Source organism: Accipiter gentilis, chromosome 8, assembly GCF_929443795.1.
Source record: "Accipiter gentilis chromosome 8, bAccGen1.1, whole genome shotgun sequence".
Taxonomy (NCBI): Eukaryota; Metazoa; Chordata; class Aves; order Accipitriformes; family Accipitridae; genus Astur; species Astur gentilis.
In genome coordinates, this window is record NC_064887.1 from 36,962,890 (window position 1) to 37,245,182 (window position 282,293).

Genomic DNA, 282,293 nt, shown 5'->3' on the forward strand with positions numbered 1-282,293 from the left:
GGAGGCCAGACCCCCTCAGCATGCCCCAAACTTTCCACATATAAAATTATGGGTGGCGGTGACCCATGCATAAGTTAAAACCATCACAAAGCCAAGCTTGGGAGTTGAGGAGGGACCGGCAGGAATGTGACTGGAACAAGGAGGGCTTGGGGATGCTCTCCTGAATGCAGCTAATTCGGGAGGAATTCTGGTGTTTCACCGAAAGTTGCCATTTCCAGCTTCCCTCAGGGCTGAGCTTTACTTGTTAACCCTGACCTTGAAGCGGCCGCTCCTCTGCTCTCTGTGTTTCGCTTGGCCTGAGCACAAGCTACCGATCCCCGGCGCAGGGACAGCATCCGCAGCCACCCTGGCGCAGCTCTCGGAAGCTGCCATGAGGGCAACCAGCTCCACCTGAGAAATGAGGCTCGTTGGGGGAATCCAGCCTGGATGAGGGAAGGCGTCGCTTCACTCCCGCAGGTCTGGGGAACCTGCTGATTGCTCCCATCTCTCCTCTCCGACCCGGCTCTCGTGGGTGCACGTGGGCTCAGCTGCCCGTGGGGGACAGCATCCCGCAGCAGCTCCGTCGGACAGAGAAAAGGGGTGAGAGCAGCCACCAGCAGGTTCTCTACATAGTAGAGGCTGGGAGGGCCTGGACTTGGATGGGCAGCACAGGTTTTGCAGCTGGGGAGGTGAGGGCCAAGCCACCCACGGCCACCCTGGCCAGGCGGGTTGCCCATGCCAGGAGGGAACGTGCAGGGCAGAGCGGGAAGGGGACAGGGGCAGGCGCCCCACTGTGTCCCCATGCTAAAGCTCCTCAGTTAGTTCCCCGCCATCCCCATGGGTCTGTCATTAAGCAATAAGCTGTTTGCAGAGGAGTTAAAAGTAAGTTTCAGCATTGCTTCGTCTTAAGCGTCTTGTTACAGTCCCATTAATAACAGGATATGCAAACAAGCAAAGGTTCATCACGCAGGCCACCCACTGGCAGAAGTGACCCTCCAGCCCTGCCGCACACCATCACACCCCCAGTTTTCCACCCAGAGATGACCAGTGGCCAGTGCTGGAACTGGAGGGCTCTGGCAAGATTTCCCGTAGTTTCCATCCGGTTTCCACCGTGCCCTGCGCCGCTTTGCCCAGGGAGTGTCTCAGCTGGGTGCGGGAGCCGAGCCCTGGCTGCCGGGGGTGGCAAGGGGAGGCAGGCAGGGTGGCAGGCAGGGTGCCAGCGCCTGGCAGAGGGTTGGGTGCGCTCCGGTGCTGGAAGCGATGCCAGCTGAGGGATTAGGAGAGCTGAACAGACTCCATATCCACAGTATTGCTAGTTAAACAGCCCCAGCAATTAGGGAAATCCTGGCACTTTGGCTGACAAAGGCAGGGAGATCAAGCCCTCTCTGCAACTCCATGTTAGGAGTCTCACTCCACAGTGATTTCAGTTGCCTGCTCCACAGAGCACCGGCACGCTCGTTTTGATCTCGGCGTGCGCAGACCACTCTCCAGCCCCAGCGCTCTTCAGGCTTCCTACCCCGCTGCTTCAAAGCCAGCCCCGTGTGCCAGCCCTCGAGCCATCACCGGTGGGTGGAGGTGCTGGGCTGTCACCGGCGATGCTGGGGTCCGGATCCCCAACTTCAGCAGGGCCCCCCCCAGGTGATGCTGAGCCAGCGGATCTCTGCAGACAGCGTGGCTGGCCGTGAAAGGGGGGTGAGGGTGTCCTGCCCCCCGCCTGTGCTCGCTCGGCTCAGGGAGGAAGCCCACGGGGACAGCACCTCCCCACGCCCCGTGTGCCTCATCGCTCTGCAACCAGGGGGGACGCTGCCAGGCAGAGACGTGCCCGGGGGCTCTGTTGTGCTCTCCCCAGCTTTCCTCGCAGAAGGCAAAATGTATTTAAACACTCTGAGGTGCTTTTTGGGTGTCTGTATGTGGTCGGTGAGTGGCTTAGCACTTCTCTTCCATCCCTCACGTTGGAGGAACCGCTGGTTTCACCAGCTTTGCGTCGGCTCTCAGAATAAATTGTGTTTTCTTGCAGTAACCTTTCAGTGACACTGCTGGTGGTTCAGGCATTCAGACCTCAGCTCGGCCCACATCCAAACGCCTGCCTTACATCCCAGCATTTTATACACCCAGATAAATGTTGCCTCATTTTTACCTGCCCCTGGTCTGGGCGTCCTTAGGACATGCTTGAGTCATATATCCCAGCTTTCTCTTTTGCAAAAAGGAGAGCTGGAATCCTGTTAAAATGGAAGCCGAAGGTATTTCATAGTTACAAGACGTCAGCAGCCAAGAGGTTTAAGAAAAACAGGAGGGAGAGAGGCTTCCAACAAAATCCTCGGGGCTGGCAGCCTTGTGCTTGCACCACAAATAGCTTGTCCTGTGGCTCATCTGCTAACTCTTAACATTCACATGACTTGGCTTATGCTGCGATTACCTTACCTGCCAGCTAGTCTCGTCTAAAAGAGAAGTGAAAAGGCATTCCTGCATCAAGCCCTGCAGGAATGCGCCAGACGCCCTGAGCCGCCTCTGCCTTCCCCGCTTAATCACCCGGGGAATTCGTACCCTCTGCCTTCCCCTCTGCCCTCGCTCTCAGCACTCCTGGGAGTATTTATATTGCGGACGGAGCCGCATAGCTTTTACCAAAGTTGGTCTGATGGACAGGGTGGCAGTGAAGCTCCCGAAATGCTGCTGGCTCTGGGCATGCGATGGAGCAAGAATTCAGTGATTCGTGGTCACCCTCCAGGTAGCAGCTGGTGCTGTGATGATGGCTGGCATGGTGGTACGGCCGTGACTGAAGTAAGGGGCAGCTGCTCAGCATCGCTCAGATCCGTCCTTCACTTGCCTTTTTTGGGTCTGTACCTGGGACTGGCTGCATAGATGGGAGCCTACAGCTCTCCCTCTTGATCAGCAGCCGCTGGGGAGATAACATCGGTGATTTGCAGCAGCCAAACACCCCGCTCCTCTCCCAGCATACCCCCAGCCCTTGCAAGCCACCTCTCTGGGCACCTCTCGCTGTGAGCTGGCCCCCCCGGGCATGGCCCCCAACACCTGTGGTCCCCATGTAGGTAGGGGCACAGGAAAGCAGAGCAGAGGTTTCTTCCTGCTCCTGTAGGACCCAGAGCCTGGCCTCAGTCACTGGCCGTGCTGTTACATCCCTCCCAGCACCAGGCAGGAGCCTCGTGCTGCTCCATGCAGCCTCCTCCGAGCCTTCTTGCCTCGATGGTCCCCTCCTCTCCCCAGGTGGAGGCTGGGGGCAAGATGCCATCAGAGCTGCAAGGGGCTCATGGCCATGCGTGGGGGACATGCAGCTCTGGGAAAGGTCCCTGGGAGCTGCGCACACCCCAGGCTCTGCGGGCTCTGGCACCACGGGGACCCACGCTGGTCCTGGCGTGGAGGACTCAGGTTCGCCGTGACTCCAGCAAGCACATTTAGTTCTGCTCCTCTATGCAAATCCTGTGTCTGCCGCCATTTTTGGGGGCCCCAACAGTGGCTGATGAGGAGGATGCCCTTTCCGCTCCAGGTGCTGTGCCGCGACGGAGCCAGGGAGTCCCTTTTTCAGCAAGTGTGGGCAGCGTGCCAGGGGAGCGGAGCATGCCGGGGCAGCTGGGGAGCACCCGCAGGGCCGGGGTGCTGCTGGGGGGATGCTGGGGGAAGGAAAAGAGAAAAAAAGCAATGACAGAGGAAACAGGTTTATCGTCTCTCTGCAGAGGGCTGGGGCTCAGCCACACGGGGTTTTCTGAGCCATGATTCAAAATCATGCCGGGCTCCTCCATGCAGCCGTCAGCCCAGAGAAAGCCCCGTGGCGGGGGTCTGGCAGCCCTGCTGGGGTGGGCACAGGGAGCGGGGACTCCCCAACTTCTGCTTTATCCCCTCCGGTGGCTTTGTGAGCTCAGACGTGACTGCAACCAGCCGGGAGCAGCCATGTGAGATGCTGCGAGGCTCAGCGCTGTGGGCACGGCCCCCGGCAAACCCTGGGGCATCCCTGTGCTCCCAGGGGACCCAAACAGTGCCCGAGCCACGGGAGAAGGGGGACAGGCTGGGGAGGGGAGGTGGCACGGCTGCTCTAGGGGAAGCAGAGCCTGGGACATGTGTGGGCAGATGGGTCGGAAGCTGTCCAGGAAGCGTGGGCAGAGCATCTGCGGCGGCGATGTTGTACCCCACATCTCCCCAGTGCCGGCTGCAGGGGCTCGGGAGTAGCCAGACCCCCAAAGGGCTCAGGTCTTGGGGGGAAACAGGGACGGAGCGAGGAGGCTGCCAGGGGCCAGGCGGGTGCCCTGTGTCCTTCCCTGGGGGTTGCCAAGTGCTCAGGGCTGGGCACCAGCCCAGCTGCGTCACTCGGGATGAGGTGGGGGGGACAGGACGGTTCAGGGGTGCGCTGGGACGGGATGTGGTGCTGACTCAGGCCCCTGTGGGAAGGCTGGTCCCGGCAGTCAGCCGCCCATGGCCAGCTGCCAAGCCCAGCACCCTGCCATGTGAAAAGCCTTCATTTTCGGGCAGCAGAAAATCAACATCCTTCTTTCCGAAAGGTCACCTCAGCAGCAATGCAGCAGAGCAAAGCGTGAGGAGAGGGGGGAGGAAGGCGACCGCCTGAGCCCCCTGGTCTGGCTCTGCTGGGCATCCCTCTCTGGCCCAGGTGGGATCGAGAGTCTGCCAGAGGGACAGAGCTTCTGTGGCCCCACAGCAGACCCCAAGGGAGGGAGAACAAGGACTAGGGTGCTCAAAGGCTGAACTCCAAGCCCTGTTGCCCTGGCCATTGATGCTCAGGCAGTTATCTGTTGTCAGCTGCCCCGGGCAGGCGCTCGCTGTGCCACAGGGATGCTGGCACAGCCCCCCATGCCACTGGGACGTTCACCCATGGCAAAGCAGCTGCCAGGAACCACCTGGGGTCAAACTCCCCCGAGGCTTCGGAGTAAAAGATGCTGAAAGTGGCGTTTTATGAAAAGCTGCCTGAAAGAGGGGTTTGTTTCCGAGTGTGAGGAGCTGGTTTAAAGTGGGGGAAGCAGCTGGTGCCCAAGTAAACACAGAAACCAAAACTTTGCAGCGCCTGAATGGCTGCTCCCAGGAGCGGTAATGGTGCAGAGTACGGCCGCAACCTGTGCCAAGTGAGACCTGGTTTATATTTGACACGGTGGCCGGAGCAACCTGCCAGCCTTCGCCATCCTGCCGCACTCTTCCTCTCCACAGTGCCGTGCCCCACCCATGGCAGGTTTGGCAGCGTCTGGGAACCCGCTCTGCCTGTCTCCTTTTGCCGCTTCACTTTTCAGACGCTCTGGAGAAAAAACCTCACCACCCAGCACCAGCATGCCCAGCAGCGTAAGCCACCCAGCGCAGCCCTGTAGTGGGCCAGGGTGGGCACAGCCACGCACGGTTCCTCCAGCAGGCACCATCCCCAACAGCAGCCTTGGCCCTGTGGACACAAGGATGCCCAGGGGTGCCTAGACCTGAGCTAAGCGGTGGCAGCAGCAAGCACCGCCAAAACCGACAGCTTTTCTGAACGATCACTCTTGTGATCCTCTTTTCTTTTGCATCCTGCTGCTCTCTGCCTATACCCCGTGCCAAGGGTTTCCCAGCAGCAATGGGCATGCCGTGGGGCCAGAGAGAGCCCAGCTCTGCCCCCACAAAGCCCCCAGCGCAGGGGGCTCAGGTACTGCAGAGGGGCCAAGGGCTTTGTGCTGCTCCCAGGTCCTGCTTCCCTTGCTGCTCCGCGTACGTCTGGCGTGGGACAGAAACTCTCAGCCTCTGTCAGGTTGAGGGGACCAGGCGCAGGAACCAGGGGGTGCCTGGTAGGGAAACCTGGCAGGCAAAGGCTGCTCCAGAGCCTCTGGAGGCAGACGGGCAGCTCAGAAACAGAAATGAGATGGGTGTCGGGTAGGAGGTGACTCGGGCAAACACCCTGCTGGAAAGCATCGCCATCCAGCTCGGTTGCAGCAGCACAGCCTTGCGTGGCACAGTCCAGGCTGGAGCCCTCGCAAGCAGATCCTCGGATTCATGGGGAAGCAGCCCAGGCCCAGCAAAGCTAGGGGTCTTTGCAGAGGCCAGGGCATTGCAACAAGGTGGGGGTCCCCTCAGGAGGAGCCCCCTTCATCTTCCCAGCTCTGGGCACGGCTCTACACCATGCACCAGCTCCGTGCAGGCACTGCCATCTGCAGGCAGCGGCTCCGGGGCCAGCTCTGGGCCTCTGCCAGCAGCAAGAGCACAGCACCGTGACTCCTGAGGGAAGCAGCAACCCAACCCCTACAGTCACCCATACCCAGCAGGACTGCACCCTGCACCCACCCCTCGCTGCTGCACACCAGGGCAGGGAGCCACATCCCTGCACCCACATGTGCTCACCCAGCCCAGGCTCGAGCAAGCTGAGCTGTTGGTTAACACGTGGAGAAACCAGCAGTGGCTTCTCCGCCCCAAGCAGCCGGCAATGGGACCAGAGCAACTAACCTCATGCCTGGCTGCCCAGAAGGTGCAGACAGCCCCCAGCAAAACAAAACTCAGCCTATGCCTCCCTTGTACAGAGCATTGGCGGCACATCTGCCCTGTACACGGGAGGAAAAGGGGGTCTATTTGAAACGCAATAGAGTTACCTATACAAGTGCTCCTTGGAGCCCCATGCTGGCCTGTGGGAGCAGACTTCCTTGCCTTCCTCTTCTTTAGGCAAGCAGCAGTTGCAGCTCTGTGCCCTGTTAATACTGACACACACAATAGGGGACACATACTCCACTCCTAGTTTGTTCTGCTTCACACGAACAGCATTGCCACAAAACTGCCCCATAAAAATCTGCCCATGCACCCACGAGGCTCTGCCCATGCTAAGGTGGCTGCCTGCCCACATCCAACAGGCAGAGACACGTGCCAGCAGGGAAAGAGACCACTGCTATAACTAAAGTATAGTCTCTCTGCCAGAAAATGGCCAAGAACATGTTTTTCAACTACTTCTGCCTCTAAAAAGGAGTCCTTATCCTAGGTGTCTTCAGCTATGGGGCCTTTACCCTCCTGTATCCCTGGAAGGAAAGAAAGCATCCTCTGAGATCACAGAAACAAGACACGGGAAACTCCACGCTGCAGAGTGGATTTTTCAGAAGCGTTTATTTCACTGCTGACACAGGCTGCAGTAGGCAACTGCTCACCCAGCTGCCCTTTGCTGCAGAAGCATCACTCCCCTCCAATCACGACAATCCACATATGGTTGGTGTCTGCTCACCTTTCAGAACCTACATTCCAAGACCTACATCACTGGGATATTCACCTGTTCGGGACACCACTTAAAAGGATTAAAAATAATGATAATAATAATAAAGCAATCTACAAAGTAACACTTGGAGGCATCATGCAGAAACCAGATGATTTTAAGACTACATGGCAGATCAGATTTGCTAGGTTTATTGGACGAGTGCTAACTGCTTCCCTGCCAGTCCAACACAGCGCCAAGCTGGGGTGTTCCCAGTTAGGACAATAGCTCTGTTCCCTACCAGTGGCAGGAAACATTTCTAGGTCACAGCTTATACTTCCAGAACTACACAAGATTATGTGCTTGTAAAAGGTGCCGGGGAGTCCTGAAACTTCCTTCTGTGACACTGCCTGCTTCCTACCAAGTGGCAGACACTTGAGTGCAGAAGAGTGCCTGAGCTGTGAAGTTTCTTTTTTCTCTTTTTTTTTAAAAATAAAAACAAAAGCTGACTGGTAAAATGTTATTCTTAGCACAGGTGGACAAAAAAATTTAAAAAAATTACATTACACTGGAAGTCTATAGATTGGCCCATAAGAGAGAAGTAGCTATATACTATTGCCCCACAACAAGTTTTTCTTCACCTACAGTTTCAACTTCCCAAGTGAGGTAGGGAGAGGGTGACCACATGAAAAAAAGGTGGTGTTTCCAACAGATTCCACTGTTTTTAAGTTATCCTTTTGAATCCTTCATGTAAAGTTGAAGTGTTTTTTAAGGAAACACTGCTTTTTCTTCACAACATTCAGAGTTTTGGGTTTTTTTGGTTGTTTAGGTGGGGGAAAGAGGGAGAAGGAAAACAAGCATCCCAGAGATGAAATGCTGGCAGTTTTGACACATTTTGGAAGGAAAGCACAGTTATGAAAAGGAAGGAAATAATGTAGTGAATCTGCAGATAGAAGGGGAAAAAAAATACAGAGTGCTGACATAGTTTGCACTGTGCCCGCTCCAACAGCATTGAATTACACACCCTGTTCACACGGAAACATACTGTCATACACAGCTGTCAGGAGAGGGAAAGTAGACACTTAACAAACGTGTAGTTTAATTTTATAGGAATTGGTAGTATAGAAGCCTTTCATTGCCCCTCCTAGTACTAGACAGAATGTATTTTAAGGCATAATTTAACAACCATTTCTTCCTAAAGCAATTTAAAGTGTAACAAGCCAACGTGTCAGACACAGATAACTCAACAATAGCTATTCTGACAGAGATGAAAGCTATTATATGTACAGTGCAGTATTTGCCTTCAAACAGGGGAGTCTTGTCTTTAAAAAAAAGAAAAGAAAGAAAAATAACTGCAGACCCAGATTCTAAAAAAAGCAAACATTGCCAACACAAGGAATGTTCATTAGAGTCCAGTTCCCACTAGAGCTACTCAATAGGAGGACGTACAACGTGATTATGCTAAACCGCACTGATTGACTGTTCCCAGAGCGTGCCCCCGGGAGGTGGGGGGCAGAACCATGGGAGGCCAAACTCTGCAGTACCCTAGTGCAAACTGCCTCAGAGGAAAAGCCTGTAGTCAACAAGCCTTTACACCTATTGTTAGGCTTCACTAAGAGGTGTAGTAGTCAGGTGTCACCTAACAATTTCAGGACACTCCCATAAAGGTGATGGTCCTGTGTGGATTCTAATGCACATCCCCCGTGAACAGTGTCCTGCACACATACACCTGCCAGGCTACCGACTTTCCCTCTTCTGTGGCTGCAACTGGCTCACAGCCACCAGAATCTCACATAGACGATCAACATGATAAAAAACACAGCTACTGCTGCAAGTTTGGCGTAAGTGGAACGCATGTTCAGATACTTTGCATCCTGACGGTACTTCTTGGACAAACTGGACAAGCTGTTGGCCTTGGAATCCAGAGCTGTTAAAGGGAAAGGGGAGAGAAGTTAATCAAGATTAACCCAACCAGATGTTCCCCAAATGTTACATTAACTGAACAAGTTTCTCTGGAGCAGCTGGAAGCGCAGCAGTTTCACGCGGCAGCAGGCCCTGTACCTGTCTGCACTCCTCTAGTGCTTATCCTGCTGGGATGAGAGCTACTCAAACTGGTGAGATGCTGATCTTGACCAAAATAAGCACCAGTACCTGCCAGGTGCTTTAGGATGCAACTGATCCAATCGAAACACCCACCGAGTCCATTGTTTTTTCAGGACGTTCAGGAATTAGCAAGTCTTTCCCTCCACTATGCTCTACCCAGCCAGCTGACTGAGGGGACAAGGAACCGTATGACAAGTATCAGCTATTCCCTGTACCTGAAAGTGCCTCTCCTCGCTGTAAGACTTCCTCAATGTTGGCCACCATAATCCTCTGCACATCCTGCAGCTCTGTGTTGATGGAGCCCAGGTTCCTCCTCGCCCGGCTATCAATGTAGAGCTTCTTGGTTTTCTGTATGTAGGTATCTGGAACAAGAAGGGGCTATCAAGAGGTAATCTCACCTAACGTAGAGCAGCCCGGCTGCTGAAGGAATGGGAGCACTACTGAGACAGCCAGCAGACTGCATGTAAATATTCACTGGAGCAAGGCCAAGAGACTTAAAGCAGGAAATCTGAATCAAAGGACATTTACCATTTCCCTACCACTTCTCTATTCTCTTGCTTAAAACACCCATTTCTCTAGGGCCAAGAAGAGGCTGAACTGTCAATTCCATAGCCCAAGCTAGAGAGGATCCTGTGTCTGCTGCTCCCTCCCTGCAAGAAGTTTCCTAACTAGCCACAAGTAGAGGGACCTCACCAAATTCAATGAAGGAATAGGGCCTGGAGACTGTTGGCACCTTCTTGCCATGCTGCTCATCAAACTCTGAATGCAAGTCTTCCAGATATGCAAAGGCCAGTTTCTTGGGGAATGCAGCTTCACACAGGACCAGGTAACACACTCCTTTCTCAATGATGTAGCTAAAAGAACAGCAAACAGAGCATTAATCAAACAATTTTGAATGTATGCTATCAAACACCACCCTGCATACCTTTAATCCTATAACGCAATGAGAACTGGGTACAGGGACTTCCAGCTTGCCACATCTCGATCAGGTGTAAACCTTTCTACAAAGTAATGGCTTATTTTTTCCTTTATCTAAAATAAATTTTCCTGTAGCCCCAGACCTTACACCTGTGCCAACAGCCCTGAACTTTGACTTTACCAGAACAAAAGTTGCCCTGTGAATATCATTAGCTTAACAAAATACCAGCAACAGAAGTGTTATAATTTTGGAGTAAAAAAGGGAGGACACCCTCCCTCCCATAGTCAGAGGGAGGCAAGCACAAGAAAGTTTGCCAGCAGAGTAAAGGGGAAGGTGGCCAACACAGCTCTAAGACAATGCAGCACAGCCACGTACCTGAGGCCCACAAATGGGAAGCTCTGCCCTGAGATTAGGGGACACACAAGAATTTGGTTTCAGCATGCTAAAAAAACCATCCAGTGACTGCCAGCTCCTGCTTTCCATTTTGGAGGGCTAGCTATCCCCTTCCCTGCCAACACCAGGCTGTTGGTGGGGTTTCGCTACCCACATGCATGATCCGAAATGCAGCTGGGGAAAAATATTGGTGCTAAATGGGTTCTGGTGACTTCCCCTACAGCTTTGCCATGGGTAAGGATGACTGTGCTACCAGCTCTTCGGCTGCAACGTGAGGCGCTCCAAAATGTACGTTGGAACAGGATCTGCTATTGCTGTGCAACACTGCTTGGTTTGTTCTGCAGCTGAATGCGCAGAGAGGTTCTCTTCTCCTCCCACTGCCCCATCCCCATTACATCTAATTATTAGTTGTTCACAGAGGTTTAGTGCTGACCTTGTTTCAGTGTGAGCTCCAGTGCCTCCATCAGCACTGAGAAGGGCCCTTCATTATAATTCAGCTAAAAAGCATACTGAAATAAGGGATAAGATAGAACCAATCTTGAGATTTAGGCTTCGCTACAACTGTCTGCTGCTGCACATTCCCAACTACATTTTCTTCCTCGTTTAGCCAATAGAAAAATAAAGACAACAATATTCCCACCAAAACCAAGAGAGTGGAGACAATAGATAGCCCTGCATACACTTTTGAATGCTTATCTGTATTATTCAGGGTAGAATTTAAATGCTACTTTTATGTTACCTTCCTTTGACTTTCTGCATAATACCATTATGTAGCAGTCTAGTTAGCATAAAGATTAACAGTGTATTAAAGAATTGACCCAGTCACGAGGGCACTGTAGTTAAATAAGTAGCTTAAAATTTTGTTAATAGCTGCATCAGGCTTACAAGACAACTTCTCCCTCACACTGTTTTTCCAGATAGCCCCAACAGGTCCAAGGGCTTTGAATTAACCATCCTCAACTGTTTCTGAGCTCAGGAATATCCATTTCTCCTGCCTCTATATGGCCTGTGTGCAAATTCCACCAGCCTTCAAACAACAACCGACCCATCCCAACCAGAAGCAAGAAACACCAGTTACTATAATCCATTCCACAAGTGTGCCCCCATGAGCCCATGCTTTTATTCTTTTTTATGTCCCTCAGCTTGGACTGCATCAGTGTGTAAGACTAATCCTACAGTAGTACCTCATGCCTCTGTTCTTCCCTTACCCTTGGAAACCTGCTTGACAGCTTGGAGTTGCTACAAATCATCACCCAGGGCTTGATTTATCTACTGTCATGAACAGAAAGACTTGAAAAAAAAAATCTTTTCAAATAAGGAAAACTCATGTTGACATAAGGAAAACTTCTGTACTCTGGATTTCTGCACACGGAGTACAGCCAGTAGGTTTCTTATAATTACCTTGGATTATTTTGAGAAAGAAAAGCTTTATCCTGGTAACAGTGGCAAAGGCCAAGGGTTGTTTTCAACATGACAGGTAAGAACCACTTCAGCCATTCATCAGCCAAAGGTCAACTACTGACTGACAGCACAGCAGACTCCATCAGTGTTTCTGTACCTGCACAGCCATGTACACCGAGTGCTGTAGCTGAATGGGTGACACAGCTTTTGGAGCCAAAGTCTAAATATTATATTTGACAGAAATTATCTCAGTGGTCATAGTTTAAGCTTCACATTTCAGCAAGACTAGGCTCTTCTCTGAATTGATCAAGCTAAAAATGTTCAGCACTATCCGTAGCCACACTTGTAACTGTCATTCCACAAAATGCTCTACCCTGGTTTGTGCTGCCCTCAGCAGTCAGAGCTCTGATTTGGCAGAAAAAAATGGTGTGCTGCGTTAATGAACAGCATGGCCATCAGTCAGCATTATTTTACACTAAATCGCAAACTCCCTGATTTCCTCCCCTTCCTGTACTGTTATCTCAGGAGGTTTTCTGATCTGAAAGTATTCTTTTCATATAGGTCCTGCCTTAATGTCCCATCTTAAAGGAGGCAGCAGTTGAGTGCTTTAAAGCAGCTGTCAATTGCCTGTGGAACTTGTCTAACCTAACTAACTCAACGCAGGAGAAACACTCCTTTTTCCTGCTCATCTGACAGCCAGGTAACCTGTCTGATTCAAGACAGCTGTCAAAACATGAGCTTGCTCAAGTCCTCCCGCCTTGTCAGAACCAGTGACATGACAGCCACCATTAAGAGCCTTTGATTTCCTGGGCACTGTAAGTGGCACAGCCTTCCCAGACGTCGCTCTGCTTGCATCATGGAAGCAAGACAAGAAGGGATTTACTATGATCTACACAGACTCTTTCCCACAGGATCTACACAGACTCTTTCTCAAGGCTTCACTGCCAGTGGAGTTACACCCCTGTAGTGCCATGGAAACATTTAAACCCAGAGTTTTTAAATTCTAGAAAGTTTTAACTTCTAGAAGGAAGACAATACAGTGCAGCCCTTTGCAGTTAACTCTGGCAACAACACCCAAACACAACAGTAGATAGGGATGGCCAGTCTATTTTAATCAGGGCTATCCTCTGACCACTATAACTCCCTATCAAAGGCAACCAGAAGCCAAAAGAAAAAGGATTAAAAAAAAAAATCTTGTCGCAGTTGATGTAAGACAACCACAAGAAAAGTTGTCCTCAAAACGTCATGGCTTTTGCCAAAGATTGCCCTTCCAAAAAACTCCTGTTCCTGTCTTTTCATGTCACTGAATCTCTGAAGAAAGGCACAGGGCAGGAGATTTGCTAAAGGGCCCTTGTTATAGAAACAGAGACCTAAAGCCAACCTTGCCCTGCATTCAGAGGCTGTCAGCCACTCACCCAGACATAAATGCACACCCAGTCACCAGGGCTGGGGAATTGAGAGGGATCCTGCTGCTGGCAGTGCAGCAGAACTAGTGCCAAGCATGGGAAACTTTGGTGCATGGCTGGCAAAACTGCACAACTCTGCCCTGGTGATCTCAAGTGGCACCTGATCTCAGAGACTTCTAACAATTTTTTCTGCTAATAGCATATTTCTGATTCTTGACAAGATCTTGGGCTTAACTAAATTCTCAAGGATTATTCTGCTAGATAATTACATGCCATGTAAAGAAGCATTTCCTTTCTCAAACATAATCTTGCTCTCCTGCCCTTCACTGACTGTCGCCTCTTCCTCTGTTTACTTGCCTTTCCAGTTCCCTTGCTATTGATTAGGGAGTAAGGATGTGTGACCCACATTCTCTGTAAGTTTTCATTATTTTATATTCAAGTTCCCTTGTTAGCGTACTGCCGGAGAAAGCCAAAAGTGCTTTTAAGCTGACAGTTTCCAAACAGTTTAGGAAATTAATTAAATACACCCAACACATTTGGCAAAAATAAGACTGAATCTACCAGATGAGAGAAAAAAGTTTGTCAGATATTAAGGAAATAATAATATTAAAAAAATTAGATGCTCCATGTGCTTCTAACACATGAAGCTAATGCATGAAAAGACACACCCTCATGGGATATTCAGAGAGGGAAATCTTGAGCAAGAGGAGCTCGCAGTGGTACCGCCAAACTGCTTTTACCAAGAACATCACTTTTGTAAAAAGACAAGACACAGGACACACAGAAAACACACTGAAAGTATCTTAGAGGGTGCAAACAAACAGAAAAGCCTTAAAGGGAACAGACCCTACACTGTTTTCAGCAAAGGCAGAACTATGAACCTGGCTGAAAAACAAGCGCCAGACAGCAGTGTACCAAGAAGTAAAAACTCACATGCTCTCCACTCCGAGCAGCTATTACACTTCAGCTAGCAGGGCAGATAGTTCAATAACTCACCCTCTCTCAGGCAGCCCAATTTCTAACAAATCCTCACCCTGACACAGAAGTGCCTTCACTTATTTCCATGGCAGCAGAAGCCTGTTCCCCCATCATGCCTACAGATACTTACTGGAAAGCCATGGCTCCCGCTTCAAGAGTACATCTCGTGGGGGACTGCTCGTTCAGCTTGCGGAAGAGCTGCTTCGCTTGACTCTGGTACTGCTGTAGATCGCGGCCTGACTGAGAAGGGAGGACAGGTGGTTGGGGGCGGCTACTACGGGAGAAAAACCACCCGCTCTCAGGCGGGGGGGCCCCGGGAGGGGGTGGGGGGGAGCCAGGCTCAGCCCGAGGAGAAGCAGCTGCCCCCAGCAGCACGGAGACGTCTCTCCACCTCCCACCCGAAACCGCTGGGCGGGAAATGCTTGCGCTCAACTAGTGAGAGGGGGCTGCGAGGGTCGGGCTAGGCCGGGTCCCCGCCCGCTCCTCACCGACACGCCGAGGCGGGCCCCCCGCCCGCGCCCCCCGCCCACGAACGGTCCCACCTGCTCGTCCTCCTGCATGGAGGCGGCCAGCGGGAGCCCGTCCGCCACGCGGGCGATCATCGTGAGCAGCACCATCTCCGCGGCCCCGCTGCGGCCCACCCGCCGCTCAGACCCGCACTCGCCGCCTGCCCCTGCCACGGAGCTGGCCGGAAACTGCTGCTGCAACATCCGGTCCCACCGCCGCCAGCAGCACGGGCACTTCCGGCCGCGCGCCAGGAAACCGCCCGGGCGGTAACACGACCCCGCCACTAAGGGGCCTCAGCGGGAGAGGGAGAGGGAAGCACAGCAGACCCGGGCGCAGCCACACCCCCTTCTGGCCACGCCCCCTCATCGCAGACACGCCCCCTGCACCGGAGCACCGCCCACCGACAAAGCCACGCCCCTCTGGTTTAGCCCCGCCCTAATCGCATCCCTATCCCGTGGCTCCGCCCCACCGAGCCCCCCACCGTGATTTAGCCCCGCCCCATCGGGCCCCGCCCCCTCACACGTGACGCCCCCCCCGCCGGGGAGGGGCGGCGGCGCAGGCGGCGGCGGCGGCGGCGGCCCGGTGGGCGCGCGCCAGGCCAGCAGCCATGGCGGCGGCGGCAGAACGGAGCCGCCTCAGCTTCCCGGGCGGTGCCGGGGCCCTGGGGCGGCCCGTGCCTATGAACCTTTTCGCCACCTGGGAGATCGACGGTTCCAGCCCGAGCTGCGTCCCCAGGTAACGGCGGGTGGACCCTTCCTCTCAAGCGGGCAGTCCCCGGGGCCTCGCGGCTGGGCGCGGGCCTCCGACCCGCGCCCAGCCGCGAGGCCCCGGGGGCTGCTCCCTCAGTCCCCCTTTCCCCTCAGCTTTGCGGTCCTTCCCTCCGTTTCAGGGTCTCTTCCCTCCCCTTCGGGGTGTCCCACCCCTCACCATTGCCACAGCGGTGGGCTGGGTTCCCCCTACCCCTTCAGTGGGTTTTGGGGTGGGGGTGGGGATGCAAGGATCCCCCGACCCTAAAAAGGTGGGGGGGTGCTTCCCTCTCCACCAGGTCTGTGAGGGGGTCATACTATGCCCCCCCCGCCCCCCCCCGCGTTTGATTGCCCCCCCTAAAAATCTGGTGTGGTGGGTGTGTTGGTGGGTGGGTTTTGGGTGTCCAGCTCCTTCTGAGACCGGGTTGTGCTCCCCATGCCCCATTATCCTGTGTGGGGTGTCCTGTTAATGGGAGCTTTGCCTGGTAAATGCCCCATGTCAGTTGCTTCGAGGTGGGCATCAGTTTTTCTTCTGTTAGTTTTTCACCTGCTCCCAGTCTCGAATCTTTCCCTGCCGCTGTTGTGTGTGTATAAACACGCAGATGTGATCCCTGCCTGCGCTTTTTTTAGCCCGCATGGGAGGGATCCCTTTTAGTTTTTATAAAATTTGTGCTTTTCAAGTCTGGCTTTAACAGAATGCCTTTGAGGATTTAAACGTGCCGAAGATGAATCTTTGAAGCGCTCCTCTTTCTCTCTCTCTCTTTTTTTTTTTTTTTTTTTTAATGGGGACACAGCAAGTGAGCAAAAAGGGAACAGAGTCATCAGGCTGACCTCACAGGAATGTAAAGCTTTGCAAGCTTTGCAACCCCCCCAAATCCCACTGTCTTCTGTGCTGTCCAGATAGCAGGCTGGACTTGATGGCAGTGGCCCCTGTCTTGCAGGGCTAGCAGCTTGCTCATGGGACTAGTAACTATCTTAGCTTAAACATTACCCACAGTCATAGTGCTTTGACATCGTGAGCAGGAAGATATAGCATGGGGTAGAAGAAAACCTGAGTCCTGCAATTGCAGATGATCTTGGTTTATAATAGCTTATCTGTGCTGACAGTGCCTTGGTATCTGTTGGGCAGCAACTTTCTGTGCTTGTGTCTTGTTTAGCCTTTCTTCTCTGCAGTGGGAGGTCTTGGAAGGGGAGTAGCACCAAGGGGAATGCGCCCATCTTCAAGGAGTCCCTCTGCTGCAGAAGGAGTTGCCTGTGTAGGAGGAGCTGGAGAACAGTTGGTGCACTTTTGGTTTTTTGCACTTGATTCCAGTGCAGTTTGCATCAACCCTGGTGGTGTACAGAGGACTCGAAGGCCTTCTTGTAATGTCATTTTGAAACCTGTTCTCTCCATTGCACCCTTGACCTCAGGAAGATGGTTGGGTTTCCAGCTCATCCAACCTAGTGCTCGTTAAACTGAAATAAAAAAGAAATGTCCGTCGCTGTCAAGGACTTTTAGTTCTGCATTATCATTTATGCTGATACTTGCAGATCTGAAAACAAGCTCACAACATAGCTTACTGTTTGCAAATCTGTAGATGACCGGAAAATGCAGTGTAAGGACACTGGCCTTGCCTTGATATAGTAGGGGGTGGGGATGCATCTGCACAGGACTTGGCATTTAGGGTGGATCCTGGGTGCTTGAATTGCATTGGGCAGGTGGGCACCAGATTGCAGGCAGCTGGTCGAGGGGCCAGGAGGAATCTGGGTGATGCAAAGGACGTGTGGGTATCTGGGCAGGTGGGGTAGAACTGGGGCTTGAGGGGGAAATTTTGGAGTCACTGAAGCAAGCTGTGAAGCAGGGGCTGGTGAAAGTGCTCAGATTGCATGCCCTGGGGCCTGAGGCATCAGTGAGAGAGTTGGGGCAGTTAGGACCTTCTAGGAACATAGCTTTTGCATGAGGGAGTTTGTGTGTGGCGGTGGGTCCCTCTGGTTTCAGCCCTGTCGGTGCCATCGCTTTTGCTTGCTGTTCCTGGATGCCCTTTTCTCCTAGAGCCCGGGGGGGATAAGCTGACAACCAGCTGCCGCAATCCGGCCGCTGCTGACTGACTGAGCAGGTCTTTCCACAGCCCTGCTGGACCTGGACTGCCCCACATGGGCTCGGCAAGCGTGCAAGGGCTGCGTACGGGGTGCAGCGTATGGCAGGTCTGCAGTTGTAGCTGTGGGTGCCAAGTGTTTTTTTTGTTAATCTGAAGTGAAGTCGGGAGCAGCTGAGGTTGCAGCTTCTGCAGTGATTTTAGTCTGATTGCATGGTGAGGTGTGTGCTATGCTGCATGTGCTGGGCAAACAATTCTTTAGCAGCAGTGGGGGGGGCAGAGCCTGGACACTCAATTCTGTTGTTTCTAATAATTTAACATCATGTCTTGTGATGCTACATTGGATCCATGCTTTGCATTTCATTACAGTCTTTGCAACAAACCTCTCTGTCAGAGAAGGCAGGGGTTTGAAAACTTTTAGGTTATATTACTGCCTCTGTATTTTAAGTTCCTGTTGTAATGATTTTTCCTGTGGCACAACAGCATTTAAGATTCTTTGTGTTAAAGCGAGAGAGACTGGGATGAAAACCGTTCTGCAGGGGAAACAATTTTCAAAATGAGCTTGTTGTTCAAGCAGACATCTGTTGGGACATGAAAGGAGGATGTGGAGGAGAGTGGGCCTTAGTGTGTGGTCAAGTGCTGTGGAAAAGCCTTGGTGTCTTCTGAGATTTCTACCAGTTACAAGTTCCCCTCTGGGTTTCTGTTGACAGGATAGGCCTTCCTAGTTGAGAAGAAGCTTGAACTTGGCAGAAAGTCAGAGGATTCGTGGGAGAGGGGCATGTGTCTGGGGAGGGAGCATTGCTTCCTTCCCTTTTCTTTTTGGTACAATAAATCTTACCCCATTCCTAAACCGTTTCTCCTACAGTAAGCTGGAGCAGGAGGGGCTGGGAGGAAGCAGTGCCTGGAGCAGCCTGTGCTTGCATTGCCCGAAATTGTGTGGGTGGGTGTTGAGGTGGAGGGCCTCATGTGGCTGTGGTGTATGCTTCCCAGATGATGGCTGAGAACTGGACTGTAGGAGGGAGATCTCTAAAGCACTGCTCTTCCACGCACTCTTCTTTGGCGGGTGATGTACTGAAAACCCATTCAGCTTGGGTGGGGTGTCAGTAAAATCTGGAAGACTGCCTTGGTGCATCCATGGAGTTTCCTTGTGTGAAAAGGCTGTGTCTAAATTTAAGGGAGAATAATAGTGAAGAGTCATAGTGTTGTTCTGCAATTGTGTGTTTTGAGTGAAACACAAGGTTAGGTGGTGTTTTGCACTGGTTTGCCTTTCTCCTCTGCCATTCACAGAAATGATTTTCTGATTTCTTTCTTGAGCACATGTAGCTCCTGGGGGTTTTGACTATAGTGCTTCTGAAATGCAAGTACTTTCTTTTAGTCATCCCAGAAATGTGACTCAAACTGTCTCACTATCTGGGTGTAACCGCTACATACCAGAAGGGAGAGATGCCTACCTTTTTCTGCTGTTTCTTTCTTCTGTGCATTGAAATATTTTCCTTTGAGGAAGGTTACATTATACGCAAAGTTCTCCCTACTACCTGTAAAAACTGAGTGTGATCTTCTTGCTGCATGGCTATGAGAGAATCAACACTTTCTCTCTCAGTTTCCTCACACTGAAAAATAAGAATTATTCTGTGGATTTTGTTGGTGTTTTTCTTTCCAGTCTGTTGATGAAGCTGTGGGTGTGAATGGCAGGATGCAGTACCGTCCCATCTTGAAAGAACCTCGCGAGGAGATGGCACCATGGGCAGGCTGTCTACAGGAAGAGTGGTCTTGAGGGGAAAGTTTTGTTGGAAGGGGGTCTGCTGGAGCAAGAGAAGGCAAGGGTTGGTGCTTGCATTCAGAATAGGTTTTGTTTTAGGCTACTGCCTTAATTGTCACATACTTGAGAAAGTTCCTGCTAAGCTTTGAATGGTAAAGTGAGGTTGAGTGTATTGAAACCAAACTGCACATGGAGCAGGGGTGACTTGGTATCCCTTGGAGATATGAAGGAAGCCTGTGGCACAGACCTGGGAAAAGACAGTGCTGGAGATCTGAGGTTGTTTACCAGGCACTGCCTGACCATTTCTCATGTCAGCGCACCTCTGTAGCTTGCCTGCTGGATGAGGAAACATGAAGGAAATCCATGTGCATCCCCTGGACTCAAACAAGAGGTTGCTGGTGCAGAGGTGTTATTGCTCAGCATGCTGCGGGATGGCCTCAAAGCACGTGGACTTTCACACTAGCCCTGGTGCGGACATCCCCAGGGGCAATGGAAACTGATTGGGGTGAGGCTGCAGATTCACAGCAGCTGAGTGGATCCTAACAATTTGTTCATGCCTCGGGCTGTGTGCTCCTCTCCCTGTGCCAGCTCCCATCTTTCACTGGTCTGTCTCCCTGTTGGGTTCCTGTAGAATAATGAGTCGCAGTGGTTTGCAGAGGGTTCTGCAAGCGTGTAAAGGTAACAGCAGGGATGTGTGACCAGGAGGGATACCGTGAGGACTGCTGGGGCATGGAGCCACTCCAGCAATCAGCATGTTTGCACCCCTATGTGGTGTTAATTCCCTCTCCCAGCTGAGTCCTGAGGGGGTTGTGACCTGTGTGATGTCCATGGCTGGCTGTTCTCTGTGAGGTTTAGCTGCAAACGCACTTGGAAGGGGGAGGCTTTGCCCCTTGGTACAAAGGACGCATGCCTACACTGGGAAAGGGAACTTCTCTTGGCCAGTGAGAGAATGTTCTGACCTGGCTTGAGCAATGTTGATACGCGCTGTGTCAACAGAAAAAGGTGGATGACTTGCTAGAGTAATAATTATGATCAGGTGATGCTACATAATTAAAAATGCTGATTAATTCATGTAGGGAGAGATGTTAAGTTAAATGTATCTTAACCTCCTGATCTAATGGTATGCTAACATTTAGGAGAGAACTTTTGTTTGTTAGGATAACTGCTGGCACGTGCATTGGGAGCTGACTGTAGATTTTCGGTACATTTGGAACTAGGAAAATGTCTAATTACTCAGATGACTAGGTACGTTTCAGAAGTGCTTATTTGGAGGCTTTGTTTTGACTTTGTTTGAATAGCATGGAATGCCTAACATTTTACCAATGAAGGAAATTGAATACAAATGAGCGCACAGGATAGGCTTTAAAAAAAAAATATCACTAAGCCAATGCTGAATATGAGATGCATGAAGAAAAGCATCCACAACTGAGCAATAGAGATGAAATGCTTGGGGTAAAGCACAGTGGCCAACACCAACCCCTTTATTCTTAGGGCTAGGAGATCCTATTTCTCCTCCTTAGTCTTTGTGGAAGGGATCAAGACTAAAATAACATTACTTCAGGCAAGATCAAGTGATCCCTTGTGCTCCCCATGTAAATCCTATCACAGCAGTTACTAAGTTTGTCACTTTGTATGATACTACTGAATGTAATTTGGACTCTTGTATTCAGTGGAAAAAAATTTCTGTCTAGAGGCTGAGTGGTTTGTTGGAGTCAAACTTCCAGTTAGACCTATTTTGAGTTGTCTTTTAGCTGACATAAGGTGAAGCTTGTGCATGTCAAGAACAGTCCTGAAAAAGTGTTAAAATCTCGAAGCTGTTAGTGAAAGGTCTCTGGATGGGATAGTGTGTGCTTTTCATCTGGATGCTTTGCACATGCCCAGTGCAGAAGGGCGTTGAGAGTGGAAGGAAAGGGCTGCTCTTTCAAAGGGCCTCTTTCCTTGCCTTCCACCAAGTGAAGCTGCCAAAGAGACCTTCCCCTCATGTTCTCTGGCAGGTCTGGCCCATGCTTCTTCAGCCCTGCATGGCGGGAGGTGACCCTGCAGCTGCTTTGTCCAAGAAATAAAAGCTCTGTTGAATGGAGCCGTTGATAACTCCACCTTTCATCAGCTCTGAGCATGCGGGTGATTTCGGTGGCAAGCTTGTGGCTGTATCAAATTAACGATGAAATGATTTGCATAATAGATTAATCAACCAGCAACAAAACGTCCCTCTTTTCTGCCAAGAAAAGAAAAGCAACAACTCGGCTGTTACAAGAGGCCATTATGTTCCTTGCAACCCTTAATCTTTCTTTTTCCAAGAGCACTTCGTGTTTTGGCCTCGCGCAGGAAGCTGGCCTGCTCACTGGCTTTATTTGCGTCACATCTTGGCAGCTTTTTCTGATTCTTTTGGGCCAAATTTTGCCACCATTATGGTGACCTTCTAGGGAGGGTATTTCCTATGGAATTGGTGGCTGGCTGCCAAACAACTTTGTATTGCCAGGTCCTCCATTAGTCTTCGCCTTTCCATTGACTTACTAAAGAGAGTGAAATTCCTCTGAGCCCCTCATGCTCCTTCAGAACTGCCCCATTTCCCTGGGAAGTCAGGGAGCAGGAGGGCGAGGGGGAGTGGGGAGCCTCAGAAAGTGTGTAACGGTGAGTGGGCAGGAACTGGTCACTGTATTTTATTTTTCCTGTGTTTCTACCTCCCTATAAGCCAGCAATATGAATTTCCTAACCAGTATAGTCCTCCTGTGGCTCCAGATGTGACATCTGCATGTCCTTCCTTGGTAGAAGAATGCCACCTCCCAAACAGTGCTGGGGGAGTTTTATTCCGAATGGATCCTAACGTGCAGATGATAAGAGGCTTAACTGCCTAATTGAATGTGATAGCGTGAAGCTCCTCTCATGGTGAGATTTAATTGGATTATGGTACTGTACAGTGATGTGGAGGCTTGCAGGGCATGCAGCCAGCTTCACAAGGAGAGAGTGGATCCTTGCTAATCACTCATTTGTTTGAAACAATTAATTGCCTGGAGAGCTCTGACGGGCATGCAGCAGCCAGTGGCCTTGGAGGAGGGATTCCTCAAAAATGAGGGTTGTTGATGACTACTGGATGTGTAGACCCTGCCCTTGGGTCAGTGCAACTGTAGTAGAGGGTCTGCAGATCTACCTGGTGAGCCCGAGTCTGGGGAAAGGAGGAGGAGATGAGCTCTTTGTGTTTGGAAAACTAGATGTGTGGGCCTTCTTGATGAGTACTGGAGTCTGGAACCCTTTTCCTCCTCTAGAACTACTTCAGCATTTCTTGTAGCGCTTTGCTTGGCTGTGTCACTTGTCATGAGCTGTGCCTTACTTCTGAGGTGGCCTGCTCATTCCTTCTCATCTAGCATCTGTGAGTCTGCAGGCCAGTCTGGCTTGAAGTGCAGTTTTTGGCAGGGCAATAACTACTTTTTATCAGGAGCTCAAATGCCAGTGTTGGACCTCCCCTGCTCCAGTGAGAAGGCAATCTAATTTTTAAAGTGTGCAGCAAAAATAAAAATCAGAGCACCTTGTATGCTGTGAAGTTTGCTTGGTGGAGGCTCTCATGCATCTAAACTAGAGCTGGGGTCTGCAAGCCACAAAGTGTGCTGTTGCTTGCCTGGCTTGGGACAGTGCATGGTGGCTGCTGCACCTTTGCAGCACCTGTGTTTTGGGTGCAGCTCCTGGAGGCTGCGTGCTTTGTTGAAGTAGCTGTCTGCCTGAACTGCCTGAGTGGCTGTTCTTTGGAGTTCTTGCACTGAAAGTAAGAGTGTTTGTTTTACTGATATTTCAAAAGAGTTTGAAATCTGAATGATTGCTTAGATCTTATTTCAGAAGAGTTGTCAAGGAAAATAGCATTTGTTCTCCTGTAAGCAGGCAGATTAGCATAAAACATCAACTTTGATGTTGTGCAGCAATGTGCTCCACATCCATAACCTCTGTGCTGGTTTGGAGAGTTAACCATCTCATAGATCTTTGAATGTGCTGGGAAATGCCCCCAAGGATGGTGTGTGTCATTTGGGCAGGGAGCAGCACATGGACACTGGAAGGTTTTGATCAGCTCCTCCTGTTTCCTGCAGTGACTCATCCAAAATGTATTGGGGTAAAGTAAATAAATGTGATCACTTTGCTGTTGCTGGGAAATCGTAGTTTAGCCACATTTTCCCCAGTGCTCCAAGATGTGTGGGACCTCCTCAGATGCTCTGGTTTGGTCTAAAGATAAACCAATTCCCCTTTGCTGCTCATTCATCTTTTTGGCCGTCAGGTGCTCTGAAGCTTGTAGGAGGTAAGTGGAAGGGAGTAGGGAAGAGGGAACACTGGTGTTTTACCAAAACCTGCATAGCTTGCAGGTCCTCCTGGGCCCTGGGGAGGTAGTTTCTTCTGTTCTAAAAATTGAAAAAAGGAACAAACCTGGTGATCCAGGGTTGATTTTTCTAAGTGTGTGTTGCTGGTGCTGGGGAGAGGTGGAAGTTTGAAGGTGTGAGGCTGTAAAGGAGTTGGGGAATCAAGTGTGTGGCTGTGTGCAGGGTGAAGTGAAACATGTTTTCACTGCTCAGCAATATACTTTATTTTGCTGTTTAAAAATCTGAACGAAGACACTGTCTCCTTCCATCAGATCCCTTTGCTCTGTTAAGCTTGACTGTTCCAAAATCCTTCCCTGCTCTTCTTACTTTTCTACAAAGCCAATGTAGTGTGAGGGCTTGCAGGTGCTCCTCGCTGCTGGTAAGTAAATGTCATGTGCAGGAGAGAGATTCCTAAAGGGATCTTCACCTCTGCAGGGAAACACATGGAGGGCTGCAAATGGAGAGACATGGGAAAGCCACAGTGCTTGTAATGCCGTTCTGGTTTGTGTTTCAAGCGTTTCTAGTGCAGGGCTCTCATTAGTGGCTAAAATGAGCTACAGTTTGCACATACACTTGTCTGATATGTATTTCCCAACAGGCACTAGGCCAGATCTAGATATAGAGCAGAGAATAACCCCCATCAAGAGATTCTTAGGAAGCCTTATCTATATATAGTCTATATAAGTCTGTATCCCCTTTCTGCTGAGAGGACAATCTCTGCCTGAGGAACATGGTTAATGCAGATATACCCCAGCTTCTGAGAACCAGGCAAAGGTCCACCAGTATCTCATCTGCTGTGTCCTGTGTGAATGATCCCTAACGTGTCCTGGCTTCTGCAGCGGTGGGTTGCAGTGAGGAATTCTGTCAAGGGCCCCAGCTGCACTGCTCTGTGCCGTGACCATGCTGTTGCAGCAAGCTGGTGACATGCTGCTGCGGCCAGCTAGGCTTATCCTCTGCGGGAGCATGCAGCAGCCGTCAGCTAGAGGGAACAGCTGTGAAGGCTGGGGCACATTGTCTGTGTGGAGCTGATGATGCCTGCGCCTTTGGCGCATGTTGGTCTGTTGGGCACTTTCCTTAAAGCAGAGAGATTGTAGCTTGGCAGCGACTTGTCATGTAACAGCTCTTGTAGGATTTTTATGCCAGTGCAATTCCCTTTCTTGCAGCTGCTTACCAGGGTGTACCATGAAAGGAACCTGCACAGACATACTGCTTCTTCTGGAATGAGAAACAATTTGCAGTGCTCAGCCCACCTGCTTCATCCTATTGCAGCAGGGAAAATAAAAAAAAAAAAAGGCACTAGCAAGTGCCTTAGATCAGAAGTGGGAACACACAGCGAGGTGGACAGTGCTGCTCTTTCACGCACCAGTGTGGTCTCCTATTAATTTATGTACAGGTGCAGTTTCACAGTTAGGATGTCTGAGGCCATTCCCAGTCAGCCTTCCTTTCTATATTGTAGGCAACTTTTTCCAACCGGTGCACCATGGGGTTTCATAGCTGCTGAGGGCCAGCCACAGAGGAGTACAGCCTTCTTTCTACTGCAGAGAGTCTGCTGTCCACCTAGCATTTTTGCAGTGCGTCCTGAAACCGAATAAGTGAGAGTCCAGGGAGCTTTGTACCGGCTTGAAATGTTAGTCCATGAATAGCTCGTGAGGTTCTGTTGGACCTGCTGAAGGCATGGCTTCTCCTTGGATGCATTTGAGTCTGGGATTGTGGGTCTAGAACAGCCCCATTTTCCATGCTGGAGATGTTGATTCCTTTCTCTTGTCTTTTAGGGAGCTGGTCTGGCAGCATAACACTTAACCCTGTTCAGGCTGGAACCTTGACAAGACGTGCTCTGCCTTTCCTAAGCCCATGAAAGTCATAGGGCTGTTGGAGGACATCTCCTTGCACACGTTTTTACAAATATAGCAGGATCGTTTGAGGTCACTCAGTCTTGAGTTTCTTCAGGGAAAGCACTCTTCAGCTGGAGGCTGTGCCAGAGCTAGATTTGACTGCCTCTGGAGGGGCTGTTCTGAAAATGGGTGTCTGTAACATGGGGTCTAATCTCAAGACAATTCTGCAAACTTTCTAGCTCATCAGATACGCGTGCAGTCTTTATTTCACCTTGTCACGTGTGTCCTGATTTCACTGCTGCCTCAACCATGTGAACTCAGTGGTTCGTAACGGGGACAGGGACATTACCATTCTCAGCAGAGCAAATGTAGTATCCATTTCCCGGCTGTGGGGAGCCAGCATCAGGCCTCTCTACCTTTTTACCATTCCATCTGTGCAGCGGATAGTTGTGGGTGTAAGACACAAGCATTTACCAGTCCTCTGCCTGTTACAGCAAAGCTCCAGTAGCTCTCTCACTGAAGGGCTCTTTTTCAGATGTGCATGGAGCTGTGTGTACTGTCCTGACACTCTGTAGGTAAGGTTATAGCTAGCTTTTACCAGCTCCACTGAGGCTGATGTGTCTGGTGGCTCTTTATAACCTACCTGCTTAGGCTGCTGCTTGCCAGCACCTTTTGCCTTGTGCCAGTGCAAGCATTTGAGAGTTCACATGGTAAAGTGGACCAGGGCAGGATTTAGGGAGTAGAGGTGAGGAAGTGGGTTGTTTCAGTTGGATGAATTCTCTGCTGTGCTTTGCTGCATGATGGTCCTAATGCTTGTGCAGGCAGAGTGTGGGGATGACGGAGCAGGTAACCCATTTAATCTAGTGCTGCTGCTGGAAAGTCATCAAGTGGAAGCAATAAGTGGTTCTGCATGCTCCCAATGTACGTACCACATTTCTAATTTAGCAGAGCTTCTCTTTAGGCTGGGGAAATTACTTTTAATGACTGTGGGAGGAGAAGTCCAGCCCCTTGTTTAGAGGCTTGTGTTTTAGCTGCCTGCTAGAAACCCTGGGTGGTCCAAAGTCTTGTGTGTGTTCTTCAGCTTGGGGCTGCTATTGTCAGAGCTGTGGAGCAGGTCAAGGGGAAGAGATGGTTGAGGTGGAGGTGGTCTTTCCTTCTTTTGGGCTCTCAGGGGAGCTCTCTGGTGGGAAGGTTTTGAGAGCTAGGCTCTTTGCAAGGAGATTGTCAGACAGGGGCTTTCTGACTTGAATAATTGACAGTGTAACCAAAGCTAGTGGAGATTGTTGGGGATGTAACTGAATCCTTCACACCGATTCTTATGCAAATTCAAACATGTGGTCCTGGTTTCTAATGGGACACCTACAAATACAGCTGGCTCCATTCAGAACGCTGCATTCGTGCGCTGGATCTTTAATTGCTAATGACTTTATAGTAAGAGTGTGAGTTGCAGAGCTGCATCTGTAACAGTTTCTCAGTGCCGCTTTTACCTGTACGCATGGAAGTTTCCCTGTAGATTTTACGTAAGTGACCTGTGGAGATTCTGGCACGTGGTTTGCTGTGTTTGGTGCTGAAACTGTCCATTGCTATTCTGCTCTGGTTCAGTAGCAAAATGAGCTTGAACATTTCAGTACTGTTTTCTTCGCTGATGTGTTGGGGCTCATTGAAGGTAAATTAAATGACCTTGAGTTCTGCAGAAAATAATTTGGTGTATTTAACACTGAGTGCAAATAATCTTAAGTTTCTACCCAGTAAATCTATAACTGCAAGTTGATGAGCACATTTGATATTTTGGGCTCCAGGGGGAGATTGGTGTCTGCAACCTCCTGGCATAGCTTCAAAATTAGGCTTTTTTTCATAAATGTGCCACATGGTAATGGAGTAGTTGGTCAAGACCATGTGAGCTTAATTTCTTTAAAATATAAACAGCCTAGAAATGTTTGTTTATGTACAAAATATCCAGTCAGTGACTGTAAGCTTTTCCATGTTTCTACAAGAAATGAAGGCAATTATATAATAAGCAAAGATTCATATGGCTCAACTTTTCTCCCATCTGGCATTAGTTAAATTGGTGTTTTCATCTGCATGACCTCTTGGGGTGGGGAGAAACAATGAAAACAGAAAACACAGCTGAAAAAGACCTTCCTAGGTCACCTTCTAGCCCATGTAAAGGCTGGAGCAGCTCCACTGAACAACCCCTGATAGCTGCTTGGGGAAGTGACTATTCTCCCTCTGCCATGGTCCATGTTACTGGGTAGGTATTGTAGGAGTTTTAAAATGGTTGGTTTTAATTGACCAAGGACTTGCCTGTCCTGTATACAGTCCTTCCCCAGTGTATAAATTTATATTCAGACTAAATAGATTAACTACAGCAGGAAGAGCTTCCTTCTTAAAAGAAAGCTATTGTTAGAGCATCACTTATCATAAATCTCTAGTACTTATAATCCTGCTCTCCTCCCATGGCCCTTTCCACCCTCCCATCTGCCTGCTGATTTACAGTTTGCAGGGTCTGCAAACAGGTTTCTTAGGGCTGTCCTGCAGCCTTCTTCTGTGGTCTCTTCCTCTCGGATGGGCAATTTTCAGTGTCAAAAGGATCCTTCCAAAACGTCCCCTTCCATGAAAATACACTTGCATGCTTTCTAACTGGTAGAAAGATGATATGCTACTTTCCCGATCAAGTTGCACCCACTGCCTTAAAATGAAGAATTTGCAAGGAAAGCTGAGAACTGCAAGAACTGGATCATATATATTTCATGTTGCTAGTGGCTTGCTAGGGGCTGAACTCCCTTTTATTTGCTCTTCTACCTCTTCCTTATGCTGCGCCTGAGAGTGTGCCAGAATTTAAGGTGCTCAGATTTCTCTTTCAGGCTGATGGGATCTGTATCTTCTTTCTGCCAGGATTCTGCTTTATTTTGCTTAATAAAGTTGAAGACCATTAATGTAGGCTTTGTCCTTGCTTCACAAATAGACTTTGAGCGTCTCCAGGTACTTGGGTAAGCTGTGCCTGATCATGTTCAGTCCCAGTGAGGATCTGAGACAGCTGCTTGCAGATATGAAAGCAGATCACAGGATTTTTTCCTCCCAACATGTAGCATTCAGCAGCTCAAGTGTAAAGCTGCTCACTGAGACAAACCTCTGGTGGTTCTTTACCTTTGGCCCATGGGGATGTGCTTGAGGATCAGAAGCCTGGCCAGTGCTTAGTCAGGCAAGCAGGTAGAGCTTTTTCCAGGGAGAAGGGATTTCAGAGGTAGATTTTCTCAGTTCAGCCTTCGGTCAGCATGCTCCTGTTTTTCTGACACATAAATGGCAGGTCGTGCTGGGTGTCCTTAAAAAAACCATCTATAATAAGCTTTTGCTGTTCATTCAATTATTTCCTCGTTCCAGGATCATAACCTACATGTACATGCAGCCTGGCAGTACTGAGAGCTCTGTTTATGTTCCTGCTGCACCTGCGTTCAAGGCCAGCTTTCCAGTGCTGGTCCCTTGCTGTGCACGTGTTGAGTGCAAAGGGCTCAGCTCTTCTTGATGCCCTGCACAGATGCTGATGGTACTACATTTTGAAGATGCATCTGCCACGTCTGGGTTTGGATGCTTAAGTTTGCTTTGCAGCATTGCTCACCTGCAGCAGAGCAAAACTGCAAAGTAAACCTGTTGCACCTAGGTGCTCGAATACAGGCTCTGGTCCAGAGCTGGGTTGTGAGTAGGTTTAGCCCGACCTCACCAACGTCCCAGCCGCGTCCTGCCTCCTGCTTCTTGTGGTATTTACTTCTCCCCTGGCTTCTATCGGCATTGCCACAGGCCTCTGTTGTGGTTTGGAGCTGTGAAAGCAATGTGTAGCGCTTGGCTTCTCAGTGGACTTGGAATCAGTGCACGCTTTCCTGCAGAATGGGTCCCTGTAAAACTATCTGGTGAATATTGGTAAAGTCATACAGTTCTTCACAAGGCTTCTAGGGAGGCGGGGAAAAGTTGCTTTGCATCTTGTGTACTTTTAAGTGGCATGTAAATGACTCTGGCAGTAAAGTAAGCAGCTGCGCAGGAATCCTGCTTTGCTTAGCTTTGAATGGCAGTGTGCTGGATACTGGGCATGTGTTTGTGTGACACTGCCAACACAGTGAGCTCTCAGAGGTAGCTCTTGGTTTAGGACAACCATAAGATGATTTCACTCTGCTTTGCTTTGCTTCCACTAGGTTGTCCTGTTTCTCCCTGGTGGTGCCCAGATTTGCTGATGGTTCATATTTTAGCTGGGAAAAATGTCCCTTGTTGGGATTCTGGTATGTCTGTATACAATAAAAAATGTTGAGTGGGCTGGGAATAGCTTCCAGCAAAGTTGTGTCAGTTTCTTGGAGCTCTTTTGTTTGGTAGAAATTCCTTTCCTTTCTCTCCCCCGTCCACCCCCCTGACAGCCCACCTCTTTTCTACAAGGACATGCTGAGGTATAATTCACAATCGTGTGACTGAAGTGAAATATGCACAGCTGCAACTGCATTTTCAAATGATACTTCATTGTTAAGGCATCTCTCTGAACAGGTTTGCAGTTCCAGTAGCCAAGTGGTCAGAATGTGGTAACAAAGAGGATTTTGTTGAAAACACTTGACTTCAATTTTTATCAAACTCTGAGAATGTTTTGACCACTTGCTACTTTTGAGTGCGGATAGGAAGTATCTGGAGCAGGGTAGATCCACGGTGGGGAAGTAAGTTAGGTGTGTCCCTGAGAAAAGGGTATGTGGTTGAGTTTTCCTTTGCTCTCCCTGCATTGTATTGCAGAAATCATATGACAGCTGCAATACAATAAAGAACACATTAGACAAAAGTTTTATTGATGTTTGAAGCATCAGGAATATCCAGCCTTGCAGGCTGCAGCTCTTCTCTACGTTCTCATCGAATGGAGAAATTTTGCAACTCTCTTTCCTCTTTGGATCCATCAGACTTGATGCCTTTGTGATATCTTGCTTTTCACGGTGCATAACAAGGCCCAGCGACTGGAAGCTGCAGGCATACAGTATTCTGTTGCAGTTACTATGGCCCAGTGCTGCCAGGATTTGGTATGGGGCTGACTGAATCACAGCCATACCAAGAGCCAGTGTCTGTTTATGGGTAAGTTGAAATAGATTTATTGGCATCCAGGACATCTTGAAGGCTTGTACCAGTTTAAAGGCAAAATTTGGAGTAACTTAGTGTGAACAATTCTCTAATCTCTGGAAATTCAACAGTTCATCTTGTCTCCCAGAGTTCCTGTCTCTTGAACAGTGTATTCAGGGTCCTCTAGCGTTTGTTTCTCTGTTTTCTGTCCTCTGCCAGCAGGCTGCTGCTGCTCTTGCTGACAGTCTCCTGGGCTATCTTGGTTCCAAAATTACCACCAGATTTTCCAAACTCTTGCATGAGTAACTTTGGTCTTTTCTCCTGTGAGTGAATTCACACTCCACCAGCCCTCCAACAGGACCTGCTCTGAGAGAAGGTAATCTGTGTTTGAGATGGTACCTCTGCAAACAGAGGACCCTGCTGAGTATCAGTCATAGGGGGGCTATCTGTCTCTGCAGTGTTCTTGCTGATTCAGGTGTAAAAACAGAGAAATGACTCAGTAATTTGTAGTTATATGAACATTTATGTGTGCTGAGAATTCTCATATACGTAACATGAAAATCTCTTGGAGAAACAGTTGTAGCATGCATTCTCCTTGGCTCCAGTTTCAAGGTGCTTGCTGTGAGCTGATGAACTGACCTTTGCTTCACAGTGGTGGAAATGAAGGCTCAAAATAAACACGTGGGGAGTGGTAGCAAACCTGCACTGGCTCTTTGGAGAGCTCGGGCTCACCAGGATTGTGGGAGCCCCCAAAACACTTTTCTCTCTCTCTGTAGGGAAATATGATTTCTTCAGAGACATGGATTTGACTGCCTCATTGCTGACTAACATGCCAAACCATGGCCTGGGAGACTTCTTGCAAATTGCATGCAAAATCTTAAAATGGGAGGCATTACTCCACTATTTGTAAGATGTGAAAAGGTAGGGATGGCCCCTCTCATCATGGCTTCAGTGTAAGTATCCAGGCTCCAAAAGGAAAGACCATGAGGGATGGTGGATTTGTATTGCTCTGTAACAGATGGGCACAGAGAAGGGGGTTTAATGTTTTACAGGTACACCAACAGAGAATTTCTTGCATCATCCTTTTAAATCTCAGCTCAATCTACTGCATGTGGAACATTTAACAGCTTTAGAAAATGTGGTGTTTAGTAGATCATTTGCCTGTTAGTGTATCTGAGGCTATTGGTGAAAAATCTCAGCAGTCAGAAGCATATAATGCACATAAATGCATTTCATGTATGACCAGCCATAGGTCTCAATGCAAACTTTGATGTGCTTGATATTAGCTGTTGTCATGTGGTGAAAATCAGTGGCTGAGTGTGGTCCTCTGAGTGAGGAGGGTGTAAAATTAAGGATTAATCCCATCCTGATGGTTGAAAAAATGTTGTGGCACTTGTTCCTATCTCATCCCCACTGATGATTCTCCATTGTTTCTGTGACAGAAATGCTCTTTGACAGCCTGAGTATGTGTAGCTGCTTTCAGGATGCTGCTTGCCTCATCCACAAAATGATGCTGATACCTATTCCTTGCTCTTGGCATTGCTGTCATGTTAGTGTTAGCTGATTGCATCAGGCAAAGGTGTTAGAAGAGAACGTTTTCAGGGAGCTGAGACTGGTCTGGCTGTAGAGTTTGGTCTTCATGAGTGATCTAATGGTGTGGTCCTGTTCACAAATGGAGTAACTCTGTCTTAACGCTGGATAGGCTCCTCAGTAATCCCACCCAGCAGTGAACCTTAGTATTCTGCTGAGGAAGAGCTGCCTCACATCTACCCTCCACTTGTTCATGCCTCATTTACCTCCATCTGCTTATTCTGTAGGGCACCTACAGTTTATCTTGATAAATCTGGGTTCAGTGGGAACTCATAGGCCTGATGAAAGGTTGTGGGGACTGGATGGATTATGATGGTTATAAATCACTTTTTGTTGCTTATATTTGGCATCAAGAATCTTATGGGGGTCTGGAAGAAGTTCTAAGCAGTGAAGACCAGCATCTCAGAGCACCTTGTGACTATTACAGCTTACTGTTTTTCTGGTTTACCCAGGTCACACTGATATTTTAATAAATATCCTTGACAAATTGAACTAACTATTTCAGGCATTTGGTTTGCTTTGCTGCTCCCTTATTGCTTTCAGTAATGAAATATCACCAGCAATGATGCTGAAGAAATGTAATATCTAAATAATATTGAATCCTGCTTGCCAGCTCAACTTCTGACAGCTGCTGAAGAGGTTTGGAGCATTAAGGAAATGCAAATGTTTCTCTGGAGCACATCACTGTATTCTACCTACCACTGCAAGTGTTTGGCACTGGTGGTTCTTCTGGACTCCTTTAGTAAAAACTGTGGTTCCTTTTTTCCCTGATGAACTTAAAGGTGATGTAAGCTTTCAGAAAAGAGGGTAAGCAAAGCCTGAGTTGCCAGGTTTTCTCCCTTTTCCATGAGAAATGCAGTGAAATCTCAGTCACAAGGGTTTTTTACAGAAAAGAAAACAAATAGAAAACCTTGTGCTAAGTTATTTCCAAACAAGTGTTTTCAGTAGCGGCTCTTTAAAGTGGAGCATACAGAGTATATTTAGAAGTGAGGAGAAAGATTGTGGGGGAGGGAAGACATTTTTGAAGTGCTGTTGAGAGACATTTTGAGATCACCTGGAGACTGGGAATTTCCCTGAAGGAAGCTGCTCTTACTGAGAGAGGATCAGAAGTGCTCTGAAAACCTGAGCTGTTTGCAGCCCCACTGCAAGGTCTGGAAATGCATCTCCTGGCTGGCCATAAGGACAGCCTGGTGATGTGGGTTCCTTCCCATTCAGGTATCTCCTCAGAGTGGGGGGAAGATGTTTCACGTGGTCTTTGGTAATGCAAAATCTGCTGCTGCTTCACTGTAAAGTAACCTCCACGGGTCTGCTTTAAAGACTGCAAGAGACCCTATTTTCTGTTCATTTGTGCACTTTTGGTGGGTTCTGTAATTTTCAAGGCCTTTGGTGGAGAGCTTGTGTCGTGCTTGATGGCAGGCTAGGCACTGCACTCTCTGTAAGCCTTTGTAGTCCAGTTCAGCTGGTTTTGGAAATTAAAATATTGCTTCTGGTTATTGCTGAAGTTCCATCCCTGGCAGTAGTGGTGGCAGTTTTGCTTCAGCCATCTCATTCTTGTATCAGCCTGGGTAACGTGGTTAACTATGTGGCTCTTAGAATCTCACTAGATCCCTTATTCCTGCTCTTTGGTGATTTCCTTCCCAGCTTATCTGTGCTCTTCTGAGCACTCCAGCAGACAGTGTGCAAATGAGCAAGCACTGCCCAGAATATTTGATGGAAGAAATGCAAGGGATAGGTGCTGGACCACGGTGCAGCTTCAGTCAAAGGCATCAAGAGGCATTTATTTCCCTGCAAGGAGTGCTGAACACTTCAGCACTTTCAGACCTTTTTTGACCGTTGTTGGTACTGCTAAGCTCCTCTCGGTTTGCCCCTTCACTTTCTGGGAAGACAAATCTGCAAGGGATAGTACATTTCAGGTGCTTTACCTTCAATGTTTTGTTCCAGTTTGAGGGATGTTAGCCAGTGTTTCCAATGTGTTTAACACTTAATAGAGTTCCCCAGCCTTAGTGACAGAATCTGGAGTTCTTTGTGAATTATATTTAGCACTCATGGAGGCTGCTTTGTCAGCTGTGTGTTGTTGCCTTGTAAAAACTGGCACCATTCAAATCTAAATAAATGCTTCTGGGAAAGAAGAACCTTCTTTTTATAATTATTTTAATGTATTTGATTTGGAAATATCCTTTGAGCTGTGGCCAGAGAGCAAATCAGTTGTCAGCATTGCAGTCCCCTGTTTGAAGCACCTGTGCACAGATGAGCCAGTGCTGTGGGGCTTAGAGGAGCTTGGTGCTTGTGTGCCATGATGCTGTCAGGGCAAACAGCTGAGGTGCTGTGAGCATTAAGCAAGGTGTTTGGTACAGCTGCAGAAATTGCTCTTCATGGAGCTGGTGGTTCTCCTAACCTTGCTTCTGACCTACTGTTGAATACATTGGGGTTTGGAGTTGCAACTTTCCTTTTGCTGCTCCGTCCCTGTAATTCAGGTTCCTAGTGCTGTATTTTTGGATGCTGGAAAGAAATCATACTTTGGGGTGCTAAATAGTTCTCTTGAGGCATGAGAATTGTGCAAAAAAAGTTATGTTTCTAACTTAGGTAACGAATTCTGATATTTCTTTGACTGTCATTCCATTTGTCTCTGGAGTCAGGGGAGGAGGGAGCCAGCATTAAACACGGGGCAATTAAAGGAACAGCATAGACCATTGGCTCTGTGAAGTATTGGGGTGGCTGGCTGCACATGCCAATCTGGAAGAAGGCCAGAATGGCAGGCTTTGACAGACTTGCTGCAATGAGAACGGCGTTGGGATCTCTGAAGTGTTCTTCTAGTCTGAAAGCAAGCCTGCCAGCGAGATGCTTTGCATATTTGATTGCTGTGCTGCTAATACCAAACGTACTATCAAAGTTCACAAATGTTTTTCACTGCTGCTGGCTGCTCTGCTTTTACCCTTACAGGACATTTTGAGTTCTCGGTAAAAAAAGCAAACAGCCATTTGGACTCTAATTAGGCCTGTGTGGTTCTCCCATCTTGTTTATGTCAGGCCATATTGCAGACTTCACAAACAAAACCCTGTTCATCTGGCACTCAATGCAACTGGTTTAAATCAAGGTTACAGAATGATGGTCTGTTAGGAATGGGCCACCTGCCCTGGCTTTGCTGCCTTGGGTCCAGATTGGTCAGCAAGGAAAAAGCAAGCTTAAAAACAAACACGAAAACCCACCCGCAAAATTCCTTTTAAAAAGCTCCTACAACAGTTTTCTGAAAATCTGTTTATTCAGAGTGGTGTAAGGTGGTTATCTTTCAGAGAAGCACCAAGTCTTAAGAATTACTTGCCATCAGGGTCTTGGCTTTGACTGGGAGAGCCACGTGTCTGACTTGCTCATGAGCTGGGAAGCTTTCAGAGATGGTTGAGTGAGAAGCAATTTGGTGCACCCCACGGTGTGAGCCTGTCTGGTCTCTGGAGTGACAGGCTGTTCAGCTCGCCTCTGCATTAGAAAGTGTCGTGGAAGCTGTTCAAAGTGGAGGGAAGGCAGAGAGATGGCAAATTGTTCATGCCCTCAGAGCAAGCTTGGATTTGGGTACACAAAGAAGCCATCTGTTTTTCCTTGACTGCTTTCTTAGCTGGAGGCTTCCTAGTCCTGATTTCTCATGATGAAGAGATCACAATGATGGGTAACCCGAGCAGAACTGAGCTCTTTGTTACAAGCTCTTCATCTTCAGCCTGAAGTCAGGGGTCCTGTTGGCATAGTTTTTTTCCTCTTGATGTGGGGGCCTTTGATGGCTGATTTACAGACAAAGGGGAATATCAGGATTATTCAGGCTGAGTCCTGGCCTCTAATGATTTGCAGGCCTTAGGGACAGTACGTGCTGTGGCTGGGACTGCGGTGTCTTCCTGGGGTACCAACTGGCTAACAGCAATGTGCAGAGAGCTCAGGACCAGGTAGCACAGCAGCAAGCTCTCGCTGTGGGCTGTTCAGTGGTGGGAATAAAAAGCAGAATAGCACCTAGCATTTTGAAAGTAGAGTGCAAGAGTGCTTGGAGACCTGTGCTTCCTACTGTCAAAAAGAAAAATACTAAACCAGACTGGCCGGTGCAGGACCTCCCTGTGAATCTGTCTGCACTCAGATGCACACTGGCTTCTCGTTGCCAAGCACATACAGGCTTGTGGGATGGGGCAGGGGAGCTGCTGGGGAAGTGGCTGTTTGGAGAACAGAGTTCTTGACAGAGTAGTGAAGGAGGATTTGCCATCAGAATGCTCCGGAGGGGAGTGAGGAGGAACAAGAAAGCTGGCAGAGGAGCTGGTCTCATTTGTTGTGTGGTTGTAGGGAGCTGGTTGCATGTGGGCTGTGACATCCCTAGTTGCTGTGGAGATGTTACAGCTCCCAACCTGATGCTGCTGCCACTGCCTTTGGGGATGCTGTGCTCAGGGTTGAGGCATGGAGGTGGTAGAGGAGAGGACAGGGGAGAGACTGGGGCTTATCATCCAGGCAAGACACATGCTGGAGAAAACATGTGCCTTGAGGCATTTTCTTTCATCTCACTGACTGGTGCCTGTAACATAGCGAGGTACCACTACAAGGATTTCCTTGGGTGTGTGCTGGAAGGCTGGGTGCTGTCTTTGTTCTTGCAGCTAGCTGGCTGCAGCACTGCCAGCTTGGGAGGAGGATACTGGTACAAATGAAGGCAGAGATGTGCTGCTCTGTGCTTTGCAGTACACTGTGGACAGATCAGGAAGCCTTTAGCTCTGATGGTCCCTCTCTCCTTTGCTGGCTTCTTTGTGCAGCTCCCGCTACTCCCAGAGGGTTCAGGGGCAGAGGGGAACCGCTCCTGGTAGGCAGAGACAAAGTTCCTGTAGCATGCCTGGAATAGCCGATCCCAGTGATCCAGCCTGCTGTGTGACAAGCGCTGCTGTTGGGGCAGGGGCCGAGCGAGAAGGCAGGCTGCATAAGGAAGGCAATGCAAGGGAGGGGTGAGCTGGGATGGGGAGGGTTGCTGGGTTTGTTCCAGCTGTGAAGGTCTTTCCTCTTCATCCCCTACCCCCTGATTTGTTTTTGCATTCCTCCTCCCCGAGTCTCCTTTTGGTTTGCTCATTTGTGTATATGCTTTTGTGCCAATCTGTAAAGCATGTGGTGGGAGTTGCCTTCCACCCTGGCTGGCTCACATAAGCTTAGTGGGTTGTGCCTTTGTTTTGTTGCTGGCTAGCTGAGAAATTAAGCCCTAGCTACAGAAATGGCTTGACCAGCCCACATCCTAAAGGCTCCCCTCCCTGACATGTGCTACTGACTGCTCTCATTAGGTGCTCAAATGGGAAACTGGCATTTGGGTGCTGCAAAGGCTTTTTGGGCGAGAGGCTGTACTGCACTGCATGGGTATCTTGTGCAAGCTTGTTAGCACCATAGCTGCCGCTGGCCTTTGGTCAGATGGATGTGGCTATGCCTGGTCTGTCTCCATCTTGCTGCTCGTTCCTTGGTGGTGGCTCTACTTACTCCAGCTACTATTAAATTAATACAACAAATATCAGATGTGTTTGTCTCATCTGTAATACAGAAAATGTAATCCTGATGGTCCGTCAAAGGAGTCTTAACCATGAATCAGCTTTTCATTATTTGCTGATTTTAGTCTTTAAAGCTAACAAAACACCTTCCTATTGCCTCAAAACTTTAAAAATATTGATCAAACCTAATCTACCAGTACCATAGGCTCTTTCATTGGTGCTTACTTTGCTGTCTGCAGGATGCCGTGCAGGCCTGGTGTTCTGGATGCTGGGTTTGAAAGAGGCAAGCCAGGAGAGGTGTATTTAACTAGACTTGTGCCTGTGCTTGGCTTTGCAGGCAGCATGGTATCAAAACATAGGTGAGTGTGCTGGTTTGGGCTGGGATAGAGTTAATTTTCTTCATAGTAGCTAGTATGGGGCTATATTTTGGATTTGTGCTGAAAACAGTGTTGATAACACAGGGATGTTTTCTTTACTGCTGAGCAGTGCTTACACAGAGTCAAGGTCTTTTCTGCTGCTCACCCCACTCCACCAGCAAGTAGGCTGGGAGGGTGGTGTGTGTGGAACAAGGATTTGGGAGGGGACACAGCTGGGACAGCTGACCCCAATGGACCGAAGGGATATATTCCATACCATATGATGTCATGCTCAGCATATAAAGCTGGGGGAAGGAGAAAGAAGGGGGTGTGGGGGGGGGATATTCAGAGTCATGGCATTTGTCTTCCCAAGTAACCATTATGTGTGATGGAGCCCTGCTTTCCTGGAGATGGTTGAACACCTGCCTGCTGATGGGAAGTGGTGAATGAATTCCTTGGTTTGCTTTGCTTGCGTGCGTGGCTTTTGCTTTGCCTATTAAACTGTCTTTATCTCAACCCATGAATCTTCTCACTTTCACTCTTCCGATTCTCACCCCCATCCCAACATGGGGGGAGTGAGCAAGTAGCTGCGTGGTGCTTAGTTGCTGGCTGAGGTTAAACCATGGCAGTAAGTTTGCCTAACTCCTTTGTACTCCATTGCCTGTCTGAGAAACAGACCTAATCCCTGCTTCGTGGGGCTTTTCTGGTGGTTTTTTTTTTCCCCCTAAGTCACCTTGTAAAGGGATTTGAAACCATCAAAATGAAGTGTGAGAAGCCAGCTGTATAGCAGCATGTGCAAGAACTGAGATCCTGACAGAGGTCAACAGATGTGTGAAGAGAGCTGCTTCTGCTCTTGCTGAAATGATTTCTTAAAGGGAGAGAAAGCTGGTGTTTCTTGGTAGCACAGTTCAGAGCATATACCTGGAAGCGAGCAGTTGGTGACAGGCTGATTTCCTGCCGGTGTGACTTGGAATACATCAGGTCTCGGCCTGGTAGTCAGAACATGGTGTGACACAACTGCCAGCTTGCACAAGAAGCTGTGCTTGGCTACCTGAAGAGTATGTAGAGCTGTGGACATTTGGGGTTGACCCCTGTGGGTTTCACCAGCATTACTGTGCCTCAGTAGTGCCCTTTCTTTTCCAGACTACTGAAGCACTAAGAAATGAGAAGTGCCAATGTAAACTCTTTTGTGAGACAGAGTTATTTGGCTTGCAGGGATCCTGATCCCTTTCTGCCTTGGGTAAGTCCTCTAGAGCCAGCCGGCAATGTCTTGTCCCACTGAAGGAAGACGTGTCTCAGTGTTTTCCAACTGATGCATTGGATTGGAATATCTAAGCTCAGATGCACTTTAATCCTTGGTCATATTAACTGCATGCTGCTCCTCAAATAGCAAATGTGCCCATGCAGAATTCTAGGATCTTTTAAAAATTATGCAGGCCTGAAAAATTTTGACACTCTCACCCTTTTTGCATTCTCAGTTTGGAGCAGGAGTATTTGTAATATATTTTAAGTGAGTAGGACAGTATTTCAGCTGTAAAAGGATAGTGTCTGGCTGTGCATGTGTGTCCTTGTGAGGTCCTGGGTAGAGCCTGTTGTGTAAAATAAGCTGCCATCCTCTTACCTGTCTGAACAAGACCTGCTTGCTGCAGTATTTCTATGGATCTTAGTCTCTAGAATCTTAAGAGCTTAATTCTCTGTATTAATGCTGGGAAGAGGATTCCAAGATCCTTGAGAACAAGAACAATGAAAACACTTGCTCTGCAATTGTTTCCTGGCTTCTTAAAGCTTACTTGAGTGGATCTGTAGCCAGAACAGCTGGCTAAAGGTTGCTGTTCAGCTGGGGGGTAAGTGTTGAACAAAGGAGATGTAAGCAGAGACTAATGCAGACTATTATGTTTCTTTGCAAGTTACTCAGGTTATGTTTCTGGCATGACAGAAATTGGGGTGCTTGATGTTTGTCTCCTCATTTAATTTCTTCTTGCCTTGGAGCTTATCTGAGAATGGGACCAAGATTAGATTGTTTTGGAAAGTGAAGAAGCACTCTTCCTGTGGCTTCTACTATTGCTACCCTTGCCTGGAGGCCCACTCTGACGCTTCAGTGACATTAGAGGACAGCTCTTCTCCCCTGCTTTCTCCCCGAGCTAACTCTCTTAAGCCAGTACAGAGCCCTGCCTTTAGCATATAAGTGCAGCAATAAGTACATCCACATGTTGTTCTTTTCTTCCCAGGCATGTGCAAAGCAGGTGTAAGAAACTGCTTGCACAGTTGGTTGTTCGTGTGCTGCATGCGTTCATACCTTACTTAAGCAGCTGTCTCTGAAAAATGCTGTGCAGGGGCTTCTCACTTCGGCCTCTCCTGCACAGATGCCTCTGTAGCTATGTGCAAAATGGCTCTGTTTGTCTGGGCAAGAGCATGTGTAGGTGGGTGTCTCCCTCCACTTCTCCTTTAAGTGGCTCATGATTTATTTTGGGACTGACTTCGGTGTAAAGTGTCAGCTCAGAGCAAAACGCTCAAAGTTGAGGTTGAAAGCATCAGGGTAGGAGGCTGCTTGCTGTCCCGAAATGCTGAAATAACTTGGGTGAGGTGAAACATCCAGTGGCCAAACGGAAACCAGTTCCTTCCTTATAGCCATTGGCTGATAGAGGTTTACAGACCTCGGAGGAGAGTGCTTCTGGCATGAAAGATTTTCTCTAGGAACAATGTCTTCACTGCTTTTAACCTGGACAAAGGGTATCTGTGTACTGAGCTAGAGTCTTCCTGCCCCAGCTCCCATTTTGTGCTTGGAGTCCCTTATAGCTGTGGATGCATCTGTTGTTATTCTCGACTTCTATCGGGCTTAATTAAAATACAGGTCTTTAATTTTTAATTTTTCCTTCCTGTTGATTCGACTGTCTCTGCATGAGCAAGGTCTCAGTGCAATTACTGTGCTCCCTGTGGAGAAACACACATTTAATTCAGTGAGGCAGACTCTTTCTTGGAGGGGGTTCATTTTCCTGATCTTCCTACTTGGAGGGATGCAAAAGCAAAACATCCAGTGAGTAAAGAATGCGACACTTTATGTGGTTGTTCTGGACATGTTTGCTGGATCTTGGTTACCAAAATGTTATGTTCCTTGCAGATAACTGCCTCCCTGAGCAAAGAGATGGTGATGAAGCTATTCAGCACAACTTGTGTTAGCAGGGTGAGTCGAAACCATTGGGTCAGGTCCAGGTTTCCTCTTTAAAACTGCATTCTTGCAGCAGTGATATAAAAAGATGAAGAGTATTATTCCTGTAGAATGCATTAGGCTGTCTCATGATTTGTTAACCTGAGAACAGGGTCAGGCAAGTACCTTGCACCTCCTCGCCATGGGGGGGACATGTGTGACCGGAGGGGATGCAAGCTCCTCAGCAAGCACTGCCTGCTGCTGTGTGGGACCCAGCTGTGCTCCTAGCAGGGCGATCTACTATGAACCTTCAAAAAAGGATGGATATCTTGACTCTCAGATTTCCATTGCCCTTATTTAACACTGCTTCGGCTAACTTAAGTTTTTGCTAGCTTAACTCGCCATGTGCAACCATAGGTCACTGCTGAAACAAACATGCGAAGAAAGGGTTTGTCTGCACCTCCTGTACTGCAGTCTCAGGCTTTTTATAGACCGCTCAAAATTCTTCAACATCTTTCAGCTCCAGACTTGAGACTTCCTCAGTTCCCTTGTGTGTGTGCGCTAGGTTATTTTCCCTGTGTTCACAGAGATCATGTATGTATGTATTAGAAACTTCCAAATACAGCCTTGTTCTTTTTTTCAGGTCTTTCCAGGTCTACCTGTGTCTGTCCTATTTTTCTTACCAATGGTTAATCTTGACAGTCTTGTTGATAGAAGTGTTTTGTGAGACCAGTCCCCTTCCTGATCCCTGAGACTTGACAGAAGTACAGCAAAACCTAGGCAAAAGATAAGTGTATATGGAAGGAGGTGCCGCCATTATCGGAGGCAGTTATGGCAGACAAATCCTTGCTGTACTTGCAGGCGTGAGCAGTTCAGGATCCTTGTGCTGGTAGCAGGGGCACCACGCTGATTCTAGATGCAGAGACATGCTTGGAATATGCCTTTTCATTATTATTTGAGTAAGGTATGGCCCCTTTCTGCCATATATTCTTGAAGGTTGCTTTGATTTGTAAGCTGCAAACTTAGTCTGAAGACCCAGAACAATAAGTGTGTTGAGTGCAAGAGAGATTTGGTGGGATTTAAACTGTCTGATTTTTATTCCCTGCCCCCCCCAATGGAGAATATAAACATTTCATTGTTTTTTTGTGTGAAGCGCCTTTTAGTACCAGCAGCCCAGCAATGGGGGATAAAGAAAGCAGATGTGTCCTGTGTCTTTTTTAACTGCTTTTGTTTTTCTGATCAGTGTAAAGGAGGCTTTTAAATTTTTTTAATTTTTTTCCTAAGCAGCAAGTGCTCCACAGGGCTTGATCAAAGCTCATAAATGATGAATTGAAGGAATGCCCGGCAGAGAACAGAACGCCCTCCTTGTGCTCTGCTGTGTGTGCTGAGAACACCATTGTTTCTTCCCGTACCTTTTTCATCCTTGAGCTCTGGGCTGGAGAGAAAAGGCCTTTGTTCCTTGCCTGTCAGCCGAGACAATGCCAGTGTGTTGTCCTACCTCTGCTCTCAGCACCTGACTGGCCGGAGCTCTGTGGGTTTTGGCAAGCTGAGCGCAATTGTCCTCCAGCTACAATGTTACAAAGAAAACAAATGGCATCACAGCCTCCTTCCTCCAGATCCTGGCCTGGCTGCTTCACGGCTGTGGCTGCATGAGACTCTGCTCGCTGTTTTGTTCAGGATTTGGAGGGAAAGCTGGTGGCCTCCTGCACTCTGGGTTGAAGGATGCAGCCTCACTTGACTTCCAGTGCACAGGGACACTAGGGTTTGCAGTCCAATGCATTGGTCTGTGCTCTCCTGCTTCCGCAGGTGCCTGCTTCGCTCAGGGGGAGGCTCTGCCCATGGGTGAAAGCGTGTTTGGTTTCCCCTCCGACAGCCCAGCAGCAGCTGCAGCTGTCCTGCCCGCTTCTGCCGTCCTTCCTTTGGCACCCAGCGCCTCCAGGCTCGCGCTCTCTAGCACGTTTGTCTCGATGACACTGCGCGCAGCTGCTGATGGTGTGACAGAGGGGAACGCAGGCCCAGGCAGACCCAGTTTTTCCACCTTCCTTGTAATTTCTAGAGCATCTCTGGCTGCGCTGTCTTCTGATGCAACACTCTGCAAAGGAGAGAGCTTTTAGTTCTCTCTTTCTGTTGTTTTTTGGGGGGTTGATTGCAGGAACCAGTGCTTTGCAAATGAGCACAGAGAACAGATACCATGGGCTGGGGTGGAGGCTGGCAAGGGCAGGTTTGGAGAGGTGTGCTTGAGTGAAGAGCATAAGAGCTAAGACCAGCTCTTCCCTGTTCCTAGCCCTGTGTGAGAGGGTGGAGTTCAGGCAGAGCCACAGGTGTTTCTGGATGAGGCAGGCAGTAGTTGCTTCCACATCTGCCGCTGCTCCTGTTGGGAGGAGCCTTTAGCTGCATCTCTCTTGCCGTTTTTGTACCAGGCCGATTGTGTCTACTTCAGGTATTGTAGCAAAGCAATGTTTCAGCTTCCCACCATGGTGGAGAAGGTGGTGGAGGTGTAAGTCACTCTTGCGGTGGTGACTTGCTGGGTTCCTGGCACCAGTGTGGAGTCATGTAGTTCAAGTGCAGGCTGTAGTCAATGGCACTTGTGCTACTGCTGCCTGGGCATGCACCAAAATCCAGCGTCAGCTCCCCTTCCCATCTACAGCTGGACTTGGCCACTTCATAGACAGCCCTTTTTCTGGGAGAAAGCTCTGCAGTGGATTTCAGAGGAGCCACGCTGAGGCTTGCTGACTTCCCATGGCAGAGACCAAAGATGCCTGTGCTGTGGGTTAGGGACCTGACAGAAAGGCAGTGCTGGCTCCTGGCCAGCATGATGGATGATGTCTAGTTACTAGAGCCCACCTGGCAGCTTTCTCTGGCCTCTGCTTTCCTCAAGCTGAGCTGTCTTAGCTTCGGGTTTATCTTTCCCTGAAGTTTGTTTCTAGGCGTGCCTTCTTAATTACACCAGCTGGTCTTAACTTCTGTGGAATTGTGACAGGGCCAATACTGTGGTCACATTATCTCAGAGCTTTAACTCAGCTGCACCTAGTCCATACTTCATCCTCTCCCAAGCTCCCTGTGCTGGAAGGCAGAAGTGCAAACAGCTTTAACCAGAACAATGTAGCATTGCCTGGGTGAAGAATGTGATTTACTTGCATATGTGTGGCATGTGAAAGCCAGGGCCAGAGGGCACTGCTTGAGTCCTCTCCTTTTTTTTTTTTTTTTTTTTCTCCTTTCCCATTAGAGATGTCTGAGCCGCTTGCTAGTACTTTTGTCTGGGGGTGAGGAGGAGAATGCATGGGTTGACAAGAGGAGGTGGGAGTGAGATCTTTGGGAGCCAGGAGTCTGAAACTGAAAAAGCCAACAATCTAGGAAAGCTTTGTAGACAAGTTTAAAATTAGACTGACCCAGTGCTTTTATATTGCTGGAATTTAATTACTCTGACCCTAAAGGTTTTGGTCTGACTCGAAGAAAGAGTTCCCAGGCTGTGGTCGGTGGAAGTCTGTGCTGTGAGGCGTGCTCATGTGGTCGTGGGTCTGTATCAGAGATGTACGTCCTGTCCACCTCCTTGTGTTTGTGAAAGGTTGGAGAAATGCAGTCTGAAAAGCCAGGGAAGCCGCACGTTTCTGTTGTCTGTGTCTGTATCAGTGTGTGGCTTGTATCCTGGAGCCTGTTCATCCTCAAACTGGGATACTGCTGTGTGTAAAAGCTGTTCAGACCTTTTCCTTTTTCAGGCATGATTGTAACTTTCTCTTCTGTTCCTGTTTGCAGGTTGTGCAGCTTGACATTAAAGAAACTGGTAGTCTTAAAGGAATTGGATAAGGAGCTTATTTCTGGGGTCATTGCTGTCAAAATGCAGGTAATTGCTGCTCAGTTCTAAGAATTAAATGTGTTGCTTGGGTAAAAATACTGGCAGATGCCGAAGCTGAGCTTCACCTCCGTGTGAGGGTCCATTGCAGCCATGGGCTTCTTCTCAAATACATCAGGGCATTTTGGATGTGTGGAGAGTCTCTTGTGATCCTTCCCCCATGTTCCTACTGAATTTCGCTGTTGTAAGCGAAGATTATTGTTTGCTGAGGGCTCAGCATGAGCTTATCTTATGTAAAAATGCTCTTTACAGATCATATGCTGTCACCTCTTCTTCCTGAGCTGTCACTGAATCCAAACCTGGTTCTCTATTTAACATGCTTCAGCTCACTTTAGGGCTGAACATCTTGGTAACTTGGTCCTGGTTTTGGGGGGTCTGGAGACTGGGCCTTCCTCTGCTGATGGGCAGCTCTGCTATCAAGAGTCCAAGTCATTTTGTAGCCAGATGCTTGTCAGTGGATTTGTAGGGTGCCTGTATGTTTTAATTTGTTTCCATAAAATACAGCTGTCATTCTAGGTAAATAACCCACTTGACAGCATATGTTTGAGCCATTTAATTAGGTGCCTACATGTAGGTCACACTGCTTGGAGGTAGGCCAGGAAGGAAGGGGACTCAGTTCCACAGTGCGTCATAGCATGAGTTCGGCTCAGCTCCCACCACTGCAAATGCTGAAGTACCTAATGAGTAAAAGCCTAGCAGACCTATAAGTAGAAAAATACTATTAACCATGCTGAAAAGCAGCTGCTTTTCAAATAAACAACCTGGCAAACTCCTGCAGAGAGCTGGTTGTGTCAAAGCACACAAAATCTAGCTTGGAGGGTGAAATCATGAAGGCTTTATGGTGCAAGAACATGCAACTGAGGATTTAACCGGCATCTCGCATCTCCATGAGTAGTCCAGTTGGAGTAAAAATGTGTCCCCTCTATGTTGGAGGGGGTTCACGCACCCACAGCAGGGAGCAAAAGGCAGGGAATTGTTTCACACACCTGGATTCATGGGAACCTCGGAAGAAGCACAGCTGCGGGTTCCCAGGCTCTCAGATATTGCTTATCAGGGCTGAAAGCTTTCCATATGTTTGTACTCCTAGGTGGTGGATGCATCACTGTAAGGGCCTGAGGCTTGTCAGTGAATGATCTATGCTCAGAGCTTGTCAGACTTGGGTTGGAAAATTCAGTACCTTTTATTGGAGCAAAACCTTCTTTTCTTGTCCTGGTTACTGCTCACTGCTTACACTTTTTTGGGGTGAAAGCTCGCCCCAGACCTGCAAGTACAAAGGGAGTTTTAACACATAGGACTTTCTTGTCTATTTTGGGTACGTGTTGTGATCTGCCTTGCTACAGTAATCCAGATGCTGGAACCTGAGCTGTTCTGCAGTCCTCTACACCAGGGCAGATCCTGAAGAACTGGAAGGCAGAAGGACTTGCCATGTTTGGGGTGCTCATCTGCCTAATCCCAGGCTGCAGCTTGCATCCCAAGGCCATCCTTATTTTGCCCTTGATACCTCTGTCCAGTTGACCTAGAGGAGACAGGGGCTGGAATGACTACTGTCCCAGAGGGTGACTCACCTTGGGTGTCCCTTGTGCTGAATCAGCACCCATATTTCGCTGTGATGTGCTGTTTAACAGTGGGTCAGTAGCACTGCAGCTGTCTCAGACACAGGCAGATTGAAGCCCTGTTATTAGAAGTCCCTTTACAGCTTGCAGGTTGTGATGATGATGCTGACAAGCTCTTTCAGGGACACTTAATTTGCCAGCACTCAGGTTTCTGACGTGGCTATTGTTTGAGGCTGATGATACTGGATCATCAAATATATGATCTCTGTCAAATGACTCACTGCCTTTGTATGGGGAATTGCAAAAGAGGTGTCAGACACTGGAGTCAGTCCAGAGGGGATGACTGAATTCAGACCTAAGGAGAGCATCTTACCTGCATTTCCCGTGTCTCCTTGCAGCCTCTTGAACAGTGATGTTCAAAGAGTTGTCAACTGTATTTCCCAAGCCATTGCTCTATTTATCTGCTGCGGTCTTTTAAAAGCAGCTATATTTGGTCTTTCATTAGATTTCGAGTTGCATAACAAGTAAAGCAAGATTGCTGCTATTAGGAGCTTTGCACCAATGGAACAGATGCCGCTGTTGCCAGCAGCGAGGCTAGCTGTGCTTTACTTGCACGCGTGCTGCTTTTCCTGGGGGGGAGCACTTCGCTTTCTCACCCTGCTCTGCTGTCTGTCTTCTGATCTGCTGGAGCTTAGGCACCTCAGCTTTTCCACAGAGGAGCCTGCGCTGTGTTGTGCAGGAGCTGAAGCACCACTGCAAATCACAGCATTTGCTCTGGCTGCCTGAGCAACGTTGGGGAGGAAGGCGTGTAAATGAGTCTTTGCCTCTCTCTCATCTCAGGATGCTATTTGAGGCTGATATGGGCAGAGCAGATTTTCCTTTGGATGAAGCTGGGAGGTGTTTACTCCTCCCCAGTCTGTCTCGGATTTCCCAGATGCTGCTTTTTTGAGAGCTACAGTTCTGTGCTTCTGGGAGATCAGCCTGTCTGGACAAAGCCAGATCTGCAGCCTCAGCAGAACATTGAGCCAGGGACCTCTGAAACTTGCCACTGTGTTTGAACAGTGCAGAAGGATTTGCTAGGCAGCAGTCTGTCAAGCTTTCCTACTAGTTTTCCCTGAAACATTCCCTGAAATGAAATGCTTATACAGTAAATAGCCTAGTAACTTGGTTAGCATACAGCAGCCCAAACACAGTGTTGATTTGGAGTTGCCCTGTAATACTATCAGATCTCCAGACTCCACTGTGATGCTTAGTAGATTTATTTTCTTTTGTAACCCCAACTACTTGCAGTTGTTTAAACAGGTTTAAATCTCCACTTTGCCCAGGGAGGGGTGAGTGCACAAAAAGAAAAGACCAGTCTGTTGTGGCTAACACTGGAGATTTAAGCATGATGCTGCAGCCTCCAAACGCAGGAGATGATGAACCTTGTACCTGTTGGCTGAAGTAAAAATATGAGACTTGAACTTGAGGGGTGGGGGTTGACTCAAGGCTTTTGAATGCTGGAGTTTGGCAGAACAAAAGCAGCTTTGTTGCAGTTAGGGACAGCAAATATGCCCAAACCATTATTAATCAAATATGTCCCTTTCATCTCATTAATATTTCACAGAAGTGCAAGGTCAGACCCATCCGTTCACTTTCTCTGTGGTAGTCTCTGACAATGTTTCCTGGTTTTCAGTAAATAGGACGGGGGTGGGATGTAAGGGCTGGCTTCTGGGGAATTCACCCGATGGACTTTGTTTCTGTACAGGGCTCCAAGCGCATCCTGCGGTCTCATGAGATTGTATTGCCCCCGAGTGGACATGTGGAGACGGAGCTTGCGCTGACCTTCTCCCTGCAGGTAAGGTGGGATGTGGCCTTGGGGTGTGTGTGCTTGCTGGACTTGCTGCTTTGCAGTGAGCAGAGGTGCGTTTTGAGTCTGAGGTGACGGTCCTTCTAGTGCTGCCAGAGATACTTGTTCTTAAGGCAGTCCCAGCCATTTCTTAAGAGCTATCTGAGCTCTTTTGGCTTGTCTCTGGGCAGTCAGATGTGGGGAATTTGAGCAAAAATGGCCTGGATGCTTCCATGATCTGGGGAGGGGGAAGCCCACTAGGAAAGCTGTAATATAAACCCATAGAGTTGTTCTTGGTATCAACCCTGCATCATGGAAGGCAGATCTCTAATCCTGACTTGTGTCTGGGCGGAACAGGCAAGTTAGACACTAGGTACAATTATCATGACCTCAGTGCAACAACCAAAATTTGTCTGAATTGCCTCTCAGCATTGAGGGCCTGGAGCAGGGTGCTGGTTTGCAGTGTTGGGGGACCTTCCTTGTGCATCCTGTGTTTGGAGCCCAGGAACACGAGGACTTTGCTGCAGTCTGTCCTCTTCATGTTATGACTGTGGTAGGAACTGGAGCAGAGCAGAATAGCTCTTTTTTGCCTTTTGTGTTGCCTTATGAATAGGCACTGGAGGCTGGCAGCTATGGTGGGGTAGCATGGAGTATCAGGCTGACGGAAGGCAGTGGTAGGAATGGGACAGTTGAACCTCTGATTTGGAGTTGCCGAAGGAGGCATCGTTTGGGGAAGCAGGAGCAGTATGCAGACAGTTACTCCTGGCTCTAGAATCATAGGAATAGCTGGGAATTGGAGCAACTGTGTTTTATTGGTTGCTCTTTTCCATAAAGCATGCTGCCCTGGTACTACCTCCTAAGCAGGGAAATAAGGTAAATAGAGGCTGGCTTGCTGCGAGCAAGAGGGAGGATCCTGCATGCATAGAGCAGAGCCAGGCAGGTGCTCAGAAGCATTCATATCTGGATTATCTGTGTTTTGGGACTTTTGGTTAGATCTTGAAGTCAAGAGTTTGATCTGGTAAGGAGAAAAGCTCAAGTGATGATGTGAGACAGACTGGTTGTTACTCTGAGATCTGTGCAGACTCAAAGCAGATAAGATTTCACTGCAGATGGATGATAACCCTGCGGCTGCCCAGGCAGATACGCAGAGGGCTGATGCTTCTGGTTCTCCTGATGCAGCCCACAGACTGGGTTAACTGCAGCATTGCATCCCCTCCTTTGTGAACAGGAATAACAAAGCCACGTGCCAGGAATACATATTCGTGGGTCCTGGGGCTGCAGCTTTCCCATGGTTGGGAGGAGAGCTGTAAGATGAGCCAGGTCTCGCTCTGCCAGTCCTGTGTCAGTAAGGAGCAAGTATTTCTGCAGCTCTTTTTGGAATGAACTGGGAATATATTTTTTTTCCTGGGACTTGGAGCAATGCTGCAGCAGGACACAGAGCATTGCCTTTAACTCGATTTCCCCTGAAGGGGCTGGGAATTGAGCCAGAATAGGGGAGAGCGATGTCCGTGACACTGAGCCTTCAGAAGAGGTGAGCAAGCTTAATGCAGAGATGTGCTGCTGGTCTCTGACTGCAGCAAGGATTGGTGGTCTTGGATGCTAAGACCTGGGAAGCCTTCCTGAAATGGCAAAGGAGGATTTTTGTGACAGCTTTTGTTGTTTCTTAATTGGACAATGGCTGGATGCTACTCCTAGCTAACAACTGCAGCTTAAGCCAGATACAGTCTGAATTTAGTGCCTGGGATATATTGGAGAGTGGTGATGGGCCACAAAGTAAAAGCATGTGGGTGCCACAGTACAAGAAGGTCTTAGTGTCTTGCAGCAGCCAGTATCTCCATATTGCACTGTCAGCTCTTCAAACTGTGTGCCTTGCTTTGTGCTAGCTGCGTGGCTTTGCAGCCCCTTGTATCTTCACAGTCATTGCCTTCTCAGCTGCTTCTCCTGTGTGAAATTCTTGTCCTTTGCACAGAGCATTTCCTTGTCAGAGCTAAGCTAGAAAGGTGATGGTGTAGACTGGCATAATAGCAAGCAGCCCATTGTGTCTGGCAGGCCTCTACTCAAAACAGAAGGGAGGAGTTTCCTGTTGCTCTATTACACAGCTGGGGTAAGACTGGCGTTAGTGGTGTGTCTGATCCTGTTTTGCCTTGCTAGCTAGGGCTAGACCAGTGGTAGTCTTTCTGGCAGGTGAGCTACCCATCACCCTTACTGCTGGAATGCCTGTTTCTCCTGGCCCTCTGTGGGTTTCACAGGATCAAGTTGAAATTCCCCAAATATTCCAAGCACAACATCACAGCTCTCCAGAGCACTTGATTCCTGTGCTGAATCTAATAAACCTTTCCAGATGGAAGGGGTTACATCACTGGGGCTTCAGAAAGAATGTCTCGCCCTGACTGTTGCTGTTCTGGTGTTTGTGATGGCCCCTTCTTGTCACCCCTCAAAGGTGCCTTGGGGTGCTTAGTGCTTCCTCTAAAAGTCTTGTTTTAAAATGTTTTGAGCCAAACTGTTTTTCTCTCCTATCTCTGTCATGGACTGACAATTACTGAAAAGTTTTGGTCAAAACTGTTCCGTAGAGTTGATAAGCTGTGGCTGGTGTTAAAAATAGCTTGTCTGTTCTATGAAAATGGCTCAGCTTTTCTTCTAGAGGCCCTTGCTTTTAATGGAGGAGCTGAGTGGCGTGAGTGTCTCTACCTTTCTTTTACCATCTTTGTGAGAATGCTCATCAGAGGTGGCCAGGCAACACACCTTTGAAAAACAGAAACTTGCACATGTATGGTCTTGAGCTGTCCAGTTTAATCCCTGAAAACTGTACACATGGAAATCAAGCTGGCCTGGGACCAAGCGTGACTTTGGACTTCAGTTGCAGGCTCATACTTAAGAAGCCTTGGTGTGGCCCAAGTGCTTTGAGCTGAGAGCAAGGAGTCCCTCTCCCCTGCTGCCTTTCCAACACGTGGAAGGGCCCCAGAGGCAAAGAGATGGTAGATTTGAATGCAAAAGGTGCCTCTGGCTTTTTGAACCCCTCTTGCCCCTTCCCCCTAATAACTTTCTTCCATCCTTGTTTAGGGAAGTTGCACATCTGTGAAGTCACAGGTTCCATTTGTGTCTGGATGCAGGTGTGTTTTGAGGTTAATTACGTGGACTGCCATTTTCTCTTCTGCAGGGCCACTTCCTTGTGCAATGCACAGTAGATCTTGCCCTTGCAGAGCAATCAGTTAATTAGTATTCTGCTCTTTTGTGTGGCCACTGCTCCCAGCTCTCTATGTAGCAGTCAGGCTCACTCTGGACTGCAAATGAATATCTTGGGGTTTCTGGTGGCACTCAGCATTTGTATTTATCAAGTGTTTTGATCAGCAGGAAGTTATTTTCATAATGTCCCAAGGAAAAAAAAAAGAGATGTAGGTCTTGCCTGCAAGAGAAGCATCCTTCACTTGGGAATGTCCTGTTTGAGATCCCTGCAATTAGGTTCTCCTGTCTGCAGATTACTTAGTGTTACATATTTAGTATATTTGGAGCACGTGTCCTTTTCATATCTCTTCTCAGGATGAGACTGGTCAGGTGGCTGCTCTGTCTTTTCTTAAAGATTGCTCTTCCATTGCACGGCTTCTTCCTCCCACAGCTGGTGAGCTGGGCCCTGGGGACTGTCAACACTCTGGTGACTATCCTGGCAGAAGGCAGGACCTGATGCACTAATACTCTGTGCAGATGAGCAGGGCAAGCTGAGATAGCATGGTTAGCCCTACTCTTTCCCTAATAGTCTCTGCTTGACTTTACAGCCTCTCTGTTCTTGGGGAGGTTTTGGGGACTTGTATAAACAAATGTATTTTCTTGTACGGAACATGTCTCGGAAGGATTTATGTCTTCACAACATAGCCTGGCAGTAGGACAGGGTTTTTCTTGACTTAATTACTTAAAATACAACCACTTTGAGCAACAGAAGTTTGAGTGTGTTAATGCTGGAAAACATTGACAGTTGCAAGAGCCATCTGCCTGAAGGAGACAGCATTGTCCTGGAGAGAATCATTGCTTGACCATGTAGGTCTCTGTGCTTTAGCAAAAGAGGCATCAGCAAACCCTTGGCCTCTTCATAGCTGTGCCTCTCTTCGCTTGCCATTCAGAGCACAATAGACTCTTAAACATGTGCAGTAGAGGGTCAAACACTGAGAAGTATCCTTGTGCTGGAGGGAAGGCAGTGTCCTGCCAAGAGTGCGGGTGTCCGAGGGTGTCCCTGCCACTGCATGCTGCCTGCTCTTTGTGCAGGGGCAGCCTGCACCCCGGGTGGGACCTCTGGGGCTCCAGTTCTGAGCAGCCTCTATTTAGATGTTAGGGGAAGCATCTCCTGGAGGCTGTTCATCTCTATGGAACTGGGCTTGGGTTCAGCCCTTCCCAAACTGAACACCTCCTGTGTGCCCCTGGATTGTTTTTTTCAGTGTGCTTGGCTGTGGAAACAAAAGCCCAGAGGTGAGCTGTTTAGGCAGAGATGAAGGCTTCCTTGGGATAATGAAGGATTGTCCACTGAGTGCGAGTTAGCTGTAGGCACTTCTAAAAGCCCCGGGGTTAATCTCTAGGAATAGAGTTTACTTGTGAAGCGGGCAGATTGGGAGATAATGTCAAGAGATGTAATAAACTTTTCCATTGTGTTTCCAACCACAGTACCCTCACTTCTTGAAGAGAGAAGGCAACAAGCTTCAGATCATGCTGCAACGGCGGAAGCGGTACAAGAACCGAACTATTTTAGGCTACAAGACTCTGGCTGTGGGGTCTATCAACATGGCTGAGGTGAGCATTGTTTGACATGATCTCTTTTTACAAAGGTGGACGTTTTTCCTTCTCTTTAAACCCAGTGTTGTCACTTTCCTCATTGAGAAGTACGTGGCAGGATTTCATATCGCTGTCTTAATAACTGTAGTCAGTATTCACAGGGTAATATTTTTAACAGGTTTTACTACTAAGTAATAATATTGGACATTTTCTGGATAGTAGCTTGAGATCTAAAGCTTTCACAAGGCTAGCTTATTACCTTGTGAGGGTTTTGTTGTTGTTGTTTGGTTTTTTTTAGAGTTAGAGGGTGCATATCATAAGTGCAGAACAAGACAGATACGGTCACTCAGGCAAGACTTCCAACCATAAGAAATGCTAAAGTTAAAGCAAGGTTTGCTGTGCTTCTCTGTGCCACTGTATGAGAGTTCAGGATCATGTAGTTTCTCTCATTTTGCTTGAAGCACTCTTTGCAATTCTTATTTCATGGCTGTTGGTAATTTAGGTGGACTTCTATTCGTGAGAGGTAAATGATAAAATTTTTAGACTTACATCTGAAAATTAATGCTGGAATCGAGTACGGATAAATTATTCACTAAGGCTTTCTGAATGGCTTAGATCCATGCTTCATTATTTCATGCCCTGTTAATCTCTGCTGTTTCTGAGTATTTAGAGATGGGCTTAGCAGTAGCAAGTTCAGCTTAACACCAGTATTTTTCATCAGCCTGCATTCTGTCAACAAATCATTTCCATCCAAAACAAGCTAGTGTTATACTGTGGTGAGTTATTACTATATTAAAAAATTCATTATAAAGACCACTCCTTGTGTGTGAGTTCAGCTTCCCTTAGACTTGCAGTAAATGGTGAACTCTCCATTTGAATTGGCCAAATTCTCATTTGTGGTGTTGTAGCTAATGTTTTTCCTGTACTGTGTTTGATTTGTTTAAGAACTAGAAATTAAATACTGCTGTAAGGCAGAAAACATGTGGGAACATTAATTAGACCCATTGGTGAACTTCTAAGTGTTGGGCATTTGCTGCTGCTGTGTGTGGTTTTTCTTATGTCTTTCTGTAATGTCAGCTGACTGAGGTTAGAAGGTCAAAAATTTTCAAAGGTTCATTGTGGTAGGAAATAGTTGCTCTTCAGATCATCTGGAATATTTCTGAAATTGAAGACCAGGAACACAAATTTTACAAGCCCCCCCCCTTTGCAGTTTATAGTATAATGACCCCTAAATAGCACTGACACATTTCTTAAATTTTTTTTTTTTTTTTTTAAAAAAAAAAAGAAATTCTCTTAGCTGTTGAAACAAAGCAATGAATTGGAGCTATGACTCTGAGCAGAGTTTAAGTGCAGGGGGGGCATATGTTCCTCATCAGCTCAGGTCTTTTTAAAGCCACGTGAGGAGCTGACAAAGCAGCCTGGTGTGTGTTAGAAAGCTGAGGTGTGTGCAGGTGTGGGGAAGTGCTTTCTGACTTCTGTGGGGCAAGAGAAGAACCTAAGTCTCAGGTTCTGGGGAGAGCCCTGTGAGCTGTGAGTGGCAAAGGAGGGAGAAACCCACATGGAGATGGCCCTCTTCCTCCACCATTATCTTGTTTTTTGTGACCCACTGCTTCATTATGCTGGGGTGGCCATCTCCTCTGAGATTCAGGTGCCAGCTTTCTGGAGCAGGGATTTTTGCTGTAGGAAGCACTTTGCATGTGTATCTCACCAAGAATTTTTGCCTTTACTGACTCTTCTGCTGGGCTTTAACACAAAATTAAGTTCCTTAATTAGACGTTCAGAAGGTTGGTAACTTGATAATTCAAATCAGTACTGTGCCGTGGGAGCAAATACATAGTAATGAGGTAGTCAAGTATTGTGCTTCAAGGTTGAGCTAATCAACTGTCAAGATCAGAACGCTTTTTCTTTCTTTCCATCACTTCCATTAGTGGTCGAACACAATCTCAACTAGTGTTGTGTATTGCCTGCAAGCAGCTCCTGCAGTTGGAGAGTGTTGGCTTGCTTCTGCACTTGGAAATGTGGAGTAATTCTATTAAGATAAATAACTCTTGTAGTGTGCAAATGACACAAGTTTAAATGCATTTAAATGTAGACTTGTACTGCTTAATTTCTGTCCCAGGTCATGCAGCACCCAACAGAAGGTGGCCAGGTTCTGAGCCTTTTCAGCAACATCAAAGAGGCTGCAGTGAAGGTAGCAGAAATCTGGATCTTCTCCTTGTCAAGTCAGCCAATTGACCATGAAGACAGTACTATGCAGGCCAGCCAGAAAATCAAGTCTACAGGTAAGAGTACAACCACATGCTCTGAGGACTGATGTCTTCCTGAAATAGCTGGAGTTAAACCCCACCGGGGCTTAGATGCTTCCTGGGACAAATGAGGGCTGGTTTGCATAAGTTGCTGTGTCTATAACTGATTAATGCAAAGAAAACCCACTTTGCAAATCTGTTGCTGTGTAAGCAGGGAGTATGACAGGACTAGGGGATTGAATTGTCAAAGCTTCTCCCGCATTATCACACCAGGCCTGAGCCATCCAGCAAGGGTTAACTGTGTTCTCACCAGTGCTCTTCTAGTGTTACTGGTGGGTGTATTGAGAACCTGTAGCTTCTTACCGGGCTAACGGTGTTGTATTCAGGAGAGTCACATTTAAGCTACTCTTCCAATTTCTTTTTCCTTTGAGTATTCTACAATAAATCTCATTCACTTAGATGAGACCCGCAAACCTGCACCATTGTTTTGCTGTGGACTATGGCCTGGTTTAATGAGTGTAAGTCCATGGTGGTGTGCACTGTATAGGGAGGTCATTGGGTTTCTACTCGTGCTACTCATGACAATCTCTTTGTGTGGTACCAGCCTTCTGCTCACTGCTAGAAGAGTGACCTGTTGAAGGTAGTGGACACAGGTGCTTGTGTGTTGTTGCCTGAGGCCAGGCAGCTCACCTGAAGTGCCATTTCAATAAAGGGTTTAGACTCTCCTGGCATGTCTTACTTGCTCCTTTAAGCCAGTTAAGCCCATGTTAGGGGAAAAAGTAATTTCCTTTGTGGAGAAACCTCTTTACTTGCTGCTGTCTACCAGGTGGTTCCTTCCAGGGTAAAACAGTGTGGTGTTTCAAGGAGCCTTATCTGTGTGGTGGTTCTTCCTTCCTATTAGATGTGTTTCTCCTTGTTACTTATCTCCAGGTGGTTCCCATCTCACTGGTTCTAGCACAGATAGAAGATAAACTAGCAGGCATCTCCTTGTGTGACTCCTTTCTTAATTTGTGACTGTTAGTTGGCACTCTCTGCTACTGAGATGAGACTGTCCCCTCACCTTAAAGGAGTTTCACAGGATCTCTCCCCTCTTTCCTTCCCTTTCAGACAACTATTCCGAGGAAGAGTACGAGAGCTTCTCTTCTGAGCAGGAGGCCAGTGATGATGCCGTACAGGGCCAGGTACTGTTTAGGGCATGGCTTCTCCCTGTGAGAGCTTCAGTAGAGCGTGTACACTCTCAGCTCATGCTTGAAACTAAAAGCCTATTTCTTTAGCTAAACCATGACAGTGAGAGACTGTCACCAAGTGTTTAGCTGCAGTGGCAGAAGGCCTGCACAGTAACTCATTTCTTCCACCAAGCTGTGATTTCTCTGTTCACGTGTTTGGACTTGAGCTCCCTTTAAACTGAAACATTAGCATCCTTGTGTGTTTCTCTGCTTAATGGTGAATGCATCAACTGATTGCTTCTGTAATGCTGATTGGATTCAAAGAGCCCAACTAGATCCCCAGCTGTAATTAAAGGGCCAGTGGGGTCTGAGTCAGTCTTTAGTCTTCAATACCTTCTGCAAAATAGGTCATTATGGAGAACCCCCTGCTAGATGTGAGATGCTTTTGAGTTTGGGTCTTATTTGCCTTCAGACTCTGGCATCACCTGCCTTCCACCTCTTGGAGGATACTGAGAAAGGAACCCATTGAAATGTGGGGCTATGACTATCCTTATTCCTCAAATGTAGACCTAGGGCTGTTTTGCTTCTCCAAGTTGTTATTCGTGGCTCTCTGCAGACCTGGTTCACTTCCTTTTCCCTCTGCCATCATAACTGCAATTAAGGCAAATGCTGAAAGCCGGAACACAGAGCAGCAGGTTCATCTTCATAGAGGGAACATTTTTAGCACTTAAATGCTCATGTGTCCCCAATTCGCAAAGGTAACACATGAATCCTCTTTCTGTTCAGGATTTGGATGATGATGAGTTCGAGCTGGGGAAGCCCAAGAAGCAGCGGAGATCGATAGTAAGAACGACGTCCATAACCAGGGTCGGTGGAAATTAGTTTTACTAACACTGACGGGGTTTGGCCAGGATGCGAAGTGCATGTGGCTTATGGGAGCAGCAGTACTAGACATGCTGGCCCAGCGGAGAGCTTGGGGACATGGTCACAGCATGTGAAGAGCTAGCAAAAACAACCAGTTCAGAGAGTGGGGCTGTCCAAGGTGTGTGTATGTGCTGTTTTGAGTGTCCTTTGGCTGCAAGGTTAAGGAGATCCAAAAATCATGTAAGTGTATGAAATTCCACCCTCATGAAGAAGCCAGTGCAGGATCCATGCACATAAAAGTCCTGAAAGTAGCTTTAAGTGAAGGGAAGCTCTTCTGTTTGTGCTGTGTATGGGAGAGGCCAGTGGAAGGTTTCAGAATGAAGTAGCTCAGTCAGGGACTGAAGCTTGACAGGTAAACCTGAGGCGGTCCATGTGGTGCTGAGGCAAAAGAAGTAGCTGGATATTGAAAGCTTTGGGAGGCTGCATGCAGCTATCCACCGTCTCACAGCAAGCATGTGTATGCCTTCAAAGCTGCACTCCTGTGTGGAACCGTCACTTGTGCTTGACCATGCCATAATGCAGCTTTCTGCTTACAGAAGTGTTTATGCATGTCTGATGACAATAACTCAAAATCACTAGGATGGGCTAGGTCTCTTTTTGGACTTGGGAGTAAGTTTGGAGATCACTGTACCTCCTGTGAGGCTATTTATGAAATCCATGTTTTGATAAGGTCTGAAATAAACCCTATTTTGACCTGAGTCTGACACTAAAAAGAACCTGTCTATGAGACCAGGAGCATGCTAGACCATATCCTTGGTGTCCTTAGTATTGTTTTCAAGAGCCAGTGACCAGCCAGGACAAAATACACCACTTGGTTATTAAGCAAGCAACTTCCTCATAATCAGAATAATGTCTTTCTAGCCCTGACCTCTGAACTGATACTGAATCTCCAATGTGTGGGGCTGGTGCAAAACTGGGTTTGGTGCTACCAATTAAGTTAACATCAGCCCAGCTCCAAACCAGGCCTCCTGTCTGCCAACTGTCAACCACTCAGGCCAGCAAACAGCTCTTGCCATGTCACCTTAGCTACTGCGTGCTGTGTGCCCTCCCTCCACAGACTGCCATGCTGGTCCAAGGTGGTCTGCGTGATGGACAGGTTGGCTTAGCATCCTGAGCCAGAGGACAACTCTCGCTGTCGTGAGAGCATCTTGGCCTCACAAGTGCATTGGGGACAGAAATAGGGCAGTCTTTGGAGAGACTTGTTTGAAGCCTGGTGAATTTATTTCACCTAAACTTCAGCTGTCTAGAAGGTGGTTGCAGGTCGCAGAATTTGAGTTCAGAGGTAAAGGGCTGCGTTTGGAGACACAGGGCAGTATGAAGTATCTCAGGCCAGAGTGGGAGCAGGCAGTTGGACTTGCAAGAAGAGCTCACATGAGATATAGGGGTGCCAGCAAATGAGCAACTTTCTTTGCCCAAGAGTGGCCTGGTCCTAGCTATTTTCTCCTTCCTTTCCTCCTGAAACAGGGATGCCACCTCGAATACTCTGTACCAGCACTCATGCCTGGGCCCTTCTCATCTTCCTTTTCTTCAGAGTATGCGTAGTAGGTTGATCAGTGAAAGACAGAGAAAGGCTGGGCAGCTTGTGGCAAATCTTAGCTGTTTAGTCCTGCAAGAGAGAGGGAGCTCTTGGGGGGAAGTAAACACAAGGGAAGTGCAGCAGTTTGGCTTGTGATGTTTTAGACTTGGTGCATGCTGTGTCCAGGATCTGGGGTATCAGACTCAGAAAGCATTTTTCTCATAGGCAAATGCTAAGGATAAGCCCCACAACTTTTCTACGGTGCTCCTATTCAAATAAATGAGCCTGCTAGGATGAACTGCAAGCTCTTGGAAAAAACCAGTGCTTTGCTGGTAGAGAACACGTTTGTACTTTGGGTCAGTGGGTAGATGCCTGTGTTGGCTCACCTTTGTTAAGAATCAGAAAAGTTGACTGTTAAGTACTTGCCAGAAATATATCAAACAGGCACAGGAGGTGATCTGGCAGATAAAATAATTAGTTATCCACTGTCTGTCCCACCAAGAGTGGTGTGCCATCTGTCAGGGCTAGAAGATTTATAGTGCTTGCTGGAGTGGGACCTAGTTTGTTGTAATGCAGGAAAGAAAGTATTATAGGTGTGGAAAAGCTGATTTCAACATAAGAACAGCAGAGGCTTGGTTTGTGGTGCCAGGAGTTGTTTGATATGAAGCAGTAGCTACAGCACCTGTGTTAGATGTGTCTGGGCTTCTTGCAGTCTGGGAGAAAACAGTTCACTTAATGCTTTACTTATATAAAAGTGCCTTTGACTTGCAGCAACAAAACTTCAAACAGAAGGTTGTGGCATTGCTGAAGAGGTTTAAAGTGTCTGACGAGGTAAGTAATTCATTCTGTAAGCCTTCCTGTCTTCTGTGTTGCCCTCTGCTTGGTGCATCTTGCTTTAGTCTTCAGGAACACACGCCTGTTTCTCCCTAGTTCCCTTCATCTTGTTTTCAAGTCTGCAGTGGATGTGACCTTTCATTGCACCCTGGCCTTGCATGGAGGCTTGAGGACCAACTTCAAAAATGTCATCAAACATTTTCTAGATCAAGTTCTATCAAAAGCAGATTTTGGCAACCACGTGCGTACCCGTTAGTTTTGCAGACTGCTTTGAAATTATCTTTGACCCTTTCAAAGGCAAGTAGCCTATGGTGTGTATTGCTTGTGAGGTTAAATCCCAGCCTGTTTGATCATCTTACTGGAACAGCCAGGCAAGACATGAAAAACTTGGATAGGGAACACAGATCCACAGGAGAGTCAGCTGTCTGGTCAGAGCTGAAAATGAAAAAGATCCAGAACCCAAGAAACCTGTGTAATGTTAAGTATCTAATATAAAAACAAAACAGTTAACATCTCAATTGGCTGTATGGTTGTGTGCTGATTTTGTGGCTTGTGGGAAAGAGTGAGTAACTCCTCATGCTTCCTTACGCTTCCAAAAAGTCCTATTAGCTTTGCTGTTCTTCCCAAGTTAGCTCAGCAGAGTCAGCACCCATAGCTGAGGCTTCAGCCAGCTGAGCTGGTGCTCTTCTGGAGCTGCCATTCAAAAAGCAAGCTCTGAACTCCGTACAGCTGCCTGCTTGCTGTGGTGTATATGTGAAGCAACCCGTGGAAGTTGTGCGAGATATCTGTTCTCTTCAGCTTTGCATGTGGGTGGCAGTTGATCTTTGTCCAGGTTTCAGGCGCCTCCTGTGGACATTTTTGTCATTTCTACCTTCTTGGGTATCAAATCAGGAGGTGTCATGGCAACTTTTTCAGTAAAACCCAAGACAGGTTACGCTGTTGGGAGTACTGCCTTCCTGTACTTGTTCTGAGAAAACTGGGACTCCACCAGGGGCCTTTTTGAAGCTTTGTTTATAGAATGGGTTTGAATAATGGACATAATCTATGGTTAACAGCATGTTTGTTGATGCTTAGTCCAATAGGTAACTCCTGCTTAACCAAACATTGACAAGCTTGACCCAAAACAAGCACTTCTCATACTTAATGTTTCTGTTGGATATAGTATCCTTGCATTAAGAACAGAATCTTACTCCCACGACTCATGTGCTGCAGTCCTCGAGGGAGCTCAGGTGGCATGGAATCGGTCTGGCTCCTAGCAGAGTCAGCGATGCCTGCTTTTGTCCTGCGTGTAGGTTCTGGATTCAGAGCAGGACCCAGCAGAGCATGTTCCAGAGGTGGAAGAGGACTTGGACCTTCTGTATGATACACTGGATATAGAGAACCCCAGTGACAGCGGGCCAGAAATGGAGGATGATGACAGTGTCTTGAGCACTCCAAAGCCAAAGTTAAAGTAAGTGTGGGGCGGCTGATGCTGGGCCAGAGAGAGACCATGCGCAGTGTCAGCAGGGATTAGATATTTTTTTCTATTCCCACCCCTCCATCCTGTCCGTCCCCGCCCCCCCCTCACCCAGTGTGGGAGACCCAGTGTGTGTTGTTACAATGTGAATGACTGCTTCTGAGCTGGGGGTAGTGGTGGTGGGGAGTCTAACTTCCCTTCAATCTCATTTCTTCCTTGTTCCCTTTTCAGGTGTTCTGCCTGCCCTGCTACCACAGGGGTAGGAATTGCTGACAGGCAAGCAGTAGAATTAAACCATACACAGGTGTTTTGAAGAGGTGGTAGAAACAGCTAGGAAATCTGTGCTACGGCAGAAGGAGATGTGATTGGAAGCTGCAGAAGTAGAGGCAGGGATGGAGAAGGCAGATTGCGTCTTTCTGGAAAAGCTGATAAGACGTTGTGTGGAAAGAGAGTCTTTGTGGGGATTAAGGAAGCAGAACTGTGCAAAACAAGGGAGTTTTTCAGGGCCCAAGGAGACTGACTACAGCACACGTAGATACAGGCAAACCTGTTCTGAGCCAGCTTTTGTGGGTACTGATGTATGGGCAATCACAGCACTGTGGAGCTGAGCCAGGGATCGCTGGCTCAGTGTCTTGAGCAGATGCAGAACCCTGAGCTAACAGAGCTGTGTCACATCCCTGCCGAATAAAGACTGAAAACATGAGACTGTTTGAGCTTCACTCATGCTTCTGACTGACATGTGATTGCATGCTCAGGCCTTCAGTGTTGTGATGGCTCTGAAACAAGCAAAGCTTACCACTGCAGTTGGTCAGTACAGTATCTGCTAAATGCCAACTAATTACCAGGTGCCATAATATCCTAATTAATGCAGAATAACCTAGTTCGGCTAAGAACAGATTCTGAGTCTGGAGTGACTTGTTCCCTATCAGTGAGCCAGAAGATGTCAGGGATGGACTGGGGCAGCAGTGGTAAGTGATAGGGCTGGTGGCTTATAAATGTGTTTGGACCTTGACCCAATATATTGGCAGTTGGTAGGGCCTACCTTGAAGGATTTGAAAGTAGATGCGTTGTGGTTTGAAACAAGCCAAAATGTTGTACTGTGCACACTGATTGCTCCTGTCCTGTTCCCTGGAGCCAAGAAGCTAACTGTTCTGGGACATGTGATTGCTGGAATGTTGCTGGAATAAGAACTTACTGTGTCTGGTACTGGGGAGACACTCTGTGGTTTGCTGTGTCCGGTTCTTGTGTTTGTATCTTGAAAGGGATGTGATAAATACTGATGCTTGTAGGCAGGTTTTTCCTGCAACAAAAGAAATTAGTTCCTTAAATTGTAATTGAGTCTTGTATCCTGGTGTGATGAGCTGCCTTTTTACATGGAAGCACAATCTGATTGTATGCGCTACCTTATCTTATTGAGCAAATGTGTAATTGGATCCTAGGGCTGACAGCCAAATCCAGATGCAAACTGGAAATAAAATGCATATTAGCACCAAGAGTCACTTACCCACAGGAGCAGAGTATCAGTGGGGGGCAGAAATTCTACTTGCTGTATTTCAGTCAAGAGCTAGACCCTGTCCGGAATGGCATGTACTTCAATCAGCATTTGTAAGCTGAAACAAGAATTGTAGTGTGAAACTTTGCACCTGGTGCCTGGGGTAGTGAGAACACAACTGCTTGTGTGGGGTGAATGTGTGTTCTGTTCTGCTGTGGGAAAATGCTGGACCCATATGCCCACCCTGGATTTTATGGAAACAAGAGCTGCTGTTTGGTGTGATGTGTGAAAGCATGCAAGTGTTCCTAGTAAGAGCTGTATAAATATGGTCTGCTGCGTGACAGGTAACATGTTGGATCCCTTAGATGGAGGTCGGTTGGTCAGTCAGTGTCAGGGCTAGTGAGGGGTCCCTGGACTTTCTGGCTTCTCTTGCTGTCCTGGAGACCTCCCCCTCCTTTCAAAAATAGCCTATAAATTTTACTGGAATCATTGGGGAGCCGTAAGACACTCTGGGAACGGTCATATTACTTTGCTGTGAATGTGGTGGACTTTCTCTGTTAGTGTTTTTGATAACAAGAAAGAGTTTTTGCTTTTCTTATTCAGACCTTATTTTGAAGGACTGTCACACTCCAGCTCTCAGACGGAAATTGGTAGCATCCACAGCATCAGGAGCCAGAGAGAGCCATCAAGTCCTGTAAGTTATGTTTCAAGAAGGTTATCTATCTGCAGGTAATATAGCAGACCTGCACTGTCTCTATTTGCATGTGTAAATTAAAGCACCCTCTTTGACCTTCTCCAAAGGCTTGGATGCAGGGGTATGAATTTTCTGCTAAGAAAACTTATTTGTTGTTTTGGTGGGGAGTGGTTTTTTTGGGGGGAAGGGTGGTTTTGAGGTTGGTTTGGGGGGTGGTGTTTGGTTTTGGGGATTTTTGTTGGTGTGTTTTTTTTTTTTTAAAGCAAATATTGTATTAACTCAAGGGGACATCTTCAGGTTATGTATTTAATACTTGCTAATGGTATGACTAGCTCCAGATTCCCTGTACCTGAAATGACTGCCAGGATGGGAGATGTTGCCTGGGAGGTTTAGGGACTCCTTGGCTCTATTTGGAGGAAGCTTTACCTTACTGTTGTTGGGATACTTTTCACGGTGGTTGGGAGCAAATGCTGAGGGGCAACTCACCCCCTTTTCCATCCCCTCATGGATGGGCATGTTAGGCACCTAGAATTTCAATCCTATTCCAGGGCACTTCCTTGCCTCTACTGTGTATTGTGCATCAGCTACTGCTTTGCCATATCCCACACTAATGCGTTCGGTCCTGGTGTGACCAGGAAGCACTCCTGGTCATCATGCAGAGCTGTACGATGTTTAAATGGAGAAGTGTGTCTTTTGAACAGCCTGATCCAGAGAGTGTGACTGAAAACTGTGCTGGTGCCATACCTCCTGATGATTTTTCTCCTCTCAAGCAGGTAGAAGTGCCTGAAAAGACAAAGAGTCTTGGAACCAAACATGCAGGCGACAGTATTTCTGACACTGTCTCTTATGTAAGTTGAAAACACACTTGTTAACATTCCTCTTGGCAGTTTGGGTGTCAACTGTGAACTCCATTCTGCGGCATGTGTCTGACCATCCATATAGTTGCACATGCGACACAACTTAAATAGGTAACATTAGCTGCAGTGAAGATAACGCTGAGCTCTCCTCCTGACCTTAGTTGTTGGAGGTTCTTGTCTTTCGGACTTTTGAAACTGAAATGCTTTATGTGGCCTTCTGTTTAAACAGCCTTTCTCTTTGTTTGAGGAAGGCTGGCCCAAAGTATGCTACTGAGCATGTGGATCGTCCTGAAAAGTATTCTCAGGGCTGTTCCATTTTATCAGACAGGAGTATTACTTCAAGCTGAATTGGCACAAATCAAGCTAGTCCTGGGGTAAAAATCCCAAAGCTCAAGTTGCTCTGCTGGGGACATGCAGTTTGTAACATTTCTCCTATGTCTCTTTCTCTCTCTGCTAATTCATTTGGGTAAGCTGAATTAATCTGCATTGCATGAGGAGGCATGTCCCTGGCTTTGAGCTGGGAGAGTGCCTATTGCAAATAGCATATCCGAGCATACCTTTCCTACCTCCAGCTCCCTTGTGAGGCAGAGTTGGGAACTGGTAGCCCCAGACAGCCAGTACTGGTTTCTCCCTTTTGGCAGTGAGTAGTATGTCTGGAAGAGGCAGGCTGAATGTGCCTCAGCCAGAGCTAAGCTGGGGTGCCTCCTTGCCAGCCTGTGTGGTAGTGAGGTAGAGGGGAGGGTTTGTTCCTGATGACTCAGTTCCCTGTGTTTTTGCAGGAGTCTAACCAGCAAGCCGAGGTCCAAGAAGCTGAACTTCCCACACCCGATGTGTTTGTTGAGAAGCTCCCACCCAGCGGGAAGATCACCAAGACTGAGTCCCTCATTATCCCGTCCACCAGGTAGAGTGGTGACACAGGATTGCACCTGTTGCAGGGCTGCTCGGGAAGTCATGGACAGCTTGCTAGCATTTGTTCAGGATGGCATTAAGCCACTGACTGCAAGGAGACCCTCCTTGTGTTTAGGCACTTAGTGATGGGCCTAGAGCACTTGATAAAGGAATGCTCAGAACCCTGAAGGGCAACATTGCTCTGAGGTTGCTCCTGTCTCCTGTGTTGTACCTTCTCCATGTCCAAGGAAGTTTTTGTAAAACTCTGGAGCTTCTTACTCAAAGGTACTGTTGCTCAGTCAACATCTGATGCAGATTTTGGCCTTAAAAGTGGTTGCCAAGTCTAACTTATGTCCTGTTAAACCTTCCCAAATAGGATGGTGAATGTGGGCTTCAGCAACCCCAACATATAGTTTTTCTGGTCATTTGCAAGCAAATAGATGCTCTTTTGAAGAGGTGTTTCTGTGCTGTTTTTGGGTGTGTGACTGCAGTTTGCATGGCTGGATCCTATTATGCTGGTGGTGTTGTAGGTCTTAGCACGGGCTGTGGAAGTCTGCCTGGGACTCCTGGGAACGTGCTCTGTAGCTGAATCATGTGCTCTGCACTACCAGAAGGAGAATTAGCAGGCCTCAAGCTAGCTCAGATCTATGTGCACGATTCCTCATTGCTTCCACTCACATTGTTGAGGTTGCCAGACTGGGTGATCTGGGATTTGGGGGATGTATCTCACTCAGGTATGAGCTAGCTCTGGAATGCAAGCACATGTCTCTAGCAGGTCTGAAGGGAAGCAGACGGGACGTCGGGGAAGGAGCACATCTCTGAAGGAGAGGCAGCCAGTGAGGCCGCAGAATGAGAGAGCGAACAGTCTGGACAATGAACGCTCTCCAGACACCCGGCACCACTTACAGGTGTGAAAATATTGCTGTCTCTCCAGCCACTCATAGTTTTTCCTCTTCTCCAACTGTCTCCTGTGGTCCCTTTCCTTCTGGTCCAAGTGCCATCCCTGCTGGAAAGGAACTGGGCCCTGCGGCTTTAGGAAGGAGGGAATTTATGTCTTGGCTGATACTCTTATCTTCCATCCAGTCTGTTGGCTTTTGCCAGATTGTTGCTTTGTCAGCCCGCCATAAACTGAAAACACTGGAACAGATTGTTATAATGAGAAATTAATAGGGATGTGTTGAGGAATTACTCCTTTGAAATAAGGCAAATTACTAGGGATTGCAAAAGGGGACTGACTTGTGCAGAGCATATGCACCATGCCTTTGTTAGCTGTGGGACTCCCTCCCTGTGGGATTCCTTCCTTGAAGGAGGTTGTTCCTGGCTTCTATGAATCCAAAATTCCTTGGGCTACTGTTAGTTGGTATAAAGTGATTTAAGTAAAAGTGCATGGCAGAAGGAGTAATGGCCAACAAAACCAAGGTGGCTAATAGAGGAGACTGCAGAATACTACAATATTGAAGAAGCTGATAAGTGTCAGTCTCAGCAGCCAGTGAGGCTGCTAGCATGCCTTTGCTGATGGGGTGACCAAGCACTGGCCAACCATGCACAGCCACCTCTCGTGCACTGCAAGAGCTGGAGGCTTGATAATTAGAGCTGACATCTCCTACTGTTCTCTTCTCTGTGTCTTTATTTCCAGATCCCCAGGAAAACTGTGTATGACCAACTAAATCACATCCTAGTTTCCGATGACCAGCTGCCGGAAAACATTATTCTTGTCAATACTTCTGACTGGCAAGGCCAGGTAAAGGCAGGAGGTGTTACCTGAAGCACAGTTGTTCTTCACTGTTCCTCCTCAGGAATGGAGAGGCCTTGAGCTGTACCACTAACCAAGTAGGTTCTGCTGCTTGGTTGGAAAAGCAGTGGTAGTGCGTGGGGGCTGGCAGCATACTGAGTGTTCAGTGCCTACAGTTTGGATCTCATTTGACCAGCAGATGCTGTGGATCTTGTAAAGCTTTGCCACCTGAGTCTTTCTACAGAGATTTTTTTTTCTCTTCTACACAATGCCATTCTTTCTGGTTCATAGCACACTGGGAATGGCTAGACCCTTGTACTCAAGAGCCTGCTACTCAACTGTGGTAGACTGGGACAAAGGAAGCAGGGAGGAATGACGTGTGGTTTAGGCTGAGATTTCTAGGCACAGGTGGTGAACACAGGAGAAAATATTCCAGGTCAGTTCTGTTGTCTTGCACATACGCTTGTGATTCCTGACTGCAGGTACGTCACCCCATATGTTCTGAGTGAGTGATAGCTGTGTTAAAGAGAATCCTGAGCAGTGCTTTCTTATGCTGGCAACGTGGAGTGCTTTGTTATGGGTTTGGAACAAATTTTGCTCCTTTTGGAACCTTAGTCTGAAAAAACAATAAAATATATATGGAAAAGGACCAATAAACATGTGCTTGGGTGACTGTTGGCCTGTAGAACCTGTGCCAGGCTCGTGGAGTTACATTGTCTGGTTTGGCTTTCTGCTTCTGGAAGAACTAGGGTCTCAATATCCAAGAGAGCAAAAGCACCAGCTGAGCTACTGGTTCCAGTTTCTCTATACTTGGAAGATAGAGAAGTGCCTTCTAGAGATGGACAGAAGGCATTGTAGATCATCTTCCAGTAGTTTTAGCAGCTTGTGCCTGCAGTATCAGAGGACATGAAGATAGCATTGGCTGAGATGTATAGACTAGTGGTGCAGAATTTGAAAGTGTGAAATAATTGCTGAGTGTCATCAATATGATGTCCAAGGTGTGTGTTAATTTGTTCCCCATTAGCTGCATGGAGGGGAAACAGTCCCTTATGAGGAACATGTGTATTGGTAACACCCTTCGCTTTTTTTAGTGCTTGAGGGTGGGCAGAACATTGCATTTGTTTAAGTCCTTTTGAAATCGAAGAGAGATGCAACTGCAGGTCCAGAAGCAGGCGAGCAGACAGCATCTGCTCTTACCCAGTGCTGTCTGCTAGGCTAATGGCCTTCTGCTGCTGCCCTGCTCTCTGCAGCCATAAAAACCCTGCTGTTCCAGAGTTGTCGTTGCCATGTTTTGGATATAGTGTTGGTGTTTGTCAAGAAGGTGCAATGTTTCTATTTTTCTAGAGGAAGAGGTTTCCTTTGGTTGATGCACAAGGGTGAGGTATTTGGGAAATAGCTGTGTCACTTAAAAATTGGACATGGGGAGGGTGCCCACGCTTGGGTGTGAGAATACCTAGGAGGCTGGGGCAGGCAGACTTTCTTTTTGTGACAAACTGTACCAAAAAAGGGACTATAAAATGTTCTGTTCTCTCCTCAGTACCTATCAGATGTCTTGCAAAAGCATACCTTGCCAGTGGTCTGCACATGCTCCTCAGCTGATATTCAGGCAGCTTTCAGCACTATTGTCTCCAGGATACAGAGATAGTAAGTTCTCACCTTGCTTGTGTTGTTTGTTGAGTCTCAGGTCTAAAAGCTCCTCAGCTCCTGCGCCCCAGTGCCCATGGAGTTTTCCATCCAATAGCTGAGAAATACTTCTCTCTTCCAATACTTCTCCCCTATCTACTCTCCTGAAGTCAAAGTTGTGTGGCTCCTCAGCTCTCGCCAGCCCTGCAAAGTTGTTGCTTTTCTGCCATCTCTGTGGAGATACAAGTCTCCTTTCATTGACACCAGTGATTTTAAAAGATTGTGCTTTGGAGGCTGCCTCATAGGTCGGATCTAATAACCAGTAAAGTATGCAAAGCTGATAGGTAGGTTTTTAAATAGCTCTTGCTTCCCCCTTCAAGTAATTCCCAGATTAATTCCTCAATTCCTCAAGGCATTCCCTAGGTACCTACAGAGGGCTGTGCATACCCAAGTATGTTCTCTGACACAGCAGTTAGTTGCAACAGATACATCCTAACCTACATAGTTGAGTCAAGGCCTTTAGATTATCAAAATGTGTGAAAGAAGTAGCAAGGAGACCAATTAAAATGCAACATTGTTCAGTACTTTCTTATTAATAATGTTTTAAGCTGCTGATAATCATTGTGATATTGCCTTGTGTATTGAACGAGCTCTCTTCTGCCGTGGTTGTTGTTAACAATTATTTTTTTTAACTTGTTCTGAAATAGCTGGTTGGAAGCACGATTATGAATATGTTTCCTCTTTTTCTGTCTAGCTGTAACTGCAATTCGCAGCCTCCAAACCCAATTAAAATTGCAGTGGCCGGAGCCCAGAATTACCTCAGTGCTGTATTGAGACTCTTTGTAGAGCAGCTGTCTCACAAAACCCCAGACTGGCTCGGCTACATGAGATTTTTGATCATCCCTCTAGGTAAATAAGGAACAATTTTTCTTCATAGAAAGATGAACGTGTTAAATGCGATGTGTTCCCTCAGGAGAAGGCCTCCTGAAAGCTTTGGCTAGGTATATGGCTGTTAAATGAGGCAAACATCATCCTGTCATAGTATTGTGTAATGCTTGTGTTGCTACTTATGCATGAGTGAACTTCATCTTTATAGTCTTGATGCCAAAGTCTGCTTGTAAACCTTTTGTTTGAAGCAAGGGATTGAGTACTTCTTCCCCATACAGGAAGGCTCTTATATGTCTTTTTATGATGGTACAATAAATGCATAGAATAATGTTCTGGAAGCCCTTTCCCTGACTGAAATCTTAAATTCATTGGGCACCATGTTTCCCAAAGCAATAACTGTTCTGGCCTCCCTGAGGCTGACACAGAAAATGTTTATGGAGGAGGGGGGGTTCAAAATTTTTTAAAGGCTCTGAAACTGCTGAGAGTTTAAATTATTCAAATTACATGTATGCTTTGACCTTTCCTTTATGTGCTGTTCTGCTCGGGTTTTTACCTCAGTTTTCCAGCACCTTACCTCTGCCCTTCCAGCAGCTCAATAAGCCTGCCTGGCTGGAAAGTTACCCAGCTTGGTTTGCTTATGTGGCGGGAAGTTGAGTGGACTGATAATAACATTAGGGGTCTTGTCAGAAATGTGAGGAATGTTGTAGCAGCAAGGCCTGGGAAGTCAGGCAGTCACAGATGCATGTGGGCAGGGGCATCTGGGCAATGTTTGTGTTGTAAGGGTGTGATGCCAGAAGCTGGTCTAGTCCGAGGCTTGACTTGTGTGAACGGGGCACTTAAGTGATGTAGGCAATGGAAAACTTGAAAAGCACTTTTTCTTGGTATTTTCTGATCTAGGTTTGGGACCATCTAATGGCAGTTGCTGTAGGAGTCAGAAGCTGCTGCCCAGCACCATGAACAGTGGGGTTAGGCTGTCGATTCAGTGGTGGGATTTGCAGAAGTCAAATGAAAAAGGCAGAGGAAGAGAGCTGGATCCTTCTGTAAGGAAGGCGTTTAGTTTCCGAAGTGGTTGGCAGGAAGAGGACACAGAGCCCTTTAGGGGGTAAAAACAAAAAAATTGTTTCTGGAAGGTTAAATGTGCTTTGAATGTAAGTTTGTGTGACTGAAGACTTTGGTCCTTACACGCTGACTTGTCTCCTGGCCTCAGAAGAAGAGTTTTCTGTCTTGCAGTCTTTAATGATCTGAAAATATTCTCTCTTTGAAAGTGAAAAAAAGATTTAGCTAGTGTGTTTTAGGGTTGGTTTTTAATCTTAAAACTTTCTTTGGTAATTAAAAAAAAAACAAGGAACTTTGATAATGGAACTGTTTCAGAACTATGAATGCTTTTTAAATGTATTTTAAATATAGAAACTTCTTTAACAGGGCCTTTCCCATAGAAGTCTGCAGTATTTGCTGATCAGATCAAGTGCTTATTTCTGGCCAGCTTTCTGGCAGTTCATTAAAGTGATTGAGGAGCAACCTCTTTTTTCTGACCATCAGAAAAGCACCAAAGACAAAATGGTGACCATGCCATAAATGTCTTAAAGAAAAAGACTTTCTGCTGTTAGCTGCACCTTTGAAGTAGGAATAGTGGAGGTTTTTTCTAAGATGGTTTTACCTTCTTAGTCCACAACTACACGCTGCAATGACGGAAGAGTCAACCTACAGTGGTTTGTTAACAATGAGAAAAGTTTAGTGTCTGTAAGCATCCGTTCTCAGAGATTCAGTCCTACTTCATGCTTCTGTTTCTATGGCTGAAAGACTCCTTTGTCCAAACAAGTGTATAAACAACTGAAAGGGGGCAAATAAAATGGAAGAAAATGTTGGGGGTTATTTTGGCTGTTTGAGGGCTTTTAGCGTTTTATTTAGCTCCATGGATAGAACTTCTTGGAATACCTTGTGTTTAGTACTTGTTTCCAACTGCATCTGTCATGTGCGATTTGTTTTCCCAGCATGTGGGAAAGCTTCTCCAGTGCATGGTGCAGAGCTGTTCCACGTGCACTCTTTAAAACTCCACTGCAAAAGAAATGATGGGTCTGAAAGTAGCCATGATCAGGAGGGTCCAGGAAAGAACTTAGGCCCCTATTTCTAATGACACTGGGGGGAGCTCGGAGAGACCATCTGCTTGAACCTTTTCTGGAAGTCTGGAAATTAGCGCTGGTTTGGAGGACTGAGAAAAGAGGGGGGGGGGGGGGGGGTTCCACCATGAGCTTTATTGGAGGATGCTGAGTATAGTTAAGCAACTGGGGCCTTCTTGGAAGGAGTTGTCAGGTTACCAATTACCAGCTGATGACTCAACTGTTGCAGTCTCTGGAAGTGTGGCTTGATGTAAGAAGTTGGTATGCAGGAAGGATAAAAATAAGCTGATTAGGAGGAACTCTGAGGCCACTTCATGACTGATTGTAAATGTACAGGACTCATGCTGAGCATGACTGAAATGTGGTGACTGGAAAGTGCAATCCTGGCACACCTTTTCTCCTGTGTTGAAAGACTGGAGAGGTAGTTGCAAGAGTGAGTTGTCTGGTATGGGGACACATGTGGCCTAAAATGAAGGTGGCAGATTTTTACTGCCTCCCAGGGCAGAGTTAGTCACTTAAATGCCTTCCCTCTCCTGCTCAGTATAAGTATGAAGTCAGATCTCCATCCAGGGCTGCAAGCGTGGAGGCTGGACACACAAAATTTCTGCAAGAAGGTCTTTCCATGCTCACAGGGGAGCCATAAGGCTTAGCTAGAGCACATGGGTACCTGATGCATATGCCAACATTCACTGGGGACTGTAATCCTTGGACCCTAAATTCTGTCTTTAATTACAGCCTATTTATTGAACTTGTAGCCCTTCTCCACTGATTAAACAAGCCTCCCTGGGTTATTTTTCCTGGTTGGGGACAATTGTCTCTTCTCAGTATTGCAAAACGGCCGTGGTGTGCAAATGATATTTGGAGGAGGGGGTCCGACTCTTCTTGGCAGAGGTGACCTGGCCACAACGTGCGCAGTGCTGCCTGTGGGCAGGAAGGGCTGCTGGGAAAGCTGGTTGCAAAACTGAGAGACTGAGATGGAGAGCTGTAGGGCCTCTGTGTCTTCCAAATCATTTATTTCCTCAGCAGTTTCCCAGTCCTGTTTTCTTTGGCCTCTTTAATTTGGCACGGGGGAAAGGGGGAGGTGTCACTGAAAGATATCAGTGGTGTTGAAGCAGTCTCTCTGCTGGGAAGTCTATTTGCATGCTCTTGTAGAGATGAGCTGGACTAAATTACTTGGTTATAATTGAAGAAATTTATTTCTGGGGTGTCTAGTGTAGTTCTGATTTTGGCATTTAATTCCTTACAGGTGAAAAACACACTTGTGTTCAGTGCTGGGAAGAACAACTGTCATGTTTTCCTTTCTTTCTTAGGCTCTCATCCAGTGGCCAAGTATCTGGGGTCTGTAGATTATAGATACAACAACTTCTTCCAAGATCTAGCCTGGAGGGATCTGTTCAACAAACTTGAAGCACAGACCACTGGTAAGACCATGTGTCTGTGTCTGGCCTGTGTGGGATGAAAGGCTTGAATGAATAATTTTAGCAAAAGTAAAGTAAATAAAAGAGGAAGCAGACAAATGTTTTTGTTCCTCTTTTCTCCTCACTCCACCACATTCCCTTTTCAGATGCTGACCTTTGTGTGTCCTCCACGTGGTGGTTTGCAAACAGTTGTTGGCTCCCAGAGGCACTAGCTGCCTCTGAGTCATGCTGGTTTTACCTAGCTCTCAGCTTTGTTCTTTGATGTGGAGGTCTCACTACCAAGTTTAGTACATTGCTTTCTTTGGCCCTTCAGAAGCTGTCCAGCCTAAAAAATTTGGAAAACTGGAAACTGTGGGAAGATCAACTTCTATTAGTTTTGCATGAAAACGACCTTGACGTTTCTGAAGTCTGCTGGCAGGATCTTTCTCATTAAAAAGGAATTTTGTTCTTCACCAGTGTTGTAACGTGGGAGCTGCCCTAGGTTAGGTCTAGAAGTTCCTGATCTGAGTCTGTTCTAGGCCAGGATAAAGCCTTACTGTGTGTTAAAGTACTAATTTGCTTAAAATATTAATGCTTACGGTCTTTCCATCCGTTCCTTCAAGAACGGAGAGAAACAGGAGAAAGGAGGACTTGCATCTGACATTCAGGGCTATGCGAAGGTTTGAGGCTTGACTAAGGCGTGATGCTCTCATGGCAGCATATTCTGTACAGAAATTTCACTAGAAGGAAAAAGCCTTGGAGTTTTTGGAGCACCATGAGGGTGGAGAGGTTACAGTGTGGTTCTCCTGTTGGAATTGCAGAGTGCCTGAGGCTCCCAAGATGCTCCTGGAAGTCCTTTAGCCATGAGAGGAGGAGAGACCGACCTCTTCACAGGTGATTGTTCAGAGCCTTTTCCAGCAGATGGGAACCTGGCTGGACAAGGCCCTGGGCAGCCTGTTCTGAAGGTGAAGTTAGCCCTGCCTGGAGCAAGAGGCTGGACTAGAGATCTCCTAGTGTGCCACCCAACCTACGCTTTTCCTTGATTCTAAGCTTGTGGAAGAACAGATGACTGGAACTGGTTTCTTTTAATTCCTTGCTGCACTTGAAATGCAGACAAATGTCAATACAGACTTGATTTTTGTGTCTGGGTTAGGAATACTTCATTAGCTGTAGAAATCCAGCTCAAGAGCTGTATCTGTTCTTTAGTTGGTTGTATGCTGCAGCCCTTAGTTATTTGACTGCATGCTATGAAGAAAATGCAACCTCATTTTTGTGCAGTCCAGACCTTGCAGATTCTCCATTTTCATCTGTGCAGTGAGAAGAATGGCCTAAGATCATCTGGCAAAGACTCATAGCTCTTCACAGTTCACTGTTCAGATACAAAGAGTCTGGGTTAAAATGCCCATCAAGGTATGGAAGTGCCTGGTGAAGGTCACTTATGTTCCCTTAATCTCACAGTTGAGGCTCTTTGCTTGAAAGCAAAGAAATATGGAAGACATTTAGGAAATGTCTTCCTGTCAACTTGGATCAAACACAATCTCACAGATCTGAAGCATACTTGCTGCTACACATGTGATCTTTGTGCTCTTCCTACCATTGCGTGGCTCTCGGTCTTTTCAGTTAACTCAGCAAGGCCATGAGTTCATTATGAAATCAGGTAACTCAAATGTTGGTGTGAGCAGAGCAGCTTGCCAAGGCCCTGGGAGAGATTGCTAGGCACTTTCTTCAGCAGATACCATCAGTCAAGGTGTAAAAAAGTCTAAAGCTGACTGTGGGCAGGTACACATTTTCAAAGACAAGCATTTTAACAAATGTAAAATAACCATAATACTTAAGTCAATAATGCTGTGTACAGATGTCTGTGTATCTAGTGTGCCTTCCTAATGTTTTTACCTTGGTGCTCTCATAGGATGTTTGCTTTTGGTCAGGCAGCTTTACAATGCTCTGGGATAGGCTGCAGAGCTTCCTTTGGAAGATGCAGTTCAAATGCAGCTGGCTGGGTAGGGTTACCATCAGCTGCTTGGCTGAGCAAATGGAGGACAGTGCTGGTGATGGTCTGAGAAGTCACTTAAATTATTTTCTCTCTTTGTTCTGTTGCAGTTCCAGAAACACCTGATGTTGTCTCCAGGATAACGCAGTATATAGCAGGGGCAAACTGTGCACACCAGTTGCCCATTGCTGAAGCAATGCTGACATACAAGCAGAAAAGGTATGTCACTAATGTAATACTGACTTTTCCAGAGCGCGCATCAGGTTGAAAGCGAAGTGCTTTTCTCATCTCCTGTCCCAGCAGTTTTAAAATCACTCCAAGTTGTAAACACCTTCGGAGCCTTACAGTAGCCTGCAGCTAGTGATGTGTCCCACTTAGATAACCGTGAATCTCAACAATGTGGTTACTTTAAGTGCAGGGATTTCTTTGAAGATCTGAGAGGTTTGGGGAAGTGGGGACTAGGCAGGGTGGGGAATGGACAGATTATATCTGTTTAGGTTCTGGAGACCTCTTACCACAGAGACCTCTCTTTTACCACGGAGACCTTAGGTGTGTAAGACTGGACTGAGGCAGTCCCCCTCAAACTATCTTCTAGAAGACCTGGCCTTTTTACATTGGTGTTGAGGGAACTGAAACCCTTTCTTTTTGGAGTGTAAATAGCAGAGCTTCTCGCAGGAGAGACAAAATCCTTGTTGATTGGCAGATGCAGGCTACCAGGACTCCTACTGGGGAGGGCTGACATTCACCAGGTTTTATTTCAACTTCTCTTAAGGGATAAGCAGCCTGTAGGAGGGAGGATTGGGGTCTGAAAACAAGATTCAGAAGTATGTAAAGCCTCATGTGGCTGTGGTCCAGGAAGAAGAGTAACTGTCACTGAAAGGTAGTGATGCACTGTTTCTGAGGCACAGAGGAGAATAATAGACTCCAACTCACACCCCAATAATTCCTGAGAGCAGGACAAACACTCAGGTCATGTAATTAATTTTTCTCTATTAGGGACTAGCACTCTCCTATGAGGCATGGATGATGTTAATTACTACCCTTCCCATGTTATATCTGATGTTTCATTTTTGGTCCATTAACATCCCACATTGGTGCCTCCTTTGCTTAAGAACTGGGAGGGATTAAAGGTGTGGGTGGAGTCGCTTTTTTTCCCTCTTTCTGGAAATGCTTATTGTATATTGCTCTTCCATTCCTGTGTCTGCTCTATGTTACTTTTGCAGAAATGATTCAGTAAAATTTAGCCGATTCCTCATGCATTCCTAGGGAAAATATTTGCAGACTGACTAGTCCATTAAAAAGAGTACACTCATTTTGTGTATTTGTGAAGTTCTGTAATGTTAACCTGGTAAAGGTGAAGTTTGGAGAGCCACACAATACTTGAAACTCTTTGCTTCAATCTGGTTTTGGTGTGAAGACTTGCATTAGTTACCACTACGGAGTTCAGACACCCTTAGTGCAGTGTGAACTCCTTCTGATGGCTGCCTTGTTATTTCTCTGCACCCTGTGGTTGCTGGGTTCTGCACTGGTCTCCACTACCTTCTTCATTCTGTTACAGGTTAATTTTTGTTATTAACACACATTTAATCATTTTGAGTTTCTCATGTGCCCAAAAAGGTCAGTTTGGTACTTTGCTGAAAAATATCTGAAATGTACTTCAGCAACACATGCACTTAGCCCTCCCAGCAGTGTGCATGGCCACTTTACCAAGCCGGTCTGATCCATTTGGATTTTAGACCCTTTGGACTTGGTGGTGCCATGCCAGAAGCTGTTGATAGGTTTAAATCAGGTTCAAGCCCTGAAGAAGGTTACTTGGAAGAGAGATAGCTGAGACTTTTAGTCAGACTCGTGGCATAGCCTCTTCGTATCTCTGTTGTGTCTGCTTTAAAACAACTTCTACTTTCAGCTAAGTACCCCATGAACGAACAGGAGAGCGAGTGAGAGGAACAAGCTCTCCCATGGAGGGATGGGCAGTTATCTCCCTGTGTGGCTTTCTTTAGAAATGCAATTCTCTGTCATTTTCAGCAGCTTAGGAAGGATATTGTGAAAAACAACACAGAAATTGTTTCCATTAGCACTATGTAAATGAATGCATCACTTTGTTGTAAGTATAATAACATATTTATCTTTTTCTTTGGTTGCTTTCTGAAAAGGAAAAAGAGCTTTCATTTTGATTTTACCATAAGGTATCGGTTCCTTTTAGGTTCCCTATCCCATCTCCTATATCTTTTCCCCCATGAATTGGTCTTTTGTGCCTTGTTTAACAGTTCCTGCAGGTCTGGGATGCACAGTTTGTGCTTTAGGTTAAATTCTGCTTGCTGCTTTGAAACTATGGCATCTGCTGGCAGAACGTATTGTTGAAAATGACTGCTCTGCCTTTGGACCACACATACGGGTTCCCAGGATGTAGATTGAATGGGAATGAAGTTATTGAGAGTAGCTTTGAGCAGTAAAACATGGAGAAGGTAGGGTTTTTTCTTCCCTTCGTCCTAGCCACCAGAGGATACAGTGTAGCTCCAAAAGGATCACCAATGAGCAAAGACTTTTCAGTTCCCATCTGTTGGAACTGGAGTGCTGTAGGTGGCACTCAGTGGCTCAGGTTAGCATTCAGCTGTGCAGTATCCAAGTGCAGACCACCAAATCTTCTCCCTGTAATCAAAAAACTGAGGACTAGCCTCTTACTGGCAGGCTATCGCAAATGCATGGGACTTCACTGAGCTTAAGAAAGAGGAGACAGATGTATGCTAGCAGTGGATTTGTGCTCTCTGAGCTGCCTCTAAGACCCCCTTGCTCTGCAGGGTCCCCTGCTTCGAATCACATGGTTACTGGACATTGTTTATTTTGTCCTCAGTTCACAAAGTTACTGCAACGCCATGACCCTCGAGGCCAGAGGTGAATGGCTTCTCTAAGGCCAGATTTCAAGGCAGTGGTCCGTGTAGAAACAGCAGCACTACCTACAAACTCATTGCAAGACAAATCTCCCAGTATCCTAGCATTTGCTCTGTTAAACAAGCTCTAGTGGTCCAAGGAAAGCCAAACCAGCGTTTAGGACATAGCTGTATGTGAGCTGCTTTATAATTTTATTGCCAGCTGTGCCTATTTTGACTTACCTCCGCTCTCCTTCCTGTCCCCTTGTTCTGTTTGTCATGGCGAAAGGTTGGCGCATGTACTGCCTGTGATGGACTGTAATGGTGCAAAAGCTTTGTCCCATTCTTTTGGAGCATCTGCTGACCTTACCTGAAATCAAGGGGGCTGGCAATGAGGAAGGGGTTCAGGAAGGAAATGAATTGCAATTTCAGCTCCTCTGCGTTACACTGGGTGACTGACTTTGTTTGTGAGCACTGGGAGAGTTACTGGTTACTGAATTGTCAAGAAACACTGCAGTCCAGGCAGCAACTGGGGAGCTAAGACCATGGTGGCTGAGGTGGGCCTCTCACTAGGAGGGGTGTATCATCAACACTGATACCTCTCTGCATTGCTTTCTTGAATGAAACCTTGTAGTATTTGGGATCTGAGACTCAACAGACAATCATTCCCAGTGTAGCTGGATTGCTGATCAGTTCTGTGAACCTGTGCTGGTGTCACCCACTGTAATTCAGCGTCCAGCACAGCTCCTGCTATGTGGTGTCTGGATAGCCCTTGCACAAATCTGGGGAGCACCTTGACTGTTGGAAATAAAAGCATTGCTTGCTTGTCAGGGTGAGGGCTGGGTAATTTCCTACCTAGTTACACATTTACCAAAAGCTCTTCACTCTTGTGAGTTGTAGAGCACTTCCCCAACTCTTGTTCCATGGACCACAAGTGCCTTGGGTTGGAGGGTTCCTGGGCAATAGGAAGCAGGGATAACGCTGGTTTCTGCCTGCTGCGTGTCTCTGAGGCTCTGCAGGGCAGTGGCTAGGCAGAGTCCAGATCATTTCTCCAAGTGCTGCTTCTAAAACACACCCTGCAGCAGTTGCTGAACATGAACACACTGGTGAAGATGGACCCGGTCCCTCCTCTGGCTCAGCAGTGCCCATGTTATCTGGCTGGTTGTTGCATGAACCTCCTTGGGCAGCTGGTAGAAATGTAACAGGAGTTTACTTGTGCCCCTTTCCTGGCAGAGCAGTGCAGCAGAGGAGAGTAAAGGCTCAAGAAATGCTCGATGTCCTATTGAGTACGTCTAGCCTGCTGTAGGAACATGAAGGCTGCTGGACAGGAGTTTCATGGGGAAGCAGAGAGACGACTCATCTGATGTGTCATGGAGACCTGGAGTTACTTTGTCCCTTTGTTTGGTTTGACCACTGGAGACTTGGTGGAACAGGGACAGTGAGCCAGCACACAGCTACAGTTTCCCAGTGGGAAGGACAGATGCTTCGTACCAAAGATGAACCTTGGAGATCTGTTGGTAGTGCCTGGCCTGAAATGGCTTAGAGGCCTGCTAGTCCTTCGGTGATAAAAGTCCTCTCTTTCCTGTTGCCCCCCTGCAGGACTTGTCTGGAATAAAGGTAGTACCTGAGACCTTCCTGCTAGGAAATCACAGGTGTTTGGCTTCATTTGAATCTGGTTTGGGATGCTTAAATTTTAAATGAAATCTTAGTTAAAGGCTAATAACCGGCATAACTGCTCTAAGTGATTATTCAGTCCCCCTTACTGTAATATCTGAGTGCTTTGCAGCTTAGTTTGTACTTTGCCCCAGAAGGGAGATTATTCCTTCCCTTTGTCAGGTGGGTGACTCCTGGTGATGTGGTAGCTTCTCCTTTCTAAGAGTCCTAAAACATAAATCTGGCTAGATGTCTTTGTTCAATCTGAATTAATTTCTTGAGCTAGGGAGGGAGCCTGCAAGTCCATTTCTGGACAGTTCACCTTTGAAGGACTTAACTGCAGGTGGATGGATTTTGCCCAAGCAAAAATAGTAATTAGACAACTCTCTATTCCAGATAAAGATTTTCTTTCTAGCCTCTCTCCATAGGTCTGGTTTTTGTTTTCCCCCAGAATTTGGTTTTTTTTTGTTTTCCCCAGAATTACAGAGGTGAAGTATCAATAACACTGTTAAAAATCACAAAGCAGGGTCAGGTCTGGCTTTAAATTATAGCTGAGATACCAGGGCCTTCAGAAGCCCTATGGATAAAACCAATACCTTGGACATCACTATGGGGGTTAAAACCTCTGCAGCCTGGGAATCTGTGCAGCTTAGGTAATAAGGGGGAGCTGCTTTTCCAGGCACAGAGGATATTGTAGTTGCAGGGCTGTGGTAGGAGGAATAGAAGAGACAGTTACCAAGGTGAAAGGATTCTGGATTAATATTTGGCATCCTGAAGGATAAGAATCAAGAAAGAGCATGAAAGAGGAAGTCGAGAACAAGCATGGTCATCTCATCTTTCCTTTCATCCACATGAAGAGCAACTGTTTTGATAAGCTGCATTTTCAGAGGCACATGTGCAATATCAGAGTTCCCAAGAGGACTTGTGACAGGACTAGACTAGCCGAGCTGAAATTCAGCTGGATTGCTTCAGGAACAGTCTGTACGTCATTGTGAGCTGTGATAAATGGTGACTGAAGCAAATGATTTATTTCAGAATTGCCCCTGAGCTCTCCTCAGTGGGAGTCTGAGCTCCCAGGGGAAACAAGAATGAGTTTTCTGCTGGAAGCAGGCATGGTTTCATTTTTTTGAAAGCTTGGAGCAAAGCCGTCCAGTAGCTGAGAGGTGACTAGGCAACCGTTGTGCTTCCGTTGGTCAGCAGGACTCACTTCTGCCTGCTTCTCAGCCCATGGAACTGAAGAAATGAGAGGAAAGCTGAGCCTCTGTTATGTGCTTCTCCTAACAGCTCTGTGGGTTTCTCATTTCCCTTTGCAAAGCTGGAGCTGGAAATGTCATGTTCATAGGAGACTTATTTGTTGGGGGCCCTCCAGCTGCGTTTGGAAAGCTGTGACCTTTCTGGCTTCCAACACAGAATCAGGCCTTGGTCATTTTGTCATATGCTTTGGGGGAAGAATGAAGGTGCAGTGCCTGAGGTTGTGAGGTAGGAAGGGAGCAAAGCCCCTGGCTTTGCCTTAGAGATGAGTTAGCAGAGCTGAGCCAAAGCACGAGGCTATTTGCAAAAGCACGCTGCTTTGGACCAAGAGGGAGCTCAGGCTGAGTTGTGTTTGCTTGTAGTTCTATGCCATTATTTCCATAGGGCTTAGAGGAAACCGTCTGGCCCACACTAATCACACCGTGGTTGGCAACCTTTGTGCGTTTGGCGCATTTCTGATCTGTGCTGGAAACAGCACAGAAATACCTGCTTTCCTGAAGTATTTGTGCTGCATCCAGCAATATTCTAGATGAAGGCAATGCTGGATGTTTTTTCTGTGAACATTGCAGTGCTCCAAGCAGTGAGGGATGCACAAAAAGAGAAACATGGGAAATCTCGGTGTTTGTCTGCTTCCTACCTGTTTCCTGTGCTTGGCTATTGAGAAACGTTGTGTGTCTTGCCTGTGCAGTCACTTCCAGTGCTGAACTGTAATTCCTCCAAACATGTGGATGTGCTCCTGCAGTTCTCTCCTCACCCTGTGGGTCTTATCTTCTTCTCTGTCACCCTTCAAGGGAGCAGTGGCTCTGCAGGCCCTCCCAGCCTGCCTTCCTCCTCACTCAGGTCTTCCCCCTCTTGTCTTTGTTGAGTCTCTCCCTAATTCCTGCTAGGTTTGACTGTGGCCTTCATTGCTGGCCCTTCTCCACCCGTTGGGTTCTGAATCCTGGGCAGGGCCACAGCAGGAGGGGGTGATGCCTTCCTGCTTTCAAAACGTGTGTAGTGTTGTCTTCAGCTGTTTCTGGGACATGGTGTGCATTTTGTTGAGTTTGGTTTAGGTGTTTGCTGTTCTCGACTTGGTGTCCTGATCTACCTGGTGTGCTCTGGTGCCTGACCTCTCTAGTGTGCCTGTCTAAGGGACTGCAAGCTCCCAGTGGCAGGGAACATGTATCTGTGTGCGTGAGCGTGTGTGCGTGTGTACATATTTGCTAGTGCTATACAAATAACCACGTGTCACGGCTTGTAACCCCGCGGCAGGCTAACTGCTTTAGCGATGCTGGGATATGCAAGGTATGGCACATGACTCCAAAGGTGGGACGCGTGAAGGCCATGCGTGCAGAGTGCTTCAGGTACTAGTAAGTAATGCACAGTTCTCCGTGTTGTTGTGGCACAGATCCATTTCCTTGCAGCAGGAGGTCGTGTGTCTGTAATGACTGCCATGCCATTAAAGCATGTTTCTCTGTCAAGCGTGAGGGAGGGAGGAAGAGACCTTTCCCCTGAGAGATGTGCCGAAAGCTGCGTGCTGTTCCCCACCCATGCAGATTCTTAGCGTGCTGGCAGGGGGCCTTGAGAGGAGACATTGGACTGGCGCTTGCATACTGTCCGTCCCTGCTGCATGCTTGAATGCAACATATAAAGTGAGTATTGTGCCTGGTGTGGAAGCAAGCTGTTAACAACTCTTTTCTCTTTGCCTCTAGCCCTGACGAAGAATCTTCACAGAAGTTCATTCCCTTTGTCGGGGTGAGTGTTACCTTAGTTATGCTGCCTCAAGCCAGCTAGAATATGTCCACAAGTGTTAATCCAAACTTACCTGGTTTTTGGGGTAGAGCAGGAGTGCTGTGTGCTCTAAGGTAGAATGTCAGCATGAACATCTGATGGTTGGATGCAACTGCCTGGTACGTAAGCAAACCTCTAAGATCCCTCAACAAACTATAGGGTGTATTTTACTGTCCTGGCAGCTGGCTCTGGGCAGCTCTGTGCTGCATGCATGCCTGCCAGCACTGAAGCAGGCACTGTGGCCTTCCTATTGCCTTGTTCATTCAGTACAGAGAGGGAAGCATGACACTGAAGTGCTCTGATCCACAGCCTGCCTTTGCTGTAAACCAAAGCACATAGGTGGTGGAGAATTGCTGCTGGGCCACGTGCAGAGGAAGGTGGTGTGTTCCTGGAAACCTGATCTCAATGTTGCTGTGCCTAGCATTGTGCTGGGTGATTGATTTGGCCAAATATGCTATTCCAGTGTCAGTCCTCTGTGTGCTTGTCATGAATGGTGTCTAGTCCTCTTAATATCTCATCCACTCCTGGGAAGTGGAGAGTACATCCCACCAGGGAGATAATTTATACCATTATTAAGTTTGAGTTCGGGGCGGTAGCTGTTTAATGCATTTTATTATGTGAATATGTATTTGGGATAGTAGTCCCTGACTTTTCCTTCTGTCTTATCTTAATGTTCCCAGCTCAGGTGGTCAAGTGCAGAGAGTATCTAGGCAAGGATGTGTTTGTGCTTCTGTCAGTGTATTTTGCACACTGTGTACTTTGCCTTTTCTAGCTTCCCTCCCCTTATTTAATCATGTTCTTCTTTAAGTTTTAGTATAAAGTCATTGACCTACAGCCAAAAGGATATCCCCTGACTGCTCTTGAGCTACTGGATGTCTTCTCCACAGTTTTTGCTGCTCTCTTGTAGCTTCTCTTTCTTGCATGCTGGTTGTGTTGTTCCGTCTTCCCTGTGTTAAGCTGACTTGTGTGTGTTCCCGTTTGTATTCCTGTCAGTGCGTCAGAGCTAATCTAAAATCCCAAGGCATTTAAAGAGCTTAGTCTCTCTTGCCCGCGGGCTGACCCTGCTTTCACTGTGGTGTCTCTTTGGAGTGACAGTCTCTCTCTGCAGTGTTCCTGAGATGACAATCTACTTTTGTTTGTTGAAGGAAAGATGTCTTCTGCAAAAGAGAAGACATATCTTCCCCATTTGTTCCCTGCTGATGAACTGCGATTGCTGGTGAAGAATTGTTGTTATGAAACACCTGTTTCACCTTTCCCAATAACATGAAAAGTCCAGAAGAGCTTGGAAGCTCCTGGACTTGTCTCACTATAGCTGCTAGGCTCTGCAAAGCTTTTTTCAGGGCTGATTTAGTTCAGTGCTATGTGCATGCAAATGGGACTCAGTGTTTGTCCAGTTGCTCTAAAGTGATCATTGTCCTGACATTAGCAATGCGTTTCCAGTCTGGATTTGATTATCTGAAAGTGGGAAGAGTGAACAGCTCTGTTGTGTGCATAACACTGCTACCCCCCGTCAAAAAAACTTGCCTTGAAAGCACAGACTGACTTCCTATGCTGCCTGGTGCTGAGGGTCAAATCAATGCTGCTTATTCTTGCTTTTGAAGTGTTCCTGACACAGTAATTCCACATGATCACATCTGAAAAGATTCTGAAAGGCCAATTGCAGGTGTCTTACAAAGTCTGAGGCTGAACATGAACACCGAAGCTCTTTCCCTCAGCTGCAGCCTGCTTGGAGCTGTTGGCCAAGGAAGAGAGGGAGCCAGCGACGTTTGACTTTGTGACTCCTGATGTTAGCTGGACTCTGTTGGCTTTTAGGGTGCAAGAACTGATGTCCTGCAGCTGGATTGTGCAATTTTTGAGCCAGAAGCAAGCAGGGCAGTGCTGTGCTGCTCAGTTGGGTTCTGAAGTGTTGGGAGCAGAGCCTGACAAGGGGCCAGTCGCACATGAAAGGGTTGGGTGGTGAGGCTGCATAGTTGTGCACCTGTGTTGCACCGACAGCCAGTTGCCAGGAGAGTTAACAGCATGTGCCTCCTTCCTGAAGGGAAAGGAGGCTGGCTGCTGCAGAGTTCCTGCATGGAGGCATTGTTGTGACTGCAGCAGTCTCAAGAACCTCCCTCAGTGGAGGGAAGGGAAAGTGTTTAACCTTGTCTTCCTCCCATGTGTCTGAACTCAAGCATCTTCAGTCAGCCAGCAAGGGGGAAAAGGCCAGAAGAGATTTCCTGTCTGGCTTGCAGATCAAGGTGGCTGTAGGCAGTTTTCTGTGTTGCTTGTTCTTCCCCTAACTCTTCCACCTCACCTCCTCTTGCTTACAGCTAGTTACAGTCTGTGAAATATATTCTTGGCGTTTAACACATACAGCACAAATGGCTGCTGGACTCCAGAGCCTGATTTGTTGCCCTTTGCGTGCAGACTGGCCAAACTGAGCTGCAGCCGCCTTCTCCCAAGCCAGTCCCCCCTCAGGGAGCCTCTGCACACACTGTTGAGTTCACAATGTTAGCTCCAGTCTTGGAAAAGCCAGAGCATCCACAAGAAAGCCTGACAGCTCTCCAAGATCTAGTGTTGAGCATACACGCCCCCCACTCCGAAGTAGGTCCTTTTTCTTGATCCTATAGCACAGAAATGTGCTCCCTAGAGATGTGGTCTAGATATGGTCATGTCTGAACTTAACGATCTTCTGTTTTCAAACTAAATAGACTGCATGACATCATTTCTCATTCTAAAACAGGTTTTATTGACTTGAGATCCCTTTGCAGCTCTTTCTCATTTGTCAGTGTTTGTATAGGGTAGACATTAGTCCTGGATACAAATTCTTTAAGGACCTTAAGAAGGGTCTTTCCTCTGCAGTGTTGAGAGTAATGACCCCTGTGCACTGTAGCAGATTATCTCTGCAGAAGGTCCCTGCTCTTACATCACCAAGGGTCATTTTATCTTTCTAAGCATAGTGTGTTCCTGGGAGCTTGTGTTTGTAGCATGCTCTGTTCCACAAATTATTGCCAGTGGCATTTATTGTTAACCTAAATGTACTAGCTGGTGGTTGGCCATATCAGAACACATTTGTATCCTTATTACAGTGTGATTGGGATTGTTCTGACCTGTCCATGTGGTGGTTTATCCATGGCTGTGTCCAGAGGCTTTGCTAGGAGCTTTATCTTCTTTGCTGGACACTTCCCTTGTTTGGAGACCAGAAAACTCCCATCAGAAAGTGTACTTTGTTGCTTTTGTGGTTTCCTAACAAACCCCAACTATGCTGCACCCTTGAAGTGGCTGTACCTGTGCAGTGAAAGCAGTATGTCTGTAATTAGCAGGTGTATCGAAGCAATGCTAAAGGGATATTTATGTTCCTTTCTCCTCCCTGCCCTGTTCCCACAGGTGTCACAGACCAGGCACTGTAGCTGCCATAGCTTGAGTCTGATGGTGGGCTATTCAGAGCTGTGCAGATCTGTAACAGCTCTGTAGGGTCTGTGCTGTCTTTTGTATAGGTCAGGGAAGGGTTGTGAGCTGGTACTACTTGCCTGGACGCTGCTGGGACCTTCCTGGCTCTTAGAAGACCACTTTTTAACAAACTTTAACACTACTGTGACTCCAGTGACAGTGCCAAGGGGGGTGTAGGGATGAGCTTAGTTTGGGGGTTGGGGGTTCACAAAGTTCAGGGAACTCCTGTTGCATAGTCCTCCTCTGCAAAACTTCTCTTCTGTTTTGCCCCCTCTAGGTGGTGAAGGTTGGAATAGTGGAACAATCTTCTGCAACGTCAGGTAACAAGCATCTTGCATGTGCTTTCTGTGTTGTACAGGTGGTGGGAACGTGACTTCACATGCTGAACAAACTTGTCCTTTGCTGATGTCTTGGAGTTTTGTAAGGTGGAATTGGATTTTATTTGCTCCCAGTTCTGCTGCCTTGACTCCCAGCAGCTGTCCGCAGAGAGGCCTTTCTCTTGAAAAGAGGCCCTTTTTCTTGTTACTTTACAAAGAGCTTCAGGCCAGCTGAAATTCCCACACTCTCATCCAGGGAAGCTTCACTCGTATGTGTAAACACCCGTTTTTCTTACGTGTGTTCACAGTGGGGTGGATTCACCACTGTGGTTATTTGATGTTCCTGCTCCAAACCCGGGCAGGCAATTCATCGGAAGTTCATGCCTGTCTCCCTGCACTGGGCTCAATTGCTTAATAAAATCAATCTCAAATATGTGCCTAACACTGGGAACTCCAGGATAGGCAACCAGTTTGCTGATCTGACAACATATTTAGACCCTTTTTGTTTAATAGGTGAGTACAGAACTGATTTACATGATACTGCCTGCTTACACACATAGACTTGGGGCAGTGTTATTTTATCAATGTGAACTTGTCTTCTCCTCCTTCACATGCACTATTAGTCAGGAATATTTTTTTTCCTCATCTGTTGAGATTGTTTCTTATATTGCTTCAGTATTAAACCCAGATTCCTGTGGCCCGGGTTACACATAGGTTTGTGTGTGGATGCACCCCTTCTGTGGGTCACTCCTTGCTGCCACAGTGCTCCCACCATCCTAAAGGGCCAATGTGAAGGGAATGATGCCTTGGTTATGGAGGGTGGAAGCAGACGGAATGGGGAGATCCCTGTGATCAGCTCAGAAGTACTGGATTTTCCAAGAGTCTTAGAGTGGTGCTGCCTTGCAGTGGTTGTAGGGGGAGATTCCCCAGCAGGGATCAATGGGCTGGGCTCTGACTGTGCAGAAGCCTTAAAATCAGCTGGGAGCGAACCCTAGGAGAGCCAGGTGGAGAGCCCAGAGGAGTGTGAATGTCTGGGCCTGCCTCTTACTGAAACATAGAAAGTCCTGTGGTTTAAGTGTGAAAGCAGTCAGAACTGATGGGCTAGCTGATCTCTGGATTGAGTCTGAACAAAACCCGTGCAGCAGGAGTGTGGGCAAGGAGACTGAGCTATTCCAGCGTGCACGTGCTGGGCTGTGGGACAAACCCAGACAAACAGTTTGACTTCTTTTCTGCAAGGTGACTCTGATGACGCAGCTCCCTCGAGCTCCAGTGTCCTTTCTTCTACCCCACCTTCTGTGTCTCCTGCTGTGAAAGAAGCCTCCCCCACACCACCTTCCTCACCGTCTGTCACAGGCAGCTTCTCATCCTCAAGGTAAAGCATGTTTTGTCTCCTTACAGCTCCTTGGCTGTTTTATCTGACATATACATGAGAGAGGAAAACTCTTCTAAAGGAAAATCTATAGCTCTTCTTTCTTCCTCCCTAGCAAACACTTGAAGTTGTTACCTTTCCCCTTCACCTCTTTTGCCTCTGGAGCGACTGTGTCCTTGTTAGCTGACAAGGAGCTAGGGAGGCCAGAGGGGATCTTGCACCCAATGGGAAGGCTGCACTTCTCAAGGGCAGACACATTTGAACTAGTAGAAGGGGCAGCCTTGTTTTTGATAGTCTGGCAGAAACTCTAATTCTCATGAACCATTGTAGCAGTCTGTTTGGGAAGGTTTGTGTTCTATATCTGCTGGTATTTTCCCTTTGAGACTGGATTCTCATGGGGAGATGTGTAGGCAAAAAAAATACTCACCGTAATACATGTGGGTGCTAGCCTAATCCCTCACAGACCTTATGATTTTAAGGACCAAGAGAGTGTAAGGTCAGAGTGACTCTGTGGAATGAGCAGGCTTTTTCTCTGTGAGGGGAGAGCTGACAGTTGTAAGGTGGCATAGTGGAACCGCAATTCCCATTCATGCGTGTGAAAGCATATCAGAACAGCAAGGAGGCAGCACGTGTAGGCAATGTGAAGCTCTAGCTTAGCTGAAATTTTTAGGGGTGAAGGGAGGAAACCCCTAGAAAACTGCCAATAAAGAATTGCCCTGGCCAGAACTCTCATTTTGTTGCTGCACAAAACATTGACGTAGCTGTCTTAATGCTTTGTGTGCAGTTCTGGTACCCAGAAGCACCTGGTGAAGTTAAAGGTTCAGGGGAGTTAACAAGATCAAGGGGACAGAGCAGCAGCCTTGTGAGCAGAGACTGGAAGCACTTGGACTCTGCTGTTTGGGGGAGGAGGGGAAAGTAGTAAGCCACTCAGTTTTGCAAAATCACAGTGGTGGTAAGTTTGTTGAATATTGAACTGTTGTTCACCAAACCTGTGGTACAAGACCTGGGGGCATGCAGTGACACCGGCAAGAGGTCAATTAGAAGGGAGGAAGGAAGGGACTTCTGCACACAGCAGGAAAGGCATTTTGGGACCATGTCTGCTTCTGCTACTTCTGTGGCAGCAGGATCAGGAGATCAAGGAGGGGTTAGGCAAATTCATGGAGAGCAGATCTATTAATGATAGTTCAGGGATGTCCCCTCTAATATCCCTAATCCTGTGATAGTCAGGCTGGGGAAGTCCACGGGAATGCTCTGCAGTTAGAGACTGGGCTCACATGCTCTCCCAAAGCAGCAATCTCCTGCTGTCCCTCTTGGAGACAGAATGGGGACCTTTCCTGCCCACCCCAGAGAGCCCTGTAGGGACCTTTAGCCTTTGACTTCTTAAACTGGCATAAGAGTTCCCTTTTAAGAAGAGGAAATGGAAATGTGGAAGTCCCAGTGTAGCAGGTACCCAGCAACAGGAAGGTGTTAGTGGCTGTTAGCCTGTGCCAGGAGGCCCAGTACCCCAAGTCCCACCTGTTGGCTCCCTGTGGTTTGGTGGCAGGAGAGTCCTTGTCTGTCCCAGGCTGGTCCCAGCAGCAGCTGGCTGGCAGCACAGAGAGCTGGGGGCTGAGCAGGATGTGGAAAGCAGAGCTGACTCTTACATGTGAGCTCTGTGTGGGCTTTCCAAAGGTGGAAGTGGTTTGGGAACCTGTACCCACAAGAGTGTAGGCTATTAAAGTTGTGAGCTGTGAATGTGATATATCTGAAGTTGACACCCAGCTCTAGGAATCTGGTACTTTTTGGTTTCATGCCGTGTGGTAAAATCATCAAGAAATGAGGAAGTTTAGGTTCAACACTGTTCCAGCTTCACTGATTTATATGTGACAGCACAGGGGGTAGAGGGTGACCCAGACTGAAAGATTAAGCCACATGTTTAACTGGCAATGGAACAGAAAATCCTGCCTGGGCATAGTGAACATTAGGATGCTTTGTCTGTACAACTGAGGTGAGAAATGTGATGGAAAGGAGCCTTAAAATCCAAAGCTGCATCTCCAAAACATCATCCTTGAAGAATCTCACTTCTGAAATGACCCTGAGAACCCAAAACCTCATTTTGGTGATTAAAGATGAACTCTGCTTTGTGGTCTGCTTTCAGCTGAATAAATTGCAAAGAAAAGGAGATGATTTGCTGAGAGGCCCTTAATGATGGGATGTCCTTGTTTTACCTTGAGAGTTTCTTATTAGACAGGCAGTGTAGAGGGATGCATATTTCATTCAAAATCACAGATTCATCTTCCTTAACAATTACCATTTCTCAAACAGGGGACACAGACTGGTAGATAAATTAAGTTAGTTTTTTGTCTAGTACTTGCGTTTTATTCAACATTCTGTCATTGTGTAGGAAGAAGTATAGGTTGTCAGTTGTAGGTCGGCTGAATGATAAACCCCTGCTCTGCTTGGGGTTAGCTAGTGAGAGGCAGGGACAGGCAAGGGGTGGAATTTCCCAGGCTGCTCATCTTCTCTTTTCTGGCTCAAGAAAGGCTGGCAGCATGTTTTGGTGACGCACATCTGTTACCACACGATGCGCGGGAGTTTTCAAGAGCAGATCATGTCCTGAAATCTGCTGTTGTTTAGCAAACATCACAGGACTAGCAAAGGATTTTCCCAGTACTGGAATTCCCCAGCACGCAGCAGGGCTGCAGGGCAGATTGCCCCATGCCAACTCCATCATAGACACCTGGGGAGAGCAGAGATCCTGTGTGACCTGGTGGAGCATCTGGACAGGAAGGGAAGCAGCTGATGACAGGAAGAGCTCATGAACATAGGAGATGGAAGCAAGTCAGCGAGACTGGGAACTGCGTGCCTGATGTTCAGGGACCCACTAGCTCTTCGATCACCCCAGTTCAGAGCTGATTTTGGCAGCGTGGCCTTTCTTCCCCACTCAAAGACTGGATGCAATTTGGGCCACCTCAGGGGCTGCCTTTGCTGGTTGGGTCACTGAACTCGGCATCGTGTTAGGAAAGTGCTTGTCTGCTCCTCTTCCGACTGCTCATCCCTGTGGTTGCACAGCAGGTCAGCTTTTCTCAGCTTATTGCAATTCTGTGCTGCCAAACCGATGCCACCATGTAATGTGACCCAGGCTGCATCACTCAGTGATGACTTCTTGTGCTTTTGTGATTATCAGGTTTCACTATGAAACATTGCTGCCTGATTTCCCAGAGAGCCAGGGACCATCTGGTCAGGAACGGCAGCCACTCTGAGAAAAACACAGATGGGGGGAACTCTGCTGGGTGCTGCATGGAAATGACCTTCTTCTCTTGTTTTCCAGCCAGAGCCTCGGTGCTGAGTTGATGGGCCTGCAGGTGGATTACTGGATTGCAGCTCCACCCGTGGACAGAAAGAGAGACCCGGAGAAGAAGGACCCCTCCACTACCAAAAACACACTGAAATGCACTTTCCGGTCCCTCCAGGTCAGCAGGTTACCTGTCAGTGGTGAGATTGCCACCACTCCGACGATGTCCATGACTGTTGTGACAAAAGAGAAGAACAAGAAAGGTAAGGTGGACACATTTACTGTTGCCAAAGGCCAAGGGTGCAATGCTGTTCTCCCTGTTCTGCCACTTCAGGGCTGCCTGACTTGTCAGTCTGGCATTACAGCACCTTAGTCATATTTTTATCCCCCAAATCCAAGTCGGTCTGTAGATAAGTGACTGCATAAGGTGATAGAGTTTGAAAGGGTGGGTCCTCTTTGTGCTGTAAAAAGGGGATCTGTTCACCCTTACAGCTGAACAGCTGAGATGGTATGGCCCAGAAGAACAAAGGTAGGGACAGAGCAAGAACATTTGCGGGTGTCTGTGCGGAAAGACAGGAGGCACGCTGCTCTGGACAGCTTTCCTGTGTTCCTTGTGAGCCTGCTGGTGGTGTTTTGGGATGTTGTATGAGGTAAGAGGCAGCTTTTGTGGCCCAACCACCAGAGTCAGGGCAGACCCTTCAGCCTGTGCAACAGCTCTGTGCTCTGGTGTCTCCTCTGCCACATGACAGAGGTGCAGACAGAGGCAGGACATGCGTGCATCCCATCATGTTGCAGCATGTGGCAGCAGCCCCAGCAGAGACATTTTGCTGGAGCTGACGTGGCATCCTCTTGTTAAAATATTACTGTCACAGCTGGACAAACACACCAGCCAAACCTGCGAAGCCATTGGTAGGTGTGCTTGTACTTACAAGAGGTGTTGTCACTCAGAGCAGGTTTGCAGCAATGTAGGCTCTGCTACAGGAGCTCTTATGTTCTTGTTCATAGTGCTTTGTGGGACAAAAGGAGGTAGAAAAGAAATGCTCTCAGTGCAAAGCCTGATGTTAACTTTTTTCTTTTTTAACCTTATGCTCTTAAACTCATGGCTTTGAGTTTATTTTCTCAAAAGAAACAAAAAAAGGCACTTTAAATGTTGTCAGTAATTCTGTATTTGCTCCTAGCCTTGGTAACATGAAACATAGTAGAAATTGAGAACAGCTCTGCGGCAAAGTATCTTCAAGGAAGCAGCAAGGCAGTTCTGCACTTACATTCACCTGCCAGGAGCTGTCCTTCATGACATCTTACTGCCTATGGGCCTGGGAGTCATTTTTGGTGGAAGCAGGGATTTTGGGGGCTCTGAGAGAAGGTCGACAGAGCCTCCTGGATCAGTGGCTGCAGGACATGGGTGGATAACGCTGCAGCCAGGTCACTACTGGGCCAACATAGCTGTGGCACTGCTGGTACCAGAACTCCCACCCCTGACCCACACCCTTTTTAAGTGGCATGCCTATGGGAGCAGCAATCCTGAGACTCAAAATGTTCACTGCCCAGCCTGGAGCAGTGGTGTTCAACACCACAAGCTTTTGCAGAGCCAGTTTGTACATCTTTGCTCATGCATTTGGACAGTTCTTGGGGAAGTGGACCCCTTTAGGCTCTCCTAATGCCTTCGCTCTCCACCAACTGCCCGTAGTTTGTATTCCCTCCTGCTCTCCAGGCGTCTGTGCAGCCCAGCTCATGTTGGGCCGCTGTTGGTGCAGTAAACCTGCTTGCAGATACATGGGGGGCTGGAGCGCAGTGCTGCCCGGCAGCCGTGTGCAGTGTGTGGGACTCCCCCTAGGTGGTGCGGCCGCCTGGCAGATCCCATCAGCCCAGCACAAGACACAGGCTGGGGACTGCTACAGATGCAGCTGTTTTCCGTGGTGTCCCAGCAGAGCAGCAGGAGTTACCGTGAAGGTGCCCTTTGGGGCCTGGGTTATGAGCTGGGAATGCTTCACGTAGAAACACTTAGGCCTAAGATGTCCATATGCATAGATGATGGTGTTGAGCACTGACACACTCAAACTCCTGCCAAACAGGGGTGATTTTAGGAGTTAAAATTAGAGTTAGAATTTCAGACATGAATGTTTCAATGTAAAAACCCAAACAAGTCTTGGTGCAGCTCCTGTGAGTGGCAGAGACTCACTGTATGCCGCTTTGATTTTCTTCCAGTGATGTTTTTGCCCAAGAAGACAAAAGACAAGGAGGTTGAGTCAAAGAGCCAGTGTATTGAAGGAATCAGCAGGTTGATTTGCACAGCAAAACATCAGCAGAACATGCTGCGTGGTAAGTGCAGCACTTGCATCCCGTTGGGCTCTGGGGCGAGACTCAGCTGCTAGTGTAGTCCTCCAGGGAAAGGGCTGACCTGGTGTCCTGCCCCATGCCCTGGAGCCAATGCAATAGGGGTGTTCTTGGGGAATGGGATGTGTCCAGCATGAGGGAATGCATTAATAGGTCTGGGGTGTGGGAAAATCTTCCCTTACCTAGGAACTCCTCTGAATCAGTGTCCTGGATGAGGAGGACAAGGGCTGGGCCTGGCTCTGTTTCCCTCCTTGTCATTCTCTGTTTCACTTGCACATCTACTGCAAGTGATGGTGGAGAGAGGTGAGAATGTGGCTGCTCCTCTAGGCAGGACTCTAGCACAAAGGCATGCCACAGCAGGAGCCGTATATGCCTCTGCAGACAGACCTAAAGTGGCTGTCAGTGGAGCTGTGCATTCAGTATCAAAAATATCCCTATAGCCTATTCAGTTGATAATCCCCACCACCGTTAACAGCAGAGGGATCTGCTTAGGTCACCTCCTTAATCCTGGCCCAGTCTCTGTGAGACTGGTGAGCGTGAGGGGTGGTCACAGAATGTGCGTCACCTCTTTAGGAGACGCAGATCTCCTGGTTAAGAGTGCCAGTGAGGAAAGACTGATGTCCATCTCTGTAAGAGTGCATTTGCCCAAAAAAGAAAATGGAGTGTATTTAGGAAATTTGAGAAACCAGATCAGGTGACACTGAAATCAGCAGTCTGGGGAGCTCCAGTGTCAGTGAGCAATGCTGGAACAACAATCTGAGCTGTTGTCCCTAAAAGTGGTCTGCTCTTGAGCCTTTCTCCCCCATGTGTGCAGCTATTTACAGCAGTGGGGTGGCCAGGCAGAGCAGTGCATGCCCTGAGCACAGAACGTGGCCCGGTCTCCCTCAGCTGATTGCAGGGAAGTTTCTAGCAAAGCTATTTCAGGTTGGCCACTTCCACTCGGTATTTTCTAACTCTCCTCTCTTTTTACCCTCCCCTGCAGTCCTGATCGATGGGGTGGAGTGGAACGACGTCAAGTTCTTTCAGCTGGCAGCACAGTGGTCCTCCCATGTCAAGCACTTTCCCATCTGCATATTTGGACACTCCAAATCTAACTTCTAACCGTGCTCAGTGGAGGGACCTTCTGTCCATCCCAGGGACTGCACACCAGGAGCCAGGAATTGCGTGCCAACTCCGACTCGCGTCGCTCTGCCCTCTCCTGCAGAATTAATTACAGATGTGCTTGGATTACCTTTGAATTACTTTTTTCTATTAACTCTTAAGTTTACTACAAGGGAAGGAAACCCCTTTAAACAAAGGCAAAAAACCCCAGTCTTAAATATAGATGTGCTGACAACATGAAGTCATGGGGGAGTTGGCAGGAGCAGGCAACCTGCCCAAGAACACCTACCACTTACGAGCAGATAGCTGAATAACTGCACTGCTTATTAACCTGAGACCTCATTGGTGTGAATGGGCTGGGGGAGCCGTGGATCAGCTCAAACAGATTTTTGCGGAAGATCATGCGTGTTACGGTGCATTTGGCCCCCTCCCTCTGTATTTCTAGGAAAAAAACATGGCCAGTCTTTCTTCCTGCTGCCAAAGGATGAGAGATCAGCAAGTCTGGAGGGAGTTCAACTGTCCAGTTTCAAAAACAAACCACTTGCATAGCTAGGGAGGTCTGGAGAGGAGATCCCCTTTGGAGTGTGGAGTCTGCCATGGGGATGGGCAGGTGTTTGTGCTGAAGCAATGCCTGAGGAGGGTTAGGCAGCAACAGGAGTTAGGGAAACACTAGGTGTAAGGAAACTCCAGTGTCCCAGGTCTGTGACAACAACCAAACCGAGCCAGTCACAATGTCCCCGCAGCTGGCTGTGCTGCTGAGGGACGCCGCGTCAGTGGGGTCGCTGCTATTTACATACTCACACCAATTATTTACCTGTCAATAAAACCTCGTCCAGCCTCTAAAGGGAAAGGATTTTTTTTAACAGCTGCAGATTTTTTTTAATGCTTTCTAAAAAAAAAAAAAAAAAAAAAAAAAAAAGGGAAAAAAAATAAGTTGCCAAAAAAAACAAACCCAGGAAGATGAGCCGTTGTCTGTGAAGTGATACATCACTGTAGTGGCTGGACCAGGAGCCAGCCAGGCGCTCTGCATGTCCAGCTGCCTTCCCGTCCATCTGTCAGACTGCACACGTGAGGTAGCGTGGGCTGCTTTATCTGCTGCCTTTGTCCTGCCCTGACCTCACTGTGCTCCCCAGAGCCTGCTGCTGTCTCCCTCATGCACCTCTCCAGGATGGGTGCAGACTGCCTGGCTTCAGGGCCACTGCAGAATTGCATTTTCGCCATGCCATTGAACCACCCAGAACCTCTCCTCATAGGGACTGAGAGACTGTAACAAAAATGAAGCGTGCTGGGAGTAGGCAGTCTCCCACAGGCTGCTTTGTAGATGGACGTTGTCCTTACCTTCTGCTTTCTAAGTGTTCCTCCCCACAGGCATTTCTCTGTGGATTGCATCCCTTCCCCAGCAGGATATGCTTTTGCCCTGGCACAGCATTGCTTATGGGTTGAAGCTGTACTGAGGGTTTCAGTCCCAAGGTGCAGTGGAAGCTGTAGCTAGGACGTGAGAGAGGACGAAGCTAGCCAGGTTCTCTGTCCATCTCGGGTAGCAAGACATCCTGTGAGATGGAGGAGTGAGATTTTTGGGTGTCTTGCACTGTTGGCTTGGCTCTGGCTGCGCTTGTGTTCACTTCGTACACCTTGCTGCTGTCAGGGACACTTGGGGTGCCAGGACAAGGGGATGCTCTTACAAGGAGACAGCATGACAAGTTGCAGGTCTGGGTGGCTCTGGGTGCTGCAGATGTGGCCTTTTGCTCTCTAGGCTTCCCAAGGCATGCCTGGGAGGGACTGGGAGCAGGTGGCCGCTGGCATTTGGGGAGCAGAGTTTGCTTGCTCTGTGGAAGAACAGACATCTCTGAATTTCAGGGTAAGGGACTGAAGTTTTTGATGGGATGGGTCCTTTTGTGTCCCACCCTTGTGGACAGGCCAGGCTCTGTGAGCATTTCCAGAAGGCACTTTGAGGGCAGTGATGCTTTTGAACTTTTTGGTGGCTGGTTTTGGGGTTGTTTTTTGTTTGGTTTGGGTTGGTTTTTTTTTTCTGATCCCTTACCCTTGGGTTTTTAAAGGCTTTGGGAACCCGCTTTGCCCTGCTTAGCAGGTCCCGCTCTGTACAGGGACTTCCCAGGTTCTTTTGGGCAGGGCAGTGGTGGTGCCCTCAGTTAGGCCTTCTCCTGCTGATGGGGAGTGAGGGATTATTAGGTGAGAGTGTGGTCCCTGCTAGATCTAGTGCCTGTTGCAGCTCACAGCACGGGCTGCTTCACCAACTCCGATTTCATGAAACCCTTTCCCAGCAGAAGTACAACCTACTTGGCCAGGGACTGGGTATTCCCTTCAAACCACATGGGAGGAGGACATGGTCCCATGTCCAGTGGCACGCTGCTAGGCAGGACGTATTGTCTAGTTGCAATACTCTGTTTCTTCCTGCAGTCTGCTAGCTCTTGGCTGTGGCAGAAACTCGGCTGTAGTTTGAATGTTGTTGTGTCCATCCGTTCCTGCTTTTTCGGTTGACCTGAGCTGATGCTCTGGGACTGTATAGCGTTGCCTAGCAACAGTAGCGTGGGAGATAGTGTATAAGCACATCACTTCTTTTTCTTTATTGAGGCTGTTGCATCAAAAAAAAAAAAGCGCTTTTTAAAGGAAATTAGTCAGTGTGTGATTTCTTCCTCGAGTCTCACGCTGGTGTGACAAGAGTGATTGGGCTGGGTTCCAGCACCAGGAGCCGCGCGCAGCCTGGGCAGCTCTCAGTGCTGGAGCGTGTTATTGCTGCAGAGGTGGGGTGGACTGACCAACTGCAATAACTTTGTTTACTGGGGGGGTGAGGGGGGAACCATCACTGTGCTCCTCTTTGTATTTCAACCTACTGTAAAGAAACAAATGGTAGCTAGGACAGGATTTCCAGGGTCCTGCCTGTCAAATGTGTGTTGCCTTGCTCTACTCTGTGTGTGTGTGTGTGTGAGAGAGAGAGAAACTCTTCTGCTCATTGCATTTCATGTTGGTTTGTGTTTTGTTCTAACTTTATACATGCGAATTCACCAGGAAACTCTGTATGCCTGAGACCTGAGGGCTTGCATCTCTGCAGGGTTTCTCCCCTGTGGAAAGATGTCGTTGCTCTGAAATGCCCCTTCCATGCAAGGAAACATCCCAGCTTCTCAGCCTTGTCCTCCTGGAGCCCAGCAGTGACAGGCTGGGTCTGCTTGTGGGCAGCTGTGTGCCCAGGGGGTGGCTGTGGTGTTCCCAGCCTTGGAGACAAGGGCTGGCATGTGAGTTTGGTGGTGCTGCTCTGGTCAGGGTGTTGTGCCTCTGTTGTTTCTCTTGTATCATGTGGAGCCACGTTGTGCAGCTGTTTCTGTCCCTGACTGTAGGAGAAACAGGTTTCTGTCTCTAAGGAAAATGTGTGTCAAAGCATGCATGTGGCTCAGACCATTTTGGGAAGGGTCTTTGCACCTGGTGACATGAATGACATGATCTCGGATCTCCCAGCTCCCCAACAGTTTCCTGGGAGACCCTGCTGCGAGCAAGCCCTGCTGGTCGGAGGGATCCCTGCTGCAACGCCATGGAGAGCTGCCGGGGCAGCAATGGTCCTGTGCCAGCGGAGCTGTGCCAGCCTGGTGGAATTAGGTGGTTGCATGCAAGTCAGTGAGTGCCGAAGGATGGCTTAGAGCAGAGACAGCACTGCTCTCTGTTCGGCTCTTGAGAGTTTTGGTGAGGAAGGTGCAACTCGAATGAAGAAACACGGTGGCATTATCTTGCCCACCTGCATTAGACAGGGCTTGCTTTGGAGCTGTGTGGTCTGACAGCAAAGGCAGGGGCTAGAGCAGGCAGCATCTGAGCTGATCTCTGGCTGGGAGGTGCTTTGAAGGTGGTGTCCCCTGGTGTCCCTGTCCCTTTGTGTCCCAGAGCTCACCCTTGCTCCCCACAGAGCTTGTGATCTCCTGCTCCCCTGGCTGTGACTTCTCAAAGCAGCTGGTTTCTTTTCCAGCTGCTCTTAGGTGAAGGGCCCCTGCCTTGCTCAGAGGTGAGGTCTCAGGGACAGGCTTACTGCTGCTTTGGGCTGTGTGATGCTGACCTAGTTTAACAGTGCTGGCGAGCAGATGAAAGATGGAAGGTTTTTGTGGCGTCATGTTGCACCTTGAGTGCTTCCTGGTCCTCTGGGTTGAGTTTCCTGGAGACAAAGGCTGGACCTCAGCCCTGAGAGCATTCAATCAGGGCTGGTTTTCCTGCTGTGCTGGTGAATTTGTAGACATCTTGATGTTTTAGCTCAGCGTTGCAGTTTCCATCCAGTTCAACTGTTACTGGTTTCATCTCAGCAGTAACTGCAGAGTCCTCCTTAATTACATATGAGTTTGGGGAGAGTCACTGTCTCTTTGGCTGTGTTTTGCTGCTTTAATTAGTATGTGCTTATGGCTTCATCCTGCAGAGAGGGCAGGGGTAGGTGGCTGGGAGGAGGGTTTTGGGCCTGGAGGAGATGTGCCTGTTTGCTTTCCATCATCAAACTCAGCAGACTGCCCCGTGCTTAACCTGTGATTGCAGCAAAGGTCCCATCGTGTTTCTCACCAGAAGCGTGTGCTGGAGGGAGCACTGGAGAGCTGGGGTGGAGGGCACTGCACCTGGCACCTCCAAGTTTAAAAAGAAAATCCTGGTGAGAGGCAGCCGAGCTGGTGGCCGCCTGCTGCTGCTTGGTGTGCAGAGGGATTGGGAGGGCTGGGATTAGGGCAGTCCTACCATGCAGCGGTAAAGGGCTGGGGGCCCTGGAGCTTTCTTGAAGCTAGGTTGGATGCAGTGCCTCTGTTCTCTTTGTTTAGGGGGTCTCAATCTCAGCAGATAGCTGTGTGGTGGCATTTTAGTGTGATCCTCCCTCTGTGCTCCTCTGGCAGGGAGAAGGCCAGAAATGAGCCCTAGCATCTCCCAGAGGTTTCCTGGAGCCTCTTCAGTGGGGTTCTCGTGGGAGATGCTACTGGCAGGGCCAGCTGCTGCATGGTCACTCAGCTGCTTTGGGACAGACTGGGGGAGAAAGGGACATGCCAGCTTGGAAAGCAGCAGGTCACTGGTTTCCTTAAAGAAGAGCCACCGGTATGGGGCCACATCCAGTCAGCTGCTGCTTTGCACCTTGGCCGGAGGGTTGCCAGAGCATTGCCTGCCTGGTTGGGCACATGCCATGGCCACAGGGAAGTGCATTGCGAGCATGGGTACCAGCGCTGCATGCCACCAGCCTTGTCTGGACTGCAGCGTATGAGGGGACGTTACCACTCTGTAGATTCCTGAGTTGTCCATCTGTTTCATTGTTGTATTGTTTGGGTTCTAGTTTTGTTTTTTTAAGAAGACAGATTAAATGTAAATAGCCTTTTTTTGGAACAAACTGCAACGTGCTCGACCTCGTCAACTATTTTATGGTACTAATGCAACACTAATAAAACTGGACATGAAAGCACACACCCGTCCCTTGAGTCGTCTCTCAGCAGGGGCTGCTCTAGCATGACTGGGGCAGTTGTCTCCAGTAGGAGACAGCAGCGTGGCTTTCTGGCGCGGGGGGATCTCTTGCGTTATTTATCCAGCTGCCCGGCAGCAGTTCCAGGGCAGAGCTGGTGGATCGGCACGTCCTCCCCGGCACCAAGCCCTCCTGCAGTTTTTGCAGACCTGCTGCCCTCTGCCCTGCCCCTGATGGCTTCTCTCCCAGAGGGACCCGCTTGCCTCCTGCAGCTCTCCTGGATCTGACAGCCCCCTCTCTAGCACACAGTCCTCATCCCCTCGCAGCAAGAAGGGACCAGGCTGGTGCCCATTTCTGGTCTGGGGGCTGCGCTGGATGGACACAGTGATGTTAGGGTACCAAGGGGGGGGGGGGGTGTCTCAGTGGGGGAAGACTGAGGCTGTGGTAGCCTAAAGCTGTGTGTGCTCCTGGGAGAGCAGTGGGAGAGCGACCGGGATGTGTGGGGTGGCAAGCACGTGGGCTTCGTGCTGGGGAGTGGGAAGGTGGAGAGAAGGAAAGAGAAGAGCTAAGCAGCTGTTTTGAGGCAGAAAGGTGAAGAAGTTTTGGGAAATGGGCCCATGGCCCTGGTCCCCAGGATACAGCACGTTGGAGGCAGCAATGGGAATGCTGAGCCAGAGCAGCCTGCATCCCTGTGCTCCCCCTGGCTGAGGGTGGGGGCTGGAGGGGTGGCTGCTGATGGAGCAAGGAGCTGGGGTGAAGGGAGCTCCCTGCAGCAGGCCAGGCTGCTCTCGAAGCACGCAGGTCTCGATGGATGTCCCAGCTCTTCTTCATGGCCTGGCCAGGCTTGCAGGTGCATTATGGCCTCAGCTGTTTGCTGGAGGAGGGAGCGCAAGTCCCACCCAGGTAGCACTGAGTGGGCCTTGGATCCCTCAGGGCAGGTGGAAAGTATGTAGATCAGGAGGGGGCAAATTTGGGACTCCTGAGTGCAGAGACAGCACCAAAAGCCATGGAGAGGTCCTGGCTGCTGACAAGATAGGGACAGCACCATGGGGCTGCTAGGGGAGACAACTGGGTGAAGGCTGTGTTTTGGCTATGTATTTTTTGCACAGGTTCAGCTGTAAACCTGCCCAGATGGCCCAGCTGTGTGGAGAAGGCTCAGCCTGAGCTTTGCCTTCTAGAGCCCACGGAGGAGCTCGTCTCAGCATGGGAAGGAGGGTGCAAGCAGAGGGAACGAGGGTGGTAGGAAAGCTCAGGTACAGGCAGGGGGAGCAGAGGACCAGCCCCACATCAACCAGGGAGCATGCGTGAGTTTTCCATGACTAGCCAAAAGCCCTGGTGGGGCCATGGACACGCTTCCCTGTCTTTTGGAAGGGAGGAGAAGAAATTGGAGCTGGGTGGAGCAAGGATGGTTCGGGGCTGGGGTGTGCCAGGTCACATGCAATGGGCCTAGAGAGCGTCCCTCACCCACGTGTGCTGGGACAAACCGATTTCTGCCAGGCAACCTCAGACTGGGCTCTCAAAGCGTTGGCGTCTTCCTTTTGCAGGTCTTGGCCTTTCTCAGCAGAGGTGCACCCTCACTGCCACGTGAGAGGTGTCAAATGCAAGCAATGCCCTGTTGGGATGCACCAGAAGCTTTCTGGAAGGACTGGGTTTGCCACGGTGGGAGTCAGTGGTATCTGTGGGAGTGAGGTTTGGTGGTGGGAGATGGAGGGCTGCAAGGGCCTGCTCCTTCCCAGGCTATGGCCGCCGGCGCCAGCTCCCCTCCCTCCCATTGCACAACACCCCAGTGGTGACCACAGCTATTGCTTAACCTGGAAAAGGAACAGCAGGGAAGTTCCGACATGTTTTTGTTGCTTTCATTTAAAACACAGTTTAGCATCTGGAAAGAGCACTCCATGCCACGTGACCGTCTGCTGCTTCGTGTGCAACTACCGAGTGCCCCATGATGTGATTTGTAAATATTTATTCTGGATAATTTTTCTGTATCCTACTGAATCATTTTCCGCTCTGCAGATCGGTTGCAGGAGCAGCCTGGGGAGAGCCAGCCCTCGTGTCCCGCAGTGTCCCCGATGGCTGTGCCGGCACGTGCTCCCCCGGCCAGCTCGGAAAGGAGGAAATACCACAGTTGTGCTCCCCAGCGCACTGAACATTTTTGGCTGACTGATTTTTACCCCCAGAAGTGCCTTCCTCGCTCAGCTGTGCTCCTTGCACACATCAGAAACATGAAAGTGGAGTCCTGTGCCCTACTGGGATCGGAGGACTGTCAGAGATTTGGGTTTTTGTTTTTTTCTTCTGACATGCAAAGTGAATTTTAACAAAAGCCCTGTTCTTTTTCAAATAGATGCATTTTGGCAGATGTCAAGGTTTTGGGCGGTCTTGTGTAGCTGTTTCAGGTCTTTATGAGAATCAGGGTTGAGAGCTCAGGCAGTGGCTGTGCCCAGCCCTGGTTAAAGGGGTTTTGTGCCGTTAACCCCTTGCTCCAGCAGAGACTTTCATGACATATATTTTGGCCATCATGACCTGTCTGAATGTGAGGAGGAGCCCTGGGCTGACACCTGGCTCAGGCTACACCGGGTGATTCTCCAGCTCTGTGCTGGAGCTGAGGAGTGAGCGTAGTCGTCCTGCTGTGCCGAAGGGGCCAGCAGTGCCCTGGGTCCCCCTGTACTGACCCTCCGAGATGTAGGTCTTTGTTGGGGTTCACCATCCAGCCTTGGCCACACGCATGGAGAAGTCCTCGAGGGGGTGGCCCGTCACCCGATCTGCTCTACTTTGTCAGCGCTTGCTGGGGCCCTGCTGTGAAAGTGTTATGTACCAAAGAACGATGATTTCTTGGGGTGTTTTTTTGGCGTCAGCCTGCCACTTCCTGGAGGAGAGGAAATGGCAGTAGCAATGTGCAAGTTTTGCAGCACGATCTGGAGCCGGCAACTGTTCAACAACCGCGTAACCACTGCAGGGCTGCTCAGAAGATGCCCGGAGAGGAGCCGCGCGTGGGTGAAGAAGGCATATACCTGCTCGGTGTAGCCCCTGGTACGCTCAGGACCGGTGATGCCCCCAGGTCAGCTAGCAAGGGAAAACTAAAGCTGTTGTCTATGTTTCATCTCTCAGGCTGACACCAGCGGAGCGGGGAGAAAGCCCCAGCATGGCAGCGGGTGACACAAGCGCGGAGGGGACAGGCCAGCCAGCCCCTCACCACCATGGGGATCCGAGAGAGACTGTGTACGAGGGGTGGGAGGGTGTGAGCAGGAGGTGCGCGTAGGGCACGGGACTCCCGTGTGCGTGTGTAGGGCTGGAGGGGTGTACGCAGGGAGCAGGCAGCATACAGCTGTAGGTACAGGCGTGAGGGGGCGTCTCGCGTGGCATGAGCTGGCCACGGGTGTGTGCGAGGAGGGTTGTGTCCCTGCGGCGGCCTGTTGTTCCTGCCCAGGGTGGGGACGGCCCGTGAGGAAGACGGGGTGTGCGAGGGCAGGCAGCGGGAGGGCTGTCCGCAAGTACAGGCGGTGTCTGTGTGTGGATGCAGGCGCCGTGTGCGTGCGAAGGGCTGTGAGAACAGGGAGATGGGCGTGAGAAGGGCTGTGTGCGAGTACAGGGGCGTGCGTGGAGCGCCGCGAGTACACCCGGGGTGTGTATGTGCGAGGAGGGCTGTGAGTACAGGCAGATGCGTGCGAGTACAGGCGGAGTGTGCGCGTAGGGCTGTGCGTACAGGTGGGGTGCGAGGAGGAAGGCTGCGTGCAAGTGCAGGCAGATGTACGTGTGAGGAGAGCTGTGCGTACAGGCAGATGTGCCTGAGCGCAGGTGGTGGTTGAGCGTGTGTGTGCGTCGGGCTGTACATAAGGACAGGCCCTGTGTGTGTGTGTGTGTAAGGAGGGCTGAGCCTGCGTGGCGACGGGCGAGCTGTGCGAGGAAGGCTGTGTGAGGACAGGCGGGGCGGTGTGTGCGTGTGTCTGTCTGTGTCTGTGTGTGTGTGTGTGTGTGTGTGTGTGTGTGAGGAGAGGCGCTGCCCGCCGGCAGGCCCGCTCCCCTTCCTCCCTCCCTCCCCTCCCGCCGGGCGCAGGCCGCGGAGCGCCGCCCTCACACGCTGCGGGCTGGGCGGCGGGGCCGGCTCCTTCCCCCTCCCTCCCGCCGCCGCCGCCGCCGCCGGGCCCCTCTCCGCCCGGGCCCGCCGCCCCCGGCCCGCCGCCGCCCCGCCCTCCGCCTGCCTTTCTCCCTCCCTCCCTGTCGGCCGGGCGGCAGCCGGCGCGGCCCCTTTAATTCCCCCGCTCCCCTCCCCCGCCCGGCCGCTCCAGCCTCCATTTTCCAGCGGATCCGGCACCTGGAGGCGGCGGCGGGAGCGGCCCGCGCCCCGCACCCGGCCCCGTCCCGGGCATGGCCGCCAACATGTACCGGGTCGGAGGTAAGCGCCCCCTCGAGGGGAGGGGGGGGGCCCGGCCCCGCCGCGGCCCTGGCCCGGCCCGGCCCGGCCCGGCCCGGCCCCGCCGCGCCTCCCTCCCTTCGCTCCCTCCCGCGTGCGAGCGGCGCCTCGGGGGCCCGGCGGGCCGCGGCGGCGGGGCAGGCCCGGGGCGGGGCGGCGGCCCAGCGGGGCGGCGGGAGGCCGCCGGGGGGGGCCGGGGTTCGGACAGCGCCGGGGGCGCGATGGGGGCCGGGGCGGCGGTGGGGGGTGGTGGGGCCGGGGCGGGGGGGCCGGGCGGGCGGCGGGTGAGGCGTGCGGGGCAGGGGCCCGGTGAGCCGGGGGCGGTGAGGGGAGGCCTGGTGTCGGGTTAAACGGGGTGAAGGGCTGCCGCGGGGGAGCCTTTATGCGGGCTAGTGGGGCGAGACGGGGGTGGTCTGCGTGGGGGTTACCTGAACCGGGGATGTGGGGTGGAGGTGGGGGGTCAAGGGGGGGGGGGGGGGAGAACAGTCTCACGGGGCCGTGTGGGGGTCGAGGGTGCAGGGAGATGGGGCTGGGGGGTGCTCGGGGGGGGGGGGGGCAGGGGTAGGGTGAGGTGGGTTAGTAGGGCTGGGGCAGCGCCAGGAAGGCGAGAATGGAGAGGCCGTGGGGACGAAGCAGCATCGGGACGGGCCCCGGGATGGGGCCTGGGGTGGAGTGGCTGCTTAGGTGGGGGTCATGCGAGGTTGTAGGGGTGGGGACCGAGAAGGAGTCGCTGAGATAAGGAGCACAAAGATGGGCAGAGGCTGCTGGTGGAGCGGGGGACTGGCGCGAGGCACGTCCTGCAGATCTTGGCCTCCCTTTCCACTCTTGCTGTTTCCTTGTATGCTTTGCCATTAGTCTTCTATTCAGGGTTGCGCTCCTGTCTGATTGTCCTTTGTTTTGACTCGCATGAAGAGAAAGGAGAGGCAACAGGGTTTGGGACTGCGTTTTATGGAATATAAAGTGAGGGTGGTCTGGCATGAATTCGTGCTCGGCCATTTTCCTTTATAAAAGCTGTTCTGTGGAGCTTCCTTCTCCCCAGGACTATAGGATGTGTGGGAAGATGTTTTTGGGGGGTTCCCTCCTTTTCACAATGCCCCTTTTCTTGCAGAGTTCTGTAAAACCGGAGTAAAGTAAACAAGGGAAAAAATATAGCAAAGGTGGCCAAGCCATCCTGTCTGGCTGCTCTCCATCAACAACTACTTTCTGTTCTTTCCGCTTTTCTGGCCTACCCTTACTTTGTGCGCTGAAAAATGTCACTTCTTTTGTCACGTTTGTACTTTTTTAAAATTCTGGTTGCACTTGGTTTCATGGAGGGATAAAGGTGTGCCTCTTGGCTGCCCCAGCTTTGTTTCTTGCGTTGCTACGAGCTGATGGTGTGCGTGTAGCGTTATGTTGGCTTGGAGATGTTGAAAGTAGAAAGATGAAGGGCAAGATGAGTTGTGGAAATTTACAGCTCGGTTCCTGGTGTGTCTTGTAAAGGGAATTGTTTCCTGGAAATTATTGTTTGGCATTTAATGTCACAGGCACCAGTCTTGTGTGGAATGTCATCTCTAGTGTTTTGTACGGCAAAATCTCTACTGTGTACCCCATGGGTGGTGGGAAGGGACCTCTGGAGATCTCTAGGCTGACCTCCTGCTAGAAGCTATCCTGTTAGAGCAGGGTGCTCTGGGCTGTGTCCAGCCCAGTTCTGAGTATCTCTGAGGATGGCTATGCCACCCTTACTTTGGGCCCTGTCCAGTGTTTGACCATACTCATGACAAGTATTTGTTTCTGTGTGCCTGGTTGGATTTTCTCATGTTCCAGGTGGTGTCCCTTGTCCCTCATCCTATCCCTGTGCATCTCTGAGAAGAGCCTGGCCCTGTCTGCTCTACACCTCACACTCAGTACTTGTAGGCAGCAGTAAGGTTTTCCCTGGGCCTTCTCCTTCCCGGGCTGATCTAACTCCTCTCTCTTTGCCTTCCTTTGTACATCCCATGCTCCAGCACTGACTGCTTCAGTGGCCTCTGGTGGACTCCTTCCTGTATGTCACCACCCTTGTGCTGCGGAGCCTAAATTGGACCCAGCTCTCCAGATGGTCTTATGAATGCAGGATCCATCTCCTTGCCCTGCTGGCTGCACTCCTAATAACATGGCAATGCAAGGGTACGCTGCTGGCTCCTGGGCAATTTGTTATTTTACCAGGTGCCTTCCTACAGAGGTGCTTTGCTGACAGCCTGTACTACTGCAGGGAGTTATCCCACCCCAGATGGGGGGCTTTGCTCTAGCCGTAGTTGAACTTCCAGAGGTTTTTGTCAACCCATTTTCCAGTGTGTTGAAGTCTCTCTGAAGAGCAGGCCTGCCTTCCAGCATGTAGTATGCTTTTCCCAAGTCCCCAAACTTTTAGAGAGTGTTCACTAGTCCCTGTCCAGGTCATTAAAAGACTTAGAAGTAGGGCTGTCTCCAATGTTGATCCTCAAGGGATGCCATTAGTAGCCAGCAGCCAGGTGAAGTTTGTAACTGCTGGTCACAATCCTTTGAGCCTGGCGTGCCAGACGGTTTTCCTCCCACTTTCACTGTCCAGTTATCCAGACCACACATCAGCACTTTGGTTTGCAGGATGCTGTGGGAGACTTAGCGTGGCCTTTGACATGAAGTCAAGGTGTCCAACATCCTCTGCTCTCCCCTCAGCCATGGAGCCAGTCTTTTTGTCCAGAAGGAGAGTCAGGTTAGTCAGACATGATTTGCCTTTGGTATATCCATTTTGGCTGGTCTCTGTCACCTTCTTGTCCTTCCCGTACTTGGAAATGGTGTCCAGCATTTGCTCCTTAACCTTTCTGGGCAGAGGGCAAGGCAGCTGGCTGATAGCCAGGGTTACAGTGCTCCATGATTGTACATATGGATGAGGTCTTGATTTGACATATTACCAAGATCAACATATGGATGGATGCAGCTGTTTCTGTATGAGTGCTCTGTTCAGCCTGAGCTGGAGGAGTTTGTGTTATTGAATTGTTTCTGACCTCTGGTGCTGGTATCTCCCACTAATGGTTTTGTGCACTGAAGTTGTGTGTGAACTCCAGGGCAGGATTAAATCCTGAATGGGATTTGTGCATAGTCATTTCATACACTTCCCACTAGAAGACAAACATTCAGCAGATAATCTGTTATTATTCTTGTGGCTACTGAAATGTGTCGTATGAACTCCAGATCTAACAGCTGCCAAAAGCAGCTTGTTCGCTATAGATCAATAATGCTCCTAGAAGCATACGTTGACTCAGAAAGGATGGTCGTCGAGTTTGGCCTAATCACGAAACACTGTGAAATTTTGTTTTCAGAAACCAGTAAGCAGATTGCACCTCTCTGATAAAGACTGTTTTTAAATGCGGAGTTGAGAGTTGAGAGCTGTTCCAGAGGACATGAGGTGTCTTGCTGTCTTCTAATGTTGATGTGTAGTAGTTCCTGGAGAGAGAAGCTGAGGAGCCTGCACTATGGCGGCCAAAGGTGGCACGCAAGTCATCTTCTCAGTGTTTTGTAACAGAGTGAGCATGCTGGGGGGGTTAGGAGCTGCCACTTGAATGGTTGGTTGTAAGACACTGTGGGTAAGTTGACTGGTGGCATTGAGTTGTTCAGAGAAAGTAACTGTTTCTCTTGGTTCCTGCCAAGTTTCTACTGGTACATTTCTGATGGGGATGGGGTTGGTTTCCAATATAAATGGGACTCCCATAAGCTAGCACAGTTCACAGGGAACATGAAACTTTTTAAAAGTGTAGAGAAGATGCCAGGGTATCAAATTCCAAAATGAAATATGGGATCTTACTTATTGTCCAGAAGGAAATTCTGGAATCGCCTGTCTCCAGTGTAGCAAAAGTGAAGATTTTCTTAACAGCTGCCGTACAGCCATGAAATAAATGGCAGCATGATGAGAGTGGGCTGTTTTTGCTTGGAAGGAGTCATGGTGGGCTGGCCTGCCGCTTCATGGAGCGGACTGGCAGTCTGCACGATCACAGACTGTATGGGAATGTTGGATAAACACCAGATCTGAGAAGCTTGGGATCTCTGAGCTGGAATTTGGGGCCTCTGATGAAAAAAATGCATGTGGGAGAGAGATGTTCATTGTTCTAGCTAGTGCCAGGCTCCGCTTTCAGGAGAGTGCTGTGTCAGCTGCCTGGAAGAGAACAGGTCATCTTGGTATCAAGAGACTTTCCAAAAGCTATTCTGTCTCCATCTTCTCTGGGAGAGTTTAACTGTAGTATGACAAGTATTTCTTCAATGGTGGTAACTGACTTGAGCCCCACTGCAGGTTTATGCCCCTATGGCATTCCCCTGATGCAGTGAAACAATGATTTTTGCATTTCCATCTTGCATCGATTTGAGGAACTTAAATTTTTCCACCTTCCCTCCCCCTCACCCTTTGTTTTTTCCTAGATTATTTTTAATCTGCATCAGCTACCCGATCTGGTTCTGTGGGACTGTGTGAACAGCTGAATGGGCTCAGTGGGAGGGCTGGGAACAAGGGGATGGGGAAAGAAAGGAGAGGAAGGATGAAGAACTACTGAAGCCAACACTTTTGCTGAGACAAATGTCAGTTTATGCTTTTAGGTAAAAAGCATTTTTATATGTTCTTGACTTATAAGAGTTACACTCTTGTTTGGAGAGTACTATGCTGCAAAATTATTACCGCTTTTGAGTCTGTGGTACGTTTAAGGTGTGTTTAAATGGCATTGGAAGGTATGATCGCAGGTCAGTGAAGCACATATGTGCTAGCCGTATCTGACACGATTAAAGTAAGTGCAGTTATGACCCTGCAGCGGCTGGCATGGGTGCCTAAGATTTCCAGCAGCTTTATACCAGAGTGCTGGAGACTGAAGCTCCACAACTTACTTGGCGGTGTTATTCTCGCTCACTAGATTAGACTTGGTATTGGTGTGCCTGTCTGTGCTGCAGTCATACTTCTCATTTCAGCGTAGCCGTCCCCAAAGTTTTTAAGAATGGCAGTATGACATCATCTCTCTGTTATTACAGGGTGTTATTAATGTGTGGCTGGGGACCATGGTTTGACCTGCCCCCCATCCCGTTACATACCCTGGTTTGGCATCCAGACTCTTCTGGCAGCATATGACTCTTGACATCCATACTGCTGCCAGAGACCTGTGAGCAGATGGGTGCCTTGGTCCTCTTGACATCACAGTGATGTCAATAATAATTTTCTGTGCTTTTCCTGGTAAAGAACCGAGGTACAGAGTTATTAAGAAAGCTTGTATAGGAGCATGTTGTTGAGTCCAGATCTGGAGCAAGTAATTCAGATAATTTAAGTACAGGGGCGTGTGTAAACTCTCTCCTGTCCGCTTGCTTTGTTATCAGTGTGCATGTATTTTGGATTGCAGGAGGGGTTACTGTCGGTTATTTTTGGTTTGGTTGTGTTTGTTGGGTTTTTGGTTTGGGTTTTGTTTTTTTTCTTTATTAACTTTCAGCTGAAGTGGAGTATTTGAAGGTAACCTGAGCCGAGAGTGGGTTTAGTGGAGAGAGGCATTAAATAACCAGTAAAGATAATAAAAATGAGAGTTTATTCTTGCAACTTACTAATAGGTTTCTGTGGTCATTGGCCCTAATAAATATAGGACGTCTTCTAGCTTATCACCTTTCAGCAACAGCCAGGCAGTGGGTTTCTTCATCCTGTCATTGTTTCTACTTACAGTTTATCTTCTTGTGTTTTACAGTCTTCCTTTCCTTCCCTTCTCCGTCTTCCCCATATCGGACTGCTTCAGCATTCATTAGTCTTTAATTGGGAAACGTTGCATGGTGGGGAGCATGTTGTCAGCCAGCTTAGGTGTGTTTGGGGGCTGTCAGTACATGCTCGATGGATTTGTGATAGCTGTACAGCTGTTTGCAGCTGGCAAAACGGAGCGAAAGCACTAAGCTCGCTTCTTGCCAAAGAGGGGGAAATCTGGCTCCCCCCCCCGCCCTCGTCCCCAGCGGGCTGGTGCACACCTACTGCTTCTCGTTTTTCTTGGCCACCTCTTTGGCCAGATTGGTGTTGCCGGCCCATTAGAAAGTCAGCACAGCGACGGAGACAGTTTTCTGCTGGGTTAGTGACTTTAAGGAGTTCCTGGGCTGGTGCGTGGGAGGCTGTGCCAGGGCAGCTGGGTGGGCTGGGGTGGGGGGATGCCGCCTGCCTGCAGTGGGGGCTGGCGGTGGTTTGGTGGGCAGCCGAGCCACACGCACCTCGGCAGTGCCTGCGCGCTCTTTTACTCCCTGGTGGCCCTCGGAGCCCGTCGGTCTTGTTGGTGTGTTTTGCCTTTCAGTGGTGGTGAATAAAAGACACTCGATAAGAAATTGTGGAAAAGGGATTTTTAAACTCTTTAAGCATCCCCTTTTATTTAACTAGTTGGATTTGGGGTGAATGTTAAGAGATTTTCCTTTCACTTGCATCTAGTTGTTTTTCAAGCGACTTTTGATGTTTCAACATCTTAACCTTAAATAAATAAAGAGTACTTGATCTGTCCCCAGTAGGATGAGAAGAGAGTAAGATGGTTGCTGCTATTGTTTTTACTTCGATTTATAGACTACTCCTGAGCAGTTTGGGGTCACTTGAAAGCATGGGTATGAGCTGTTGGAGGTTACCTCCTCCTAGTTCTGCACATCTTCTGGCAACAAGTAAACTGTTAAGGCAGCATTTCTGCACCAAAAACAAGCTTTTACACTGTATCTCACTGCTTTGTAAGATCATAGTTTTTTAAATCCCCAGATAGGTAACTGACCAAGCCCTTCAGCTGCTTTGCCTGACTTTCCCATGAGGTTTAGATAACTGGAACTGTCAGGAAAGATGCTCTTGTAAGATATTACGGTTCTAGGTCTTCAGTGTCTCGGATCTCACTGCCATAGATGTAATATACAAAGAGGCCCTGCTTCAAAGTGTTGTTTAAAGTCTGTTATGATTCCTCCTCTCCTTTTTACTTGTAAAACCAAATTTGGTCTGTTGGACTGTCTGTTGTTAACAAGAACTAATGAGTTTCTCCTGTAATTATTTAATGCATAAGAAAGCATTTCAGTAGGGAAAGACATTGAGGATTTTTTCATGTTAAAAAAGACACAACCTTCTTTTAAAAGGAACTTTGTGATGCCCCAAGGGCCAATTCAAAGAGGGTTGAACCCTGGTGCTTAGATGAATAATTTAATTTATTCTCCATTGTAGATGACAAGTTTCTTATATCCCTTGACATGGGATACAGCTGGAAGTTAATACATTGCGAGGTCCTCAGAGTTGGTGCTGGATATTAAAACATAACAAAATTTAAGCTTCAAGTGTATCAGCAACCTTTTTATGTTCATGTACTTCATAAATTTCCTTTAAATATACAGTAAAGCCGAAGATGAATTTAAGGAAGAAGGTGTTCTTTTTGGAAGCTTCAGGAAATGCCTAGTCTTCTCCCCCGTGCTGCTCCTGCACTTCTTGCACACCAGTCTTTTTTTGAAGATTCTTAGTGTACTAAACACTATTTGATGCCTCAAAAGGCAGGGAAACAATTCTTATCTCAGCCTGTAAGGACAATAGCCTGCGTACTTTGGATTTACTTGTTTGCTTCACAAAAAAAGCTTGAAATTTCGGCCTGACCTTGGTGAAAAACATTTGTATTTACTTATAAGCTCTGAAGGTTGGATGAGACCTAGGCCTGACTGAACAGAGGAGTCCCCTCAAGCAAACCTCCTGATCTCTATCTTGGGTGATCAGTTTACTGCCAGTGTGGGGACTTGTCCTCTATGTACATCTCCATTGCCCGTGGGATGTGAGCGTGAGTAGTGCATCTTGTGAGAAACATGAAGACTTCCTCTAATTTTTTTTTTTTTTTATCCCCTTAAGCTGTAAGGGAAGGCTTAAGTCTTGAAGAATGAGGATTTCTTCATGGTCTCCTGCAGAATTAAACATCTGTTTGTATTTGGTATGTCACTCCTAACTAAACCTCAGTTTCTGCTTGCTGAAGTAAGTGAGGAGACAGATGAATCACCTTCAGGAGAAGGACCTGTGAAGTATTGGTGAAGCTTTCAGGCTGTGTAGCCTAGCCCAGAAGGAACCATGCACACCCATCTCTTTTTCCAGCTCTTTGGCTGGATCATCTTTAGGAAGGAAGAGTGTTGCTGAGATAATTTTTACTTGACATGGATCAATGAAGTAAAGTGAAGAAGTTAGTTGGCAGCTTTGAAGTGAGTTTGCAAGCGAAAGAAAAAATTTAGGCTTCTTCAGTCTTTTACACGTGTGTTACTCGCAAGCTGTTTAGTCTTTGTGCCGCCTGGGATTTCACAGCTCTGGTTCTGTGCATTGCCAGATCACCAATCGTGAACTGTGTCAGATGTGGCCCACGGTAATGTTTCTGTTAAATTGCACATGATGTGCTCTGGTTAATTTGGGGACTTTATGCTTTTATGCAAGATGTAGGAGGACAGACGATACTTGATCAAGCATAAAGTTAGTGCAGTGTGAGCAGATGATTCCTGATTTAGCACAGAGCTTGTCTTTACAGAGTTAAGTTGTCAACATCTGAGCAAATTTGAACCAGCCATGTGAGACAGTTTCAGTGGATGTTTCTTTTGGTAGCGGTGTCAATTTAAGCAATGCATGCTCTCAGACACTTGTTACTGTCCTCACTTTGCTTCCTTAGCTGGGCTTACACAGCTCCTGTGCAGCGAAGCAGATCAGGGAATTGGTTTGGTTGGAAGACAGTTTTTTGACCTGGGTGAGTTCCTAATCAGGTTTACCATGTGCGTGCTTGCCTCCTGCCATCCAAGGAGAAGTTGTCACAACTTGAGGGGGTGGTATGAGAGGGCAGGGGATGAATCAGCTTCGCTGGCAATCTTGTTTGAAGAAACATCTGCAAAACTATGGCAGGAGTTTGTTTCATCCATGCTTTACGTTGTGAAGCCATGATGTTTTTTTATCTGGCACTGAAATCTCTACTCCTGGAGTTAATATACTGTCATACTGTGGCCTAAGTAGTTAATTCACATTGACTAACTGAAGTTGAACATTGGTCTTAAATGAACAGACAAACAAACCCAAACAAAAAACCCACAACTTTTGTTGTTGTTTTGTTTGTTTCTTGAGGGTGATACCAAACTTGTTGTCTGAGTGCTTCAGAGGTTCTTGTTTTTGCAACTCTTGAGATACTTCCAGGTAACGCGAAGCTGATTTCTTGTCAGCTTCCATGCTGCCTAAATATCTTTTGGAAAATGATGTTTTTCTTATCTGTCCTTAGCAATGAGAACTGCAATGGAACAGGCTGTTCTCTTGGCTGCTAGAGAAGAAAATTGTTAGGGTGCAGTTTGAGGATACTCTTCTCCCATGCTCCCCCCTCTCCAAAATACTCCCCCATGATTTAAGGAGTTCTCTTCTTACTAGTTTCTCCATCTGCTCAAGTGTTTCTCTGGCTTTTCTGTAAATTAGATCATCCTGGTCTTCCCTTGTAAACCCACCTTTGGGGAATGGCTTTTCTTTTTTTAAGCCTGGACTATTTCCATGAGCTGGTTCATGGTATTGCCCCACAAAGAGTTGTACTGGTGCAGCTGAAATTGTGTAGGCTCGTCACTTTGCTACTGCAGAAAATGTTTGTATAGCTACATCCTTGGGAACTGAAGCGGCAGAAGAGGTGATACAGAACAGGCTTTGTGTCCAGAAGACTTCTAATCATGCTTAGATATCTCATATAAAGCAGAGAATAAAAAAGTGGTTCTCCAGGAATATTTAGTGTATGCTTGTCCTGCAGGAAGCTGGAGGGAGTTGACTTAGTGAACCTAAAGGGTCAGTGCCGCATGCAAAGGTGTCTCCATTGTAGCTGGGATATTGGGAGTGGATTAATTGAAATGGGTTTCCTTCTACTGCCATATAATTGATTTCTAGCAGCAGAATTGCTTCTTTATCCTCAGGGTAGTACTTTGGAAGCTTAATTTTATTTCCAGGATTCTCACAAATTCTCTTTTCAAGTCTTGTTTGTACACAGTCTCCCTATTTTACCTTTAAGCTGGCATCCCTATTAGCAGTTACTTCAGCATGGCATAGTTCTTATCAGAAGCGTGTCCTATGAAGTACAGCTGATACCTGTAACCTCTTTTTTACAAGTACCCACAGATTGCTGTCCTTTTTTTTTTCCACAGATCTTCTGCAGTTGAAAACAGCCAAGAGTGCTGTGAGGAACAGAAATAAGGATGTTGACTTTATCTAAAATTCGTGTGCTTTCTGCCATGAGGTGGTTCTTCCCCTTCTTCTGCTCCCACACCTTTGTAATTTTGTGCTTTTACTGGGAAAGGTACCATACGTATGAACTCTTGTGCCTTGTCCAGAGCTGAGATCTTGAGTCTCCAGATTGTTGCTGCTAGGCAGAATACCTGCCTTCTTCACTGGCAGAGAGGATAAACGTTTGGGAACACACTTGGTCATAGTGAATCAGATCAAAAGTTAATTGAGCCCGGGACCTGCCTTGAACAGCACTGACAATAGAGGTGTTGGAAGGTGTGTAAGAAAGTGTGCAAGCACTTTTGATAATTCCCCCAAACACTGCAGAATCTCCAGTGAGTTGCTTTAAAACCTAGTCTGTTAATTGTTTCTGAAATGGGAACCGTTTCATATCTCTAATTGTCTCTCTTACCTTTCTCACTTTCTCTTGTAGCTTTAGTATCTATGTTTTTAAGAAAGGGAACAGTGATCAGAACTTAATTATCTTTGAGACTTCTGTCCCTCTGTGAAATGTTTTAAATCAAACAAAGGGTTCAGGAGTTAACAGGGAAGAACTAATGCATGGATAATGGAGTTGCATAAACCTTGTTTCACTACGAATGAGGCAAAAAAATTATGCGAGGTAGCTGGACAGGAATTCCCCCCCCCCCCCCCCCCCCCCCCCCCCCCTTTGACATGGTAGAAAACAAAGAACAGAAGACCTTTGGGAAGTTCCAAATCCCTTAATGTTTCAGAGTTTAAACTGGATCAAGCAACCGTCAGTTTGCCCAAGCAAGTTGCATGTCATGAACTTAGATGGGTTTTTTTGCTGCAAAAAGGTAGAGAATATTTCTTAGCTTGAATAGAGTTCTGTGGTAGATATTTGAGGGTTTGTTTGTAATCCTTACAGGTCCTTCAGAGGTTTGGTTTGGGGTTTATTTGTTTGGGGTTTTTTTTCTACTATATCTTACTACATGAGAAGAGCTTGTATCGATAAAAGTTTGAATCAGCTTTTTTATAGGTCTGTGTGTAATCTGTAGTCCTGTTATATGGACCTTGCCATGAATTGCTTCTACTTTAGGGTTACAGTTTGGAGAATATTGAACCTGGATTTTTGGAGGCAAGTCAGAAAAACTAATATGTAGGTTTCATCTCAAAACAGCCAAGTTATTTTGGCTGTCCCTTTCTAGATACAAGTTCTGTGCATTTGGAATAAAATGTAACGTGAACATTTTGTTTACCATATGAATCCTTGTTTCTTGAGAGTTTTACAGTTTGGGAATTTTTAAGGTGAGGAGATAAAAGCCTATTCCTGCTTCTTCATGTTCATGGCTTTGATCACATTCTCCAGGGCAGCCCACCTTTAGAAATAACAGTTTAGCCATTAGAAAAAGAGATGAATTAACAAACTCAAGAAAATCAACTACCTGTTTCTTACAAGCATGCTGACTCGATGAGTTAAAGTATGATATTAAAGTATGATAAAACAAGGTATTGATATTTGCACTGATTATCAGTTTCTACCAATTTTTGTACAGGTGTGTGTTTTATGGGGACTTGGCAAAAAGTACATGGGTTTCTCACTTGTGTATTTGTGAATTTTCCATGTTTTTTTCCTTCTCACTGCTGGGGGCTGGAGTGGCATCTTGTTCTATGTTTTATTATTGAAAATAAGAGTAGAAGCTGGTATGAAACTGAGTACATGGACTTCTGCCATGCTTTTTGAATACGTGAGGCTGAACTTCTTTTAGTACAAAGCAATCTCGAGCGGTTCTTCTGCATGTGTATGTGTGTAGATGCATGCTTGGAATTTGATTGTGGTTACAGAGGCTTTAGTTTATTAAATGAAACTGAGTTCTCCTTTCCTTGCATGTATCTGGACTCTTCACTTCACAGCTCCAGGGTTTTTTCAAGTCATGTTGTTTTTCTTGGAGAAGGGGTGGAAAGGGGAACTGAACATACTGCATATCCTTGTATACGTACATCTATAGATGCTTTTTTTTTTTATTAGAGGTTTTACAGTATATTATATGAGCTGATAGAATCTGCAGAGGCTGTACGCTTGCTCACCACTGAAGTGCTTGGCACATGGGTGTTATGATGATGTATTTGGTTTTTAATATATAGGATGTTGTCTTCCCAAGACAACCCTATAGGCTCAGAATTGTACAGGAACGTCTGTTACACTGTCTGCACGCCCTGCAGGAGGGTAGAAGCAGCTTTCCATTGTAAGGGCTGGTCTCGCAAGAGAAACAAACATTTTACATAATTACAAAACAGCATTGTAAATTAAGATTTTCTATACATATAATTTCAGTGTGTAATTAACTAGACATAACTGCTATTTTGGAGGGAGTGTGCTCATATAACTCCCTGTGTAGGCCAACTCTCAACATCTACTCAACATGGAAAGCTATGGGAGTTAGCAGAGGAGTCATGCTGTAGAAACTCCGAAGTGAAGACTATTAACTGCCAGGTTGAAGTAGGAAATCGTAAAGGGAAGGGTAGGGCTGCAACAGTTCCTTTAGGAGTGTTTTCTGGCTCCAGTCTGAGAAGCTGCAAGTACCTCAGGAGAATTTGGCTGTGGATCACTTTGCTTGTGTATGGAGCCATCCCACCCTCGTTGAATGGAGTTTGCGACGTCTGTAGACCTGATGGTGACCTAAAACATTTGACCGACTGCCAGAGCCTGCTGGGTCTTGTGACTGGTAGCTCTTTAGGATGGCAGCCTTCCTTGCTGAAGGAAGCCTTGTCTGTTTTTACCTGACTTGGGACTGTTTTCACTGTGTGGTTAGAGACAGCGTAGTCACTGTTCTGGATGGACGTGCACGCACTGAGTTGGGCTGTCGTTGCAAAATTATATCTAGGAAGTTTACTGCAGGCTTTGGGCTTAAGGAAGTGGTGCAGTAGCGTGTTAATCTTGATCCGTTGGTGAAAACCAAGCTTTCTGCTTTAGCAGTGAGAACTTGTTGCTTAGGTCATTTTTCCCTGTTTTGTTGTGGCTGAGCCTTTTTATTGAGACTGGGCGGCTAATCTCAGGAACATGGTGTGTGAGCAGTGGATTCTTCTCATGAGCATGGTCCCTTTTGAGATGTGTGTCTTGGTTAAAGATTTCAGTCAAGGGTTAGTTGTTTTGATCTCTATCCTCATGAGCCTTTTGACTTGGTCACTTTGCTCAGAAGAGCAAAGTTAGCTTGATAACTGGGGTACCTCAACGTATCCGTACTAAATTTAGTGATGATTTGCTGTTAACTGTATGAGAGTGGAGATTTCTGCAGGAGATGGTGCTTGCTTTTGCCATGTCCCTCACTAAATGACTACAGATTTAGTCATTATTTAGTCAAAATTATTTCAGATGCTTTTGTGCTTGGGTTGTTGTTCCAATTCCACTCCTTTTTTTAAGTTGAGCGGCGGTAGTGGTGTTGCTCATGGCACATCAAGCTGAGGATGAGGCAACACGTATCCTGTGCATGCAGTAGCCACAAATACTGCTGTCCAGTAAATGTGAATTGAACTTGTGCTGACAGTATATGTTTAATACCTTCATTGATCCATGAAAGAGATTAATTATAAATACCTAGTTCATGTATACTGCTAGGTAATTGGACCTCATAATTCTTTTAGCAACAGAAACAACTGTTTCAGTTTTGCATTTCTGGTAATGAAAATATTGTGCTGGTAAGGCTTTCTCTGTTGAAACCCTTACCTGTTCTGTAACTAAACATTTCATCAGGTAACAGCTGCTGTGAGTGTTGCTGTTTTTTGAGCAGCCAGAAGGCAATGGGACCTGGGCTCTGCCAGGTGAGATTGCTTGACTTGTATGTAGGCTGACCTCTAGCCTCTCCAGCCTCTCTTTCATGACAGTGTAGACCAGGAGGGATTGTGTTATCCAAAATGTAAAGTGATTGACAGTTTCAGGACCAAGCTGCTGAATAATTTGAAAACTAAAGCCTACTGAAAGAAACTGGCCCAAAGTTGAATTTGAAACCCAGAATATGAGAAGGCATATATTTCCCGTAAGAGAAGTCATAAAGTAAGCAGGTCATCATAAGTTTATGCACTCTCTCGATGCTCATCTTTAATTCAGGGCAGCAGCTTTGTGGATTGGGCAGGGGAAATATTTGCAACTGTGAAGTTACTTCTTTATCACATGTCTAGAAATGCATATTGCACCAAACAGCGGTAGTGAGTGTGGGAAGAGGAAGGTTTCAGCCTCCCTTGTGTCCTGGGTACATCTGTAGGCTAATGCAGTATGCAGTGTGTTAAGACTTTCTGGAGGTGTGGTAGGGAGTAGCATTCAGCGAGGTCAGTCCTCAGAAAGCACTTGTAGCTTGAAAGGCAAATGTAAGTTGGGAAGGATAAAAATACTTTGGGGCATTTTTGCAACTTGATCACCTAAAAGCCCATAAGGTTATTAGGTAGCTCAGACATGTCTAATCTTATAAATATACGAACTCTAGACAGTGTGTGTTCTTTCTTCTGTGGTACCCCCTCCTGATTTTCTTTTCCATGGACCAGTGTAGACTTAATCAACAGCTGACATGAAGAGGGCAAAGGGGGAAGCTATTTTGCAGTAATGTCTTTAAAGCATATGAGAGCAAAAAGAAAGTCTGTTACATTTATTGCTAATTGAGAACAATTATTTTATGGCCTTTGTGGAAAATTTCCATCTTCTGTGGTCTGTAGGCTGTCATTCTAGTTTTAGCTGCTGTGCTGTTGCAAGTATGCTTGTGTCTGTGTGTTCTAGCAGTTCAGTACCTGTGTAATACAGCATTGCTTTCTAGTAAGTTGTGCGTATTCTCAGCTTCAGAAAAAAATGTTACGGGATATAAAAGCTTTTTGGGTAGATTTATGTATGCAGGTACTTACATAGCAGTATGGGCAAGAGGAAGAAATACATCTTGAGTTTGAGTCAGAAGGTGGTTAGATGTGTGATGGTCCTTACTGTCTTGTGGTATTGCCACACTCCCTAGTAATTCGTTGTTTTAGCCTGATCATGGATAATTCCATAATGTGCATGAGTGAAGCTGTTAATTACGATCGTGATGTGCCTGCATGGTTGATTAATTCAGGGATTGTGAATTTAAGCTGCAAACTGTTGTGAAGGTATGGGATTGAGTCTCCAACCTTTGTTCAAGTGGTTGGGTGGTAAGGGGTGAGCTTCGTGTGTTTTATGGTGGTTGCTGTTTGTGAGGAGACACGCTGTGCTTGTGGGATGCAGAGCGGATAGGCCAGTCCTCTTCAACCGTGTAAGCAGAAAAGCCAATAAATGAGCAAGGATAGACTGTGGTGTTTGAAGGGTCTGACTTGTTGTTTTGCTTGCTGTCAGGCTCTACTTTTCTGTCCCTAGACCTTGTTTTTTGTTTTAGTGGACTCTTTCCTTCCTGTTCTGCGGTAGGAGCTGAGATGCATATCTTCCTGTCGATTAGAGGTTTGCTAATTTTGTCTCATTCCCCATCTTCTCTTTCAGCCCAGGGCACAGAGACTCTGCTAGTTGTGCACATCCAGGATGTCTCCCATCAGCAACTGGATTGTTGGGAGCCTATAGAGGGTTTCTGTTATCCGATGTGTGTGTGTGTGCAGTTGTAGCTACTCTCCTGAAAGCAAACTGGGAACAGTATTAGTTGGGTAGGCAGTATGAGAAGGATGCACTTCCACAGCATGGGAGGAAGCTGGAGATGAAGGGGAAGTGCTCCTCAAGGGGAAGGGAGGTGTTTTGGAGTGTAGGGGTCAATGGAACATGGTGCTTTACCTCCTTTAAACCTGGTGTGCAGGAAACCAGCCTTCATGGGTTTTGTTGCTTGTGGAACACATTTAGAGTGGTCTCACGTGCTAAAGCATCAGTTTGGAGAGTGGTTTGTTGAACTTAAGATTTCCTTATTGTACATGTGCAACAGTAACTCGAGCATTTTTCTGTGCAGGATAGCATTTTAATTTTAGTTAAAGTATTTAAAATCTCTATGAAAAATGCAAATTACTCCCTTCAGATCTTCTCACATTCTGTTTTATGTGATTTGCAGCGTGCTCTGCATTGCTTGCAGAGAGGAAGAAACCCTTTTCCAGGTAATTTGAGTAATGGGAAATAGGTCTCCATTAGTTGCATAGCTACTGGTGAAATGCTTAACATAGTTGTGGGATTAGTCTAAAACATGGATGAGATGTACTGGGCTGTGCATTTGTGATGTGATGAAGTCATCAAGCTCTGGTCTAAGTATGCATCTCTACGCCCTGTCATGTATAAGCTCTTGAAGCATCCCATCGGACAGCTTTGGTTCTGCCATTCTGCCAGCTGTGTGCAGTTGGCTGTTTTGTGTGAGGTTCATTTGCAGAGTGTGGGGCTTGGGGATGTTTCTGCTGCTTAATAAAACAACGTTTTGGGGGTTTTATTATTCAAGACTGTTGGTTACCATTGTGAGCTGTTCTTTGGTAAACCATTCATCTGTGATATACTTTCTTTAAATCCATGCCAGATTTTACAGTCGATAAACTGTAGTTAAATGAAAAATTGAGTTAATGTTCACTTGAGGTAGAAAATGTGTCTGTGAGAATATTTGCCCATATGTGCACACAAAAAAGCTGTTAGAACAAAGATGTGAACGATGAACATTTGTAACAGTCACCTGAAACCCATGGAATTAAAGACAAGGTTATAATTTCAAGACAGAGATTGACATTTCCTTTAGTTTTCATTTTTAATCTTCAGTCACAGTATTCATAAATGTAGATTTTTTTGCATAAGCCTCAGCCAGAGTACCTGGAGTGAGGGGTAGCTGGTTGTCTTGGGAGTAATGAGAGGGGTAGAGGGAAAGAACTCGTCCTTTCTTTGGGTGGTGGAGCCTTGATGTGAGAGGTGGCTGGTGAGCTTGGAGCCACCTGGAAGCTTCCACATCCTCCACTACGTCAGCCTTGTGGAGCATGGGTGGTTCTACTGAGGGAGAAAAGATTTCTCGTTATTCTGCTGATCTGTAAATTGCTTAATGCCTGTCATTGTTATTTCAGTCAGCAGTTGTTATTGCTGAAGCTGCCAAATATCTGTTTGGTTTTGTGACTTCTGGTAGAGTTGGTCATAGTAATGTTGAGCCTGTTTTCAGTTTGGTGTGCTGCACAGAGCAGGTGCTTGGGAGTGGAAATTTAGGATCTGGTTACTTGGGTGTTTTAACCATTTCTGGGAACTTTGTTGTTCTACAAACGAGATGTCCAATCTGAATTCCTTAGATGAGATCATTCTCCAGTCTAAAGCCTGCAGGGAAGTGACATTTAAGAGGAACTGACTCTTGCAGTTGGGAAGAAAGTTTTGGAGTCGCTCAGATGCATGTTTAGTGTGTGTGAAGATAGCTGATGATCAGTCTGAGAGGTCTGGAGCACAGAATGCACAAAAATATGAAAAACTGAGTGTAGTATTTCTATGCTTTGTTAGCCCTGGTTACACTATGTATGATTAGGTGACCCAGGATGCGCACTGTTTGAGTACTGACAGTGCAACCTTGTCGCTCATCACTTCAGGACCGTGTTGGGACTTTGTTGTCAAGGTGTCTTTGCAACTCGCTGCATATGACACATTTTTTGGAAAGACAAGAGCCTGGAAACCTTTTTTTTTTTTTTTTTTTTTTTTTTAAATTGTCACTCTTGGGATTGTAACCCCTGAGATTCCTGACTTGTGACTGCTCTCCTAAGGCGGCCCAGCCCTGTTGAAGGGACATGAGGGCACCTGAGTTGCTTGCAGGCAGTGCAAGAGTGGCTTGGCCTGTTAACGGCCGGGAGACCTACGGATACCATGAGCTGTAAGCAGTAGTGGGAAAATAATCGGTGTCTGGAGCTTGAGTAGAGTGTTACACGGGGAATTTGGAAGGGCTGCTGTAGGACGTGGTGGGTAAAAGCTCTGGTGTCTCCCTGGCCACCCTGAAGAGAAGAGGGGAATCGATAACTTAAGGTGCAGCTTTTCAGGAGCAGAGGCCCTGGGGGGTGTCTGTCTGTCTTTCCTCTGGGCTGGGGAGGAGGTAACAGTACCTCCGATACCGACCGCCCTTTAAGCAAGCACCTCGGGGAGATTGAGGCCAACAGCTTCAGTCCTTGTCTCTCTTTACAAAAGGCTAGCACCGCTAAGCACCCATTCAGCCTTGGAGCATCATGCTGATGTGTTCACGGCAGACGATTACCCCGAGTCGTGCCCAGGGGCGACGGGTGTTTTGCTCCAAACACAAATAAGCTGGGAAATCTGGAGGGAAATCGTCTTAAATTTAGTAGATAGCCTTGGAGGGAATCGTTGTTAGATCTTCATGCAAGGTCAGCACCCGAGGGCGGGTGGCTGCGGCGGGGAGGTCAATTTAGCCCTCTTTTTGCCTCACTTAAGCCTTGGAGTTTGGCTTCTGGGCTGTTGGGAGATGAAGGTCAAGTCCATTCAGGACTCTTGAGCTTCTGTTTCCTTACCTGTAAAAGGGAGTGTTTAAGCTTGGGAGCTCAGTAATACCAAATAATTTATATGGCACTCCTTGATGCCTCTCTTGAGTTTTTGTGAAGGCACTGCCTTGGGTAAAGAACTAATTTTCTGCCTGTAACTTAAGATGTTTGTCGTGTTTGAAAATATGAGTATTACTGACCTGTTTGGCTTACTATATGGAGTTTTGTTGAGGGTATTCTAGGATAATATAGGCATAAAAGACCAGGAAGTAGAGAAAAAGATAAGAGAGAAAGAGAGAATGAAACTATTTGTATTTTAAGTAAATGGGCAGTACGTGTAAGCTGGGCTGAATGGGAAGAGGAAAGATTGCATATTGCTGGTGAGAAGTGGCTGGATTTTGATAAGAGGAAGCAACTAAAGACAACAGTGTGATCAAAGTGGAAATAATCTGATCAGAGAGAGAAGGAAGCTCATATGCTTTGCTTTCCAGGCTGACAGTAGAGCTTTTTTTTTTTTTTCCTTCCCCTGAAAGTGAGTTGATTGCCTTCAGATTGCACTAATATATGTTCCTTATACTGGCATGAATTTTGTATTCCCTTGCTTAAAATCCTGGATTTAGTAGGAACATTTGAAATACTGCTTGTGCCAAGAAAAGAATTTGGTATGGTGTCTCTGACAGGTATACATGTGAGGTTTTGATTCGATTTTTAGCAGTTCATATTTTAAAGAGTCTTTTTTCTTTTTGTCAGATTATGTCTACTTCGAAAATTCTTCAAGTAACCCATATTTGATACGAAGAATAGAAGAACTCAATAAGGTAAACAATTTTTTCCATCAAGTCTTTGAAGTTAATTGAATTTATGATCTGTTTGATTTGATTAAAATCAAAACAATTCTTTAGCAGTTCTCTGGTAATTAGAAGCTTAAAAATACTTTTGTTCAGATGATTTTCTGGAATGCTTTGAGACCTGCTAGGTTGTTCTCCTTTGGTATGAAAGGACTGAGTGTCAAGGTAGGTCATTCTCAAGGTGATTATGCTCACCTGTAGGGCAGGAGATTTCTGCAGTTCTTCAATTCTGTTCCAGGATCATGCAATATGAAGATAATATGACAGTTTGCCTGGAGGATGGAGAGCTTTGTAATTTGATCTTTCTGGGGGAGTCTCTTGCTCAACAGGAAGGTTTGGAGCTGTTATCTGCTTCCTCAGACTCTGTCTTTGCCCGTTGTCCTTTGGGCCAGTGTATTACTTCATCTGCCAAATTTCCCTTTCATTGGATCTAAAAGGGAAGCATGGTAGCTTGTATGTGGGAAGCCAGCTGATGTCCTCAATGCTGAAATTTTGCCTAGTTGAGGAGGGAAGACTGTTCTGAAGCCATTAGCTGTGTCCTAAACATGTCACTTTCTCAGGTTTAATACCAGTGTGTCCATTGCAGCCCATACAGAAGGAATGTAACATTGCTGGTTTGGTTTTGAATTTAAATTAACTGACTAACATTAGGTCTTTTTCTTCAGCCACCAGTGATGGAAAAACATGTCTTTCTAAACCCATTACTTGGAAAAGAAATTTATCAATATAATGACAAATAAAGAATCTGAAGGCTTGGACATCCTTGTAACCCCCTTCTTTTTAGTGGAGGTCTTTTGCAGAAATACTTTGTCTCTCTTCCATTAATGAAGCAAGAGTGAGTTTTTTAAATGTTCACAGTGGATCCATAGCTGTGAGGTATCAATAGCTTTAGTCCATCAGTTACAGGGTGCAGGTTTGTTGATCACTTTCTAGGAAAGTGTTGGTTTTTTCCCCTCTTCCTTCCTTCTTCATTCTTCCCCCTCTTTGAAAAAAAACCACTTTCAACCTGGATCTCTCATCTTGGTGCAACTTTTGCTTGAGCTGTAATTTCTCTGACCTGCTCTTTGAAATGGGTCTTTCAGGTTGAAATGAATCATGTATCATGTTGCCTTTTTTCACTGAGTGTAAATGAAGCCTGGGCAACTAAATTAAATAGACAATTCTACATTGAAGTTGTCTGTGTTTTAACAAGATGGCTCCTGCCTTTGTATTTTAGTTCCTCAAAATTTAAAAGTTCTGAATTATTTAAGAGAAAAGGATGGAAATTCTGCAGGCTCTGTACCAAAAACTGTTAGGCTGCAAGGGGAAATATTTGTGCATGTATGTATTGTCAGATTTTTTTTTTCTTTGTGTTAGGAAAACTGATATTATAAAAGATGAAACTTTTCCTCCATTCACATCTTAGCAACAAGCATGTATATCAGTTTTTATTTTGTTTCCTTGTGGACAGATTGCTGGTCCACTACCTTTTTTTGAAGACTTCCCAGAAGGGAATTTATATCTTAGTCTTCTAGTTTCTTAAACTGTGTGCCATCATTATGGTTTTCAAGGACTCTTCAGTAGTAGGATACAACTCTTTTATGTTACATTTTCATTATTTGTTGATTTATTTTAGAGGAAGTGGATTGGTGGGGGATGTTACAAACCAGTAGGTAAATTTCCCCTAGAGTTTGTATAAAGCGACTTTCACAATTTGGCAGGTGCCATCTTACAAGTGCTTGATTGTCTATCTCATTTTAGGAATTTTAAGAAAAAAAATCCCAAAGCTTTCAAAAATTCAGACTTTTTTGTATGTTGTCACTGGCGTAGAGTTTATTGCCTGATGCAGCTTCCTTGGTTCTCCTTTTGGAATGATTTTTTTTTTTTTTTTTTTTTTTTTTTTTTTTGCATTGGTCATTGTTTAGCTCAACAGTGCTGTCAGAGAAAGAAAACATTACAGGAAAGTAATAATGGCTGGGTTCTTTCTTGCTTTCCTACTGTGCTACAGAGTTTGGAGAACAGCCTAAACCCGAATTCTGTTGTTATATTTCACAGTTATTTTTATTAGGATTTTAAAGATGTCTTTGAATTCTACCTAATGTAGGCATCACCTAAAAAGTAGCAGAGTGGCTTGCTAATATGTTGTAACTGCAGGTAAGTGTTCTTTCTCACCCCTTGAAACATCTGTAACTGCTAAAAATGGTGATCCTGCAGAAATAACTAGGAAGGAAGGGCCAAACTCTGTTTCCCTACCCTGGAATGGATCACCCTGGAATTTGTGTGTTAGATAAGTGTGTGCAGCTGGAGGGTGCTAAAAGGTGATGCTGTGTAATTGTTGTGCAAAATTCCAAATTATTTATCAAGTTTCTAGTTTGGTGCCTACAGTTCAGTTCTTCATTTGTGCTCAATTTTTTTTCTTTTTTCCTGTTTCAGACTGCCAATGGAAATGTGGAAGCAAAGGTGGTATGTTTCTACAGAAGAAGAGACATATCAAGTACACTTATTGTATTGGCAGACAAGCATGCAAGTAAGCTTGTTTATGTTCAGATTGCTTCTACACAAAATTGCCAAACTTGGATAGAACTTCGATATTAGAATTATGAATATCAGTATTATTAGTCTTAAATGTCCTTTTTCTGTACTCATCTTCAGCAATTTGCGTTACTTGTTTGGCTGACTTTTCTCTCTCTTTCTCCCCTCCAGGCCCCCTTTTCCACCCCCCTTTCCTTAAGCCTTTTAAAACCTCATTTGGTGTATGGTTTGATTGTGGTGGAGACAGGACAGAAGTTTTCAGTTAGGGCTGAGTAAAGACATCTTATTTGTTCCACAGAAGTGAATTTCTTAATTTTGGGGATGAGAGGAAGTATTGTCCCTGTCTCTTATATTACTTCTCATGAATTATTTGGTTTGGTTAGTGGACTTATTAAAAAAAACCCTTCAAACTTTCTTTATAAGTAAATCAAATAGCCTGATCATAGGAAACTGACTTGAAATGTGGCCAGCTTGAAACTTCGCTAACAGTAATTCTCTTTAAGTTTCCATATTAATATTTTTTTGTAGCTTTCAGCTGAACATGCTCAGTAAATACACTTTAAAAGCACTGAATTCTAGGGTATCCTATCACTATTTTGAATATTTTGAATCCTTTTGTTAGGGAAAAAAACCAATGTTTATGCTGAGAGGAGACTTGAAAAGTATAACTTTTTTTGAGCACTGTAGTTACTTTCTGATTTTAAAAAAGCATGAAACTAAACTATCATAAAATTCATGGGGTTGTCCATGCTACATTACATCGGCCTCCCTTGCATGTATGCATTGCGTAACTAATTTCTTGATTTTCATTATTTTACAGAATGTTGTGTTAACTTATGTTGGCATTTACTCCTCTCCCAAGGAGATCAGAGACATGTGAGATACCTCGCTGAGTAGAGATGGAAGCTTATTTCTAAACAAAAATTTAGCGTTTCAATTCTCTTTCAATTATAGAAGCAGTTTTAAAATGCTAAAAAGTGCATACAAAAAATAGTTATGTGTCAGTATAGATTAGGTGTTTTCCTGTATAAATCTGTAAGGCAAGATACCACAAAAAAATTCAGATGGTTTAAAAAAACACACAACAAAACCCCACCCATAATAGATGAGAAGCTGCTGTAGAACTGTGCATTCTAAATTCAAATTGCGAGTGACCATGGTGCACTAGCTGGCTCTCAAGGGGAGTATCCATCTCTGGGGGAGAAATAGTGCAACATATTGGATGACTTTGGGCACTTTGTCTGGGGTGCTTCCAGCCTGTTTGACTCCACTCTAGTTGCCAGTGAGGATTAGATTCAGGTTCATTACACCTTCCTTTGCCAGTTCAGCATCCCTCTTGTCCCATCCTTGCAAGGTGATGGACACAGTACTAACAAAACAGACTGTTGCCAAAACAAGACAGGTTGAAAGGGAGAAAAAGACTAAGCAGGTGGAGTTACTAAATTGTTTTTACATGTAAATAATAGAGTATGTGAGATGTAGCTGTTCAGATTGCTTAAAATTTAGCAAAAAGCATGGACAGCCATATCAGTCCTTGTAATTCAAGGCACATACATAAATGGAAAAGAAGCAATCAGATCTGGGCATGTCAGAATTATGATTTAGCTGCCAAGGATCATTGTCTTTTAATGTGCTTCTTGGTGTATATATGAATAGACTGTGATGTATATGTAATAAATTTCTACATAGTTGTACTGCATGGGGATTGATTCAATCGAGATACTCAGTTTTAACAATGAATATAATGTCTTGCTCTGTTCTCTGTGCTGTAGTGTCATTGGGGAAAACATGCAGCAGAACTAGCTCCTTACTGATAAATTTGAATATTTCCTGTTGTAGATTCAAGTCCAAATAAGTCCCTCTATTGCAACCATACTTTGGAAAAAATGTCATGTGGCATTGAGATGAGATTTGCCTGTGTTGCAGAATTGCAGTAGCAGGCAAAGCTTTTTTTGATATCTCTTCAGTGCAGCACTACTTATTTTAGCTGAGAATACTGAAGCTTAATAGGAGCTTTACCATAAACAACATGACTATTGATTCCTTCATGTGTGTCTCACTTCACTAGATTTAGTAGAGGAAGCAGGTAGGAATGATTCAAAGAAACACATGTTTGAGGCTGAAAATGAAAAATATTTGAACCCATATAAATGGTCTTTGAACCTGCAAAGGCTGATTTCTTTTTATGATAAGAAATTTAAGATGATTTTTTAAAATGCAAACAAATAATTCATTGTTCATATGTGTTTGAAAGACAGGAAAATTCTTCTATAGCACAATCCTATTAATAGAGCCACTGGAGACAACTGAGGCCGTCTCTTAGTTTAAATTTCATTAGTAACTAACATTTTTTCCAGTATGTTTCTTTCTGGTGCAGAATAAAATTGCTACTAAATGACTTCCATTTATTTAGATAGACGTGCTGTTGTGTGGCTTCCGTTCTTCTTAAGGAGGGAGAAGAGTAAAATTAAGCTTTTGGACAGCCGTTAGTTCTTTACTCTGAAAAAAATTAATAATCTACATCCTGCATGATATAATGAAATTAAATTTTGTGGATGTTAAGATTCTAGTACAGATACTCAACACTGTCACTGACTTTGAGTTCATTTCCATAAAGTCTCCTGTTGCCTCATTTTGATGCATTTGCAGTAGATGTACGTATCTGCATCGCTGATCTTTTAACTGCCTTTGTTCAGCTGATTAATGGAGCTTTCTGACTGCAGACATTTCTGGATTCACAGAGTCTTCTGTTTAAGATGCCTTTATTTTAGACCTACTGTTGAGATCAGTGCAGTGAGAGAGTCAAGCAATGGGAAGATATGGCCAGAACATGAATGGAAAAAGTATATGTGTATTTTGTAGTATTTTTTCTCTTCCAATAAAGGAAGGAAAAGGATGTGATTGTGAAATGAATGTTGCAAAGTTTAAAAAAAAATAATAATTAAAAAATGCTTAAGCTTTAGCTTGTATAATCCATCAAATATCTGAAACGGACAAGTCTGAGATATGTTGTCTTTTCTCACAACTCTTTATAAAGAGAAATGAGTTGGAAACACCTTATTCTGTGGTTGGTAACTTTAATTAGTACCTGATGTGTGCAACCTGATTCTTGGATTTGATCTGTGATCTTACTATTTTTATCATATGATATAAAGCTTGTCTGGGCTGTCCTATAAATCTTTCAGCCTTATAATGGCTTCCATGCATTGTTAGCACTTTTTATTCATAAGCCTTTATAATCGCCTGACAAATTATTCCAGGGAATTTCTCCACCTGTTTCTGAATGAACCTGCATTGCCAGTAGGAGACTTATTTAATGTTCTTGCCCAGAGACTTTGTAGTGGTTTAAGATGGGTATTGTATGCAAACAAGATTGCAGGCAGAACTTGATGGAAAAGAAGTGAGAAAGATAGCTTATTCCTCAAGCTACTGTTGGATGCTGTGACTATATATTTTCTCTATATATAGTTTCTATATAATGTCTTATCTCGTTTTTTATATAATTAAGTAAATATTTCCAACAGCAGGAACACAACCTCCTGTCCTCCCTTCTAAAGATCCACCCCAGCCACCTCCAGATATTTGTGATCTTTCTTATGACCACAGTTTTTGTTTCATTAAAAGTGTTTATCCTGATTTGTAGAACAATGAGTGACTAGCTGGTAGTGGTTGGAGAACTAAGTAGTTAGCGCTGGCTGGTTTGGCAGGTTTATGGTTAGTTTTCAGCAGCTAATGTTTGGATGCCAGGCACACATGGCAGCATGGTTTTATAAGTGCCAAAGCTTCTAAAAATAAATGTCTTGCAGCGGTGAGGTGTTGTTAGTCAATCAGTCTACGAGTTGCATGAGACCTGTGTGCCTAAACAGGTAGAGTGTGTGCTGAGTTGTTTTTTTTTAAAAAAAAATTTAGATAATACCAGTCTAAGTGTAGCGTGACAATAGCTTCACAAATGAGTCCGGGTTTTTGTTGTTTTTGTTTTTTGTTTTTGGGGTTTTTTTATTTCTTCCATTTTATTCCCCTTCTTCTCCATTTTCTCCCAACACCACACATGCAGGTTTCAGAGGAGTCAAATTCATTAATCCACTAATGACGCTTTGGGTCTGTTTTTACTGAGAGGAGGAAACTGGGTTTTTTTTCTCTTCTGGGGGTGGTGCAGTGAGGAAAGATATGCTAAGTGTCCAAAATAGCGTCTGTTTGCTCTGTATGCTACCTGTAATAGTGGCCATGGCTGCAAAAGATGATCACAAGAAGTTTTTGGAAGGGATCGTATTGGGATGTCGTGATAATGTAGCAAACGCCTTCTGAAGTGTCAAAGCATAAGGGTTTCTATTTGTTAAAACTTTCACCGCATTTTCTGTAGCTATGAATCAGTATCTGGTTTTTGGTAGAAAATTAATAAGGCTGAGGCTTAATATAGACCATTTGAAACAGGACCTGGGAGAAGGAATGTGATGTTGTATTGTTCATCTGTTTCTTCAAATGCAACATTTCTATGATGTCCTTCCAAGCTGCTTAGTTGAGCTGTTAAAGCACCAAGAGTTTAAGCTTCCTTCGCTACCAAAGGAACTGTTGTGCAGGTCACTAGCACTGGGTTAACCATGTTTCCCAGTGTTTTGACCCCATTTTTTTTTTCCTTTTTCTTTACATTTTCTTATTGGTGATAACCATGCTGATTAATTCTTCTGTTACTACAGACCATCTCCCAAGCTGAACAACCTAGTGTGCTTTCTAAACCTAATTTCTGTATCTTGTTTGCCTTTGTGCGTTTCTGAATTCTGCCATGTAGCTACTTGTACGACACCCAGAATGCAGAGAAAGGGCTCGTGCTTTCTACCTCTGATGTTGTAGAGAGCCTAATCTGATCTATAGCAAATTGCTATTCTTTCTAGTGTCTAGCAAATATTGATGTTTAATTTCGCATCTCACACACCCAGTCATTTTAAATTACAATTACTGCCTCTTGGGTTTCTCCTGCCAACGCAAAGTTTACTCTTTCTAATTATTTTCCCCTGTATATGTTAGCTTTCACATGAGTCTTGCTGTTTGTGTCCAATCTGCCTCTCGCTTGTTCCCAATGTAAGTTGTCTTCAAGCTTTGTTAATGTGCTATTAATGATACTGTCATCAAATATCAAATAATACTTAATCTAATACACTCCTTGCAGCATTCCACTGGCTGCTTCTGCATAGCTGATATATTACTGTTTGTATTAAGACTAAATGTTTAGTTTTAAATCTGCACGAGCACATCTATCAAGCAGAGATTAATTTTTAAGTAAGGCTTTATGAGAGCATTGAAGTCCCAATATGCTGCACCTACTGTATTCCCATACCACTTATTCTGCAGTCCTGTAAAAAATGCAGACAAGTCTTTCTGAAAAGATTTCTTACATATTTTATATAGATATTTATATATTTTTAAGACTATGGTCCTTATTTCTCAGGGGCCACCATTCTCAAGGATGCTTCACTTTAGAGCTTGAGTGCTTGAGCTGTGGGAGGGTGAAATGTGTCAGACAGGCCTGTCCTGGAACCTGAGGCTGGGCCAGCTCCTTTTGTGGTTTATAGTCTGATTTAAGCCTTTGCTGTCTGTGCAGAGGCAGTGAGGTGGTATTAGTTACAGTTTTTGTCAAAGCCACTTCTGCATGACTTCAGTGAGCCAGAGAGGTTCCTGTGCTGGATCTAGCCTGTAGTCTTTCCTTCTTCCCTTGGTTCTGAATGTTTTTGCCAGGTTCATTCTCTTCAGAACTAAATCATGGCTGTGAAAAAGGAGGGAAGATGCTTGTGTAGATTTGTTTGTTATTTCTTGGAATATTCCTACCTCTGTCTTTGGGAACTATGCAGTTTTACGTCTGTGTGTGGGGCGTTGTTTGTTACCTGTGGAAATGTCTTTTTTTAAGAAAAAAAGTATTGTGCTTTTTTATTTTCAAAGGCGGCTGTGCATAGCAGAGCTGGCATAAGCAGAAAATGTGTGCTTCCCACCTTCCTTATTTTATTACAAAAGCTAGACACATAAATAAAACACCAGTTGGAAGATGAGCCTACCTGAAGGGATGCAGTTCCCGAGATTAGCTTGGTTGTGCTGGGTGGTTTCATTTTGTTTGTGATTTGATTGGCACGTAGTGGTTGATACATATTAAAAAAAATATATATACTGAAGATATTAAGTATTTTAGGTTGCTCCTTATAGTAATTTTTCCTGCATTACACGGCGCACTACTCTCATTCTCCAAAAACTGTTGTAAGTGCAGGCATGAATGCCTTTTCATTTGTGCATCCTTTGGTTTTTAGGCAAGCTAGCTTGGAACCTGCTGACTTGTTTGTGTATTGCTGCTGGTATATTTGTAGTGTAGGTCAGCAGCCACAATATTAATTTTCAACTAAAACAGAATCCACTTCAGTAAATAAATTGCAGAACCATGAAACTGTGGCACAAATGTAAATTTGGTGTTCTAGTTCCTAGGAAAATACTAAAATGTAAGTGCATGCTGCTGTATGCTTAACAGCTCATGCGGTATAAGAGCTATTGTATGTTGCAGTCGGGTTTAATTATGCTACTATTTTTTTCCTTACTTGCTGGAGCAGCTTACCTGAGGGGCATATAAACCACAGGTCTTTTTCCAGGATGGTAAAACAGTGATAAATTGAGGGGAACATGAAGGGTACATAATTTTTTGTCACCCCCTTGGCATAATGGTGGCCTATTTAAAACTAAACGCAATTTTAGCATTTTATAAAATGGAGATATCTCCTTTCTGTTTGCTTTATTTTGGGATAACTGTGAGGATTATAGTTAACTAATCTTAAGGGTATATAAATCATAACTGTGCCTGTATGTGTTTCTGACTAGAAATGTTTCTTGGCAACAACCATCAAATTAAGCTGCAGGCATAAGTCTGTTCTTTGAGAGTTTTACGATTCATGTATGAGACTTTATAGCTCATTCTACTACAGTCTGGGAAACTTTTCCCATGGTTTTGGAAAACTCAGTAACCGCCTTGATTTCTTAGGGAAGGAAAAAAGTCTGATGTTTTCTTTAGCAGTCCTTCATCGTGGAGACACTTTGCAGCTTTTTTTGGAGTCTTTTGCCTTTTACAGCTTTATCTTGCATAATTGACAGGATACTTGCTAATGAACACAAAACATAATAATAATTTCTTTTTTTTTTTTTTTTTTTTACAATAAAGCTGCCTAGAGATGTATTGGATCAGTTGTGTATCAGTGTGGATGTGATTTTGTATATTTACTTTGGCATTCATTTAAAAAACTGGTTGGATGGAGATTGGGTAGCTCAAAGCCAGAGGTGGTGGATCCTGACTGGAGAAAAAAGCAAGCTTTAGGAATGCAAGAGTATTGCAGTTGAATGCGAGTTGTGTGGGTAGGGGTAGGGCAGGGCGGGTTGCAAGACTGGCCTTAGGCACTTGGTTACATTCCAGTTAATCTTGTGACTGTGATCTATTGGCTGTGGTTGGAATGAAGAGAATAAAATACATGAAATAAATAAACTAACCTTTCCAGCGGGCATTTCCTGCAAAAGCTGTTGAAGTTGGGATGGGACAGTCTGTGATATCCTGAAAGAGGAGTAGGGTCTAAGATAGCTGATGCCGGGCAAAGAGGAAAGACTTCACTTTACTGCCTTTCGCATCATGTATCAGCTTCTTCCTGATGAATCTAACAGTACAGTAATGGTCTCCAAGAGCAGCTCTCTTCAGAACTTGTCTTTTGGTAGCAAATTTGTGTGACTTTCAGCTTGGTGAGCCAGTGTGACCCGTGTGTACCTGGAATGCTTTGATCCCAGTGATGAATAAATACGGTTCTTCACAGGCATCATTTCAAGCATCTACTAATTATCTAATTGTTCAGTTGGCTGAAATGTGAGGATTCAGATGAAGTTAGATTTAATCTAAATAATGTGTATTATTTAGCAAAGGTTTTGGAGTAGCTCATCCTGATTAGCTCAGAATCAATACTTGCACTGTTCTTGATGATCAATTTTGTCTCTTTATAACTAGGAGAAATGGAAGAAGAGATGGAAAATCCAGAAATGGTTGATTTACCAGAGAAACAGAAGCATCAGCTACGACATCGTGAGTTGTTTCTCTCACGACAGCTGGAATCTCTGCCAGCCACACACATTAGGTAATGACTATTTTCTTCCAGTGCTTTTTATTCAAAAACCAAATGGCATTATTATTATTCCAGTATTCTTCAATGTGAGACTAAATTCTGTGTACAACTTCAGTAATACCATCTTGTGAATCACATGAGCATTTAAGTGTTTTTTCATAAAATGTATTTCTCTTTTTTTTAGAGGCAAATGCAGCGTTACTCTGTTAAATGAGACAGAATCCCTTAAATCATATCTGGAACGGGAGGTATGAACCATTTTGTAATTGTCAAGCTTGAACGGTTTATGCTGGCACGATTTAGGATTGGTGGCTTTTTGCATGTTTTCTAAAAAGAATGTGGTTCTTTCATTTCTACACGTACTGGGCATTGACATTGGGAAGCTTTAGGCTCCATACGATTTTCATTCTGATATAAGACTGTGGATCTAGATGCCAGACCTGTTGTTTACATCCTTGTGAGAGTAAGCTGCCTCTCCTTAGGTAACGAGAGCCCTACTTGCTCATCAGCCAGGCAGTCCAAAAGTTCAAACCTGGAGGCTCATGCCCCAGACAAGACAGGCTGGGAGATCCAGTAGCTGCAGAAGAGGGAGCAAGATGTATTTCTGTATATTTGCTTTATCCTGAAATCTTACAGATTTATGTTAATATGGTTTAAGCTTGATCTTGCCTCAGATTTCTGAGGAGCTTAGTGCCCTATTTTTTGAGTTCACTGTTCAAAATATTTACCTGTAGTCCTTCATATGCCACCACAGACACTTAGATTCTTGAAAAACGGCTTGTCAGTTAACTTCTGAGTCCTGCAGAAATTTACCCAGTATGGCTCTTTAAAGGTACCTCAAACCAAACAATTGAAACTGAATTGTCTTGCACTGTTAATCACTATTCAGAATATAAATCTGGGGTTTTACTTTTTCAGGTATTTTGGGATTTAAAAAATTACTATTGTAATTCTTTCCAATATATTTATATACCTTTAATTGTGGCTAGACCTCTGGCTGCCAGCTGTGTTAGACAGTCTTGGAATTTGACAATCTGGGAGCTTTACTTTGGGAGATTAGCAAAGAATTTCAGTATACTATTATTTGAATACATCTGCAAGCGTTACATTTGCATTTGAAAACATTAAAATGTTATACAAGAGAGGAAATCTTGTAATTAAAAACAGTAGGCTAATGGTCATTACCAGCCTTTAAGAAACAAGAAGAAAACAGGTCATTTTTTGCAAGGAGCATACTGTAGTCTGTCTCATAGTTGGACTTTATTTTTAAATGCTTTTTTAGCTTTCTTTTTTATTTATTTAAGCATAAGATTAATTTTAATTTGCTACTCTAGTTTAAGAGAAATTTAAGTGAAGTTCGGGAATTAAATAGTTAGGTTTCTCTTTGGAATGTGAAACCAAAAACATGTCGAGTCTGCTCAGGAGTGCCAAATGGCAGTGCATCAAACAATGGCCCTTGTATTCAGAAATGCTTGGAACCAGCTAGCAACCTAGGATATGCCAATTTGAAAGCAAAAGTTAATCAAACTGAGATTATTTTAGATTTACTAGTACCCTACTTCCAAGTAGTGTTTATTCTCAATTGCTCCCAACACATTTTTATTATCGCTAATGTTACAGGTAGGTATGTTGAGACAGAGAAGAGAGCTGGCTTCCTTTAATCATGCAACTGCTCAGTTGCAGATGTAGGAATAGAGAGAGATTTCTTTCTTTCATCCTTTTGAACTCTCAAAATGCAAGATGAGTGATGCAGGTTATTTTTAAAACTGAGCAGGCACTTAGAGATTTCACAGAATGAGAGAGTTCCCTGAATGTGTCCTGTCACTTAGCATGGTATTTTGCTGTGGTGCAAAATAACTTGGACAGATGGTAAAGAAATTAAGCTCAGGAACACAAATGTGCTTGGGTGGAGGGTAAAGAGATTAAGAAAAGGAGATAGTTGTTGCCTTGTGAATTCCTAGCACTGGTTGGTATTGTTTTGAACTGTTTCTTCTTCCCTCCACCCCAGTCTTAATCTGTTCTTTGCTTTCAAAATGTTTCGGGCGTTTTCTTAATATGGCTTCTGTCAATAAAGCCTAAGCAGTTCTAGGGAATCTGTCATTTGATTTCTTATATGTTATGACCACTAAAAGTAGTTTTTCAGCCCGAGGCTGTCTGCCTCAAAGGAAGTTAAACATGCAGACAGAAAATTTTAGGGAGATGGTAAGCATAGCAAAATTACATTTGTGTTATCTCTGTTTTCCTCCTTCCACCCTTTCTCTGTCATCTTCCTCAGGAAGATTACTCTGTTACATTCGGAGAGCAAGCTGAAGGGGGACCAGCAATGACTTTTTTTACTGTGCCTGGCAAAATTCGGTTTGTAGCAGGAGTGAGGAATAGGAAGAAAAAGAAAAAAAGCAACTGGAAAACCTGAATTTCTTGTAGGTACTGAATTCCTATGGAGATCAAGAGAAGGGCATAGCCAGTTATGGCAAAAGCATTAGAATTCCCTGTTCTGCAGGAAACTTTTTTATATATACCATCCATTTTACTGCTCTGCTAGGATATATCCAGAGGCTTGTGTGAATTTTGCCTGTTGGGCAGATGTCTGGCATTTGTGTTCCTTTTGGTACCCCTCCTAAAAATAAAATGCTCTCTACTTAAAATAAATTTCCCCCCCCTCATCCAAGCTAACTTCATGAAAGTAAGTTTGCAAGCCGTAATGAACTAGCCACTATTTCTATACTATACTTTCACTTTGAGCCTGTTTTCTTTTTCCAGTTCTTCTGCAGTTTCTCAGTGGCTTTGGTTCTTGGCTATAGCTACAGGTAGCTTAGGGGCTTGGGCAGGGAAGCTCTGAGCATATGTGTCTGTCTAACACTTTGGAGACGGAGAAAGTCATAGTTTAATTTTAACTCTTGGCAGGTCATTTTAATTTTTCCAAACATGTTGGGTGTTCTCTGGGATCTGAAATTAAAAGAGAAAAGCCTTCTTTTTCTTTGCTGCTGCAAACTCAACGTACACAGTTTTGACAGCTAAAATGAGCATGGAGGATTTTGAAGAGCCATGTTATTTTGTTGTGAACATCACTCTTCTTATGAAACCCTTCTGAAAAATTGTCTTTATCATGTAGCAGTGATCAAGAGTTCACACGCACTTTAGAGTATACAAGGATCTGCTTTGTTCCTTAGACTATAGTTTGCATTGGCACTAAGCTGACATTTATTAATGTTTTCAGAAATCCCACTCAGTTTGCATGAGCTGAATTTCACGCTTCTATGGGGGAAGAGTGTACTGGTATTGCATTACCTTTGAGGATTAGTCTGTCTTGTATTCACACTTGAGCCTCTAAACTTCCGTGTTTTCTCTGTTGATGAGGCTCTGGCTGGGGAGAAGAGACCAGAGGCTTTTAATTCTTTTGTTGAACCTGCTTGATTTGAGACAAATCTGGACAAGATATAAAAAGATGACTTGAGACTGGTAGGAAAGATGGGTTTTATTTTGTGGAGAAAATTCATAGTGGTAATCAATAAAAGAGAAGCAGTAGGGCATCTAACAGTCAAATACCATGGGTGAAAACCCCTCCACAATGAATGACTTTCCCTGGCCCAGAAAGTCTGTGTTAAGAAATTGCCTATAGAATTGACCTTCCTTGGGGCCCGCTGTGTTATTATACTACAGTGTTTGGTTTGTGTATTTGCTGGGCAGCGTGCCTGAAAAGCATTAAAGTTGCACTGCATATACTTTGTCCTATAGTTAGGTATTTTGGAGCTGGCACAAATAAACACTGTATTTATAACATGGAAGCTTGGAGACAAAAGCTTTCCCTATGTTTTATTTATGCAACAATACATTCTCAAAATATTACAGTATCTTGATCTTTGTTTATGTCATGGAGCAAGAGACCCAGATTTTTTTTACACAGCTATAATACAAATGAGTTTTCATATACTCTGAAGCTCCCTTCTGTCACTAGGTTGACGTAATTTGACTCTGGTGCCTGTGGGAATAGGAATCAATTCTGTCAAACATGTCATTCATTTAGGATGCAACTGAATCACCCCACCCCAAACCCAATCACAGACAGCCCTTCAGTTGACTCGGCTGGGTGTTGGAACAGCATTTTGCCAACTGTTAGCTATGACTTTTATGCTGTTACCGTGACACAACATGAGATTGTTCTTCCCTTGGAGTTCATGCTTTCATGCTGGGGAAATGGCATGTTTTCTGCTGGAGGAGATTGGTGTCAGTTCCTGTCTTGGCCTTTGTGCTGTCCTGCATAGGTGATACCTTCTTGTGCAGTAGCTTTCTTAGGTAGCAAAGCAGGTTTGGCTGGCTTGCTTGGGTCTTTTCTGGCTTTTTTCCTCCCTTCCATAGATGTTGATCTCTTCCCAGAAAAATGCTGATTTTTATTAAAATTGGAGCAGAAATATAGAGTTACCACGTTTAGCACTCCTAAATTCTGTAATTGGATGCTGGATGCACTATACATGTAAAGAAAACACGGGAGACCTTACCTCTGTGGCATCAGGCTTAGATTAATATGTGTAATGTGCAGGGCTGAGGAACAGAACTAGTATGTATGTTTGAAGCCCTAGCCCACAGAATTTTTGTCATGTTACTGGGGAAACTCACAGTGATTCTTCCTTTTTTGGGCTTTGTACGACAGATTGGGAGACTCTCTTTTCCCTTGCCACCTCTTCATGAAGATGAACAGGTCTTGAAACTGATGCTGGTTTTGTCCTAATTTTTGTTGCATGCTGTTGACACATACAAATATAGGGAAAGGGAAAATGAGGTGAGCATGAAATTAGATGTATTTAAACAGGGTGCCTGCTATTGACACAGAAATATGGGGAAAGGGAAGATGAGCCAGAAACCAGAGATGTGAAAAATGGGACATCGCACATCCTGTGTTTCTGTTCGGAAATACTTCTCTTTTCTGGTGATGGTGTTGCTGTGGATGGAAGTTACGAAAGGTCTATTATTTCATGTCCTAGAGCTCTCTTCCTGCCCCATATCCTACAGTATACTTTGATGGAGCATACCTGGTCTCCAGTATTATAAATTCCAGTACTAGCTACTGCTAAGTACTTATCCATGCAGAAAAGTTTAATTACTTATACTGTGCAGTTTTAAGTAGTTAAAATTTTGGCTGTTTTCTTTCTCTACCCTGGCAGGACATTCTCATTCTGGTATGACTTCTTGCTTTAATTTTACACACCCAGGTAACAGAAGCCAAGTAGCTTTTTTAGCCTTTTTCTCATCTACTTGAACAAAAGCAACAAATTAATGTATTGCCACCTGCAGCTAATCACTCCTGCTGCCAAATCTGCTACCTCTCCCAATAAAGAGCAGAAGGAAACATGGTGATTTAAGCTTAGATAGTGGTGGACAAGAAGTTGGTCAGTGTGGAGGTGGAGATCTGCTCCACCGTGGACCTCCCTGGACTGCAGGGGGACAGCCTGCCTCACCAGGGTCTTCACCACGGGCTGCAGGGGAATCTTCGCTCCGGCGCCTGGAGCATCTCCTCCCCCTCCTTCTTCACTGACCTTGGTGTCCGCAGGCTTGTTTCTCTTACATGTTCTCACTCCTCACTCCAGCGGCAGTTTCTCCCCGTCCCAACTTTTTTTTCCTTCTTAAAAATGTTAGCACAGAGGCGTTACCACTATCACTGATTGGCTCGGCCTTGGCCAGCGGCGGGTCCGTCTTAGAGCCGGCTGGTATGGGCTCGCTCTCTCTCGAACACAGGGGAAGCTTCCAGCAGCTTCTTACAGAAGCCACCCCTGTAACCACCCACCCGCCCCCCCCCGCTACCAAAACCTTGCCAAACAAAACCAATACAGTCAGCAGTGCATCCCTGTGACAAGGAAAGCCAAGCATATCCTGGTCTATTTTAGCAGGAATGTAGTGAGTAGGTGGAGAGAAGGGATTAATTCCTTCAGTTCATCGCTTCTGAGACCACTTCTGGAGTGCTGTGTCCAGCTCTGGGCCTCCCAGCACGAGGGAGACATTGACATACTGGAGCAAGTCCAGCAGAGGCCATAGAGGTTGTTGTCTGGGGCTTCATGTCTCTATAGGGTGTTTCATTGGTATGGCTGTAACACTCAAGTTATGCTTTAGTTTGTACCAATATTTCTGTGCAGATAAGTCACTAGCATCTAGCACTGCTATTGTGGTGTATGGGAAAATGCACGTTTGTGTTCTGAAACAGCGGGCATTGCTAGAAGTTATCTCCTGGCCCTTCTTTGTGCAAGAGGAGCTTTGTTCACTTCAGCTTCAAAGACTGTGTATTAGGGGAATGGCTGCTTTTGAGGAGAGTGGTTACACTTACAATATGGATGAAAGTGGCAGCATTTAACGTGGGGTTTTAAAACTGGTGGTTCATTTATTATTTGTTCACCACTTTAAGATCTATATTTAGGTAATAAAGCCAAACTTAAAATGTAAAAGCTAGCTAGTATATATGGAAAGCTGAAAGTAAAAGCTAATAATACTGTTTACTTTTTTGCTCATTTTATTTTTAGGATTTCTTCTTTTATTCACTAGTATATGATCCTCAACAAAAGACCCTACTCGCTGATAAAGGAGAGATTCGAGTCGGAAACAGATACCAGGCAGATATAACAGACTTGCTAAAAGAGGGTAATTTCCATAATTTATTTAAATTGTCAAGAGACCATGTAGAACGTGGCCACTTTTATGCGTGCGGTCTGCATAGGTGTGGGAGGTGGAGGTTTCCACTGCCAGGTCATGCGTACAATGATGGCCTGGTTTGTTGGTGACTGAAGCTGTTGCCCACTGAATGCAATTAGTTATGTCTCAAACCAGTCTCTAAGTGGGCGTTTGTCCAAATCATAAAAGTTGTTGAAACAAATTGAATTAATTGGCTCTCTCAGAACTTGCAGTCTTTTTATTGAGAGATTTCAGAATTTCCATGGGAAACACAAATTTCCATCACGTCTGTAAAGCCTTTTGTGTTTTTAATCAAGCCTTTCTTCCCTATAAGAACCCCTCCCAAATTACTGCCAATTAAATGCTGTCTCCCCTCATCAATTTGCCCATTATTGCTGGGTGCCTTTTCCTCAGAGCCCTCTCCCCATCCCAAGTGTTGGCTGCCAGCTTAGACTTCTCACCTGCTGAACAGGCAGGAGGAAGAATTTGCTGGCCTGAACATGTTGTGAGACCTCAGCCTGCCTCCACTGTGTCATGGAGCAGGAGGACCACAAGGACTCTGGCCCAAGTAAAAGGGACTAGTAGAGGTAACCAATACTAGTTACTAAATAGTAACTAACTTTAGATTTGTCTTTGCACTACCCTACAGATCCAAAAGTGGGTAGAAAAACTGAGAGGGATGGGCAATACTGGCATCTCATTGCTCCTTTCTGAGACCCATGTAATGCATGGGGAAAGGTCTGTCCATATGCTTCTCTTAAAGAGAGCAGGGGTTGTGACCCATATCGGAAGGACCTTCTCCTGACTGTATGGGCAGAGATGTGAAAGCAATGAGACACTTCTGTCTTTGCTTAAGAGCTTTGCTGGTACCGTTAGCCTCATGTTAGAACAGGCAAACAAATTGGTCAAGAGTCTTGTTTAATTTGTCTATGAAACTGGTATTTATTCAGCAGCTGGGCAAGCCTCCTAAGAGAGGGTGAACTAATTTGAAAGGCATTCTCTTCACTCAACAGGCCAACACGGGGCTTCAGAGAAGAATAATCTCCAGATGTTTTAAAGGGACCAAAAAAAAAGGAAAAAAGTCTCAGTAGCTCCTGTATTTTTCCAGGGTATTTTAGTTTGTGTACAGTCAGGAAAATAAAAGCAAGAGGGTCTGATGCCATGATTTACTCCTTTAGAAAGCAGCTGACTCAAGTTGAACCAGCTACTCTTTGCCTGCTCAGGGCAGCTGGGAGTATGTCTGTTTTCCCTGGAACTGCTGCAAGATAAAGGAGATGAGAGAGGGGCGGAAGCAAGACTGTCTAGTTGGGAGAAGGATGTACACTGTTTCCCATTACATGTGTCCTTTGAAACCAGTTCTCGAACATCTGATTGCCTGATTCGGATGAGCTGTGTTGCTGTGTCTGTCAAGCTGAAATTGTCACAGGCAAATCGGTCAATGAAACTTTCACAGTGGCCTGTTAAGCAGTGTAACTGAGATGGGTTAGCAGTTAAATTATTGTGAGATAAAAAAAAATCTAGAAAATACTTCTATTCTGAAGTAGCCATACCAAGCATTTCTAATTTGTTTTTCAACCAGGTGAGGATGATGGAAGAGATCAGTCAAAACTTGAAACAAAAGTTTGGGAAGCCTTTAACCCGCTAGTAGACAAGCAGATAGACCAGTTCCTGGTGGTAGCACGGTAAGAGCATTTTACCTCTCCTTTGAATAAGTGAATGTTACTAACTTTTCCAAGCACTTTTAATGTTCTTTTTGTTATACTAGTATGAATGCTGGTTTTGGTTGCTTGATTCTCCTGCTTCATTTTGAAATGATGGACATTTTGCATGCCTTCATGGGAATTGCATGACTTTAGGAACAGCTACACGGATTTACAACTTAGTTAATCACCTTTATAAAAGAAAAACAAATGGCATGTAAAAACTACCCTGTAATTGGTGAGGTTTTTCAAATCCGTTGGCCAGCATGCAGAAGGCTTAGTGAACTAAATTCTTGACAGTTCATTACTTTGTCCATTTTCTCCCTTTTTCAAATCCAGTGACATTTTAACATCCATTAATAGTTTGCTAAGAAGTCTGGTAAAATGTTTTTGATGGAGCGTGGATGCTTTCTAATGCCTAGATTCCAATAGGTAGGCACAATAACAAAATCCTGCAAATCTGTACAGATGGTGAAATGTGTGCTTTTATTTAAGCCCAAAGCAATCTTTGTTGATCAACTTTTCCTTTTTAAAATGTTCTCGAACTTTTTTATTGGTATACATTTATATGAACAGAAGCCTATACTAAATTTTAGGCTCTCATAGCAACTGGTGGCTGAATAATTTGGGGGGGGGGGGGGGTTGGAGAAAAAAGAAGAGAAGTAATACTCTCCAAATTCTGTGTCTTTTAGGTAAGTTTGTAGGACTGGGTGGGAGCAAAGTGGTGTAAGTAGATGGATGGTTGGACCTTTTGATGGTTTTAGTCAGTGGAGCAAGTTATCATTGGATATGGTTAGGAAAGGGGTGTGTAAAGTTACAAGCTGCTAGTAGTATCTGGTTTGCTAGTCTTAAGAGTTCTGCTCCTTGGCCATGGTATCTGATAGACATGGACCCTGACTCGCAGAGCTGCCTGCTTCAGCCAAGGGCAGAATTAAGCACATATTTCAGAAACTCTGTTAAATTGGACCCTTGTTCTGTCAGCCTTTTGGTTCTTGTTTTTCCCTCTCTTGAGTTATCATGCTTTGAATTTCCTCCTGAACTTCCTGAGCGTGGCATTGCTGTGCCCATTGTGGAGCAAGTTCATGGGATGCTCGCCAGAGAGACAATACTAGAGTTTGTGTGAAAGAATCTACCTGGATAGGGCCCTCCAGTTCTGATTGAAGCTGCTGGGTGATGCAAGGAAGGGTGCGTTTTTATCAAACAGCAGTAAATGTGTTCAACGTGCTGAATGATACAAGCTCAGGGAAATACTGGAGGGGGGGGGGCAGGGGCAGGGAGAATTGAGGTAAGTGAAGGAGATGGTGAAATGCAATGTTTTAAGTACTCAAGATGAGAAGTGTGTATGCTCCCAAGTCAGTTTTTCTATATGCTTTGAAGATAAAACTTACCATTATTACGAACTTTGGGCAAAATTTTTAAAAATGGCTAATCTGAATTGCTGCACTTAAAAACCTTTGCATGGCTGCTTGGACCTTGTGTGCAAGTCCAGTAACAGGGAGCCAAGAGTAAAAAACTAGGTTGGTTAAAATGAAAAAAAATGTTAACTGCAGTCCAGATTGAAGAAAATCCCATAGTTCAGAATCCATTAATACATTTTTTTTGTCTTTGGTTAAACATGTGCTTTTGTTGTATAGACTTTTTTAAGGTTCATAAAGTTCATAGTGTTCTGCCTACACTGAAGAATCACCATAAAATTTAGGCTTTTGGAAGTTTCACTGTGCTGCTTATATGATATATTGCCGTTTCCCTTGACCTGTGCCAACAGTAAAGTCAAACTAGCTGAACTAAGTGATTTATGTGCAACAGATTAATTCTACTTGATCAGATGGACATAGGGAAATGGATGAAAGTGGGGAGAGGATAATCTCCACCAGCGATGCGGAACAAACAGAGGAAGGAGTGATGGCGAGAGCTGGGATATCTCCAGCAAAGGGTATTCCTGCTTCTTAAGGGACCCTTCTTGACAAGGCTGCAGCTTCACAGTTGCTTCTAATCAAGTGAAGTACAGGACACCATTGAAAAGCTAAGAACTTTGTTTTCTGGGTTAATTTTCAGCAGGATTGATTCAAATTGCCACTCAGCCACACAGTGCTCTGGTGTTTGTGTCAGGAAGACCCAGCAGGAAGCAAGAGGGTAGAAGTGCCCTGACAGATGGGGGGGTTTCTTGTGGGTTAGATTAGAGTGACCGTAGAGCTGCTTTGAGACGGGGGTTTCCACCTTGTGTAGGCTTTTGGTGGTGAAGCTGGTTTTAGTAGCTTTCTGGCTGTTTGCTACTGCCCACTGGGTTTGCTGATACAGCCACTTGAAGGTGCATGCTGTAATGAGAATCACTGAAAAGAGCAGTATAAAAATTGCTTCGGTCCTGAATCAGCAAAGTGATCCAGTTCATCATTAGATGCCACACACACAAAAAAAGTATTAGTTCAGCTAAAGCTGGGGACAGGGGAGTTGTGAAGCAGGGATGGGGATAGTGACTGGGAGGCTGGGGAGAGGATGAAGCATGAATTGCTGCAGAAACTTGGGGGTTGGGTGAGTCTGTTCTGGATTTGGGCCAAAATTAGGTATTTGATGACAACTACTGCTTAAGCATTTACCTTCTGTCCTACTGCACTGCTTGGCACTAGTTAGTTCCTCTGTGCTCTCGACAAGTTTGGGGAAGTGAACTGAGTGGAGAACAAAAAATAAAACCACCACCTTTTTTTGTTGTTGTAGTTGCTCAGAGAAGTTCAGCTCTAGTTCACTGTGCAGGAGCACAAGTGTTTCACCCATATGGTGTAGCAAGCAGTGAGGGGAGTAGGAATTGCTGGAACCAATGTTCCTGTTAAAGTTTTCTCCAACTAATTTCTTTTGGAATAGAACAAGGAGCATGGGGATTGTGGCCTCAGATGCAAGAATGGCTGGCATTGGGAAGTATTTGAGAATTGCTGTATTTTTATGCAGGCTATATAATATATATGTATTATACAATATTAAGCTGTAAAATAAAAATTGGTTTTAATTTTACTGAAACTTTTAGAAAAATTCTTGTGTTACTGCATTTTCTTCTGTCCAGTGTTGGCATCTGTCCCTGTACTTTGGACAATGCAGCACTACTCTTGCCATTGTGGAAGAGACTTTTGCCATTCATAAAGCTTGCTTGTGCTCAGTTTCTGTTTAAGTCTGTTGAGAGATAAGGGATAAGAGAGTAGTTCAAAACTCCCCATTTGTGATCCTTGAGTCTTCCACTGTTTCCCCTCCTATGCCTAAGCCTCTTCGGTCATATGAACTAAGCAGAGTAAAGCATTCGTAACAAACCACATCTGAAGAGAATGGTCTCTGGCTCAGAACTAGTGCCAAACCATGTAATCTTGTTACTGAGAAATGGAGTCTGCTGATCTCAAAAAGTGTTGGTTGCGTGTTTATATTTATGCTTGTTTTGCATGCAAAGTTAATGCTCTGTTTAATTTATTTCAGGTCTGTTGGTACGTTTGCCCGAGCACTAGATTGCAGTAGTTCTGTCAGACAGCCAAGTTTGCACATGAGTGCTGCAGCAGCCTCTAGGGACATCACGCTGGTAAGATTTTTAAGAGGACCTTAAGTTTTTGAGAGATGCAAAATATTCACCTCAGCAATAACAGTTGGCAAAGAGAGAGGGGCAGATGGGTTGTAATTGTGGCCTGCTGTGAAGCAGATCCTGCCTTTGTAAAGGAACCCTTTATTTACATATGAAGTAACTTTTTCTGGCCTTGTGCCTCCTATGATCCGTCACGGATAATTCTATGAGATAATGTTTTTTGTTTTGTTTTATTAAAATGTTTTGATGACATGCTTCACAGCCCATCTCTTGCATGGGCTTAGTAGCTGTCTTGAGAAGAATGCAAATGATTATCTGCCTGTTTGCAATGTTATAATGCCAGAATGCCACTCCTCATCACTTCCCCAACACCAGACTGTCACTGGCATCCTTGGGCAATATCGTCTGGGGCAAAAGTTTGTGGTCAGATAAGAAATTTCAGTCAATTCAGTTCTTCTTTTTGATGAGCTCCATTTTAGAGTACCTGAGGAGTGGTGACATTATTAATATTTTATAATCATAAATGATTCTGAGTAGATCGAGGAAAGGGAAAACTTGAACTTCTTTGCTAGAGAAAGTTTAATGAATATTTGAATAAAACTTATGAAGTCTCCAGAGAACTGTTATCAAAGCCTCACCTCATAACTGGAATACTGTGAAATCATATATAGAACAAATTCTGGGATAGAACACTGCAGATTAATTATGCACGTGCACAAAACGTATGATGAAAGGCAAATAACGTCCTGATTAAAACTACAGAAATCAGGAAACAAAGCCAAGCTTTCATTTACTAATACCACTTCCTACCTTGCAACATGTTCTCAGCCCTTGTAAATCACAAGTTGTAGACAGTCATAACTCAGCTTTCTGAGGAGTAATTGCTGCTGGGAGTAGTTCTTTTTTTCCTGCTCGACTATGATGTGTGGCTTGACTTGAATTGTTTTGGGGTTTTCTCGCCTTTGAGGGGACAGCATGCGTGTGTTGCTGCTCTTAAATATTTTTCTTATATGCAATTTTTGTGGATTATTTGACAAAGAAAGTGCCTGGCTAAGCTTATTAGAAAATATACCCTTGGACCTCTGTCTTCATGCCCCATCTGTGGAGGGTACCTAACAGGGCTGCTCAGTCATGGGGTGAGTGGGTCTCCATCCTATGCATTCTCTTAACAGTAGTACTACAGTGATGGTGCTGGTGAGTAGCTAAGTAGGAATTATTCATACGGAAGAGCTCACATTCCACAAACCCCACTATTGTTAGTGAATGTTACACTTGTACGCTGACAATTACAGTGAGTCTGAGGTTGGAACAAGTTTTTACTGACTTTGTTAGGTATAGAATACTGCAGCCACAAATCTTGGTGCAGAATTTTTGTTATTGGTGTTTTCCCCCTAGATGCTTGTCCTTACATTTATCTTTCTCTTTTACAACCATGTAGTTCCATGCTATGGACACTTTGCACAAAAATGTCTATGACATTTCCAAGGCAATCTCTGCGCTTGTGCCACAAGGTGGGCCAGTCCTGTGCAGAGATGAGATGGAGGAGTGGTCTGCTTCAGAGGCAAACCTCTTTGAGGAAGCACTAGAAAAATATGGAAAAGATTTCACTGACATTCAGCAAGATTTTGTAAGTATATAAAATGAGGGCCCACATGGTGACCAGTTCTGATAAGTGATAGAGCTGGTTTACAGCTTGTCTAAACTGTGGTGTTTTTCTTCGTGTTGAAGAGGAGGGCTTTGAACTGGAGTATGTGTCTTGCTATAAATTGGGGAAAGGCAGACCTCATACTGATGACAGCCTGTTGTACAGTCAGAATTTCAAATCACAGATGATAGCTTTTCCTTTAGAGACATTAATTTAAAATCACCTGCTCCACTACAGCTGAGGGAGTATTTAGGAGAATGTTGTGACAGCCTAGCTGCTGTAGATTAATTTGTGTTTGAAGGAGAATAAGTACTGGGCCTTCTGAAACATGAAAATTTAGCCACTTTTACAATGTGATTTCGGAATGGGTCTTTTGAAAGTTTGAAAAAGGAATCTTGGGCATCCAAGGGAAGTGTCCTGTAGTTTGGCCAAAGCTCCACCCTAGGTGCTCAGCCTGCAGATTGAATGGAGCACTGTAAAGAGAGCCAAGTTTCACTGTACCGCTGTTCGAGTCCTCGGGAACAAAACAAGTGGTTTGTGTTGCTTGTGCCATGCTCTAATCTTTTAGACAGAGGGTCTTGGAAACAGCACAACGCTCTCTGTGGTCCTGCGGAAATCCTCGTGCTTCTCATGCAGAGAAAAAAAGCTGGCAGGGCACAATTCTGTTAGTAGTTATTACTTTTTTTTTTTAAATGGGCCAGCTCCATAGAAGCCTAGCAAATCAGAACTGTGCTACTGTAGTTGTGGCTCTTGCTCGAGTCTTTGCTGCACAAGCAGAGAGTCTGAGCCAATGGGCTCCCTTCTGCATTGTGCCTCCCTTGAATGGTTTACTGTGGAGCCAATGCAGCATGAAGATTTACCTGTAACCTGCTCTACTTCTACACTGAAAGCACCATTTTTTGAAAGGGCATTTAATTTAACATGGGTCCCATGTATATCTAATGCCCTTAGGAGATTTAGACACTGATTGCCTTTTTTTGTTAGGAGGGTTAGTAGTTGCAAGACTCTGCTATAAACTGTCTGTCAAAGGAATCCTGTGAATTTCATAGAGGCTGTGTGCCAGCTCCCTGCAATGACTGCTGCTTTTCCTTTATGTCCTTAGCTCCCATGGAAGTCCTTAACAAGCATAATAGAATATTACTATATGTGGAAAACTACAGACAGATACGTTCAGCAGGTAAGAGAGTCGGAATCACCTCTTTCCTTCTAGCAGAAGATGTTTTTCTTGCCTTTGAAACCAAGCATTGTTGCTTTATTCTACCTCTTGGGGTTGAGCCTTTCCAATAGGTGGGTTCTGTTATGATCTGAAGCACTGAACAATCTCTTGTCACTAAACTCATCAGCCATTCCGTAGATACAAACATGTAGCATTGGCATTTTGCTTTCTTCTATGTTTGCTGCTACTTTATTTGTCTGGAGCTTTCAAATGTCTGTTTTGGAATTTAGCAGTTTAAGGAAAGGAATATGGTTAATTTCTGCCTTTAGAGTTCAAGGTCATCATTAACTTCAGTGTTGACTTTTTATTGGAGGGGGTGGGCAGTTGCTCTACAACAGGCACCCATGTTAATTCTCCACCTCTGCCTGCCCATGACTTTGATTGCAGGTGCATGGAGGATCCCCCATCCTCCCCATGCAAGTAAAATGTTTGTCTGGGAAGCGTTGATGGCTCAAATTCCCAGACTTGTTATACTTGAGAATCAACTTTGACTAGTGTTTACAATCATTTTTATCTCTACTTGTTTAAATGCTAAGGATGCTTGGTCCATTAAATAAAGAAAGCACAATGCAAGCAGCATACAAAATGTTGCAGAGTATCAGTTGCTGAAAACTACTTATAATATTTAATGGGAAAATTAATTAAAAAGGGAGAAATATGTAATGGATTTTTCATTATAATTATCAGCATTATGTTTAGGCACCTATTTGAAGTATTAGAAAAAGTGGAGTTATGAAAATGTCCTGCCTTAACTTGCTTCATTGGAAATTCAGCCTGGGATAAAGATGCCTGAGGCACTGACCAATACTTGGCTTGTGCTATATTTGGGCACTTTGGTCTGTAATGTGATTTTTACCATATTCTTTCTGATCAGAACACTGTTTAGATTACAGAGGGATCCTCAGGACAAATGAGAACTTTTTTGCATCAATTCCGTATTACTTTTTAAAAAAAATATTAACTGCATCCTCATTGCAATATTTCCCCAAGTTCATTCTTTGGTTGAAACTTTTCCTTCTGGTAAGGAAATGGGTGGTAGGAAGGTGGGATGGTGGTGGAAGCCGGCATGGGGGGGGGAAAGGGTGCTGGAGAAATGAGGTCATGGTCTTTCCTTCCCCATTGTGAACTGTGTGTATCATTGATACAGTGAGTGCTGCTATACTGTCTGACTACAGGTGTTCAGGAGATGATAGCTGAGTGGCCTGTACTACACTCAATATTTGCACTGAGAGGAATCCATTTATCTTCTTCCCTGCATCTTCTATCTCACCTCACTTCTTTTAGTGATAAAAATCCATCTAGCAATATGGTAGGTATCAGAAGAAGTGAGGAAACTTCTTTAATCAGTCAGTGAAAACTAGAATCTTAGGCTGTTGCATGAAAATGTCACCCCGTGCAGTCAGACCAGCAAACAATAGTAGGAATTCTTGGGAAAGATTAAATGAAAAAGCATCTCCATACTGCTCAGAAAGTCCACAATACATTTGCAATGATGAAGTTCTTTTTCTACCCATCTTGAGGTATGTAACAATGGTGGTGGTGGGAATAAGAAGTAGGGAGCAGGATCGTTGGTGTTCACTCTTGGGTACTGTAGGAGGCAGATTGGAATAGTGTTCCAGGTGTTTGCTTCCAGGCCTATGTGCTGGGAAGGCAAAACATCTGGAGAAAACTGTACCTTGTTTAGTAAATGGTTAAATTCTTTTGCTTTTTCCACTTTCTTGAACTTTCTTATTACATAGACAAAATTGCAGAGGGGATAGTTGCATGAAGATTTTGATTATTTGTTCTTACAGCAATTAAAAAACCCAGCAAACCTACAGTTTCTCATACTGTTTTGCTGTATTCCTATGCAGTGGGTGTTCTATCATGGTTATACTGTACCTTACATGTGCTGCCCAGCAGTGTACCAAGGAGTGGGATTTGGGGAAAACTTCCAATTAGAGGCTCTGCACTTAAGAGATAGTATAAGCCGGACAGGTGGAAATTGCAGTACAGAGATATTGCATCAATTAAGTCTGAACTGAGCTGAAGACCTCATCTCAAGTTCCCAGCTTGTACAAGGAAATAGTACTATTAAACATTTATAAAAAAACCTGGGAGAGCGATCTGTATATCACCACAAAGAAAGCATAGGAAGTTGTAGTTGAAATAATGGTGTATTAAATTTATATTTTACTTGATGTGTGCAAAGTCTTTGGCGAAGTACATCCCTCACCACTTTTTCCATCCGTTTCTTCATAGTGTTTTGTCTGTGTAGATTCTTACCTTAGTCTAATAGCGCATAATGGTTCTGGGTCTAACAGTATTTTTGTACATAAGATACTGAAAATGTTTTAAGTAAGGATATGAAAAGTGTGCATCCTGAGTTATTTAATTTTCACTTGCCCTCCTTCTAAGAGGATGATTAAATTTTATTACAAGGCTGTATGTTATTGTCTTTAAAAAAATACTAATAACTTGCTCATTCTTGTAGAATCTTTGGCTGAATGAACATAAAAACATCCATTTAAACTGTCTACTTCTGTGAGTTACAAAACATAGTAATGAAGTTTTTTGTCATCAGCCAATTGCCTGCTTTGATGAAAAACAGTTAGTTGGGAACTGTTTACATCCTTCTGTGTTTCCTTTGAGACTTTCTTGGAGCAAGAAAGCACTGTCATAATTCTAAAGCAGAAATCCATCTGTTTCTTGCCATTGAGGAAGCTAAATTGTGAGTTGGCTTTAACAGAAGTCCCTTTCTCAGAACTGAACAATAAGGTATACTTACGCTTGGTATACCGAGGATCGAAAGGCTTAATACAGCACTTCTTTGCCTTGTGAGTAGGACACTGTGATTGAGATACATGCAAATTGACTTTCTTTGGAGTATGCACTTGGATCTCTTATCCAGTAATTTTTGTTTGGCTTCAGCTATACCATGCTTTTGAAGGTTACCAGCTTAATTAGGAGTTCAATCATTTCAAGAGGAGGACTGACCCTCCAAGAACAGAACTGCTAGAAGGAGTAATTCTACTGCAATGTCAATGCAGAATTTGTGGTCTGATGTAGGCTCCTGAACATCTCTCCGAAGTGATCCCAAGAGTTGTCCTGTCAAAGACATCCTTTCATAGCTGTCCTGAAGGAGGGAGATGCATTCCAAATTCAGTATCCTGTGTCTTCTTTGAATGCATCCTTTTCTTGAGACAGATTTCCTGTGTCAATTCACAAGAGCATATATTTCTGATTCAGAAAGGTTTGAAATGGCATCCACTGAGTAACAGCTGTTTGGTGGCTTCCTCCAGTGATTTGAAAACTCTTCAAGAGTGATGTTTGGGTGATGTGATGTTTGGGTATGCCTACGTTTTCATTCAAAATAAAGGTTGTGTTCTTATGTAGTTGCGAATTCCAGGGTGATTTTTATTTTTTTTTTTTTAAGATCTTTGAATGCTTCTACTGGTTTGCATATCATGAGAGGAAGTCCTGAAAACTTTAAAATACAACACTTTCCAACTGTTGAGATGCAGCTGAGAAGAACTCAGGACATGGCACTGGCAGATGACTGTTAGAGTTAGTCATATGCTTTCTGAGAGTTGAAGGCTTTAATTTACTTTTTGCATTTTTATTTGTGCTTGAGGAGCATGTAACTCCAAGCAAAAGATCAAATATTATCAGTTTCTACTGTTCTGTTTCTTTTGTGGAAGTGCCATTAGAAAAGTGTAGAAGGAATAGAGAAAATCAGTTTTCATGTATGTATAGTGCTGAAGATACTGGAGAAAGTGGAAGTGCCCTTATAGTTGACTACATGAGGTAGGGAGCTTGAGGGAGGGAGCTCTGGGTAAATCATGATGTGGATAGAAAACGTCTTTATTAAGCCTTCTTTGTACCTAGCCAAGAGCTGTGAGTGACATCTTAATGTACTAGCCTTCATAAAGTACTGTGTTGCTAGCAAAGTAGAAATAGCATCACAGAAATGTTTTTCCACATACGTAGGACGTTTTATCCCTAAACACCTCCTGTTAAGCCTACAGCAACATGGAACTACGGCAGTTTTGGCAAGCAAGTGACAGAGACTGTAGGTACCACACATCAGTGCTGAGATGTGTTGCTGGAGCACAGGCAGCTGGAAACACTTCTCCCAAATGCATCATGGACTAATTACTTTTTCTGTCCCATCTCCCCTGCTTCCCAGCAGCACTTGTATGTTCGGAGTTCTGAAAAAGAATAAACGGTATGAAAGTTCTCTAAATGCAGAAAATGCAATTTATCTTCCCTATCATCAACTAATAAAGGCTTAATATTTGAGGATGTTTGAGGCGTCCCCATGCTGTCTACTAACCCAGTTCTTGCATTGCAGACCTTGAAATACCCCCTGTGTTCCTGGATTTCTTCTGTTACTTCCTTTTTATAAATGTTCACTCTTTAGAAAATGACAATAAACATTTGCTCTGATACATCACGTATTGTAAAACTCTTTCAGGCTCAGTCAGTGGGTAGAATGAAAGATATCAAATCTGGGGAGAAGATATCTAAAGGACAGATGTTTGTACCTACTCGAATGTACAGTGTTTAGTATTTTAATCCCTTGGTCCTTGTTGGATAGACAAGTTGGTAATATCTCCCTTTCATAGATGGGGAAAATATGATGAGGTAAATAAGTATATCCTCTTAAGTTGTGCATATATAAATAACTCAAAGACAAAAGATTTCATTTAGGCCAAACTACTAGAAAAAGTTAGAAATGTTCAGGGTTTTTTTTTGTGGATGAGGACATTCATAACTACATCAGACAACATTAAAAATTTATAATGTAAATATGCTTCAGGCACAAATCAATAACTTGACAAAGGACCTAGCAAAGCATTTTCTCTGTGAAGGGATTATTCTGAAATTGTGCATGACTACATTTCAGGCACCTTTCTTTTGTACCTTCTGGTATCAGTCAGTCACTGTTGGAAAATAGGAAACTCATCATACCTGGTCTATTGATTGCCCACAGCCGCAGGTACTTAGTGCAAACCTCTTCTTACCCAGTACATTGTGGTACCTTCTGAAAACCTTCAATTTTCCTGGTATGCTAGTTTGTAATAAAGGCGTATGCTGTATGTCATGCTCTGCGCTGATCCCCAGGCAGCTGTAGGAGAGGAGGATATCGCTAGGTCCAGGTGACTTATGGCAGTTGTTAGCTCGCACCATGGTCATCAATCACACAGAAAATCTGTGGTGTGAGGTTAACATTCAGCACCAGTTTACTAAAATGTTGCTTAATACCCTAAATTAACCATGTCTCCAAGGCAAATGACTTTATATTGTGGATAGTAGAATATTTCAGCTGCTGGTAATGCTTTGTACTTGCATGAAGCTTTTTCATTCATAGATTTCCAAAACTGTCATAACATAATGACTCTAGAGAGTCCCCTTGGGAGCTTTTGTCAAGAAAACTGCAGCTTTTTTCCCCCACAATCTAGAAATCTAGTGGAAATTAAAAAAAAACCCAAACCGCCAAAAAACTAAACAGTTCTCTACCACTGGAAGTTCCCTGAATTTCCTGCTTAGGTCTCAAGGAAATACAATTCTGGTACAAGGTTCATCAAGCAGTACTTTAAGCTGTTTATCAGTATCTGATGTTGGACTTTTTGTAATTCCTGGGGAGAGTATGAGCTCCATGGCTGTTGATCTGCTAATGTAACTGCCCATGGTAGTCTGCCTGGGGAGGGAAGACCTGGTTTTCAGTCCAGGCTATGGGTGAAACAGCCTCCAGTTCATGAGCAGAAAGGCACATGAGCGTGCATTTTGTGGAAGGATGATTTTTTGGGTAGTGTCTCTCTGGAAGGTAGAGGAGGATTTCTGATGCTGTTTGGAGAACCATTGTCACAGTGCTTTTTGAGGCCCATCATTGGATGCCTTGGTTTCTTATATAAAAAGACTTGGGTAGGGTGGTTTGAAAAATGTTCAACTTTGAATTTGTAGTTTGTATTCAGAGGGAGGGCCTCTTTAGTTCCATCCCTAGTTGCCAGCAAAATGTGTGTTAGTGATTCTTCCAAATCGGTAGGATTGATAAGGATTGTCTCCACGAAAGCTTCTCCTATGTCACTCAGTCTTCAAAAGTGAGGACTATCAACAAAAAAAATCTTCCTTCAAACTCTTTGAATTGGTTCAGCTGTTGAGGAAGTATGATAGAGAAGGTGCATTACTGTATCTTTTATTGTCCAGTTGGTGAATATTATCATGGAGAAGAAACACAAGCTGGTATGTCAGATCTTCCTCTGCAGGGGCAGCAGGGTGGGGGAAAGAAGAGTTGTGGAAGGAACAATGCATGAATGTGCATTGAAGTGAATGGGAATGAAAAATTTGTCCTTATAAATAGTAGATTGTCTTCTCTTTGACTTTTTTGAAAAGCTGTGTACATAGTCATTTGATGCCCACAATTGTTTTCAGGGGATATTTTCCTGTTGGAAAAGGATTTTGTGGTAGCTGCTCAGTGATAGGAAAACTTCCTTCTTGTTTACTAAGTGCTAAAGTTTTTACAGCTATACTTGACTCCTAAGTAAAATAGTCCTTATTTTCTTCTTATTCTAACTTTTTTCTTTTCTTTTTAAAGAAACGATTGAAAGCAGCAGAAGCAGAAAGCAAGCTAAAACAAGTGTATATACCCAACTAGTAAGTATCTTTTGGTATTGTTTTGTTTTCTATTTCGTTGTAGGGCATCTGGTGTAGCAGTTCCCATGGCCTGCCAGTATTATGTATTTGCTTTAATTACGTAATGAGAGACATAGTTGAAAAACACATCAGAGAACTATTAAATTAGGTTACCAATATAACGAACCTTCTGCTGATGCTTGAATAGGCTTGAATTCCTTTGTATTTTAGCTGAGTTAATGCTAACCACCCTGATGCTAACAAAAACAACTAGGAGCCCTGTGGAGAAAACACACGATAGCTTTAGTAGTTCAAAGCTGGCTAGAACAAAGCAGCAGTCCTCCCAGTATGCTTATGCTGCTGCTTAGGAGTGTGTAAAAGACAAAGCTGCTCCCACACACTGACCTTCCACTTCTGGAACACAGGGTGTTTCCTCCATGGGCAGCCGAGGGCTTTTCTGGTTAGGATGCTGTGCTGTCATGTTGCTTGTTTCTTTACTCCTGTATAATGTTCTCATCCTGAAGCAACCGTTACTTATCTTCTAATTTTTATTTTTATATGGACTGGGAGTTGGGGACTTGATAGCAGGTCAGTCAGCATGGTTGTGAACAAAAGGGTAGCTATTTAACTGCTCAGTAACATATCTGTTTCTCTTAATTTTTGTTGTCAGTGGATCACCAATGAATGGTTGTTTCCTAATGTCATTTATATTAAAAATATTTATATATATATAAAAATATGTTAAAACTAACATATATGGTATATAAAAATAATGTAGAGATAAATATATAAAAATTCTTAGTAAAACGTGTTTCTTCTATTGCATTTCCTCTGCATAACCCAAACAACAGTTGTTATAATGTGGAACTTGAATCACCCTTGTCCTTCCTCCTTTCAACTTTTGCTCCCAGATGAATTCCCACGTGTATTATCCCCCTTTACTCTTTTATGCTATCTCCTTTCACGTATTTATGAATTTCTACCATGTGTTCTGTTACTTAAGGTAAGACTAAGTTTTATGTATTTAGCTTGCAAGACTTACCTTACTTCTTGTGAAAATAGAGGATCCTTGATTTCTTTTTTTCTTTGAAATATGTTGATATCTCTCAGGTGAATTTACTAAGAATTAGGTGTAATATTCAGAGTGAAGGCAAATATATTTCTTGTCATGCAATTTCTCAACAATATTGCTTTTTGTGGATGGTGTTACTCTGCAGGGGGACACTGGACATCAAATTAAGCATGAATTCACAATGTGATAAGCTTGTAAAGCAATAGCCAATGTAGTTTGGACTGCAGATGCAAAAGAATATTGCAGACAAGAGAGTCTGGTAATCTTGCTGTTGCTCTTGAATTATAATGTATGTAGGTAGGGCTTTGTATTTGAAAGGCTCTGGTGCTCGTTTGATGATGACGGCTGTCTGGAGTGGTTTCTTATCCCTCAACACTGTATCTCAGCAAGATAATACTTGTTGCTATCTAGAGAATATAATCAAATCAGCAACTTACCTCTCTACTTCAGGAAAAGACTTCTGTCTCTCTGCCCGTGTAGTTGCTATTCTTGTCTCTTGCTTTGATTTCCAGTCACGGTTGATTTTTGTGAGTGTTATACCTTAACTTACATATTGGTTAATTGATAAAATGGGTGTCCAATTTTTCTCCTCCTTAAATATCCATGTCAGGAAAAGTAGCAATTGCATACATGACTTATTTAATCCCACATGAATGCTTCTACTGCTTTTTTGCTATTAATACCTCCAAATGTGGCAACAATTAAGTATTTCTAAGATTTTTGGATTATTCCTACTCAAGTTTCAGTACAAGGTCTGGCACGTAGGGAATGTATTGCATCTACATTATCTTTTAACCCAGAAGAAGATTATATTCTTGGCTTGTAATAGCAATACATGGTGTAGGAATCTAAATATCAATGTTATTGATTTGTCCTTATCGTGTTACTGAGCCCATTCCTGTTTCGAGGCTTGAACCATAATGATTCACTTGTCACCTTGAAGATAAATTACTTGATGTAGGCTGTCACAAGACCTACGCAGAAGTGTATCAGCTGATTGAGTGAAACCTATTCTAACAATAATTGGTGTAAAATTGTTTGCAAAGAGAGACCCTGGAGGATATCAGACTCAAACAATTTTATACCCCCCCCCCCCCCCCCCCCCGCTGTCTTCCACTGATAGGACTCTTGTTTGTTCCTGTGATGTTAATAGGAAAATCTAGGGAGTGGGGAGGAAAATATTAAGAAAAACAATAGAAGCGGTCATTTCTCATACTACACAGTGAAAAACAACAGCTCTACATGAAGCTTTAGAGTTGGTATTTTTTAACTTGAGACTGTGCCCCAAATTTATAATGTGGGTAACTGAAGCATGGAGAGTCATACAGGTGATTGATGTGAGGTTATGAAGTCCTAAACCAATGTCCTAGATACTGGAAAAACATTTTTGTTCTAGATATTGGACAGACATTTCTGCGCTCCTTCCAAGAACAACCCTGGTTTTGGGACAGACCTCTGTAGGTGACGTGACTGAACCCAATGTTTGTACGCATGGCTTTGTTATGCATCCCTTAAGTTGAAAAGCACTAATATGCTTTCCTGGTGAAAGGAAAAAGTATAAAATCAGTTGAGTTCTGTGTTCAGGAAATACTGAAAAAAAAATCTTTTCGTTGTTTTCTGTAGCAATTTCTCTGTCAGTGGGAGTAGTGTTAAATAAAGCAGCAGCAGAAGCCTGAGTGCACAGAGATTCCATGTTCGCACACACTTCATCCTGTCATCCGCCAGCCTGAATGCAGGGCTCGGAGACCTTTCTTGTTGCAGATGTAGTCTCACAGTCTCTTTCTTCTTCTGGTGTGTACCCAAACATATTCTTCAAGCTGTTGTGGAAGTCATATTCTGGTTTTACTGATCTTACGGGCATCATATGTGCTAGTTACTTGCTTCTTTGTGATGACGATCTGGTTGTGTAGCTGGTGCTTTTTGGCATTAGGACATCTGCAAATCATGAAGGCTGGGACATACAATTTTGTGTGGCTTTTCTCTCTTTTGTTTTGATCTAAGTGATACCAGAAGGGCTAAGAACAGAAAGGGAAGAATGAAGTGCTCTATACAATCCTCAGTCTCCAAAATGTATTGATGTAAAATGTAAATTTTAAATGTACATCTGTAAATGTAAATTAATACATTCTACTTACAGTATTTTATCTGAGAATTTCAAAGTGCTTTTACAAGCTGCAAACGCTGCCTCGCAAACATTTGTAAAGTAGGGCAATAATATTCTCCCTACCCTGCCTCTTTTTTTAAGTGAATAGGGAAACTGGAGGAATAGGTCAAAGCTTTGAATGACTACAAGGGGTGGCTGCTTAACAAGCTGAAGATAATTCCTTTGTCTGTTTCTTGGTTGTCCTCTGCCTGAGGAACAAGACTTTTTTTCCTTCCCTGATCAATTGTGCTGAGGTACATTGCAGCATGGAAAACTTAAAGGTGTAACACTGTTCCTTCTTTTGTAGCTGTGCTAGTTAAAATGGCAATCTTCAACATTTTGTTGGAGAAAGCTTCTCATTTTCAAAAAGCATTGTTCAGCAGTCATTAAACCTGTTCTTAGAAGTGGGTATTTACAGTAGCCTGGAGAGTTATGATGAGAGCTCACTTCTCTGTTGTCTGGATAAGGAATCCAGACACTTGCATTAGATTCCTAGAGGTAGATGGCACAAATGTTCCTTACAGAGGGTTTTAAATTGTTTTTATTTCTGAGGCTTTATTTCTTAATTGTTCTGTTGCATCTGGCACAATTATGTTTTTTCAATAACAGGAAACATTCACTGATGGTTTTAAGTTTATAGTTATTTTTAACAACTAAAATTTTATCACTGTGCTGTGGGTCAAGTGCTAGCCTGTCATATAGTGAACGGATTTCAGTGTTCTGCGTGGCTCAGGACTATATTCAGGTTGGGGTTTTTTTGGGCAGGTGCCTTGGTCCATGATGGCTGGCTTCCAGTACCTTTCTGCATGTGCTTTATCACCTTAATCTCTTCAGCTGAGACTGATCTCCTGCAGAATACAGCCCAGAAATCTGCACTTTGAGATCCCTCTTCTAGCATAACTGACTGCTCCACTGCAGTTGAAACCCATTTAAAAGGTTTCCATTCTTGATGTAAGAACTGGAAATGGTAGTTTACTGCACCATCAATATTCTCGCTACCTTATTTGCATCTTTCACTTCAGCTTCATTAATTGCTTAATGATTCATCCAGTTATTCATCTAATTCTCTTGTTAATAGTTGTAGCAGGCTTTGGTAATATCAAACAAGTTTAATTAACATATCAACAATTAAGAGCTTTTTGCTTCTCATATGATGAAAACATTAGCTGCCTAAATTTTATTGTTACTGCCTCTGTGAAACTTGACCTTACCTTTGGAGTAGGACGCTTTCTGGTACTTGTTGCAGCTACATTAATTGCAGCATTCCAAAATCCTGAAGTGAAGTTATTGCCCCAACTACAGCATGTTACTCCTGGTGATCAGTGTGATTTGGTGATCAGCTTTCACCCATGCATCCCTTTCACTTGTGTTTGAAATACAAGTTTGATAAGGGTTATAGAGAGGACAACCGGAGTCAGGCCATCACCCTCTTTTCTGCACAGGGTCTTAGTGCTTTGGCTGTGCATGCCAATGCATGCAGTCTTGTTCTCAACTTACTGTTTACAACCAGACACATCAGGGTTTCCCGGTATGCTGCTCAAAAAACCCCAAAACCTTTTTATGTGCTTTACTGATGGATTTCAGACTCCTTTACCACCTTTTTCAGAGGATAAATCAATGTATAGAAGGGAACAAATGTGCCCGATGTTGAACCGTAAGACCTTAGTTTTCTTTACTTCAGTCTTTTTGCTCTGTCTGTTGAGCAACGCTGCTTCTAACAGTGTGCATCTGTGACAACTGTTTGTTTTGCAGCATCTTGGTAGTGTTTGCACTTGGAGTTTGCTAGTGACTCATTGGCAAAAGTTCTTTTGCAGCAGGTTACTATAGTGACATCCCAGAGCAAAATGCTGGGTAGCGTGAATGTACCCTCTTTCAACTTTCCCTTTGTTAAATGTGTCTGCAGATCTCCTGCCATCTGTGGTGTCAGAACTTTGTGCCACTCTAATAAGCACCCTGAAACACTTTAATCTTTGTAAGAGCCGGGCAAATTAATAAGCAAAAGGAGATGAAAACCTAATCAAGCTTGTTAATCTAAATGCCTTTATGGTTTTTTTTCTCTTCTCTGCTTCTTTGGGGCTTTGTATGGGCTGCTCAGTGTACTGAAGGAACAAACTATTTACAGTGTTTCTGTGCCAGTTAGGCTCCTAAGCTTTCTCTTCTGCAGAAAGGCCCTAAACTTTACAGCGAGGAGCACCATTAGAATGCTGTCAGAAGTTTTTCCTGGACTGGGCAAATACTCTCTTACCTCCTTATGCAACATGTGTGTGGTTCTTGTGGGTCATTCACAGCATAATCTATTTTATCTGTATAGAAATGGAGCTTCACTGAGCTCTGTATCTCAGTGCCTGATCAGACATTTTCAGATGAGGAAAAGGATGACCTTCTGGCTTCTAGGGCAGTGTAAGCTTTCCAGTGGTGTTTGGGTTTGTTCTGGAGCTGGGAGGGACAGTTGTCTTCAGAGTCCAGTCACTTGGATCTCCTTTGCATTCAGGGGTCATTGCTGAGAACATGAAACTTAATATTGATGTCCCATTAGAAAGAAATTAACTTGGCCATATTCCCACAGTGCTGTTTTTGCAGCACTAGCTGGGGTGAAAAGTACTAAGTATTCTGGGTCACTGAAAACACTGTGACTCCCGTGTCAGTGTGCAACTGATGTGTAAGCCATTTAAAGATACTTCTTGAATGAGTGGATTCCAAATCATGGGTTTATTAATTGGAAGTAAAAGCAATGTGCCCACTCCCTTTGATCTTCAGGTAAGAGAATATGAGGGAAATGTAATCAGCACTACAATTTGGGCTTACGTTCCAAAGTTGGCACCAAAGGCTGCCTACTTTTTGTTGCTCCTATAAGCTGAGCTTCTAACGGCACCTGGGAGTCCTTGCGTGTTTTATAAGCTCCTTGTGTATTCTTGTCTGAAACTTCTCGTGTGACTTCTCCCATCTTCCTCCATTCCCCAGGAGTCTTGTCCCTGCAATATTGATTCCCTGTCCTTCTTGTTCCCTCCCATGCCAAGAATTTTTTGAATGCCTCATTTTCCCCTTCAGACACCTCTTCCTCTGCGGAGATTTTGTACTATTCCATGTTGCTCTCTATGCCAAGGTTTTGTTTGCCCTTCCGTTCTCAGCTCCTGCCAGTAGCTTTTTTTTTTTCTTTTTTCCCCTGAGTCAACATTTTTAAGAGAGTATAGGGATGAGCTGAGGTGATTCAAAAGTTGTTATATTAGAATGTATTAGTGACAGCCATCAATGCGTTTCTTGCTGTATGGATATTAGGCTTTCAGACTTCTTCCATTTAGTAGAAACCTAAATGCCTTCTGTTAGAAGCACAGACCATAGTTTAAGACTCGCCAGAAGGCTCATATTAATGAAAATCTCTGTGTATATGCGATGTCCGAAGATTTTGTTCAACGTGTGTGTTGGGTATGCTTGTTCAAATTGTGGCTACGTGATGCAAACCTTTCCAGTAAGACAACATGGAAATATTTGTGACTGTAGTCTAGAGTTATATTTTCCTGAATAAGGCAGGGCTTGCCCTTTCTCTACCTACCCGTCCTGCGCTGTCCCCCAGCCTTCTTTTTGGAGATTTAAGTGAAATATCTCTCATGTTGAGGACTGAGAGAGATCTATAGGTGAGATCTTTTTGTCACCTGGATTAGAATGTCTGGGATAGTAAGATACCTACCTGGCCTCCCTGGTTTATTGTTCTTAAATGGTTTTGGACTCTTGAAAATGGCATCTAACTATTATTATAGTTATTTTTATTATTGATGTTACTTAAGTATTACTGGAGACAGGGTGTTCATGGAAGTCAGATTGCTGGTAAGTACAGCTTGTTCTGGAAGCCACACGATGAATGAAATTTAAATCTTCAAATGTTTTGGGCCATACTTTTGAAAGTCAAGTAGGAAATTGCATGCCTCAATTAATGTTTGTCCTCCTCTTTGCTTTGTGTTTTAAGTAACAAGCCAAACCCCAACCAGATCAATGTAAATAATGTCAAACCAGGAGTGGTAAATGGTACTGGAGTGCAGGCACAGAACACGGGAGCAGGACGGGCCTGTGAAAGCTGTTATAGTAAGTGACATGCCAGTATGGCAGTTGTGCATAGAGAGTGTGAGTGCTGTGTTGCAAACAGGAAAGTCAAAGCTGTGTTGTGGTGGGGGGTGTGAGACAAGGCTTTGGAAGGGTGGGAGAACAGAATTTGACATAGCAGCGTTTAAGCAAAACTTTTGGTTTTTCTTTGGGTTTGGTTTTTTTTTTTTTAGTTACTGGTGTTACATTTGTAAATAGAATTATGAAGTATTAAAGGGGGAGTTAGTAAATGTCTTACATAATTGGAGGTAGCTATTGAGTAAAGACTTAAATCACCAAGGTGTGAATTTGACAAATTTTTCATATTTTTTTTAGTAGATTTCAAAATCTGTGATATCATTGTATTGGTTTTCTGCCTGATATTAATATACTGAGTTCTAATGATTATGCTTCTTTATGGGGAGTCTTTAGAGATACTGGAACGTAGGACTGTATGAGAAGTCAAGTCACAGATTTTGTACATTCTTTAGTCATAAAATTAATGTATGGGGAGTTCTTGAAGACAATCTTCCCTCTCTCCCATGCTCTGCAGAAATTGTTGTCTACCACTCTTGCAAAATGAGAGCTTCAGTTTCATTGGCAGGAAATTTTCCCATCCTACTAGTTGTTTTTTTCTGTTCATGTTTTAAAAGGAGTTTATATGTGTAATTTTATCTGCTGAAATCACAAGTATGGTTAACAGTGATGATGACAGTGAAGCATCATCAGTTTTTTAAGGTCTGTTTGAGCTTTGCACTGTCTTTGTGGGTTTTCTTTTGTGATGGTTTTAAAGCAAATAAGCTCTGAAAAGTGATCCTGTTAAAGGATATATATAATTTCCACCTTTGTTATCTCTAGCCACACAGTCTTACCAGTGGTATTCTTGGGGTCCCCCTAACATGCAGTGTCGCCTCTGTGCATCCTGTTGGACGTACTGGAAGAAATACGGTGGCTTGAAAATGCCAACACGGTTAGATGGGGAGAGACCAGGACCAAACCGCAATAATTTGGTAGGTATCTGCAAAGCAGACTGCTCAGTGCTCTTGTCTGGAAAGCTAGGTGCCATGATATCTTACTAGTTCTTCACTATTCTTAAATATTTAACAACAAAAAGAATGCCTTCAGCCTCCATTGTTGTCGTTGGGTTTGGTATTTCATGTCTTGCAAAAGTTGGCGTGTTAACTTTGGCTATAAGTAATATGTTGCCAAGTACTGCCCTGAGAGAAAAAAACATCATTTGTTTAGCAAACTAGCCATCAAATGCATGGGTTAACTTAATGAAGATGGAAAAAACTGAAATGCTAGCCAGTGTTTCTGGTATTCAGTTTCCATGATTTTTGCTGTAGGGGGAAGAGGACTTTTTATTCCGTAAAGGAATTCATTATTTCCTGAAACCTGTTCCCTTTCCCAAGGCACATTCAGAATTAGATACCCCAAACAGCTAGTGGCTTTTTAGAGATCCCTTATTGTGTTTTTCTGTTATCCTTTTTTTTTTTTTTTAATTAATCTTTCTTCCTTTTGGATAGGTTTGAGTAAGCATTGTATAAGCTACTTCTGTTTAATTTTTCCCCCTTTATTTAAAAACCAAAATTCTCAGAATTTTTCTGAATTTGGTGGAAGTTTGATCTGGAAGCATCATACATTGAGCTGATTGGAAAAAGTAGCTGCATCACATGGACAGAAGGATAGTGCACGTTGAACTTTGGTCTTAGATTACTATTTCTTTCCTCTCTCCTAGTCCTTGCTATCATACCCTTTCTATTCTGTTTCTTTCATTTAACCTCTGTCCTTTCCAGGTGTCTGTTTGCCCTCTGAAGCTACCTAATTGCTGAGATAACTGCCAGGTTTTATTAGCCTTATACCTCTTTTTTTGTTAATTAAAAAGTATGTAAATAGTTAGAGAGGGAAAGCCTTACTCTCCCCAAACTTGCATTATTTTACTGGTTGACTTAGTTGTTTTTAATGAAGAAGATACTGCTTTGGCTCTGTAGTCAATAAATGTCTTTCAGTAGTATTCTTTATTACAAGCAGTGAATATTTGACAACTCTGTAAATGCATTCATTGAGTTCCAAGTAAGAATTAAAACAAATTCTTGCAACTTTGAGACAAAAACATTCTTTTGCATACTGTAAGATTACTTAGGGAAATGAGTTTGTGATGTATATTTTAGCCATACAGCTACTTTCTGATTTTCCTCTCCCTCTTACAAATGATTTGTTATCAGGAGTTTGCCTTGTATATCCAGAGGAACTATAAGCACCCAAAGGTGGGGAGTCTTTATTGACTCTATAAGCACTAAATCATGTGATAGCATCAGGTAACTTCTACAGGTCTGCCTTTTGGATGCCTCCTTTAAAACTTGGAACAGCACAGAAATAAATACTTTTCTGTGAAAACAAAATGTTTACCTTTGTTTTATCCTTTGACATTTTGGATGAAAATTCCAAATATTGATGGGTAAGATTTGGGAAATGGGGAATAGCTCGGCTGAAAATATTTCATCTGTAATACTGTTTCTGTTCTTAGGCCTGTGAATCAGTAGTTGAAAGTGATTTTTCTATGGTATTATTTCTCTTCTTTAAAACCATACTTTCTAATAATAATTTTTTAGAAACCATATTTATTTTTCTTTTTAGAGTCCTCATGGTGTGCCAGTACGAAACAGCGGGAGTCCCAAGTTTGCTATGAAGACACGACAAGCTTTCTATCTCCATACAACAAAACTGACAAGAATTGCCAGACGTTTATGTCGAGATATCTTGCGCCCTTGGCATGCTGCAAGACATCCCTATCTGCCTATTAACAGTGCAGCAATCAAAGCGGAATGTGAGTGGTGATGCAGCTGGGACCTGCTCTGGGACCTTCTTGCAAAGAAACCCTTTGAGTTTCCTTTCCTATAAAGTTTGAGTTGCAACTTCTTGAGATGGTCTTTTGCATGTAGCTCCTGGTTTCCTAAATCTAGCTATACTTGCAGAGCATTCTAACTGATTGTAGGCTAGACAAATAACTTTGAAAATTCATGAGTTGTTTGTTCTAAAATATTCATGTTTGCTATTACATTTAGCATTCTCCTGCATTTGTGTCCTGTTGCCAGGACATGCTTGCAACCTGTAAAATTTCTTTTAATTGGAAAGCTCTTTCAGGACACTTTAGTTATTCACTTAGTTTTGCTATATCTAAATGCCTTTACCCTCTAATTATTTTTCTTTGTTTTACAGGCACAGCACGTTTACCTGAGGCATCAGAAAACCCATTGCTATTAAAGCAAGTGGTTCGAAAGCCTTTAGAAGCAGTACTCCGGTATTTAGGTATTAAAACCAAACAACACCAAACACAAAAAAACCCAACCAAACAAAAAACCCTACTAACTAATTCTGCTAACCATTTCTTTTCCCATTTGGTTCTGGATTTAGATGCTGTTTCTGGATTAAAAAAGAAAACATGAAAACCTCCCCATGAACTTGTCCTTTTTACTACTTAATTTGACAGACCTAGTGGCTCAGCAGTCCACTCTGGGCTCGTGGAGCTGTATCAGAAATTCCAAGTGAAGGGCAGAATGTGTTTGCTGTGGCTTCTGATGTATATGGGGATAAGTTACCATCTGCTAATGGAGGCATAAACATAATGTTTTGGGAACAATTGGTCAGTCCACTGTTCCAATTTTTGGGCTGTCTGGAGACAGTTCCTTCAGTCGGGTCCTCCAAGAATCCTCTTGGGTTTAGGATAGCACTGTGTCCCACAGCTTGTGAATCAGCTGCTGGCAGTTCTGTGCTGGAGCTAGACAAGGGGACAATACTTCCATTCTTTACTTTCTTCTTGGTTTGGGGGGGGGTGGTGGTTTTTGTTAGTTTGTTTGTTTTGGGGTTTGTTTTGTTTTGTTTTCTTGAGGACTTGGGCTTCATCAGCTAATCTGTGGGGGCATGCTGGGTAGCTCCGTCCGGGACCTTGGTGTAAGTTTTAGGTGCTGGAAGCATCTAAAGTGATGGTACGTGACATGCCAGCTCTGACTACAAATGGATGCAAAATAGTTTTCCCTGTTGTTGCTGCAGATACCCTGAAGACATGTCTTAGGTTGTTACAGCAGTCTAATGTGAGTCTAACCACAGAAAGGTAGCTTGGACAGTGGTACTTTGAAGGCTTCCAGATTAACAAGGAAATTGATTGCCCTCTTACTCTGATAAGAAACTCTGGAGTTGATTTTATGTCTCTGAACATTTTTGTTGGTGAAATATTGTAAGGCTCAAGGCTTATTAAATATTTACTGCTTTTCTGTTGAGTGTTGTATTTCTGCTGTATACTGATGAGCTACACAGACTGAGAAACCTTTGGATACCTATAGTGCAATGAAGGAAAGCGAATAAAGGGAGAAGTTTTGCTGTTGGATAAAATCTTGCTTAAAATAGTTGTACAGAATGTAGCAATAGATTTTAAGACTTCATTGGTGCTGTGTCAGGGTCTCCATTTGACTGTTGAGCTGGGAGAAGGGAGTGAAAGAGGGAGGCTGAAGGACTGGCGAGAACATATTCTTGGAGGTGTTGTGCTCAGTGTGCTTTAAGTTATATGTTATTCAACTGTTGCGGCTGCGAGAGAAGAACTCGTTTGAAGCTCCCGTTTGCTGTTGCTTGTAACTTTCTCAAAATCTTTTCCATCGAACATCGTGTGCTTGATCTCTGCCTTGGCCACAAGTTTGAATTCAGACTGTGTGTTCTTTATAGTGGTGGTTTGAATCCTCATTTGTTTGGTCAGTTTAGAAATTGTATTTTTTTACAAACCTTGTGAAACTTGCAAGGTTGTAATTTCCCCAGAGTTTAGAGGTGTTGCCTGACTGCCCAAAGACGGCTTTTAATATAGACTACCCCCAAAATGATCCCAAATTGTTGGAGAACAGTGTTTTGGAAATAGATTCAAAATGCTTTTCTTATCAGCTCTTATTTTAGGATAATATTATGACATTGGTGTTAACGTCTTCAGTAGAGGTGAATTCCTAAATATACTTAAAATGCTTTATATAAATAGCAATCTCCAGTCAAAATTATTGACTGAGATATAGTTTGTATATAACAGGTATATGCTTGGTCACCTTGGAAGTTTGCAGGTTGTTTTCAGATTTATAATTCCAGTATCTTCACTAATTAAAACCACCCCACCTTTCTGTTTTACAACAGAGTCTCATCCGTGTCCTCCGAAACCAGATCCTGCAAAGAGCTTGTCCAGTTCTCTCAACAATCTGACTCCTGCTAAGTTTACACCTGTCATTAATAATGGGTCCCCAACTATCCTGGGAAAAAGAAGTTACGAACAACACAATGGAATGGATGGTAAATATTTTTCTGCAGAATGTATATTGTCTATATATGCTTTTTCTTCTGTCCTTTTGGTATACAAGGAGATTATTTAGAACTATAGTCCTTCATATAAATTCCAAGTTTCTTATTCTTGAGGCAGGTTATTTTTTTCCTTTTTTAAAAGTCACTCGTCCCATTCCTCCTTCTGGGTGAGACACGTGATGTGTACAGCCTGGGTTGTGCACACATGTAAACCTACTGTGCTACTGGAGCTCTGCCTAGCTTGTCCAACCTTGCAATTGGGATAATGAAGGAGAAAATTCCCTTCAATTTTTAAATGAGTATTATGAAGAAAACCTTAATAGCTTTTTTCAGTGATGTTTCCTTTTTCTTTTGAGGTTTACAGCTTTTTAACCTGTAGGTAGTAGCAGTGCAGTTCCCAGGTGGCTTTGTAATGTGTGGATCACCTGGCTTTCCGTAAAGCTGCCAGAGGCTGCATGCCATCAAGAAAGGCAGGCTGCTGCTTAGCTGAGGGAAGCAGACATGCCAGGTCTGGTGTGGCATAAACCTGCTCCTGCCTTGCACAGAACCAGAGCATTTGCTTTTGCTGGCCTTGTCACTGAGCACCTCTGTGCGATGGAGTTTGGACTTCATCTCCTCAAGAATAAAAGGCACGGGGAAGGTGTTTGAAGTGGGAGTTAGATGCAGGATGTTCCTGGCATAGACTCCAGGGCTCTGTTCTGAAGAGTTGCTCTTGCCTGAGAGTGTCGGGGAAGAAAAAGTGCAGTCTTTTTTTCAGATGAGAATAAAAGGGTCTGTTCAAATGGTCTTAACGGGAGTGAGAACATGGAGGGTAGCTCTCCTTAACAGGGGAAAGGAACAGTTGTTTTAATGGTGACTCTGAGCAGGGAGGGAGATATGGAGAATCTTTCTCATTTTTTACCTTTGATTTCAACTTTCTATGTGGCTTATCTGAAATATAATTACAAAAATTTGATACCTTATTGTTTGTGTTTTAACATTAAGAACATTTTAAACTGCTGCTGTTCAGGTTGCTGATGTGATGTTTTTCTCTTTTCTGTTCACTTGTGCTCTATCAGGCAACATGAAGAAGCGCCTGTTGATGCCTAGCAGGGGTAAGACCTTGAAGCTGCGCTCAGCTTATGCTAGGAGAGTGATTTTTAGTTTCATCTGCTGGCTTGTCTGTGCTTTGTGGCTAATGAGTCTGTGTGCACCTTTTGTGTTGATGTCTAAGTGTTCCTTGGGTAACCATTTCCACCCATGGTTATGCTGCTCACCTTCCAGGCTTTTCACATGCAGATGACAAGTCATACAACCGTGCTGAAGACATGAAGTGCTATGTTCAGAATTCATTACTAATTCCTCGAGTTGACAGAACAGTTTTCTAGCAGTTTTGTGAAACTGCTGAAAGCTGTGATGGTTGGTTTGAAACTAGGTGTTGTTTCACTGTTCGACTTTTAAGAAATCAGTTTCATGCGTCCAGAACTACTTAAAATTCACTTTGACCGAAAGAAATACAAGACTGTTCACATCGAGTCCCAAGTTCAAGTCTCTATATTTTCCATTGTGAGTGGACAGTCCAACTGGTGAGAGACTGTCTGTGCGTTCTCTACTTGCAGTAGAAATGGTTTTCAAAATTTCCACAGGTTAAAAATTAATCTGTTCTGACTGCTGAATAGACCTCAGAAGCTTTAGTTTGTGATAATGCAAGAAACGTACATATGATGTCACTTAACCAAATTCAATAGAACAGACCAATTTTGAATAGTTAAGATATCTAAATGTCATCATGAGACAGGCAAACACAAAAACTTCAGCTTATGTGTTACCATGAAGTGGCCGCCACTGCATGCCCTGATGTTAAGCTTTGTGTTTAATGGCTGAGAGAGTGGATGACTGTTATCGATATTTACATGCATGCATATATAAGTGCATGTGGAGAATACAGTAAGAATGAGGACAATGATCATTCTACTGTCTTGCTCTCTTTGGGAATTTATACCTTGATATTGTGTTGCTGAGTTTTTAATGTGCTTTTTAACTTTTGTGTTTTGGGAAGAATAACAAAACCCTGCTGCCTTGGTCAGTTTGGCTTCCTTGGAAGCTTTGTCCAGTAATGAGGGATGTAGATGCAGAGTAGCTCACAGCTCCTAGTGACTACCTGCTTAAGGGCATGCCTGCTGCTCCCTGTTAAATGTCCTCATCAGCAAGGGGACTGCTGAGTCACTCAGCAGGTGACACACTTCTGAAGCTTTGAGATGTTGTGGCCCAAAGGAGGGAAGTAGAAGAACTGATCCTTCCCTCGGAAGGCACTCTCTGTGTAGAGCACTGGATTTGATAACCTGAAACCATTTACTTAACTGGAAATGGAGGATTCTTGCTTCAGTGTTTTAAAATGTCTGTCTGCTGGTACACATATTTGGTTAGATACATTTCAGTCCTAACTGTTGCTGGAGCAGTTGGCAAAAAGATTTGGGTGAAGTACCTGTTCAGGCTCCTCAGAACACATGTTTCTCTGATGCATATGTGCATAGTTGTGCAGGGGCTGGCTCTCACTGAGTGCCTGCTGCTTTATCTGCTCAGTCTGTTCTCAGCCAGCCACTGAAATACTTGGAGTAGTATTTGTTCCTGTAACTGCTAGGTAACAGAGTACAATTCAGTCCCAGAATCTATTAACCTGCTGGGGTAGTGAGTGTTAACTGCATATTTTTGTGAGCTGTTCAGCTTAAAATTGTTGGTTGAGATTTATTTGTGAATGGAAAACGTTTGCCACACTGCAGTTTTGACATCTGGAATATTTTCTGACCCTGGGTCGCTGGAAGCTTTGCCGAGACAGAGAGGGAAGGGAACCACCTGCAAGGAAACAAGGTTTAAAGAACTGGGATCAAGATCTGCTGGGCACAGGGAAACAGATGGTGGAAGTTTGGTGGATCTATTTCTGGCCTGGAGACAGTTTGTGTGCCAGTGCCAATTAGCATTGGTTCCCAGTTGCCTTGCATGTGAGCTGGTAAGCTTTGCTGGCCCTGGGCATGGCTAATGCCGGTTTCCTGTGCCGTGCCAGAACTGGGAATGTGGTGCTGAGACTACTCCTTGAGTTTGGATGGAGTCATACAGGCTTACTGGTTTGGGGGGGCTGCTGGTGGGAAGGGAGAGGAGGTTGTCAGCGGAGAGAAAGAGCACAAGTTGGAACTGTTGTGAAGAAGAGGTGAATGGCAGCAAGAGTGATGAAGCCTTGTGACCAGAATTCAGGAGCCAATGATTTAGTATAAAAGGACTGAAATAAACCCATCTATCCAGAATGACTGATTTTTTGATTATAGGTGGCCTAAAATAGAAGAAAAATTAATGAGAGTAAAACTGAATTGTTATAATCGGTCAGATTCTTCATTTACATAGCTCCTATAGATACTATGGGAAATTGTGGGGGTTCTTTGTTGGGTTTATGTTTTTCCTCTCCCCTTAGTGGTACATAATGGCATACTGGCTGCTTTAGGTCATAGTAGGAGTGTACTGCAAAGAAAAGCTGGTGTTAAGACAACTGCTGAAAATACTCTTTCTGCACAAATTTAGGTGCAGGAAGACACTTTGTCCACCTAATGTCTCCTTGAAATAGTTTTGAAGGAGATGTTCACCTACCGCAAAGTTGTATTAATTAGCCAGGGTTTTTTCTGCTTCCTGCTGATGTGCTGTGTTGGTGGCACCTGGAAGATGCCTTACGGTTTGGACAAGTCACCATGTCAAAGTCTCTGACATATGACAGTGGACAGCTATTATGGTGGGCTTTAGCTGAGGTCTCTTTGCTGGTGATAAAAGCCTTTTGGTGCTGGGCTATTACTTTCGAACTCATGGGAGAAGTATGTATACTGTAAATTATGGCTGATTGCTGAACTGATTGCATGTGATGAGTTTGTAAGGCTTTCCTCATGGCCAGATCATAAAGCAATATAAAATCAAGAGATTGCTTTGCAGGGAATAAGCCAAGTAGCAGCTGTATTTTTGCTTAATGTAAAGCATTAACATCCATGTTTACATGTATATAGTGGTGTGGTCAGGTTTGTAAGGCATTTAAATTCCCATGGCACCTGCTGCCTTCATTTAGAATTCAGCTGTTTAACATTGCTGAAAATTGAACTGTTCATGTAGGATTTTGGGTGTTCCTTTAGGCAATGCTGCTGGAAGATATTCATCTGAGTCTCTACCACCCCTTGGTATTTAGGACGATGGGTGGCTGGTAGTTAGAATTCAGCCCTCAGAAAAGTTAATCAGTGAAATGCCTAGATGAATGTTCCTGCATAAATGGAAACACTGTTCCTAAATATGCCCAAACAATGAGTGAGTGGAGGGGTTGGCAATGGAAGACCACCTAGTCTATGGGCAGATGCAGGTTGGTCAGACTGAACTATGTGTGAAGAGCAGTAGTAATGGGAAGTACAGAAAGGCTGGGAAAAGGGGAACCTTGGCAGTGAGAGATCAAGGCGGAAAACAAAAGGAAACTTGTTAGTGGGCTGCAGCCAGAACTAGTTAAAACTAATTATGGAAAAATTGGAAATTGCTGAGCTTAAGAGAGTACTTCAGATTTTTTCCTTTGCAATATTGTTGTTTGTTTGTTTGTTTTTTCTCTTACTATGTAACTCCAGCTAAGTGTCTTTAACTGTCTTTTTTCTCACTCATCCCTGCTTAATCCTTGAGAGAGTTGAACTTTTTCAAGCTTTGAATATTATTTGTCTGGCCAGGCATCTAGCATTTTGACTGGTGCTTGAATTCCAAGAATGGGAAAATGTTCTTAATCTCATCTTGCCTTACTACCTCCACTCTATTTTATTAGAAGGGTGTAGTCCTTTCATCTATTTTGTTTCCCTCTTTAAATCGCATTGGCATCATCAGGCATACAATGCCCTTCCCAGCTCTCCTTCAACATTAGATTAGCATGGACAAATTGCTGCAGAATCCTATTTTTGGAGCATGAAAAGTACATGGAGTCTCATAAGCTGTCAAATACAGTGAGTTGCTAAAAAATTATAGTTTATTGCTTTTTCATTAGTGTTCTGGAGCTTGACTGACAATATTTGCCATGAAACTTCCTCTAGAGAGATAGAGAGGATGTCTTATGTTCTGGACCCTGTTTACTTTTTTCCTTACAGCTATCCAGTTATGGGGTCTGCGTGATACTTGTTTATGCAAATTTTTACTGGGGGAAGGGAGGGAGCATTGTTAGATTTTTATTTTTTTCTCCTCTCTTTTACACCATGTTAGCTTTCATCTAATCAAATCTGTTTTTCAGGGTCATCACATGCACTCTAAAATTGGCAGAAAGAGAGAGAACATGAATGAGTAGCTGAAATAAAGGGAAGGCTTTTCCCAGCAACAAACTTGCATTGATAAAATGGTAGCGGATCGAATGCTGAAAATTGGAGAGAGTTTATAGAAGAGTCCTGAAAACGGTGAAGGGACTGGAAAACACACTGTATAGTGGAAAATGCTTTTATCAAAGTGGAAGTTGTAGATGTTTGTCTCTGCTGACAGGAGCAGCAGAAGTGTAATAATAGAGGGCTTTTTAGTCTAGCTGGGAATGGAATAATGAGCTGCAGTAGCCAGAAGGTACAGTAGAAAAACTTTGGCTAGAAACAAGCTGCAGATTTTTGAGTGAGGTTAATTAACTGTTGGAATACCTTGCTTCTGCTACTGAGGATTTCTAAACCAAAATGGAATGTCAGTCTCATTTAACGTTCTGGTTCATTGTTTCTCACCTCCTTTTGGGGAAATATGAATGAACTCCTAGAACTGGAAGCATTCATCAGCCTAGCATGGCATTAGTTTAATTATCAAGAGATAAGCATGGAAGTGGAAATACTGTTCTTGATCAAAAACAGCTATCAAGGTGGGAATATAAGGAAATTTTCTAGCATTAGCTCCGTAGGTGACCAGACTTATCTCAAAGTTTTTTTGTGGCTGACTTAGACCTTGCAGAAAGCATGGACTTACCTGTATGCATAAGTTGCATTAAAATTCTGCCTTTATCAGCAGTGGTCCTGGCTGCCCTTCCTTTGGCCCAGACAAAGGAAATCAGCCTATGCAGGAATGACTGTAAACAGCAGGGAGCATTGGTCCTTTAATGAGTAATGTGATACATGGGGTACTGGAGAAAAGTCCTGGCTTTAGCTGTTGATATCTGGACCAGAGTAATGCTGACTAGTGTCAAGAGAGAAAATGTTCAGTGCTTCTTAAAAGAATGACTCTTTCTTGCCAGCAGCAGCACAGCTGGGAAGAATGACAAATTGCTTGAAATGCTTTTTGGAGACCCCAAGAACTGTGCCTGTGCAACTTCCCTGCTTTACATTATATACCAAAAGTACAGATTATTTTTGAGAATTGTACATAGGATTTTGTATTCAGATGTTAAGTGAAACTTTTTTGACTCGCCTTCAGCTTAGCTGTGATGCTGTGATCAGTTTCTTTTGGTGTTATGGAGGAAGATATGGAAATGAAATCAGGTGATGGGCATCATGCTCTATGGATCAACTGGTGAAAACCATTTAATTTATGAGGGACGGCATGGAGTAAGATGCAAATGTTGGTTGAGAGAGAGGAGAGTGCGTATCCCAAGGCAATGGTAGGGAGCAGGTGTAATTAGGATGAGAGGAGATGAATGTATAACAACGCAATGGCAGAATTGCAAATGTCCCAGATAGTACAAAGCCTGAATTTGTAATTAAGTGGAATCTACATGTGTGATACATATTACATATATATATATTACACACACACAGACACATAGATATACGTATATGATGTGTAATATTCCCAATTCTAAGAACGGTGAATAATTCAGTGGTTTCTGCAAATCCTAAAGCAGTGAGGTGCATGGTTTGTTGCCTCTTTTTTTAACCACTTAGTGTGTTACAGCCAGACAGAATATACTGTGATGATCTTTTAGGAATGAAGGTGGATAGTATTGATTGACTTGAGACCAAGTTAGATAGCAGCTCTTCATTCTCAACATACTTGTCCAAGGGTGGCTACTGACTTACTGTAGTTGGATGTCACTGACCAGAAAGTATTAGTAGGGTCCTTGAAGTACTCTTAGCAGAAGGTACAGCTTTGCATAACAAACACATCATCTGAGAGGTACTGTGAAGCAAATTAATGTGAACTGTTAGACCAAGCATTTTAGGAATTACTGTCAAAGTCCAACAATGTTAACGTGCAAGGGTTAGTGGAAGGAGGTGGCTAGTGAACCACTACTTACCCAAAATTAAAGCTCTTTGTGGAATCTCTCATTTGGATTTACTGTTTGTTTAATGTTGTCTTCAGTTTATCTGTCCAACAGAGAACTACAATCACTTCTATGTTTCTTTACAACCAAAACAGTCTGTATTTCTGTATTTGTTGCATGGGGCTGGGCTACTGTATTCTGAACTATGTGAATCTTTCCTTTTTTTAACCTTAAATCTTTTTTTTTCCTTTTCCTTTGCCAATCTTGGTAGGAACTTACTTAGGTAAGTAAATTGCAATTTTAACATTGTTTTTATGTACAACAGAATTTTTTAAAAAACATTAGTCTAGGTGGTGTTTAGTACAATTTATGCTCTATTCTGCTTGTTGCACTTGAATTCCTGAAAGTTTATAGCCTTTGATTGTTAGAACATGGACACTCGATCTGCTCATAGCAGTAACACACTCTTGGCAGTTTAAGAAAGAGAGGGGTACTAAAGCATTCTTATAAGCTTGCAAAAACTGATGTGTGTATATGTCAACACACAGAGACCTACTTCAAGTGAACCAGTAACTTGGAAGTGAAATCCTTGTTCATCAAGCCTCATTCATGCATGAATTTTTATTTTTTTTTCCTAGCTTGCTCACAAATGTGGTACTGTTGATGTTTTTGTTACTGCTGGGAAGGATGGAATCCCAGGAGGAGGATTGCTTTTGGAAAAGGAAAATGCATATGAAGAGTGTATGGATTTTTGAAAGCAGTGTATTTTAGTATAGTAAACTTGTTGGTTGTGAAAGTGTGTGTTAAATTCCCTACAATCATTGTGACTGAAGATGTGCTTATGAATGTTACTGCATATTGCATGTTCTGCATGATACTTCTCTTCAGTAAACAGACGTTAAAAACAAAATGCCATCTGTGACTAATTGCTTGATGTCCTGATTGGTTTTAAAAAAAAAAAAAAGATTAATTTTGTTAACATGAGATGAAGGACCCATATTTTTGTGTGTGGTGGATATGCTTAAGATTGGAGATAGTACATTTCAGTAAATATAAATTTAACAACTCCAAGTTATGTCCAGTGGCTAGAAGCTGGGCTACTCTTCCTCCTTGGTACTAGCAGCTCTGTACAGACTTCTTGTGCCAAACTATGAAATGGTCAGTAAATATACAGGCAGCGGTATGTATGTTCAGGCATAGAAAAGCACTGGAAGGTTTCTACCGAAGTAGAAAAGTGGCCATGGTTGATGCTTATTCTGCAGCTTCTTGATGTTTGCTGTAGTAACTTCATGGAAATATCCCTGCACTCCAGTCTGCGTTGGGCACGCTGCTGAGGGTTTAGGCTCTCCTTCTTCTCGAAATGGCAGTTGTGTATTGTGGAGCTGGCAAAAAAGCAAGCTGAATTTGAGCAGTGGGGGTAATTTTTGAATGCTGTCATTCAGATGCTGAGGTCCTCTCGCTGGACTCGCAGGGGATGGGACTGGATCAGCAAAGAGCATGCATGTCTACTCTCAGGCGTCCAGTGGGACCAGATGTACTGGTATGCTTCCCATAGGGAAATTACATCCCCCCAGTCCACTCTGTGTTGTCAGGTTCCAACTATTACCTACTCCTGCAGCATGCTCTTGGGGTGGTGCTCTAGTTGCTGCTGGAAGTTTAGGTATTCTCTCATTTTAATTTTTTTTTAACAAATCTGAAAACATTAGATTCAAATGATATGAGATTGTAGGAAAAGAAACAGGTTGGTTGACTGAGAGGTGGTTCCCCCCCATCCCCAAAATATAAAACAAAGCTGCAAAGCAACAGTAGTAAGAGACTTGTTTTGCTGTTTGTGATAGTCTTTCCCCACTTGTGTTTCTTTGGGTGAAAGTATATTCATCTGCAGCTTTGATACTTCAAGAATGAAAGGATTATTAGGGCATAGTAACCTGCTGTGACTGGTTTTGAGCCAAAATCTCTGTAATTGTGCTTATGCTGGAGGAGCAGTTCTAAGGTCTTTGTCACTAAGCTGTGGGGAGTAGAGGCATGCTCTGAGGATGTCAGTTAATCTCTGTACTGTGATTAGGTGTTTTTATTGCCATTTCAGTAACAATGTAGAATCATCTGTGGCAAAGGACATTTATGCTTATCTGCAGATATACCTTCAATTTACCTTCATTTTATCCTCTGGGACTTCCTCTTTATTTCAGTGTATAGAGGAGACTGGCAGGAGGAATTGAATGGAAGGAGATTTTCTAGGGCTTGGGTTCTTTTCAGGGCTATGGGGAAAAAAAAATTATTATCTTGAGTTTTCAAAGTATATTTCAATTTCTGTGGCTGCAAAAGAGTGGAAGACCTGCTTAGATTCATCATTGTAGACCTTTACACTTTGTGGTTTTACAGGTTTGGTCAATCCTGAAAAAACCCTCCTTTTTTTGTATGGGCTTTTTTTTTTAAAAAAAAAAAATCTCATTTGGAGGCTATTAGTGTTGTTTCTGATGTGGAGCTATGTAAATTCAAGCAGTTGGACCTTAGATATCATCGGAAGGAATGTTCATGCATTCTACCCTGTGGCTTCTCTAGGCATCCCTCCATAGAATAGTTAAAGACAGGGTTTTTTTCCTGGAGAGGAGCTGCCAGAACCCTGATGTATTTTGCTTTCATACAAATTCATTCATATGCTGTCTTGTATTTTTAACCTGCTTGTTGGATGCATGTGTGTGAGAATTCTCTCTCAAACCTTGATCTGTGAAAATGGAGCAATCACCTTGGGGAGAACTGTTTCATATGGTGAGTTACCTGTCTGTACCACTCCTTAATCCAGAGGTGGAGGATTGGTTTAGTTCTTAGAGGTGCCTGTCTCACAGACCTCATCTCTCACACAGAAGCCACCAAAAAATTTTGGCTGAGAATCCATTGTTTCCAGTACAGATGCATCCTGTTGACTTGACAGCTGTTCTGCAATGGGTTACAGATGTTATGCTGTCTCTCTGCATCTCTTTGGTGACCACTGTGGGTAAAAGTTGCTCATTTAATAGCAGTGCTTCATCTGCATATGCTTTTAGTGTGATTTTGTTTTTTAATTGGAAACTGAAGCTAGTCTTTTTAGTGTCTGTTTTCAGTCTTTCAAACTCCAGTTATCGAAGTGTGACTAAAGGGAAAATTCACAGATAGCTAAGATTAATGTGGTAATTGATACCTTATAACTGTGATAATGAGTATAAGCTGTATTGAAACTGTAACTTTGTTTTGTGTCCTGTTTTACTGGATCAAAAACTTGTCATGGGCAGCTTTATCCTGGAAATTACAGTTTAGGGGGTGAGGTGTGTCCCTGTTATTCGCAGTGCTTCTTTGCTGTTTGAGGGCTCTGAAGCTTTGGGGCTCAGAGTAAGTAGCAGTTCTGCTCAGCGTTCGCTCAGTTTGTATCAGTCTCAACATCTCTTCTCACCATGGAATATTCTGGGTTAATTCTTCTACTCGGGAATAGCACTGTTCACTGTCTGTTGTACAACCAGCAATAGTCATCACAGCAGCCACGTATCAGCTGCTCCTGTAGGCTAGTCTTTTCTGGCATCAAGAATGTTCTTAGTACAAGAAAGTTGCTGATCTGGAGTATGGTTCAAATGAAATGTGTGGCTTCAATCCAGGGACCAGTTGATTTACATCTCTCAGAGCTCCTGTGAATGGAGAAAATGTTATCTTTCTGTTATGGAAGGGGGAAGAAAAAACAAGTGCTAGAGCTTAGCTCTGAAGCCAACAGATTCAGGGTGCATCCTGCTGGCTGTGCTGTTTCCCAGCATCCACGGAGCTCTTTGTCCATCCATCTCAAACGGCTGCTCACAGCTGTGTTTTGGATGCGATCACTGCTCCCATGTAAAAAGGAATGATTATCTGGCGCCTACATTGCCTTTGTCAACATCTGAAGGTTGTTACTGGTGGTCTTATTTGGCAGCTATTTCTTCATCTCTGTGGATACTTAGGCACAAAAATGCCACAAAAATTGAAACTGTGTGTCTTGATGTTTGAAGTAGCTAACAGCATACATCTACACAGAATGGAAAATACACTTGATATAAACTGTTGGTTTTAATGTGATGTTGTGATACTCAATGCTCAGAAAATGTCCCCTGTTCCGCCTTTCTCCCTCCTGATACATTGCTGTGCCATGTGTTTCCTAGCGTACTTGCTGTGAGTAGATGGTGTTGGAGAACCTCAAGGAATCTGTTGGGAGTACAGACCATGAACTGTAAAAGTTCATTTTTGCTGGATTCTTTAAAAAGCTTTGCTCTTTCATCACAGCTTAACTCACTAGCAATGGGAAGTTTCAGAAGTCAAGCTGGGAAGTTTGCTATAAATGTGAAAGCATAATTCATACTGATAACTGTTGCGGCCAGCGACAGCATTTGCTGGTGCCTGTCCTGTAGTACCTGTTGGATTTGATGTACGGGCATTTTGGTTCTCGGTGAGAAGTGGCTGAGAAAGATGGTTTGGTGCACTGATGTTAATGAAATGGTGTTTTCTGCGAGCATGCATCTTAGAAAACTAAAGAGTGCTAACAAAAAGGTTTATTAGGTCTCCCAGTCCATTTCGTGCCATACCCTGCTGCCTTGTAGGAACACGTCATTCTCTTACATCCCAAGACATTTGTGTGTCCTACAAGGTCTATATGTAAAGTACAGTTCAGGACATATGCTATGGCAGCATGATAGATAGGGTATCTGATAGTACAGCAAATAAGCTAGTAAAATCAAGCCATTGTGCTTGGTCCTTTATGGTGCTGTTCGTGTTACTGGGCAAGGGCTTTGTGTGATAGCTGGAGGTGCTGTGCTCTGTGACTGATGGAGCTATGCCTATGAACGTATTTACTTGTGGTAGGTTCAGCAGATACAGTCTGTTTGCTAACAGCTTGTAGCTAACATCTGAGCTGAAGAGTTCCCTGGGGATCTAAGGATGATAGGAAGGATTTTATTTGTTGCTGTCTTGACAGTGTATAATACCTTCCACTTTCTCCTCCTTGATGTCAGTAAATTCCTCCAAAACTAAAACAGAACACCTGGGGTTTTTTCCCAAGACTTCAGGATAACCTCAGGTCTGAAAGAGGAGGAGTACTTTTAGTGGTAGTTTGAAGAAAGGTGTGAGTAAATGGAGAAAAGACTGCGCGAATGGAACGTGTTTTTAACTTGGGACCTCTGCTTTTCAAACCATGTTGTGAAGGAAGCTCTTTTCTCAGTTACCTCTGTAGGAGGGGAGAAGGTAGTTTGGTAGACAATTCTTGCTTTAGCAAAACAACACAGTTGCAATCATAGTTGCGTGTGTTTTGATTTTGTACTTTTTTCTGTCTTGGAAAAGCAATGGTCTTACCAGCTCTATTCTCTTTCCTGTTTGTTAGGTCTGCCTAACCACGGACAAACCAGACAAATGGTAAGAGAATGTTCATTTAACCAAAACAGGGAAAAGAAGAATTACTAACCCATGCTAGATAGAACACCCCATTAAACTGTAGCGTTTCACTTCCGTCTTTGCTGTTTGCAGCTGGTCATACTTCCCAATTAATTGAAAAGTCTGTTTAAAAAAATTATATTTTGGGGTATGTGAAACATCCAAGTGGTTAAATACAATCTAAACCTCAAATCTATCTATCTATGTATATATAAATGAGATTCTATTTTGAATGGAACATTTTGTTTCTGCTTATACAGAAACTGAGTGGCTGTTTATAGCAAAGCTCTGGGATGTGTTTCTAGGTGGAATGTCTTTCCCTGAAGGAGGAAGGTTTAAATGATGGAAGGGTTTGTTTGGAAAACAGTTTTGTTTTTTGTTTTTGTTTTTTTTTTTTTTTTAGGAAGTTGGTGTGCAAGTTGTCTGCTGAGAATGCTTGTTTTTTATGTTCTTTTTTTTTTTTTTTGAGTAAAAATTATTGCTAGCCTTTCATCCATTATGCTGAGTTTTATCAAAAGACAGAAGCAAATAGCCAGTCTGATTGATGCGTCTCTGGCAAAATGCTTTCTCGTGAAATTCACCTCAGTGTGAAGGGGCCAGTGCAAAGCCTGTGCATCACTTTCCCAGCTTATGCATGGCTTATGGGAGACTCATGGGAGAGAACTTCAAGCATAAATTTTTTTTTTTTCCCCAAAAATGATCTTCTGGTGTTGATAAAGTGGAGCTTGCCTCATTAGGTGAACTGCCACAATGTGTTAGCGTCAGTAGAGTCGCTCTGACATTGGTCACTCAGCAACAGGTATGACTGATGGTCACTGAATGGTGATCACAAGCATTAATAAATCTAATAATGTTCTCGGATAGTGTGCAGTATTATGAGGGTAGGCTATAACTTGAGCATGCTAGTCTGCTTGTAATAACAAAGCATTTGTTTGGTTTGTTACTTGAGCATCTGATCTGAAGTGGTAAATTGTATTCTTCCATTAATTCAGCTTCATTTCTTGTCACTGAGGAGACTGGCTACTTGTTTGTGTCTGCTGAATAAACCAACTCAGTGCAGTGGGAGAAATCTGTGATGACCTAACACTTTTTAGGTGTTTTAGGGTGAAACCCCTGAACTGCCTTGATTTCTGGTTGCTTGATGAATTGTGCTACTGAACAGAACATTAAAGGTCCACATTTGAGGATATACCATTTGAAACAGATTGCTCTGTGCAGGTAGAGAAAAGGCAACCTGGAAGCACAGGGGTGCCCCTTCTAGGTATTTCCAAGAACTTTCTCCAGAGTTGTTCTCCTGTGTATGTAGCATGTGCGGAGAAAATATCATTTGCAACACTAATGCAAGGATTTTCTTGGAGAAATCTGGAGGGGGTAAAAAGAAAAAACCAACAACAGAAAAGCTTTTTATTTGAAACCTTTTCCTTAATATATCTCTAATATAAAAGCAATTCTTGAAGTATTTCAGTGGTGTGCTGTGGTGCCGAAGTTGTCTTGTATAACATGGAGCTGGGCAACTAAGAAATTAAACTGTTACTGCAACTTTAAAGAGCTTAGGATTTTTAAAGCTGGGGTTTTCTTTGTTTAGCTCTAAAGCCCTAATTTTCTACAGGAAGTAGATCTTGCTAGCACAGTTGATTAAGGCTGGTCAAAAAAAAATAATATTATCTTTTTTTTTGTTTTCTCAGGTAAAAATGAGCTAGACATAGGGTTTTGTTAGTTTTTTTTCCTTGGTTGACAGACTGAAGCCTTCCCTTTCTAAGGCAAAGTGTTAAAATTTGGTTGAGCTTTTGCCATAACCTGACACTGAAGGACTTGAATACCTCATGTCCCCACCTTTCATTTTGAGGTGGATCTCCCAGGCCAGACATCCCTCATGTACAAGCTCAGTTTCCCATTTTGTGGGCAGAAGGGAAAGCCTTGGTGCATGTGGGGAGATGGTCTGACCTCGGATGATGGCCTGTGAAATACCAGAATTAAATTTCTACTGGGGTGTTTTCTGACCAGCTTTTATTTATGCATATCAAATTTTCTGGGGCCTTATTTTGCATCTTTCCCGACTGTCCAGTGTTACTGATTTCAGTGGGATTTCTCAATGTGCTAATCAGCAGGAAGAGGGGCGGCAGAATTGGACTTCAAATGATCAAGGACAGCTGCATTTGAGAAGCTTAATACTTTGCTCCCTTTCATCTGCACCTCTTTTAATAACAGCTCGTGTTTTTCCAGTTGAGTGGAAGGGGGCTACTGTGGGTCTGGAAAATGATACCTGTGTTGATTCGCAAAGCAAATGTGTTATATATGGGAAATCTGTGGTGTTAAATGCTAAAAGGATTTTATGATGAGAGCTGCTAAGCTTTGTAGTAGTAGATTTGTTTTCAACAACATATTTAATTATATACTATCCTCATTAAATATTAACCTCCCTAGAACAAAATGGATATGGGTAAGTTTGGTACACCAGAATAACTGTAAATTCTGATTTTTATATTTGATTTGCTGCATAGCTAGATTTCCTTCCCTGAAATCAATAGAGTTGCTCTAGATTTATGGTAGTATCTAATCTAAGTCTTACGCTCAATCTTTCGAACTTCATGTCATCTTTCAGACACAAGCAACAGATTATTGGTAATGCCTTCCATTTATTATTTGTCCTGTCGCTGGAATATTGCTGTCCTATTGTGTATTGAAGGTGCCTAACTTCTACTGCTTGTGGACAATTGCTTTTATGTGAATTCTGTATTCAGTCATGGGCAAGAGGGGAAATATTTACCGTAAGCTCTCAACAATGGATATGAAAACTTTAATTTGCTTTTCCTTTGAGTGCTTATCACATGCTACTGCAGGTTTGTTGCAGTCCATAATTGTATTTTTTTATGTATCACGTTAGGGACCAAGCCGAAACTTGCTGCTCAATGGGAAATCATACCCAACAAAAGTCCGATTAATTCGTGGTGGATCCATGCCTCCAGTGAAAAGGAGGAGGATGAACTGGATTGATGCACCAGATGATGTTTTTTACATGGCCACTGAAGAAACCAGGTAGGAAGCTTGGTCTTTCAAAGGATTTAAGGGGAGGTCTTTTGGTTTGTGTTCCTTGTGGGTGCTGCAGCTGATTTTGTGGTTAGACAGGGGGTCTCTTCAGCAGATCTGTTGTTCAGACTGAATGCAGAGACCACTGCCTGTGTGTGTTGAGGTGGTAAAGGCTGTGATATACCTGATCATGTCTGGTGTGCCTAATCATGCGCTTGCATTCCAGAGAAAGTAGATTCTTCTTCTTTCGGAGCAGTTCCTGTAAGAGATGGGCAATAAGGGGAGGAAGAGTGAGGTGGGAAGTTCACCTGGTTCAGACCTATAAATGCCTTTGGAGGTCCTACCACAGTGTCTCAATAACAGGTTTAGGGCCTTCTGGCACATGGGTGCTGAGGAACAGAGCCTGCTATACGTAGAGCTCTGTATGCCCTCTTGCGTATTACCTCTCGGAACTGAAACCTACAAATGATGCAGGGTTTTTGGGGGCTGAGTTGCCTCATTTCTTTGGTGGTTGATATGTGCCACCAGTAGTGGTGAGATTTAGCCCTGCAGTGTCCATCTTCCTCCTCTGGTGGTACTGCTTCTGCTAGTCCTTCTTGTTACTCTGCCCACAGGATAAAATTAGAAGAAGAAACCTTCCTTGCATGACTTTCACTTTAAGCTCTGTTTACAGGCTGCTGACAGAGCAGTAGAAGCTGTGTGGCCTGATCCCTAAAGCAAAGCTTTTGTGGGTGTGTTCCCAGTACTGTGTTATTCCTAGGAAGGGAGGACTGCTCCTGGGTGTGGTGAGAAAGGTGGAGGCGTAGGCGCGTGTGTTTTCCTCCCAAGAACTTGATGCCTCTCTCCTGGGTGACCTTGAAGAAGGTCAGAGCAAAGCCGCAGCCCTGCCTTTCAGCCTTCTCTGCAAGCAGAGGTGCTCTTCGGCTTTTGTCTATGTCCGAAGCCTGGAGTTATCAACGCTTTCGGTATCAGTGCCCCAACAGGCAGAGAAGCGCTTACCTTTCCCTCCAGTACCTAGCAGAGGTAGACATGGGAATTACTGGATGTCTGAGCCCTCAAAGGTGACCAAGGAGGTCAGGATTTTTGAGTACTTCGTCTCTTCTGGTACTACTAAATTTGGCACTACTCTGAGTATTCATTTGTTCAGCATGAAGTGCATAGAGTCCTGACATCCCCAACCTCCTCCTTAGCCTGCAAAGCATTTCAAGTGACTATTCTGTGGGCCTAGTGTTAAAGACTGGCTTCACAGACAAGCTGAGACTGGTAACATTCAAGTTACTAACCACTGATCTATTGGATCATCAGATTTCAGTGCAGGAAACCCCCTCATTAGAACTCAGAAGAAACATGAAATTAATTTCCTTGTCAGACTTGTTCCTATGGACACCTGTAATGCAACTGTGCATTTCACACCAGCTCATATCTTTACCTTGTCTTTCCCTTCTTTTCTGTTTCTGTGAGATGCTGTGAAAGTGAGCAGTGGAATCCCATATATAATTGAAACTAAAGTGAGAGAAGTATTTAATTCTCAGGGGAAGCAGTTTCCTTATTCCTGTTGTCATCTTGCTCTGGTAAAGAGGTTCCAGGAGCCCGTTACAGACCTGCAGCTCTGGCAAATTCACACGCCATTGTGGATGCAGGGTACACAGTCTCTAATTCAGTCCTTATATACTCAAGGCTGATTTCATAATCGTGCATCTACAAAACACTTCTTGACATCTTTACCATCCAACCCATAAGAAATACTGCAGGTCTGGGGTAGTAATATCTCAGTACTACTACAAGGTCCTGCCCTTTGATGTGTACAAGAACAGTGAGAATATTCATCAAGTGTGATGTTGGTCGTGAGAACAATTTACTGTAAAAGCACAGAATCGTCTGCTCACACAGAACCACTGACAGAGGCAGGAAAGATCAGTCCCACAGCAACGAGCACATCTCTAACACAGAAATCATAGCGCAGTGATAGACATCAGCTCAGTAAGACCTTATCTCTTCCATTTAAAAGCAAAAAAAAGAAAGAACGGGCTTCTTTGTCTGACAGCCTTGCTGCTTAGCTGACTGATGAGCGCTGAAAGGAGATGTTTGGCAGCCTGTTGAAAAGCAGGGAAGCCTGAGCGATGTAGCATTGTAAGCGGCACGGGTTTTCTGTCAGGCATTTCACCTCTAACTTTTTCCTGAACCATCTGCTGCATTCCAGTGTCAAGAATGTAAGACTTGTTTGTGAGCTCTGAAACAATTTGAGCTTTGTGTTGGCTCCATAGCAATCAATCTAGCAGCCATATCTGCATATCATCCTCCAGCTGAGGGTCAGGCTGTGTTTTCAGTCACAGAAAGTAGGTTTTCCTAAAGTTTTACACCCCTCCTCCTCCTCTTTTTGTGTAGCACTGTTGAGAATGGTGCTAGAAAACTGGATAGCTTTGAGAGAGGAGTTTGAAAAGTTGGTCGATTGAAAGGAATAAGTTTTTGAATTCAAGCCTCACAGTAAGGAATTTGGCATTTATAATTTATGCAAGCGGAGGCAGTGGGTGACCTGATCAGAATCTAGAACTGCTACGAGACGTGCTTCTGATGGCGGCGTGTCTAATTGAGCACACGCGGATACTGTAAGAAGCCGTGCTGGCTAAAAGATCAACTTCAGCCAAATGAGTCTTGGAAAAATCATCACATCAAGATTTTATTTTTTTCTCCCCACCACCACTTTTCCACCTTGTTCTCACATGCATCCACCCTGTGGCCTTTCAACTTTAGAAGGCACTGGAAAAATGGGGACGCGAAGCAAACAAAAGACTTGTCTCTGTGTAAGTGCTGTGTAGCAGACTTGTTCTGCTCGGTGGGCAGAAAAAGCAAGGAAGAGATGACCAAATCTGACCAGAGCTGATTCAAAATCTTCAGCTGAAGTTGTTGATTTGTCAGTGCTGGGTGGTGGTAAGGGTAAATATTTTGGGGAAGTGTATTTTGACCAGTTTCTTCAGCAACCAGCACATCTCAAATACAGAAATAGCACAGTGATAGACATCAGCTCAGATAGACTGTATCTCTTCCATTTAAAAAAACAAACCAAAACAGTAAAACCCCAACACATCCAAAAAAAGGGTTTCTTGACCCCAGCAATGTTGACTAACCAGAAATGTAAAAGTACCTTTGGGGTTATAGATGGTTGAGTTGTGGACTATTAAGCTATGTGGCTGCCCTTCCTCTAGTGCAGTGTTACGTCTGTCACAGTAAGTAAAAAAATTGTTAAGGTAGGAGCCTATAAGGCTAGGCAGTGCTTCCTTATCAGACCCTCCTTGTTGACCCAGTTCAGCCTGAACTGAAGGCTGTGTATAGTGGGTACTGCGGGACTACTCTTGTGAATATTTATCGCTTTCCTTTCTAATCTCTAAATGCCTTTGACCACCACAAAGTCCTCTGGAAATGAATGCCTCGCTTGAATTACGTAGTACATTTTGGATTGTTGCTGGTTTGGGGCGGGGGGGGCTTGTTGTTGGTTTGGTTTGGTTTTTTTGTTCTGGCTTTTTTTTTTTTTTTTTTTTTTTTTTTGGATACTTCCTTTAGCTCTAAGCCTGGTATTGGCAAAAAGAAACAAGTAATCATTCTCTATTGTCTTTTTCAACCTTACTTTGCTAATTTTAAAATATCAGTTTGTTCCCTCTCTTCTCTCTCTTTTACTTTCTCTTCATATGGAAAACTGCTTCATGTGTCTGATAAGACTTGTTGCTAGTCTTGTAACATATAGGGAAACTCTTAACAAATATAAGATGTGAATATTACGCATTTCTGGGTTGGGCACTCACAGTGTAGGAGAAATAAGAGGGGGAGACACCCTGTTAGTGTTCCCTGTGGGGGGAAAAGGCTCCAGTATTGGTTCACTGGTTGGTGGCCATCATGGAGCTCCCCTGCAGCAGCTTAGCCTTTAGGTGTAGCTCCATGGGAGACCAAATGTTGCTGGCTCGTGCTGTGACGGGTTTCTTTTGAAGAGGCAGCTGTGTGCACCTGCTTGTGGCTGGGGAATGTCAGAGAGCTCCGTGAGAGATGGATTAGCAGAGGAGGTGACCAGCATTGCCAGAAGAGGCTTGGATGTAACTTGGCTTTGTAAATTCCCACAAAGCTGCCTGCAGCATGTCTAACTGATGTGTCTGTGTGCATCAAAATAAATTGGTGATATGGAAACTGGCTGTCATAACTATTTCATGTGTTATATGTACAGCAGTAGACCCTGGTTCTACAAGGCTGGACCAGGATGCCTTCTGCTCTGCAGGGGAAGGATTCTGGAGCAGAGAATGCAATTTCCTCTTCATTGGTGGGTTTATAAATCAGAAAACAAAAGTTCCCTGGGGAAGACATTGCTGAAATAAATAGCATCAGCCCATCCCGTTAGCTAGCAGCCTCTGCATGTGCAGGCCTGGTTTCACTTAGAGAAATCAAGAAACCTACCTTAGTGTCCAGCCTCTGTAATTGGTTCCTTTCTTCCTTACTGTCTGCAGGAAAATCCGCAAGCTGCTTTCCTCCTCTGAAGCCAAGCGAGCCGCCAGACGCCCTTACAAGCCTATTATCCTCCGGCCCATCCAGGCAGTGCAGCTACGCCAGCCCATGAACGATGAACCCATAATCATTGAGGATTAACACACGCTGAGCAGCTCTCCAGATGATGGTGGATCTGCCTGAAAGAATCTCTCCTCCAATATATACTTGAGTTTCTATGGCTACAGCATTGAACTAACTGTTGAAGAGAGGGAACTTCTGAGGAACTGTTTTGCATCTTTTAAACCCTTAAAAGGAACTCAGCCCTGCTCTGAGCCTCTGACCACAGACTGCTCTCTCTCTCGCGCGCGCTCTCTCCTTCTCTCTCCTTTCTTTCTTTTTTTTTCTTTTCTCTTTTTTTCTTTTTTCTTTTTTTTTTTTTTTTTTTTTTTTAATTTTGGTAGCCTCTTTTCCCCTTTGCTTCTACCCCTTTTGTAGACAGGGGGAGGGAAAGTAAGTTTAACTTATTAAGAGAATGTGGACTAGTACTTTTTAGCTTTGTTTCCTCTTCTGATGTACGAAGAGCTAGAACCCTTCATTTTGTGACTGAGCTCTCGTTGCAAAGCCATTTTTATGAGGCTGTGTTGTAAGATTTTTCTTTTTTTTTCTTTTTTTTTTTTTATTTTGTGGACGGTGCCATTTTTTATTTCATTTATATGATTTCTTTTGTAGATAAATTCTCAACCTTTAACTGATATTTGGAAATAGGAGCTGAAAGTCAGCCCCAGGTTCAGCCAGTTTTCTTTGGTCCTGTCCCTTATGTTTTTTGGATCATTTTGCACGGCCAGTTGTGCTCATGCACAAGACAGAAACAACTCAGGCTGAGAAAGGAGTGAGCTAAGAACTGAAGAACCTTGCAGAACATTACACTAACGTTGTGTGCAGTGGAGGCCAGGCTACCAAAATTAGGTGTCCTTACTCTAGTCAATCCCTGGGAGATGTGGCCTGTGGCATTTCTCCCAGTAACCAGCAGTTTGTGTGCTGCCTTCTCTCTGACATCTGGAATCCTACGTGCTGTTATACCACCAAGACCCAGCAGTAGGCCCAGCAGTCCAGCAAGTGTAATGAATTGCTTTGCTCTGGCTCCAAGAGTCAAGTACACCAATGCCCAGGGACATTTTGCTTAGAACTCTGAACCTGTTTGTGCATCAGTGTTTTCGGACACATCTCTCCCAGGATGAGACCTGGTTTCTCTTTAATTGCGTTACTGTATGTTTCCCATTTTGAAGGGAATTTAAATTACAGCTGGGTTTTCATTTGAACACATTGTGTCTGAAATTAAGTGTTTTTTTCCCCCCTTGACATTTCTTGTGTTTGAGGTTTCTTGCATCTCTTGAACTTCTTATGTATTTGCAAGTCTGTATAATTTCTTTTTCATATGTCTTCTCATTGCAGTGCATTTGCTGAATGCCCTGCTCTGTTTTGAAAGGATGTAAACTATCATTTGCAACTTGTGCTGATCTGTACATGTACCTGCCTCAAGCAGACACAGCATGTAATAACCCCCAAGTCATTCCATATGTGTCAGCGGTGAGATGAGCCAAAGTTGTATTTGGGTTATCACAGTCCAACCGTGATTCTGTGCAACTCTGCTAACCCACCAGGTTAGACGGAAAGGAATCCCCACAAAATGAAAACAATTCAGTTAACTTTACTTAATAAACCTGGAAAGTGAGCTTTTGTGAAACATCTGCTTTTTGTCTCTTCTGAAATAGCTGCCAAGACCCTTGCTCAGGGTGCCATCTGGCTGGTGCGTACGCCTCTGCGCTCCTTCCTTCACATCCCAGAGTTGCGTTCTGCTCTCAAGTGTTTGCATAATTGCGGCGCGTCCTTGTGCTGCCAGTGCCGGTACGTTGTGCAGGGCAAGTGTCATTCATAGTTTGATTTCCCCTCGTACACAGTTTAAACATTTCTAGCACTTCAGACTGCGACTCCCCTCCCTCCTCCTTTTAAATGTGGCAGCAGATGCAACGCTGGAGCTTTGAATGAGCCTTTTGTCTGGGGCGGCTCATGCGTCTTGCTGATCAGGGGCATGACTCTGGCATGTGGCAGAGTGAAATCCCTGGGGGTTAGCAACTGAACCCACTGACATTTAAGTACTGCTTCCTTTCTACATTTGCTCCTTACTGGGATAAGCAAAGCAGGCTCGATGTTTGGTCTCATTTGCTGCTTGGGAGTGGTAAGATTTACTCTGTGGCTGTGAGTAGCTGTGCAACTTAGCAGATGTTGTAAGTGTATCCTATACTGCTGGTCATGTTTTCCTATCCATAACTTAAAAGCGGGAGGGGACAGCCGTTCCTGAAGGACATGCTACGGAAGAACGGCACCAAGCTTACTAGAAAGGCAGCCTCCAGGCTGTGTGCAGCGGTGCAGGGCTGCACCAAAGACCATTGGCAGTTTCACTTTGCTTCCATGAACCTGTAGGATGAACCTGTGTACATAGGAAATATTGCCGACTGCAGGAAGGTTTGTAACACTCAGTTTTTCTGTGTGAGGGAAAGGTCTTGTAGGGATTCCTTCCTGTTGTAAAATGATATCTGAAGGGATCACTTTGAAAAATCTGTCCCCGAATTGTCTTCAGCCCCTCTGCGGTGGGATTCAGAGCCGATGCCTCAGTCGTAGCAGAGGGCCGTACGCTGCCTTGGTGTTGGGGCAGCTCAGAAATCCCTGCGTGCTGGGGTCAATGCACGTTGGTTATCAGCGGATGAACTATTGTTGAGACTTGAGAGAAGTTGTTGAGGCTGCACCAAGAGCTCAGAGTAACCACTTGGGGGTGCCAGCTCTGCAGTTTCCAGCAACTTAAAAGCTTTCTTGGAGCAGCTCCAGAGATAACTCTGGGAACGAGTCCAGGCAAGTAGAGAGAATATCCTGTGCTGCCCTGACTTTGAAGGATCCCTCGCGTGTCCTTTAATATGGATGCTGGTTTTTGGCATGCGGTAGCAGACGTCACTCCCTTGTGTTTCACTGGCTTATGTTTGTACCGGCTTGGGAGGAGGGGCTAGAAGATACCTTTAGCAACCAAAAGAATAAATGCTGGCTCTTGGGAAGTGTGGAGTGAACGCTAGGTCCCGCCACTGACCTACCCGAGGCCGAGCTGTCACTCTCTTAAGCCGGCTGCTGTCACTAAGCCTCTCCTGTACCAACCTCTCTTCTGAATTCACATTCATACGCTGATGTGCTGTTGCTGCAGGAATTGCCTTTGATTATTCACCCTCCTGCTCTAGAGCCTTGTAAAAATAAAAAAAAGGTTCATACAGCTGAGGCAGTGTCCCTTCCACTCCCTGCTTCCACCTCCTGAAGAGCCCTTGAGATTGTAGGGGACAAATTCTGACAGGAGTTGCAGTGAGAGACGCTGGGCCAGCATTTCGGCATGTTAGTTCTGTGGTGCAGAGCCTGGCGTTTGGAAGTGCTCGCGCTTCCAGAGCAGGTTATTTCTACCATGCCTGTCTCTAGTGCGTAGTAAGTTTTGCCACCCGCGTTTGGATACTTTGCCTTAGCTGTGTGTCCCTGTTATCTCTGTCCTTCACTTGTTCCTCTGCCTTGCAGATTTGGGAGCAGACTCGTCACAGGCTCAGCTCCGATCCCTTGGAGAAGGCTGTGCTTCATGCTCACATGGATGGAGCGCGCTGGCCTCCAGACTTGCTATGATCCTTACGATTTTACAGGCTTAAAAGTAGCAGGGAGCTGGTCAGAAAAGTCTTTTTAAAACAAAACAAAAATCCAAACATTCCTACAATACTTTTATGACAAAATGGCTTTTTTTACAGGTTTGGGGTTCTTTTAGTGAACTTTGGAATTTGGGGGTTTTTTATTTTGCATTTTACCAGCTTGTCAGTAGCAGCTCCCAGTGATCTCTCCTTTTGATGCTGTAACATGAAAGCAGCGCACTGTCTGTAACAGCACTGTTGAAATAGTGTGAAAAAAAGCAAAGCGTGACCAAAACTAACAATTCCGAACCTGGCATTCCTGCTGTGGGAGGTGGGCTGTAACCGGGACACTACTGGAGAGTTGTAAAGCAAAATACATGCTGAAATTTCCTTTGAAATGGAAATTCAGAGCCTGTGCCAGCTCTGCTGCGGGCTCTGGCTCTCGGTGCAAGTGTTACACAAGCCAGACCTTGGGAAGCCTGCGAGTCTCTTTCGGATAGTCAGTTTGTGCAGCTGCTTTCCACCGCTGAGGTAGGACTGTGGAGGAGGAGGGGGCAGTTAACCTGCTCAAATGATGGCGTGGGCACATGATGGCGGGCAGAGTAGTGGTATGGGAGGTGTGAAAGCCTGGGGGATTTCTGGGAAGACCAAGAATAAAACCTTCTAGCAGATTTTGGCTGGGAGGAGGAGGAGGAAGGGTTTTGATACAGTTCTAGAAACTGGACCCTTCATCTTTTCTGTTTTTCTTAATCCTTGAAGAGGGCACAGGCTTACAAAGACCTTTAACTTAAAATAAGCATTGGCAGCAGTGTTAGAGGGAGAAAGGAGAGATCACTGTAGAAAGGCAAGCCCTGGCCTGACAGTCCTCTCTAGCTGGCGAGCGTTTGGTTGGCTGGTTTTTTTTTCTTGTAAAAGTGCTTTTTAGTCAATACTTTTCTAGGAGAGCCTGCAAGAGCCAACAGTGACGGGATCTGCCGGGATCCCCATCTTCAAGATGTGAACATGTCTTGAGCGTCTGTGGTCTTTACTGCCCTCCCTGAGGGAGGAGGCTGGGGTGCTCCATGTCTCTGTGTCCCTGCTGCCCTCCCTTCCCTTCCTGGGGACTGAACAGAAGGGTTTTGCCCTCCTCAGCCAGCTTTGAAACCCGGTGAAAACCTCGGCCTCTGATAATCACGTTTCATCCTTGCAGGCTCTCGGGAGGGGGAAAGCTGTTGCAAGAAAAGGCACGCGGTAAATTCAGACGGACTGTGGGGCTGGGGGCTCATCCCCATCTCCTCTTCAGCCTGGAAGAAAGTCAGGCAAGGTCAGGGCTGAAGCACACTTGACTCCTGCCCTGGGTTTTGAGAGTTCATTCACCGCATTCCTGGAACGAGCGTGAATAACATAAATTCAGCATCTTTCGGCAGACAGCTTCCTCCCCTCCCACCTGCAAGGGGACTCTCCACCTGGATCCAGTGCTCCACAGGATGCTGGCAGCATCACAGCGAGCAGATTTACAGATCCTCGCCGGAGGGTTTCAGCCAAGTCGAGCTCGTTCAGAGATTTTCCATCTGAGCGGGAGCGAGTTTGTTCCCTGCTGCCTACATCTTGGCTGCCCCCGTGCAGGACATATGAGAGGGGAGTGTGCAGACGTGGAGCCGAGCTGGGTATGTTTGCACGCTCATTTCCCTGCATCGTGGTAAGATGCCTGTAATATCTGGTGGGGACCGGGGACAAATACATCCTTATGGGTGGGTCTTCCCCCTTGTGCTGCCGAAGAAGATGGTGCCGTGGGGAGGTCGCAGCACCCACGAGGCGCTGTGTCCAGCCCTGTCCCTGCCCCAGGAGCTCACTCACGGAGAGCTGTGTCCTGGAGGTGGTGTGCACGTGGGGCACAGGCAATGGGAACTGGGCAGCCGCTGTGCACAATTGTCCTGCCACCGTGCCTGCCCCTGAAACTCTCTTGCACCATGGCCGGCTGGACCTCTGGCCACAGGGTGTTGGAGAGGGGCTACGGGATGGGGAGAGCTTAATGGCAAACCACCCCGTGCTGCCTCGCACGGCCAGGAGCTGAACTTTGCCACCAAAGCCCAGCTCTGAGCACAGCCTGTCCCCTGGCACACCCTTTCCTTTCCTGGAAAAGCCGGGACAGAGCTGCCGGTGCCAGCTGCCCCTGTGCCTGGCTACCCTCCGCACAGCCTCCCCGCTGCAACTGGGGCTGGATCCGGCTCTGCTGGGGGTTTGAGAGCCATGCTGGGGCCTCTCCAGCTGGTTTGCTGCCTTTTTTTTGGTTAAAGCACTGCTCTTCGGGTGCTTGCATCCCACCTCACGGAGGCGTGCCACGCCTGCTAGATGGAGGTTCATGTTGCTCTACACCGAGTATCCACGTGCGGCCTGCTGGGACGCTCACCGGCCCTGGGTGGGCTGGCAGCTACCCCTTGGGAAGGGGACGCAGGGACAATGGGGACATCCTTTCCCGCTTGCAAGGACAAGTGAGATGTCTGTAAACCTGTTTATTGCAGGCATGACACTGCTATCTACCCTGCCTGATAACGGCAGGGACTCGGATGCCTTTTAAAGGAGAGAAGCGACAAGTGGGATGGTTGGAGCTCCAGATAGCGGGTGCCGGGGCCAGGCGGTGACGTGCCAAGCCCTGGTCAGTGGCATGTGCTGCCTGACGAGACCCAGCTCCTGCCAGCCCCTCGGCATGCTCTTGCTCCCGTCCTACATCTTCCCATCTCTTGCTAATCCTTTCTAAGCCCCTGGGCTCTGCTTTCTGAGCCGTGTACTTACCCCACCGCCACCCTTTGGCGGTAAGGCTGGGCACCCAGCATGTACGGGCTGTGTCCCCCGTGCACGTGGCTGCCTCCCCCTCCCAGCTCGCCCTGGGCTCCTTGGGTTGGGGAGCAGGTTTGCCCCGCTGCAGGCAGGGTGCTGCCCTGCTCGCCCTCCCATGCAGCCAAGCCTCAGGACACAGGATGGCCAGATCCAGGCTGGCAGGTGCTGCACATCCAGGAGGACCGTGCAGAAAAAATAAAAAGAAAAATAAAGGTTTTGCCTGGTTTTGTGAAAGGCTCCGCTGTCGCATCCCTGAGCACCCACCGGGAACCACTCCCAGGCCATGGATGGGAGCCTGACCAGTTTTGCCATGAAGCTCCTGCCAAATGGCGAGGACGGAGGCAAAACGCTGGCAGAGCTGGGACAGCTGGTGGTCAGTGGCCATCGCTCACCACAGCCTGTGGCAGCAGCTGGCTGCTCTGCCATTTGTCACCGAGAGCACCTGGCCGTGGGCTGCATCTGGGGGTGCGGGAGCTTTAGGGGTGACAGAAAGCTGCAGCGTGTCACCCTGGGGGGACCCTCACACGGGGGACAGAGGGGACTGGGCATGTGGGTGCACACAGTCCACCAGCCGAGGGTCTGCAGGCCACACACGGATGACTGTTGTCTGGGCAAGCCCAGCCAGCGGTGGGGTTTTTTTTCCTTAACCTTTTTTATTGGATATTTTCGCCCCTAGTTTCTTCTTGCCCTTTAACAAATCCAGCTGATCCTAGGTGCCAGAAAACGTGAGACACACAAGCAGAGGCGAGCAGAGGAAGGCTTTCCAGCCTCAGCTCCCCGTATGAGCAGCCCTGTCTGGGTGTGTGAGTTTTTGTGGTATTTGCATCTAGAAGGAAGAAGAAAGAGCTGAGGGAAGTCAGCATGGGGAGGGGGAGAGAGGTGAGCCAAAGGAGAGGCAGCCTGGAGGGAGTTACTCCTTATTTATTCCTTACTTTCCCTTAATCTCCCTGCAAAGCTCTCTGGTTGACCTGCCCTAGGCAGAGGTCCCAAACAGCCTCCTGCCTTTTGAAGGCTCCCGATGGAGGCGATCCCTGCTTCACAGCCAGGGCCAGACCAGCACGGTCAGCAAAACACCCCCAACCACATCTCGCAGCCCCCCTTGCTGCTGCCCAGGGGATGGATGGCCATGTGTGCTGGCACCAGCTTTAGGATCTCAGTCCCACCCGGGAAGGGGGATGCTACAGGGACCCGGCTCCTGCTCCGCTCCATGCAGCATCCCTGCGGGAAGGGGCTGGGTTAGAAGACCATGTCTGTGTGGTACCCGCTTTATCGGGGAGGGGGATGCTGGGCTGCCAGGTGCTCCGTGGAGGAAAGCCGTGCCATGCCAGCACGTCCCCTAAGTGGGTAATTACGGGCACGGCCAGGTCAGCGAAGATCGAACATCAGTGCCCCGCGATGCGATGTGTGCTGGGTCGGGTGAGCCAGCTGGCCGCAGCGGCTCAAGAAACCCTGAGGCTGTGCGGGGCTGGGTGCCATTGGAGGAAAATGGGTCACCCACCATCGGGGGAGGGTGAGTGCTGGGGGGGGGGGGAACGGTCCCCTCGGCGGGCACGTCCCCAGGCATTGCTGCGGGGTGCGTTGCTGCCCTCTCCCCTGGCTGCTGAAAGGCGGCTTTGGCACCCGCTGCCAGGAAAACCCCAGTTCAGCCCTCAGGGAGAGATGGAACCTCCCTAAATTTCTGACGTAAAATGCATCATTTTCCAAAGGTGACACCAGTGACAGCACCCTAGGCCGGTCCCCAGCCTGCTCCTCCTGGCCTCGGTGTGGTGGCAGATGTGTCCCCAGCCTGGGTATTAATACGGCTGTCTGGCGGGGGTGTGCCCCCCAGAGAAGCGGTGCCAGGCGTGCTGTCTCTGGAAAAGCTGAGCCATCCCTCTCACTCAGCCAGTGCCGCCTAAGTCACCCATCCCGCTGTCCCCATCGTCCTGGGACAGCCCTGTCCTCGGCGCGGGAGCATGCCAAGCCTAAACCGGGGCAGATTAAGACACGACTGGTTAAAGCCACTGAGCTCCTGAACGAGCATATCCGCTTGGGATTTAGCGCATTTGCAGGCAGGGATTCACACCTTTAGGTGATTTGTCTTAATTACCTCCAGCCTCTACGTGTGAAAAGCCCTTGGCAGGCGAGAGCCCGGCTGGGTGCTGGTTCTGCACCAAGGCAGAGCCTGGGGTTTCACCTGTGGCTGCCCCACATGTGCTGTCAGGTGGGTGCAGCCTTCCTCCTCCTCCTCCTCCTGCCTCCCGCCTCCCCAGTTCCCAGGGCTGGGATGCAAGCTGAGATTTCCTATGAACCCAGAGGATTTAGACAGCAGACCCTTTTTGGGATATCCCTCCCAGCGTGGGAGAGGGACGATGATGCTGGTGCCGTGCCGGCACCTGCCTGCTGCCGAGGGGTGCTTTAGGGCAGCAGACACACCGGGTACTGCGGAGGGACCCACACGAGCGCCCGTGGGGCTGTGCTGGCGGAGGCAGCTGGCCTCCCAGAAATCAACAGCTTCCCAAATCCCCAGCTCCTGCCTTATGCTGGTGGTTCCATGGTGGGGCCCGTGGGGCTCAGCCACCCCTCCCTGGGGCCGTGCAGGGCCGGGGCGTCCCGGCCACCGCCACCACCTGCCCCTGTGCGGGGACACCGCGGGCCACAAAGACCCACATTGTTGTGACAGCAGCTGGGCGCGGAGTGACAGGGACGCCTGGGTCCTTCTGACCCAGCAGGGTGCGTGGCTGATGGAGAAACCCACTGTCATCATCCCCATCCCGTCTGCCCCCCGTGCACCCACAAGGCCGGGGTCACCCCATCCCATGCCGGAGCCCTGGGTTCCCTCCCCAGGGTTGTCTCTGCACCGGGGGCCGAGCGGGCGCTTGGCAGCCGCACCAGCTGCCGGCGGAGAAAGGAGGAATTAGATGACAATGGCGGCGGAGGAGAGCCAGGCTGTCGGCTGATGAATAATGCAACGGCTTCGCTTTCGGGAGCTGCAGATTTCCTGTTTACCGACACCCAGCCTGAGCCTGTGGGGTGACGGGGCAGGGGTGAGACCCCCGGAGCACCCCAGCCGAGGGCCCTGCCGCCCCACTCTCGTCCCCTGAATGCCCCCCTTCTGTGCACCCGCTGCCCGCAGCAAGCCCCGTGGTGCAGGATGCGGCCATCCAAGCACAGAGGAGCTTCCCCTGGTGCAAGGGGGTCTGCACCCCACCGCGGGGCACGTTTTAGGGTGGGCGAAGCCGGCACTCCCGCCTCGGCATTGCTTCATGGCTCCCTGAGCATCCCTTTGCAGCGGTGGTAGCCGGAGGGATTTTTGACATGGGCGTTTCCATGGCAACGGAGCAAAATGGCGCCGGGAACCAGGGAGCTGCTTGGGCGCTGTGGCAAGGCAGCCCGCGCTACCGGAGCAGGGTTATGGCAGGGAAGGGCCGAGGGCCCTTTCGTGCTGGGGCAGCGAGCGCGTCTGCTCACCCTGCAGATGGGATGGGATGGGAGATGCCCGAGCCCCTCTGCTGGGGCTGCCCCAGAGCCGGCACCCTCAACTCACGCCCCGGGCCCATGGCGTGCCTGTGATGGGCAGCGCTGCCCCGTGATGCCGTGCTGCGCCATGCCGCGCGTGCCATGCCGTGCCAGCAAGGCTGCCAGGAGCCGTGCCTTCCTCCCTCTGCTTGCCCGCCTGCCATCACCGCTATCTCTGCTCCCCCAGGGCCTCTCGCCCTCATCCCCCCGCCAAGGTCTCCCGTATCAGGCCTGTCGTCCCAGCTACTTAATCTGGGTTTCTCGGTTACCCCATCCGGAAAAAATGTGTCTAAGAATACCCAGCACAGGCACAGCGCTTCCCGGGGTGGGGGGCTGCTGCTTGTCCCCCCCAACACGTGCTGCCAGCCCCTGTGCCCTCCGCCTCACCCGGGCACCGTCCCACCAAACCAGCTCCTGCACAGCCGTTCTGTGAGCGCTCCGGCGCTGGGGCTGGCCGCTCTGAGGGCGGCTGCCTTCAGGATGCAGCCGGTGGTCTCTTGGCCAGTGCGGGTGGTGCTGGGCTTCTTCAGACACCGGTGTGCCACCCTGAAGGACCCCAGCACCCGGCTGTACACCCCTCTGCAGCCGCACAGTCCACGCTAGCCTTTGACCAGCCTAACTGTGCGCACCCAGAGTTTGAAAGCATCCCCCCAGGTGCTGCCCTGTCCCTAAAAGAGGGGCCTAACTGTCCCTTAGCTGTACCTAAAAGAGAGGGCAAGCCGGTTCCTGTGCTCGCTCCGTTTCTCGCACGGGCCCTGGGCCGGGGGTCGTGGCAATGGGATCTGCTGGTCCCGTGGGTCCGTGCCAGCCGGCCGGGATGCAGGACTCACCCGGGGACAGGCGAGGTGGCACCGCTGCTCGGCCGCGCACCGGAGGAGGGGACGGGGCACAGAGCTGGTAAAACCCCACAAGTCACATTGCTTAATTGCAACCTTTGTATTTAAATTTTTTTTCTCCCCCCCTCCCCCCCCCCCCCCCCCCCCCGGCAAGGGGAATCGTGAGCACTTGCATCCTTTGGGCTTTCAGAGATGGCGAACAGGGCAGGGGGAGCTTTGACCCGGGTGGGGGCTCTGCCGGCCGGGCCCGTGCACCTGCCGTGCTCGGGGCCGTGCTGAGCGGTGCCCGGCCGTGCCGAAGCCGAGCCGAGCCGAGCCGGGCAGACGCTCCACGGGCAGCCCCGCCCCGGCCCCCCCCCGCCCGGGGCGGCGGCGGCGGCGGTGGCGGGGCCAGGGGGCGGGGGCCGGGCGGAGCGGGACGCACGGCACGGCACGGCGCGGCTCGGCACGGCTCGGTTCGGCTCCACTCTCCCGCCATGGCATCCAAGTGCCCCAAGTGCGACAAGACCGTGTACTTCGGTGAGCGCATCCCCGGGGCCCGGCCCCGCATCCCCCTCCCCGAGCCGGGCGCGCATCCCCGGGACCCCCCCCGTTCTGTCCCCGGTTCTCCGTCCCGGAGCCGGCGCTCATCCCTGCTTCCCCCCTTCCCCAAACCCCGCTGCATCTCCGGGTCCTTTCCTCCTTCCCGGAGCCGGGGTGTGTCCCCGGTTCCTCCGTCCCCAAGCCCGGCTCATCCCCGGCTTCTCCCCACGCTCGACCGCGGTTCCCCAGTGGGGCGCACCCAGCGCCCTGCCCGGCAGCAGCTGCTTCTCCCCCGGGGACCCCCCTCGCAGCGGCCGCGGCCCCTCTGCTCTGCCCCCGCCGCCCCCCCCCGGGCCCCCATCCCTGGGCTGTGCTGGGGGATGCTGCTGGCTGGGTGGCGGGGAGGGGGGGGGGGGGGGTCGGAGCACCCTCCCCTGCTGCCTGGGGTGAGGAGGTGAAGCAGGGGGAGAGGAGCCTCCGTTGGGGTGTGTGCCCGCAGCCTGTTTTGGTGCTGGGGGGGGGGGGGGGGGGGTCACGTTCCCGTGTAGCCGCTGGCTTGGGTCATAGGGGAACCCAGGCCGTCTGACATGGATGGGGTGGTGGGCAGGGGGGGGGTCTCTTGGTGCTGAGGAGCAGGCGGTGGCAGGTGCAACCAAAACCTTCTCCCGGCTAATTTGTTCCCATTCCCTGCAAACCTCGCTCCAGGTGTGCCGTTCACCCCTCCCCATCTCGCCTCTCACCCAGCCCTTTGCGGGCTCTTCCTTAGGTGGGAGAGCTAATGAACGGTTTGGGGTTTGTACGGGACTTTTTCAAAGGCAGCTTCTGGGCTCAAGCGTGTCCGGGCTGGGTTTCGGCAGCAGCGCGTCCCTGCAGGTCTCCGAGGGCTCTGCTTGGGGTTGTGGCTGGTCAGGATCTCTGGGAACCGGGGCTGGGGTGTCTCCCGTCAGGTATCCCGGGCTGAGCGCCACCGCCCAGGTTGCAGAAAATGCCGAGGGCGGAGGTGGGAGCGAGGGCAGATCTCCTGCTTTGGTGCCTCACCGCCGCTCCCCGAGGAGCCTGTTCCAGCCCGCTTCCCCCCTGCGTGGCGATGCCCAGCCGGGAGCCTCCCCGGGGTGGGCATCCCCGGGGTGGGCATCCCCAGGGCTGCACTGAAGGCTCATGGTGGCTCTGGGGACGGATCCAGCACTCCAGCCCGAGCTGCCTCCTGGGACCTGCTGGCCACAGGGTCCAGCTGGCCTGGCCCGGTGCTGCCCACCTGCACCCCTCCCTGCCCGTCTCCCTCCGGTGCTCCAGAGTCCAGCCCCTGCTGCTTCAGCATGTTTGTTTGGTGGAGAAATACCAAAGGGTCATGATGGTGCCTGAGTGTTTGAGGCAATGGTGCTTTCATTCCTTTCCGGCCATCTCCAAGTAAACACAGAGAAATAGGAATTTGCTGTCTTCCTCCCTTAAATAAACCTATTTGTGTGGGGGTGGGAAGGGCTCAGCCCCTTGGATGTCTTTGCTTGTGTGAATCTTTTCCTTTTTAAGCAGAAAATAGCGTGTCTGTCCAGCCAGCTGGGCACTGGCCCGGGGTCAGCGTCGCTCCTCTCGCTCTGGGGACGAGCCTGGCCTGCGTGGGGGGGGGCTGGAGCTGGGCTCAGGGACCCCCACCTCGCTGCTGGAGGAGGCCAGGCTGTGCCAGGAGGTGAAGCACCGGCCCCCAGCAGCACCCGTGCTCTTTGTCTCTCCCCATGTGCTGGGGGACTTGTGGGTCTCTTGGGGATGTGGTCTGGGGGGGGGGGGGGGGGAACAGTGCTGTACCCCATGCCCCCAGCTGCGTGCCATCTTTCTCTCTCCCCGGGTGGGTTTCTGTAGGTGTAGTGGTCCATGTCCAGGTTTCTGCTGCTCTTTGGCTTCCCCATTCCTGCCTCCCCGGGGGATGCCTTGTCCTGCAGGCAGGGAGTAGGCAGGTGCCCGGCAGCCCCCATCACACACCTCCCCGCAGGGGCTGCGCGGCCCCCGCTGCCCCTAAGAGAGACCGGGGGGGTAATTCAAAACGGGAGCGAGCCAAAAACTTCCCTGTGCTTGGAGCTGCGATAGGCTGGAGCGTGTCCTTGCGGACGCCTTGAGCTTTTCCTTGAGGAACCACCCAGGCTCCAGCAGAATAAACCCGGGTCTGTTTATTTAATGCATAGAAACTGGATGCAACCCCCGAGCCGTCTTTCCGGGACACGGCTCCTGGGGTTTCCTCCCGATGGACCGCGTGGTTCGGTGGGAAGGCGATGGGAGCGCTGCGCCTGGGGTTTGGTAACGCTTGTGAATTCCTTGGCTGGCCCGAAGCTTAACAGGGAGGTGATTCATAAAGCCCCGCTTGTTGGGAGCGCTCCTTGCATGTACTGAATGAACGCTGGCAACTATAACTTCTCGAATGCCTGGGATTGCAGCCGGGGGTCATGTGTGAGAAATGCCACCGCGTCCCGTTCCCGGCCCCGCGCAGTGTCTGAGCGGCTGACCAACACCAACAATCATGGGTACCGATGGAAAACTCATTTCCAGCCTGCCTGTTGCTTCATGCTCCCTGGAAAAATCCAGTGGGCTCCTCCCTGCGCAGTCAGGAGGATGTGGGCGTTTCCTGAGCTACAGAATGAGCTTTTTTCCTTTAAAAAGCACAGGGAAATATAAAAATAGTTTTCTGGCTTTTTTTTCTATTTTTTTTTTAAAGGCAGGCTGAGGTCTGTGACATTGTTTCCAGGAGCAGCTGGGGCTAACTTTCCTGCTTTGGGGAGGTTGGAGGGATGAGGTGAATGTTTAACCAGAGGAGCAGCACTGCCGGTGGCTGTCGGGGCCGGTTCCCATCCCACGCTGGCAGGTGGCGTCGGGTTGGGGTTGGGGTTGGGTTATCTCTTCTGGCAGGAAGCGCCGGAGGGACCCGAAATCGCCCGAAGCCAAACAGCCGCACATTTCCCCAGCGCCCTTTTGCATGGCTAGCCTTAAATGAGTTTTGCAGGGTCGCCGGGAGCCCTGGCCAAGCCTTTCTGCCTCCCGTCCTCTCTTCCCAGGGAACTGCGGGGGATCGCGGTGGCGGGAGGTTTCCTGTTTTCCCATTCCAAGCGCGAGGCAGGCGAAAGCCACAGGGATGCGGCAAGCACACGTGCAGCGGGGTCTGCCGGCGGGCGGCTTTCGGGGAGCTCTCTGCATGTGCTGGGGTGTCTGAGGGCTGGCGGGAGGCTGCTGCGCTGTTTGTTTGGGAAGGGGCATCCTAAAAGCACGTGGGAATTACCCGGTAGCCCGGGGGCTTGTTCTGGCCGTGTCTGCAGCCGGAGCAGCAAAGCTGCTCTCTGGGGACGGTTTGCCGGTGGGGTGCTGGGGGCCACTAAGGCCAGGGAACACATCCAGCTGGGAAGCAAGGAGGCTCCAAGCCTGGCGTGCTCAGAGGGGCCTGCAGGAGACGCCTGACCCTGCTGTCACGCTGATGTCCCAAGCGTACCAGAGAAGAGGGGCGCAGTGAGGTGTGGGGTGCTCTCCCTGCAAAGCACCACACCGGTGGGTCAGCTCTGCAGAAATTCAAGCTGCAGAAGCCGCTTTGCAATTAATAAATAACCGCTGTTCTTGGCTCCGGGCACTGGCTGTTGGGAGACGGTGGCCCACCGGCGCCTGGGCAGGAGAGGCAGGAGGGCTTTATTTCAGTTACAGCCGTCCCTAACAAAGGAAGCGGCTCTTCAAGCGTAGCAGTCGGCACGTCGGCGTCAGCACGGCCCCTGCCTTGCCAGCGCGAAGGCTGGCTGGGCTCCTTGGGTAACCGCCTGCTCCGATGTCTCAGGGCGGCTGAGACCTTGCAGAATGGTAACTAAGGATGCACCAGTTCCCCACTCCCTGAGCAGGGCCCTGCCGAGGGGAGATGCCTCTGTGGAAAGCTGAAGGACGGGCTGATTAGCATTAGCTTTTCCCTCGGGAAAATAGCGCGAGCTATAGAAAATTATCTGTGGGAGGGCGGGACGGGACGGTGTGAGGTCTCGGCCCCCTTGCTCTCGCTCACTGTGAAGTGCGTGCTTTGCTGGAGCTGCCGGGGCTCCCGCACGGTGCGGTGCTGGCATCTCGTGTGCGTGTTCGTGGACGGTTGCCTGCCTTGCAGGGAGCTGGGGCTCAGCTGCTGTGGGACACGGGGATCCACGTGGATGTGCCCGCAGGGGTTGTGCCAGGGGTTTGTGCTGGCCGGGCCGGGTGCCCTGCTCTCCCTGCGCTGCCAGCCTGCGGGGAGCGGTGCCGCTCCCGGGGCTGTGGGTACCGGAGGCCTGGGGCTGGCAGGCAGCTCTCTGCAAGCCTGGCTGGTCCTGAGTGCCTCCGTTTGGTGTCTGGTTTGCAGAGCTCTGCGCTCATGTCTCAGGTCTTGGGCAGAGCTCCTTGTGTTCCCGTCCTCCTTCCCTGTCCCTGGCAGAGATACAGGGATGGGGAGAGGTGATGTGACGGGACTGGAAAGGAAAGGCAAGGAAAGGTGGAGCAGGAACGCCCAAGCAAGTAGTGGAAAATGCGTTGCTGCAACGTTGAGGTCAAATACGGAGCCTGGAGCGTGTGCCGTGGTGCCGCTTTTGGCTGTGGTGGGGTGGTGGTGCCCATCGCTCCTGCCAGTGAGGCCCTGAAGCAACCACAGAGGGTGATGGTGGGGTCCTGGCACGTGGGTGGGGAGAGCTCTCCCACCGGCCCGCCGTGCACTTGCCGTCGGGGAGTGCCGGTGCTGCGGCCCCCAGGAGGTCCCGAGCATCCTCTCCCATTGCCGTCTCTGTTCATATCGCGTTGCCCACAGCCCTGGGCCAAACCCTGCTTGGAGCTGGTTGTGCCTGTGGCTGCGGGGAGCCGGCAGGGTGGGGAGGTGAGGAGCCGTGGGGCTGGAGGGGCACTTAGACAGGCTTGGCTGCTCCAGCGTGTCTCTGAGTCCTGCTCTCACCAACACGGGCCAGGAAACTGTCTCATCCTCCCGGCGCTGCCCGCCAAAGATGGTATCTCAGTGTGCAGGAGGAACACAGTGCTCCAGACCGGCAACTACCCAGGGAGGGGTTTTGCTTCTGTGCCCGCCCGTGCCCCAGCTCTCTGCTGGCCGCTCTGCCCCTCGCCGTGCGGCGGGGCGAGGGGAGGGCTGCAGGCTGGCTGGATTCCTGCCGCTGCCCGGGGGTCCTGCCTGCAACGCCTCGCGTGCGGGTCTGCGCCGCAGCAAGAAAGCAGCTGGTTGCTTGGGGTCAGCCCTGGCTGAAGCCGGTGCCTGGCAAGAAACGCTGCTGATCCTCTCCCAGCACAGATACGGTCAAGCTGGCCGGCCTCAGAGCCGGAGGGATGCATCCTGTGCCGACACGGCTTGATGAAGTACAGCAGCCCCATGGAAAACAGAGAGGGGCTTGCTGGAGGCTGTCCTGGCCCCGTGAACCAGAGCGGGAGGTTGAAGGCTCACGGCCAGGAAAATGCTTGCACTAGGTGAGGTTTTGTCAGCAGAGAGCGGTGGGGTGGACGGGACCCTTGCCGCGCCTTAGGGCTGCAGATGGAAATCAAATAACCCTTGCTCGTGCCCAAGCGGCTGGGCTACGCGGGAGCTCGGGTCCTGGGGAGGACCTCGCCTCTGCTCGCCTGGAAGCGAGGCCCTGGCAAGCAGGATCCCCCGCGTGGGGTATTCCTCGTTCCCCGCTCCCGGCTGCGCTCCCCGGCGAGCCCATCCTGAGCTGGCTTTGTTGTACGCTTGGAAGGAGCCCAGCAAGCGAGCGGCTCCGGGGCCAGAGGGGTTGCCTCGCCTTGCTGCGGGGGAGCTAAATATATACGTCTTGGCCACAAAATCACAGTGCGGTGTAACCGTCAGCACCAGCTGTCTGACGGGGGAGAGGAGCTGCCTGGCCGTGGCTGAGGAGGGAGGGCAGGAGGGGATGGGGTGGGGGATGTGGGAAGGCAGCACAGACCCTTCCCTGGGGACCGGTGGGGTACCACGGCTGGCGGCACGGCACGGCATGGCAGGAAATCCTGAAGCCCGTCCCTACACCTTTTCCATCTCCTGGCCACGCTACAAGGGGCTGGGGAGAGGACGAGGCAGCCAGCCGCCTGGGCTTTCGGCTTTGTTTCCAGCCATTTACCAGGCTCCTTTCCCTGGGCTGATCTCTCTTATTCGTTCCTTTGTGCCTGCAACTGCTTTGAAGCGCATCTGCGGTCGATCTGACAGCATCCCTCTCCTCCAAGGATGCCTGTCACTGGGAGACTGTGGAGATTTGGCATCTTTATCGCCTGACTGGGCTTTGTCAGCCCTTCCCCGCGTCCTCCCAGGGCTGCGGTGGGATGAATGGGGCACGGCCCAGCCCTTTGCAGAGACGCGGCTGCAGCTACGGTTGTTTTGCTGAATAAGCCTCCGGCTGGAAGCAGCGCTGACGTCAGGCCGTGGAAATACCTGTGCGAGGGCACGGAGCCGGCTTGGTGAGGCTGGGAGGAGGGATGCTCCCTTCCCACCCTGAAAAGATGCATCCACATCTGGCCCGCGCCAGCTGCCTTGCCTGGGCATGGCGGATAATTAAGGGATGAGCAGCGTTGTCTCTGGGGTGGGGCTGCCGCAGAGCCGTGGGGAGCTGACTGCCTTGGCAGAGCTGTGAGGAACAGACTGCCTTGGCAGCCCCTTGGGCTCTTTCCCACTCCTGGCCTCCGATTTCCCCCCAGCCGCAGTTCTGGTTCTGGTGGTGCTCCTCATCAGCGTGGGCTGCACTCCTTGCACGGTGCAGATCCACCCCGCAGTTGGCCACGTACCCAGCCGTGCCTCCACCTCTCCTCCACGGGGGCATTTCCCCTAGGGCAGAGGTTTATTGTCAATGGGCACCCCGTGCCCACCCACGGCGAGGTGGGTAACCTAGGGCAGGCAAACCCCGAGTCACGCACGTTTGCCAGAGGCCAAATTCCTGCAGGCGAATGCCCTTAATCCGCCCTTCCCGGGGAGTGCTGCACGGCTGGTTTAAATTTGGTGGGCTTGAGGGGAGCATCTTGCCACAGGCTGAGCGTGTAGGTGTGGGATCCAGCAAGCGGGGCAGGACCCGCGTGCGCTCGGTGTGATGCTGAGACGTGGGCGCTGGCCCGTCCCTTCCCAGCGTGGCGGGGCATGGCGTTCGGTGGTGGAGGCTGGGTGCGGTGTGACATCTGGCCGAGCGAAGCCCTCGCCGGAGCCCCGTGCCATCCCGTACTCCCTGCACGGAGCGGGATGGATCCCGGGTCCTGCTTTGCCCCCAGGCTGCTCTTGCAGCGCTGATGGTGGGGTGCCCCCCTGGAGTCGGGGGTGTGGAGCGGGGGTCCCCCCAGCAGCTGCCCGGGGATCTCTGCCACAGCGGGAGGACGTGGCCAGAGGCTTCTCCTCCGGAGCTGATGCAACAGTGGAGCTGGTGAGGCGGGGGGGCAGGAAATCTGGGCGCTGGTGCTTTCCCTCCACAGTGATTTATGGGGCAGCATGGCCACAGGCGGGACGCCGCTGCCCTGGAAATGGGCTGGGGTGGCTCCAAGCTGCTTCCTCCGCTCGGTGCGAACAATGCTGCCTGGAAAGCCATCCCGGCTGTGCCGGCCCCGGCCTTGGCCCCTGGGAGCCCTTGTTTGCAGCCAGAGGATGTCTGACCAACATCTGCGTGACATTTCCACCCGCGGGCAAGGGGCAGCCCCTGCAGTTCCCGGGCTGTCCCAGTGCCCCGGGAGCAGGACGGTGCGCTGGGCCACCTCCTCCCTCCTGCCCTGTCCCCTGCCAGGGGCTGCGGGTGCCAGCGAGGTCCCTCTTGCTCTGCATGGCTCGGGGATGCCTTGGCGGGGGGGGAGTGCATTTGTCAGGAAGCAGCAGGGATTTACAGCTGTCTGAAATATCATGGGGGGAGGACACATTGGGGCGGCATCTCATCTCGGGGGGACAGGAAGGAGATGGTGTGGGCTGTGGCCAGCTGTAATTGCAATGGCCTCAGGGAAAACATCCGCTGGGATTTTCCTCCTTGCTTTGTACCTGGGGCCGCGACAGTGCTGGGCCGGGGCGGCGGGAAGAGCTGGGGGTGACGCAGCCAAAGAGCAGCCTGGCCTGGCTGTGCATCCTCTGTGACAAAGCTGAGCGGTTCTTTGGCCCCGAGCCCCTGGCTCAGCTTTCAGCCCATCGCGCTCCATTTTCCTCTCTGGTCGCCCCAGGGAGGCACCCGCTCCTGCTGGGGAGGGCTGGGGGGATGCAGGGTTCCTGCAACAGCCCCAAGGCAGCAGCGTGCTGGGACCTCCATGTCTCTCTCCTTCGCTTTTGGGGAGCGCTTGCGGGGCTGGGGGCTGTGTGCCCTGGGGCTGGTCCTCTGCCCCCAGGGGCAGCTGAGGTCTGCAGAGGAATGGGGGGGCAGGGTCCGGCCCTGGCCCATTCCCCGTGTGCTGCCTGCTGCGAGGGGCTGGGGAAGCACGAGCCCTCCTGAGCCCCCCGGGCTTGGGGACCAGCAGGGATTTGCCCTGGCAGCTTTGAGCAGGCAGGCACAGATCCCCGGCTGCAGCGGGGCATCCCTTCACCCTGCCGTCTGCTCCCACCTGGGGTTTGTTTGGTCCAACAGCCTGGACTCATGCGTGGCATCACCGGAGGTCAGTCCAGAGCTGCTTCCAGCTGATGCCGGTCCCCCAAGCCAGTCCTCTACGTCTTTGCTTGAGGATGCTCTCGGGGCTCTCCCCTGCACCCCAGTGCGATGGATCTGGCTCTGCCCCCATGTGCTGCCCTCCTCTGCCACTGGCCACCCTGCTTTGCACCAGAGCTGATTTTTTGGGGGGTGATGGCAGTTATTTTGACTTATCTTGGCCCTGCGGTGTGCCCCAGATGCAGCTGTTTGCCTTGGGAGGAGGGTGGCTCTGGAAGCCAGGACCTGCCCCCAGGGAGCTGTTGACCCCCATCTTGACCTGATGCAGACAGGTGACATTTGCTGAGGTCCTCAGTGGAAAAAGGGCTGGGAAACCCGCTGCTGCGGAGGAGGTCTTCTTGTAGAGCTGGGCTGGGCTCCGGTTGCGCTTTTATTTGCTTGTTAAATATTTTATTTGGCTCTTTTGATTTAGTTTTACGGTGGCTTTAACAGGATCATGCTGTGTTCCAGCTGTCTCTGCACATGTGCGGGGGAGAGGGAGGGCGAACAGGAATCGGCGGGGGGCACGGGGCAGCGCCTGGCCCCCCAGGAGCTGGGAGGGTGGAGGGACGGTGCGAGGCCGGGGATGCGGGATGAGGACTGACAGCCCGTGCTACCTCCCAGGGTGCTTCTGAGACGTACAGCTCGGGGCCAGCTTGGAGGAGGTGCATTCACGCAACCGGTCTCAAAGCATTTTCCTTCCCTGAATTTGCCCACTGAGGCTTTGAAACTGTTTTTGGTGCCAGCAGCGAGTTGCTCCGCAGGTTCGTGGCACTCTGGGGCAATACAGGGATGGTGCCTGCGTACCTGTCTGCACGTCGCGCCTGCTCCCGGGCTGAGGGCGAGGGGGGAACACCCGCATGCCCAAGAAACAAGTGATTTCCAGGGCCAAATGTCCATCCTCGGCGACACTGGAGGCTGTCTGCCGTCCCATCCTCCCGGCTGGAGGCGGGTGGGTGTCCTGGGAGCAGCTCCGGAGCTGCGGCCGAGGCTCCCTGGGGAGCCCGAGCAGCTGGGTGTGCGTGGGGGAGGCATGACTGAACGGGTGGGGTGGGCATGGTAACACCAAATATTTGAATGGGAGCAGGGTCATTCTGGGTAACGTGCCGGGTAAAAATAGATGCAGGGAGTAGAAAGGAAAATACTACCCTTGCTGGACTGGTGCGTGGGAAAGGGTGTCTGTGCGATGGCAAAAGCCAGTGTTGGCGGGGTCAGAGGCTGGGGGGGGCCATGCCCATGGCCTGAATGGTCTCAAGGACCCTGTGGGCTGCAGCAGAGCGGTCCCTGCAGCGTGGTTGATTTGCACAGTATGCCAATGAGCAGCCCCCCTCGAGTGCAGCCCCCCACAGTGCCCAGAGCCTGACTTCCCCAGGGGCTTTAGCAGGTGCTGGGCAGTCGCTCACCCCTCTCTCGTGTTCCCTGCAGCCGAGAAGGTGTCCTCCCTGGGCAAAGACTGGCACAAGTTCTGCCTGAAGTGTGAGCGCTGCAACAAGACCCTGACCCCGGGCGGGCATGCCGAGGTAAGAGCCGCTGCGGCGGATAGGGGGGGAGCACTCTTCCAGGGGTGGCCTGGTGGTCTCTCCAGGGCTCTCCAGCACCCCAGGGACAGGGAGTCCCAGGAATCATGGTTGGGGCAAGTACCTGATGCCACACGGGTGGGCACGCAAGCCCAGGAGCACGCCCTGTGGCTTCAAATGCTGCTGCTGCAACTTGTGGTGCTCAAGAGCTCTCGTACACATGTGGTGCCTCAGCTGTGCCACCCCAATGTGGGCTCCCAGGCTGCCTGTGGCAGGGCTTGGCATGCCCCAGCAAGCACTTGAAGCAGCTCTGTGCACCGGGCAGGCTTGTCTGGGCATCGCAGCGGCTTTGAAGGTGTGCGGGTGCCTAAAGCCTGCAGCAGAGTGTGGTTAAAAATGCCAAAAATTGGGGATGCACAGGTTGCCATGGCGATGCTAGCTCGGCACTGGGGCTTTTGGTGCCCTAGGGCTTGCGCTGGAGCTCGATGCCACCGCGGCTGCCGAGCGCTTGGGAACACGAGGGTGCCGTGCCGGTGGTGGCAGAAGCTTGGGCCTGGGAGCAACTGTGTTTTTCTGGGAGCAACTGTGCAATGCCCTGGCGTGACACCCGGTGCCCTGGGTTTTGCACAGTGCCTGTCATGCCAGAGTGTCACCAGCTCTTTAGCACGGTTTTAGCACGCGGCACAGCTGGGGAGCGGGCGGCGGCGGGGACAGCCCTGCTGGTTGCCACCAGCCCAAAGGGGAGTGGGGCTGGTCCTGCTGGGGAGGACAGGGCTGTGCGGGTGGATTTGTGCTTCGGGCCGGGTTAAGTCCGGGGGATTTGCTGCTTCTCCATATAAGGCCAGATTCTCCTCCCATGGGGGATGGCAGCCAAGCCCCCACCGACTGCGCCGACAGCAGGATTTGGCCCTTCCCTGCTTTTTCTCCCTCCTTTCAAGCCAGTGTGTCCGGCTGGCTTGGAAAGATGTCGCGGGGAGACCAGCTAAATGTTTACCCTCTCCTCCGGCATGGTAGTGCCGCGAGCACGCCGATATTTATGCCTTGCGATATTTTGCAGCTGCTTGCTGCCAGCCAGCTGCCTGCTCGCTCCCCCAGCCTTGCCCCTGGCTGCTCCCAGCCCTCGCCTTCAGCATAGCACCGCTCGGGGAAGTGAGGGAAGGGACATCGCTTCTGCTCGGCTACCGCCCGGCCCGCTTTGGGCAAGGCATCCTTGCCTTGCAGCAGAGGGGATGGAGGGCAGGAGCACGGGGCACGAAGCAGGGCTGGGATGCTGAATGGAGCCAAGCAGGCGATGGGGTGGGCTCATGCCCGAGGACGGGGTCCCGGTGGGTTTTCTACATGGGGCGGCGTACATGGCAGCCCCGCTGGCCCCCTGCCCCAGCCACAAACGCTCTTTCTTTTCTTTTGGACTCGGTTTCCACTGGCCCATGAGAAATGACTGCGGGGAGTTCCGGGGCTTATCGCCCGCTTCGTGCCTTCCTGCGATAATCACCCCCAGCCGATAGCAGCTGGGCTGGGACCAGCAACCACGCGGGGCCTCTGATCTCAGGCCAAGGCGAGGGGGGAAGGCAAAGCTCGGTGGAAGCCACAGTGGTCTGTGTGCCTAAGAATGGCCTGATGGCACGCAGGATGCTTACGGGGCAGAGGGATGCCTTACTGGGTCCCAGTGGCACACCGCTGGGTTGGGACTCAGAGGTGCCTCTCAGCTGAACTGCCGCAGGGTGCCAGTGCTCCAGCAGAGCAGCTGGAGCGTTTCATGCAGGCACAATCCTTACGTGCTTGGGTCGGGTTAGGCTGTCGCTGGCAGACCCGCAGGCTGAGGGTGTCCAGGGGGTGCGTTTTGGGGTGTAGGTACGGCCGTGGTGGTCTCTGAACATCTGTGGGGATGGAAGTGATTCCAAGGGAAGCACGTCGCCGCTCGGCATCCTAACACTCCCCTCTCTCCCCAGCATGATGGGAAACCCTTCTGCCACAAGCCCTGCTACGCCACGCTGTTCGGCCCCAAAGGTACGTCCGTGCTCCTCCCGTGCCTGTGCGGCTGTGCCCAGGGCTGCAGGAGGGGTCAGGTCCCCCCCATCCCTGCTGGTGGGGAGCCGTGGCCCAAAGAGCACCCCAGGAGCCAGGCTAGCATGGGCTGAGCCTCAAGCCAGCACTTTGCAGTCCCAGCACTGCCGTCCCCTTGTGCAGAAGGAAAGGAGAGCTGCTGGAGGGAGGGAGGGATCTGTCCTGACAGCTGTCCTTTTTTTTTTTTTTTTTTTTTTTCATATTTAAAAGACAAATTCCCATTCAAACAGAAGGTGGAGTTGTTCTCCTATCCCAGACGTGGTTGGAGAAAGCCTGGGTCAGGAGAAAGCAAGCCGGAGCCAAGGTGCAGCAGTGTCTGCAGTGGCCCTGTGGCTCAGCAGGGCTGGGGGAGGTGGGACAGGGGCTGGGGGGAGGATGGAGACCCCGAGTGCTCCCAGGCCACCACAGCCTCTCTCTGCCCCACTGCAGGGGTGAACATTGGCGGTGCCGGGTCCTACATCTATGACAAGCCGCAGATTGAGGGGCAGACTGCTCCGGGACCGATCGAGCACCCGGTGAAGGTGGAGGAGAGGAAGGCGAACGCTGCGCCTCCCAAGGGACCCAGCAAAGGTGAGGGGCAGGGCAGGATGGGCAGCCTGGCCCTCTGTCGTGGCCTTCAGCCGGTCCAGAGCCACCACGTTTGGTGATGGCGTGGGGTGCAGATGTGGGGGGGGTCCTGTGCACCCATGTGTGCTGGCTGAGATGTTCCTCTGCTTCCCACGCTCATGCCCTCTCTTCTTCCAGCCTCCAGCGTCACCACCTTCACCGGGGAGCCCAACATGTGCCCACGCTGCGGCAAGAGAGTCTACTTTGGTAAGGTGGCAAGCGGGCAGTGGGCGCGTGCCCCGGGGTGGCACAGCACCACAGTGCTGGGGCTGCATGCAGGACCCCCGGGGCACGCAGAGGGGCTAGGAGGGGGTTTTGGCTCAGAGATGGGGTTGGGGGCACAGAGGGATGTGCCCAAGGAGCCTGCAGGGATGGGTCCTCTTGGAGGAGCTCCTGGGTGCAGGGCTTCATGTGCATCTTGTCCGCTGCTGTCACCTCCCAGGTGGGTGGCGTGGGCTTAATAGATGTCCTCGGCCAACCTCTGTCACCTGTGAGGCAGCAGAGGGGTGGGAGAGATGCGGGAGGCTGGGGTGCACAGGGCTAGATGCGGGAGGCTGGGGTGCACAGGGCTGTCTTGGGATTTTGTACGCAGAGGTGACGTCCCCATGGGGTGTGCTCCCCCTCGGCATGCGTGCGGGGCGGCTGGCGTGACCCTCCCTCCTTGTCCCCGCTCTAGCTGAGAAGGTGACTTCGCTGGGGAAGGACTGGCACCGTCCCTGCCTACGCTGCGAGCGCTGCAGCAAGACGCTGACCCCGGGGGGCCACGCTGAGGTAAGGGTGTCCCGGCCCTGAGACCCCCAGGCAGCGCGCGTGGGGGATGCCAGCGTGCCATGGGTGAGCTGCGCTGTGCTGTGCCGTGCCGTGCCGGTTGGGCAGCCCCTGCTTTTGCAAGAGGGCAGGGCAGGGCTGGCAGGAGCAGCCCTGGGGGCGCGCTGGGGTGCAGGTGTCTTCAGGGGATGAGCAGAGTGGGAGAGGTACCCAGTAAGGGGGATGTGTCCTGGGGACTGGCCTTTCCCCGGCCCCTCGCCCCCAGTGACACGCTTCTCTCTCTGCCCTGCGCAGCACGACGGACAGCCGTACTGCCACAAGCCCTGCTACGGGATCCTCTTCGGGCCAAAGGGTGAGTGCCTGCAGGCGCATGGGGTGGGGAGCCGCTCTGGGGGGACGCACCCCACCCGGGCTGCTGCTCTTGATGCTCATGCCATCGCCCAGAGGGGACATCTCCCTGGAGCGTGCCACCTTCCCGCCCGGGTCCTCACCCTCCTGCATCTCCCCCCCCCCCCCATGCAGGAGTCAACACCGGAGCTGTGGGAAGCTACATCTACGACAAAGACCCCGAGGCGAAGAACCAGCCCTAGATGGCGGCGTCCCCCTGCCCGCTCGCCCGCTCTGTGCCCCCGTACTAACCTCCTGCTCGCAGCCGGAGCAGACCCTCACCAGGCTGGCCACGGAGCTGTGCTCTCTCTGCTGTCTCTACTCCGGGCAGGATGGCCCTGCCCTCCAGATTATATATCATAGTCTCTAATATAAGCTTCAGTGTTTAAAGGCAAAGGTAGAAGGTGTCTCTGGTGGTTCCCAATGCGCTCTGCCCTCCCACCAGCCCCCCCCCGAGCGCCGGAGGCAGTGGGGCAGGTGTGGGGATGTCACCGTGTGCAGGGGACAGCAGGTGGGACCCGAGGGGCTGAGAGCAGGGTTTTGGGGGGGGTGGGGGGGGAAGGTGGTGGTAGGAGTCCCACCGTGGAAGGGTGCTCCCTGCTGTCACCCACACAGAGGGTGAGGGAGCTGGGCAGGCGTCCCGCGGCGCTTAGGAATGGGGGCTGGTGGTCAGGGCACCCAGCCCTGTTCCTTGCCAGCCGCTGGGGACGTGCGGGTCCCCTGAGGACTCTGGCCCACCTGGCAGCGCTGCCTTTCTCCCAGCCCTTCCCGGGCTCCATGCCCTGGCTCTCACTCTCCCCAGGACCTGCAGCCAACCCCAGCCGCCGTTGGGGTTGCAGGGTCTGGCACCTCCCTGCATCCCCATCCTTGCACCCCCAGGGCATCCCAGTACGTGCACCCAGGCAGGTGCCCGACCTGCTCTGCTGCCTGGTTTGGGTTGGTGGCCACCCCTGCAGCCTTGTCCCCCGCCGGTGGCAGAGCCCGTGCCGGGGGGTCACCCGGTGGCTGCAACCCTGGGGGAGTGGGCTGGTCCCTGCCTTCGGAGGGCAGAGCGCATTGGGCTGGCGGCTCGGCGGCGGGATGCTTGCCTGCTTCCCAGAGCCTGAGGTTTCTTATTGTTGTTGTTTATTTATAAGCAGTTGTAAATGTGCCCCTCGCTTTGGAGAATGACACGTACCCCCCAAGTCTCACCCGTCCCCCCCATGCACGCCCAGCCCTGCTGCTGCCCAGGGGGCCGGGGAGTGGGCTGGTGCAGGGGACCCGCCGGGGCGGCGAGCCCTGGGGTGCCAGCACCCCGCTCTCTCCTGGCTCCCTTGGCCGCTGCGGGGCTGACTTTTGTTATTTGCTGACAATAAAGGTTTTGAGAGATGCGTTGTGCGCTTCAGCTCTGGGGGGAGGTGAGGGAAGCTGTGTGTGCCATGCAGCATCCCTCCAGTCCTGGGACAGCGTGGTGACCCTGCCGCTACTTGTCCTGCCCCACCTGGCTGCTCCTGGAGCAAGACAGAGCAGCTTTAGCCCCAGCCGAGCCTGAGCTGCCCAGGCCAGAGCTGCTTTTGGTGCAGCACAAACTGTGGCTGCTCCCCGGGCTGTGAGCAGGACAGGCTTATAGGAGGCTGGGGTGGGGTGGGGTGGGATGAGACAGGATGGGATCCGATCCTCCCTGGCTTTGCAGGGTGGAAAACTAATGGAGGGGTGTTACGTAGCAGGTGACACTGTCCCCCCCCCACCCTAGCCTGGGCTTGCTGAGCAGGCACAGCGCCTGAGCCAGGCTGCTGGTGGGAAAGCCCAGCCTGGCGGCAGCGGGGCAGGAATGCGGTGCGGGGGCATGGGCCAACCCCAACCCCTGGGAGCTGCCATGTCCCCAGCCAGATACCAGCCCCACTGCCAGACCTGGTTTTAGACATCCAGCTATTCCCCCTAGGAGCTTGGCGTCTGGAAAGCAAGACATGGAGGTTGGGGCTGCCAAGGCAAACACCGGCTCTGGGAACTGCTGCTCTGGCTCGTCCCCTCCGGCAGGTTCTTGCAAGAGCCCTGTTGGGCTGGCTGTGCCCCCCCAGGGCTGCAGGGCCCCCCCCGGCCTCATTTTCTGGGGAAAACAGGGACCTGGAGCCCCCTGCAATGTCTTGCATCCTTGTAGCAGCCTCAGCCCTAGAGCTGCTCCATCCCTGTGGAGGAGAGGGGAGGGTGGGCACCAGTCACAGCCCCCGGCCTTGCTCCTCGCCCAGGCACGACTAGGAAATGCAGTGGGCACTGCAGAAGAGGAACGCTGGCTCTGCCCGTGCATCGCACCTGCGGGCAGCATTTGGCCGTGGTGGCATCCCCTGGGCTCAGGCAGCCGGCAGAGCAGCGGGTGCAGGAGCCGCTGGTTTTCCCTCTCCCAGCAGCAATCCCAGTGCCACGCAGCTTTTTCCCAGGCACAGAGGGCTCAGTAGTGCAGTTCCTGGGCTGGGGAATGGGCTGTGTTTGTGTTTTGGTGGGGTTTCTATAGAGACTTGACCCCTCTGATGCTTTAGGGGACAAGGCTGCTGCGTAAATCAGAGCAGTGTCGCTCTCCCAGCTTCTTCCCTGACCCGCAGCAGAGAGCTGGGCCCTCGCAGCCAAACTTTGCCAAGTTTGCCCCATGTAGCAGCAGCAGTGCTGGGACGAGGGGTCCCCATCGCCTGTCCAGGACCTGGTGCAGCTGCTGGTAAAGCCCTTGGCACGAATCCAGCTCTTGTTGCAACCCTTATTTACCATCATTAATTAAAGAGCTTCATATGCTAGCCTTTTTGCTAGCCTCTAGCAATGCCCCCCAACAGGGAGTTTCCCCAATGGACTACAACAGGCTGATTTTCCTCCTTACTGCCCTGCCTGCAGCTTACTGGGGGTATCGCTCGCCCCAGTACCTACCTGGCCCCAGGCCATGCACCCAGCCTGGCCCGGCAGCCCTAACAGCATCCTTGCCGTAAGCACTGGCCCTGGCCCCTTAATGGGGGGGCCAAGCAGCAGGTTCCCTCCCCAGCATCTTTGGGCAGAATGCTTGCTGCAGGGGGGGAGCCTGGCACACCTGGGGCATCACCTGAGACCGAGAGCACGGCCAGGGTGGGATGGGAAGGAGCTGATGCAGGGCTGCTGGGAATGGTGGTTATGAGATAGAGAGGGAGGCAGTTTGGGGTGGCAGGGATGAGAGGGGATGCCCCTATGGCTGGTCCCTGGTTTAGTTCTGGGAGTGAAGGGATATGGGGCAGGTACAGCATCTTGGCTGCTGCCCGCTCCCAGGCAACAGCCATCAAATGCAGGATTTTGTTTTGGCTTGGGGCCAGCTTCCCCCCCCCCCCCCCTTTCATTTTTTGCTTACATTTTCTTTTCCCCTTGGGAATTTTACTGGGAGAATGCAATGAAATTAAAAATAGAAAAAATTCAGCTCTGCTGCGCAAGGGGGTGCCAGGAAGCCTGCATCCATCACAGCCTCCTACTACCCCAAGGGGGACAACCCAGCTGCTCAGGCTCTAAGTGGGTGACATCTCTTCACTGTCCCCCCCACCCTGCTGTGGCGGGGAGGGCTGGGCACCCCTCGTGGCAGAAGGTGGCCCCCAGGTACAGCGGGTATTCACAGGGTGGGTGTTAAGACCAGGAAGCTGAAGGATGTAGCGGGACTTTGGGATCCCACGTGGGATTATATGTGTGCGTGCCGAGGTGTCGGGGCTGTCCCTGCGCTGCCAGGTCGGTGTGGGGACCAGGGCACTGACACAGCAGAGTGGCACTTTGCTCTAGCAGAGATGGCAGCTCTGGCCTCTAATCCTTGGTGCATTTTTGTATTTATTTTTAGGAGGCCTATGTGAGCTGAAAACGCTCCTTTACTTGAGAACTGGAAAACATCCTTTCCCTTGGGGATGTCAAATATTTTATTTTTTTTCAGCTCGGGCTTGCTAGTGGGATAAAAAAGTCGGAGGGCTCTGGTGATTACAGACATGCTCTCCAGGGTACGGAGGAAAACAGAGAGCAAAGTGGATGCAGCTTTGCTTGGAAATCCCCCAAGCCTTGTGAACTTGTCCTGGGCAATTACCCTTGCTGGCTCCCAGCTTTCCTGGGAGCCAGCGGAGCTCAGCAGGGAGCCGTGCCTTGCAACTTCTCGTTGGGCGCAGGGCAGGGATCCCACCAGCTCCATGATGCACTAGTGGCCAACCTGTTTTGACTGGTGAAAAGGGACTGGTGAGCGTACAAAGGCTGGTCCCAGAAGGGCACGTCAGGCTGCACAAATTAAAAACCAGGAGGGCACTTGGTGGTGGTAGGAATGATGAGGGCAGCCCTGCGCTACAACACCTGAGCTAGTCGGTGCAGGGAAGGGAGATGCAACCATCGCGGTGTGGAGGGGCTCCTGAAATGCAGGGAGATGGCAGGGCAGCGTGGCTGCGGCTGGCAGCAGGGCTCTGACGTGCCAGGGGCTGGAGCAGCGCAGCTGGGCAACGAAGCAAGACAGATTTAAAGCATTTGCTGGGAAGTCAATAAATAGGAGCCAAAAGGGATGAAGTGCTGGAAGTTGTGATTTAAGATGGGATATTAAAAGCGACCCAGTAAGCACAGCTTGCTTCCACGAGGGCCAAGAACCAGCTCCGATACTCCCTGAAGTCAGTGGTGTGGCTCTCCCTGGCGTGGCTGGGCTTTGGCTCGGCCCCAGGGGAGGTTAAAGTACTGGGTGTAAATACTGGAGAGGGTATAGGAGAGCAGGCAGGGATGAAGGAGGAGGAACGGCATGAAACCAAGCAGAGGAGGATTTGGGCTGTAAATCCCCCTGCCGGTGCGGTGCATTGGGCTGTCACACAGGGAGCTGCTGGTGCAGGCTCCGGCCATGGCACTGGTGAGGAAGGTGCTGGCTCCATCCCACAGCGATTCCCCAGCTTGTTGCTGCCTGGGAGCATCCGCGAGGGAATTTTCCCCCAGAATGTAGGCTGGGGTCTGTAGCGGCCTTCATATCACCAGTCGGTTTCCAGGTGGGGCCAGCAGCCGGGGGACCACCCTGGGGGCTTGGGGGGCTGCTTGCTGGGGGAAGAATACCTGTGCTGGTGGGACGGAGGTGTGCACACTGCGAATCTTCCTCTTGCTCTCCTCTTGCTCTGTCCTGACCCTCCGTCTTGCTCGGGTAAGGCAGAGCAGAGCAGTTATATCCCTCTCCCCTCCCTGCGCGGCCACCACGACCTGACCACGCTGAGCAGCGTGCTGATGGAGAGCAAACACCTCTGCACCCCTTCCCCTTCACCTTGCCTCCGGTGAATTTTTAACCAGGAATAAAAGATGTGGCGTCAACAGCCAGGACCCAGCCCAGGGCAAAGAGTGCCCCTGGGCGAGTGCCCCGTGCCAGGGCAGGGCTGGAGAGGTAGTCCCTGGAACTGGTCCCCAGCACTGGTGCCCTGAGAGCAGCCCCTGAGCAGTGCCCACACTCCCCACCAGCCCCCAGTACGGATGCGCATCTCCCCGGCAGGCAGAGGCGATGCCTCATGGATGCTGGGCAGCTTCCCAAAGCAGCGGGCGTTGCTTCCTCGACGATCCTGGCTGGATTCGATAGCCACAACAGAAACAGCCAGGGCCGTGCCAGGAAAATGCACCAAACCCTCCCCCGGCAGGATTTAGCCAGGAGGTTTCCTTGGGCTGCCGCTAATGGAAAGCTTGCAGAAAAGAGCAGATGGTACCACAGACTTTGGCCAGACCGTATGCAGGGAGACAGGGGGAGCGGTGCCTGGATGAAATTGGAGATTTTCCATGTAGCTGGGACTCGGAGGGGTTGGAGAGGCGGGTGAAGGCTACTGTGCTCTTCTGTCCCATGGATGGAAATCCCAGATGCATCCCTGGCGTGGCCCTGCATGGGCAGCCCCACGCTTTCCCGGCAGCGGGGCTCACCGCGTCCCCACCGCGTCCCTGTGCCGCGGAGCAGTGCCTCGCTGGGCCGGGAGCTGGCTCCGGGGCTCCCGTGTTTGTTTTTGCTCACACAGTGTAACATTAACCGCGTGATAATAATTCACGCCCTGGCTCTAGAGGTTGAGAACTGACCTGACAAGTGACTGCTGTGGGCAGCCAGCTGCCTTAACCGGGCTGGAAATGTTTTTACAGTTTCTGCTAGAAACAGCCGTGTGATCGCCCATGCCCACAGCAGGACAGACTCCGCACCGCATCCAGGAGGGCAGCGAGCACAGGTTTTGGCATGGCAGGGAGTATGTTACACAGGCTCAAACCATTCGGGGTTTTACAGCACCGGTGGCAGCGTGTTGGCGGGTGTGCTGGGCTCCCCTGCCAGCATCCCCCAGGGAGGCCCTTGCCGAGCCCCTTCTCCAAGCCCCCCGCTCCCGCATTGCCTTTCCCGCTGCCGTCCTGTTCCCAATTACCCCCAGCCGTCGGCCGCCTGTCAGCTTTATGAAGACGTACCCCAGAGTTTTTCCTGAGGGTGTAATTTGCCCTGACAGCCGCCTTCGTGCTGTTGTTTTCCCAGCCGGCCGGTAATGGGATTAGCCGCGTGTAAATCCGGAGATGATGGAAGGCGAGTGGGTGGGGGGGGCACGCCGGCCCCCCCTGCCGTGGGGTACCCCGTGCCGCTTTGTGGCGCCGGCATCTCGCGGGCCTTTTGATGGGATCACACGTCTGGCAGCTCCCTCCCCAGCCTCTGCTGGGCTTTTTTTGAGCCACCCTATAATTTTCTTGTCAAATTAGAGTCCCTTGCTGAGCTGGGTAGGGCATATTTTACAACAAATCATCTTGGCTGAGCGGGCCTTTGACTTGCATGAGTGTGGGCTGAAATATGGCCGGGGAGGCAGATTTTGCAGGACTGGCGGTTGTGTGAGTGCTGGGAAAACGCTGGGTGCCACCAGCCCGCGGGTCGTGCCTTCACCGGTGCATCGTCTCCCTGCTGTGCAAGCGTGCGGGGGGGCTGTGATGTGAGAAGCGTGGGACCCCCTGCCCCACTCCAGTGATGGGAGGGCAGGAGGAGAGCCGGGAGCTGCTGCCCTGGCAGATGGGCTGGTTTGCTACGCGGAAATAGCTGTTTTTTTCTTGCTGTGTTAGCAAAACAAACCCAAATTGGCTTATATTACCCGCCCTGCCTGCTAAAATGCCGGTGACTTTTCCAGTCATTAATTGCCAGGGGCCAAGTTGCTCGAGGGGAATATTTGGGCAGGCAGCATCTGTCCACAGCTCTGGCATGCCCAGGAGCTCTTGCCTTGCAACCCTACCCCAAGAGCTTGGGAAACTTTTGGGGGGCCCTTGGGGGCTCCGAGGACCTTGCACAAAATATTCCACAGACAGACCTAGGGAGCTGGTGCTGGCTCTTGCCGGCACTCGCTAAGGGACCAGGGAGGGGACCCTGGCCATAACAACGCCACCCAAACAAACAAACGGGACAGCCCAGGCTTTTCCAAGGACGGTTGCTATGCCATCAGGGAGCGTGGGCGCCTGATGCTCTGGGATGGAGCCTCACCCACAGATTCCTAACAGAGGGCACAGCTGAGGCATGCTCTGCTCTAATGGTTAAATTAGCTGGAACAAGGCCTCCAGATAAGATAATGCTGTGGTTTGCTGAGGAGGCTGTTCTCTGTTGGTGTTGGCAGTGTTGTTTCCCTGGCGGGCTATGAACCTTGCTTTGAAGCGGTGCTTGGGCTGGGACCTGGCTTTGCTGAAAACACCACCCCTGCCCCTCTCCTGCTGCTCCCTGGAGCCGTCTCTGCCCAGCACCAGAGCTTGCCCACTGCCTGCCCTTGCCCGTGTCTGTGGGCACGGTGCCGTGGGCAGCGTCCCGCTGCAGAGGGACGAGCTGGCTGCTGCTCGCTGCTGCTCGCTGCTGCTCCAAAACAGCTTGCAGACAGTCATGGCATGGTTTTGGCTCCCGGGGAGGACCCTGGACAGGAGGAAGAGCGGTGACCCCAAATGTCGGGCTGCCGCAGCATTTCCAGCCAGCTCCCTCCAGCACGGGCCGGCAAGGGCTTGGTTTATTGCCCCGCTACGACACGCTGATGGGTTTCACACAGCAGCATTAGGAGTGTTTATGGACTTGCTCCCTGTAAAATGAGCAAGAGGCCATATCCCGCGGGCTCCCAAGGTGCTGCCGTGCTCCGGGAGCGCCTGTAGCCCTTCCTCCCTCTCTGCCAGATGGCTTTGCTGTGCTGCCCTGCTGCCGTGCGTGCCCACTGATGGATGAGATGAGAGCAGGGCAGTGGCCATGAGCAGGATGCGTGCACAGCCACAGTGGAGCATAGAAACTGGGGCTACTGACCCACGGCAACCTTCACCCCGAGACTGGCTCGCTGTAATTCCCATAGGTTTGCATGGCACACCATGCGCTGACTCTGTGCTTCGGCTCACCCCTTTGGAAAGCAGGCTGGGGGTAGCCCAAGGCGTACACCCCCCCGCAGCAGGGCTGGCCAGGCTAAATCAGGAGGCTGGGGAGATGTCTGCCGGGTGTAAAGCCCCACGCGGACAGGGCTGACAGAAAGCAGCGTGCGGCTTGGTGGTGCCTGCTTTGTGAGAGCTGCCACCGGTTTTGTGCCCGCTTTGTTGTGTGAACAGTCTCCAGCATGGGGACACCGTGGGGAGGGGGCGGCTGGGCTCTGCTTCAGCCGGGTCAGTCGGCGTGCGGTGCCGTGCGGGGGCACGGGCTGCCCTGGAGGAGACAGTTGTGTTCCCGCTGCAGGCTGGGCGGTCCGTGGGGACTGGCCCCAGGGCTGGGACAGCTGGAGGAGACCTGCAAGAGGCCAGTTTTCAACTGCCCGCTGGCATAAAACCTGCCTTAAAAGGGAGCACAGCTGAAGACAGCTGTCCTAGGCGGGCAGTGGCCTCAAAGCAGCCTGGCACCGTGTGGGAGGGGAAGCAGGGCCACCAGAGAGGGTAGAGGACATGCCCTGTCCCCCATATTTCATCAGGGTGCTGGCTGCACCCCGCATGATGCAGGGAGGGGGTCCTGGCCCAGGCAATGCAGCCGGGCGCTCATGGGGTGCTGCGGCTCGGTGCAGGGGGACGTGGCGTGGCTGAAATATAGTGTTTGCATGTGTGTGGTGTCTCGGGGTGGGAAGGACGGGGAGCAGGCAGGGTGGAGGCAGCAGCCCTTGCAGGACTCAGCTCTCCTCCCATGCTGTAAGACACTGTCTCAGCGTGACTCATTCCTTAGCCGGGAGCGGGCTTCCCAGCGACGTCCCTGCCAGCGCCGGCTGCTGACCACGCTGCTGAGTCCAGCAATGGCCTTGCAGCAGCGTGCCAGAGGGGCTCCCCAGCCTGCGGTGGGGCTGCCGGCCGGCGGGGTGAGCCCAGGCCCACGGGCAGCAGCGGGGAGCAGGAGCGGGACAAGGGCTCTGGCTGAGAAGGGAGGCTGGAGCCAGGCTGGGTCGTAAAGCAATCCCAGCTGAACCATGAACTGTGCCTCCAGGCACAGCTTGCGGCCTCTCCTTCTGCACCCACGGGTGGGCTCCGGTGTCAACAGGGCCCTCTTTGTGCTGGCAGGGGGGCGAGGGGTGCCCTGCATTTCGGAAGGCAGACACTAGGCGTCCTGGCGCTGGGTTTCACAAGCCTTCATGACCTTTGCAGCACAGCAACATGCCCTGGGGAGGATTGTTTCATGCAAAACAGACCTTTGGATAGGCTTTTCATTTCCTTCGCAGCCAAGCTCAAAGGAACAGCGAGTCCTCGCTCCTAATAAAATGACAACAGTCAGTAATGCAGATGGGCTGGCTCTCTGTGGTGAGCAGAGCCCTGTCCCACACCCACACCATTCCTGAGGTCCTGCAAGAGGGGGTTACAGCTCCATCCCGCTTCATCTCATACCCCAAACTTCCTCGCAGGCGGGAGATGCTGCCCGAGGGTTGACTTTTACACTGCCTCTGTGCTCGGAGGGGGTTAGCCCTGGTGGTCAGCACCCCATGAATCTTTATCTGGGAGCGTGGTGAATTGACAGATGCCGATCGCACCTCCGGCCTCGCTCGGAGCGGGGCTCTCGGCCACCCGCACAGCAGAAGCGCGGGCAGGGAGCCAGGGTGCAGCGATTAGGGGTGCAGAGGGGGCCGGGCTGCAGAGCGGGGGGCGTGCAGGGGGCGCGGGGGGCACAGTGGATGTAGGGGGTGCAAGGGTGCAACCGGTGTAGGGGCTGCAGGAGGCAAAGGGTGAAAGGGCTGTGGGTTGCAGGGGGTGTAGGGCTGCGAGGCCTGCGGGATGCGAGGGGTGCAAGGCCCCGTCCTGGGAGCCCCGGCAGGGCTGTGCCCCGGGCGGCTGCCTCCAGCTGCGGGCGGGGCCGCACATCTGGGCGGGGCGGGGCGGGGCGGGGCGGGGCGGGGCGGCGGGGCAGTGACTCCGGCGGGGCCGGCGCGGAGCATCCCACAGCCGGTGCGAGCGGCGAGCCGAGCCGAGCCGAGCCGGACCAAACCGAGCCGAGCCGACACCATGCCCAAGTGCCCCCGCTGCCAGAAGGAGGTCTACTTCGGTAAGGGCTTCCCGCTCCCTCCCCGGCCCCCCCCAGCCCGCGGGGACCGCAGAGCTGTCGGGCTCCTTAAGCCGGGGTGCCCCGGTGCTGCACCCTGCCGAATTTCAGGTCGCCGGGGCACCCCGGTGCTTACAGGTCCCTGTGCACCCCGGCGCCGCTGGTCCTGGGTGGCCCCACGTTGCGTGCCCCAGCGATGCAAATTCTTGGGGCGCCCCAAAGTTGCGTAGCCCTGCGCTGTGGGTCCCCGGGGTTCCCTGGGTGGGTGGCCCTATAAATCCACCCAAGGAGGCGTCTCGCTGCAGGGTGCGGGCTTGCGGTGGGTACCGCCGGCCTGCAGACGAGGCCACGGCACGGCATGGGAGCTCAGCCCTATTTCCTTCCCAGCATCGCCCCTGCCACTTTGGAGCCCAAAGGCCTGGCTGGTGCAACCCGCTGCTCTGAAAGCCTGGGTGGGCAAGCAAGCACCTTCCCAAGGGCAAATCCTGCCCTGGAGCACGTTTGTGGGTCAGCGGGTTGACCGCATGTTGTCCTGTGTGGTTCAGCACAGCAAGATGACAGTCCTGGGTTGTTATTTTTAAGCCGCCGTTGCAGGCTAGCCACAAAGTTTGTTGGGCTGCTGTCTGCTGCTCGGCTTCAGGCAGATGTCCTCTCTCTGAGCCGGGGTGCTGAAGCTTCAGGTTCCTGCCTCTTCTGGTGCCGTGGTCCTGCTGTCCTGCCCGAGGATATTTGAGGGGGTTTGAGCCTCTCACCCAGCGGGCAGCAGCTGCTGGAGCAGGCAGGTTCCAGCTGCCAGACCTCCCCACTTCCCTGGTTTAGCTGACGTTGAGGGGGTTTGCTGTGAGCAGCTTATATGCACTCCCCACTTTTTCATTTACTATGGGTGAGGGATCTGAGGCCCGAGTGCCGTCACTGACTTCTGCGCTCGCTGCCTTATTTCTGCTCTGCTTGTGTGTGTGCCCCAACTTCTACTTCTGCTCTGCCCAAGAAATCGGAGGCTCAAACACAGGGGCTGCTCTCCCTGCCAAACAGCCGTGTCCGTTTTAGTGATGCCCACCCTGGGGAGGTGTGCTGGGGCTGGCACGGCTGCTGTCAGGAGGGCTGCTGGCTGGGGATGTGGCTCTGGCGATTGGGGAACATCTCTGCCTAAACTTCAACTCACTGCTTGCAGCTGGGGTTTGAGCTGGGATTTTGGCACAATACAGTCTGTGGCTCCCCACTGCAGCCAAGGGTGCTGGGGTACCTCATTTACCCATGTGGCTTGATACTAGGAGCTACCAAGGGGCTGGTCTCATTGTCTGCCTTTTATGTGTCCCTGCGGATCTGCTTTGATCCCAGTTGGTGTAAGCTGGGTTTGCCGTGCTCGCAGGTGCAGCCGTTGGAGGCGCCGGGACGGGGCCATTTGACCAAGGAGGGGTTTGGCCCTGTGCTTATCAGGCTGTTCTTATGAAACCATCTCTGTTGATGCAGAGGCTGAGGAAGGTTGAAAAGCTGCTGGAGGACAGAGCTCGCTGCTTAATTTCTGTCTCTGGAGATAAGAAGCGCTGAGGCAGAGCAAGCCCTGCTCCAGGGCACCCTGGGCTCTCGGAGCCTGGCGGTCCTGCTCAGGTGTGCCTCGGGCTGCTTTTGGCCAAATCCTGTTTGTAGAGCGTGGGGGTGAGGAGGAGATGATGCCAAGAGGGATCATGGGGATGATGGGGTTTGTAGGGCCACCACCAGCTTTCTGGGGAAATCTCACCTGTGTGGCTGAGAGCCAGCGGGGCCCTGCTGCAGCAAGGCTTGGCAGAGCTCCTGCCCGAGTGCTGGTGCAAATGTTTGTGTAAGAGGTGGCGAGGCTGAGCTCTTTCCAGAAACCCTTTGATGGGAGGGCCCTGCCGCAGGCCAGGATCTCCTGGATCTGCCCCGGGGAAGGACGCTGTGGCCCCTGCGAGGCTGCGGGCATAGGAGGCTCTTTGTGCCACTGGGTGATGGCAGCGGGGCTGCCTCGTGACATTTGGGTGCTGCCCCCGCTGCCACCTCTGCAGCTGCCGGCTCGCTCCTTGCATAAGCTGTTGTGGGCATATTTGGACTCCAAAGAAGAGGCACTGCAAGCTGCCGAGGCCCCCCCGGGGCACGCGCTGCCAGCAGTGGCTCAGTCCCATTGCTCGACCTCCTTTTGCAGGCATGGGGAGAGTACTCAGACCTGGCTCTGGCGGGGTTCCTGTGGAAAGCTCTGCTTTATCACTTAAATCCCCAGGAGTGCAGCTGCCAATACGAAGAGCACATGTGTCTGCAGAAAATACCCTCCTCCCCCGCTGTGCCGCAACTAAAAGCCACCCTGTGTTTCCCCCTCTCTCTGTAAACATGTCCTGACTACAGCAAACAGCATGTTGTTCCCCCCGCAGCCGCCTGAAACTCAGCCAAGCTCCAGCCCCTCTCTGGTTTGCCGTGGTGCATGCAGAATTGGAGCTGTGGCCAGAGTGCTGGTGGCTGGAGGGGACTGATTTGTGTTGGCAGGGCGTGACGATGGCTTTTTCTCCCCGGTCCTCACTAGCATCCCCCCTTTGCCCCTGCCTGATTGCTTGGGCTCCAGCTGGCTGGGGAGAAATTCATCCCCTTGCAGGCTGATGTTGGAAGGGGGGAGATCCCCAAATCTTTGGAAGTTGGATAGAAGTCAGTCGATCCGCATGGATGCAGTGAAGTTCACTCTGGGCATGGCACTACTGTTTCGGATCCAGGTACCTGGAGGTGCATGGCAACGTGTGCACACAGCAAGCACCTGGGTTTGAGACACGGTGCCCTCTGTCCTGGACAAATAGACTTGAGAAAATGCCCCAGAATGTCCTTCCTAGGGCTGGTGACAGGGAGGCCAACCTGCCAAAAATGACTTGTTGTGCCTGTTCGGTGCCTTAACTAATCCATCTCCTCTCCGTGGCAGCTGAGAAGGTGACTTCTCTGGGGAAGGACTGGCACCGGCCCTGCTTGAGATGCGAGAAGTGTAACAAGACCCTGACATCTGGAGGCCATGCAGAGGTGAGGTTTGCTGCCCAAGAGGTCCCTGTGGGATGGGGAGAGATGGAGCTGAAGGGTGGTCAGGGCTGATGCTCTTTCTCTCTCCCTGCAGCACGATGGCAAGCCGTACTGCAACCACCCCTGCTATGCTGCCTTGTTTGGGCCCAAAGGTAGGGGCTGCTGTGGCTGGGGTAATGGGAGGGAGAAGAAGGGGGCTCGGGGCTCCCATTTCTCAGTGAGGTGCGTCCCTCAGTGCACTCACTGTCCCTGACAATGCTCACCCTGCTCTGTCTCTCTTCCAGGGTTCGGCCGGGGAGGAGCTGAGAGCCACACGTTCAAGTAAACCTCAGGTTGGTGCCTCCCCTCGGAGCTCCCCTCCTGCCTCCAGCTCCATGGGCTGGCTGGGGCTGTCCCCCCCCCCCGGGAAGCGGGGAAGGCAGGCGCACCGCGGCATCCCTCCGGGTGGCTGTGACTCCCAACCCTCGCGCCGGTGCTCGGGAGCAACCTGCTGGGTGCCAGCTCCTCCTCTCCACCAGCCCCAAGCGACCGTCAGCACCCGCTTAGCTCCGGCAGCAGACGCCAAAGGCTTTTGTTTTGTGGCCTGTCGGCAAAGACGGGCTCTGTCCCGGAGCACCGTTGTCCCTGGGATGTCTCTGCTCCCAGGCCAGCCTGACTTCATCCACTCCTCTCTTCCATCCCTCTCCAGGTCTGACGGCCAGGGTTCCCAGCACGGCCCGAAGACAGCACAAACGCACTGCGACAGACATGCATTTTTGTTTTTAATTCACTCTGTACTAGACTAGCACGTTAAAAGCAATAGGTAACCAAGGCTGGGGCTGGTGTGGAGAGGGACTCTGCTCCAGATGGAGCGCTGCCAGGGTGGGGGCGTTGGGACGCCCTGCCGGATAGGAAATTTGGCCGGTATTGCTGAAGGCCGCCTGGAGAGGAGACCGCACCCTTCCAGCTAAAACCCAGCTCTGCTTCTGGCACCCAGCTCTCGTGGCTGGGCCCACAGTTGTATTTTCAGTCTTTAATAAACCCAGACCGAAAGATGCTTCCCCCATGTAGCAGCTGTACTCTCTGTAACAGGGGTCCCGCGGGACTTGCTTGCAAAGTGCTTTTCGCTCATTTCAGCACCTCGTGTGGCCTCTGGATCGAGCCCCACGCCGTGTGACGGCTCCGTGTGCTTTTGCTCCCGGCGTGTGTGGGGTCCTGCCTTTGGCTGCCCACCCCAGGGGCTGCCTGAGTCCTCGGGGGTGAGAGCAGCCCCTGGGTGCTGTGGGCACTGGGGACGAGCGTGCCCCAAGGGAAGGGGTGGTGGGTGTCGTGCCGGTGCTTGTCCAGGGTTGGGGTTTCCCTGGGCTCAGGGGGAAGGTCTTACTTCACCCACAGCCTCACTGGGTCCGTGTCGTGACATTTGCAGAAGCCTAGAGTGTGGTGGCTCCCACCATGAGCCACCTCTTGTTGCTTGCGGCTGTCACAGGATTAAAGCAGAGGCACGCAGTGCTGCTGGACCAGGGTCTGAGACTGCTGACCTGAAGTCTCTGCGGCACTCAACATCTTCCTGGCCATGTCCCAGCCCCTGGCAGTGCCTGCTGGAAAGCCATGCCTGTGGGCAGCCCCCGGCTCTTTGCTGCTGGATCTGAGATGGCACTTGGCAGCCCTCGACTGGGGCAGAGAGGTGTCTTGCTGGGAAGCGTCTGACTGTCACATCAGGAAAACCTCGTGTTTGCTGCTTTTGCTCTGAGCAGCCATACGAAAAGGCCAAATAAGGCAGAGGTTATGGGCAAGGCAGAGCCAGCCTCCCTTGGTAGGGAAAGCAAAGGTGCAGTATTACAAAGCAAGAGTTGGCTCGCAAGCACTTTGCTCTTTTGTATTTCAGCCTCTTTGCCCTGCTGGAAGAACAGCACTGACAGATGCAAAAGATGTCGACTCGAGGGATGTTTCTAGAATGGTTTCTTAACCATGTCTTTCCCTAACCTGAACCACCCCATTTACATATTCAGAGATACTTCAAAACACACTGGGATATTTTTGTCTACATTTTATGCATGCATTTCCTTAGAGACTGCTCTGCATCTTACTGACACACCAGCCTTCCTGGGACTTGGCCAAAACCCTCAGGGGTCAGAGGTACATGTCCAATGTCAAAATCTTTGGTGTCAAAAGCAGCCTGATCTGATAAGCATCTTAAAACTTCCCGTGTGCTTGATGCCAAAAGGCTCTGCACCCACTAGGTGTGCTTTGGTGGGACAAACTTGACCAGCGGGCACTGCCTCGCCTCCCACCCAGTTAGCGTAACAAACACGGGCATCTGTGTCAAAGGCAAACCCTGGCTATTGCTGTTCAGCCACTACCATGTCTCCCAGCCAGCCAGAGTTTGTAAGGCCCCCCCTTGCCCTCCCATTCCCACCGCTGGCCTTGTCAGCAGCCTTCCAGGGGTGCCAGCACCCACAGCTCCTGGTCAGTGAGACATGGTCCTGCTCTGCACCACCGCTGGCACCCAGCCCACCCCTGGGGCACTGGGATGTGGCTTTCCTCTGTGAATGGGGCTTCAAAGCAACCTAGTGATATAATCTCGGCAGCCTTGAGTGTGCCAGTGAGATAGTGTTTACCCTCAACATTAAAAATAACGGCAAACACAAGCCTCCTCATCCTCTGGGCTTGTGTGAGTCCAGCTGGGAAAGGGACCCATGAATTGGGCTCCTGCTCTTTCCCAACAGGGACCTGCACCAAAACATTTCAGGAGCAGCCAATTCCAGGAGCAAGGGGCCAGGCTAGAATGGATGAGCAGGGAACCAGTGAGCGGTATGGAAAAATAAGTGCTGCCTGGGGAAAGACTGGGGTGATCCAGCCCTCCAGCCGAAAGCCCTTTCCGAGAGCAGCGGCCGCAGCTGGGGCAGCAGGCAGCATGTTGCTCTTTGCAGTGTGCTGCCCCAGGCTGCTGTTTGCTTCGGTCCCTGCCAACTGATTTGCGATTTGCGGTGTAGGTGTGGTGGCTGGGGACAGCTCTCCCCGCCCTGGGTGCATGGAGGGATGCAGGAACTGTGCAAGGTCTGCGCAGCCTCGGGAAACCTGCAAAGAAGCTAAGCCTGATCCCGCAGCTGCCTCACTCTGTGCTGTGCGTGGTGGGGTTTAAAAACTGGGGGTCCCTCAAGCAAGCTCTGGGGACAAGTCCTTGGGTATTGATTCCCAAATAGCTCCGAGCATCCTATTGCTCTGCCTGCCCTGCAATAGGCACTCCCATTGAGATGGCGTTTAGCCCCAGGTAGCTGTCAGGATACTCCTCTCCGAGTGCTGTGCTTATTTGTACGAGTCAAGCTCTCCGCCTGCTCCAGCCTTGATGCCGTGAGGCTGGGCAGTTCAGGAGCAGGTCACATCCTCAAGGAGCCTTGGTCAAAGAAAATACATGATAAATTGATTTTTTAAAAACTCGCTTCGGTCTTTGGAGAGGAAGCAGAAACAGCTGTATTGCATTTGGATAGGAAATCCGTGCCCGAGCCAGGCTCTCCCCTGTGATGCGCAGTGAGGTTCAGCAGCGGCCGGCGCACCAGGGAGGTGGGCTGTCAGCAGACACAATCTTTTCTCCATTTAATGGTAAATCTGCGTGGCCTGGAGCATGATCTGCGCAGAGAGGCAGCAGTGTGGCTTCCAGCGCAACTTGTCTGTGGTGCTCTCGGCTCTGAGCCCCAGCAGGACCTGGGAACGGGCAGAGACGGTCCCTTCCCTCCCAGTGCGGCGATGCCCTGGCTGTGCTACTCCTGCAACAGAGGAGATGGTGAGAGCAGGATGCTCAGGGCAAATCCCAGCTTTTGGGGGGGGAGCAGCCAAGGGATGCTGGCTCAGCGTGCCCCACCAGCTGCTCCCACCACTCTTGAGGCAGAGAGGAGACCCTTGGGAGGTGGCTGGCAGCTCCCATGTCCCACCTGGTCACCAGCCAGCAGCCATAGGGATATTGCTGCCATTGCAGGTGGGGTCAGGGCACAGAGCCCCAAGGTGCCCATCTGGGACAGCAAAAGGTGTTGGGTGATCTCCAGCCTGGTGATGCCCAGCACAAAGGTCCCATGCTTTGGTGACCTGAAACACCACCGTTGCTGACTCCAGAAGGAGCTGTGCTTCCTCTGCCATTATTTCGGAAGCTTGGGCTGAGATCAGTGAACTTTGTGGATTACATGGTGATGGTTGCTAGAAACACTATATCACTGTGACAAAAAAACCAAACAACATCACCCATTCCTCTGGCAGCTGGGTGTGGGCGAGACCCAACACCCTGGGTAGGGAAGCAGAAGAGGTTTTGGCAAGGGACAGGAAACAGGACGGGTTCAGAAACTAAACTGCTGTTGTTCCCCACCCCAGCTCTGCGGCTTTCTGTACAGAAGAAAAAAGGAGAGGGAGGCAGAAGGGGGGCTGGGGGGTCCTTTAGCTGATCTGTAAGAGGTGGGGGTGTTGCTTCAGCTGTTGCTTCAGTGAAGACAGCATGCAGGCAAGAGGGGCTGGTGTGGGGCGCCTGGCCCTGTGTCTTCCTCCCAGCACAGATGGGACAGACCTTAATCTGAAGCAGGGGACAGATGTGTCCCCGAGCCCGCAGGTGACAAGGGGGATGGCTTAGGTTGGAAGCCTTACAGCAGGGTACTGCCCTCGGCATCGCTCCCTAGGGCTGTCCTTAGCGAAAGAAGCAGCCTGGGGACAGGGCTGTGTCCTGCCAGCATGGCTGCAGGAGCCAGCTGCAGCTCACATCTGGGCTAACATATGCTGGGGAGCTGGGGGGTCTGGTTCAGTGCTGCCTCACTCAGACGCTGGTGGGGCCACTGACCCTCCCTGGCCAGCTCAGATGGTGACACTGATGCGACATCTCTGGAGCAGTGATTTTACGTCTCATCTGTCCAGGCTCCAGCCCCTTGGGGGCAGAGCAGCCCTTGCTGCGCCGGTGAGGTCAGGCACCTGCCGTGGGGTGGCCAGCGGTTTATTTCGCTGCCGGTGTGTTTCTGCAAATAAAGCTGTGTCCTCTTCAGGGACAGGCAGGGTGCAGGCAGGGCAGGGAAGCGTGGCACAGGGGCTGCGGCTGCAGGGATTCCTGCTCTTTACTTCGTGGGGCTCAAGGGGATGAAGCTGGTTGGTAACTGGGTGGTAGCCAGCTGACTACCACTTCAGATATTTTTAAGGCTGATTTGTGTTAAGCTCAAAGAGCTCTTGTATCGTTTAGGTCAAGAAAGTGTCTGCCCATCTTCTAACACCTCAGAAATCTGCCTTCTTATCCAGGCAATGGTAAGAGGGACTGTGCAGCTGATCTCAGGCAGCAAGAGCTCTGCAAGCTTGTGTGGTGAGCTGAGACTTCCTGGCCCAGCTCTGCAAAGCAGCAGGTTGGGGAAGCCCCATCCCACCAGCGGAAACAGCTTTGCAGAGGTGGCAAAGAGGGGGTCAAACCTCATTCCTGATGGGGAACAACATCCCCAGCAAATACTGAAGCAGCAGAAGATACTGAAGCCAGAAGGGGTCTGGGTAAGGGAGATGGCCAGGGACAAAATGAGAAGCAGAGGAGACCATGAATGATGGTACTGGAGACTGAGTTCTAATCAGGGAGCAAAGAGAGGAGAGGACGGGCTGTTCCGCCACCACCCCGTCCCCAGCGCTGTCAATCCAGTGTTGGAGAGGAGCTGGGTGCAAAGAGCCCTGGCAACACTTGCCAGGTCCAGGGTGGCTTTCCCCAGCAAGGAGCCTGAGAAGAAAAGTTGGCATCAGGCACTAGAGCTGCATTTTACTGTCACGCCTCTTGTGTTATTTTCAAGGTGTAAGAGCTTCACACCAAAGCCTGTCTTTCTTTGGTGAGTCTTGGGTTAAAGACCCAGAGAGGGAGAGGGCAGAGGGAGTTTCCCTCAGTGCAGAGGAACATCAACAACTTGGCTATTTAAGTAAAAAGGAAAGGACGAAACTCCTGAGAACAGAGAATTGCAAGATGTCAGATCTTCTTTTTCTAATCCATCCCAATTCACTTATCATACTGAAAGTGCAGACCCTGCATCAGAGGGCCGAAACGCCAACGCCTATCGTAAGCATCCAACTGCTGGGAGCTGACCTTGAATAATTCACTGTGTCCAGGAAAACCTGCACTAGATTATTTGTGCAGCCATTACGGTCCCTCTTGGGGACCCAGTGATCTGTAACTGTTACGTGATGCAACTCAGTGTGTTAAATGTGTGCTAGCCATGCCAGTAATATCAGCACCCCTTGCAGCCACCAGTGAGGAGGGTGCCAGGCGGCAGCTCATTGCTGACAAGGAGATGCCTACTTGCAACCTGACGTGGCTGCTCTGAGTGTGCTGATGGCTGGACTACGACAGCAGAGATCCCAGGGTGGCTGGTCTGGAAGGCACCATCCTCTCCCTATCCAGGGCTGCTCGGCTGATGGAGATACGAGCACAGAAGTGATTCATCATCATCAGATGCTGGGGCTGCTCCACGCCCAGCAGGAGCTGTGATCCCTGAGCCTTCCCCAGGCGGTGTGGGGCCGAGCATCGCCGCAGGCCTGCCCTGCTACACAGGCGCTCTATGCTCACAGCCCCTCTGCTACTCTGCTCCTTCCTGCTGGCATGATGTTCACCCTGCTGCCAGGCTGTGCCTTTTCCTGCTTGGGTTAACCCGGCGTCCCAGCGAGGGAGAGAGTGCCTGTATAAAAGAGCCATGAGGCCTTTGGGAAGGAACTGGAAACATTTGCAGTAGGAAATAGTGCAGCCTGCCTGATCTGCTCAGGGTGTGAAATGCTACGACCACCCAGAGCCTCCCTTGCACAGGCAGAGAGAGCAGCTGCTCTCTGCTCTGATGTCTGCTCAGCAGCCACCGCTGCTGCGGGGAGGAGAGGCGTGCGGAGAGGAGCTCTGGCTGCCCCGAGCTGGCCCAGGAGTGTGGGAAGCACCGATGCACGACTCTGGGGCCTGGCTGGGAGACAGGCTGGCTCCTGCCTGCGCCTTTACGGGGATAAAAGCATTAAAAAAAAAAGAAAAAAGGCACAAAGGGGTTGTTTTCCCAGGAGGGGGGCTCACACCTTCCTCTTGGCACGGCTGGGCCGAGGTGGCATCAGGAAGCCGTGCTGCTGCTGGAGCGAGCAGAGATTGCCGTTATCACATACAATCTGCATGAGGCAATGGGATGCGGTCATCATCTCTGGCAACGGCCACAAACAGTGGGGCCGTCTGTGGTGACGGGTTGCCATGGCACAGGCACAAACAGGCACCCTCGGCCCCGCCTGAGTCACCCGGGACGGAAATGACCCCAGCTGACACATCGCGCCCAAAACGGGCGGCTGCGCGATATCACGTGAGCCCTAGGAACTGAGAGAGGGTGAAGTCCAGTGACCTCTCCCCAGGAGGAGCATCCCTGGCCTCTCAGCACCCGCCCGGACCTTCTCTTCCCGTTGTGGTCCCCACTGCCACGCTCGCTGCTGGGGCAACCCGCAGCTTGGCACTTCCCGAAAACTGCCTCGGTGCTCGGGCAGAGCTGGGGGGCCTGGAGGAGCAGCCAGGCGGGTCGAGCCAAGCTCTTGGAGGCTTCCGCTGGGCTCCTGCGACCTCACAGATGCAGGGGCAGTGCTCCTGTGGGCTGGCATCGCCATCCCTGCTGGGACAGCGTGCCAGGTCCATCACACCATCACCTCCTTTGTCTGTCCACAGCACAAGGTCCATCTCTGCGGCAGGAAACCATCGCCTTCCCATCGGCTTCTCTGGGAAAACCGCCCAGGCAGCCGGCAGAGCAGATAAGTGGGGCCTCACATGCCGGGACTGAGCCCCCGCCACGCCGTGCCGCGCCGGAGAGGCTGGGATTTGCTGCCTGGCGTCCGACTTGCCCGTGGCCGGGAGCCAACCCTCTGCAGCGCCAGGCGTCTTGTGTCAGCTGCGCCCACGGGGTTGCATGCCGGCGGAGCCGTGGGGCCGGGGACCAGGGGACGCTGGCCGGGAGGGCGGCCAGCCCAGCTCTGGGGCGCCATAGGGCTGGTCCGGCCAGCGGAATGGAGAGGTGGCACGGGGGGTTCCATGCCAGGTGATGATGCTCCCTGGCTGAGGACTGGCACCTTGGCCGGGGGACAGAAGCCTAGAGTGGGGGTGATGGGCAGGACCACCTACTGGTGCGTGCACGGTGCTGCTGGAGAGCCCTTGTCTCGGCAGCGGTAAAGCAGGCAGCTGCCCTGGGGAGGAAAGGCCTAGACAGAGGAATGTGTGTGGGGACAGGGATGGCTTTGAGCGGGGTTTATGGAGTGGTCAAGAAAACACAGGAAATTGGCTCCAGCTGAAGGTCCTCCTGCCTGGAGACTGCAGCAGGGACGGGAAAACAGACAAGCGATGTGTCATGGAGGGACCAGACAGCACCCGATAGCAGCAAGGTATGAAAAGCCAAGAAGGATGCCAAAGACAGCAGAGGATTATCCAGGTCTGATAAAGCTCTGGGCAATAAAAAAGGACTTTATGGGCTGTTGGGAACCAAAGGCAAGGAACCGTACGGAGATGCCAAACCTGTTAGGAAGGAGAGCAATGAAGCGGATAGAGATTGCTGAGCTAGAGCTGGACGAGGGATAAGGAAAAATGCTTTCCAGGCCATTAGGAAAGAAGGAGGATGTGAGACAACAGCTGCTACAGAAGATAGTTTAAAAATCCTTAAGCCTGGATAACTCACACCCAGGGGTCCTTTCAGGGCTGGCTGGAGCAGCAGCCAGGATCCGTGGGGCTGGGAGATCACTAGTGCTCGGCGTCGGAAAGGGCCGTGCTCCCCAGCACAGGGGTGGGAGGCAGGAGAGACAGCAACCAGAGGGGAAGAGTGCAAATGCAGTTCACGTTAGCACATGGGGCTTTGCCGAAGGTCTTGTTGGACCCGTGCGATTTCTCTCCTCGTTGTGAGCAGCCGTTTGGCTGCGAGAGGCCGTTCTGTAGCTGGAAGGAATTTCACGTGTTGTTTCATGGTGTTCAGATGTTGGAAAGAAAAAGGGAAAAGCATCATGCTAGATCCATAGATAGCACATTAAATGGGTTACGGACCGGGTAATTGGCCGAGAAACCATCGGTGGAAGTTTCGGGCAGGTCATACGTACAGGGGGATCCCTGCTGTGCTGGGGGAGCAGACCAGCCTCCCTGGCACGCACCGGCTGTGGTCCCACTGTACTGCCCGCAGTGGGAATCCGTCTCAGGGCCAGGTTTTGGCCATGTCAACCCCAGCCGAGAGGTGGACTTTTTCTCTCCGTGACTCAGGCTATCTCCCAAATGGCAGAACCGTTTCTACTCCCCCCCCCCCCCCACCCCTCCCCAAGGATTAATCTCCGGGATTGCTTCAGTTAAGAGTTTATAGGCCTGGGGACCCCGCTGAGCTGAGAGGAAGGCGGGAAGCCAGGGATGGAGCCGATCGATCCCCTGCTGCCAAACCCACGCGTTCTCCCGTCGGCCGAGAAGCGATTCCTTGCTCTGGCAGCAGCAGAGTCGTCAGTTTAGAAAGGCCTAAGCGGGGTTTTGCCCGGGGAGAAAGGCTCTGCGGGGCGGCCCGGCCGGGCGGCGCCCCACACGCGGCTCTGAGGCAGCGCCCCACGCGTGTCGCCCCCACGCGGCGCAGGGGCCGGCGCTGCAGTGCTCCCTCCCGGCGGCCAGGGGGCGCCGCCGCGGGCGGGCACAGCGGAAGGGTGCGGAGGGGGAGAGAGGAGAAGGGGGGGCTCCCCGCCGCACTGCGCATGCGCCCGCTGCCCGCCGGCAGAGGGCGGGAAGCGGCGGCGGCGGCGGAGAAGCGCGATGAGGCGGCAGGAGCGGCAGCCGGGCCGGGCGCTGCCGGGCGCTGTGGGAGCGCTGTGCCGGGCACTGCCGCCCCCCGCCCGGCCCGCCCCCGACACCCTGCGCCGCGCCAGGTTCGACCGGCCGCAGGCGGTGAGCGCGGGCCGCCGCGGGACACCCTTCGCCGGCGGCCTCCGCTGTTGACTGACGACCCCCGCCCCTTCATCCGCGCCTCCCCGGGGAGAGGAAGGGGGGCACAGGGACAGGGGCAGCCGCTCGGGGCCGGCCCGGGTGGGGGGACGTCTCTGTGGGCGGGCAGGGATCCCCGTGCGGGGCCGTGTCCCGGGTGGGGAGGGACGGGGACACCTGTGTGGGGCCAGGGCCTGGGGGGGGACGACGATGACAGGGCTTCTGTGTGGGCCCCAGCTGGCTTGTCTTAGGTGGCTCTGGACAAGCTCACTGCTCTTGAAAGGGTTTTATTTTGTGGTGGTTTTCACTCAAAGCGTGATATGTCACTGTGGTTTGCAGCTCCTTTCTAGTGTCGCCTGAGGTTTGCTTCCCTTTACACCGGCTTGGGTCTTTCTGCTTCAGGGCTTTACAGGGTGATGCTTGTGAGGCCTCCAGCTCACATGCAGGGTGCTCCGCTTGTTCAGTTAGCTATTTTAAGCGTTTTATGAGTGTTGACTGAAATTCCAGCTGTAAGGATCGCTGTCTCAGTTTGTCAGCGTGCTGTCCTTGTGTGGCCAAGCAATGCTTTTCGGTTCCAACTCATTGTGCGCTGCCTCTTCTTTGTGAGTGTTTGGTACTATCATGGTCAGATCTTTTCAGTGTCTTCAAGTGCTCGTTTGACTACGGGTGAGTTGTGCCATACGTGGTTATATCAGAGCAGATATTTTGGAAGCCGTGCGCCTGTATGCGTGTGCCTCAAAGTAGAAGTGCTGGGTCTTGCTCTACAACCAGCTTTAGTGGCCCTTCTCTTTCTGAGTGCACCTTGCTGTAGGTAGCGTTCATAAGGCAGCTAACATGTGAACCTGCCTGATTCAACAGTGTTGGCAGGATGCAGGTGTGCTCTTCCATGTGTAACAACTGATGCTCAGATATGGGTTTAATTACCTAATTTTAAGAGTAAAAATATGGCAGATATTTTGCCTGCTGATTCCCCCCCCCCTCTTTCTTTTGCAGAGCCTGGATTTCTGGAGGCTGCTCTACGCTCTTCTGAAACAAATCCATGGAGGCAAATGGACAGAGTCTGATGCCATAGGTAACCTAGTCAGTCTGGCTGACTGTATGATTTCCGTCTGTCCCAGGAAAGTAGTGGGACTGGTTTTGTAGCACCTTTTCTTTGGTTTGTTCTCTGTCAGGAATGCCCTATTTTGAAAACCTGTGCCACTAACTTACTATTGCATCACAGCTGTGTGGGCAGGTTTACTCCTCTTTGGCTTGCTGGGATGTTCTTGTGTCTGCTAGGGGCTCTTGCTTCCCTTTGACATTTTACTGCAGGTACATCTCTGCAATGATCTTATGCGTTCTAAGCATCTGCAGAGATAATTGCAGAAGTAGATTTGTTTTTCCTTTGATTACTACTTTCCCCATTCCACATATGACACATGATTCTGTGATTAATTTTCTATCAAGTCCTACGTCAGGGCCGTGAATTGTAGCATATGAACCGTAAAGGTAGTGTTTTGTATTGAAGTTCTAGACAAAACAAAAAGTGAAGTGTGTGTGATTATTTTAGAGGGACCATGAATACCTCTGTGGACAGCGCCACTACTCCAGAGAGAAGCTGAATGGAGGTTGGCTTCTTAGAATAACAGAGCACTATTTACTTTGTAAATGTGTGTTATTGCAAGTACGACACTCCTCCCCAGATTTCTCTCTTGAAAGATGTCTATCTAGAGCCCTTTCATTGTCAGAGGAAGTTTTAGGAATGAGATTGTCTGCGATGGATAAAGGTCTCAGACCAAAACAACTTAAAATCCACTTTTGCCCTTGAAAGCAAAAGAAGCTAAACACACTGATTAAGCCCCTGAAGAGCCGGGAATCTGATGGCTCTGTAAACGGAGTTAAAAAAAGGCTAAGCATTGTGGAGTATGGAGCAAAACTAGCATAGCTTTGCTGGTAGTTCAGCAGGCAATCAGCATGGTTCTGTGTTACTCACAGGACTGCTATTTTTCATTTGGCTGTTTTTGCTTTTCCGCTCATCCACAATCTGCTATGTATGGTAAGTCAATTTATTGGCTGTCTTCTACAGCTTTGTGGAGGTAGTCCTGCACAAGTGCAACCTCACTGAAGCCTGGCTGCTCCCATACTGATTGCTTATAGCGTTTGGAGACAGGACTTCCATGTGCATGTGGTAGGTTATTGGCTCTAGAGAAAGCAAACCCAGCCTCTGCTGGTAGACTGCGAGGTAGGAATGTGTGGTTCTGCTCAGAACTGCTGAGCTGATTTTTAAGAAACTTGTTAGTCACAACTTGGTGATTAAAACTGAAATTCAGGTTGGAGAGCTGTACTGTTTCTCAAATTACACTACTTACCTTTGCTTGGCCAAGTGAATGAGTTGTCTGCTGCGAACATGATCAATATTTTACTGTCTTTCTTCTTTGTCCCCACTCTTGGAGTGCTTGTGGTCTTTCATGTATTTATTTCATGCAAATGAAGTGAAAGCCTTGGGCACAGGGACTAAATAACTTTCTCAGGTTTATACAGGATCCTGTTGCACAACAAAGAATTGAAACGGATTCCTCTGATCAAAGTCTAGTGCTTTAGTCTGTGGATCAGGCTTTCCTTTCTTGCTGTTTTTGTACAACCTCTTAATTATCTTAGCTAAAACAAGGAGAGCAGCAGCAGCCAGATCCCAGAGGAAGGCTGTGAAGACTCCTTTGGTATAAGGGTTACTGTGTGCATAGGAACAGCTTTCTGGCAAAGAGAAGCCATACTCACATGGTCTTGTACCCTTTCTTTTTCCAAAGGACACATTGAACTTTGGCGTGTGGTCTGTGTGCATTGTTGGGGTCACAGTGGTTCTTCTCACTACTCCGTGGAGTGACACCTACATTTCAAGGACTGCATGCCAGATGTTGGGCCATTTGCAGTTGTGAGGTGTGAGAAGAAAGCAGTGTGTTGCAAGGACAATGCTCTTACAGATGAGCATTTTGTCCATGAAAAGGACAGATTTTTCCAGAAAATTTTTCCTGGATGTGTATAGTCCTTTTTATCAAGTGACTTGGGAAGTTGCACCCCAGTGTGTATTCCTGGTTCAAGTTAGTAGTTTTCATTAGTCAGTTTTTTGATCTAACCTTGTCATATAGGTGAATTTTAGAGGAGATTAAAATTTGCTTTGAATAGAACAGCTACTGGTCATTCCTTGTTATGGTTGTGATGTGATATTGTTTAGAAAAACTTTCTGCATCATGTTTTTAAATGGTTGATGTGTTTTATTGCCTAGCTAGCGGAAAATAAAATATTCGAAAAATCACATTAAAAAAATCCATACAGTTTGGTGTTTTAAAATGTAGGAACTATTGCATTCTTTGCAAAAAGAAACCAGAAACCCCACTGAAGCCTACCAGTCAGTGGTTATAAAATTCTGCAAATGACTCTTTTGGTTTCTCATTTTGGAAGAATTTTTTCTTCACACAGTAAAAAACACTTACTGTAAACTTTGGTGGGAAGCTATTAATACACTCCAGCCCCTTAAACATGTCAGAACGATGGATCTCTTGTCAGTGGAGTATGAGTCAAAGTAAGCTGTGGCATAGAACTTGGGGCATAACCTCACTGATTAAGTCACGATTAGTAGTTTCATGCTGCTCTTTCTTCACAGAGGCTGAGAGCTGGTAGACTTGGTTAACAACCTAACAACCACACCAGGTAGCAGTGCAATATGCATTTAGGTAGTTGGAAGAACTGTTTCTTTCCTGGAGTTGCAATTCACTTTTTATAGTATGGGAGAGAGGTCTGGAGCTGCAATATATTTTTGTTTGTTTGACAAATGAAGTGGAAAATGTTCTTCTACAGCAGTAGTTTCCCATAATACCACTACCTATGCAGGTGTTTCTTGCCTGAGTGCATGAAGTAATGTATCTGTGTCTGTTCTTATACTTGATTTAGTTCCTTTCCATCTTAGCCTGCCAGGCTAATGCATAACCCTTATTTGAATATCATGTTGTAATTCACTGAAAATATTTTTCAGGATTCATAAAGCGGAAGAGCACAGCTTGAGTATAGTTTTAAGAGAGCTGAACCCTGAGGTTCATTCACAGCTTGGTCTTTCTTGCTAAACGTACTTTTATAAACAGTGTGCATGCAGAAGGGGATTAGTTGGAAGGACTGTGTGGGTCTTTATAAATTGCCAAATCCTAATGGAGTGCTGTCAGAAGATGTTGTCAAAGAGGAGGTGTTTGAGTGACTGGTGTTACCTGCTATCTGAGTGATGTTTTTTCCTCTCTCAGCTGGACGTTATGGAGGAATCCATCTTGGTCTTGGGTACTTGTATAGCCTCTACTGCCATTTATCTGACCATTGTTTCATTGTAAGCAGAGCACTGTAGAGATGAGGAAAACTAAGTGCCTTCTCTAAGGTCATGGAAAGGCTCTTTGAGCCCCAGTTCCAGCTCCATGCTTTGACTGCTCACCCACAATTCCTGCCTGATACACTAATTGTACCTTCTCATTTGAGGACAATGTGTTGCAGAGGAAGAGATGAAACAGGGGAAGATAAAGGACCAGAGCAGCACAGATTCAGGTGGTGACTTACCTTGGTGGATCTGGTCCTGAGTGGTATACCAGCACAGGAAGATGGCGATAAAGGAAAAAAACACCTAGCTTGCTCTCTATTCCTTCTCTTTGATATGTGAGTTCTTGGGGAGCTCCATGAACTGCAGATGGCAGCATGTGATGCTTGTTTGCTTCGAAAAAGAAGGAAAGTAGGTACTGGTCTTCCTTCCTTTTTGAGTATTTCTACTTGTACCTGTTATGGCAGTTCCTTTCTTGACAAATGCACAAAGAAAAGGAAAGGACGACATGAAAACCTAGCTCATGTGAGAATATTCGAGTGATCAAAATGAAATCTCTAATATCTGCATGCTCCCCCTGTGCGTGAGGGATTGGAGTGCATATCTACAGCAAGATTTTTAGCAAACCATAGGCATTTCTGCCACCCTAGCATCGTGAAGGGAAGCTGCTTGTTTTTACATTCACAGGTTATGCAAAAAGCAAATGGAGTGATTTAGGTGTTTGGGTTTCCTTTTTGTCTTTAATGCAGAAACAAGCTAGGTTTAAAACCATTTGTCCAACTGTCGCGTGTCTCTGCAGAAGCTCTGCTGTGCAAAACGCTCGTCCTGTGAAAAGTCAGTAGCTCTGCACCATCGTGTCACCTGCTTAATCATGCTCCTGATCTTGTTTTTTATTCTTCAGTCATGGTTAATGTCTTTGTCAGGAATTCATCTGTAGCTTTTACATGGCCAATCATGTATTCCTGCTCCTACTGCTGAATGAAGATGTGTAGTAATCTGTGTAGCAGTTTCAGCTGTGTATTTGGACTGAGGAGCACTCTTGGATATAGGCATCTTCTTAGGGATCTGCACTCTTGTTTGACCAACTTTAGGACTTAGAGAAACAGTGCAAACAATATACCTTCCTCTGGTTTGTCAAGGCGCAAAGGGCTTGGTGGCTCTTTATGACTACCAGTTCCTTCCAGCCTCAGCCGAGCTGTAGCAATGTACTGCTGCTATAGGGTTACAAGCATAGGTCAGCTTATAGCTCCTCCCTGTGACTTGGCTTTGTATTACTTTTGGTGGATAAGAATCCTTTAGCAATTTGCAAATCAAGTTAAATCAGCCACTCTTCATTGTGAGAATCTCTTGTAATTAACACATTCTTTTTCAGAGCAACAGGATTTTTTTTCCTGTTTTGTGTTTTGAAGTTGGTCATTATGTGGTTTTTGAGCTTCAGCAGTTGATGCCAGACAAAGAAAGATTACGATATGTGTCAAAGCTAAGGGATGTTTTTACCACAAGTGGCAAGAAGCAGGCAAATGAGTATGTAATATGAGTAATTGGTATGTTAATTAAGGACAGCAGTGACAATCTCTGATTGTGCGAGGTTTGTACTTCAGGTTATTTTTGTGTGTGTGAGTGTGTACCTTTTTTATGAAACCCTTCAGAGATACTGAAAGGTTATACTGGGGAAGGGGAGCAGCTTTCTTCCTTACTTTGTAAGAATGCCTAAACTGGATCAAACTGAAGGTTCTTTTAGCTCCATCCAGTTGTGGCAACTGTCAAAAGTGGATGCCCAGGGGAAAGGAAAGAGCAAATATAGAATGATGCTTTCAGGGGAGTATTCTTTCAGCCTCCAGTAATTTACATCTCGGACTTCCCAAACCAGAGAGGATATCTTTGTATTTCATAGGCTTCCATGAACTCCTGTTCTGTAAATCCAGTTCCTCCTTGAGCCTGTGTAACTCTCAGTGTCCATAGTGTCCCATGGCCAGAAATTTCAGAGCTTTGCTGTATTTTTGAAGAACATCTCTTTAACTTGTTTTGACTTGCATGCTTGCTAACTTTGTTTGGTGGCTCACAGTTCTTGTATTGAATGTCACGCAAATGGATTATTCCCTATTCACCCATTCCACAGCACTTGTGGTTTTAAAGCGTTTTGTCATATCCATTCTCAGTTGTCTTCTCGGCCTACGTTGTCAAATCTTACAATGAAGCTGTTCTGTGCTTGTGATCGTACTTGTCCTTTCTCTTTGTTTTTTTTTCCAAGTCGTCTGTAGTCTTTTTGGGACTGAAGAAATAAAATAATGCTAGCATGTATTTAAATCCCTTAGTGCTCTTGGTCACGTTGCTTTTGAACCTGGCCAGACCAAACTCCTGGATGGCCTGTGAGACACCAAACAGGCTGGATGAGACCCAGTGAATTTGAGATGTGGGGTCACGGTGGATACACACAACAATATGGTGTTGTTCCCTGTATTCTGTTTAGTTTCCTTTCTAGGTTTCTCACATTCAGTTTGCTCTTGGATGCATATGAGAAGCAAGTGTGATGATATAATGAAAAATCTTACCATCTAAGATGGTGTTCCTGAGTCCAGTGGTCAGCTCCAAGCCCATTGCTATGTCAGTAAAGTTAGGATTGTTTTTTCCCTTTTGCGCATAATTTTTCATTTTTCCTAAAAAGAATTTAATCTGTCATTTTAAAGCTTGGGCTCATTAAGTTCTGCAATACTTCACAATCTGCCTGCATTCCTTACTACTGAGTGATATCACATCAGCACCAAATTTTCTGTCACTGTCACATTGTCTGTGTGTCATTTTGAGTTGGTTTAACAGCAGCTGTTTAGCACAGAGCCCTCACGTGAAACCACCATTTGTTCCTACCCTCTGGTTCTCGTCTGCTAGGCACTTGTCATTGATTCAAGTGCCTTTCTTTTCCTTCCACACAGTGGCTTAGTTTCTTTGTGCTAGTTGAATCCCACTGGGAAGTCTGAATGTCCTGAATTGGTTGAATCTTCCTTCACCACTTGCTTGTTGTTGTCTTTGGAGAACTCCAGTAGCTCTTTGAGCAGGACTTCCTTTTACAACAACTGTTGGTTCTTCCCCAGTATGTATTGTTTATCATTGTGCCCCCTAATTATGTTCTTTATTATAGTTTTGACTTAGTACAGAGCTGAGGCTTACTGGTCAGAACCTTTTTTAATAATAGTTTTCTCTGTGTTTCCTCAGTATTTTACAGTTCTGTAGTGCTTGTCTTGTAGCTGTCAGGTACCATTTGCTGGTGTGAAGGAATATGGATCAGAGCATTCCTGAGAATTAAATAGTCCATGTGGTCTGGTATGCAGTGCGGTGTGCTGCATTATCTCTGCCTGTTCACTGGTGCTCAGAGATTTGCAGCAGGCCGTGAAAATCCTATCTCTAAATTCCAGTTTCATTCAGGAGTAAAGTGACTCAGAGTGTTTACTAATTCATAGCATGCTTGGTGGCTCATAAAAAATGAATAGGTGAATTGGAGTCTTGTTATAGTGGAGATGGCTATTTACCTTTTTTGCCTTTGTTAATCTCCAAGAGGCCATTACTGGCCTTGATCTCAACTTTGAATTTCTCTTTTTCCCTTAGCGGTAGTTCCTTTAGGTCAGAGTGGGGCAGCATAAGGAAGGCTTTTACCCTTTACCTCCTGTTGTTTATCCGTTTTTGATAAAGACTGTAGTTTCCACTGTCCTCCACTAATCTTAGGCTTGAATAAAAATCTTGCTCTCAGAGGAGGCAGCAGTTTCTGGAACTGAATGGGTAAATGCATTGAGTAGTGCAGTGTGTTATTCTTAATTGTTTTCTTCTTTTCAGATAACCAAATTAGGTTTGTAAAATCAGCGTTGTGGTACCACGGCTATGGCAGGCCAGAACTCTATCGGCTCCCCTCTGATGGCTCAGCGGGTAGTCGGGAGCTGCTGCTGGCATTTTCCTGGCTGCTGCACAGACTCAGCCTCTTGGAGCAGCTTTTGGCTCGGAACAGAGTAAAGACAGGGGATGAAACCTCTGTGTGCACGGTGAGCATGTTTGTGTCCTTCCACCTTATCTGTCCATAAATAACGTTCTGTGACAACAGCTGTGTTATCACTAGTGTGTAATGTGTAGTATCTTGGTACTTTTACAAATAAATCCTGTATCCCAGGGTTAGAAATACGTAAAGGGGCCAGCACCTGGAACCTGTTTTCTTTCCCTTCTCTAAACTTTCTGTGTGCAGGTGGTCTGGGTTCCTTCTCTTTCTCAAACTCCCACCCCTGCCTGAATTCCCTGATTTTTATTTCCAGTATAGGTGAGACCACTGTGGAAGAGTGTAAGTAAGTGAATGTCTTTGATCTTTGTGCTTCTGAGTTTTGTGCTTCCAGACTGTAGCATGGGTTGTTGAACAGTGTAGGCAAACAGGTTTGCTGTGAGTGCTGGGTATGTTGGCATAGGGTAGAGCAAGTAATCCTAAGGAAAATAGTACTTTTCAAAAAATTCCAAGATCTCACATGGCAGCTACTGCTCTTGGGGTAACTAATGTCCTTATAGCCTCCTTGAGAGAACAGTGGGGGATGTTGTTGTGTTTCCATTAATAAAAAGATGTTAGCACATAGAAAGCCTGCTCTGAAGTAAGCTAAGGATAGCTGTTTGTCTGCTTTAGCTGCAATACATATATGTGATTTTTTTAAAAAAAAAAAAAAAAAAAGGCAAAAATCCCCACAAAAACACAGTCTAGTAATGTTTGGTAATACTGCTTTTAAAATCTGTTCCTTGCATTTAAGACCGCGTGCACGTGTTACTGTATAGATAGTTGCTCTGGAGCATAGACTGAGAAGCTCAGGAGAGAAGGCGATGTTTTTCCATGTTTATATTTTGTTTGTTGCAAAGAAACTGTCGCTGCTCTTAATACAACAGGTAAGGTAGGGTGAATTTAAACTGATCAGTGCAATGTGTTAATGTGACCAAGGCCTTTCTAGATGGTTGTGAGTTTGTTCTAAGTCATCTTCATCTGGTCAGATATTAATTACTGGTCAGCCTGGTGCAAAATGACAGGCTCACAGGATTGTCTCGTTTTTTCGCAAAGGACGTTGTAGGTCAGAAACCCTACCTACCTGCTGATATCTCATAATGTCTAAGACTTTGTGGTCTTCATGGTCATGTATACGTGCTCACCTAGACTGTAGGCTGCCTGGTTTTCTGGAATCTTTCTAGGGGACGGGAAAGTGAGAGTTTGGAAAGCTACGATATGGTTACAGTGTCTTCAAAAGGATAACACTTGTACAAATGGAAAACAGTTCAAAGGGAAGAGTCACCTTTGTAACACTATTAACAGTATTTTGAGAAAAGGGACCCCTCTTGCTACACTACAGTTGTTTGCTGCACAGAATAGAGAGCACAAGAGGCCATGCCTGGTGCGCTGCGTATGAGTGGTGGTGCCCTCCAGTGATGTGAAGGGTGCCTTGAGACTTTAGGAAATACACACTTCTGGGGAATTTTTACTTTAAACTTCTCTTACCTTTTTCTTGTTTTTCTTGTCTGGTAGCAGATTATTTTTTGTGTCCTTAATTTCTATTACAAGAGAGCGATAAGTGAAGTGTAGCAGTGACATGAATTCAGGAAATGGGGCAGTGCCTGTGTTACTTTCTCTGAAGGTCTTACGTTTTGCATTTTCCCAAAAGAGATGAAAGAACTATGGTAATACAATGTTATCTCTTATGGCCACACAGAAGCACACTGAGAAATTTATTTCTGTGCCTTTCACTGCAATTCTAACCTGCTCTACCTGTGTTTCTTAAAAGGCCTGGAATATGTATTTCATGTTTTTATCCAATAACCGTCTGAAACAGTGTTTGGAAAGGTTTACAGGTCTGGAAACTTTTTTTCAGTACGCCAGACAAAAATTTGTAGACTGGGAGTTGGAGTTAGCATGTGTATATAAAGCTCATTGTATTAATGGCAACATTTCTTGTATGGTGTTCACCTAGCAAGTTTTCATGCTACAGTAAAAAAAGATGTTCATGGGGAAAAAATGATAGAATGTAGTTACAGCATAACTAGTGTGTTTTGTGATTCTACATCTCAAGAAAGTTAAAACAAACAGAATTTTGAGGGAGAGGTCTTATCTTTTACTTGATCAGCTAGGCATTACAAAACCAATATAGTCATCCAGTAAGACCCAACCAAATTAAGATCTAGGCATGCATGGTTAAAGATGTAAGGAGGTAATGGTGGGTGAGAAGGAGAAGATAGGTGGGTCACACACCTCATTTTGGTTAGTAAGTCAGTTCCTTGTAAACCACTTATGAAAGCCTGTTGTTTGTTGCATAAAAGTGTGGTAGTTTTGTTATTGTTATGTATTGTTATTTGATAATTGTTGTTATTTTATGGGATACCTTCATGTGGCAAAGTCTACTCATCAGTCAGACAGTATTCAACAATATAGTTCTTAAAATCATAGTAAGAAAGGAGGAAAGTGAGGTTGTCAGTTTGATACCTGACGTCTTGTGAGTTAAAGTACAGCTTGAACAATTGGAAGTACTGGAATTTTCACTCTGGGAATGTTAAATACCAGGCACTTGTGATACTTAAGCTGGAGTGTTCGAAGATGTGTAACAAAGTGTAAAGGCATTGCTAAACATGCCAGAGATGTAGTCTCTGCAGTTATAACTCTCTTCTATTTAAGTAAATTAAAGGAAAAAGGCAAAAGGAGGAAGTAAAAAGCTTCACTAGAGAAAGATCTCTCTCTCAAAAAAAAAAAAAAGAATGGTCTTTAAAACAACTGAAATTCTCAGCTGAGAAAGAGCTTGAAAAATATTCCACCACATGGAGTCTTTTTTTTTTTTTGTTTAAATGATTACAAACAATTGAATTTTTTTTCCTGAAATGAAAATGTTGCAAAACAAAAATCCATGAAATAGTATTTGGTTCTGTGCAATGCTGAGATCTCTGCCAAAATCAGCAAAGTGTGAAAGCCAGTACTTGCTGGCAAAGCACATCTGTTGGTCTACTAGTGAGAACAAATGTGAAGAAAATCCTTACCCTTTGTCTTCATCTAAAAAAATGGGACTCTCAAGAACTGTAGGCATGGCTGTGGTTCAAACTGATATTCATGTGCTTTGCTTTTAAAATTTTGTCTGAAATCCACAAAAGTGGACAGGGTCTGTTGTAGGAAGAAGAGAGAATGCAGCTAATCCCTAAATTAAGGGTGCAATCATGTTCTGACTATTCTTTCAGCCTAAGTTTGAAACAAAGCCTACAGCCTGCTAAATTGCTGATAATATGCCAAATACCCAACATATCAAGGGCCAATTAAATTAATTCCTTTCATTTCATTTCAGATTACCATTCTCTGGCCTTTTTTTCTTTGCAGTTCCTTAGCAACAGTTTTCTTCCCCTGCAAATTGAACACTTCCATCAGCTCTAAAGGATTTCAGGCCGGTTATTTATAGAGGGACAAGGGCATTCATGACAGATGATGGACATGGAGCTCAGCTGCCGCATGGAATTCATAATCTCAAGATCCTGAGCTGGGGAAGGCATCCGCAAGCTTGCTTTTACATGCACTTACATCTTCAGAATCCTAAAATTATAAACTAAACAGTGGTGAAAGCATGATGGAAGGATTAAGGTGGTAGGAGGTAGTGTTTAATGTGGCTAATGTGATTAAAAACATAATCTTGAGGTAGTTGTTGGTAAGGCCAGGTAAGGCTAGTAGCCTAGGATGGTTATATGGGTTGACTGCTTTTGTGCGTTGGGTAAGAAAATCCTGCAGGGCACCTTGTCTCATGTGGCCTCCAGCTCATTTTTTTTTTGGAAGGGCAGTGCTGCAGTCTCTCCTGAGCCAGGGTACTGTGTGTCTGCTGCAGGATGCCCCAATGAGCAGGACTGAAGGATCCACTGCCCTCTCTAGCCTTCCACTCATGGATATCTCCCAGTATGTGAAATTTATAAACTGAGGGGGAAGACAGTTAAAAGAGCAGACTGGAACCTGTATTGCTGTACGGGAGGAACAGGAGAGGGAAGAGGGGATTGATGGTGCATGTCAAACTCTAGTACCTGGCTGTTGTAGTGCAAGTCCCTTCTCTGAATTTACTGTGCTGATCTGTCAGAAGGTTGGTGACTCCAGAGGCAGTAAGTGAAAGTTCAAACCTTGCATTGGTCAACTGTTTAAAAAAAAGTAATCATGAATTCTATTAGATCTATAAAGACTGAAGTACCATCTGAATTGGAGGTTCCTGTGGATTTACTGAAGTGTCCACTTGGGAATTCTCACCTGTTATTGCCTTAAAGCACTTGGTGATTAATTGATGGACGTTGTCTTCAAAGGTTTTTTACACCCCTTGTGGATCTCTGTCTCAAATATGCACTGCCATGATGTCAGTCTTAACATCTTTTGTCGCTTTGGTGATCATGTACAGGCAGATTATTCTCAAGTGCCATTCATTGATTCCTATTTACACATGAAAATCCTCATCGGAAGACCTGTAGGTGAAGCACTGTCCTTCACTGAACTTGTAAGGCAGACCTGGGGAGTTCTCGTATTCTCTCTCTCTCTCTCTTTGAGAAGCAGATAACTGCTTGATATGAACCTGCCTTTTTAGCACACTAACTATTTGACTAAATTTTTTTTGCCTTGCTTTTTAAATTTTAGTGATATCACCACAGCTTTCTCCAGATCTATGATGGTTTGTGCAGATAATAGCAGTACTCTGTGAGCATCTATTCTTTTTGTTTCCAGGGAGGAATACTGCCTGTACTGGTATTATTTCTACAGCTGAAATTAATCTATGTGTGCCCTGTAATTTAATTATGTGTGGAGGCTGTTGAGTTTTTTAGATGGGGCTAGTGATGTTGCATCCCTCATTAACATGAGACTGTTGTATGTTGGTTCCACTAATTCTCTCTGCCTGCTTCTTGCCCTCTGAGTGAAATTGGATGCCCCTCCCCTGTTGAGAATTTATCGTAATCAGCAAATAGAGCTATTATGGCTATTGTAGTTGGAATTCATGCGTGTCTCTAGCATGCCAAAGCGAACTCAGTTTAATTACTTCTGGTGGGGAAAAATGAAACTAAACATGCCTTCTGACTCTTAGGCTTGCAATTTGATTAATCTTTTGTTTGTCACGGTCTAGTTTGGCTCACTGGCTATTTCCAATATAGTGTAAGGCTTACGCTTGGTCTAATCTTGTTGATGAAATGCCTTTCTCTTACAGAAATCTTGACTGTCACTACTGTTCCATAAACCATGTTATTAGAGGAAAGTGTTAATGTAGCAGCCAAGCTTGATGTTCTCCCCAGCAGAAAACCAGGAAACCTTGGGCACTAGTGTCAGTAAATATAAATTTTCTGGGTTTTTTTTTCCCTCTTCACCTATTCCAGTGGAGGCGGAGGAGGGAATTTTATTAACCTATTGATTCTGACTCAGAAGCATAATTACTTTCCAGATCTTTATGGGCTATATTAGTCTGTCAGCCTTCATTTTTTGATTTTGCTCCTTTATTCCCTGTGCTTACACTTCTATACTCTTTGTCCTCCTGTCTTCCTAATAACACTCAGCATTTATCTTTTTGCCCTTTCTTTGCTACTATTGTTGCTGTATTCAGTAGCTGCTAAGGAACACTTTTTAGAAAGCCATCCCTGAAACCTGAACGAAGGGCACAGGATCCCTAAATTTTCTCCTGCAGAATTTCTCTCGCCTCACTTTTGCCAACAAGCAACGCTGCTTTGTTCGCGGCAGCCTGATGTGTTTGGTGTGTGCTTCACCCCTCTCCACGACGCCTCTGCAGGGGTAGCACCAGGGCTGGACCTTTGCAGCTCGCTGGGCTCCTGTGTGGCTGTAAGTCTATTGTTGCAGTCTCGTTGCACTGCTGCCCAACCTTCTAAAGGCTTCTACCAGAAACTAAGGGAGAAAAATGCTTGAATTTTGCTTTTCTGCCTTTTGTACTTTTTAAAGTCACCTCCTGAATAGGTAACTATTGAACCCTGAAGTGTTAATTTTTGTCTTCAGTTACTGATGTTGCCTGTAGGCTTAAAGATATTTTGTGGTCAGGGGTGATTAAATTAGGAATATGTTTTGCCATACAAGAACTGGAGTACGTTTCAGTTTGAATTCTTGAAATGCATTTTGTGTGTGCGTGTGTGTTTAAAGCATGTTACAGGTGATAGCTGCAATTGTCTCCCTGTCATTCTGCATGTGCATATGTACATGCTATTACCTCTGATCTTTTGTGGTTTTTTAAATTCCATTGGACTTCTCATGGAAAACAATTTCCTGTGGTGCACTGGAAAATGTGTGGTAACAATATTTATTTCTGCCTGACACAGTGAATACACTTTTATGAGTCGTTTTTTTTTTTTTTTGTTTTTTTTTAGACAGCATGTCAAGGTAAAATGCTCTAAAAGAGCAGTCTGAAATGATCAGAAAGGCTTATAATTTATTGAATCTGCTGTTTCTCTGGTAATGTCTGAATTCCAAGTAAACACAAAATTTCTTGAACCTGACATTACAGCTGATGTGTTCTGGATGGGGTTCTACCAACAGGCACTGGAGTCACTTGAGCTTTCATGTGAGGAGAAGATGATGAGGACTGGCGTGCTGATAGGAAGGCTCAGCATGGTCATACTGGTACTTTGCTGAAATCCTGTGTAGGGGGCTCCTTCCTTGTCTGTTTGGGAAACAGAGTGATTTTAAGATGTTTTAGTGCCTCTCCTGCCCTCAAGTGGTGGGGAGCAGCCAGTACCTTTGTTACCTTCTGATTATCTTTGCTCTACGGCCTTTTGATTTAAATGAGAACATCCTCTGCTTTTGGTGTCCCACTTTAAGTGATCAGGGTCTAACTCTCATTGGAGGATCTTTTGAAATTAAGCACTTTGTCCTCAGGAGGGCAAACAAAAGGAGTGTGCAAAGAAGGGCATGGCAGGCCTTCTACATCCTCTCCTGGAGGGCAGTTACTGTTTCTTCTCCTGCTGGCCTCTTGCTTCACATTTGCTGCTGATGTAGCATGCTGGATCTTTTGCTCTTCACTGGTTACCCCCCTGTTCAGCAGCTTGCCTCAGTGGAGCAAAATATACGTGGGCAAGCAGGGCTGTAGCTGCAGGCAGAGGAGATGCAGTGCAAGACATTATCTATCCTGCATTTCTTGAGCCCTGCAAAATGTGGTGCTCTGAGTTAAGGTCTATCCTGCCATGTGTGTGTTTTAGTATATTTGGTTTCCATGTTTGTCTGAATACATGATGCAGTGAGCTTTGGGATTTAAATGTTATTTTAAAACCTTGCAGCTCCAAAGATTAGGCAGTGCTGCTGTGCTCTTTTAAAGGCATAGTGCTTTTGCTCTATTGCAGAGCTCTTAAGTAACCTCCTGAATGAGTGAGGAGGGATGGGATAAAGGACTGACTTGCTCTGGTGCCTCAGGCCTGTGGCTACTGCCAGACAGGTTTGTTTGAACAAGGCAGGAACGGGTAGAAGCTGTGTTCGCATTTTCTGTCTTCCCTCAGCACCTTCTCTTTTTCACTCTTTGCCAAGAGTGAGCTGTTGGGAGTGCTGTTGTGAGTAGTAATTTTTACAAAAGGCATTGAAATTTAAAAGCTAAAAGGCCTTGCGGAAACACAGTTTTTTACTTTTTTTTTTTTTAATTGCTGAATACGCTTCGAGCATAACTTCTATGTTGTGAACACTTATGTTTGTGGAAAACATTCTTCTGTGCAAATATCTGAATATTTAATTGGTATGTGCATCATGTGGGAGTGGGTTCTTACACCATCTATCTTTCCATGCATACGTCTAATCTGGATCCTGCCTTGTCTAGGAGGAAATCCAATTAGTATTGTTGATAGTGCTGCTAATGAAAATAGTGTTGTCCCTTTTGCATTCATCTGTTCAAATTGTTCTCTTTCACATTTTCCCCTCCTGCATATAGATATATGGCTGTATTAATTAAGAAAGCATGTCTGATACTGTTATTTCTGGCTATGGTGTTTAATTTAAAAAAAAATTATGCTCCGTTTAAAGATCTGTAATTACACAGCTTAACATATGTTATGTCACATCAAAACCATTGTCTGAATTATGAGCGGTTCAGAATGAGCGCTCAGTAAAAGCTGCAGAAGCACTTTATTGGCTTGATTTATGTGATTGCTTTGCTGTTCCCGAGTCCTGCAGTGAGGGATCTAGATATGCTCCTTCCCACCTTTGTGATACCAGACTGCATGCTTAGTGTAGTTAAGATTTGAGTAGTACCCGAGAATAAATAGTTTCTGTCTATACCCAGATTAACTCAGGTGCAAGTGAGTAGTGGGCTGGGGGCATGCATTGGAGATTTCAACTGGCAGTTGCTTTATTTTGCTCTGCTCACGGATTGATGTCAGGGAGTTGACTTAACGCACCTATCCATGGGTTAAACGTGTTATCCATGTTCCAGTAGGGTTGCTTCTCCATGGGAAGAGCAGCAAGCTGTTTGCTGGCTGTCCAGATATGGAAGCAGAGAGCCGATCCTTGGCGGGATTTGGAAGATGTCCGGGGAAGAGCCGCAGCATGCTGGGGATGAGCCGGCGGTGGCTGGGGTCTGTCCTTTGCCGACAGGTGGCAGCTCATAGTCAGAAAAGAGCATCTCCTGGGGAAGTAGCCCTGCCATAGCCTTGTTTTTACAGCAACGCAGGCAGGCAGCATAGGCCTTTTTATTTCCATTGTGTGTACAGGGCATGGTCAATTTATTAAGGTAAGAATTTATAAGCATTAAGATAGCTATATGAATTGGAAAAGTACAGAAAGTGTAGAAGTGTGATGAAGTTGCACAACAAAGGGTTTTCTTTGCAGTACTGCTTGTGGCAGATTGGAAGATCTCCACTGAATTTGCAAGGAATTTTGCTTTAAAACAATTTTTGGAGTTTGTTGAATTCAAAGTGTATGAACAGAGCAAGGTCTACAGCATACCAGGTCACTAAAATCCTCAAATGGAGGCAGTAGTGCAAAAAATGCTCCCTTCTCATATGTCTACAAACACATTGATGCTTATGTTGTTCTTTGATAAACTATTTACATGGTTAAGTACTTGTTTAATTATCTTCATCCACTGTTGGTAGAACTGCTCTCCGATTTCCAGCAACAAGGGATTGCTTTGTATTTCAAACCAAAAAGAAAAGCTTTATTTCTGCTATAAAAGTTGAAACTTCTTAATCTTTAATTTATTCTGTTTAAACATGTTGCATGCAAGTTGTTTGCTCAGATGTATGGAATGTGAATGAAAATTGATATATCACCATGTCTTTTTCACACCCTCCTTTCGCCCACCCCTTATTCTTCTCTTCTAATTACTTTTATATCTGATGCCTTTTTTCAGTTCACTGTGTTTCATGAATCTGACTTGTCTGCTGAGAGCACTTCTGCCACAAGGACTGTGTTGGCTTTTTTTGCACTTGCTTCATTGTCTAACCACAAGTCCATTCACACGTTTTAAGAATGATCTGGCATCTTTTTTCATAACAATTGGACTTGAAATAGCCTGGGGAGGAATGTTTAAGGAAAAACTGGTGCGGTGTTGGAGACTGAATTCTAGGCTGCCTTGCAAAAATTTTAAATCTATGCTCTTAGAACATAAGCCATGTTTAGCTCTGACTAAGCTAGAGATGTATTTATGAGCCTGGGGTAGCTTTTGTAGTTTGTGAGCTACCTTAATTGGGATGGCGATGCATGGTGTCCTGGAATGTGTATTTATTATGGGGCTTAGCTGGTTATTTGCCTGAATCTTTTCCTACAGGAGAGCTGGGTTTAAGTTCTGCCTAAGTGTGGGCAGGGTGATAGTTCAGGAACTGGCTTGAAGAAAGTCCATGTAAATATATGCATGTCACCTTCATCAGGCTTGTGCTTGCTTTTCTGAGTCTTGCTAAAAAATGGATATAGAGATCTTCTAACAGCAGTACTTTGAGCTTTTAGGACAGAAAAGCTTGTTTGGAATGAGTTACAGTGGAAGTGGAATTGAGGGGTTTCACTCTAGCTTCTGCTTAAGTTAAGCTAATCACAGGTGCTCTGGCCAGTCCACATCATCCAGTTTGACAAGACTAGCTCTCATACCACCAGTGTAATGGGAAAAGACTCTGAAACTGCAATGAGACTATCACTACATGTTGATGCGGCTTTTGTACTGCGAACCTGTGACACCATTCTTTAGCTGGAGTCCATGTGCCTCCCTTCTCTGAAACAGAATCAAAAAGAAACATTAATTGCAGCAAACAGTTTACAAGGAAAAAGCTTTTCTGGTAAGTGGCTATGAAATGATCTCTTCCAGAGCTGGTGTGGAGCATTCCAAGTGCAGGGAGGCCATTGAGAGCCCTGGGTAGTTGCCTTGGCTGCTCTTTCTATGACTTTGACTAAATAATATGCACTTCTGTATCTCAGAAGTGAATGTAGCTGTGTACCCATATTGCTGCATAGATTAGATAAATTCACAGTGATATTTGGAGCAAAGGCTCTAGCTTGGGCTGGTATTTTAGTGATTTTTCTCCCACTGGGAGAGCAGTAAATAGTCTTAGATTGTAAAGATGGGACTAGAAATTGAGGTCACAGTATAATATGCAAGACCTTTTTTTTTTTTACCTTGTTTACTTTATGCCAGGCTAAGTATTTCATAGCAAAAGTAAATTTTTTGTGCAGTTTGTGAAATAAATAAGAGAGATCCTGTTAAAAAATGCATTGCCTGGCTTCCTTATTTTAATATTAATAAGGCAGGTTGCTACAATAAAATTAGCTCTGCATGGTGTTTGTCACTGTACTGCCAAAGCAATCGAGTCTAATGCCATTCCTTCCTGAAATGAATCCCCAGGACAGCAGTATTTGTGCTGTTCTGAAATCTCTAACCAGGGAAGTTGGAGTTGAACTGTAAATTATGGAAAATGCAGATTTTAATCTGGGAATCCCAAGTCTGTCTTTGGCCTTGCGGCTTTCTGGCTGCTCATCTGAAGTGTTTTAATGTTGTTTACACATGCGTTTTCTCTGCTGTAGTGACTAATACCCAATTGCTTGGCTCATCACGCTTATTGACAACTCAGTAATCATATCTGTATGGTTTCGTAGTCCAGAAACCTCTCCTGGTGGGGGTAAGATAATCTGAACCACGAAGGTACTTCGCTAGGACTGCAGCACCCTAGGACACAGTGCCTTTTGATTTAGGGGCACGGGGCTAAAGGCATCTGAGGAAAAAGACTGACACTGCAGTTGTTGCAGAGGAGATACTGGTGGGTTTTTTTGTTTTGTTTTTTTTTAAGAAAAGATGAATTTGTGCCTTTAAAAGGAAAAGCCCTTTACCAACCCTGTGCCCCTGTGATTTACAGCATGCATTTATCTGAGTCACAGAGCAAAGGGAAAAAACCCTGTAATTTTGATACATTTTGTTATATTACCAGAACAGCATTTTTGTGCTTATAGATAATATGAACACTCATTGTATTAGGGGCCCTGTCAACTGAGGTGATATTTAGGTTAAAACAAGCATTAGGGAGTTATTTGATCATGGTTATAGATATTCTTCTGCTGAAATCTGCATTTAAGGCAAGATTAAACACTCTTCATTTTACAGTTTGCATTTTGAGTTTAGGATCCAAGTTGGAATTACATTCAAGCTTTGCCTGCCAACTGAATCTTTATAAGATTTTATTGAACATGAAAGTATGTGAAGCAGGGAAGCACATATGTTTAAATACCATCAAGGTCTATGGGTCCAAATATCTGCTTAAGTGTTTTCTTGAAAACAGTCATGTTTCAAGTAGGCTTTTTAAATTTCCACTATAAAGAAATGTCTTGAGAGTCCAACAACTGGGAGAAACTTTCTTAGCCGGTGAACACCCATTCTGAATAATCAGGTCTTCGTAGTTCTGTGTTATTTCTACTTCTTAAGATAGTAGTAGCTGTAGTAAAAATTTTGGAATTATAGATTCTGTTTATTGTATGTACTTTCTATAGACTGGATGAAGTTGACAGCTCAGCCTTACTTACTGGCATCAGAAGTAAAACAACCCATGTCTTCCTCTCCTTTTAATCTGCAATCTGCAGGAGTCTTAGCTGAAAACGGAGAGAGAGATCTGTTTGTAAACGTGAATGATCTCTTTGTGCAAGAGGCTGGGGGAGGTGGAATTCCCCCATGTTCCTTGGGAAAGAGATACGACAGAAATGTCTTGCTTTATGCCATTGGCCAAGCAGAAATTTCTTCCAGAAGATGGAGATGGTTGTTGGTTGGTTTTTTTTCTTCTGCAGCAGAAGGAAAGTGGGACAAGATGAACAAAAGGGAAACTCTTTGCTTCTTCCTTCTTTCTTCCAAGTTATTCTAGAGAAAGGCAAAACAAGGCAAGACAGGTGGTGCAGCTGTAGTTGGGAGTGTCTCTGGACTCCTGGCCAATGTCCTGGCCAATGTTAGCTGCATGACTGTTTCTTTTCCTCTGTCCTGCAAGAAGGGAAATGCTGGATGGAGAAAAGAAAATAGCTGGGTAAGCACAGGCCCACAATTTTGTCCCTATATAAGGCATTGATTTACAAAATAGGGTCACCCAATACAGCCTGCAGCACTTTTGGGAAGATACTGGAGGAGGTAAATCTGTTTTTTATGTTCTTTGACTTATTAGAATCTAGTCAAAATATGATTTTTTCCCATCTGGGTAAAGAACATGCTTGTTGGCTCAGGAACACTGTCTTCCTGGGTATGGAAAATGAAAGACGGGAGAGGAGACAGTTCACCACGTCATAGCTGAGAAGCTGGTATTTATTCCAGAATTCAGTACTTGTTTAGACTGTTCCTAGTCCTGTATTCGAAAAGATTACAATTTCTCTCTACTGCTGGGACTTCTTTTTTTGGGATTTTTTTTTTCCTCTTTGGCCTGTTTGCCTTGTACGTTCTTCACTACTGAATGAATTGAAAGTGTTGAAGTTAACTTAAAACATTTTGGTATTCTCTTTTGCTTTTAGTGTGAAGATGATCTGCCTAACAGCCAGACAGGTACAACTGAAATAGCACCTGAATATGGGCTTGAAGACAGAGTAGATGTTCGATACCTTCAGTGGTTAAATGGGAGGCTGAGGTTCCAGTGGCGGAGTTTGCATGCTCAGCACCAAGAGCAATGCAAACTTTTGCACAAGGTAAATGATTCTTCTAACTCATTGTGGCATTGTTGATTATTTAAAAGCCTTGTCAGCTACTGCTAAATGTACAAATTATTCTTGTTTGCTAGTTCTGCATTTTCTGTAGATAAGAGTGAATTACTCTGAATATAAATACCCCCACCTTTCAGGGGCAGAACCATGAGAAAATGAAGTATGTACAATGTTCATAAGGTTATAATTGTTGTATAAAAGTTTCTCTTGCAGGTTGGCACATCAGTCACTTCTGCAACCAGAGGCTGTCTCCATTTTTCTCAGAAAATGCCTGGTAGAAGCAAGACAGAACATTCTGGTCCCACAGACAAGAAGTAGTGATTCAGAACTATAAGTTCACCTGAAATGTGGATTCAAAATATTGAGCACAAATGTTGAAAGTAATAGCAGCAAAATAAAATGCAGTTTCCGTTTCTAAAGTATTGGGAACATATGAGCAGAACCTTCAAAGCAGAACCCAATCTGCTTTTAAATAAGTTATCAACAGTGGTCTCTACATTGCTAAGATTCCAGTTCTGTTCCCATTTACGAATGATGTTTATATGCCTGTCTGAAAATCACAGACATCTGGGAACATCATGTCTGCTTAGGACAGAAACAGCCTGCAGTCCCAAAGTTGAGAGTGATGGTGACTGCAGAGACAAATTTAAAGAAATGGTTCTAAAGATAGTCCTAGAAGTTACTCAGTAATGTTTTCCCTAGGCCCCCTTTCTCCATATCTCTTCAGGTAACTTATATGGAGCCACTTGATACCGTACCCAGAACCTTCAAAGAAAACCTTTTTGAGAATAAGAACAGTTTTGAGAAATTTCTCCTCAAAGAATAACATCAGAAAGTTGTCAGAATCAGAACAAGAGGGTTTTGAATGAAGATGCCTTCTTGGTTTTAATCCTGTGTCTGACAGAGCAATGCTGAAAACTATAATGAGGTTACATTTTGTTCTTTATATGGATTGATTGCTAGGGAAGATGTCTGATTGACAGCCCGAGGGAAAGATCAGATGCTGTGTGTGCAGCATCTAAAATAACCTTTTGCTTCTCATTGCCCACTGTGAATGTGCTTTCCTGATCTGGGAACGAAGATAGCAATTCACCGTAAGTGCAGGCGCAGTCCTTGGCTTTGGCATTGAGATTACAGACAGTGATGCTATTGGAAGAGGTAGCTTAGTGATATGAAACTCAAATGAAATGATTGGCATCTTCTTCCCTTGATAAGCTACCTCTATTTAAGATATGCTGATTTTTATAGTAGGCGAGGCAAATACCTCCATAACTCATCATCAGTGCTCTGATTTATGTAGTACTTGGCAGTGACAAATCATTAGGCAGCTTCAATACCTCAACTTGCAGTTAATGAGGCCAAGGAAGAATTAAGAGCAGGTTGAACCTGGGACCTCGAGTACAGACAGAGATATTCTCAGTGGTCCAGATCAGGCACTGAAATGATGTGCTGATTGGGCAACATGGTAAACTTGTTGATGGGGGAGATGATTACCTCCTATGGGCATTGTACTTTGAAATACACTTGGACTTTTTTATCCCCTGTGGCTGAGGAAAAAATGTTTGCTAAAGTTAGGACTGTCACAATCAGGCAAATTCTGCAGTTCCCTGGACCACAATTTCTAGAATCTGGAAGAATAAGGAGGGAGAATATTTCTGTCTGTCCAGTTTCCCAAAAGATGCCATTACTGCCTTCTCCAAGAGTCATCACTGGACTAAACTGAAAGCAGTAAGCAGTGCTGGTGATGATTCTTGCTATCAGACTATGTTCTGCAGTGTATGTAGAGGGCTGCCATCATGGATGCATACATAGGAGGATAGATTGGAGCCCAGCTCCTCCATATGTGATCACACACTGATATTATGCATGTTCAAATACGTATGTGCAACTGTGGGAGTTCTGTTCAGAGCTGTAATAAAGTGCAGTGCTCTGATTTATATTTTAGTCTGAATTAAAAACAGGAAAATTGAGACTTTGGAAGGGACTTCATTACAGTGCCACATTAATGTTAACATTTATGGTAGCACAAAATATAACATACTTACACAGTTTAACAGCTGCATAAACAATAATTGATATTTCCCGACTCTCTATAGAGAAATTGTCTGTGCTACTGCATTAATTTGAAAACTTTTAAACTAGTCTGTGTTAGAAGACTGAGCTGACCCAATATGACCTCTATATGAGCTGCTGCTTTTCTCATATAAACCACAAAAACAGTATACAAAAGGCTAATGAGTGTTATGTTTTTTAATTATGCTGACAGATTTACAGAGGGCTTTCTCTACAAAATGATAATTATGGCTTTTACTTGCTCTGTTTAATAACTTAACAGGTTATGTATCTCAACTGTGGAACAGTCTTATTTACTGCTGATCACGAGCTATAATTTTTGCCAAGTAGTGGCGACACTTCCACAGATTTCATTCTGTGACTCACACAGGCTCTAAAATATCATATTCTCTATTTGGGGCTTTCTGAGAAAAACACATCACACTTGGAAAATATGTTCTTATTCAGGAGATGACTGCTTTTCCACTCTGTACTTTTTTAGTATGCATATTGCTACTGGAAGTAAGAATTGCACATAGAGGATCCAGCAAGAGGCTACCAAGATAGTCAAGGACTAGCTAAGTTGGGCATGACCTCCAAGAAAAGCTTGTTTGCTCTCGTGGAGAGAAGGCTGAGGGAGAGGTCACCTAATAGCTGCCTTCAGCTATTTGATGGGTAGTTACAAGGGTGGTAGTCACAAAGAGTGATCCCTGGTCTTCCCAGCAGTACCAAAAGACAAAGGGGAAATGGCCACTGATTATAGCTCAGCAGGTTCAGACATATTAGAAAAAGCTGCTCTGGGATGATGGGCAGCATTGGAGCAGGTCACCAGAGATGCTGAATGGCCTCCATCCTCAGAGGTTTCCGAGACTCACATGCAAAAAGCCACAAGCTGATGTTAGCAATAGGACTAAAGACCTCCAAAGGTCTTTTCTGTTTCTATGATTTTGTGAAAAATTCTGAATTGCTTGGGTGATCAGGGACATGTACTTTCAGATTAGAAGTGATGACTCATGTCTTAATGAAATAATACTCCACTGCCTGAAGAAAGGGTAAGGGAGCAGTAGGAGGGAAATATGAGGGGGAAACAAGTAAAAATAAATGGCTGTTCTTTCTCTAAAGTACACAAAGGATAACTGAAACTGATTGCTGGGGCCTCTATCTGCTCTGTTCTGCCCGCAGCCACTTAAGGTTGATGGTATGAAGTTCTGCAGCAACCAGTGTAGGTTACTGAAGAGGGAAGCCTCCCTGGAGCTACCGCCAGTCATGTGTTGGGAATTGCTTGATAGGTGGTCTTGACTGGCCATTCCTCTTTGCTAGTTCTTCTGATGAGCTGCTTTTCAGTGACTTCAGCTCCCAGAAGGCATGCTGCAGCTTACAGACACACACATCCTGCTGTAGGAGGAAGACTTCCTCAGGCTCTGGTGCTGAGGAATTTTGCAGCCTGAGGCAATGAGCTGTTGAATAACATTATGATGCCTTCTCAACACGGACTGGTTGGCCTGCTTTGAAAGTAGAATATAGTAATACCATTATAATTCCCTCGAAATTCTCAATGGTACATATTTACCTGATATACCTTCAAATATATGGAAGCGTGAAGGATAAATTACCATATTAAGGCACGCCTCTTGGTTCCTTCTGTTCTGTTTCTTCCTCCTTCTGTCAAGTGCCAGAGGAATATCTATCTAACTGGTTTTTGATCCCTCTTGAATTCATAGGGGAGAGCAGCTGTTTTTAGTTGGGCTTTGAATTACCACTTTGCCTTAAAAAATGTGAAGGAGAAACCTTGCATAGTTTCAGAAAAACAGATAGGAACCTGTATAGTTTAAAACTGGCGTTGTATTTTGGGTCTGTTAAACGCACTGTGCCACAATCAGCATGTGTAAAGAAACAGCAGAAAAAGTGAGTTTCTGCAAAACTGATGGATTTCCTGTGGGTATTTTCAGCTATCCTCTATCCACTAAAAGACTAGGACAGAAATTACACCTGAAATAGGGGAGGGTTAGATAGGGTTCAGAGGTGAATTTTGTTAAGCAGTTGAACATCTGATTGTGGACTATGTGTATAGGTTAGTAGGAATAAAATTACATTAAATGGAATTTTTCATGATAGAAGAAGAGTTTAACATTATCAGCTTATGGTAAGATGACAATAGTGGTTGTAATATGCTTGGAAACTGTAAGAGCAAGAGTTGTATTCTGTCAGTAAGAATGCAGAGCAGCACTGGGAAATACCTCCTATGAACGGAGTGGTCTCTTGTGCCTCCTCTAAGATAAACAATATACAGTAAGATGTATTACAGTGGATTGGATTGGTCATATCTATATATCTGATGTTGTAGCAAAAGAGTAAAGGACAAGGACAAAGTCTTGATCTCTGAATAATGGAGAGACTGGTGCTGGGTGATTACCTCATTGTCAGTAATTTGTGGGTGAGCTAAACTGCAATTGTTAGATGCATCTGTATCTTGGCATGAAGAATCTACCACATTACTCTGTAAATTACTACATTGGTTAATTGTATCTTTTTTATCTTGAGATATTTGGTTTGAAGATATTTGTTTTTTTTTCCTAAAGTGAATTTGCCATTAGATCTCAATAGCATATTCTTTAATGCGGTAGAAGTTTTTCCTCTTGTACAAGTGTGTGTGAACTATGAACAAGCCCCCTTTTCATCTTCTCTTAGGTGAATTAGACAAGCTGATCTCCCTGCAGGGTGTCTAAGCTCAAGGGCATTTAGGAATTGGTACTGGAAACTCCCCAAAAGTGGTGTGCGGTGGGGGGGGCTGTGCCTGTACTCTCATGCAAAGGTTAGTGTAAGGTTAAATCAGACCTGCCTCAACCTCAGTCAATTCCAGTCAGTGCCATGAAGCAACAGCTGTATGTGCTCTGTCTCTCACTCTCTCACCTGCTGCTTTTACCTTGGTACCGTTTCCCTTTTTAAGCCTTCTTTCATCTTCAGTGTGTCATTGTTATCAGTAACAGATTGTAAAAATATCAGTACTGGATTATTCCAGTATCCATCTAGTCTGGTCTCAGGGGAACACCTTATTCCTCTGTTGTTACAGCTTTAGAGTATTTGTTTTGGGCTTTAGCCAGTGATGCTGCTGCAACATACTTTTGAAGAGGGGCTGAAATTCATTCCTGGTGCTGGAGGCCCAAAGGTTTGGCAGCCAGAGTTACACAAGAATGCAGCAGGGAGAGGAGTGGCAAGTAGAAAGGAAGAACATTGTGTGGGGAGGTGCTCTTTTATTTTTAAACTCACATAGCTCTGCACATGTGACAGATGGTTGTCACCAGAAGTCAGTTTTGGGAAAGGAATGCTAAAATATTCTGAAATTTCAAGGAAGGGTTGATAATTACCCAGTGCCTGTCAACTTTAAAATAGTTGTCAATACCCAAGTGTATGATAAAGTTCATATTAGAATAAAGGAAGAAAAGCAGGAAACATTCTCTGTCTTCTGGCAGAAATATTAATGAAATATGAGCGATTGTCTGACAAATGTGCACTGCTATCTTGTTTGGCAGCTACAGTTATTACAGTAACAAAGGGATCAGCTCTGAATAGGAGGAATTGCTTTTTATTGTTCCCTTGACTAACTTGGGAAGCTTCTTCGTCAAGTAATTGATGATACCATCACCAGCGCAGCTGGGACAATGTCCCAGTAAGCGAAAGCCGAGAATATATAGCAGCAAAAGAGTAACTTACTGTAACTAGGTAGCATTTTCTGCTTTAAAGGAAGAAATCAAAAATTATTCTGAGGGTATCCTTTACCTCTGTTAAGACTTCTGCTGTCTGTGTAAATGGTTTCTCCTTCCATGCTATGCACAAGAGCACGTGTAGTGTAAGGAAAAAGACTTTCGGAGAGGAAGAAAGATAAATCTTTCAGTTTTACTGTGGCAGCAGCAGTAGCAATTCCTGCATGTGGTTCTGGTAACAATACCAGATGGATCGTTTTATAAGATGATTGTGGTGCATGATCATCATTTCCTGCAGCCTCTTTTGAAAAGTTCTCTTGTATTGGTGGTATTAGTTACATTTGTACTTGTCCATTGGGAATGGGCTTGTAACCACTGGTTCACATCACCATTCCAATCCATGCAGCTGTTAGATGGTAGCTAATGATGTAGTTAATGATCTGGTCCTTGTACTGACAAATATCTTTTAAATGAATCTATTGCAGATCCATTTATTCACTAGTGGCTCCCATATGGACCAGACCCTTGGACATTTTTCTGTCACAGAAACAGATCTCGTTAGACAACCGGAGAACTATAAGCAGGTAATGCTTCTCCTGTAATTCTTGGATGCTTAGTAAGCTTTACACAAACATTGTTCAGCAGAAGACTGCACTCCTTGTGTTTAACTTGGTTTCCAACAGTAATAAGGGCTTATATATTGAATTGTCAGTTTCCTCACTTATAGCTTGTATTTGCCAAATAGTTTCTTCCAGTTTGATAGAACATAGACACAAAAGTATTAGGCTAAGTTTTGTAAAAACTGGTAGACGGAGTGGGGAGAGACCTGACTGAATGTGCCACTGAAGAAAGGGCTTGTAGAATGAAACATTCTAGATCAGTTGGCTGACTGCTGTTGTATACTACCAGTAACCACATCTGGGCCTGCCTGTGACCTTGCCTGAGTGGGTTGTCAGTGAGAACATGGAGTGATCTGATTTATGTCTCCAGGAGAGCCAAAGCACATCTGATGCTAGCATTCATTAGGACCATAAATTATACAAGTTGACTACCTTTTTGGTTAGTAGTAAGGGGCTTTATTTTGAGAAATATTTTAGAAGCACAGAATGGTTGAGTTTGGAAGGGGCCTATGGAGGTCACCTGGTCCAACCCTCTTGCTCAAGCAGAGTCACCTAGAGCAAAGCTGCCCATGACCGCATCCAGATGGCTTTTGAATATCTCCAAGGATGGAGACTCCACAGTTTCTCTGGGCGACATGCTCCATGCTCAGTCATCCTCACAGTAAAAAAGTGTTTCCTCATGTTCAGACAGAACCTCTTACAACAACATCATTTTTCCTAGTGTACTGTTTTACCCTTAAGTATATATCTCTGCTGTTCTGAAATACTCAACTATCATAGATGTTTCAGTTTATTATTTGAAGTAGTACAATTCACATGTTTTAATACCATATAATACATTTGTTTTACAAATCAGTTTGTAAAAGTTCATTCTATGTGGAACTGAAACAAGATTGAAATTTTAAGCTCAGCCCTAACAAAATCAGTATTTGGCAATCAGTATTTGTCCAAACCTGTTTAGTCAAAGAAGATGTTCCTTCTGCTGCTACCTTAAGAACAGAAGTGGGCATTGTAAATACCATGCACAAAGAAATTCAGAAAAGTAAATTTGAAGATGGAAGATAGTCCTATGTTCAAACCCTGTAAAGTGCATGTTAATCTTTCATTACTGAGCATTCCTTGGATGAATGGTTCGCATCCAGCCTCTTGATAAGGTTCAGCTGTTTAGAACATTTTCCTGGAAAATTGTTGTTTTTCTAGATCAAATGGCTAAGTCAGCTTGAGATTTCTTTTTCATTCCTGCTTCAGAGTCCCCCTCCTACGGCTTGCTCAGCAGCTCAGAACACACAGCAGCACAGTCCTCAGAAGCCTATACTTCATAGTCTTCCAGAGCTTAGCAAGTGTTCAGAAAGGTCTGGTGGGCTGGTACTAGAAACTTCCAGGCTATGTAGAAGGACTTTGCAACTACCTTTTTGCAAAGCCTTACCCTGAATATGTCGCTGACCTGTTACAGTACAGCATAATGATACTCCAATAAAGCCTATTTGCTTCTGACTGCACTGATAATAAATCATTCCAGTTTTCTTTCTTGCATGCTGCTTCCTTTCCTGGATGTCTGCTTCAGGTGTGCTGTTCAGTGGAGGCTCAGGATAAAATGGAAAGAATCTTTTCGTATTTTAAATATTGTGTTTAGGTAAAAGGCTTTAGTCAAGAAGGTTTAGTGGGCAGCTATGTTGCTTAGTTAAAATCTGTGGAGTCTTCATTCCACCTTTCCCAGGCTTAAACAGCAAATATATGAAACAAGGGACACACCTTCCAAACAAGGGTGATCACTGCTCTAGAGTGACAGAGGCAGGGTGGCAGAAGATGTTTTCTTCAAATAAACTATGAGTGGCCACAGTCTCCAGCTCCAGCTCCTAGGCTCTAACAGGTGCATTTCCAAACAGGTTCCAGTGCCAGTGTGTTGGAAATTCTTCTCTTATGTCACTTACTGCTTGCACTGGTCCAAAGTTGGAATTGTTTGTCAACATAATCAGCTGTGAAATTCTTAATCTCTTGAAGCTCTCAAACCTTTTCAAGAAACAGGGTTCCTCTAGGCTGCTCTCTTGTGCCCAATTCTAAAATAAACAGGAAAAATTGCAGGAAACTATCACAATACTTCAATATACATATTTTTGAAAGACTTAAAATTCTCATTGTCATCGTTTGAGCAGTCTTTGTAGTTTTTGTCTCCCCTTACCCTTATTTCCCAAAAGCAGCTTCCAGAAGTCGTATGCTCAGTATGTATAAAGAGCCCGATATAACAAGGTGGTGTGGACTTGAAAACGCAAGGCTGTTTCAAGCATCAGTTTTCCAAATGGATATAATGCTCGATATGCAAAGTGATGCTTCTTTGGAAAATGTAATAAAAAGCCTCTAATTTTCAAATATCTTGATAAGATTAAGTAAATTATGCATCTTTGAATAGCTTGGTTTTCAAATATTGGTGCAGATGGCAGCACTCTGCCAAATGTTTTTTTCCAAAAACTGTGAAATAATTTTTTCTCTTTAAGTAATGTGACATTTCTGTTAATGTTACCTCAAATAACAACCTGCTGCATGGATCAATAAAAAGAGCAAGCATGTCAATATGTCTTACTGTAATGTGCCCCTGTTGGTGGATGGTGTTATGAATTCCTTCACGTTAGGCATCCTTCAAAGGATAGAAATGCAAAGTGGATTGGAGTGTCAAAAATTAGCTATCACAGAAAGGACATTGGGCTGTTTTTATTGAAGTCTAGAGTTCATTTTCGTCAAAAATATCCCGTGAGATAAGTTGCTCTGACCTGTAATAAAACAGGAGATGTTTAGTCTGACAGGAGAAGTGTGATAGGATACAGATAGCTGTGAAGTTGAACTTCAGTTTATGAAATGGAAAAGTCATGCTACTGCTTTTCTATAAAAGTTGCACATTAACTTGTTTAAAATGTTCTTCCCTTGGATTTCTGACTATAAAACTTTTAGTGCTTTTATGTACAGGGATTTTACTGGACATTATTATTCTTTTATCATCATAAATGTCTTTGGCAGATTCATAGAGCTGGAACCTTTCCAAGCGTAATAGTTTTAATTATGTTTTTCTCTGGTGAGGCATGATCAAAATTCCAACTTTTCCTGTGGTTTGGCTTGGCTGTGGTTATATATATATGTGTGTGGCTGTGAGTTGCAGGTCACTGCTGTGTTTAGCTCCTGAGCCACCCAGGGGTGTTGGTGAATGGGAGGTGATGTTATTTCAGCTGGTGTTCAATTTCCAGTTGAAGTATGTGTGTGTGCTTATGTTAGCTCTTGACCTCTACATGGATGTCCTTTCTTTCCCAATATTCTGTCATGTCTTTTTGAGCACTCCTTAGCTTGCAGAGTGTTGCATGAGAAATATGCTGGTATATTGGGTCTGGCTGAGATGGAGTTAATAGTCCCCATAGCAGCCCTCATAGCGCTGTGCTCTGCATCAGTAGCTAGAAAGGAGTTGATAACACACCAGTGTTTTGGCTACTGCTGAGCAGCGCTGGCACAGCATCAAGGCTGTCTCTCCAACATTTCTGCCCCCCTCAACGGCAGGCCGGGGCTGGGCAAGATCTTGGGAGGGGACATAAGCAGGACAGCTGACCTAAACTAACCAAACAGATATTCCATACCATATGATGTCAGCTCAGATATAAAAGCTAAGTAAAGGGAGACAGAAGGGGGCATTTTTGTCTTCTGGAGCAACCACTATGCGTACTGAAGCCCTACTTCCCAGGAAGTGGCCAGACATCGCCTGCTGATGGGAAGTAGAGAATAACATAATTTATTTTTCTTTTCTTTCGCGCACGACCTTTGCTTTCACTTTATTAAACTGCCCTTATCTTGAACCACGAGCCTTTTGTTATATTTTCTCCCCCTTGTCCAGCTGAGAAGGGGGATTGATAGAGGGGCTTTGGTGGGCACCTGGCATCCAGCCAGGGTCAAACCACCACAGTCCTTTTTAGTGCCCAACATGGGGGTTACAGGGGTGGCTTCTGCAAGAAGCTGCTGGAAGCTTCCCTTGTGTTTGAGAGAGAGCCTATACCAGCCAGCTCTAAGAGAGACCCACCGCCGGCCAAGGCCGAGCCAATCAGCAAGAGTGGTAACACCTCTGTGATAACATTTTTGAGAAGGAAAAAAAAGCTGGGACAGATGAAAACGGCAGCTGGAGAGAGGAGTGAGAACATGTAAGAGAAACAGCCTTGCGGACACCAAGGTCAGTGAAGAAGGAGGGGGTGCTCCAGGCGCCGGAGCAGAGATTCCCCTGCAGCCCATGGTGAAGACCATGGTGAGGCAGGCTGTCCCCCTGCAGTCCATGGAGGTCCACGGTGGAGCAGATCTCCACCTGCAGCCTGTGGGGGACCACACGCCAGAGCAGGTGGGTTCCCGAAGGAGGCTGTGACCCCGTGGGAACCCCGCGCTGGAGCAGGCTCCTGGCAGGACCTGCAGATCTGTGGAGAGAGGAGCCCGTGGAGCAGATATTCTGGCAGGACTTGTGACCCCGTCAGGGACCCACGCTGGAGCAGTGTGCTCCTGAAGGACTGCACACCATGGAAAGGACCCATGCTGGAGCAGTTTGTGAAGAACTGCAGCCCATGGGAAGGACCCACGTTGGAGAAGTTTGTGGAGGACTGTCTCCCGTGGGAGGGACCCCACGCTGGAGCAGGGGAAGAGTGTGATGAGTCCTCCCCCTGAGGAGGATGAAGTGGCAGAAAATAACATGTGGTGATGAAGTGACCGTTAACCCCATCCCCCTGTGCCGCTGGGGGGCTTGGTAGAGAATCCGGGAGTGAAGTTGTGCCCGGGAGGAAGGGAGGGGTGGAGGGAAGGTGTTCTGAGATTTGGTTTTATTTCTCCTTACCCTACTCTGGTTGATTTGTAATAAATTGAGTTAATTTTCCCCAAGCTGAGTCTGTTTTGCCTGTGACGGTAATTGGTGAGTGATCTCTTCTGTCCTTATCTCGACCCACAAGCTCTTTGTTATATTTTCTCTCCCCAGTCCAGCTGAGGAGGGGGAGTGATAGAATGGCTTTGGTGGGCACTTGGTGTCCAGCCAGGGTCAACCCATCACAGCTGGTAGTCATTTTCTCAGCAGAAGGGCCTCAGTCAGTGGTGATGGTTATGGAACCATTTGCCTGCGAGGCCATGCTAGAGCATGCAAATCATGGACAATTACAGCATGGCAGCATGCCATAGCCTGTACATTGCCAGGGACCTTGGATGTTCATTGTGTCTTTTCTTGAAAACCTCTTGTGTGTATCACTTAGGGTGTGCTAGAACATAGTCTAGAGCATCTTGAATGTCTTGTGTTTTGGTACCTTTTCCAAGCTGTATTGGTACCGCTCGTTTTTAAATGGTTCCCCATGTCAACTTGTATGGGGCTGGGCAGCTGCTGTTATTTGCCAGCCTGAAATATCTCAGGGCAGAAATGGAGTTCTGGTCACTGGCACTGTGACTAAAATAGTTTGGAAGTGTACTGGGGAGAACATGGAGAAGATGTGGCTCGGGGTAAGCAACATCTGCCCCAGACTTTCCAGGTTAGTATGGTCTATCTTTGAGGATGCAGTCACATTCCTCTTGTGACTGTGAGGACAGTGGTTGTGATGTGTGACTATTTGGGTAGGTTTCATCATTGTGAGCATAATATAATCCCATTCTTGTCCATTAAGCCCATTTACCTTAATTCTACATTGCAGTATCACCAGTTCTGATGTTTTACCTTGAGCTTGAAAAAATGTATGTTGCACTCAAGAGTCATTAAGTTAACTTTCTCATCAAATTGTTACCGTATGGAGATCAATGAACTTTGAAGCAAAGAAGCCTAGTCCTTTGGTTTCTTCTGTCTCTTGATATACTGCTTTATAAGTGGAATTCAATCTTGCAGGTTTTGTGATTAGCAGAGATTAAAAGTTGTAGTCAGAACTCAGGTCATTGGTACAATGCTGGTAGTGCTGGAGTGATCATTGAAATTGTAATGAGTAAAGATGACACCTTTAAATGCCAGTAGATCAATTTACTGAGTGTGACAGCAAATAAATAATGCAGCTGTCTGCCAGATGGACATGCAAAGAAACTCATAGAACTTGGATGTGAATAGCTAATAATTTTGGTTTAGAATTTTATGAAAAATATTTATACTTGTTGATCACTAACACGTTTTAAAGGGAATTTATTTGGCTTAAGGAGCTAAGGTCCTTGGTAGCAAGTAAATAGGAGAAAACAAATAGTCTGTCTGACTTTGCATGTGTAATGTATGGTCAGTTCCATGCCCATAAAAAATTCAGGTGAGCTTTAGCTCTCCAAGCAGCAGGGATTGGGTGGGATGGGATAGGATGATATGGGCATAGCATTGGTCTGCTTTCTGGACTGTTCATGTATGGGGAAAGGAAGCCAATGTACAGTAAGTGTGTTGCTTCCTTCAGTCAGATGGGACTCCATAATTTCTTATTGGGACATTCAAGGGGTAAACGATCAGGTTGTAAGATAAGTTGATTGCGGACCCTAAATCTTGTAGCAGTTTCCATTTAAAACATCTGTCCCAGCTGGCTGTTACAGATGGGTGACAACAGGTTTATTCTCTGTGAGTAATAGCCCATGGTTTGAATTCATGCAAAGCACTGAAGAGCTTCTGTTCTTTTCAGAACAAGTACGTTCAGATTGGGAGCATTAGGAACTGATAGGCTTTGAATTTTCAAAAATGTTGAATGTGCATTTACTAGTTACTTTGCATGAAATTTGAGTCTTCAGTTTGCGTCATGTCCATACGCATGTGGGCTTTTGCACTACTTGCACAAAGTCCTTCTGATCTGCTGAAATATCTTATCTGCAGAGGCATGTTAAATGGTAAGATCAACCAGTATATTCAGTATACAAATACCATGTGAGAGTTTTTGGTCCATTCTGTCCAAGTGACAGCACCACCTCCCGGAATGTATGTGAAGGCAGAGCAGGAAAAGTAAAGTCTGTTATCTAATACAAGTTACTCAGCTGGTTACTGAATAATTACTATGGTACTGCATTATCTCCAGAAATGGATCCTAAGTTACTGACCATCTTGGATGAAAATGGAATAACTATGGCAGGATAATTCCAGCTGCTGTGTGCCAGGCTATATTTGGTGTCCTTGTGCTGGTTGTCTGAGACTTCGTGGAACGTTCCTGGTGGTGACAGATGCTGCAGGCAGGTGCTAAATGAAAATAAACAGTTAAAACCCTGCTGCTAAGCTTGACATTGTGTCACATTACTGATTTGACACAGACCTGTGCTAGTATGTAGTATTTCTGTGATCAACCCTGTTGTCGTCTTGTATGGTAGGGGTGAAGGATATGTAACCTTATTTGAATTTCTGAGAGCCTGCTAGGGGACCACCTGATATTTTATGATGTCCTTCCATCTGTTGTACAAGAAGCAGTTGAACCAACATGTTTCTCAGTGTGTAGATACCAATGGAAAAAAATCACATTTGTGCTATAGTCTGTGATGCTGCTGTGTAGATTAATTCAGGAAGCGAAGGCTTGTACTGCATGCAAATTCCAGAAAAAAAGATTTGTTCTTTTCTGAAAAAATGACCTTGAGCTTCAAGGACAAGCTGTCTTCATTGGTATAAATTGTCATAGATTCATTATCTTCTGTGATGCTCTGGCAACTAATTCTGTTTGATCTGGCCCTCAGCTTTTTATACGTTCATTGCTTCATTCCCTTGGTAAAAGCCATAGTTGTCATTTCTATCATGAAATAGGACCAGTATTTCGTGTTGTCACTACCATTCTAATTAAGGATAGCTTTGTCTATTTGTTATTGTGTTTCAGTTTCTTGAAAGGAAAAAAATACTTGAAATTTCTCAAGTGGACCCTGCATAAAAAATAACACAGCATAAAGTTCAAGAATAATTACATCAGGGCTTGTAAGTATTTGTGAAAATGTGGGGGTTTTAGTTTTGGGTTTTTTTTCTGTGCACATTCTGTCTGAAATCCCTCCTTGGCTAGTCTTGACTCCACAGAAATCTTCATGGAGATTGATTTTACTAGGTGTTATGCGAGGCTCTATGTGAGCCTTTCATAGAAAGATTGTAGCATGAACCAGTTTTCAAGGTGGGGAGAGACCATGTTGCTGTGAATGAGATCGGAAAGGTGGAGAACAGTCTTCCCCAAATGAATACAAAGGTCTCTGACACAGTTCTTGGGCAGAAGAGACAGCCAAGCCCCAAAGGATCTAAACACAATGAGATTTTAGACTTACTCTACACGCTGCCAGAATAAACTTAGTTCGAATCAGTAGTGACTTCTGACCATTTACTAAATCTGCTTCCAGGGCTTCAGATGACCAGAATCTTTGGATTTTGGCACTGTTGAATTTTCAGAACAGCAAGTAAGCTGATATATTCTGTAGCAGAATAATTTTTTTTTCTTTTCCTTTTACAGAATGTTTTTAAGGTACAGGTTTTTCTAACACAATGCATCAAAATTTTTACCTGTTTCTAAGCAAGTTTGTTTTTCACTGATGATTGCTGCTGCGTGCATCTCAAATAAGTTATTTAATGATGAAATGAGAAGAAGTTCTAGAAATGCTGACCTTTAATAAATTTCAGGGTTCAGCAATGAATTGTATGTTAGACCCATGGACACACATGTTTTGAAAAGGTCAATTATGACAAGTTTTTTGAATTTGCATAATTATGCTCGCCACAGCACTTTGAATAAAAATAGTAAATGCTTTGCCCTTTTAAAGTATTCAGGTTTTCCTCTCTTCCTATCTTTAACTTGCTTTTACTAAACCATTCTAAAATTATTCATTGAAGAACACGGGGAACATGGACTGAGTCTGTTGGGAGCTGCAGGCTGGACAGGCAGAGGAAAGGGATAGGATGAAGAAGAAAAGCCTCTTTTCTCTGGCTCTTGTTCAGTGAAGTCAGGAGCTGGAAGAGAGCCCTGGACAAGAGGCCTGCATGAGGGCACTGGGAGGCAAGGTGGCTCTGATGTGAAAGAATTCAGATTGTCTGCGTGAAAAGAGACTGAGTGAGGCACTGAAGAGAGGCTGCAGCGGGAGGGGCTGAATATGGACAGTAAGGTCAAGACTGGAGATGAGAGTTAGGACAGGGAGCTGTGAACGAGGAAGATGAGTCTGTCTAAAGACATGAATCCCTGTCTTGTTTCTTGTGGGAGTCTGAGAAATTTCCTACTTGCAGGAAAATGTCATCTCCCTCCAGTGACGGTCCAAGTAGACAACCTACTACGGCTGCTAGTTAGTCTATTGACCCAAGAATCTGAAGCATATCTAGTATTTCTAGAGGTTACGATCCTGCAGATATGCAATGGATATCTCTGATGCTGCAGGAGGAATTTTCAAAAGTGTCTTTCTAAAACCACCAAAGATATTAATAGTCTAAACTGGAGTACAATGTTGCAGTGTAATGTATGTTTATTATGATATTTTATCCCAGAACTATTGTATTATTCAGAGAGCAGAGTGCCTTGTTTCTGAGTCAGAACTGTGGTGAAGAAAGTGGTTCATGAAGGTGAAGAAGTAATAGTAAGAGTGGGAGAACTGTTGGAAGAGGAAGGAAGCCTTAATAGCTGAGGCAGTAGAACTTCGTCCTGGAGAGCTGCAATACTTCTGTGCCCTTGGGTTCTCAAGTTCCCCACGGCAAGTTACTTAAACTAGACTTTCCATGGTGGGCTGCAGATGGGATGTTCACTTTTTTTTGTGCCCAATTTGATGCTCAGAGATCTGACTGCTGGATATGTTGAGTGTTCCTAGCTGCTACTGAACTTGGTGGGACCTCTGCTTGGAGCTCCTCAAGAATTTCAGCAGTGCAGGCAGCATCACCTAGTAATGTCAGATTTAACCACAGATGGTGTAGTAGGTCCTTGCAGCACTTGCTCCACTGAAGTATTAGGCTGGATGCTAGAGTAGGTAGAGTGGTGTGCTTTAATGCAACCTGGGCCAGCTACCTGGTTTCTTCCACTAGAGCTGATCTGCTGAGGCAGCGTGCCATGGCTATGTTGGCTCAGGAACTAACTCATTGAAAACTACCTAAAGCATCCCTGCAAGTTGTTGAGTTGCTCTGGGTAGATATATCTACGAAGTGCTTTATAGTAATTTTTAAATTCACTGAAAATCGGGTCTCAGAAGTCTCAGTTAAGGCATCCAAAAGAAATGGAAGCATTTTACTTTCATCTCTTTGCTTTCATTTCCCATTTGTAAAACAACTATAATACTATCATCTCATCTCACATGGGTCATTAGGAAAGATAACTTGTTTATGTGGAAGATAAAAATTATGTCTTCAGAATGGGATTTGAATGATGTATGGCAGATAAGTCCATGGCTTCCCTCTGAAGAACAGACAGACTAATATGCAATTTAAAAGGAAAAGCAATAGCTTGTGGAGTGAGCACCAGCCATTCCATGCCCTTGGTGAGACAGATTATGAAGGGAAATATTTTGGTCATGTAATTCTAGACCTTATACACATGGGATGGTCAAATTAGTGTTGTTTAGGCAGCTTGAATTCTGGTGCTTTTTAACTTCAGTTTCCAACCTTAGCAGTTGTCTTGCTGGATTGTGCATTAAAAGTGTAAAACATACTTACTGCCATGTGCTCGGAACAACACTGTCAGTCAAAGCCAATGTTTTTTTTTTTCCACTGTTAAATTACTTAATGTTTTGTGTTGTTGTTGCAGCCACAGTTACTTTAGACGTTTTACATGCGTGGTAGTCAGATTGGTGGGAACTAACATGGGAGCTGACATTAATATTGCAGAGGAGAGCAGATCTGATAACATATTGAATTATATATGGGGCTCCAGCACCTAAATGCAGGAGGCCTGGAGGCTCACACAAGAAGGCTCAAGGGAGCTGAATGATCCAGAATACTTGATTTTTGATAGTGGTTGTTCAAATAAGAAAGAGTAGAGGCTGTAAGGATGGATTTAATATGAAGGTCATACGAAGGCTCAAATGAAATACAACCTCTTTGCTGCTGTATGATGAGCAGGGTCTGGAGCGCATCAGTGATACTTGGCTGGTCTGAGCTGGCTTTCTGACCCTGTCTGAGAGTCCTGCCCAGTCCTAGACTACTGCTTTCCCTTTGGTGCCCTGATACTGGTAAGCTGAATGATGGAGCAAGAACTGGCTTTAAACCCCTATGGGCTGTGTTGGTTGAAAGATTTATTTTTTCTCTGTAGATCGCTCTAGTTTGGTCTTTTTGTGGTATAATGTCAGGAGCAGAGTGCCTGCCACGGTGCAGTGCACAATAAAATCTGCTACACTGAGATGGGTAGAGCCTGCAGGGAGGATGAGCTGTACTGGGAAATGCACATTTTCCTTGTGCGTGAGGATGTTCAGCACAATACATTAAAGTGTTTTGGTCCTCTTAGCGGGACTGCCTAGATCACCTTTAAAATCCAGAATACTTACTACTTGTTGTTGTTTTTCTGGGAGAAGGCCCTGTTAGTTTGAAGCTTGGTACATTGAAGGTTATTGAAATTGGAAAAAGCTGTTGTATTTTGTTTCTTCCGACTGTGTACATGGGAACCCCTCCTTACAAGTACTGGAGCAGCAGTGGATACTGTCTTACAAATGGGGTGATTTGGTTGTTGTTATGTATTTCCTGTAGAGTAGGAGAGTGGCTACTGAGAAAACAATTTAAAAATGAAATCAAAAAACTCTCGGTGATTCAGGTATCATTTGTCCTTCTCACATTTCATCACAAGGAAAGAATAAGCACTAAGAAAGCAAAGAAACTGTCAGTGACAGCATGTGCTGCCTACCCCGTGCTGCGTGGCAAGAACAAAGAATTTTATTCCTGCCTTTTTTTTTTTTTAATGATTCACTCTACAGAAGGAGGGGGTAGGCTGCCATATCATTTTCCTTCCGAAATACCGTAGGCAATTGATTTTCAGTTCTTTTGCTGACATTTATCACATAAAACATGGTTTGCTATAGTAGTTATTAAAACCTGTTGGAAACAGTGGATCAGGTACTCATTTGCAAAAATGAGGCAGAGCAGATGCAACCCTTGTCATCTGTGTAAAATCAGGAAGAATTACAGAGGTCAAATGGCTTCAGAGCTGCTTTTAGACAGTGTCTACTTGTAGCTGAGTTCCTGATCCTTCTTAAGAAAGTGAAAGGCCATGGCCAGCTGTGCACTGTACAAGCATGAGCAATCAAATTGTGCAAGATAATGTATATTGGTATTTCGAAGGCAGATTCAAGTCAATTTTAGAAGGGATGACTTTGAAGAAAAGTTAAATATAAATGACTTGCCTTTGGATGCTTTGTGTGGTCTTCTGTTGGGGCAGACAGCAGACCAGTTGTCTTGGGTGAGGTATTCCTCTCCTAACTTCCCTGGTTGTCCCTGTTGTGCTGCTGCTGGAGGTTTTACCCCCCTTCTGGAAGCAGTGGGGCTTGGCTTCCAGATTCTGTCTGGAAGATGGACAAGGAATATCCAGAGCCAGGAAGCAGCTCAAGGTCAGGCTGGAAGTTTGGGGTTGATGACAGGAGAAGGGATGAATGGGTACCTGTGGGAGAGTTAATTTAGGGAGGTTGGAGAGGCTAGAAACGTACGGAGTGACTCTTCCTCGTGTTGTAGAAAGAAAGAAAGAAGCCTCTGCAGGAGCTAAACTGCTTTAAATCTCAAAGAATGAATATGATCAAAACAATCTCCTCTGTTTCTCCTTCCCTGCAACTGTCTGCGGTGTCAGATGGTTTTCTGCTCATCTGATGCCTGCTGTTACTGGCTGGTTCAGTTCTGCCTGCTCTGGGACAGGTGCTTTTCACCTCCACAGTCCCCTCATCCTGCTGGCGGTTTGCGTTCAAAGCAGTGTGGATCATCCCATCCCAGAAAGAGGCAGACACATGTAATTAAACAGCTTTGAGAAAGGCAAATAGGGACAGAAAATGTGCCTGTGTTTATGTATCGCTGCAGGAAAATCCTTATATCCTTATAACTGTGTTGGTTAGAGATGGGCTGGATAAGTGAGTGGTAGCGTGAGTGGAAAATTGTTTGGGCCACTGAACTCAAATTGGTGTCTGGTTGTTAGTGGCACGCCTCTGGGATCAGCTTTTGGGCCAGTACTGTTTAACACCTTATTCATGGCTTGAATGATGGGATAGAGCACACCACCAGCAAGTGTGTGGATAACACCAAATTGGGCATAGCAGTGAATACACTGGAGAGCAGCACTGCTGTTCAGGGGGACTGAGATGGGCTGGAGAAACGAGCTGAGAAGAGCCTCAGGAAACTCAGTAAAGGCTGGTGCAAAGGCCTGCATCTGGGATGGAATAACCCCTTGCAGTGTAACAGGCTGGGAGCTGACTGCTTAATAAGCAGCTTTGCAAAAAATCCAAACCAAAAAACCAAACCCAATACCTGGGGATCCAGGTGGACAACAAGTTGCCCAGGAGCCAGCAGTGTGCCCAGGCAGCAAAGGCTGAGCACATCCCAGGCTGTGTTAGCAGGAATGCAGCTGGCAGGGCAAAAGGAGGGATCCCGTCCCTCTGCTCAGCGCTCATGAGACCGAGTAATGGGTGTCTGGTTTGGGATCCCCGGTACAAGGACAGTGGCATACAGGAGCAAGTCCAGTAAGGCCACTGAGGTGGTCAGGTCTGGAGCACGGACCAGGCTTTTCTCACAGATGTGCTGGGACAGGAGAAGGGGCAACAGACACAAGTTGGAACATGATAAATTCTGGCCAGATATAAGGGGAACAAATTGCCATGAGGGTGGTCAAACTCTGGAACTAGATACTGGAGAAGGGGTGACATCTCAGTTGTTGATGTTCAGGACTTGCTGGACAGAGCCCTGAGTGCCTTGCTTTCAGCAGGAGATTGGATTAGAGACCTCCAGAGGTCCCTTCTCACCTATGTGGTTCTGCTCAGCAGCTGACAGTGTTAGCATGAGACCAGCTTCTCCAGCTGACGAGCCTTAGCTTGTCACCCAGCCATGAATCATTTAGTTGTTGAACTCTGTACCTGATTTCACTTTCCCAGTGCCCCTTCTTGAGAAGGATGCTTTATTTTTTTTATTACTCCAGACAGTTTTAGTGCTAAAATATTTCTTTAGTTATTTTTTAAGCAAGGTGGCCTCTGGCTGCAATTAGTGTCCCATTGGAAGAACTGGCAGCATTATATAGCAACACTAAAGCAAATCATTCTACCTCATGGCATTATTACCTTGATCTGAAAGTTTCCTCAGGCTGCAATTTGTCACTAATATTGCCTTCAGCTAAACTTATCCATACAAAAAAAAGGAGTTAATAGAGCTGCAGTTCTGGAGTTGCCATCACCGTTTTTTTGGGATGACTTATTACTTAGTACATTTTATTGACCAAGCATGTAGAGTTCTTGGTCCTTGAAAAACGATGTAGTGGTTCATCACGGACTCCATAAATTGTTGGACTCTGTAGCAGCATTACCTTAGTCTCCTACACCATAAGAAAGGAAGGTATCTCTGAAACACAGTAGATACGTACTGCACTGAAGTGAGAACTGCACTGTGTGGCTTGACTGATACGAACACTTGGTTGTGATTGCCAGTGACAGAAAAACTGATAGGATGGTACTGAGTTTCGCTGCTGCTTTTGTGCTTTTGCTTGTTTTATGCCGCACTTAACATAGTTTGAATGCTGTGACAGTGACAATGACAGTGACATACTATAATATAGTTCCACCTGAGACAATGCAGCTGGAATTAATAAGCTGGAGAGACAGGGCTGAGGTGCTTTGTCATCAGTTGGCATTGGATAATTTATTTTTGGTGGAAGTGCTAACAAACCCAGTGGTGGCAGCAAGCTGCCCCAGCTCAGGTGATACTTTGGGCCTGCACAGGGAGGCCAGGCAGGCTCTGTGGTCCCATACAGTGCTATGGAGAAGGTTGTGCCAGCATCATACCTTGTTGGCTGTAAGCTGAATGCTGAAATTCCCATTTATCAGCTGGGTCAGCTGAGGCTGATGTGGAGGGGCATATGTGGCGAGAAGTGTGTCTTGTCTCCATATTCATATCAAAGTACCCTGGTCATGCTGCTCTTAACCTTACTTGGTAGGAGACTTCAGAGTGAGAGTTGCTTACTTGCTGCCATTCTTTGGTGATGGAGTCTGAAAGGGTCTCATTGGTCCAGCCTACTGAATCTTAATTGGGGTATCGGGCCCTGAAGGAACAAATTAAATCTCAGGAAAAAAATGCTAAGGTGAGGAGCTTTAAAACTCATAACCCATCTCTTGAATTGTGCCTTGACACTAACAGTAGCCACGAGAGAGTGCAGAGCATTTTTGCTTGTGGAGTCTTTACTGTTACTGTTTTCATCCAAAAGAGAAATCAGTAATCAGCTTCTAACAGAAAAGGGACTTCAGGCTTGACACTCTTCTCCTGTGCCAAAATACAGCTATTGATGAAGGCTGATCCTGAAGTACCCCAGAGCTATGGTGATCTTGTGATCCCTCGCTGGGACCTCTGTCTTGCATCCACCACTGCATCAAAAAGACACTTAACCCATCCAGAAAGTCAAGGAAAACAGGACCACTGCATTCTGCAGCCTCATGCTAGTTGAAGAAGCAAACTACAGTTAAATTCATATATTGCAATGGCTTTGGTCACAACTGAATTGTTGCTGGAAAGCTGAACTGAACAGAACTCTGGTTTTTAGAGGTGAGAATGCAGCTCAGATTGGGAGGGTACTGGTAGAGCTTTTTTTATAGCCTTGTAAAATTAAACTTTGTGTGCAATTGGCCCATAATCCATAATATTAACTTGGCTCTGCTGGCAGGTATTATTGTTTTTTTAAATAGCCAAGGAAATGGAGTTATATAGGAAATCAGCTGTTACTTGTGCTTTGCAAGTGGTTTCGGATTTGTGGTTCTTTTTAAATATGTTTGTTGCTTAATTTAAAGCACTGTGTTAAGAGACTAGGAGGAGAAATGAATTGACATAAGGGAGACTGTAGCAGACTTTAAAATTAGTAGTTTCTCTTGTCAATAATGCATATTTTAAAATGTGTAAAAATACCTGCATGCATGATAGGCTATGACGGCTTGTCAAAGAAGAGCTAGGCTGAGAGAAACTGTATTCATATCAAGTTGGCAAGCTTAGACTAATCCACATATTCAATAACTTTTAAATTCATTGTTTAACTAACATGAACATCTGTGATAATTCTGTGTGCTGTTGGGTCTCCAATGGTGGAAGCCGTTCTTCTTTATGTTTCTTTTTCTGTCTTTGGGTGAGAGCTAGATTTTATTTAACATTTATATTTGTTAGTGCTTAGAGGTTGGGTTTCTGTTGCTGTGGATGCTGTACAAGCCAGTCCTAGTCATGATGTACTTCTGATGGTGCCCTGGGAGTGCAGGTGAAGCCATGCAGCTCTGTCCCTGATAAGCTGTCCCTTGAAGCAGAACTGGGGAAGCCCTGGATGTCACTGCTCATCCAGTCCAAGATTAAGGACCACCTGGTCCTTATAGGCCAGTAGGCAAAGAAGGTAGCAGGGACCTGGCAGGCACCTGTGGGAAGGTCTGCACCAGGAAGGCACTTCACTTGTGCCTCTGAGCCCCTGTTCTTGCAGGGAGCAAACAGGGAGGGAAAAGGAGGCTTGGGAGCCTTGCATGGCCTTTGGGACTGGCAGCCTGTGGTGTACTCAGTTGAGACTAGATGAACCCATATGGAAAAGCCCCCACAGGAGTTTAAGATGTCACTTGCGCACAACTTATGCTACATAGCCCTTTTGAGGAGAAAATACTAAAGCTCAAGGGAAGCAAAACCAGCCAACCCCTTGGCTTAGTAGGTGTTTGCAATACAGGTTGATTTTTTTTTTTTTTTTTTTAAAGAAAAAGCATTTCTTTGGCTTTGTATAAGAATAGTGTTTTTCTTTATTCACTGCCAAATGCAGAATAAGGACGTCAAGGAAGGACACAGTAGGTGGATATCATAAGCCACTGGCAAGGATGGATGGGATAATAAAGGGGGAAGGGTAAAACCTAAAGGGCTAGTTCCCCTGCTGAACTTAGTCGTAACACACACACACACACACAAAGGAAGGGAACTGCTCCTCCTATGACTAGCTCTTCTTCCTGGTGTAGTAACATCCAGTGTGGAAACATACAGAAACCAGGATATCGGTACTGTTCGGAAGTGTACCAACAGTTCTGATTTCAGATGAGTTAAAAAAGCAAATTAGAAATTGCTTGTTCCTGTTGATTTCTATGTGCGTTTTTGTGGTCTGTTAAAAATATAGGAAAATGGGCAAGTATATGGGGGGGGGAGGGAGAAAAAAACTGAGTATGGATAATGCTTTGTTCTGTGTACAGAAACAGTGTGAATAAAAGCAGATGAATAATGGTCCTTTTTTGACATCAGCTACATGGGGGTTCTGGTTGGCAGTACAATATGAACATCTGTCAGGCAGTACTGTTATACAATTTGGTGCTTTCCTTTGAAATCCTCTGGCTGAGATTTCTCTAAA

General features: G+C 47.1%; 6 protein-coding genes across 30 annotated transcripts in view; 5 read left to right on the forward strand and 1 right to left on the reverse strand.

The window, feature by feature from the left end:
* Positions 1–7,022: 7,022 nt before the first annotated feature.
* Positions 7,023–15,039, reverse strand: SEC22B (SEC22 homolog B, vesicle trafficking protein). Its single transcript, XM_049808680.1, has 5 exons — positions 14,866–15,039; positions 14,454–14,563; positions 9,920–10,080; positions 9,442–9,588; positions 7,023–9,050 (listed from the first exon to the last, which is right to left on the reverse strand). The coding sequence occupies exons 1-5, from the start codon at positions 15,031–15,033 to the stop codon at positions 8,896–8,898; spliced, it is 741 nt and encodes a 246-aa protein (XP_049664637.1). The 5' UTR covers positions 15,034–15,039; the 3' UTR covers positions 7,023–8,895.
* A 323-nt stretch (positions 15,040–15,362) lies between these two features.
* On the forward strand, positions 15,363–99,811 carry PACS2 (phosphofurin acidic cluster sorting protein 2). Of its 13 annotated transcripts, none has more exons than XM_049807834.1 (25): positions 15,363–15,565; positions 44,980–45,067; positions 48,377–48,466; positions 53,105–53,230; positions 55,332–55,494; positions 56,566–56,639; positions 57,411–57,491; positions 59,836–59,895; positions 61,191–61,348; positions 63,450–63,540; positions 64,311–64,388; positions 65,177–65,298; positions 66,058–66,193; positions 66,922–67,026; positions 68,555–68,661; positions 69,395–69,549; positions 72,956–73,066; positions 75,143–75,251; positions 77,186–77,218; positions 82,495–82,537; positions 86,280–86,322; positions 87,556–87,691; positions 90,999–91,225; positions 93,168–93,281; positions 94,279–99,811. In XM_049807834.1, exons 1-25 carry the CDS (start codon positions 15,438–15,440, stop codon positions 94,395–94,397), a joined length of 2,697 nt encoding a protein of 898 aa, XP_049663791.1. In that variant the 5' UTR covers positions 15,363–15,437; the 3' UTR covers positions 94,398–99,811. The 13 variants fall into 13 exon arrangements, with proteins under 13 accessions (XP_049663791.1, XP_049663792.1, XP_049663793.1 ...); XM_049807835.1 differs by having other exon boundaries at positions 66,061–66,193; XM_049807836.1 differs by having other exon boundaries at positions 64,314–64,388.
* Positions 99,812–102,714: 2,903 nt separating this feature from the next.
* On the forward strand, positions 102,715–190,116 carry MTA1 (metastasis associated 1). Of its 11 annotated transcripts, none has more exons than XM_049807186.1 (21): positions 112,063–112,134; positions 120,419–120,461; positions 123,546–123,613; positions 126,056–126,149; positions 134,166–134,292; positions 134,465–134,528; positions 140,787–140,904; positions 142,514–142,616; positions 146,088–146,187; positions 147,626–147,814; positions 148,935–149,009; positions 155,626–155,684; positions 162,840–162,955; positions 163,811–163,962; positions 165,590–165,779; positions 166,172–166,261; positions 168,119–168,271; positions 169,339–169,374; positions 180,841–180,872; positions 183,775–183,926; positions 188,405–190,116. In XM_049807186.1, exons 1-21 carry the CDS (start codon positions 112,084–112,086, stop codon positions 188,541–188,543), a joined length of 2,151 nt encoding a protein of 716 aa, XP_049663143.1. In that variant the 5' UTR covers positions 112,063–112,083; the 3' UTR covers positions 188,544–190,116. The 11 variants fall into 11 exon arrangements, with proteins under 11 accessions (XP_049663148.1, XP_049663147.1, XP_049663149.1 ...); XM_049807187.1 differs by lacking the exon at positions 112,063–112,134 and adding an exon at positions 115,284–118,199; XM_049807191.1 differs by lacking the exons at positions 112,063–112,134; positions 120,419–120,461 and adding an exon at positions 102,715–102,868.
* A 9,506-nt stretch (positions 190,117–199,622) lies between these two features.
* On the forward strand, positions 199,623–215,068 carry CRIP2 (cysteine rich protein 2). The gene is made up of 8 exons (XM_049808435.1): positions 199,623–199,758; positions 209,784–209,878; positions 211,825–211,882; positions 212,369–212,509; positions 212,684–212,752; positions 213,222–213,316; positions 213,608–213,665; positions 213,836–215,068. Exons 1-8 carry the CDS (start codon positions 199,716–199,718, stop codon positions 213,901–213,903), a joined length of 627 nt encoding a protein of 208 aa, XP_049664392.1. The 5' UTR covers positions 199,623–199,715; the 3' UTR covers positions 213,904–215,068.
* An 8,922-nt stretch (positions 215,069–223,990) lies between these two features.
* On the forward strand, positions 223,991–228,177 carry CRIP1 (cysteine rich protein 1). Its single transcript, XM_049808436.1, has 5 exons — positions 223,991–224,126; positions 227,041–227,135; positions 227,227–227,284; positions 227,417–227,464; positions 227,821–228,177. The coding sequence occupies exons 1-4, from the start codon at positions 224,087–224,089 to the stop codon at positions 227,455–227,457; spliced, it is 234 nt and encodes a 77-aa protein (XP_049664393.1). The 5' UTR covers positions 223,991–224,086; the 3' UTR covers positions 227,458–227,464; positions 227,821–228,177.
* An 8,681-nt stretch (positions 228,178–236,858) lies between these two features.
* The window catches only part of TEDC1 (tubulin epsilon and delta complex 1), a 76,998-nt gene continuing 31,563 nt past the window's right edge, over positions 236,859–282,293 (forward strand). The window contains exons 1-5 of one of the 3 annotated variants that reach the window (XM_049808133.1): positions 236,859–237,003; positions 238,033–238,111; positions 245,192–245,394; positions 258,300–258,470; positions 264,724–264,822. In XM_049808133.1, the coding sequence (XP_049664090.1) occupies positions 236,872–237,003; positions 238,033–238,111; positions 245,192–245,394; positions 258,300–258,470; positions 264,724–264,822 (684 nt within the window). In that variant the 5' untranslated portion in view covers positions 236,859–236,871. The remainder of the gene's footprint in view (positions 237,004–238,032; positions 238,112–245,191; positions 245,395–258,299; positions 258,471–264,723; positions 264,823–282,293) is intronic. The other 2 variants (XM_049808134.1, XM_049808135.1) reach the window with 2 other exon arrangements.

Coding starts and splice junctions, on each gene's coding strand:
- SEC22B (XM_049808680.1), bottom strand. CDS start 15,033: ATGTTGCAGCAGCAGTTTCCGGCCAGCTCCGTGGCAGGGGCAGGCGGC. Junction 14,564..14,865: donor CCATGCAGGAGGACGAGCAG/GTGGGACCGTTC, acceptor CTCCCTTCTCAG/TCAGGCCGCGATCTACAGCA. Junction 9,589..9,919: donor CTATTCCTTCATTGAATTTG/GTGAGGTCCCTC, acceptor TTCTTGTTCCAG/ATACCTACATACAGAAAACC.
- PACS2 (XM_049807834.1), top strand. CDS start 15,438: ATGGCGGCGGCGGCAGAACGGAGCCGCCTCAGCTTCCCGGGCGGTGCC. Junction 63,541..64,310: donor AGAGAGAGCCATCAAGTCCT/GTAAGTTATGTT, acceptor TCTCCTCTCAAG/CAGGTAGAAGTGCCTGAAAA. Junction 87,692..90,998: donor GGCAGCTTCTCATCCTCAAG/GTAAAGCATGTT, acceptor CTTGTTTTCCAG/CCAGAGCCTCGGTGCTGAGT.
- MTA1 (XM_049807184.1), top strand. CDS start 120,359: ATGAAAAATGCAAATTACTCCCTTCAGATCTTCTCACATTCTGTTTTA. Junction 134,293..134,464: donor CTGCCAGCCACACACATTAG/GTAATGACTATT, acceptor TCTTTTTTTTAG/AGGCAAATGCAGCGTTACTC. Junction 146,188..147,625: donor CCTCTAGGGACATCACGCTG/GTAAGATTTTTA, acceptor ACAACCATGTAG/TTCCATGCTATGGACACTTT.
- CRIP2 (XM_049808435.1), top strand. CDS start 199,716: ATGGCATCCAAGTGCCCCAAGTGCGACAAGACCGTGTACTTCG. Junction 212,753..213,221: donor CGGCAAGAGAGTCTACTTTG/GTAAGGTGGCAA, acceptor TCCCCGCTCTAG/CTGAGAAGGTGACTTCGCTG. Junction 213,666..213,835: donor GATCCTCTTCGGGCCAAAGG/GTGAGTGCCTGC, acceptor CCCCCCATGCAG/GAGTCAACACCGGAGCTGTG.
- CRIP1 (XM_049808436.1), top strand. CDS start 224,087: ATGCCCAAGTGCCCCCGCTGCCAGAAGGAGGTCTACTTCG. Junction 227,136..227,226: donor CATCTGGAGGCCATGCAGAG/GTGAGGTTTGCT, acceptor CTCTCCCTGCAG/CACGATGGCAAGCCGTACTG. Junction 227,285..227,416: donor TGCCTTGTTTGGGCCCAAAG/GTAGGGGCTGCT, acceptor TCTCTCTTCCAG/GGTTCGGCCGGGGAGGAGCT.